The sequence below is a fragment of the Oncorhynchus mykiss genome, chromosome 7, assembly GCF_057628025.1.
Source record: "Oncorhynchus mykiss isolate SJ-2025 chromosome 7, ASM5762802v1, whole genome shotgun sequence".
In the NCBI taxonomy this organism is placed as follows: Eukaryota; Metazoa; Chordata; class Actinopteri; order Salmoniformes; family Salmonidae; genus Oncorhynchus; species Oncorhynchus mykiss.
Window position 1 is genome coordinate 38,941,569 of NC_143028.1, and position 243,793 is coordinate 39,185,361.

Genomic DNA, 243,793 nt, shown 5'->3' on the forward strand with positions numbered 1-243,793 from the left:
GTAGTACTTGTTTACAGTGATACAACCTGTTGTGTGCAAACGAGTTTGCGTCAGTGCTCTGGATGTCCAGCATCAATTCATTTCTTACACTTTTACATAACCGAGAATCTTCTCTGAATTTACGCTGTTTTCTCGTAGATTTTTGGCCATAAGACTCGGCCAAAGATACATATTCATCTGAGACTTGAAAATAAGCTGTAGGTTATTTGGCAAGTCACAGATTCTTGCGAGGACAGAATACCAATAGCCTACCTGAGAACACCTGAGGAAAAAAAGTCCTCTACACACAAGAGGGTAAGATCCTTGACCAACTTAATGCTCATGTATTGTTTATTTTACATTTTTTTTTGTATACTGCTGACTTTTATTGATTTCTAGCAATGAGTGTCTAGGTTTCAAGTCAGTATTTTAAAAAATGTATACGTTATTTTGAGCTCACTCATATTTGATGGTACAAATAAATAATCTATTTCTGTTCAAATGCCTTAGACTCCCACCCTGGTAGGCACAGAAAAGAGACATGGATAATTGGAGTCAGGTATATTTGACTGTATATTTTCCAATCACTTTTATTTTCACAAAATGACATGGGTGTGTGATGGTTCCTCATTTGTATACCTATTATTTGTCCCCTCTACAAGCAATCGAATCAGTGAACATGGCATTGTTCACTTCAAACCATTTAGCACAGTAATATTGTCTCCTCAAATTGCTTCACAGCTTCAATCCGCAAACTCCATTGATGTCAACCTTGGTCACTCACACAATCACCAGTGAGTAACCAGGCTTTATGATAATAAGCAATGTGGATGCACACACTTGGATCACTGTTGCAGTCCACACTTCAGGTCATGATTGTCTAATGCAAATATTTAAATACTGGGTAAGAAGTGAACACTAAACACACATACTAATTAGTGATATATCTTTTTTTATACAAGTTAGTAATTAATTGTTATTTAACCCATATTTTACTAGGTAAATTGACTGAGAAATCATTCTCATTTACAGCAACGACCTGGGGAATAGTTACAGAGGAGGGGAGGGGGGTGTGTGAAAGAGCCAATTGGAAACTAAGTTGAGAGGTAAAGCAAGTTCAGTCAGGAACTAGTGTAAAGGGAGGGATTAAGGGCAGGCCGCTGACGCCAGAGGGAATTAATAAACCCATGTGTCTCTCTAGCTATTTTCTGTAATCCACCACCTGCAGCACATAGCCAACACTCAGTGGATAGTCATTGACAGATGAAACATCACAACAATGATGTTATTGTTATCAACACCAGCATGCGGTCTGATCGAGAGATGACACTCCCAGGCTTTATCATGGTTCTCACCAACAACAAAAAAATATAGCAGATCCTCTGTTGTTGACATTATTTAACTTGTTGACAGAACCCTGAGGATGTGTCACTATTTTGGCAACTACACTGGTATTGGTGATATCTGGGGGTGACATGGAAAGGCTTTCCACAGAACAAAGAGATACCAGCAAAGCCTTGCCTATACATTTTAAAATCTAAAGACACACTGTGTACTATTGTACAGTTTGCTACTAAAGCCATGTTCCTCTTTCTCCCACACCATTCCCTCTTACGTTTTAGTGCCAAGCCATCAGACTTTGAAATCCTGGCTATAATTGGGAAAGGAACATTTGGGAAGGTATGGTCATCTTTGGCAGTGTTCTCTAAATTGACAAAAAAAATGCTGTTGGTGTATAACCAACAATTTATATACTTTGCTTTGTGTTATTACCTTATTATTAATCAATGTTGTCATGTCCCCAGGTTCTTCTTGCCAAACTGAAATCCGACAACAAGTTCTATGCTGTGAAAGTGCTGCAGAAAAAAATCATACTGAGGAAAAAAGAGGTTCCACGCAGAGTTTCACATAATTCCGAATATAACAGTAGATTTTTTTTGAAAGATAAAGGTAGGAGTGGGTTTAACAATAATGATTCACAATTGCTGTATTTATTTGCCGCTGGATTCTTCCATGTGAAGCAAAAGAACATCATGGCAGAGAGGAATGTGCTGCTCAAGAGTATGAAACACCCCTTCCTGGTGGGGCTCCACTACTCGTTCCAGACCCCAGAGAAGCTCTACTTTGTCATGGATTACGTCAATGGAGGAGAGGTAATGTATGGAGTAAAGACATAGGCTCTTTTTTAAAATTTTGTACAAGAGATAAAAAAAAAATATTAAATTTCCTTCTACTTTTGATATTCTACTGTAGCTTTTCTATCACCTTCAGAGAGAGCACTGCTTCTCAGAGCCAAGGGCTCGCTTCTACACGGCTGAGTTGGCCAGTGCCATCGGCTACTTACACTCGCACAACATTGTTTACAGGTCAGTCACACCCTCTCAACAATGTTGACAACTAAGTCTCACCCACTAAACAGCATTCACAGGTCATTCACAGTAAACCCACTTGTTCTCTGCTGGTTTCTTATGCTTCCTCTGTGAAAGGTCATTCTGTCAGCAGTGCCTTTAGGCTGTACAGAAGGTTCTCTGTTTTAAAAAAAACACAATTTTCTCTGTTGTAGAGACTTGAAGCCTGAAAATGTGCTGTTGGACTCCGAGGTAAGTGTATGTATATCATGAATTCACGACTATAGTTATATTAGTTCTCCGTGGGTTGAACAAGGTCACTCTGATGTTTTGATTTGGACCTTCTCCAGGGCCATGTTGTGTTGACTGACTTTGGCTTGTGTAAAGAGGGGATAGACCCGGAGTCCACCACCTCCACTTTCTGTGGAACCCCAGAGGTAAGTTTTGATTTCTATTGTATATCCTACAGTCCCCCCATTTCCCTTAGTCACTGTATCCACTGACACCGCCTTTTGCTCTGTAGTATTTGGCTCCGGAGGTGTTGAAACAGCAGCCCTATGACCACACGGTAGACTGGTGGTGTCTGGGAACTGTACTTTATGAGATGATATATGGGCTGGTGAGCATACCTTCTGAAAGGCCTATTCACGTGCACTTTGCTGTAATGAATTATGGTTCTGCGTACTATAGTAATGTATTTATCATTTTCCAAACCAAGTCAGCCACACCTCATTGTGAGTATCAACTAATTTTGTCCTCTGTTCCTTCTAGCCCCCCTTCTATAGCCAGGATATGTCTGAGATGTATGACAACATCCTCCACAGGCCCTTGAGTGTGCCAGGGGGGGCCAGCTCTGTGGCGTGTGACCTGCTGATGGGCCTCCTACAGAAAGACCAGCATCGCAGGCTGGGTGCTATCGCAGACTTTGTGAGTGAACTTGTCACAATACGCAGGATGAGGATGTCCTCACCGGACAGTCTACTTTCTCTCTCTTTCCTAGAGTTAACGCACATGCAGACACATACACACAGACCCACTCTAGAATGACTAGAACCTCATTTATCATCTGATTTACTTAAAGGGATGCTCCAGAGCTTTTGTATAACTTCAGCCAGTAGTTTTGAAAGTAGTGCCAGCGAGGCAAAACGGGTCTCCGAAACTTGGGCACAATTGTGTACAACATCATCCATTTCATATGATATGTTACATCCTACAAAAACAAATGTTTGTAAGCCCTTAAAATACAGGATTGCATCTTTAACAAAAGGCACATCTCAATAGGTTAATAGACTCATAAACCACAGTCCACGTGCCTGGCAGGCAGTATGAGTTAATAGACGAATAACAAAGAGAGTTTCAAACCTCCCTGCCAATAACAGCTAGTTTTCAGGTTACATATCCTTCAAATTAGGCCCCTCCAACTAGGCCCCTCACTCAGACCACCCCCAGACAGTCCAAGCAAAATTGTTGCTTGAGAAATAGTTTTTTTTTGCTAAAAGAGCTGTTTATTTTTTACAAATTGAAAGGAAAACGATGACAGAAAGGTACTTAATTGTTACCCAGAAAATGATATGATATCAAGATAAAAACGGCTGCATTGAGCCTTGAAAATCTTTTTGTTTTTCACATGCAGCTCGAAGTTAAAAACCATACTTTTTTCTCGCCGATAAACTGGGATGACCTTTACCATCGGAGAATCAAACCTCCGTACAACCCCAACGTGGTAAGTGTGTAAAACAAATTTGATTTCAGTATTGTTTTTCGTCGAATTTCGATCCATAACATACATACACAATTAATATGACATTCATTCAGTGTTTTCTACTGTGCTAAACCTTTTGTCCCAACAGAAAGGCCCAGCAGACATGCAGCATATTGATCCAGAGTTCACCAAAGAGATGGTGTCAGGCTCTGTGGGGGTTACCCCTGAATTCTCCAACTTATCAACCAGCAGCCCAAATGCTTTCACTGGCTTCTCCTATGTCTCCAGTGATGACAACTTCCTCTAGTGTAGGACATTCAGATTCTACATTGCTGCCACCCAAAAGAACCAAACTTCTCCCACCCACTTTGTTAAAATGCACACCTAATGCATTGGCTCTTCGATTACTTTGTAATTGTATTTGTAAAGCTATTATTGTATCTCATGCAGAAATGAACAATGCAAATAAAGAAAAAAATTGCAAATAGGCTAGGACTTTCAAGGCAATGATAGATAAATCATTCCCTGAAATATATGAATGGGGAGTTAATTGTTAACATGTGGCATCAGTTTGGATGTTATAATAAACATTTGGTTCTGTTATTTGTGGGTTTACCATGCATATCTCAAGAAAATCATTGAAAATCTGTATACTTCAATATGTATATGGTAGCCTCAGAAATAAACATAGAATGAGGTGACCAGATTTTGGTAATGAAAAACCGGGATATTTTTGTAGCACAAAATATATATGATACATTTTTTTAAAAGTAATTTAACTACATTTAGGCTAAACTGTTTGGACACTACAGACGACTTGGTGAGAAGACTGATTTTCAGGATGTTTCATGGTCTGACACCGTTCTAGCTCTGCCACCTTTCACCACAGATGCGGAATTGTTACATAGGCCGATGTGGTGGATTGAGATGCATCCAATGAAAAAAAGAAATTAATATCACTTGCTCAAAACTGGCAGATTTTTATGGGGATTATTTTATTAGGCTATGCTGAACAAAAATATAAACGCAACATGCAACAAATTCTAAGATTTTACAAAGTTTCAGTTCATATAAGCAAATCAGTCAATTGAAAGAAATTCCTTAGGTGAAGGTGCAGGTGAAGAAGCTTGATATGGAGGTCCTGGGCTGGTGTGGTTACACAGGGTCTGTGGTTGTGAGACCGGTTGGATGTACTGCCAAATTCTCTAAAACAACTTTGGAGGCGGCTTATGGTAGACAAATTAACATTAAATGATCTGGCAACGGCTCTGGTGGACATTCTTGCAGTCAGCATGCCAATTGTACACTCCCTCAAAACTTGAGACATTATTTTTTGTGACAAAACTGCACATTGTAAATGTAACGGATGTGAAACGGCTAGCTTAGTTAGCGGTGATACGCGCTAAATAGCGTTTCAATCGGTGACGTCACTTGCTCTGAGACCTTGAAGTAGTAGTTCCCCTTGCTCGGCAAGGGCCGCGGCTTTTGTGGAGCGATGGGTAACGATGCTTCGTGGGTGACTGTTGTTGATGTGTGCAGAGGGTTCCTGGTTCGCACCCGGGTATGGGCGAGGGGACGGTCTAAAGTTATACTGTTACATAAAGTGGCATTTTATTGTCCACAGCACAAGGTGCACATGTGTAATGATCATGGTGTTTAATCAGTTTCTTGATATGCCACACCTGTCAGGTGGATGGATTATCTTGACAAAGGAGAGCTTCTCACTAACAGGGATGGAAACAAATTTGTGCACAACATTTGAAATAAATAAGCTTTTTGTGCATATGAAACATTTCTGGGATTTTTTTGTGTGTGCATGAAACATGGGACCAACACTTTACATGTTGTGTTTATATTTTTGTTGAGTGTAGATCTCTCGGTGAGAGCATATGCCATCTATAGAAAACCCTCCCTTGAGTTCCCCTGTTATTTTGGACTTCGGCAGAGCAGTAAAAGTGCTGTTCACAGTCAAAAGATCATGCAGCTGGTCGACTAAATTGTCAGTGTGAGGACGGAGACAACTAAAGGAGAGGAGGCTCTCCAGGCTCCGGATGCTACATCCTCCCGGCTGAGCACCATCCTCTCCATTAGCTCCAATACAGCCATTTCTGCAGTACTAAATCCCTCTGCATCTGACCAGGTTGCAAGGCTGTTTCTGTCACTTTCGGCCACTCTTTTCTCTGAAGAGACCTCCTTCCTGGTGGTGCAGACTCTGCAGTGGGGTTTCTGGAGTAGTGATAATGCTAGTACCCCTGTCACTTCCAGAAGTGCTCATAGTAGCGACAGTCTTCTGGGTCTCATCAATTGAGAAAGTGGTGCTAAAGAAGTTGTCCTGGAACAAGCCTGGAACAATCCCACCATAGCAATTAATTACGATATAAGCAGGTTATTTGGAGGGCTCTAGACAGAGCTGCATTGATCTGCTGCACGACCGCTTTTACAATGGCTCTGGCAGAGACACTCTGAAGAAGCTCTTGCTCTAGTTGGCTAGCTGCTGGGTAGATGTCCTGCAGCACTTCAATCACTCTGTCCGGGACATCTGTGTATATCATATCGACTGGCACCTTGACCTCCACCTCATCACATGTATCCATCCTCAGGACCCCTTGGTACTGGAGCTGCTCAAAACACTCCTCTGAGTTGTTACCCGGTGTTTACCATAGATGTAAGGGGCACTAGAGTAAATACAGGAGATGAGATGTCTCACACTCGTCTTACACATTGGACATCATAGCGTTATCATTGTGATACAATAAAGTAATCAAGTAATGACTAGGCACTGGCACTGAGTCAAAGCTTGGCATAAATCCACGTGAGCCCCTAGCTGAGGACAGACCTCGGTTTCCCTGGAAGGAAGCATTCATATAACATTTGATTGCACATTGAGTTTGCGAAGTATTGTCGATGATGAAATTCATCAATACAGTGAGTAAAAAAGCAAGAGCTAAAAGCCTTTGATGACAGTCCCATTGGCTTTAAAGACGGATCGACAGGTTATTTGTAAGAAATGCACCGATGGCAACAATAAATGATTGTTACATTTAGGGCTGACCCCATTTGGTCGACTGGTCTATTGTTAGGTCAATAGGCTGTTGCTCGACCAAGATTTCTTTTATCCGAGCAGTTGCAAATACACTACATGACCAAAAGTATGTGGACCTGCTCGTCGAACATCTCATTCTAAAATTATAGGCATTAATATGGAGTTGGTCCCCCCTTTCCTGCTATAAACAGTTTCCACCCTTCTTGGAAGGTTTTCCACTAGATGTTGGAACATTGCTGCGGGGACTTGCTTCCATTCAGATTTAATGAGGTTGGATGATTTTAATGTTGTGCGATTAGGCCTGACTTGCAGTTGAAGTTCTAATTCATCCCAAAGGTGTTCGATGGGGTTGAGGTCAGGGCTCTGTGCAGGCCAGTCAAGTTTTTACACGCCGATCTCTACAAACCATTTCTGTATGGACTTCGCTTTGAGCACAAGGCCATTGTCATTCTGAAACAGGAAAGGGCCTTCCCCAAACTGCTGCCACAAAGTTGGAAGCACAGAATCATCTAGAATGTCATTGTATGCTGTAGCGTTAAGATTTCCCTTCACTGAATCTAATGGGCCTAGCCGGAACCATGAAAAACAGCCACAGACTATTATTCCTACTCCACCAAAGTTGGCACTATGCATTCGGGCAGGTAGTGTTCTCCTGGCATCTGCCAAACACAGATTCGTCAGTCGACTTGCCAGATAGTGAAGCGGGATTCATTGTTCCAGGGAACGTGTTTCCACTGCTCCAGAGTCCAATGGCGGAGAGCTTTACACCACTCCAGCCAACGCTTGGCATTGCAAATGGTGATCTTAGGCTTGTGTGTCACTGCTCGGCCATGGAAAACCATTTCATGAAGCTCCTGACAAACAGTTATTGTGCTGACGTTGCTTACAGAGGCAGTTTGGAACTCGATAGTGAGTGTTGCAACTGAGGACAGACAATATTTACGCGCTTCAGCACTTGGCGATCCCGTTCTGTGAGCTTGTGTGGCCTACCACTTGACTGGGGCAGCAATAGCAGGATATACATCGGGTGTAATATTAGCAATTATTGGTACTATGATTGTCTTCGAAATGTGTATTTATTTACTCAAAGCTTGATCATGAAGATTGCCATTTCCCCCTCCACTATAATGGGGGATCCTGTTTTCTGTTTTCTCCCCTGACAATGAGTTGTTCTCCCCTGACATGAATGTACCTGGTGGATTAGGATACTGGTGCTTTCAAGACAACTAGGAACTCAAATTATGACGTCAGTGATCTTCAGGTCAGTAAGTTCCCGAATTCCTGGGTTGGAATTTCGAGTTGGATGACCGTTCAAAGCGATTTTTCCCAAATTCCCAGTTGTCTTGAACGCACTGAAGTCAGAGACTTCTGAGTTTCAAGTTGATTTGAACACGACATGAGCTGGCTTCCTTTCTTGGCTGATGTTACAGACTGACTGCTGACAGAGAGGAAGAGGTGTGGTTTTATACAAGACCACATGTTGTTCTTAGCCTGATCGAAGAAAAATAAACAGTGGTGTGAAGAAGGTAACGTAGAAACAATAGTGGATCAATATATTATTAATCAGTTTTATTCTTGTCTTGTAGATGGTTCAAAGGATGCCATGTATGGGAAGACAGGAACAGGTGTGTTTATTCCTGAGTTCGATGTTAATCTATGCAAGACACTAACACATGATTTATCTGTATATTCAACAGAAATGGCTGCGATAATTGTTGGATTCCAATGGGTAGAGGAGGTGCAACCAAGAGGAGTAGTAATATGTTGGGACTCTGCATCAGTTTTGTGTAGTTTACGATCTGGAAAGTCAGAACGTGAGGATTTATGGTTAGAAATAACGATGCTAGACTCCCGAGTGGTGCAGCAGTCTAAGGCACTGCATGAGGCATCATTACAGACCCGGGTTCGATCTCAGGCTGTGTCACAACCGGCCGTGACCGGGAGTCCCATAGGGAAGCGTACAATTGGCCCAGCGTAGTCCGGGTTACGGGAGGGTTTGGCCAGGGGGGCGGGGACTTTAATGGGCTCATTGCACTCTAGCGACTTCTTGTGGTGGTCCAGAGCGCCTGCAGGCTGACTTCAGTCGTCAGTTGAACAGTGTTCCCTCCTCCACATTGATGCAGCTGGCTTCCGGGTTGAGTGGGCGGGTGTTAAGAACCGTAGTTTGGCGGGTCATGTTTTCGGAGGACGCATGACTTGACCTTCGCCTCTCCCGAGCAAGGTTGGGGAGTTGCAGTGATGGGACAAGATCGTAAATGGATCGCAATTGGATAATCATGAAATTGGGGAGAAAAAGGTGGTAATATACACTGCTCAAAAAAATAAAGGGAACATTAAAATAACACATCCTAGATCTGAATGAATGAAATATTCTTATTAAATACTTTTTTCTTTACATAGTTGAATGTGCTGACAACAAAATCACACAAAAATTATCAATGGAAATCAAATTTATCAACCCATGGAGGTCTGGATTTGGAGTCACACTCAAAATTAAAGTGGAAAACCACATTACAGGCTGATCCAACTTTTATGTAATGTCCTTAAAACAAGTCAAAATGAGGCTCAGAAGTGTGTGTGGCCTACACGTGCCTGTATGACCTCCCTACAACGCCTGGGCATGCTCCTGATGAGGTGGCGGATGGTCTCCTGAGGGATCTCCTCCCAGACCTGGACAGTCTGTGGTGCAACGTGGCGTTGGTGGATGGAGCGACACATGATGTCCCAGATGTGCTCAAATGGATTCAGGTCTGGGGAACGGGCAGGCCAGTCTATAGCATCAATGCCTTCCTCTTGCAGGAACTGCTGACACACTACAGCCACATGAGGTCTAGCATTGTCTTGCATTAGTAGGAACCCAGGGCCAACCGCACCAGCATATGGTCTCACAAGTTGTCTGAGGATCTCATCTCGGTACCTAATGGCAGTCAGGCTACCTCTGGCGAGCACATGGAGGGCTGTGCGGCCCCCCAAAGAAATGCCACCCCACACCATGACTGACCCACCGCCAAACCGGTCATGCTGGAGGATGTTGCAGGCAGCAGAACGTTCTCCACGGCGTCTCCAGACTGTCATGTCTGTCATGTGCTCAGTGTGAACCTGCTTTCATCTGTGAATAGCACAGGGCGCCAGTGGCGAATTTGCCAATCTTGGTGAGTTTTTTTGGATTCCAGTTCATACAGGAATTTATGGAAATGATATAGTAGATATAATAGCAAAAAAAAGCTGTGAAAAATAATATTGTGGATATACAGGTGCAGTTTGGTAGAGGGGAAATTAAAACATTGATTCTGAAAAATGGGTTAGATTGCTGGCAGAGACCCTGGGATGAAAGTTGTAAAGGCAGACATTTTTATAGTACAAGGAAATCTGTACGGGAGATAGTGTCATATAATGGAAGGAAGTTATGCTAGGGCATACAGGGTTGAATAACTCTTTGAAATTGATAGGGAAACATGGTACTGTAAGGTGTAATGGCTGTATGGTAGAGGAAACAGTTGAACATATATTATTTTGTGGAATGTATGTTGAACGGGAGAGGTCGTTTGACAGGGTCAGAGAGGTTGGACGGGATAGGGGAGTGGGTGATATTTTGGGTGGTGGTGATGGGAGTAGCCAGGTTTGTAGGGAATTATTTTATTTTATTAGAAATTCAGGGTTAGTTAAGAGAATATAGTGATATAGATAGGTCGTGACTGACCTCACACTCCAGGTGGATGTGTATGCACCTGTCAGTTGGTTGCGATTTGCCAATAAAATGAAGAAGAGATGCCCAACTCGGTGGAAAGATGGGACACAGCCGGTTAAATAAGACTTTAAATGTGATAGGAAAGCGTGATTATTGACAGAAAAAAGAGACCGTGGAGTATGTATTGCTACAGTTTGGGCAGTATCCGCGGGGAAGAGAGAACCTGTGTCTGTGATCCCTTCTTCTGTTGCTATGCATGTAGCGCCCATGGTTACTCTTGTGGATCAGTTTTGTACCCACAATGCACCATTTTCCACTGGAAGATGGTTTCTTGAGGTATTTAACTAGCCAGCTAACTTCACTTACAACGATTATTATCCTTTTTTTAAAATAGAAATCCATTAATATTTTAAGATGCATTAGGGATTTAGTTACTTTGTTCAAATATACAAAGAAACAGCAAATTATTGGTCCTTCAACACTTTGCTCGCTAGTGACGATTTGTGTAAGTTAGCTAGCTAACTTAGCTGCTAGCTAGCGAACGTTGAGTAGATCATCATATAGCTCAATGCAATAATGTAACAACGTGTTTGTCACAGGTCTTTAAATAGAAGTTAACATACAATGGAGAAGGAGCAGCGCAGCAGTGTTGTTTTTAACGCATCCAAGAGAGAACTGTTCACTGCCAACAATGGTTACAAGTCCCTGCAGAAGAGACTCAGGGCACAATGGAAGATTCAGAGGTAAGTTAACGTTAGGAAGCTAGTTAGCTGACTATATTGTTTGCTGTAACTACATAAGAACAATGCATTGTAGTCACGTATTTGTCATCATAATAAGGTTACTTACTCATATATGTGGTTTTATGTTTGTTCCTGCACAGCATGAAAGAGGAGCTCTCCTTGGAGAAGTTGAATGGTGTGAAGTTGTGGATTACTGCTGGCCCCAGGGAAAAGTTCACTGCAGCTGAGGTGTGTTGCTGGTCAGTTGTAGGAGGTCAAATGACATGCCTTTGGATGGAGTTTTGGGCAGGGTAATCAGGATATTCAAAGAACAGATTTAAATGTTTCATATCAACGTTTGATGTGTCCCTGCATTGCAATTCTGCAGCAACACATTCCACTAATATAGAACATTTTTCTGCCACCCTAAACACTGTATGTTGGTTGCTTCATGCTTTGAGTCAGACATTGATTCGCCCTCTCTTGTTCAGTTGGAGGTCCTGAAGCAGTACCTGGATGGGGGAGGAGATGTCCTTGTGATGCTGGGTGAAGGAGGGGAGATGAAGTATGACACCAATATCAACTTCCTTCTTGAGGAGTTTGGGATAATGGTCAACAATGGTGAGGATCATATGAGAATAGACCTTGTGACTCCGATTGTGGTCATCCAGATATTTCACTGTCAGAGTTTTATTGATGATGTCTTCATTCTCTGTTTTACTGTAGATGCTGTCGTGAGGAATGTATACTACAAGTATTTCCATCCAAAAGAAGCACTTGTGTCCAATGGTGTTCTGAACAGGTTAGTTGATTAACCATTTAGACATTTGGATATTTGGTGTGTCCCAAAGTAATAGTGCTTTTATCATTGCTTTCTTGTCAATGCCAATTAAGTAAATGTAGCAGAAAAGGATAATGGGGTTGATACTTTCACAAGCTATGAGACACATGCATTGTTGCGCTACTGTACAAGCATCTCGCTTTTAATCCTTTAGAGAGATCAGTCGGGCTGCAGGCAAAGTGGTGACAGGGATCATCGAAGATGAAAGTGTCGGCAACAATGCACAGTAGGTCTTCTCGGTTTTCATGTCATCATTGCCAAGTGTATGTTTGTTTTCATGTTTATAACTGTCAACACTCACCAGACAACAGAAATATTATCCCAATTTCATGTTTAATCATATCATATGCCAAACATAAACAAACAGGCAGATTTGCCAAAAGCGGTTAGCCCTTGTTAAACAAGCAAACCAATGAGTGAAACAGTGATTGCAGTTTGGCTTGTCCAGTGCCCCCCTGGTAAAAAAAATTAAACCTGTATTCTTAATGTGTACTTGAACAGGGCCCTCACATTTGTGTACCCGTATGGAGCGACACTGAGCGTGATGAAGCCTGCTGTGGCTGTTCTCTCCACTGGGTCCGTCTGCTTCCCCCTCAACAGGCCTGTCCTCGCCTTCTATCAGGTCAAGGTGAGGAGCTCCCGTTGACCTCCTGCCAACACAATACAACATATGATCATGCGTTGTTTTTCAAATATACAGTATGTCAGTTATTTACTAGTTGTGTCAATTGTTATTTTTTTGTAATTTAGGAGGCAGGCAAACTGGCAGTGATGGGGTCCTGTCACATGTTCAGTGACCAGTACCTGGACAAAGAGGAGAACAGTAAAATAATGGTCAGTGGAGTGTCTGTCTATAAACACTCAGACTTGTCACGTTTGAGAGCCAATAATGTAGGCTCTTTTACCCTTTTCACACGATCATGCCAACCCAACTGCAATGTGTTGGTTTAGAGATTATTGTCCTTTCCAGAATGGTTCCAGCAACTATGATGGGTGCATAAACAGGTCAGGGCAGTACAGCATGGCTGTGCATATCTTTGCTCAGCTCAGTTGTGTGAAAAGGGTATTTGACGACTTCCTGATGGGAGGCTTGTTAACGTCTTCACAGTAACACAAGAATAGTTGTGAGAGTGTGATCCATATAGCACTGCAATGGTAATGGTTGGTGATCCACTATTTGATCCCCTACTGACTCCATTTGGTTGTAATGTGCCCTTTCTCTTTTTGTTATACAGGATGTCGTTTTCCAGTGGCTCATGGGTGATAACATTATTCTGAACCAGATAGATGCAGAGGACCCCGAGGTGAGAAGCCAAGGCATGTTTTAGGATCTGCAGTTTTACCTTTGAGTCCTAGAAGTGACACTTCACGTTCTGTTTGGCTCAGATCACAGATTACACCATGCTGCCAGACACAGGCTGCCTGTCTGAGCGACTGCGAGTATGCTTGCAAGAGGGAGAAGAAAATCCAAGAGACTTTACCTCCCTGTTTGACATGTCTCTACTTAAACTATCAACAAACACGTTGCCCCAAGTCATCAGGTGAGAACACATACTGCTTTATAAATTGGAGACATCAGTTTTCACTACAGTAGGCCATAGTGGAAGTGGGTACAGGCTGTTTTGTCTTCCATGCCTGCATGTTTAAATCATAAATAAAATAAAATTGTATTGGTCGTGTACACATCATTTACAGATGTTATCACAGGTGCAGGAAAATGCTAATGTTTGTAGCTCCAACAGTGCAGTAATACCTAATAATACACACACATCCCAAAATAAAATAAAGGAATTAAGAAATATCAGAACGAGCAATGTCAGTCCGGAATAGAAATGTATATGATGGTGTGTATAGGCAGTAGATGAATAGAAAAGGTATGTACAGCAGTGGTTAAATACGATGAGCCTTGACTGGAGTACAGTAGATACGTAAGAAGTTGGTGAAACAGTATGTAAACATTATTATAGTAACCAGTGTTCAATTACTATGTACATAGGGCAGCAGTCTTTAAGGTGCAGGGTTGAGTACCCGGGTGGTAGCCGGCAAGTAACAGTAACTAAGTTTAGGGTAATGGGTGGAGGACGGCTAGTGGTGACTATTTAACAGTCTGATGTCCTGGAGATAGAAGTTGTTTTTCAGTGTCTCTGCCCCAACTTTGATTCACCTGTACTGTCTCTGCTTTCTAGATGGTAGCGGGGTGAACAGGTCGTGACTCGGGTGGCTGAGGTCCTTGATCTTACGGTATGTTTGTTGACAATGTGTTTGACTTGTCCTCCTGCAGTTCCTACAAGCAGATGAATGTCAAACACGAGCCTCTCCAGCTGATCACACCTCAGTTTGAGACTCCCCTTCCACAGCTGGAGCCTGCTGTAAGTTTCCCCTCAGCAACCCTCACTAGCTCTACACAATCTCCTCTAGCTCAACCATTGTGTGGGTTCTATACACTCAACTGAGAATGGCATGTGCATTAGTGATTGTATTCAAATCGAGATTATTGACTGGGATTTAGTGATGCGACTATACACACTTGATCATTGTAGAAAATGAACAATTTGACATCCCTCCAAGATCTGTCTGTTTTCTCCTATGGGTTGCTTTGAGCAGGTCTTCCCGCCTGCCTTCAGGGATCTGCCTCCCCCCATGCTTGACCTCTTTGACCTGGATGAAACCTTTTCTTCTGAGAAGGTGCGTTTGGCACAGCTCTCCAACAAATGTAAGTGTTGAACCGTCATACTACATCCTACTATTTTGTTAGCTGATCTCCGACAATGTCAGTGTTAACCCCAGGTCTTATTTGACTTAATGACGTTGTTGTTCTTCCTGCAGGCACAGACGATGATCTAGAGTTCTACGTGAGGAAGTGTGGGGACATCTTGGGGGTGACGGGGAAGTTGGATAAAGATCAGAGAGATGCCAAACACATCCTGGAGCACATCTTCTTCCAGGTCGTGGAGTTCAAGAAGCTCAATCAGGTGAGCCATATGAACATCAGACCCTTTGATATATGCACACAAGGTTAGTTGATCTAGGCAATGATTGACATGAATTTGTAATTTATGTCATTAAAATGATCTCTCCCATACAGGAACATGATCTTGACACAGAGACCAGGTTTTCCCCGTTCTGAGGAATTGCAACCAATGAGGTTGCAATTTGATGTATTTTTCATGGGCTTGTATATACCTACATTCAATCTAGATGTATCCATATCATTTTCCCAGTAACTACAAGAATGTAACTCCCCAGCCTTTAAACAGAATGTATATAGTTGATTAGATTAATGTACTAAATCTGACAAGTGAAATTAATATTGTATACGGCTTTCCATATCTGATTGATTACTTGTGGTAAAGGATGACACATTTAGGCATTTACTGTGTAAAGTGTTCCATCATTTCCTCAATGCGTGGTTGATTTAATCAATCAAAAAAAAAATGTATTTACTATAATAGATTGTAAAATATACATTTTCTTCAGACTGGCATCTTCTTGTGTCCCTTTGTCTGTAAAAGTGAAATTAGAGAACATGTCAATATACCAGCCATTAAACAACCACTGGAGTCTTAGTTGCCCAGCCATAAAACAAATATATACACTTTTAATTAGGAAATAGCATGCCAAAGTGTGGTCCACTTTCACCAAAATGACTTTTTGCTGGCCAAGACACAGCAGCAGTTACTGAGCCTGAGAACCTTACCTCAATTGTTCAGTATAGCACTGTCACATGACCACTTTGGCTTGTTCAGTCTTACCAACACTGGCTAGCTACTCGTCCATGTTTTTGGGTCAATTATTGAACGGTTGCCCAATTATGCAACTTGTATTTAATCTGCTAGTTGATGAGCAACTTCACCAACAAGGCAACTGCCAACAGCAATGATGGGAGGGGGCAGTGGCGTGTATTCATGGACCCAAGGGAAGTCAGGCTTCCCCCAAAAAATTCACCAATAAAAAAATGATGTATCTTTCTTCTCTCTGTGTTTCATAATTTCCTTTCAATTCGCAAGAGGCTGAATGTATCTTACAGGAGAAAGCGAAACAACGCCCTTCTGACTCTCTACATGTAGGCCATCTATCTGATGCTGTTTGGTCCAAACGAGTATGACATTGTTACCGCCCGTAGCATTGAATGGACCATTTGGCCTACCTTGATAAAAAAAAGTATTTAAAAAAGCATCAAAATTAGCCAATCAGCGTTGAGCTAAACTGAGCAAGCTCAACTGAATGGTCCTGGCCCACCAAAAAAAAAGTGTCAACGGAAGCCAGTTTGGATTTTGGCGTCACTCCTATCAAATTGCATTGAGGGCACATGTCATTGACAGAAACAACTTGAATTGTTGCATGTCGTTGTCCTTTGGTAGCTAGCTAGCTAAAGTTGGTCCCTTCCTAAATTAGCAATGGTTGGAGATGGGGATTTGAACTTGTGGTTTTACTTAATTATCCTTACGGGCCAATTATTATAACAGCGATTCTAATTCATCCATTATTGTGCCCCTGGCCTGCGAGGATGGAAGTTCAATATGTAGTTAGCTGTTGGGCTAATGTTAACTAAATAATGTTGCTCATGAATGGAAGTTAGACTAGCGAGCAAGCATTTTAGCCAGGTAGTCTAGGACAACAAAAAATAAAAGCTTGTACTGAATGACAGAGTGCTCGACCGTTTAACATGAAAGAGAGGAGGATGGCGTTGGAGTTTCGAGTTGACATATTTTTTTACACGAACGCACACATATAAACACACATACATCAGAACCATGGACATATTTAGCTTATGTTGGACTAAATTGTTTTTGGTATGTTTTAGTATATTCGCTGTATTAGACTAAGCAGAGGGAGGAGGTCAGAGACCTGGCCGGGTGGTGCCAGAATAACAACCTATTCCTCAACGTAACTAAGACTAAGATGATTGTGGACTACAGGAAAAAGAGCACCGAGCACGCCCCCATTCTCATCGACGGGGCTGTAGTGGAGCAGGTTGAGAGCTTCAAATTCCTTGGTATCCACATCAACAACAAACTAGAATGGTCCAAACACACCAAGACAGTCGTGAAGAGGGCACGAAAAAGCCTATTCCCCCTCAGGAAACTAAAAAGATTTGGCATGGGTCTTGAGATCCTCAAAAGGTTCTACAGCTGCAACATCGAGAGCATCCTGACCGGTTGCATCACTGCCTGGTACGGCAATTGCTCGGCCTCCGACCGCAAGGCACTTCAGAGGGTAGTGTGTACGGCCCAGTACATCACTGGGGCAAAGCAGCCAGCCACAGACTGTTCTCTCTACTACCGCATGGCAAGTGGTACCGGAGTGCCAAGTCTAGGACAAAAAGGCTTCTCAACAGTTTTTACCCCCAAGCCGTAAGACTCCTGAACAGGTAACCAAATGGTTACCCGGACTATTTGCATTGTGTGCCCCCCCCCCCTCCCAACCCTTCTTTTAGCTGCTGCTACTCTCTGTTTATTATATATGCATAGTGACTTTAACTACATTCATGTACATACTACCTCAATTGGCCCGACCAACCAGTGCTCCCGCACATTGGCTAACCGGGCTATCTGCATTGTGTCCCGCCAACCCCTCTTTTTACGCTACTGCTACTCTCTGTTCATCATATATGCATTGTCACTTTAACCATACCTACATGTACATACTACCTCAATAAGCCTGACTAACAGGTGTCTGTATATAGCCTGGCTGCTATTATTTTCGAATGTCTTTTTACTGTTTTTTTCCTTCTCTTTAATTACCGACACATACCTTTTTTTGCACTATTGGTTAGAGTTAGAGTCTGTAAGTAAGCATTTCACCTGTTGTATTCCGCGCACGTGACAAATAAACTTTGATTTGATTATGTTGAAATCGAAATTGTGCTGGAATAGTGGCGGCAGATCCTGTTTTCTTTGCGACTTGCGGCAACTCTGTGGTTCTAAATCAATAGTTGTGTGGTGGTCCGAAAAAACCTGGAAAATTTTGACTAAACCTGACAGTTTTCTATCCTGTTTTGTGATAAAACAATGATGTTGTTGAATTTATTTTTCCGCTGTGTCTTCTTATTGTCTCGGCCTTTAGGCCTATATATTGCGGTAGCAAGGCAAATTAATAAACAGATTATAGAGCAAACAACGCAATTATCACAACAGTTGTAATATGGCTTTTTTCTGGCTTCCGGAGTGATTTTACCCACGCACCACCACAGGAGTGAATAATTTGTTAGAAAAGCGCGCATTTCTCTATTATTGTATGTATGCATAGATATGTTCAACCGTGTATTCTGTAGACTATAATTACACAGACACAACATTGTAAGAAGTCCCTTTGGAATAAAAATCTTTCTGCCCCTTGACGTATTCATAGGATCACAATTCTGCGCGCACACCTCTGGTCACGTCACTCAGGGAAAGCTTTGAGAGTCTGCGAGAAAATAATCGCTCGAGAGAGAGAAATGAATGATGCTGAGGAGACACGCATCATCGGCTTGAAATTGCAGCGAGTAGTGTGGACGAAATGGAGAGAACGTTGGAGAAGCAACAGCTGTGCTGGAATGCGACCAATATGGGTGACCGTTCTGATGATATGGAGCGGGAGGTTGACTGTCAGGGATCTGAATGGTCTGTAGTGGAAAGACATAGGAAGAAGAGAGATCATGATACTGAAATCAGTGGTACGTCTAGTGTGGAAAGCTAAAAGAGGGTCAAGGTAGGAAGCAAGAATAATAATGTGTCGGAGTTGAAAGTTGTGATGGTGCTTGATGAGACCATAGGGCCTCATTTACGCCTTATCCGACTGATGTCATAGAGAGAGAGAGAGGTGAAGTTAAACTAGCCGGGTTAATTGGAAATGGTAGATTGATAATACTTTGTGGTAGCCAGGCTCAGCAAGGGAAAATTCTGCACATGTTAAAGGTTCATGGGAAGAAGATTAAAAGCCATGTCCCTGGTGCTTATGCTAGATTGAGGGGAGTCAACACTGGGGTCCGATATCTAATACCACAGATGACATTGAAGAAAATGTGAATGGAGGCAGAGTGATTGAGGCCAAAAGTTTGATCAGTAGGATAGAGGCGCAAAGAAGTGAAAGCTTATCAGTGATACTGAGGTTTGAGAATGTTTTGCTGGGAAAAGTACAGATATTGAATCTATGGAATCCTGTTAGAGAATTTGTTCTATATGCCCTGTGGTGTTTTAAATGCCAGAAGAATGGGACTTTTAGCTGCTGTAAAGGAAAGAAAAGTTGTGCCAAGTGTGGAGGGGAACATGATTACAGTGAATGTGGAAGCAATGTGAAGGTTAATTTGCTGTAATTGTGGGGGAGAACACAGTGCAGTATTTGGTGGATGCCAGGTGCATAGAGAGGCTTAGAGAAAATGGAACAGTCGTGATGTATCATATTTTGAGGCTGTAAGACGATTTGATTTGATACAGCCTGGATTTGAACCAGGATGTCTGTAGTGACGCTCCAAGCACTGATATGCAGTGCCTTTGACCACTGCGCCACTCAGGAGAGGTGAATTCCAGCTTTCCAACGGTGCAGATTTATTTAGGCTCCCCAGTGCTGATGGAAAGGCAACAACATAGAAGTAAGTAGGGATTTATTTGGCTGAGATGATTATTTTCACGGTAGTACAGAATTGGGCATATCATTATTGATCGTACATTCCAATACAGTAGGTGGCGGCATGCACTTCAAACGTTTGTTTGCGGACCGCCATGATATCAAAGAAGAAGAAGTAAAAAGAAGCGCGCGAGATAGAAACTGGAGCGCGGACTAACGTCAGCGTACCCAGCCCTCCGACAAAACCGAGTTTCATGGACTATATACTACAAAAAAACACAGATTTGCTCGTGGTATATAGTTTGGGAATCTATGCACGACGTGGTTGACAAAAATATACAATTGTATTTTAGCTAAGGGCTTTGGTGGTAAAACGAAGTTAAATGTCCTGGTGGTTGCGCGGGTAAGTAATCTGATTCTAACTTTGTTAAGGTTACAGCAGCTGTTGGACAAATATCAATGTCGACTCCACTTCCTATGTTTTCAATAGGACAGGGGTCAATGCACCATTTATCATTTCTGAGATTACTGGATGTCCTTGATTATTTTTGCGCGTTTACGTGATTTTAATGCGCTTTTGTAACCCTACCAGGGGTGATGTCAGATGTTTTGAACGTTAGCTAGCCAAATGTCATGAAACAAATGTATCCAAGGAATTTTCTAATACATACCGGTTTAATCGGAAAGCTCGAAATGTCGGCCACAAACGTTAGTTAACTGAATCTAGCTATGTAGCTAGTGAATCAAAAATGCATTGTGTGACAATTTAAGTTTGCGACCCACCCATGTCAGCTACTTTGCAGGGAATAGAATGCATGCATACTAGATTTGGGGGCTGGTCAGTTTCTGTTAAAGAAAGAATGCTCTAGATAATCTCTGCAATCTCTGCATTGATCTCTACCACACCCAGTTGACTGGTTGCTTGTCTTTTCAGAGAGGATGGGGAGGAGGCTATGTATCAGGACACCGACTCTGATGTGGCTGAACAGAGAGACTCTGGAAAGGTCAAAGTGAAATGGACACAAGAGGAGGTGAGTTCATTTATAGATCAGGGGGACATGGTTGGTTATTTGCAGCAAGTGAGGATGAGTTGGCTACTTTGCTCTTCATAAAATGGCTGTCCTTTATTCTCAGGATGACAATCTGAAAGCATTGGTCCAAAGCCTGGGACCAAATGACTGGAAACACATAGCCAGTTTTTTACTGGTGAGTTATATTGAGAGATTACAGTATATATTCTGTAATATCTAGTTGACAATGCAAATAATACAAAAGACTCCAATTTGCTGTCTGAAGGGTTGTGTGGTTTCTATTGCATGAAATCATTAACTGTATGGTAACCCTTCTGCACAGAATCGCTCAGAACATCAGTGCCAGCACCGGTGGTTGAAGGTTCTGGATCCAGATCTGGTTAAAGGGCCCTGGACCAAAGAAGAGGACGAGAAGGTAAGTGGTGTGATGGCGACCATTCTACAATCACAGGGTTCACACAAGGTGCTTAAAGTACTTGAATTTGGCACTCTGAAATTCAAGTACAGGAATACTTTGAAAATCTGACATTTTCTCAAATTAAAATAAGAGAACAGATGTTTATGAAAAAATGGATTTGTCTTTATTTTTCAAGCAGACTACCCAGTTTTATTTCCTCATGTGTTTTGTGCTCTGGTTGCCAGGCTAGCTTGATCATTCCACCCACACTGCCACTCAGCCAGGCAGGTACAGAACTGACTGATTAGGCGCCACCAAAGGTCACATCGATAGCTAAAATGTCAGGTAAATGTAGATTCAATCCTGCCTTTTGTGCGTATGGAGAATTTCTAGGATCTTTTATTTCAGCTCATGAAACATGGGACCAAAACTTTTATTTATTTAAAAAAAATATATATGTTTAACCTTTATTTAACCAGGTAGGTCAGTTGAGAACATGTTTTCATTTACAACTGCGACCTGGCCAAGATAAAGCAAAGCAGTGCGACACAAACAACAACACAGAGTTACACATGGAAAAAACAAACATACAGTCAATAACACAATAGAAAATATATATATACAGTGTGTGCAAATGAGGTAAGATAAGGGAGGTAAGGCAATAAATAGGCCATGGTGGCGAAGTAATTACAATTTAGCAATTAACACTGGAGTGATAGATGTGCAGAAGATGAATGTGCAAGTAGATACTAGGGTGCAAAGGAGAGAAAAAAACAATATGGGGATGAGGTAGTTGGATGGGCTATGTACAGGTGCAATGATCTGTGAGCTGCTCTGACAGCTAATGCTTAAAGTTAGTGAGGGATATATGAGTCTCCAGCTTCAGTGATTTTTGAAATTCGCTCCAGTCATTGGCAGCAGAGAACAGGAAGGAAAGGCGGGGCAGTCATTTGAGAATTTATATTTTTGTTCATTATAGTTTACCCACCTTTTTTTTTTTACCACTACATCACTGGACCCAACCACCCCACATTGTGTAAGGTGCAAAAAATGCGTCAGACTTTGACATTGCGAGCGTGGGTGAATCGGCCCTGAAGAGCGACATGAAGGGACAACGCTGCGTCCTGCGCTGGTGCCAGTTCTACATTGTGGCTTTTTCTCTGCAACAAACTCCAGAGCTTTGTTTACCAATCACCTCATTCACAGGAGCGCCTGGCTGCTGCTTTATCAAGCGGTGTCCGTTTTCCTCACACAGCCCACCCGGCCCTTCTCCCGACCGGCGACACTAAAGGTGCCAGTCGGAAGGAAGCTAGTTGCTTTTTCATAGCTATTAAGTAGTAGAAACCCAAATACCCAACAAAAATACAATACAGTCATTAAGCTGGAATTGTGTAGTAATGCGAATAGGAAATGTGTGTTCACCAGTAGGCCCCAAAACTGTGCTGATCACTACTCAAATTACAACATCATCAGTACTGACTTACTATTCATGTATGTAGTGAAATTATTGAGTAGATCTTGTAAAGTAGTGATGTAATTAGATTTTTTTTCATGTGGCTGTAATGATATACTGCCATCAGGTGGCGACAAGAAACAATTGCATTATAGGAACTATTACAACTTGATGGTCCTTGAAAATATATATTTGTGCTTGAAAAGTACATGAATGTTCTTGAATTTTACTTGGCACTGTCTGTACGAACCTTGCAATCAGTTCAGATAATAAGATGGCGCCGGAGAACAAGGCAGACGTTTTACGTATTCCTAACCAATTGTGTTATTTTGTTTGTTTGTTTGTTTGTGTTGTTTGTAACTTATTTTGTACATAATGTTACTGCTACTGTCTCTTATGACCAAAAAGAACTGCTGGACTTCAGAACTGCGATTGCTCACCATGTAATTGGCAGAATCCTTTAACGAGCCTGACGTGAATGATATACTGCTTTCCCGGGAACAGGCCCAGATCCCCGTCATTTGTGTGAAAAGAAGGCGGAGAAAAAGGGTCCGGAGGGCGGGCTGCCTTCGTAGGCGATCGAATAAACCTCCACTTCCTTCCATTCTGCTAGCAAATGTGCAATCTTTGGAAAATCAAATCGATGACCTATGCGGAAGATTAAACTACCAACGGGACATTCAAAACTGTAATAGCTTATGCTTCACGGAGTTGTGGCTGAACGGCATTATCAACATGCAGCCGTCTGGTTATACGCTGTATCGGCAGGAAAGAACAGCGGCGTCTGGTAAGACAAGGGGTGACAGACTATGTATTTTTGTAAATAACAGCTAAGGAAGTCTCTATGGAAGTCTCAAGGTTTTGCTTGCCTGAGGTAGAGTATCTCATGTTAAGCTGTAGACCACACTATCTACCTAGAGAGTTTTCATCTGTAGTTTTCGTAGCTGTTTACATACCACAGACTGATGCTGGCACTAAGACTGCACTGAATGAGCTCTATTCCGCCATAAGCAAACAGGAAAACGCTCACCCAGAGGCGGCACTCATAGTTGCTGGGGACTTTAATGCAGGTAAACTTAAATGTGCAACCAAAGGGGGAAAAAAACCTCTGGCCCACCTTTACCCCACACACAGAGACTCATACAAAGCTCTCGCTTGCCCTCCATTTGGCGAATCTGACCATATTTCTATCCTCCTGATTCCTGCTTACAAGCAAAAATTTAAGCAGGAAGCACCAGTGACTCGATCAATAAAAAAGTGGTCAGGTGAAGCAGATGCTAAGCTTCAGGACAGTTTTGCTAGCACAGACTGGAATATGTTCCTGGATTCCTCCGATAGCATTGAGGAGTACACCACATCAGTCTTTGGATTCATCAGTAAGTGCATCGATGACGTGGTCCCCACAGTGACCCTATGTACATACCCCAACCAGAAGCCATGGATTACAGGCAACAACCACACTGAGCTAAAGGGTAGAGCTGCCGATTTCAAGGAGCGGGACTCTAACCTGGAAGAAATCCCGCTATGCCCTCCGACGAACCAATACAGGACTAAGATCGAATCATAACACACCAGCTCTGACGCTCGTCGGATGTGGCAGGACTTGCAAACCATTACAGACTACAAAGGGAGCAGAGCCGAGAGCTGCCCAGTGACACGAGCCTACCAGACGAGCTCAACTACTTCTATGCTCGTTTCGAGGCAAATGACACTGAAACATGCATGAGAGCACCAGCTGTTCCGGAAGACTGTGCGATCACGCTCTCCACAGCCGATGTGAGAAAGACCTTTAAAACAGGTCAACACTCACAAGGCCGCTGGGCCAGACGGATTACCCGGATGTGTACTACGAGCATGCCCTGACCAACTGGCAAGTGTCTTCACTGACATTTTCAATCTCTCCCTTTCTGAGTCTGTAATACTAACATGTTTAAAACAGACCACCATAGTGCCTGTGCCCAAGAACACTAAGGTAACCTGCCTAAATGACTACCGACCCGTAGTACTCACGTCTGTAGCCATGAAGTGCTTTGAAAGGCTGGTCATGGCTCACATCAACACCATTATCCCAGAAACCCTAGACCTACTCCAATTTGCATACTGCCTTATCAGATCCACAGATGATGCAATCTCTATTGCACTCCACACTGTCTTTTCCTACCTGGACAAAAGGAACACCTATGTGAGAAGGCTATTCACTGACTACAGCTCAGCGTTCAACTCCATAGTGCCCTCCAAAGCTCATCAATAAGCTAAGGACCCTGGGACTAAACATTTCCCTCTGCAACTGGATCCTGGACTTCCTGACGGGCTGCCCCCAGGTGGTAAGGGTAGTTAACAAAACATCCTCCATGCTGATCCTCAACACGGGCCCCTCAGGGGTGCGTGCTCAGTCCCCTCCTGTACTCCCTGTTCACGCATGACTGCATGACTCCAACACCATCATTAAGTTTGCAGATGACACAATAGTGGTAGGCCTGATCACCAACAACAATGAGACAGCCTTTAGGGAGGAGGTAAGATACCTGGCTGTGTGGTGCCAGGACAACAACCTCTCCCTCAATGTGATCAAGACAATGGAGGTGATTGTGGACTACAGGAGAAGAGAACCGAGCACGCCCTCATTCTCATCGACAGGGCTGCAGTGCAGCAGGTTGAGAGCTTCAAGTTCCTTGACGTCCACATCAACAACTAACTAACGTGGTCCAAGCACACCAAGACAGTTGTGAAGAGGGCACGACAAAACCTATTCCCTCTCAAGAGACTGAAAAGATTTGGCATGGGTCCTCAGATCCTCAGAAGGTTCTACAGCTGCACCATCGAGAGCATTCTGACCAGTTGCATCACTGTCTGGTTTGGCAACTGCTCGGCCTCTAACTTCAAGGCACTACAGAGTAGAGGTTGACCGATTTATGATTTTTCAACGCCGATAGCGATAGATTTATTGGAGGACCAAAAAAAGCCGATACGATTTAATCAGCTGATTTATTTATATATTTGTAATAAGGAGAATTACAACAATACTTAATGAACACTTATTTTAACGTAATATAATAAATAATATCAATTTAGTCTCAAATAAATAATGAAATATGTTCAATTTGATTTATATAATGCAAAAACACCGTGTTGGGGAAGAAAGTATGTGCCATGTAAAAAAGCTAACGTTTAAGTTCCTTGCTCAGAGTATGAGAACATATGAAAGCAGGGGGTTCATTTTAACATGAGTTTTCAGTATTCCCAGTTAAACAGTTTTAGGTTGTAGTTATTATAGGAATTATAGGACTATTTCTCTCTCTACCATTTGTATTTCATATACCTTTTGACTATTGGATGTTCTTATAGGCACAATAGTATTGCCAGCCTAATCTCGGGAGTTGATAGGCTTGAAGTCATATACGGCGCAATGCTTGAAGCACAGCGAAGAGCTGCTGGCAAACGCAGGAAAGTGCTGTTTGAATGAATGCTTACGAGCCTGCTGCTGCCTACCACCGCTCAGTCAGACTGCTCTATCAAATATCAAATAGACGTAATTATAATAAATACACAGAAATACGAGACTTAGGTCATTAATATGGTCAAATCCGGAAACTATAATTTCGAAAACAAAACCTTTTATTCTTTCAGTGAAATACAGAACCGTTCCGTATTTATATAACGGGTGATGCCGTTACATTGCACAACCTTCAATGTTATGTCATAATTATGTAAAATTCTATCAAATTAATTATGGTCTTCGTTAAAAATAAATGGTCTTCACACAGTTCGCAACGAGCCAGGCGGCCCAAACTGCTGCATATACCCTGACTCTGCTTGCACAGAACACAAGAGAAGTGACACAATTTCCCTAGTTAAAATAAATTCATGTTAGCAGGCAATATTAACTAAATATGCAGGTTTTAAAAAATATATATACTTGTGTATTGATTTTAAGAAAGGCATTGATGTTTATGGTTAGGTACACATTGGTGCAACGACAGTGCTTTTTTCACGAATGAGCTTGTTAAATCATCACCCGTTTGGCAAAGTAGGCTGTGATTCAATGATAAATTAACAGGCACCGCATTGATTATATGCAACGCAGGACAAGCTAGACGAACTAGTAATATCATCAACCATGTGTAGTCATGTTAAGATTGATTGTTTTTTTTACAAGATAAGTTTAATGCTAGCTAGAAACTTACCTTGGCTCCTTGCTGCACTCACGTAACATGTGGTCAGACTGCACACAATCTCCTCGTGGAGTGCATTGTAATCGACCATAATCGGCGTCCAAAAATGCTGATTACTGATTGTTATGAAAACTTGAAATCGGCCATTCCGATTAATCGGTCGACCTCTACTACAAAGGGTAGTGCGTACGTCCAAGTCCATCACTGGGATCAAGCTTCCTGCCATCCAGGACCTCTATACCAGGCAGTGTCAGGGGAAGGCCCTAAAAATTGTCAGAATCCAGCCACCCTAGTCATAGATAGCTCTCTCTGCTACCGCATGGCAAGCGGTACCAGAGCGCCAAGTCTAGGTCCAAGAGGCTTCTAAACAGCTTCTACCCCAAGCCATAAGACTCCTGAACATCTAGTCAAATGTCCACCCAGACTATTTTCATTGCCCCCACCCCCCCCCCACCCTCCTCTTTTACACCGCTGCTACTCTCTGTTGTTATCATCTATGCGTAGTCACTTTAATAACTGTACCTACATGTATATATTACCTCAACAAAACCCCCGCACATTGACTCTGTACCGGTAGCCCCCTGTATATAGTCTCGCTATTGTTATTTTACTGCTGCTCTTTAATTACTTGTTACTTTTATCTCTTATTCATATTTTTTTTAACTGCATTGTTGGTTATGTGCTCGTAAGTAAGCATTTCGCTGTAAGGTCTACCTGTTGTATTCGGCGCGTGTGACTAATAAAATTTGAGTTCTACTAGACTTCTTTGTGACAGCAAAGTTGAGTTCTATCAACAGTCGTCCAGTCAGATCTCAGAATCATGTCTGTTGTACAACAAGAGGGTAATATACCTTCCACTGGCTGCTTTGACTCCTGTCTTATACTGCAGACATGGAGCCACATTTCCAGACAAACTTCAACCCTGCATTCCTCTCCACAGGTGATACAACTGGTGAAAAGGTATGGCAACAAGCAATGGGCCATAGTGGCTAAGCACCTGAAGGGCCGTGTGGGGAAGCAGTGCAGGGAACGCTGGCACAACCACCTCAACCCGGATGTGAAGAAGTCGTCCTGGACAAAAGAGGAAGACCTCGTTATTTACAAGGCCCACTGCATGCTGGGAAACCGCTGGGCTGAGATTGCCAAGCTGCTCCCCGGAAGGTAGCTATCTTGACTGGTACTCCAGCTAAGAGAATCCCTCTACCATGTCTGTGCTGAAATGTCAGGATCACTCTGAACATATTTTGTGATGATTGCAATTTTTTTGTATTTTTAAAATGTATTTCACCTTTATTTAACCAGGTAGGCTAGTTGAGAACAAGTTCTCATTTACAACTGCGACCTGGCCAAGATGAAGCATAGCAGTGTGAACAGACAGCAACACAGTTACACATGGAGTAAACAATAAAAAAGTCAATAACACAGTAGATAAAAAGAAAAAAAAGGAGTCTATATACATTGTGTGCAAAAGGCATGAGGAGGTAGGCGAATAATTACAATTTTAGCAGATTAACACTGGAGTGATAAATGATAAATAAGTGAGATACACCTGCTGGAGCGCGTGCTACGGGTGGGTGTTGCCATCGTGACCAGTGAACTGAGATAAGGTGGAGCTTTACCTAGCATGGACTTGTAGATGACCTGGAGCCAGTGGGTCTGGCGACGAATATGTAGCGAGGGCCAGCCGACTAGAGCATACAGGTCGCAGTGGTGGGTGGTATAAGGTGCTTTAGTAACAAAGCGGATGGCACTGTGATAAACTGCATCCAGTTTGCTGAGTAGAGTATTGGAAGCCATTTTGTAGATGACATCGCCGAAGTCGAGGATCGTTAGGATAGTCAGTTTTACTAGGGTAAGTTTGGCGGTGGGAGTGAAGGAGGCTTTGTTGCGAAATAGAAAGCCGATTCTAGATTTTATTTTAGATTGGAGATGTTTGATATGAGTCTGGAAGGAGAGTTTACAGTCTAGACAAACACCTAGGTACTTATAGATGTCCACATATTCTAGGTCGGAACCATCCAGGGTGGTGATGCTAGTTGGGCGTGCGGGTGCAGGCAGCGACCGGTTGAAAAGCATGCATTTGGTTTTACTAGCGTTTAAGAGCAGTTGGAGGCCCCGGATGGAGTGTTGTATGGCGTTGAAGCTTGTTTGGAGGTTAGATAGCACAGTGTCCAAGGAAAGGCCGGAAGTATACAGAATGGTGTCGTCTGCGTAGAGGTGGATCAGGGAATCGCCGCAGCAAGAGCAACATCATTGACATATACAGAGAAAAGAGTCGGCCCGAGAATTAAACCCTGTGGCACCCCCATAGAGACTGCCAGAGGACCGGACAACATGCCCTTCGATTTGACACACTGAACTCTATCTGCAAAGTAGTTGGTGAACCAGGCAAGGCAGTCATTTGAAAAACCTAGGCTACTGAGTCTGCCGAATATGGTGATTGACAGAGTTGGTCAGGTCGATGAAGACGGCTGCACAGTACTGTCTTTTATCGATGGCGGTTATGATATCGTTTAGTACCTTGAGCGTGGCTGACGTGCACCCGTGACCAGCTCGGAAACCAGATTGCACAGCGGAGAAGGTACGGTGGAATTCGAGATGGTCAGTGATCTGTTTGTTGACTTGTCTTTCGAAGACCTTAGATAGGCAGGGCAGGATGGATATAGGTCTGTAACAGTTTGGGTCCAGGGTGTCTCCCCCTTTGAAGAGGGGGATGACCACGGCAGCTTTCCAGTCCTTGGGGATCTCAGACGATATGAGAGGTTGAACAGGCTGGTAATAGGGGTTGCGACAATGGTGGCGGATAGTTTCAGAAATAGAGGGTCCAGATTGTCAAGCCCAGCTGATTTGTATGGGTCCAGGTTTTGCAGCTCTTTCAGAACATCTGCTGTCTGGATTTGGGTAAAGGAGAAGCTGGGGAGGCTTGGGCGAGTAGCTGCGGGGGGTGGAGCTGTTGGCCGAGGTTGGAGTAGCCAGGAGGAAGGCATGGCCAGCCGTTGAGAAATGTTTGAAGTTTTCGATTATCATGGATTTATCAGTGGTGACCGTGTTACCTAGCCTCAGTGCAGTGGGCAGCTGGGAGGAGGTGCTCTTGTTCTTCATGGACTTTACAGTGTCCCAGAACTTTTTGGAGTTAGAGCTACAGGATGCAAATTTCTGCTTGAAAAAGCTGGCCTTTGCTTTCCTGGCTGCGTGTATTGGTTCCTGACTTCCCTGAACTGTTGCATATTGTGGGGACTATTAGTTGCTATTCGAATAGTCGATGCTATTCGATGCTATTGCAGTCCGCCACAGAATGTTTTTGTGCTGGTCGAGGGCAGTCAGGTCTGGAGTGAACCAGGGGCTATATCTGTTCATAGTTCTGCATTTTTTTGAACGGAGCATGCTTATCTAAGATGGTGAGGAAGTTACTTTTAAAGAATGACCAGGCATCCTCAACTGACGGGATGAGGTCAATATCCTTCCAGGATACCCGGACCAGGTTTATTAGAAAGGCCTGCTCGCAGAAGTGTTTTAAGGAGAGTTTGACAGTGATTAGGGGTGGTCGTTTGACTGCGGACCCGTAGCGGATACAGGCAATGAGGCAGTGATCACTGAGATCCTGATTGAAGACAGCGGAGGTGTATTTGGAGGGCCAGTTGGTCAGGATAAGGTCTATGAGGGTGCCCTTGTTTACAGATTTAGGGTTGTACCTGGTGGGTTCCTTGATGATTTGTGTGAGATTGAGGGCATCTAGCTTAGATTGTAGGACTGCTGGGGTGTTAAGCATATCCCAGTTTAGGTCACCTAACAGAACAAACTGAAGCTAGATGGGGTGTGATCAATTTGAATGGATTGGTGACATTTAGGAACAGCATTTTGTTCCACATCATTAGTTCACCTTCGTACTCCACATCTTCATTACTACAACATTATGTTCAAATGTGCCCTTCCAGGACAGATAATGCTGTGAAGAACCGCTGGAACTCAACCATCAAGCGTAGGGTTGAGATGGGCTTCTTTAGTGGGGTGGATCCTACTCTGAAGCATCATCAGGTGGAAGCCGAGGAGGGCATGGCCCACCACAGTAAAGATCAGCAGGTACAATTGAAGTCGGAAGTTTACATACACTTAGGTTGGAGTCATTAAAACTTGTTTTTCAACCACTCCACAAATTTCTTGTTAACAAACTATAGTTTTGGCAAGTCGGTTAGGACATCTACTTTGTGCATGACACAAGTAATTTTTACAACAATTGTTTACAGACAGATTATTTCACTTTAAATTCACTGTGTTACAATTCCAGTGGGTCAGAAGTTTACGTACACTAAGTTGACTGTGCCTTTAAACAGTTGGAAAATTCCAGAAAAGATGTCATGGCTTTAAAAAGCTTCTGATTGACTCAAATGATGTCAATTAGCCTATTGGAGGTGTACCTGTGAATGTATTTCAAGACCTACCTTCAAACTCGGTGCCTCTTTGCTTGACATCATGGGACAATCAAAAGAAATCAGCCTAGACCTCAGAAAAAAGACCTCTACAAGTCTGGTTGATCCTTGGGAGCAATTTCCAAACGCCTGAAGGTACCACGTTCATCTGTACAAACAATAGTACGCAAGTATAAACACCATCTGACCACGCAGCCGTCATACCACTCAGGAAGGAGACTCGTTCTGTCTCCTAGAGATGAACGACTTTGGTGCAAAAAGTGCAAATCAATCCCAGAACAACAGCAAAGGACCTTGTGAAGATGCCGGAGGAAACGGGTACAAAAGTACCGTATCTATATCCACAGTAAAACAAGTCCTATATCGACATAACCTGAAAGGCCTCTCAGCAAGGAAGAAGCCACTGCTCCAAAATTGTCATAAAAAGTCAGACTACGGTTTGCATCTGCACATGGGGACAAAGATCGTACTTTTTGGAGAAATGTCCTCTGGTCTGATGAAACAAAAATATAACTATTTGGCCATAATGACCATCGTTATGTTTGGAGGAAAAAGGGGGAGGCTTGCAAGCTGAAGAACACAATCCAAACCGTGAAGCACGGGGGTGGCGGCAGCATGTTGTGGGGGTGCTTTGCTGCTGGAGTGTCTGGTGCACTTCAAAATAGATGGCATCATGAGGGAGGAAAACTATGTGGATATATTGAAGCAACATTTTTCAAGACATCAGTCAAGAAGTTAAAGCTTGGTCGCAAATGGGTCTTCCAAATGAACAATGACCCCAAGCATACTTCCAAAGTTGTGGCAAATTGCTTAAGGACAACAAAGTCAAGGTATTGGAGTGGCCATCACAAAGCCCTGACCTCAATCATATAGAAAATTTGTAGGCAGAACTGAAAAAGCGTGTGCGAGCAAAGAGGCCTACAAACCTGACGCAATATCAGGAGGAATGGGACAAAATTCACCCAACATATTGTGGGAAGCTTGTGGAAGGCTACCTGAAACGTTTGACACAAGTTAAACAATTTATAGGCAATGCTACCAAATACTAATTGAGTGTATGTAAACTTCTGACTCACTGGGAATGTGATGAAATAAATAATAGCTGAAATAATTAATTCTCACTGCTGTTATTCTAACATTTAACATTCTTAAAATAAAGTGGTGATCCTAACTTACCTAAAACAGGGATGTTTTTTACTAGGATTAAATGTCAGGAATTGTGAAAAACTGAGTTTAAATGTATTTATCTTCTGACTTAAACTGTAGGTTCCGCTTGACATCAGTTTGACATCTGTGACATCTCTGCACTGTAATCGTTATTTGAATGTTGTGCTGTGAAACATCATTTGTTATGTTTCTACAGATGGACTATGATGGTTCTATGGAGAGGGATTCAGACCAAGACACTACACTGCTGGTAAGAATTCAAACACTGGATGCCGGCTATCTTCTATGTGGGGGTAAAAGGCAGATAAACTGTAGTGTTTTGTGTGACAAATATATAGTGTAGTAGATACAGAGCGTGTTAAAATATCACCAACCTATGCTGTTTTTCAAGGTAGAACACATTGTTCCGGTAGCTGTTTGTGTTCATTCATATCCAGTTCGTCTTTACTTCTCTCTCTCATGCTGATTTTCAAGCTTATGTCGCCCGTACAGGAGAATACCATTACATCCACTGTGAGAGGCGAACCAAGGGAAGCAGGCTCCCACAAGGCTGTCTCTCCTCAACAGTCAAAGACACCCAAAAGTGAGCCAGACACCCCAGGACGTGAGCTGAATACCAATAGCTGGGTGGTGGACAGCTCAGGCTTCCTCTCTCCCAACGGCTCAAGCTTAAAGGAGGTGATGGATATGGTGGATGGGGTAAGAGTTCTGGATGGGTTGTAATACCTCAGTCTTCTTAGTTTCACAACGTTAATCTTGTACTTTGCATAAATCACCGAAGAAGTCATATTTGTACAGATACAGTGGAGTAGAAAAGTATTTAGTCAGCCACCAATTGTGCAAGTTCTCCCACTTAAAAAGATGAGGCCTGTAATTTTCATCATAGGTACACTTCAACTATGACAGGCAAAATTAGAAAAAAAATCCAGAAAATAACATTAGGATTTTTTATGAATTTATTTGCAAATTATGGTGGAAAATAAATATTTGGTCACCTACAAACAAGCAAGATTTCTGGCTCTCACAGACCTGTAACTTCTTCTTTAAGAGGCTCCTCTGTCCTCCACTCGTTACCTGTACTAATGGCACCTGTTTGAACTTGTTATCAGTATAAAAGACTCCTGTCCACAACCTCAGAAACAGTCACACTCCAAACTCCACTATGGCCAAGACCAAAGAGCTGTCAAAGGACACCAGAAACAAAATTGTAGACCTGCACCAGGCTGGGAAGACTGAATCTGCAATAGGTAAGCAGCTTGGTTTGAAGAAATCAACTGTGGGAGCAATTATTAGGAAATTGAAGACATACAAGACCACTGATAATCACCCTCGATCTGGGGCTCCACGCAAGATCTCACCCTGTGGGGTGAAAATGATCACAAGGGAGGACCTGCAGAGAGCTGGGACCAAAGTAACAAAGCCTACCATCAGCAAGGGCATTGAAGATGAAACGTGGCTGGGTCTTTCAGCATGACAATGATCCCAAACACACCGCCCGGGCAACGAAGGGGTGGCTTCGTAAGAAGCATTTCAAGGTCCTGGAGTGGCCTAGCCAGTCTCCAGATCTCAACCCCATAGAAAATCTTTGGAGGGAGTTGAAAGTCCGTGTTGCCCAGCAACAGCCCCAAAACATCACTGCTCTAGAGGAGATCTGCATGGAGGAATGGGCCAAAATACCAGCAACAGTGTGTGAAAACCTTGTGAAGACTTACAGAAAACGTTTGACCTCTGTCATTGCCAACAAAGGGTATATAACAAAGTATTGAGAAACTTTTGTTATTGACCAAATACTTATTTTCCACCATAATTTGCAAATAATTTCATAAAAAAATCCTACAATGTGATTTTCTGATTTAAAAAAAAAAAAATTCTCTTCTCATTTTGTCTGTCATAGTTGAAGTGTACCAATGATGAAAATTACAGTCCTCTCATCTTTTTAAGTGGGAGAACTTGCACATTTGGTTGCTGACTAAATACTTTTTTGCCCCACTGTATGTAAAACAAGATGTAGAGTATGACTAGATTTGGGGCAGACCTAGCTTGGGACATGATATTTCATTAACTGTTTCTTGCCCTCCACCAGGACCTAGATGGATGGTGCAACATGTCTGTATTTGATCTGCCAGAGGAGAGCCAGAGCCCAAAGCGGACCCAGTTCCGTCTGGAGGGCAGCACCCTGCAGGAGCTGAGCAAGGGCAACCGGGGAGAGCTGATCCCCATCTCCCCTGGAGGAATCACTCCACCCTCCATACTGACCCGCCGCAGCCGCCGTCGCATCGCTCTGTCTCCTGACTCCAACTATTCCAGGTCCCCCAAGAGCACCCCGGTCAAGGTCCTGCCCTTCTCTCCGTCACAGGTAATCGCTCGACCACCATGACCTAACACAGTGAGATGACTCATCAGTGCCTTTTACTTTGTACAGAATTATGTGTGTATGTATATATATTTATCTCACACACACACACTACCATTCAAAAGTTTGGGGTCACTTAGAAATATCCCTGTTTTTGAAAGAAAAGCACATTTTTGTTCATTTTTAAAATAACATCAGATTGATCAGAAATACAGTGTTAATATTAATGACTATTGTAGCTGGAAATGGCTGATTTAAAAAAATAAATGTAAATGGAATATCTACATAGACGTACAGAGGCCCATTATCATCAACCATCACTCCTGTGTTCCAATGGCGCGTTGTTAGCTAATCCAAGTTTGTCATTTTAAAAGGCTAATTGATCATTTAAAAAACCTTCTGCAATTGTTAGCACAACTGAAAACTGTTTCTCTGATTTAAAGAAGCAATAAAACTGGCCTTTAGACTAGTTGAGTATCTGGAGCATCAGCATTTGTGGGTTCGAAATGACCGTTTTCAAGTTTTCATAACAATTGGAAATCGGTATTAAAAAAAAAAAAAATTAAAAAAAATATATATATATATTATATAAATAAATAAATAATAATAAAAAATATTTTTTAATTTTTTTTTACACCTTTATTTAACTAGGCAAGTCAGTTAAGAACACATTCTTATTTTCAATGACGGCCTAGGAACGGTGGGTTAACTCCCTTGTTCAGGGGCAGAACGACAGATTTTTACCTTGTCAGCTCAGGGATTCAATCTTGCAACCTTACAGTTAACTAGTCCAGCGCTCTAACCACCTGCTTTACATTGCACTCCACGAGGAGCCTGCCTGTTACGCAAATGCAGTAAGAAACCAAGATAAGTTGCTAGCTAGCATTAAACTTATCTTATAAAAAACAATCAATCAATCATAATCACTAGTTAACTACACATGGTTGATGATATTACTATTTTATCTAGTGTGTACTGCGTTGCATATAATCGATGCCGTGCGCATTCACGAAACAGGACTGTCGTTGCTCCAACGTGTACCTAACCATAAACATCAATGCCTTTCTTAAATCAATACACAGAAGTATATATTTTTTAAACCGGCATATTTAGTTAATATTGCCTGCTAACATGAATTTCTTTTAACTAGGAAAATTGTCACTTCTCTTGCGTTCATTGCACGCAGAGTCAGGGTATATGCAACAGTTTGGGCCGCCTGGCTCGTTGCGTACTAATTTGCCAGAATTTTACTTAATTGACATAACATTGAAGGTTGTGCAATGTAACAGGAATATTTAGACTTATGGATGCCACCTGTTAGATAAAATACGGAACGGTTCTGTATTTCACTGAAAGAATAAACGTTTTGTTTTCGAGAGGATAGTTTCCGGATTCTACCATATTAATGACCTAAGGCTCGTATTTCTGTGTGTTATTATGTTATAATTAACTCTATGATTTGATAGAGCAGTCTGACTGAGCGATGGTAGGCACCAGCAGGCTCGTAAGCATTCATTCAAACAGCACTTTCGTGCGTTTTGCCAGTAGCTCGTCGCTGTGCTTCAAGCATTGCGCTGTTTATGACTTCAAGCCTATCAACTCCCGAGATTAGGCTGTTGTAACCGATGTGAAATGGCTAGCTAGTTAGCAGAGTGCGCGCTAATATTGTTTCAAACGTCACTCGCTCTGAGATTTGGAGTAATTGTTCCCCTTGCTCTGCATGGGTAACGCTGCTTCGAGGGTGGCTGTTGTCGATGTGTTCCTGGTTCGAGCCCAGGTAGGAGCGAGGAAAGGGATGGAAGGTATACTGTTACACTGGCAATACTATAGTGCCTATAAGAACATCCAATAGTCAAAAGTATATGAAATACAAATCGTATAGAGAGAAATAGTCCTATAATAACCACAACCTAAAACTTCTTATCTGGGAATATTGAAGACTCATGTTAAAAGGAACCACCAGCTTTCATATGTTCTCATGTTCTGAGCAAGGAACTTAGCTTTCTTACATGGCACATATTGCACTTTTACTTTCTTCTCCAACACTTTGTTTTTGCATTATTTAAACCAAATTGAACATGTTTCATTATTTATTTGAGGCTAAATTGATTTTATTGATGTATTATATTAAGTTAAAATAAGTGTTCATTCGGTATTGTTGTAATTGTCATTATTACAAATAAATATATATTTTCTTTGACAATAATTGGTATCGGTGTTGAAAAATCATATTCAGTCGACCTCTAGTTGAGATGTCTGTTACTTGAACTCTGTGAAGCATTTATTTGGGCTGGTAACTTATCCTCTGCAGCAGAGGTAACTCTGGGTCATTCCTGTGGTGGTCCTCATAAGAGTCATGATGGTTTTTGGAACTGCACTTGAGGAAACTTTGAAAGTTCTTCAAATTTTCCACATTGCCTGACCTTAAAGTAATGATGCACTGTCGTTTCTCTTTGCTTATTTGAGCTGTTCTTGCTATAATATGGACTTGGTCTTTTACCAAATAGGGCCATCTTCTGTATACCCCCCTACCTTGTCACAACTCAACTGATTGGCTCAAACGCATTAAGGAAAGACATTTCACAAGTTAAGAAGGCACATCTGTTAATTGAAATACATTCCAGGTGACTACCTCATGAAGCTGGTTGAGAGAATGCCAAGAGTGTGCAAAGCTGTCATCAAGGCAAAGTGTGGCTATTTGAAGAATATCAAATATAAAATATATTTTGATTTAAGACTTTTTTTGGTTACTACATGATTCCATATGTGTTACTTCATAGTTTTGATGTCTTCACTATTATTCTACAATGTAGAAAATAAAGAAAAACCCTTTTGACCGGCTGTATACAGTACCAGTCAAAAGTTAAGACACACCTACTCATTCCAGTGTTTCTCTTTACTTTTTTCTACATTGTAGAATAATAGTGAAGACATCAACACTATGAAATAACACATATGGAATCATGTAGTAACCAAATCAAAATATATTTTTGATTCTTTAAGTACCCTTTGTCTTGATGACAGCTTTGCACACTCTTGACACTTTTTTGTTGTTGTTACTACTTGATTTCATGTGTTATTTCATATTTCTGATGTCTTCACTATTATTCGACAATGTAGAACATAGTAAAAATAAAGAAAACCCCCTGAATGAGTAGGTGTCAACTTTTGACTGGTAATGTACAGTGTGTTTTCCCCTAACCCTACCACTCCCCCTAATTGGCGTAAGCTAATTTGGCAACAACACTTAGGCTTCTACTTCCAGTTTATACATGCTATACACATTTTACGTACACACTATGTTTTACATTAGTTGTCTTATGTTGCTTTTAGTCCCGCCCTTCTGCTACCCCCAACCCCTCCCATCTATCTCTGAAGACCATCCAGTTTGGAGTTCCAATTTGCCATATTTTTCAACTGTCACCAATGATGTTGCCAAAAACACATTCTACCAATTGTTATATCCCTCACATTAAATGGCATAATTTTTATTTATATGGTATGATTGCAAATGGATGTCGGGAGGTCACATTTACTTTGAATATGTTTCCAGTTCCTCAACATGTGGACCAAACAGGACAACTTTGAACTGGAGAATCCATCCCTCACCTCTACCCCAGTCTGTAGTCAGAAGTCCACGGGTACCACACAACTACACCGTGATAAGACTCCACTCACACAGAAGGAAAACTCTGTGTTTGCGTCCAGGCTTTACTCAAACTCGGTGTATGTAATAAGTCGTTATTGACACACACATTTCTTGTATGTAGTAAGTGATTATTAGGATGCAATATGATGACTCTCTTGTGGCAAAATATAATGTTATTTCATTTTTTTATTTTTGTAAAGGTTCATCACACCCAACCACAAGTCAAATCTTGACAAAACCCCGCGGACTCCAACTCCATTCAAGAATGCCATGGAGAAGTATGGTCCTCTGCAGCCTCTGGTGAGTCCCTCATTCACTACAGATGTCAACGAAAGCAATTGAATTGTCTGTGTGTATAATCTATTCGATATTCCACAGAGAAAGCATGTTCTTTCTTTATGTCTTAGCCTCAGACTCCGAACGAGGAGGACTTGAAAGAAGTCCTCTTGAAAGAGACTGGGATTGAGCTGATCTTGACGGATGAGAGTCCACTTGAGCAAAGACGCAAGCAGGTGGTGAGTGATGAAAGATGGCAGGAGGAAGTTTACACCTAAGAACAACCATTTACTTCAACCAATGCTGCTTCTCAGTTTTAATGAATGGTCTGAATATGTGGTCCATTCCTTTTGGTTCCAGCATCGACCTACAATGAAGAAAGTGCGTAAATCTCTGGCCTTGGATGTCATGGACTGCAAAGAGACGGTCACCTCCAGGCATCAGTCCATTAAGTTTTTGCCCCAACCCTGTCCTAAGGTACATGGACGAAATGGTTATGCTGTAATTGTTTATAGTGTTTTCATTGATTTTGGATGTTGTCTTGTCTTTGTTACAGGCTGAGATGTCTCTCAACTCCTCGTCCTTTTGCATGAAGAGAGAATATAAAGAGGAGAATGTTCTGGATCAGGGCTTCTGTTTAGGACCCAGGGAGAGTTGTGCATATTCCAACCCAGTGCCACCAACCCCAGTAAGTATCATAATGTTATGTCTTGTTATATTTTAGAATATGTATTTCCCTTGTTTGTTTGTATCTGAAGTTATTGATATGCATTGTTGTGTCTTTAGATGTCCCAGGCATGGGAAGCAGTGGTATGTGGACAGACTAAGGACCAACTTATAATGACAGAGAAAGCAAGATGTTACCTCCGCTCACTAAAATCCCACGCTCCCAACCGGGCCCTCATCCTGTCCTGAGCCCTCCCTCACTACCAAGTTCTCATTTATGCCATGTTCACATGCTATCAGAGTTGGGGAAATTCCTATTTGTATCTGGGAAGTTTCACTTAAACAACCCAATGCCAGCAGCATACCACCCTGCATCCCACAGATGGCTTGTATCTGAAGCTAAGCAGAGTTAGTCCTGGTTGGTCCCTGGATGGGAGACCAGATGCTGCTGGAAGTGGTGTTGGACGGCCAGTAGGAGGCACCCTTTTCCAATAACCCAGGGCAGTGCCTGGGGACGTTGCCCTGTGTAGGGTGCCGTCTTTCGGCTGGGAAGTTAAACGGGTGTCCTGACTCTCTGTGGTCACAAAAGATCCCATGGCACTTATCGTAAGAGTAGGGGTGTTACCCCGGTGTCCTGGCTAAATTCCCAATCTGGCCTTCATACCATCATCCCCAGTTTACAATTGACTCATCCATCTCCTCTCCACTGTAACTATTCCCCAGGTCGTTGCTGTAAATGAGAATGTGTTCTCAGTGAACTTACCTGGTAGAATAAGGGTTAATAAAATAGTTGGATTACAAGTGAGAAAATGTTGTTGCAGAGTTGTGACGTTTTACCAGTGCCCTTTTACTTTTTCAAACAAAAGATGACATCAGTTTTTGACAACTACAACCTCATCAATATGGAGAATGTAGCTAGTTTGACGATATTGTCAATGCTAAGCAAGCTAGCTGTTTATCAAGATTTGGTTGAAGAATGGTTCTGACCAAAAAGTACATGAATGAAACATTCGTATTTCCGTCATCACAACTAAGAAATAGGAAGTTCTGACAAGCACGTGAATGTGGCATAACTCTCTGCTGTGCAGACATTTTCATTGTGTTAAACATGTTTAATGTAACTATTCCTAAGTTTATTGTGTTGGTATTCTTTCATAGCAAGGTTATGTGTTTGTTATAGGTTTCTAAAAGGTTTTGAAAAAATGTTGATGCCGTGCTATGTTGAGCAAGCTCAACTGAACTGAAGTAGTGGATACTTGTAAATATGGGGGGAAATGTTTATTGTAGGGCAACTTTATCATGTTATTTCAAGTTTTTCCAAATGTAATGTTTGAATCTACACACACCATTTCCTAGTAAGTTTTACCACAGCCCATCAACAATTGAATAATCCACACTTGCATCACGTTTGTCATACTCAAAAGTAATGTAAAGGTCTATCGTCTTCATGTTTTCATTTTGATATCTCAAGTATACATGTCATTTTGCACTGACATCTATCAGTATTGCGTTTCAGTTGTAACTGTCTCATGCATTTGATTACCTGATCAATCAATAATGAATGGAAACAAATTGACCCAAGTGAACAGAGAGTTGTTGAGGGGTTGCTGAAATGTTTGTTTCCTATGATCTATTTTTACGTTATGTAGTCTACTAGCCAATCTAAGGTTTATTATAGGCTACTATTTTATTAAGAATAGAATGTGATGTGACTATGAATCATCATACATTCAGGTTGCTCTATTCCCATGTCCAAAGTTGTATAGATTTGATAAGATTATGGTGCTTTGAATTACAGAATGTTTCTGCTGAAAACTGATCATTTTCCGCTTGCAGATACGATGTATGAGTAAATTATCTGCTGACCTCTGTAAAAAAAATATATATATATATATAACATTTTATGAACAATTTGTTTAAATGCACAGACAATTTTACAATGTGTGATTGAACAAGTAATACATCTATGATGCCATCTTAGAAGTTGCCTTTTATTGACCTAGTAGGTTGGTGAACTATTGATATTCTGATAAGTAATAGATTGGGACAGATCAGTATTTTGAGAGACTGGTTTGTTTCTTGTTGAGGACCAATGAAAAACGGACACAATGCCCCTTTTTGTTTTCAGGGGCGGACACGGGAGCCCGGTAACTTTTGAAAGGCACTGAAATAAAATGTGAATTTGTATGTAAATGTACAATATTTGCGGATAGTTTATTTTATATTTCAAAACGTAAATTATTCTCGCCCACATTTCAGATGGTCCAACAAACCTCTGGTTCTGATGTCCGAACAAGTTCATTCATTTGCAGGATTTGGTTGTAACCAATTACACGAATAGGGGTAACAACTGTTAGATTGAGCATGGAATAAAACAAAGCATCTGAGGATATGCGATCTAAACATGTTATTTTATTGTAGTATAGTTGGACACAATACGTTATGTGAAAGGTGTGTGTCTTAATAATAATAATACGTACCAAGACTGAAAATGCAATTACCACCCCTTGTCTTTGAAATGGTAGTGTCCAAGGCTTGGATCCCGGAAGCAATTCCGACTCTTTGGTGACGCTGCATTAGAAGAAAAGAAATGGCCCAACCTCGTAAGTATTTTAGGGTTTTGTTTGCCCTAAATACCATATAAGTACACTTCGTATTAATGGTTATTATAATTTAGTAATATAATCTAGCGGTGATTTTTATATAAGCAGAGTTTTCGTAGTCTATAAATAACGCGTGCAGGTATGTAATGAATTTGGAGTGACAGTGGAAGCGAACGTTAATAAGCTAGCTAACACGGTTGTCGTAGCTAGCAAGCGGGATCTTGCTAGACATGTATTTTACAGGTACATCATCATGAAGATCATTGGATTGAATACGAACTAGCGTTGTCTGTACTATGTCTAGTGAGTTTGAAATCTCTCGCTCACGTTAGCTGGTTAGCTTGTTAAATTAGTTAGGTAAGTTAGCTAGATAACTAAGCTGGTTCCTCTAGTTAAGGAATGGGATGTTCTGCATGGGTTTCTGTGTAATGGCTGCATGATTGAGTCTACGAACTACTTCACTTTGACTTCACACGTTTAAAACGGTTGCAATATTTCCTGTAACCATCATGTATGTGCCCACAGGTTTGTTCAGCTTGGTTCTCCTCACCGTGGCTCTCGGAGCCCAGGCTCTGACCCCATCCCATCACCTTTCCCTGTCAGACGTTGCGAGACTTCAAGCTCTCCTGAGCCAACCCTTCACAGACCTGGCATCAGCATACTACTCGATTGTTGGTCTAAGCAAGCTTGGAGCCTCAATTGCTGATGAAAATGTAAGAAAACGGGCTACTAAGTAATAAAGTAAAGGGGCTTGACTGGAGGACCCAAAACATGTAGCCTATGACATGTTTGCACTAGTGTTAAGTTTGCACCTTTGCTATTCACGTCCACAATGTTTTCCACTCCAGAAAAAATCCAAGGTAGACACTAGTACAGTTTGCCTCATCAAATCCTTGTTTTTCCTTTTGCAGGATGCCTGTCATTTCTTGAAGGCCCAACTGGACCCCATGAGTGTCGACTCCCTCTTCTTTGCTGCTGAGGCCAGTCAGGCCATCTCAGACTGTGAGGTAGGTACTTGTATATGGTGCTTGATTCTATTTGACCAAAACATGTCATTTGCTCCTCCAGCAAGATGAACCGGCGAACAGCATTTGTGTTTGTGCTTTTGGATGCTCTGCCAGTGAATTCTTCACTAATAGCTTGGTTCTGTTCTTTATTCATCCTCTTTTAGATCCCGGTGTCCAATGAGACCCGTGACATCCTTCTGGCAGCAGTCAGCGAGGACTCCACAGTCACGCAGATCTTCAGAGCTGTTAGCGCCCTCAGTTCCCTAGGGCTTCCTCTGGCTTCACAGGAAGTCGTCGGTGCCCTGGTCGCCCGTATTGCTAAAGAGGACAACGTCTTGGCGTGAGTAATATCTGCTAGCCTGGCAGGTGGATCAGACTTGCTGCTGGATAATTTATTTGATATTCTGTGAGATCTGCCTTGTTTAACTGCTAGAAATAAGCTTCTGAACTTAATTGTTACTTTGAATCGTTTCAAACAAACTCTGCTTTTGAACAGAAGATATTCCTATGGACATGGATCTAAAGCCATGATGTGTTTTGTCATTGTATTGTGACTGTTCTTTTACTTGTCTTTCTGTACAGGATCACCACAGCACTCCAGACTGCCACCCGTCTCTCCCAGCAGGCTGACTTTGGAGGAATCCTGGAGGAGATTGAGGTGAGTTTCACAAGTCCACCAGGTGGTGCTGTGCTGCAGGTTTAGTCGGGTAAATTACTTGACAAAGTTACTAATTACTCCCATGCAAACTGGTTTCTTAAGCGGAGGTGTTGTATTTGAACCTTTCTCTCCCTCTTAAGGATCTTGCAGCACGATTGGATGACTTGGGTGGAGTGTACCTCCAGTTCGAAGAGGGACTTGAGGCAACTGCCCTGTTTGTGACAGCAGCCTACACACTCTCAGACCATGTGGATACAGAGCCTCCTCTCAAAGAGGTAAACTTCTCTCACAATTTATGTGGGTGGTAGATTGATGCAGGGGAGTTGAAGGAAAGCAGGCTGCATGAGTAGGGCCAGGGATTTTTCCTGAACATGTGTCATGTATTAGACCTCTGTATAATACTTGATAATAGAAATCTGGAATAACAACACCAACCTACCTATTTTAAAATAACTGCATGTGGAACTAATGTGAGCTGTTTTCCTCACAGGACCAGGTGATCCAGCTGGTGAACTCTGTGTTCAGTAAGAAGTCCTGGCAATCCCTGTCTGAGGCATTCAGCGTAGCCTGTGCTGCTGCCGCCCTATCCAACAACCGCTTCCAGGTGCCAGTCATCGTCAGCGCCCAGGGGCCTGCCACCGTCTCCCACAACCAGCCAATCCTGCAGGTACACTCCACTATGACCGGTGTTTCTAAATCAGTGACTGACTACACTTCATTTTTGTAATGTCCATTATTTGGTCGTCATCAATTTGAGACACATTTGAAGGTTTTCGCATGGGCCCCGGGTGCATGTTTTCTAGTTTTTGCACTAGACAGCTGATTTCAAATAACCAACTTGTCATCAAGCTTTGAATGTGCAGTGCTTGGGCAAAAAAACAAAATGTGCTCCCAGGGGATGGGAGCAGAACCAAATTTGGGGAACCTTGCTCTAGTCAACCACTGAGCATGGTCTTCGTTCTCACATGATGCTTTTCTTTTCACTGACATCTTTCTGCCTCCTTGTCTTTACCACAGCTTCTGGTGACTGATGTCCTCTCCAATCCTCTTGCCTCAGCCAGTGTGGTGGTGGAATCTGCTCAAGCTGTGGTCTCTAAGAACGTCATACTCACCCAGGCACCTTTCTCCCTCAGGGAGTAAGTTTGTTAGACAGAAAAATGAGAATTTGCTAGTTGTGTTGCTAGTTGTGTTGCTTTTTAATATGGATTATTTGTGTATGTCTGCGTTGCAGTGTTTGTAGTGTATAATTCTTTCTACCTGTTTTGACAGTGGCATTTTTGAACTGAACTTCATGACTAGCCAGCCAGCCAGTGGATATTACCAGTTCTCTGTGGCTATCACCGGGGACACCCGATTGGTTGCCAGTCAGGTTGAGGTGAGCTGGCCATCTTTTCAAGAGAAAATGTATTGGGGATAATTTTGTACCCGCTTACATGCAAGATTAACAATCTTCTATATTATTTGAAAGTTTATGCCAGTTTACATTTGTCCAAAATGGGGGCATTGTTCACTCATCACCAAGTATAAAAGGTACAGTGCATTCGGAAACTATTCAGACCCCTATTCAGACCCCTTGACGCTACACCCTTGTTTTAAAAAAAATCCCATCAAGCTACACACACTACCCCATAATGACAAAGCGAAAACAGCTTTTTAGAAATGTTGGCAAATTTATTACAAAGGAAAAAAACAGATACCTTATTTACATAAGTATTCAGACACTTTGCTGTGAGACTCAATGTCGCTCAGGTGCATCCTGTTTCCATTGATCATCTTTGAGATGTTTCTACCACTTGATTGGAGTCCACCTGTGGTAAATGCAATAGATTGGACTTGATTTAGAACGGCACACACCTGTCTATATAAGGTCTGACAGTTGACAGTGCATGTCAGAGCAAAAACCAAGCCAGGAGGTCGAAGGAATTGTCAGTAGAGCTCCGAGACAGGACTGTGTCGAGGCACAGATCTGGGGAAGGGTACGAAAACATTTCTGTAGCATTGAAGGTTTCCAAGAACACAGTGGCCTCCATTCTTAAATGGAAGAAGTTTGGAACCACCAAGACTGTTCCTAGAGCTGGCCGCCCGGCCAAACTGAGCAATCGGTGGAGAAGGGCCTTGGTCAGGGAGGTGACCAAGAATCTGATGGTCAGTCGGACAGAGCTTCAGAGTTCCTCTGTGGAGATGGGAGAACCTTCCAGAAAGACAACCATCTCTGCCGCATTCCACCAATTAGGCCTTTATGGAGGAGTGGCTAGACTGAAGCCACTCCTCAGTAAAAGGCACATGACAACCCACTTGAAATTTTCCTAAAGGACTCTCAGACCATGAGAAACAAGATTCTCTGGTCTATTGAAACCAATATTAAACTCTGTGGCCTGAAAGCCAAGCCTCACATCTGGAGGGAACCTGGCACCATCCCTACAGTGAAGCATGGTGGCAGCATAATGCTTTTGGGATGTTTTTCAGCAGCAGGGACTGGGAGACTAATCAGGCTTGAGGGAAAGCTAAACAGAGCAAAGTACAGAGATCAATGATGAAAACCTGCTCCAGAGGGATCAGGACCTCAGACTGGGGCAAAGGTTCACCTTCCAACAGGACAACAACCCTAAGCACACAGCCAAGACGACGCAGGAGTGGCTTCGGGACAAGTCTCTGAATGTCCTTGAGTGGCCCAGCCAGAGCCTGCGCTTCAACAAAATACTGAGTAAAGGGTCTGAGTACTTACGTAAATGTAATTTTTCAGGGTTTTTATTTGTAAAAAATGTGCTAACATTTCTAAACCTGTTTGCTTTGTCATTATGAGGTATTGTGTGTAGATTGGTGAAGGGGGGGGGGAAACAATTGAATCCATTTTAGATTAAGGCTTACAGCCTTGACTTGGAAAAAGTCAAGTGGTCTGAATTATTTCCGAATGCGCTGTATATAGTTTTGGATTTGTAATTGTGAGAAGTTACAGTTCTTGTAAGTTAAGTCAGTTGCCTTTCGCTTTTGCCAAAAGGTTAGCAGTTCAATGTGCTCGAAATGGAGGATTATTACTTAGTAGCCGCTTTCATTAGCTTACAAACCTTTATGTTACTTAACCATGTGTCAAAGCAATTAACCTCTAGCATTTACTTTTACTCTCTGACACTCATTCACCATAAATGTGACACTAATCACCCTGAAATTTGCATGTGAATTTCACCGTATGAATTCCCTTGAATTTCTCATTTTCCTCCATCTCTCTCTCTCTCTCTCCTTCTCCCCACATGCCTTCAGCTAAAAGTGAAGGTGTCCACTGAGGTGGCCATCACTAATATGGACCTGTCCGTAGTGGATAAAGACCAGAGCATCGGCACCAAGACATCCAGGTTAGGGAGCCCAATCTCGTATATGAAGCCCTTTTTAATACTGCCTTTGTCAGACCCATAACTAAGACCGAGTTATTTCCTGCAGGTTGTATGGTCAGGAAAAGCTCATGGCCCTACCCATTAGCCACACAAAATATATATATAAAATATAATTGTTTTATTTTCCAGGGTGGACTATCCCTTCAAGGCCAAGGGTTCTTTTACTGCAGACAGCCACCAGAACTTTGCCATGACATTCCAGTTAGTGGATGTCGACACTGGAGTAGAGCTCACTCCCCATCAGGTAGAGATTTGGCTGTTCCTGTGGGTCTACATTTTTATGTTCATACTCTCATTCTGTCAACATTGTGCTATTATATCTCTTGAGTATTGTTATTATCTTTCTCTCCAGACCTTTGTGAGGTTGCACAATCATAAAACTGGCCAGGAGGTTGTGTTTGTGGCCGAGCCTGACAGCAAGAACCTTTACAAGTTTGAGCTGGACATAGCCGAGAGGAAGTCTGAGTTTGACTCAATGTCTGGAACATATACCCTCCACCTCATTGTGGGAGATGCCACCTTGGAGAACCCCATTCTGTGGAACGTGGCTGACGTTGTCTTGAAGTTCCTTGATGAGGAGGCCCCAGCAGCCATCCAATCTAAGACCCTTTACATGCCTAAGCCAGATATCCAGGTAAACAACAAGTCTTGCATATAAACACATTGGTTTGTTTCTCTAGTCTTCTGGTTGCTAGTCATAGCTTGAAATGAGCTACATATCTAAGCTAACTCTGGTGCAGTATCCATGTTGTGCATGGTCCTTGACAAATAAATAGATGAATAGCTGGGGTGTGTTCACTAGGAACAAAACTAGGCGGGAACTACCTGAATTTGTCCGATAAACTTCTTTTTCGTTTGCTACGGTTTTGGGTTAACGATTATGCCAATGTCCATGTTGTGCGTGGTCATTGAAACAAATAGGTGGACTTGACCTGATGTTCTTGTCGTGTGTAGCACCTGTTCCGGGAGCCAGAGAAGAAGCCACCCACAGTGGTGTCCAATGCCTTCACAGCCCTCGTCCTCTCACCCTTCCTGCTGCTGCTTATTCTGGTGACACTCTTTACTTCTTCAAGTTTGGAATTGTATGAAGGTCCAAAGGTTTATTTTTAGAACATTTTCACATCTGCCTCTTCACTGCCTTTTCTGTTTAGCAAGGCCCTTTAGAATAAAACCTTGATACTTCCTGAATGAGCCTTGGTTTTTGGTTAACACTTGTTTTGATTTGAAATGACAATAGTGATGCTGTATGTAATTTCTGACACCGTTGTGTGGCGACATTGTCCATACTGCGAAAGGCTTGCATCAATGCATTGTAAATTAATCAGTTTCCAGACCTTTTGTTGTACTGCCGTGGTCCATGAACAATATTCTCTTGTTCTCGCCCCCCTCTCTGTTCAGTGGTTCAAACTCGGGGCCAACATCTCAAACTTCAGCCTCTCCCCCAGCGCTGTCCTCTTCCATGTGGGCCACGCATGTGAGTACAGAGTTCTGAGTCATGGATTACAATGGAAACTACTGGCATTGTCACTCCACCGATATCTCTTTTTCCTAGTTTATCACCTTTTACTCTGTTTATTGTGATGTTTCAGGCATGCTGGGACTGATGTATGTCTACTGGACTCACCTCAACATGTTCCAGACCCTCAAGTACCTGGCCATCATCGGCAGTCTCACCTTCCTGGCTGGAAACCGCATGTTGGCCCAGAAAGCAGTCAAGAGGTATGGCCTCTGTTAGCTTTCGCAAAAACACAGACTGACTGTCAGATTTCCTGCCTAGAGAGCTCTTGACCACAGGGAGAAAGTTTGACCTCTTCATATGAGAAGGACTCTGGGGCTTTGGGTCCTCTTGGTGCTTCTCTGAGATTGTGGCTGCCGGACGTTCACTCAAGGCCCTTGAGATCGTGTGTAAGGGCCTACTGTGACGCGCTGCCCCCTCAGTGTGTGTCCCCCAGGGGCCCTTTGCCCAGCCAGGCTAGCAGAAGAGTGGAGCCACCGCTGTAGAGCGTGTGTCTACTGGGAGCATGAGAGGGCCTGGCCAGATTGAACTGTGTGGGTGTTTTTTTTTTTTTTCCCCTCAAGCCTTCCACATGTAGGGCTCTCCAAAGGCCATCGAGACACAGCGGTAATAAGTGTCACTGGCTGAAGGCTTCAAGCTCTAATTGCCTAGTATTACTGTGGAATTACTGCACCTTACTCCTGTCCGTTCTGACCCAGTCCTTTTAACCATATTCTAGTCTCATGCTCCTTTTGGTTGATGTGGAGTCAGTGGATATAATTTCACAATTGATGAAACTTGACTAGCCTGACTTTCTTTAGCCACCGTCTCCTATAGTGCCCTCCTGTCTCCCTAACTCCTGTCTACTCCTTGCTACATCTCTCTCTTTCAGGATTGCCGCAGAGCAAAGTAGTAGGTTGGCAAAGTATAGGAGCCTGCGGTAAAGGCCTGTTTTCTAATAACAAAGGGCCAGTCTTCCAGGCTGAAGTAAGGGCATCTCTATGGACTGCATCCCAGTGCATCCCCATTGCCCTGTGTAATGCATGGCTGTGTGGTGCAGTGCTCACTCACCAACATCTTGCTCATCCCATCATAAAAATCATCTTTGCTCACCTTTTCCATCCTGTCCATGTCACCAGTTATTAATCTTAATATTGCCTGCCATTGTACATGGTTATTCTAAAGATGCAACGTGTGTGGTGCTTCCTCATTCCCGCATTATCCTATCATCCTCATTGTTCTTCCGTTCATATTCTGTTGCGGCGAAATCCTGTACACTTCATCCTTATGCTGGAAAGAAATGTGTGCAGTTTCTTACATCGGATGTGATTTTAATGTATCCAGGACTTCTCATGCAGGCTTTACATTTTAAGATCTCATTTCAGTTTTACATTTGTGCCGAATAGAAATGAATTGTAAAATAATGTTGTCACTTTTATTGTAAAAAATGTTTCTAAACACTTCTACATTAATGTGGATGCTCCCATGATAACGGATAATGATGAGTGAGAAAGATGCGTGCACAAATATCATACCCCCAAAGACATTATATTAACATGGGAGATTAGCATTTCAGCCTCCCAACTTTCTCTCCTCATTATTCACGATTTTAATTCAGGATTATCCGTGATCATGGTACCATCCACAATGTAGATGTGTTAGAAACATTCATCTTTATTTACAATAAGTGAAACCAAAATGGCACTACATTTATTTACTATTCATTTCTATTGGGCACAAAATAATCTGAAACACAACCAAAACGCATGGAAAATGCATCCAACAAGTTTGTAGAGTTACAAACTTGATGCAATCATTGCGTTCTAGGATATGGGACCAAATACTGAACTTTACTACTTTATTCAAGTGAAATTGTCCCAATACTTTTAGTCCTCTGAAATTGAGGGGGGAGCGGCACACTATGTACAAAAAGTGCTGTAATTTCTAAATGTTTGACCTGATTTGTTATGGATTACAATACCATCAAATTAGAGCTGACAGTCTGTACTTTAACCTCCATAGTCATTGTATAATTTAAAATCCAAAGTGCTGGTGTACAGAGCCAAAACAACATGTCTCTGTCCCAATACTTTTGGAGCTCACTGTAGGTTACATTTTTTTGTTAAAAAACATTTTTTTTTAAGGTCTTTGTCTGATAATTAACATGTGCAACAAACGGACTTATGTATCTATTTTCTTCTCTGGCAGGATTGCAAGTAAATGATGACCGAAGATTGGAGACTTAAGATGCTTAGTTTTTGATTTTCAAGGAGTCATTTTAAGGACACATCAACCATCAGACTGTCATCAAAGACATGTTATTCCATGAATCCAATAGAACATTTTAAATGCAGTTTGACTTAATTTGAAAGTAAATGTTAACTCTACCGAGACCTTTGATTTTATCGGACAGATGTTTACTGACACAGATGCTCCTGCTGACGTCTGCAACGCTAACCATCCTTGCACTTCATTTTTGTTTGACCATTTTGCAAATGCCCTTTTTCTTATATTTGTTTTTATAATGGGCTTGGGGATATACTTTTGTGGTTTCATAATGAAATGTGGATGGATTTTTTTTTTTTGTACATTCATGTTTCTCAGTGCCCATCTTACCACTGCTTTGTAAAAATTTGCATCAAGAAGGTAGTCATCAATTTTACAAGCCCTTTTCATAGAAGTTGATTGAGGTGTCTTCACTGACATGGTCATCGTAAGTCTATTTGCTTGTCTCCTCACTGAATTACATGTGGAGGGTGTGAGCTATTCACTCATTATAATAAAGACCCCCCCCAGAATAAAATGGGCAGTCCTAGAAAATCTGGTGTTTTTGTAATTAAATAAATGGTGATAAATGTTTAGTGTACTGCTGTTTCTTATTGGTGCAATACACACTAATTCTATCATACTCAAGTCCTAGAAATAATAGTGCCTATACAATGCATTTGTTTCAGTTGGTAGGAAGTAAAATTAATGCACTAGACTCATATCAAATCTCTTTGCTTTATTGTGAAAACTGGTTACATATCCTTTAGTACAATTGTTTGCCAGAGTGTATGAACTGAGCGACATTGATTTTCTTGACTCAAAGCTTTGATAGTAAAATAGCTTTTAATTTTTTATTATTTTGACATTTTCAGGTCATTAGGGTTGGAGATAAACACTTCTTGTCTTCACTTTGTCCTCGCTTACATTCTCTACATAGTCTGGAAGAGAACATTTTAAGTAGGAATGTCAGTTCAATCACAACTATGCATTTCCACGAGACACACTTCACAGATTACAATTTGGCGACATGTGTATGCTCTGAAGGCTTACAGATAACTTGTCTGCAGTGAGATCATGATTTCAAAACCATGTACTGGGTGGGAACTGTACCTTGGCATCTTGAAATTGTTTTGCTGTCCTCTGTAACTCTGTTTTCTCTGAACAGATGTCAGGTCCTGTTTGTAGGTGCCCTCGTAAATGTCTGACTGGCATTTCACATTATAGCTCCGGCCTTCTTCTCTGGGTTTGAAAAAAAAGAATAGAATAAGTACAGTATGACATTTTTTTGTGCTTCTATACTTAATTATAAACTGGGTGGTTTGAGCCCTGATTGGCTGACAGGTGTTGTATATCGGACTGTATACCACAGGTATGACAAAGCATTAGTTTTTTACTGCTCTAATTACGTTGGTAAGCAGTTTATAATCGCAATATGGGGTTTGTGATGTATGGCCAAAATACTGCAGCTAAGGACTGTGTCCAGGCACTCCGCATTGTGTCGTGCAAAGAACAGCCTATAGCCTCGGTATATTGGCTTTATACCACACCTCTGGCCTTATTGCTTAACTATAGTATATTATTACTGATAGATTGCATAAACAGCCACTACTCACTGTAGCCGTTTTCCCATGATGCTCTGTAGGAATTTCCTGGCTGAGATTTGACCTAGAACCTTCCTGTAGCTGTTGGTAAAGATAGCATCAGCATGTCTTCCTGATCTGAAAGATGGGAGGGAGCACATGATCATTTCATGGATAGATGTGTAGAATTTGAAAGTTCAGTCATTGCCTTGATACCATTTTGTTGTATAACAACAAAAGCTATTTCAGATTTTGGGGTGGCACTGACCGCAGTTCGGCTTTTTGTGTCAAGGGAGTGCTGTTTTCTTTCAGCAGTTGCATGGGATGCTCTATAGAGGTCATCAGGATGGACGTGTCCCTCTGACCAAACCTGGGGAAAAAAACACGTCACATAAATATGGTATGACGTGTCCACCCACTGTGCAAAACTGTTTGAATCAAAGTTGTTTCCACATTTCAACCCTCAATCTATGTGATGAAGTTGAATCAACTGATTGAATTTGCAAAAAGTCATCAAGGTAAGGGCATTAGGTGTTTTTTTTTTCCAATGACACAGTGAAATGTTTTGTTGATTTCACATTGAATTCACATTAGTTGACAGCTCATCCAAATGTAAATCAAAACTAAACGTTGAACTGACGTCTGTGCCCAGTGGGCAGTCAAATGCTTTTTGTGAGATTTCACTTAGATTAAGTTCGGAATAACAATTTCATGAGTATAACATCAATAGACCTGCATCATTATACCGAGAGCGTTGCCGTTTCTAAAAATATATATTTGGGTGTGTATGGAGGCTTTTTTCATGTTTTATCTCTGCAACTGCAGGACAAGCATGAGGAAGTGTATCACCGGTGCGGTAACTTTCGCAAAACCAAGTGAAATCACAACAACAAAAATGTCTGGGCAGCTCTAATCTTTATAGGGAATTATAAAGATAACATTCAAAATAAACTGTCTAAAAAAATGTTATCGTAAACAACAACCATACTTCAAATGCTATTATCTCAATTGTAGTTGGGTCAAGTGATCATTTTCAGTAGATGTGTTTTTCCGGATATGCAGAACAATCGTCTCATACTTTGCCCCCGGATGCTGTGATTAATGTGCTGTGCAAATGTTACACCTTTTAGTGACTAATCCAGACATCTTGACCCTTGTTAGCATAACAAAAAGACAGGGCACACTATGACAGGCACACTGACCCCTGATAGATTTAAAGCATCGTGTTCAGAGACACACTGCTGGCTGCAGTTATTCTCTGTTTCTTTCTGCTCTCTCTTGGCAGTCCAGTCTTTGTCTGTTACTGACCACACCTCATGTTCATTCCATTGTTACATCGTCCATCAGTGGGATGAAGCATTACATCATTTTTTTCAGCAGCACAGGGTGAAAATTGAATTCTTGGAAAGGGAGCTAGCAGAGACTATTTGTGTATACCTGGCCCCTGGTCAAGGAGACTGGGGGCAGAGTAGGGGGGATAACTGCAGTTCAGGTGTGGATCATTCCACTCAACAAGCTCTACGTCATTAGCCTGTTTAACAAGAGGGTTAGTAACATATTTTACTGAGGGGGTTTAGCTGCTGTTCCACAGAGATTGGTATTAGAACAGTTACACATTGGAGTGTTGTAAATGTCACTCAAAAGGCAATGCACACCACTACCGACATAGCTACTAGGGGTTCGTGAAAAGCGAATTGATTAAAAATGTAATTGAATCATATGACAAGTGACAGAACTATTTTGGATGCTCTAGCAGTAATCTACTAGAATCATAAATCACTCTTTCGTATTCAAGTTCATTATGGTTAGTGAGCTTTAACAGTTGCAATCATAATAATATTTAATTATTTAAACTCAAGTAGTATCAGCATGCTTTTCTTAGATAGCAAACTTAAAATGTATTATCAGAAACATTTTCGAAATAATAATTATATTGGACAATTGGTCATACAACCCATGTTAGATACAATATTTGTCAAATTAGCATGTTGGTTTATATTTTTGACATTTTAATGCTATTAACATGACTTTAAATGTTTAAACAAAATTGCTATCATGCAGATTGATTGGATTCTTACCTAATAGATGGGTAGAGTGGGGCAACTGATACAGACATCACCAGACAGCAGAAAACGAGCAGTACAGCGCGATCCATCATCATGACTAGTTCTGGAAAACAAGAAGAAATGGGTTAAAATTACATTAGAAAATACGCTGAAGCCAGTTGGCCCCTGATCTGATATCACTGCAGTAGACACTGAGTTCTCTTGGAGAGGAAGCCTTGATATATTGTTCGGATGATTACTTTTACAAAGATAAAGTATGGATTTTTCAGTGTAACTAAATTTAAGTAAATATTTGCTATAATGTGAAATGTCTTTATCCACTACATGGGTAACTTTACTCAGGTAATATATATTTTTGTTTGATGTTCCAACCAATAAATAATTAAAGCACAAACGTGTAGTGATTGTATTTGATACCTAAACATCCATGTATGATTGATGTTAGCAATAGAAATGTTATATTTATTTTTAAAAAGTGATTGACATATAGTTAAAAGGGTTACAATATCAATGTATGTAATTATATCATCAAATGGTCTTCTTGACACACACTATCAAATCTGAAACACAAAGTTAGTTACCTTAAAGTTACCTGGATTAAGCGTGAGTTTATTATATTGGGTCCTTCTCCCGCAGTCCTTGATGTCAGTTCAGGTCATCATCTCAGAAGAAATGATGGAACAGCTTTTTGTGGACATCACTCTCTGAATAAACCTTTTAAACCAAACCATCAAAGACACCAATGACATCACCTCTGATGTTAAATTCGCTCTAACCTCTCTGCCTGTCTGTGTGTCCCACTCCCCCCCCTCTATCGCTCTCTTTATCTCTCTCTCTCTTCCTTTCACCGTACTGGTTGAGGTATGCTTTAGATTTCTCTCCCTTCTCTTTCATTGGTCATATCTAATCAAATCAAATCAAATTTATTTATATAGCCCTTCGTACATCAGCTGATATCTCAAAGTGCTGTACAGAAACCCAGCCTAAAACCCCAAACAGCAAGCAATGCAGGTGTTGAAGCACGTTGGCTAGGAAAAACTCCCTAGAAAGGCCAAAACCTAGGAAGAAACCTAGAGAGGAACCAGGCTATGAGGGGTGGCCAGTCCTCTTCTGGCTGTGCCAGGTGGAGATTACAACAGAACATGGCCAAGATGATCAAATGTTCATAAATGACCAGCATGGTCAAATAATAGGTCTGGGACAGGTAGCACGTCCGTATAATATCTATATGTTTTATTTGTTTAAATACATCTGGAATATAATGTATATTAATGGAACAGTTTTTCTGTAGTTAAGTACAGATTCATTCAAGGTGCACAACGAAGGCACTGTCACAGTGGAACCTTTTGTAAAATAGTTGGTTCAAGACGGACCGCAATATTGTACGTCCTTGAGGACGCGATTGATAGACTGCAGTTGTTTACACAAGATCACGCTAGCGAATTGCTTTGTGTACCGAATGACAACTTGAGGATTAAAACGACTTTAGTAGTGCAAATTTAGTATTTAACCGACAAGTTCATGTGCAGAAAGAAGAATTATGACATACGAAAGCTGCAGCACCTGCTGAGTACAATTTCGGAGGGCTCTTTTTCAGATGTCAAGCCACTAGCTGGCTAACGTTAGCTATTTTGAACATTGTTTTCACATTTTCACCCATTGCAAAAAATGTCGCAGTAATTGCCGTTATTATTTGACAAATATGAGAAACACCAACCGTTTAAGACCTATTTTTCTTACTTTTGAACAATGGTTACCTAGATGGAGTTTGCAACACAGATTGTGTTGTTCAAAGCCAGTCAGCGTTCATTCAAACGAGGAGAGCAGGGCAGATAAATTCAAGACTCAAATAGCCACAGGTCCAAGATTTCATTACTTTGTCAAGGGAGCTTCTATCAACAAACAGCAACCTGTTGTCACTGATGATTTGATAGACACTGACAAGGATGCCTATCTTCCTGAGGACTCAGAAAGTGGGAATTCTAGGACAGGTTTGTGCACTGCACATTAACATCGCGGATTTAAAAAAAATCTTCTTCCGTTGATTAATGACCGTTGAAATAATGCATGTTGATTTTTTTTATTTTTACAGTCTGTTTTGAAACCTATGGCTGTCAGATGAACGTCAACGACACAGAAATTGCCTGGTCAATATTGCAGAAGAAGGGATATCAACGCACAAGTGATGTCGCTGAGGTACACGTGACGTTCACTTTTTAGGAGGATTAAAATGTACATTACCAAATATTTCTATTGACAGAAACCTGTTGGTTAAAATATACATTTTATCTCTTTCAGGCTGATGTTGTCCTCCTTGTTACATGCTCCATAAGGTAAAGTTCCAAGTCTTTTTGGGACAGAGGGAGGCATTTTTCCTTAAGTTTTGTTCACTGAACTTTCAACATACTCAAGCAAGCTCTTCCCTGCCCTGCTTCGCACAGAGAAAAAGCCGAACAAACAATCTGGAACAGACTACGTCAACTCACAGCCATGAAGAAAAGACGCTTAAAGACCCGCGTACCCATGAAAATTGGAGTCTTAGGTGAATGAGTTACAGTCTGACTTGTAACTATGATACATTTGATGTCTCTGTCTGAACCGACACTCTAGGATCAACACAGCATATGTGCTGGCTCTGATCCCCTGTATGTTTGTGGTCCCAGGTTGCATGGCCGAGAGGCTGAAGTCTGAGCTGCTGGAGAGGGAGAAGCTGTTGGATGTTCTGGCTGGTCCAGATGCATACCGGGACCTTCCTCGCCTCCTGTCTGTGGCCCATGGTGGTCAGCAGGCTAGCAACGTGCTGCTGTCTCTAGAGGAGACATATGCTGATGTCATGCCAGTTCACCACTCCCCCCAGGGTTACAGCGCTTTTGTGTGAGTGTCTCTCTGACTGTCTGTCACATCTTGTACAGCTAGGCAAGTGTTTATTCGTCAGGTTGAATGTACTCTGGTGCATTTTACCATTTACAATCAGATGAGTTACACAGGACCCTAGAATTACATATAGAATCGAATACAGGAAATTGGCCTTGATCCTGCATCCTCATGTCCCTCTCTGCTTTGTAGGTCCATCATGCGAGGATGTGATAACATGTGCAGCTACTGCATTGTCCCGTTTACTCGAGGTCGAGAAAGGAGTCGACCAGTGTCCTCTATCCTTGAGGAAGTCCATATCCTGTCGGAGCAGGTAGGTGTTTTAAATGTCTCTCAGGTGTGCAGTTACTTCTCTTGTTTGTGTCTTAATAGACTGTATGCAGGCTTAAGCTATTCTTAGCATTACTGTGGTTTTGTTCTGTACCAGGGTGTGAAGGAGGTGACCCTGTTGGGTCAGAATGTGAACAGCTACAGGGACACATCAGAGGAACAGTTCTGTAGTTCAGAGCCAGGCCAGCTGAGCCGGGGCTTTAGGACGGTGTACCGAGCCCGGCCCGGGGGCCTGCGCTTTGCTGACCTGCTGGACAGAGTGTCCCTCATAGACCCGGACATGAGAATCAGGTTCACCTCCCCTCATCCCAAGGACTTCCCTGATGAGGTACAAATGGAGTCCAAAAGGCAAACTGATGTTAATAGTTTTGGGATTATATTGTTATTCTAATAGTCTGTAAGATTGTAAAGAATGCACTTTGTTGTTATTCTGTTCACTGCTACACACAAACACTAATCACAAGCAAAAAATGTAAGGTAAACATTTGACCATTGAAGGATATACTTAAGCAATAAGGCACGGGGGGGGTGTGGTATATGGCCAATATACCACGGCTAAGGGCTGATATTACGCAATGCGGAGTGCCTGCATTACAGCCCTTAGCCGTGGTATATTGGCCGTATACCACAAACCCCAGAGGTGCCTTATTGCTATCATTAACTGCTTAACAATGTAATTAGAGCAGTTAAAAATACATGTTTTGTCATACCCGTGGTATATGGTCTGTCAGCCAATGAGCATTCATGGCTCGAACCACCCAGTTTATGAAGTAGATTGTTCTCAGCATTGACATGTTGACATGGACATTTTGACACTGGTGTTTGTGTGTAGGTGTTGCAGCTGATAAAAGAGAGGGCGAACATCTGTAAGCAGATCCACCTCCCGGCTCAGAGCGGCAGCAGCACAGTCCTACAGGCCATGCGGAGGGGGTAATACAGCTCCTCTGTTTCAGCTTTTACTCTGCTCTCAAATAGAAATGTAACTAGATCCATGGAAACAGATTCAAATATGTTTGTCGTCTTAATTGTGTCCATTTTGGAAATTTCAGTTATAGTAGGGAGGCTTACCTGGAGCTTGTGGATAACATCAAGAGAATAATCCCAGGTAGGCCACCTCAACTTGTTTATACGTTTCTTTGTGATGAATAGTTGCTGTGAATTCAGGTAACCGCTGCAGACCGGTTTGGCTATGCACATTGGCTGCATGCCAATGGCATCTTGTGTAATGTGCTTTTCAAAGCACCGACTGTCTTATTGCCATTGGGTCAGTGACGGTTCAGTCCTGTGTGTCTGTCTCAGGGGTGAGCCTGAGCAGTGACTTCATCTCTGGGTTCTGTGGGGAGACAGAAGAGGACCACCTGCAGACCCTGTCTCTGATCAGGGAGGTGCGCTACAACGTGGGCTTCCTCTTTGCCTACAGTATGCGGAAGGTCTGTTCAACTCAATTAACGTACTGGAAATGATTCCACATGTTCTGTCAATACCATTGGTGTAGAGCATGGGTTCACAACCATATATATATATTTTTTCAGGGGCCCATAGAGTTTGTGTTACGAAATCCAGGCCCCTCTAAATTAGACAATATATTCAAGAGTAAATTAAATGTCATTTATTGTGTTAATGCCGTATATCCTGTGTACACTGCTGTGTCCTCTTTCCCAGAAAACCCATGCGTTCCATCGTCTTCAGGACGACGTGCCAGCGGAGGTGAAGCAGCGGCGGCTCGAGGAGCTCATCTGCATGTTCAGGGAGGAGGCCACCAAGGTCAACTCCGCCCTCATCGGCAGAACACAGCTCGTCCTAGTGGAGGGAGTGAGTACCATTTTCTTCTGCTCTTGAAATAAAACACTCCTCATATCTTGGGCCCAATGCTTGGCCTTTCCACCTGACCTGATGGGGAGAAACTCCTATCCCTACTCATATGGTTACTATTAGCATAATGTACATGTTTAAAATCAAATTAATTGAGCCGTGAGCCTCTGCTCCCCACACCTCAGACTTACCCTGCATGGGGAAACTAGCAATTTAGACCGGACCTATTCATATTTACCCGTGGCATGCAAACGTAGTATTATAGCAGGTCGAGCCAACGAGGATTCAAAAATCACCGGGCGATTCATGTAAAACCCACTTTAATTCACATACAGGCAATGGTACTTAATTGTCCCACATCGTTCCAATATCAATTGACCTTGTTTTCACGTTTCCCCAGGAGAGTAAGAGATCAGCTCAGGACCTGTGTGGGAGGAACGATGGGAACTTGAAGGTGATTTTCCCTCGGCAGGAAGTGGCTGGTCAGCCCACTGACACGCACACTTCCCCCATCAACCCGGGAGATTATGTCCTGGTCAAGGTACACTTTCATTCTGCCGTAGCTGTTTCATACGACGTTTTCTATCACACTGAGTCACAGCAAGACTTCTCTCTTTCAATTATACTGTATGTATGAACACATACTGAATGTATGAAAAGCTTTGCTTTGATGGATGTTTATTTAAATGCTTAGGTCCTTCATAAGGGCTTAAGTAGTTATTTTCAAGAAATAAGCCATTTTAAAGGTAATCGGGCACCATGCTTAGAACTGCGCTGTTCCTGCCCTGTGACTGACTGGCCTGTCTCCTATACAGATAGAATCAGCCAATTCCCAGAGCCTGAGAGGACACGCCCTCAGCCACACCTCTCTGAGTGACTCAGCCACACGTTGACCTGACCACCGCCATGACGGACAACTGGCTTCAGTCGCTAGATACGGTGTCTAGTCCTCTGTACCCTGAAAGTGAGTGTGAAGTGGACGTCTTCTGTGGCACCACGACGCAGATGTAACATCGACAAAGATCCAATCCAGAGACAACTGACTGAAGAAGACTTTTGTCAAATTAAAATACAATGTAAAAAAAGATTTGTGATTTGTTTAATTATGCAAATATAATAATTATAAATTGGACAAAAGTGGAATACTGCAATGATTGAAAGATATTTAAGAATGTGGTGTATTGCTATGTGTAATACATTTAGATTTTTAAACGTTAATTGCATGTCTCATTGGTTTGATTTGATTGTTGATTTGCGATGAGATTTACATGGCACTTATCCTGTGAACTGAACGTCTGTCCCGATCAGCATGTAGTCCTGAAGAGAGAAAAGCAACAGTAGTTGCTTATATAGGACACAGTAGTTTGTCAAATATAGGACACAAACACACTGTTTATAGTATAGGAGATAGTGTAAATGATAGATGTTGGTAGCACTGAGCTCTTAGATATAATGTACCTTCAGGACCTGCAGCTGAGTGTTGACAAGGTTCATCTTTCCAATAGAGGGAAGGGGAAAACCCTTCTCTAGGCGAGCTATAGGATAAAAACACAGTGGTTAATCATTGCAGAAACCGTTTGTGTCCTTCCACCAGTACACTCCTCAAAAGGCCCTGAATCTTACTCCAAAATAAAAAAATGTGTTTTTCAACCTCGGGGTTACATTTTTTTAAATGAAGTAACAGGATTGATGACTTCATCTTAAATCATTCATAAATCCCCTGGTGACAGGGGGATTAGAAGCTTGTTGTGTGCCACAGGGAGGGTAATTGAACGCAAATTTCATTAATAAAAATGAAATTATTAACATTTCTAGCCTGTCTATGGGTAACGGGGTTGACGTGTTATGCTCGACCCACTCAGTTTTCCACCACAAAACACCAGAAAATGGCTGAGAAGTGTATAACCTGCTCACCTGCTTTTACACTATGATTTGACTGTTAGATGTTCAATGTTTCTTTCAACATTTTTAAAAAGGAATATTTTCACCATATTAAAACGAGAGTTCAGGGTTGACCTTAAAATGAGGGACAGACGTAAATGAATCACTAATCACATTAAATAAATAATATTCAGAAATGACTTAGTCGAAGCAACAAAATAACTAGGGTTTTACAATGATCATTCAACTTGGAGAAATTCGGGTATTAAATGGGTTAAAATCTTCCTAGATGTGATAGATTTATTGAATTCTCCACGTGGTTGATATTAATGAGCACTTTATTTAATATAACAGGCTTTTAAAATTCAATATTGGTGCACAATTTCCACCTAAATATGGAACGACTCAAATATAAATAATCAAGGAAGGAAAGCACTCACCATTGACCTTTGGTATCACAGCCACTTTCAGGACCATCAGGAAGATGTTGTCAAGAGATCGAACCTGTTTGTGTTTAGATTCAGTGTGTTTTAGTGTTTAAAAAGCAAGTTATATTCAAGTTACAAGCTCTGAATGTCATTCTTACCTGAAACTGTCCCACATAACTCGTTTCCAGAGTCATCTCAATTCTGTGAAAAGCAGACCGCATTCAATTCTTTTGGTCAGTTTCTGAAAAATAATTTCTTCCCCTTTTGCACCCGTGTAGACAATCACACTCACTTGTTCAGAGTGACAGCCCCGGCCAACTTCACCCCGGTCACGTACAGTCGAGCACTGACACTACCCTCCTGTAGTGAGAACAGAGATCTTGTCGAGTCATGTACCACTCTGACAGTCTGACCTACGGCATTCTACCTCCTGATTGAGTGACTGACTGACCATGTTGAGGACGAAGAGGGGAGAGAGGGTGGTGTTGGGCTGGATGGCGTAGGCCGTCACGCTGCCACTGGCCTGGACAGTCACGTTGTTGGGCTCAAAGAAGATGGTGGGCTCTTTCACCGTCTTCACCAGCAGCTTCATCATCATGCTAGGGAAACGCTTGGCTATCTGAGCACAGAAGAACATCTTCACTCTTCTGACCTGAGAAGAACACTCATGGTATCCTTACTTAGATGTTTGAACAAAGGCATGTTTCTGTTTCTAGAGGGACAGTAATGTCATTCTGTACTATTCTGAATATCGTGAGGTAAAATGAAGACAATGTGGTGGGTTGTGTTTATCACCTCTGGAATGAAGGCCCCAAACGTTCTGGTGTTCAGCCGAATGGGAGAGCTTGGAGGGATCTGTCAGGGGAAAATAGAGAGGAGGACTCTGTATCACTCTGTAGATGAGTCTGGAACAAACACGTTTGCAGTTGTGAAGGAATCCTCACCATATCATCGGTGATATAGAGGCTAAGTGCTCCAGCGTTGTTGTACACGAAGCCTGCAGAGTTGGTGGTGAAGGCTGACATTCCGATGTAGAGCATGTTGTTGACCTGAGGAGGCAGGGAGAAGGGCGTGGGGGAGAACGGAGGCTCCTGGTGCTTCCCAATGTTGTAGAACTCACCCTGCAGAGAGAGAGAGAGAGAGGTTTGACCTTTATGCCTCTTGCTTGTTCACACCTTTCAACGGATGCAATTGTTGTCAGATAATCGGGAGTTCTCACCTTCAAACTGAAATCAATGGAGGCATTTGAAATGGTGGGTGATGTCACCATGGAATATTCAACTTCAGCATACTTGTCCACTTTGGCTAGAACTTCAAGATGGCAGAATATATATATATTTTTTAAATCAATTTAGTAGCCTATGAATTACACAATAATGAACTAATCGATTCCTTATCATACGTTCTTATGTACAAGTTGTGTTTCGAACTGCTTTGCTTTATCTTGGCCAGGTCGCAGTTGCAAATGAGAACTTGTTCTCAACTAGCCTACCTGGTTAAATAAAGGTGAAATTAAAAAAATACCATTGAGAGTTTTGAGGTGTGGGTTCATGTCAGTAATAGTATCAGCCACTAGGGGACAGATCTGTAACAATGAAACAGCGATTATTATTGCCAAGAGCACAGAAGAAGAATAACCAGTTGTGATTGTTGAAGTGAGTTGAGTCAAAGAGGAAGTGAGATCAGTCAGAGAGGAAGAGAGTTATTGGTTGAGTTTGCGGTCTGGCATTACACTGTCTCTCACCTGTTTCTGCAGAGCACTGCGCAGGGCCTTGTCAACGTAGACACTGAAAAGGTTGTATAGCCAGCTGGGAAACAAGAACCAAAGCACAAGAAATCCACATTGCAATAATTTTATGACACTGCGGTTTGATTAGGCTTCCTTAGTCGGCAACATGCATTCTCACAAATTTTTTAGTGGACTGGAGTTTCTTGTGCAGCTTTATAGTCGAGTTACCTTGCTCCACCATGGAACTTGATGCTGGCACTGCCCACGTTGGCCACACAGTTGACACTGCTGACCGTTGGCCTGCCAGTCTCATCACTCTTGATTGTAATACTGTCAGTGACGGTGAGTCCATTCACCTCCAGGTCGAAGGAGCCACTGTCTTTTCTAGATTGTTACAGAGAAAAATAAGGATTGTGGATCGAGTCCTTTGTTTTGTAGACAGGCCTAAGAGAAAATTGTACAGTGTTGTTCAAACCTTGTCCTGGGGATGTACTGGGTGTTTAGCAGTGGAGGCTGCTGAGGGGAGGACGGCTCATACTAATGGCTGGAATGTAGTCAACGGAGGGGTATCGACCATACAGAAACCACATCTTTGTGTTTGACACCATTCCATGGACTCCATGGACACCATTCCAGTCATTATTATGAGCCATCCTCCCCTCAACAGCCTCTACTGGTGTGCAGCCTTTAGTTCCAGCTTGCTTGGAACACTCCAGCTGGGCCCGAGGATGCACTTACATGAAACTGAGGTATCGGATCTTCCAGTTCCCATGCAGGCTGATGAAGGCATTAGTAATGCTTAGGCTGATTCCAGTATCTGGCACCAGTGCCAGAGCAGAGTACGGCAGTCCCAGATTCACTATCGTTATTCTGGAGGATTAAATGGAGTATTGTGAACACTGTAACATTTGTCAGCACAGTTGACGATATTAACAAAAATTTCCATGAGATATGCAGATCAATGCAATATATTGGATTTACTCCCTTACCCTGTCAAACTGTACTTGACCTTGCCAATGGGAGCAACTCGCTCTGTCCCAGAGAGGTCTGGGACCTTCATGGTCTTGAGTTTCTGCTGCAGAGATGCCATCCCAATCTGTTTGCCTGTGAAGAAGACAGGATAGCAGGGGATTGGGACAGAATGATCACAACACACAAACACACTCATTTAGCTCTATTGCCCTTGCCTTACACCTACCATATTCAATGCCCTTCTCTGTGAGTTTGACCTTGACTCCAGGGTTGGTGGCCAGAGCAAAGGGGACGAGAGCCAACAGAGCCAGCCAACAGCATGGAGACATCTTGACTACAGTCACCTGTATGGAGGACAAACCAACAATGATATATATTCTACAATGCAGGTGAATTGTTTGGGGGGGGGGTTGGTTCTGAGCTGACATGGAATCGTTTTAATATGGTCATATCATGGATAATTTAGCTATTCAGTCAATTCGGAACATTTTAAGAACTTTGAAAGTTTCTTCAAGTGCAGTCGCAAAAACCATTGAGCGCTATGATGAAACTGGCTCTCATGAAGGAAGACCCAGAGGTACCTCTGCTGCAGAGGATAAGTTCATTAGAGTTACCAGCCTCAAAAGTTCAATTAAATGCTTCACAGTGTTCAAGTAACAGACACATCTCAACATCAACTGTTCAGAGGAGACTGCGTGAATCAGGCCTTCATGGTCGAATTACTGCAAAGAACCCACTACTAAAGGACACCAATAATAAGAAGAGACTTGCTTGGGCCAACAAACACGAGCAATAGACATTAGACTGGTTGAAATCAATCCTTTGGTCTGATGAGTCCAAATTGGAGATTTTTAGTTCTAACCACCGTCTTTGTGAGATGCAGAGTTGGTGAACGGATGATCTCTGCATGTGTAGTTCCCACTGTGAAGCATGGAAGAGGAGGAGGTTTGATGGTGCGGGGGTGCTTTACTGGTGACAATGTCAGTGATTTATTTAGAATTCAAGGCACACTTAACTAGCATGGCTACCGCAGCGATACGCCATCCCATCTGGTTTGCGCTTAGTGGTACTGTCATTTCTTTTTGAACAGGACAATGACCCAACCCATCTCCAGGCTGTGTAAGGTTTATTTTACCAAGAAGGAGAGTGATCACAATCACCTGACCTCAACCCAATTGAGATAGTTTGGGATGAGTTGGACCGCAGAGTGAAGGAAAAGCAGCCAAAAGTGCTCAGCATATTTGGGAACTCCAGGTGAAGCTGGTTGAGAGTGCCAAGAGTGTGCAAAGCTGTCATCAAGGCAAAGGGTGGCTACTTTGAAGAATCTAAAATCTAAAATATATTTAGATTTGTTTTACACTTTTTTGGTTACTACATGATTCCAGTGGGAGATGTTGTCGGGAGCTTCATGAAATGGGTTTCCATGGCCGAGCAGCCGCACACAGGGAAAAACGCTCAGTTCTATCTCTGTATGGACAAATACTTATTGTTTTGTTGCACGCAGCTTCTCTGACACCATCAACACTTGGGGAAAGAAAGTCCCATATTTCATATCCTTTTAAAGAGGAGTTGCACAATCTTGGGCTTGGCAGTCAGAATGGCAAAAAAGGAAACTGAACTGGTATCATTATCTGATCATCATAATTTTAACAGACCAACAGATGCTCATGCTTAGTACCCCAGTGATCATCACTTTGGAAGTTATACCCTCTTTCTGTTGACTGGTAACTGATTCTGAATGACAGACAATCAGATAATGTAACCAGCCATGACAGTGGCCTTACAGGTCCCGATTGGAGCCCTGGGGGATGGGGAAGAAACCCAAATGGTACAATCCAGACTTGATTCACTTTAAGGCTCTGAAAGAGCTGAGTGTTTCTGTCAGAGCTGCAGATAAAGACACACGACCCGTGAGGAGTTAGCGTGAGCTGGGCCTATATTGAATTATGCTTTGCCTGAAATGAGCAGAGGCAAGGAAAAGAAAGTAGACCGATTTGGCTTGCTAAATCACAGACATGTGACTAGTGCGCTTGAAGGAACTCGGTGTACAGAGTTGGCTGTTTGTTGAAGGCCCTCCCCACTGGTATTAGTTTTAGATGGCTTTTCAAATTGAGAATGTTGAAGAAATTCTCAAACCACATATAGACAGTTGCTCAACTACCCAGAGAAAAAGAGAGCACTTTTGGAAAAGCTACTTGGAAAATATAGTTTACCAAACTACCAGTGACTTTATGCTGGAAGAAGATAAAGGAAAATGTTTTGAAGCTGTAACTTTCAAAATACAGAAATCCTCCCCGTATGATGCATTTTGCATCATGTGATGCTGCGTTTTGCATCATGTGATGCTGCGTTTTGCAGAATGTATCATATGGGGAGGATTTCATATATATATTTTTTTATGTTATCTATCTCGAAAACTTGATTGCTGCCAAGCAAAACAGTTTGGGACTATGTCAACAATGGACTAATGAAACAAATATGAACAGATCGTTTTAGGGTGGAATTTCCCTTTAAGCTACGCTCAAGCTACCCACTAGAAAAAGATAGTTTGCTTAACTGAAGTTACTTTGGAAAAGTAGTTCACTACATCCAAACTACTTTGTGGAGTATTTTCACATCTAAGTCGGAACTATTATAGAAATCAAAATGCAAAAACATATGTGAATGTGTAATTTAGCCTATTAAACACAATAACAATGTTTCAAGTGACAATTAAGCAGGTCTGATGCCAAAAAAGAATGGACATTATTGCCTACTTCACATATATTTTATTTTTGCAAAAACATATTGTGTAATTTCAGTAGTTAGCTACAGTACAGCGCTACATGGCAAAAAAAAGTCATTAATTACTGATGAATACACTACCTAGATTTGAAGCTACTGCAAAATGTAGTTTTATTACACGTAGTTCACTATTCCCCAACACTGCTTTTGACAGACTGTATAATTTACCCCACTGTCTGTCACCCACCCTCTAGCCTATTTACTCAGTGGTGATTGAGGAGTGACCGCTTTCATAAAATAACACCATGGCACTCTAAAATAAATTTCCCATAAATACCTGCAAAACACACCAACATTGGTTCTCTCATACCCTGACACTTCTTTAAACACGAGATCACTTTTAAACCGAGAGAAACAGTCCACATGGTATACAGTACCGCTCATAACATATATGAGTTACATTGTATTAGATAAAGCATAATTAGTCATGCACAACTCTGTAGTTACCTTATGCACGAGTAAGAAAGTGGTGTAGAACTTCTGTTGTTGTTGCACCCTGGCTGGCGGCAGGGCAAAGTGAAAGGGGAAGAGAGGCACATGGCCTTTAATTCACTTCTCTGAACCAGGAAGAGTTGTTTGAGAAATGCATTTACTGAGACTACCCATTCTGTGGATAATGGAGAGGATGGAGCGAATTTTGTGCAAAGAAGGACAATCTAGTGAATGTTAGCTGTTCCCTTAGTTATGTTAACAGACTAATTTTACCATTCAGAGAGGGATGTGTTCAGGATATACAGTAAAGAAAGAGTAAACAATGGAATGTTTATGAGTACCAATGAAACTTGGTAACATGGTTTGATGCAAAGCCAACTAATAATTGCAGTAGTAATGTCTTGTAGTGTACCATTCCGTCATTCACTCTTATCAAGAACATAAGGATTACTGCGGTCTGGCTTTTTGAAGGAAGACTGGTATTTTTGCAATACCCTAAGATTTTGATTGTGATAATGAATAACCATCCAAGCAACCAAAACTGATTTGTGGAAATGAGATATTTTAGGATGTAAAAATTGCTTATTTTGGTTACAGTAGATGGTAGTCTAACACCATCTGCCCATCATTTCTGAGCCAACCTCCGCATCAAGTCCATCTCTGGTGTCCGGAGTACAATTTGTAAAGCAATTAAACCATTAGGTGTAGGTGCTCTTAATAACACATGATTGCTTTAGCCTAATAGATAATTGAATACATTATTTGTGAATATTGATATTGACTTTCTTGCAACTTCACTAATCTGCCCACCCAGATGCAGACACGTTGAATTGACAGGGGCAGGAAATAGACAGGTCAAGGCAGGCAGGAGTCAGTAAACCAGAGGTGGGGAAAAGGTACCGGTTGGCAGGCAGGCTCAGGGTCAGGGTAGGCAGAGGTCAACAATCCAGAGGTGGGGAAAAGGTACCGGTTGGCAGGCAGGCAGGCTCAGGGTAGGCAGAGGTCAACAATCCAGAGGTGGGGAAAAGGTACCGGTTGGCAGGCAGGCTCAGGGTCAGGGTAGGCAGAGGTCAACAATCCAGAGGTGGGGAAAAGGTACCGGTTGGCAGGCAGGCTCAGGGTCAGGGTAGGCAGAGGTCAACAATCCAGAGGTGGGGAAAAGGTACCGGTTGGCAGGCAGGCTCAGGGTCAGGGTAGGCAGAGGTCAACAATCCAGAGGTGGGGAAAAGGTACCGGTTGGCAGGCAGGCTCAGGGTCAGGGTAGGCAGAGGTCAACAATCCAGAGGTGGGGAAAAGGTACCGGTTGGCAGGCAGGCTCAGGGTCAGGGTAGGCAGAGGTCAACAATCCAGAGGTGGGGAAAAGGTACCGGTTGGCAGGCAGGCTCAGGGTCAGGGTAGGCAGAGGTCAACAATCCAGAGGTGGGGAAAAGGTACCGGTTGGCAGGCAGGCTCAGGGGCAGGCAGAGTGATCAGGTAGGCGGGCTCAGAGTCAGGACAGGCAAGGGTCAAAACCATGAGATCAAGAAAAAGAGAGACTGGGAAAAGCAGGAGCTGAGACAAAATGCTGGTTGACTTGACAAACTGGCAACAGTCAAACAGAGAACACAGTGGATAATGGGGAAGATGGGCGACACCTAGAGGGGGGTGGAGACAATCACAAGGACAGGTGAAACAGATGAGGGTGTGATCAGGATGATCTTGGTGACAATGGTAACAATATGTACGATATAAGATTATTTTAATGTAAATATCATACTAAGCAAACATCAAGATGACTGGAATGATGACTGAAAATACATGTAAAATAGGGATATCAGCAACAAACTAAAAAACAGTCATGCCTCCATAATTATGAATAATTATCGCTCTATAATTCATTTCACATGTTAAATAAAACAAATGAATGTAAACTCATTATGTATGGATAGAAATGTCTCTGAACTTGTATCTTACTTGCAGGGGGGTAAAGAACTTATATCAAAAATACTTTAAAATTCTACTTAAGTAGTTTTTTAGGGTATCTGTACTTTACTTTTCTATTCATATTTTTGACAAATTTTACATTTACTCCACTACATTCCTAAAGACAATATGTAGTTTTTACTCCCGTACATTTTCTCTGGCACCCAAAAGTACTCGTAACATTTCGAATGCTCAGGCAGGACATCAATATCGTCCAATTGTCACGACTTCCGCCGAAGTCGGTTCCTCTCCTTGTTCGGGTGGCGGTCGACGTCGCCGGTCTTCTAGCCATCGCCGATCCACTTTTCATTTTCCATTGGTTTTGTCTTTGTTTCCCACACACCTGTTTTTTTTCCCCAATTACTGGTCCTGTATTTAACCCTCTGTTTCCCGCATGTCTTTTATGTGTGATTATTTATTGTTCAGGTCGGTACGGTTCCGGCTGGTTTTGTCCGGGTGCTGTTTTCACCCGTGTTTTGTGGCAACCGTTATTGTTCGCACATTGGTACTGTTACTTGTGCTATTTTCTTGAGTAAAGTGCGTTGTTCACTCATCTCTGCTCTCCTGCTCCTGACTTCATGCACCAGCTACACCCACCGCCTGACACCAATTCACGCACTTCTCAATATAACACATTGTCATCCCTACAGCCTCTGATCTGGCAGACTCATTAAACACAAATACTGTGTTTGCAAATGATGTCTGAGTGTTGGAGTGTGCCTTGTCTGTCCATAATAAAAAAAAACAGCAACATCGTTACTTCTGGTTTGCTTAATATAAGGAATTTGATGTATAGAGTTTACTTATGACAAGTACGACAATTGAATACTTTTTCCACCACTGCTTACTTCGTCGATTTTGAATGAAGCACCTAGAGGTATGTACAGTAGATTCAGAGTTGTATTCTAATGCTTTCTAGATCATTGTTTTGGGTCAATGTAGGCTTTTTTTGCTTTTACATATGGAATATCAGAAATCAGAAATGTAACCATGTTGGAAACTTCTCAGAAGAGGAGAATGAAGTCACAGACAAGAATATTTCATTTGATGATTTGTGTATTTATTCAGACTGACTCACATCATTGAATACTTTAATTTAAGGTAAATATTTCAAGAGAAATACAGTGATTAAACATCACAACAAGAACTTGAACAAATCTCCAAGATATGATTCTCTATCAGAGTACAGGATACACCGTTACTGTCTTTATAAAATGCAATATAAATGTTTTTTTTAAAACAAGTTTTTCAATGCAATATACAAACTATTAATTTAATGTGAGCAACATTTTCTGAAAAACAGATAAAATATTGTTTATCACAGAGTGATGACAAAGGGTATAATACCCAGTTTGGGTAAATAATCCCCACGGAGGAACATTGATGCTGTAGCTCCTGTTGATCAATATCAAATATATAACTGATACATGCTTCACAGAAGATGCTCAATACAATGTCAATATGACTATATCACTACACAAATGTAGAGGCAATAGGTTTTTGTCTTATATATTTTGACCTTCAAAAAGATCAGTCATAGATAATCACAAACAGACTGATTATATAATATCTATTGTAGGAGGAGCATTAAAGTTATTGTTGATCATGAATATAAAAACACGATCAATGTAATCAACATGTTTCACAAAACATTAACATTATTTCAATTATCGATTTGATCATTTTCTCAGAGAACGTTAACTTGTTCAGTACAACTTTAATTAAACGTCTCACAGCAAGACTTAAAAAACTCCTGCATGAGCAGAAGATGAAGAATATATTTTATTATACTCATTACTGTCCATGAAATTAATCTTAGACCAACATGGTCCATCCATTAGACAGGAAGTGAACAATCACTTGGACACACCTGGAGTAACCCTGATTGACAGGTGCTGAGCAGGAGGAGGAACTCACTAGCTCGTTCTGTTGCTGTCATCTCAGGAAGCAAACTGTCATCTCAAGAATGTCGGCTTTGTCCAGCTTAGAGTCGGACTGCTGGTTGAGGATCTCTGGAACCAGGAGAGACTTGAGCTGCTCAATGCTGTTTTTACGATCTCTGTGTAACTTCTCCACCACTGGCTTTCTTAGCTGCAAGAAGAGAAAAGGAGAGGCATTAATAACCTTATTCTGGTGTATGACATTATTGAAGCAGATTAACAATCAATCAAATGTAATTCATTTCCTTGAATTAAGTTTAAGTTTACCTTGTTTGTCAGAGTCAGGTGCTCCTTAGAGTAGATCATAGTTGAAGTGATTGTAGGTACCATGGCTGGATCTCTGTGCTGTAGAGGTCTGTGTAGAGAGAATCTGATCTCTACTGGCTTCATCTCTCCTATATATTGTCCCAAATCTGCATATGAATGTGTGGGTCTTGGGCTTGTTGGAGTTTCTCACAGTCTGTAGCCAATGGGAGAGCTTGGGAGGACAGTGAGAAGTGTGGAGCTGCCACATGCTCATTGTTCTTATTGCTGGGGGACAATGGTCACGTCTCAAGGGAACAGGTGGAGGGGTGGGGATGATGTAGAGTGACTGACAGAGCGCTGTGTGAATTTGGGAAAGTGGTGACCCCTAGATCTGCTGCCTGATGCTGGCATCAATGACACTGACAGAGCACACGCTCATCATTACAACTTACACGTGTGAGACTGACACAGATTCTTTAAATAAAAGAACAGTGTTATTAATCTCCACCTATAAGCACATTGTTGAATGTAATATTCTGTATCCAAGCTTCATCACTGACTTAGAAACATTTTATTCTCTCCATGGATATGACTTCTGAAATTAATGAAGGACTACAATATGGTTTTACTTCGCACATACCGGTAGTTACATTTAACAATATGATGATGTGTGACAATGTGAGTGGATAGATACCAGGATAATGTATACCTTGGTTTTCAGTATTTTAAGGGTCAACAGTATCAATAGCAAGGATGCTCTTAACTCAGTATTAGTAGTTATAAGGTCAAGCATTCTGGAGTTCAAACGTAGCAGATGTGTCCTCTGTCTTGAGGCCACTGGTCAGTGTGAGTAGAGAGCTGATCTGAGTTTCCCACACTGAGTCCTGTGTGCTGTGATCAATGCATTACAAAAGCTGCTCAGTGGACCATTAGTGACGGCTATTGACTCTGTGTTGTACTAAAGACAGAGGCTGACATCACAGACCTTCTGGATTCTGGAGGGAAAGATCAGCACTGGCAAGATTATACGAACAGGACATACCTTTATGAATACATTTTCATCCTATCATGGCTTAGAACACATGATATTGAGTACTCTGTTGAAAATGATTGTCTGTGATTTGTTTCATTATAAATCGATGAAGGGTTAACTCTTGTATGACTAATTGGAATTGAGAGCTGTTCCCTGTTTATCACACAAACAACTGAACTATGTAAACGTACTGAATACAACTCTGTCCATCATCAAGAAAGAGAAAGCCTATCATAACTTTACAGAAAAAACTATGACAGTAAAATAATACTGTTTGACTAGCAATGTCTCTTAACTTTGATATTACTCTGTAGATTTTGAATGAAGCACCTAAAGATCAAAATGAGTATATTGATTCAATTGAGTGTTGCATTCCAATGCAGTCAATATCATTCTGCATAGTCTTGGGTCATCATTGTTATTGTATTTGAATCAGCCACTTATTCTATGTGGAGTTTCATAAATCAGTAATTTAATAATGTAATGTTGTTGGAGGATTGTCTTTGTCAAGAAAAGAATGAAGCAACAAACAAAAAATATTTCATTTGATGATTTGTGTATTTATTCAGACTGACTCAATGAGTCACATCATTGAATACCTTAATTTAAGGTAAATATTTCAACAGAAATCAAGTGATTAAACATCACAACAAGAGCTTGAACAAATCTCCAAGATATGATACTCTATCAGAGTACAGGATACACAGTTACTGTCTCTATAAAATACAAAATAATTGTTTAAAATAAACAAGGGTTTTTCAATTAGACATTTCTTTCTCCCATTTGCAATAAACACATTATTCAAATAACATGATCGATAATTTCACAAATGAAGTTCGATCTTTAAACAAATCAAATATTGTTAATCACAGAGTGATGATAGCAGGTATAATACCCAGTTTGGGTAAATAATCCTCACGGAGGAACATTGATGCTGTAGCTCAAGTTGATCAATATCAAATATATAACTGATACATGCTTCACAGAAGATGCTCAATACAATGTCAATATGACTATATCACTACACAAATGCAGTGGTAAAAAATTACTCACATTTTCAGACCATAAAAACAGATTATTCAATTACAATCACAAACAGATTGATGATATTGCATCCATTTTGGGTTAGAAGTTCTCATAGAGAACCATTAGTTATTGTTCATCATGAATATAAACGCATGATCAATATAATCTACATGTTTCACAAAACATAAAGGTAATGATGCCTTCAATTAACACTACAAAAATGTAGTTTCAAAGATCAGATTGTTTTCTTGGAAAATGTTTTAACTTCAGTACAACTGAAATGAAATGTCTCAATCACAGCAAGACTTTTAAAAACTCCTGCATAAGCAGAAAACAACGAATATATTTTATTATACTCGTTAATGTCCATGAAATTAATCTTAGACCAACATGGTCCATCCATTGTGTTTGTCTGAGTGGAGCTCCATTCTGTAGGTCTCTACCAGGGCCTCCAGGGGGCGATGTTGACTGGACTCTTGTTTTTGCTGATGCTGTGCTGGGCTGGGGAGCTCAGCTGAGGACCGTCAATCTCCCTCCTGTTTTTATCAGAGGATGGCTGCAGGCTCTGGGAGTGGCTCAGCAGTCTTCTCTGGGACTGTCTTCATCTCATCATTAGACAGGAAGTGAACATTCACTTGGACACACCTGGAGTAACCCTTATTGACAGGTGCTGAGCAGGAGGAGGAGCTCACCAGCTCGTTCTGTTGCTGTCGTCTCAGGAAGCAAACTGTCATCTCCAGGATGTCGGCTTTGTCCAGCTTAGAGTCGGACTGCTGGTTGAGGATCTCTGGAACCAAGAGAGATTTGAGCTGCTCAATGCTGTTGTTGATACGATCTCTGCGTAACTTCTCCACCACTGGCTTTCTTAGCTGCAAGAAGAGACAAGGAGAGGCATTAATAACCTTGTTCTGGTGTATGACATTATTGAAGCAGATTAACAATCAATCAAATGTAATTCATTTCCTTGAATTTGAATCTTAAGTTTACCTTGTTTGTCAGAGTCAGGTGCTCCTTAGAGTAGATCATAGTTGAAGTGATTGTAGGTGCCATGGCTGGATCTCTGTGCTGTAGAGGTCTGTGTAGAGAGAATCTGATCTCTACTGGCATCATCTCTCCTATATATTGTCCCAGATCTGCATATGAATGTGTGGGTCTTGGGCTTGTTGGAGTTTCTCACAGTCTGTAGCCAATGGGAGAGCTTGGGAGAGAGAATGTGAGGAGTGTGGAGCTGCCACATGCTCAGTGTTCTTATTGCTGGGGGACAATGGTCACGTCTCAGGGGAACAGGTGGAGGGGTGGGGGTGATGGAGAGTGACTGACAGAGCGCTGTGTGAATCTGGGAAAGTGGTGACCCCCAGATCTGCTGCCTGATGTTGGCATCAATGACACTAACAGAGCACACACTTATCATTACAACTTTCACGTGTGAGACTGACAGTCATCCTTCACATTAAAACAGATGCTGCTGCCCATGTCCATTTGATTGTTGTTGTTGAATACCATTGGTTTTGTTACAGTGCAGGTTCAGTCACAGTTAAACACTTGAATAGGGGTTTGACCTCTGATTGCACAGTTATGAATGTGCTATGGTCTGTTCCAGTTTCATTTCAAGGTATGGGTGCTCATCAAACATTTGGATCACAGTTCACAGGCTATCCTTTGTCAAGTTCCTCTTACAAATGTGTGTTAAATACCAGACCCCCCCCCCCAATCATTGCACTCAAACTATTTAAGATAAATGATAAGACCATTTAAGTGGCTTCTAATTGATAATGATTGAACTGATCGATTATTGGTTTTCTCCACAGTGGGTTGGTGGCCCCTTCATTCGGGAGAAATTGCTTGTGGTACGACTGGAGCGGAATAGATGGAATGGTAACAAATCCATCAACACATGGTTTCCAGGTGTTTGATGCCATTCCGTTCTCCCCTCAGCAGCCTCGTGGTTTTCTCATTAGAGAGACCAAGTCTTGTAGCAGCACACGTTCACTATTTCTTTATTTTGAGAGTGAAGGCAATTAACCCTCACTTTGGGAGTCCAGAGGTAGCAGATGTGTCCTCTGTCTTGAGGCCACTGGTCAGTGTGAGTAGAGAGCTGATCTGAGTTTCCCACACTGAGTCCTGTGTGCTGTGATCAATGCATTACAAAAGCTGCTCAGTGGACCATTAGTGACGGCTATTGACTCTGTGTTGTACTAAGGACAGAGGCTGACATCACAGACCTTCTGGATTCTGGAGGGAAAGATCAGCACTGGCAAGATTATACGAACAGGACATACCTTTATAAATACATTTTCATCCTATCATGGCTTAGAACACATGATATTGAGTACTCTGTTGAAAATGATTGTCTGTGATTTGTTTCATTATAAATCGATGAAGGGTTAACTCTTGTATGACTAATTGGAATTGAGAGCTGTTCCCTGTTTATCACACAAACAACTGAACTATGTAAACGTACTGAATACAACTCTGTCCATCATCAAGAAAGAGAAAGCCTATCATAACTTTACAGAAAAACTATGACAGTAAAATAATACTGTTTGACTAGCAATGTCTCTTAACTTTGATATTACTCTGTAGATTTTGAATGAAGCACCTAGAGATAAAAATGAATATATTGATTCAATTGAGTGTTGCATTCCAATGCAGTCAATATAATTTCTGCATAGTCTTGGGTCATCATTGTTATTGCATTTGAATCAGCCACTTAATCTATGTGGAGTTTCATAAATCAGTAATTTAATAATGTAATGTTGTTGGAGGATTGTCTTTGTCAAGAAAAGAATGAAGCAACAGACAAAAAATATTTCATTTGATGACTTGTGTATTTATTCAGACTGACTCAATGAGTCACATCATTGAATACCTTAATTTAAGGTAAATATTTCAAGAGAAATACAGTGATTAAACATCACAACAAGAGCTTGAACAAATCTCCAAGATATGATACTCTATCAGAGTACAGGATACACAGTTACTGTCTCTATAAAATACAAAATAATTGTTTAAAATAAACAAGGGTTTTTCAATTAGACATTTCTTTCTCCCATTTGCAATAAACACATTATTCAAATAACATGATCGATAATTTCACAAATGAAGTTTGAGCTTTAAACAAATCAAATATTGTTAATCACAGAGTGATGATAGCAGGTATGATACCCAGTTTGGGTAAATAATCCTCACGGAGGAACATTGATGCTGTAGCTCAAGTTGATCAATATCAAATATATAACTGATACATGCTTCACAGAAGATGCTCAATACAATGTCAATATGACTATATCATTACACAAATGTAGTGGTAAAAAATTACTCACATTTTCAGACCATAAAAACAGATTATTCAATTACAATCACACACAGATTGATGATATAGCATCCATTTTGGGTTAGAAGTTCTCATAGAGAACCATTCAAGTTATTGTTCATCATGAATATAAACACATGATCAATATAATCTACATGTTTCACAAAACATAAAGGTAATGATGCCTTCAATTAACACTACAAAAATGTAGTTTTCAAAGATCAGATTGTTTTCTTGGAAAAAGTTTTTAACTTCAGTACAACTGAAATGAAATGTCTCAATCACAGCAAGACTTTTAAAAACTCCTGCATAAGCAGAAAACAACAAATATATTTTATTATACTCGTTAATGTCCATGAAATTAATCTTAGACCAACATGGTCCATCCATTGTGTTTGTCTGAGTGAAGCTCCATTCTGTAGGTCTCTACCAGGGCCTCCAGGGGGCGATGTTGACTGGACTCTTGTCTTTGCTGATGCTGTGCTGGGCTGGGGAGCTCAGCTGAGGACCGTCAATCTCCCTCCTGTTCTTATCAGAGGATGGCTGCAGGCTCTGGGAGTGGCTCAGCAGTCTTCTCTGGGACTGTCTTCATCTCATCATTAGACAGGAAGTGAACATTCACTTGGACACACCTGGAGTAACCCTGATTGACAGGTGCTGAGCAGGAGGAGGAGCTCACCAGCTCGTTCTGTTGCTGTCGTCTCAGGAAGCAAACTGTCATCTCCAGGATGTCGGCTTTGTCCAGCTTAGAGTCGGACTGCTGGTTGAGGATCTCTGGAACCAGGAGAGATTTGAGCTGCTCAATGCTGTTGATACGATCTCTGTGTAACTTCTCCACCACTGGCTTTCTTAGCTGCAAGAAAAGACAAGTAGAGGCATTAATAACCTTATTCTGGTGTGTGACATTATTGAAGCAGATTAACAATCAATCAAATGTAATTCCTTTCCTTGAATTTGAATCTTAAGTTTACCTTGTTTGTCAGAGTCAGGTGCTCCTTAGAGTAGATCATAGTTGAAGTGATTGTAGGTGTCATGGTTGGATCTCTGTGCTGTAGAGGTCTGTGTAGAGAGAATCTGATCTCTACTGGCATCATCTCTCCTATATATTGTCCCAGATCTGCATATGAATGTGTGGGTCTTGGGCTTGTTGGAGTTTCTCACAGTCTGTAGCCAATGGGAGAGCTTGGGAGAACAGTGAGGAGTGTGGAGCTGCCACATGCTCAGTGTTCTTATTGCTGGGGGACAATGGTCACGTCTCAGGGGAACAGGTGGAGGGGTGGGGGTGATGGAGAGTGACTGACAGAGCGCTGTGTGAATCTGGGAAAGTGGTGACCCCCAGATCTGCTGCCTGATGTTGGCATCAATGACACTAACAGAGCACACACTTATCATTACAACTTTCACGTGTGAGACTGACAGTCATCCTTCACATTAAAACAGATGCTGCTGCCCATGTCCATTTGATTGTTGTTGTTGAATACCATTGTTTTTGTTACAGTGCAGGTTCAGTCACAGTTAAACACTTGAATAGGGGTTTGACCTCTGATTGCACAGTTATGAATGTGCTATGGTCTGTTCCAGTTTCATTTCAAGGTATGGGTGCTGATCAAACATTTGGATCACAGTTCACAGGCAATCCTTTGTCAAGTTCCTCTTACAAATGTGTGTTAAATACCAGACCCCCCCCCCCCCCCCCCCCCCCAATCATTGCACTCAAACTATTTAAGATAAATGATAAGACCATTTAAGTGGCTTCTAATTGATAATGATTGAACTGATTGATTATTGGTTTTCTCCACAGTGGGTTGGTGGCCCCTTCATTCGGGAGAAATTGCTTGTGGTACGACTGGAGCGGAATAGATGGAATGGTAACAAATCCATCAACACATGGTTTCCAGGTGTTTGATGCCATTCCGTTCTCCCCTCAGCAGCCTCGTGGTTTTCTCATTAGAGAGACCAAGTCTTGTAGCAGCACACGTTCACTATTTCTTTATTTTGAGAGTGAAGGCAATTAACCCTCACTTTGGGAGTCCAGAGGTAGCAGATGTGTCCTCTGTCTTGAGGCCACTGGTCAGTGTGAGTAGAGAGCTGATCTGAGTTTCCCACACTGAGTCCTGTGTGCTGTGATCAATGCATTACAAAAGCTGCTCAGTGGACCATTAGTGACGGCTATTGACTCTGTGTTGTACTAAAGACAGAGGCTGACATCACAGACCTTCTGGATTCTGGAGGGAAAAACCCTAACACTGGCTTTAATCTTAAAATTGTGCTGAAAAACATATACTGTACATGTGTACACTTGTATTTTTATTTCAGAAGCCGGAAAAGGGGATGCAGACCAGGGATCCTTCTGAGAATCTGGAGGCGAGCGAGTAAACTCCCAATGCCTTCCGCGCTCAACCAACTCTATAAGGCCATAAGAAAATAAGAAAATGCTCATCCAGGGGCAGCGCTCCCAGTGGCCGGGGACTTTCATGCAGGCAAACTTAAATCAGTTTTACCACATTTTTACCAGCATGTGCAACCGGGGGGGGGGGGGGGGGGGTATCCTAGACCACCTTTACTCCACACACAGAAATGCATACAAAGTTCTCCCCTGCCCTCCATTTGGCAAATATGACCATAATTCTATCCTCCTGATTCCTGCTTACAAGCAAAAACTAAAGCAGGAAGTACCAGTGACTCGCTCAATACGGAAGTGGTCAGATGACACGGATGCTACACTACAGGACTGTTTTGCTAGCACAGACTGGAAAATGTTCTGGGATTCATTCAATGGCATTGAGGAATACACCACCTCAGTCATCGGCTTCAACAATAAGTGCATCGATGATGTTGTCCCCACAGTGACTGTGCGTACATATCCCAAACAGAAGCCATGGATTACGGGCAACATCCACATCGAGCTAAAGGCTAGAGCTGCCGCTTTCAAGGAGCAGGAGACCTATTCGGACGCTTACAAGAAATCCCGCTATGCCCTCAGACGAACCATCGAACAAGCAGAGCGTCAATACAGGATTAAGATTGAATCCTACTACACTGGCTCTGACGCTGGTCGGATGTGGCAGGGCTTGAAAACTATTACGGACTATAAAGCGAAACCCAGACGCGAGCTGCCCAGTGACGTGAGCCTACCAGATGAGCTAAATGCCTTTTATGCTCGCTTCATGGCAAGCAACTCTGAAGCATGCACAAGAGCACCAGCTGTTCTGGATGACTGTGTGATAACGCTCTCGGTAGCCGATGTGAACAAAACCTTTAAACAGGTCAACATTCACAAAGCCGCTGGGCCAGACGGATTACCAGGATGTGTACTCAAAGCATACGCAGACCAATTGTCAAGTGTCTTCACTGACATTTTCAACCTCTCCCTAACCGAGACCTACAATACCTACATGTAATACCTACATACCTACATGTTTCAAGCAGACCACCATAGTCCCTGTGCCCAAGAAAGCAAAGGTAACCTACCTAAATGATTACCGCCCTGTGGCACTCACGTCGGTAGCCATGAAGTGCTTTGAAAGGCTGGTCATGGCTCACATCAACAGCATCCTCCCAGACACCCTAGACCCACTCCAATTTGCATACCTCCCCAACAGATCCACAGATGACGCAATCTCAATCGCACTCCACACTGCCCTTTCCCACCTGGACAAAAGGAACACCTATGTGAGAATGCAGTTCATTGACTACAGCTCAGCGTTCAACATCATAGTGTCCACGAAGCTCATCACTAAGCTAAGGACTCTGGGACTAAACACCTCCCTCTGCAACTGGATCCTGGACTTTCTGACGGGCCGCCCCCAGGTGGTTAGAGTAGGCAACAACACGTCTGCCACACTGATCCTTAACAATGGGGCCCCTCAGGGGTGTGTACTTAGTCCCCTCCTGTATTCCCTGTTTACCAAAACACAACTCCAACACCGTCATTAAGTTTGCTGACGACACAACAGTGGTAGGCCTGATCACCGACAACGATGAGACGGCCTATAGGGAGGAGGTCAGAGAACTGGTAGTGTGGTGCCAGGACATCAACCTCTCCCTCAATGTGAGCAAGACTAAGGAGCTGATTGTGGACTACAGGAAAAGGTTGGCCGAACAGGCCCCCATTAATATTGACAGGGTTGTAGTGGAACGGGTCGAGAGTTTCAAGTTCCTTGGTGTCCACATCACCAACAAACTATCATGGTCCAAACATGCCAAGACAGTCGTGAAGAGGGCACGACAAAACTTTTTCCCCCCCAGGAGACTGAAAAGAATTGGCATGGGTCCCCAGATCCTCAAAAGTTTCTACAGCTGCACCGTCGAGGGCTGCCTGGTATGGCAATTGCTCGGCATCTGACCATAAGGTGCTACAGAGGGTAGTGCAAACGGCCCAGTACATCACTGGTGCCAAGCTTCCTGCCATCCAGGACGGGAAGCGGTACCGGAGTGCTAAGTCAGGACCAAAAGGCTCCTCAACAGCTTCTACCCCCAAGCCGTTAGACAGCTGAACATTTCATGTAAATCGCCACCGGACAATTTACATTGTCGTCCCCCCCCCCCCATGTTACCTATGCATAGTCACTTCGCCCCAAGGGGTACAGGTTAACTCAACTAGCCTGTACCCCTGCACACTGACTCAATACCGGTGCCCCCTGTATTTAGCCTCGTTATTGTTATTCTTATTGTGTTACTTTTTATTACTGCTTTTTATTTTAGCCTACTTGGTAAATATTTTCTTCCTCTTGAACTGCACTGTTGGTTAAGGGCTTGTAAGTAAGCATTTCATGGTAAAGTCTACACTTGTTGTATTCGGCGTATGTGGCAAATAAAGTTTGATTTGATTGCTGGTGGGACTGATGATGATGAGAATCAACTGTGACTCTGCTCTCCAGAGCTTTCCCACACTCTGCCCATTGAGAGAACTTCCACTAAACAATAGAAGTGTGCCTTGATAAATGCTAATTCATCTCTACACAAGCAGTTCCCATCAAGCCCTTGGTGGTAAAAATAGAATTCCTTAAATATTTATCTTAAGAAACAGACTCACTCTTACAGTGAATCAATTCAATCTGTAAGTGTGTTTCTGTTTACAAACAAATGGCATGTTTAAACCTTGCCCCACATACAAACAGAATAAGAATTAATTGCAATAATCCTGGAGAGAATTTAAGTACTGCTTGAATGGGCTCCAAAAAAGCTAATCAAAATATGATGTCTTGAACCTTTTGGGAAAATGTATATATTTGATCAGATTTCTTCCTGCAAGACACACAATGCAGGACATTTATGGGATCATTAGAGACAGATTCATTGATTTCACCATAGAGACCCAGTCCCCCACTCTAACCTCTGACAGTCCAGGGTCGAGGTCCCAGTCTATTGTCCTGAAGGGGCCCTGTGAGTGAATTCTCATCGGTCTCCCACATTCTCTCCATTCACTGCTTTGAATGGAGGAACAATAGAAGTGTGTCTTATAACACATCACATTATGCATCCCGCAGCTCTAAACGTTTAGAGCGCAAAAATGTCAGCAGCAGTTTTGGCCTAACACCTTGAATTCCTGATATGTCATGTACATATTCAAAATCATGGGATGCAAATGCTATCGCAATACATTCTGATATATTTAAAAATACATTTATGTAAAACAGGTGTTTCAGTAAAAACAGCACAGCCATGTCTCTGGGAACTCACATGACCAATTATCTCTTTCACGCCTCATTACATTTAAGTGATATCATAGGTCAAATAAACAGCCTAAATAATTAGTCAGCAATTTCTGACTACATCAAACCAAATCATGTGAATTAATAAAGTATGGCTAGAAATGAATTTTATTTTACTCTGTAGGTTTTCACATGAGCACGAAGAGGAATATGATGTACAGTGCCTTGCGAAAGTATTCGGCCCCTTGAACTTTGCGACCTTTTGCCACATTTCAGGCTTCAAACATAAAGATATAAAACTGTATTTTTTTGTGAAGAATCAACAACAAGTGGGACACAGTCATGAAGTGGAACGACATTTATTGGATATTTCAAACTTTTTTAACAAATCAAAAACTGAAAAATTGGGCGTGCAAAATTATTCAGCCCCCTTAAGTTAATACTTTGTAGCGCCACCTTTTGCTGCGATTACAGCTGTAAGTCGCTTGGGGTATGTCTCTATCAGTTTTGCACATCGAGAGACTGAAATTTTTTCCCATTCCTCCTTGCAAAACAGCTCGAGCTCAGTGAGTTTGGATGGAGAGCATTTGTGAACAGCAGTTTTCAGTTCTTTCCACAGATTCTCGATTGGATTCAGGTCTGGACTTTGACTTGGCCATTCTAACACCTGGATATGTTTATTTTTGAACCATTCCATTGTAGATTTTGCTTTATGTTTTGGATCATTGTCTTGTTAGAAGACAAATCTCCGTCCCAGTCTCAGGTCTTTTGCAGACTCCATCAGGTTTTCTTCCAGAATGGTCCTGTATTTGGCTCCATCCATCTTCCCATCAATTTTAACCATCTTCCCTGTCCCTGCTGAAGAAAAGCAGGCCCAAACCATGATGCTGCCACCACCATGTTTGACAGTGGGGATGGTGTGTTCAGCTGTGTTGCTTTTACGCCAAACATAACGTTTTGCATTGTTGCCAAAAAGTTCAATTTTGGTTTCATCTGACCAGAGCACCTTCTTCCACATGTTTGGTGTGTCTCCCAGGTGGCTTGTGGCAAACTTTAAACAACACTTTTTATGGATATCTTTAAGAAATGGCTTTCTTCTTGCCACTCTTCCATAAAGGCCAGATTTGTGCAATATACGACATATTGTTGTCCTATGGACAGAGTCTCCCACCTCAGCTGTAGATCTCTGCAGTTCATCCAGAGTGATCATGGGCCTCTTGGCTGCATCTCTGATCAGTCTTCTCCTTGTATGAGCTGAAAGTTTAGAGGGACGGCCAGGTCTTGGTAGATTTGCAGTGGTCTGAAACTCCTTCCATTTCAATATTATCGCTTGCACAGTGCTCCTTGGGATGTTTAAAGCTTGGGAAATCTTTCTGTATCCAAATCCGGCTTTAAACTTCTTCACAACAGTATCTCGGACCTGCCTGGTGTGTTCCTTGTTCTTCATGATGCTCTCTGCGCTTTTAACGGACCTCTGAGACTATCACAGTGCAGGTGCATTTATACGGAGACTTGATTACACACAGGTGGATTGTATTTATCATCATTAGTCATTTAGGTCAACATTGGATCATTCAGAGATCCTCACTGAACTTCTGGAGAGAGTTTGCTGCACTGAAAGTAAAGGGGCTAAATAATTTTGCACGCCCAATTTTTCAGTTTTTGATTTGTTAAAAAAGTTTGAAATATCCAATAAATGTCGTTCCACTTCATGACTGTGTCCCACTTGTTGTTGATTCTTCACAAAAAAATACAGTTTTATATCTTTATGTTTGAAGCCTGAAATGTGGCAAAAGGTCGCAAAGTTCAAGGGGGCCAAATACTTTCGCAAGGCACTGTACCTGTATAGTGTCATTTTTTCTTGGCTCAAAGTAGGCTCTTTCTTATTTAGCCCCATATACTGTAGTCTATCTAGTAGCTACAGTTCAATTCGGAAGTTTACATATATCTTAGCCAAATACATTCAAACTCAGATTATCACAGTTCCTGACATTTAATCCTAGTAAAAATTATTATATGGGATTGAGGTCAGGGCCTTGTGATGGCCATTCCAATACCTTGACTTTGTTGTCCTTAAGCCATTTTGCCACAACTTTGGAAGTATGCTTGGGGTCATTGTTCATTTGGAAGACCCTTTTGCAACCAAGCTTTAATTTCCTGACTGATGTCTTGAGATGTTGCTTCAATATATCCATGTAATTTTCCTTCTGCATGATGCCATTTATTTTGTGAAAAGCACCAGTCCGTCCCTCCCACAGCAAAGCACCCCCACAACATGATGCTGCCACCCCCGTGCTTCACGGTTGGGATACTGTTCTTCGGCTTGCAAGACTCCCCTTTTTTCCTCCAAACATAATGATGGTCATTATGATCAAACAGTTCTATTTTTGTTTAATCAGACCAGAGGACATTTCTCCAAAAAGTACAATCTTTGTCCCAATGTGCAGTTGCAAACCGTATTCTGTCTTTTTTATGGTGGTTTTGGAGCAGTGGCTTCTTCCTTGCTGTGCGGCCTTTCAGGTTAAGTCGATATAGGACTCGTTTTACTGTGGATTTAGATACTTTTGTACCCGTTTCCTCCAGCATCTTCACAAGGTCCTTTGATGTTGTTCTGGGATTGATTTGCACTTTTCGCACCAACGTACTTTCATCTCCAGGAGACAGAACGCGTCTCCTTCCTGAGTGGTATGACGACTGCATGGTCCCATGTCGTTTATACTTGCATACAATTGTTTGTACAGATAAACGTGATACCTTCACACATTTGGAAATTGCTCCCAAGGATGAACCAGACTTGTGGAGGTCTACAATTGTTTTTTCTGAGGTCTTGGCTGATTTCTTTTGATTTTCCCATGATGTCAAGCAAAGAGGCACTGAGTTTGAAGGTAGGCCTTGAAATACATCCACAGGTACGCCTCCAAATGATTCAAATTATGCCAATTAGCCTACAATAAGCTTCTAAAGCCATGACATAATTTTCTGGAATTTTCAAGCTGTTTAAAGGCACAGTCAATTTAGTGTATGTAAACTTCTGACCCACTGGAATTGTGATACAGTGAATTATAAATGAAATAATCTGTCTGTAAACAATTGCTGGAAAAATGACTTGTGTCATGCACAAAGTAGATGCCCTAATCGACTTGCCAAAACTATAGTTTGTTAGCAAGAAATTTGTGGAGTGGTTGAAAAATAGGTTTTAATGACTCCAACCTAAGTGTATGTATGCTTCCCACTTCAACTGTAGATGTGGAATATCATGTCAGTACCGTAACTCTATTGGAGGCTTATTTCAGTGGAGAAAAGAGTGAAGCAAAAGACGAGAATGTTTCACTTGAAGATGTGTGTATTTATTCAGACAGACTGAATGAGTCACACCACCAAAACCTTAGCGTCAGGTAAATATTTCAACAGAAATAAAGTGATTAAACATCACAGCAAGAACTTGAACAAATATCCAATACATGATACTCTATCAGAGTATTGCATACAAAGTTACTGTCTTTATAAAAGACAACAGAATTGTTTAAAATAAACAAGGGTTTTTCAATTAGACATTTCTTTCTCCCATTTGCAATGAAATTCATATTCAAATAACATGATCGATAATTTCACAAATGAAGTTCGATCTTTAAACAAATCAAATATTGTTAATCACAGAGTGATGATAGCAGGTATAATACCCAGTTTGGGTAAATAATCCTCACGGAGGAACATTGATGCTGTAGCTCAAGTTGATCAATATCAAATATATAACTGATACATGCTTCACAGAAGATGCTCAATACAATGTCAATATGACTATATCACTACACAAATGTAGAGGTAATAGGTTTTTGTCTTATACATTTTGAACTTCAAACAGATCAGTCATAGATAATCACAAACAGACTGATTATATAATATCTATTGTGGGTGAAAAGTTCTCATGGAGGAGCGTTAAAGTTATTGTTGATCATTAATATAAAAACAAGATTAATATAATCAACACGTTTCACAAAACATTAACGTTATTTAAATGATCGATTTGATCATTTTCTCAGAGAACATTAACTTGTTCAGTACAACTTTAATTAAACGTCTCACAGCAAGACTTAAAAAACTCCTGCATAAGCAGAAGATGAAGAATATATTTTATTATACTCATTACTGTCCATGAAATTAATCTTAGACCAACATGGTCCATCCGTTGTGTTTGTCTGAGTGGAGCTCCAATCTGTAGGTCTCTACCAGGGCCTCCAGGGGGCGATGTTGATTGGACTCTTCTCTTTTCTGACGCTGTGCTGGGCTGGGGAGCTCAGCTGAGGACCGTCAATCTCCCTCCTGTTCTTATCAGAGGATGGCTGCAGGCTCTGGAAGTGTCGCAGCAGTCTTCTCTGGGACTGTGACTTCTGATCATCTTTAGAAAGGAAGTGAACAATCTCTTGGACACACCTGTAGTAACCCTGATTGACAGGTGGTGAGCAGGAGGAGGAGCTCACTGGCTGGTTCTGTTGCTGTCGTCTCAGGAAGCAAACTGTCATCTCCAGGATGTCGGCTTTGTCCAGCTTAGAGTCGGACTGCTGGTTGAGGATCTCTGGAACCAGGAGAGACTTGAGCTGCTCAATGCTGTTGTTGATACGATCTCTGCGTAACTTCTCCACCACTGGCTTTCTTAGCTGCAAGAAGAGAAGAGGAATCATTAATAAGATTTTTCTGGTGTATGACATTATTGAAACAGATTAACAATCAATCAATACAATAGAATAAATGTAATTGAATTTGAATCTTCAATTTACCTTGTTTGTCAGACTCAGGTGCTCCTTAGGGTAGATCATAGTTGAAGTGATTGTAGGTACCATGGCTGGATCTCTGTGCTGTAGAGGTCTGTGTAGAGAGAATCTGATCTCTACTAGCTTCATCTCTCCTATATATTGTCCCAAATCTGCATATGAATGTGTGGGTCTTGGGCTTGTTGGAGTTTCTCACAGTCTGTAGCCAATGGGAGAGCTTGGGAGGACAGTGAGGAGTGTGGAGCTGCCACATGCTCAGTGATCTTATTTCTGGGGGACAATGGTCACATCTCAGGGGAACAGGTGGAGGGGTGGGGGTGATGGAGAGTGACTAATAGAGTGCTGTGTGAATCTGGGAAAGTGGTGACCCCTAGATCTGCTGCCTGATGTTGCCATCAATGACACTAACAGAGCACACGCTCATCATTACAACTTACAGATGTGAGACTGACACTGATTCTCTAAGGAAAATAACAGTGTTATTAATCTCCACCTGAAAGAGCATTGTTGAATGTAATATTCTGTATCCAAGCTTCATCACTGACTTAGAAACATTTTATTATCTCCATGGATATGACTTCAATATTAATGAATGACTCTACAATATGGTTTTACTTCGCACATACCGGTATTTACATTTAAAAATATGATGATGTGTGACAATGTTTCACAATTTTAATTCCTGTTTAAATTCATACATATTTATATTTTCAGTCAGTCAGAATGTTTAGGAATATATAAGATTTTAGACAACATTAACAGGTGAGTGGATAGATACCAGGATAATGTATACCTTGGTTTTCAGTATTTTAAGGGTCATCAGTATCAATAGCAAGGATGCTCTTAACTCAGTATTAGTAGTTATAAGGTCAAGCATTCTGGAGTTCAAACGTAGCAGATGTGTCCTCTGTCTTGAGGCCACTGGTCAGTGTGAGTAGAGAGCTGATCTGAGTTTCCCACACTGAGTCCTGTGTGCTGTGATCAATGCATTACAAAAGCTGCTCAGTGGACCATTAGTGACGGCTATTGACTCTGTGTTGTACTAAAGACAGAGGCTAACATCACAGACCTTCTGGATTCTGGAGGGAAAGATCAGCACTGGCAAGATTATACTAACAGGACATACCTTTATAAATAAATATTCATCCTTTAATGGTATAAAACACGTGATATTGAGTACTCTGTTGAAAATGATTGTCTGTGATTTGTTTAATTATAAATCGACAAAGGGTTAACTTTTGTATGCCTAATTTGAATTGAAAGCTGTTCATTGTTTATCATACAAATCACTGAACTACATACATTTACTGAATAAAACCAAGTCTATCATCATGATAGAAAAAGCCTATCATAACTTGGGTAAAAAAAATCAGAATTTGCTTTATTTAATAATTATTGTATTTCCCTCCTAAGAAAGAGTAAGAAATAACCCAATATACCCCTTCCCACCCATTCTATCCCCTGAACAATTGAAGTGTGCCTTTACACCATAGAGAATCACGTGCTGGTGGGACTGATGAGGACACTAAACTGTGACTCTGCTCTCCAGAGCTTTCCCACACTTTTCCCATTGAGAGAGCTTCCACTAAACAACACAACTGTGCCTTGTTAAATGCGAATTCATCTCTACACAAGCAGTTCCTATCAATCCCTTGGGGGGTGAAGCTCATTTCACAACTATTTATTTTAAGCAACAGATTATCAATTCAAGCTGTAATTGTATGTTTACACAAATAAATATCATGTTTTCAACCATGCCCCACATACAAACAGCATAAAAACATAATTAATTGCATTAATTTTGAAGAAGGGGTAAGTACTGCCTAAAAGTGCTTTCAAAATGCAAAAAAATGATATCTTGATCTTTTTTTTAAAACATGTTTTATCAGATTTCTAAATTCAAGACCCAAATAGTAAACATTAAATGTGGGATTATCAGAAATATATCCATTGATTTCCCATAGAGACACAGTCCCCCACTCTAACCTCTGACAGTCCAGGGTCGAGGTCCCAGTCTATTGTCCTGAAGGGGCCCTGTGAGTGAATTCTCATCGGTTTCCCACATTCTCTCCATTCACTGCTTTCAATGGAGGAACAATAGAAGTGTGTCTTATTACACATCACATTAGCTATTGAGTTTGAGGGGCACAGCTGCTCTAAACATTTAAAGCATTAAGATGACAGTACTAGTTTTTGCCCAACACCTGGAATCACTGATATATTATGACTAAACTAAAATAATTGATCACATTCTGAAACACTGAAAATACATTTATTTAAAACAGGTGCATCAATAAAAAACACATGAGTCATGTCTCCTAAGGAAGTCAGAATGATGATCACTTACATCTCTATAGTTCATTACACCTTTACTACAACAAGATATGATATGACTGTTATGTTTTATATAAAAACAATTACTGTAAAATAATCATGTTTGACTAGAAATGTCTCTTAACTTTGATATTACTCTGTAGATTTTGAATGAAGCACCTAAAGATCAAAATGAATATATTGATTCAATTGAGTGTTGCATTCCAATGCAGTCAATATCATTCTGCATAGTATTGGGTCATCATTGTTATTGCATTTGAATCAGCCACTTAATCTATGTGGAGTTTCATAAATCAGTAATTTAATAATGTAATGTTGTTGGAGGATTGTCTTTGTCAAGAAAAGAATGAAGCAACAGACAAAAAATATTTCATTTTGTTACGGTGAGTGAATGAGGACCCAAAAGCGAACTAACTTAAACAGAGCTTCTTTAATAACCAAACTGTGATAGGCTCAGATAGACCGGCAGATTCCGACAGGACAGGACAAGGTTACAGCAAACATGACGATAGTCTGGCTCAGGCATGAAACACAACAAACAAGAATCCGACAAGGACAGGAACAGAAACAGAGAGAGATATAGGGACCTAATCAGAGGGAAAAAGGGAACAGGTGGGAAACGGGGTGAATGGGTAGTTAGAGGAGACAAGGAACAGCTGGGGGAAAGCGGGGGAGAAAAGGTAACCTAACAACGACCAGCAGAGGGAGACAGGGTGAAGGGAAAGGACAGAGACAAGACACAACATGACAGTACATGACACATTTGATGTTTTGTGTATTTATTCAGACTGACTCAATGAGTCACATCATTGAATACCTTAATTTAAGGTAAATATTTCAAGAGAAATACAGTGATTAAACATCACAACAAGAACTTGAACAAATCTCCAAGATATGATACTCTATCAGAGTATAGGATACAAAGTTACTGTCTTTATAAAATACAAAATAATTGTTTCAAATAAGCAAGGGTTTTTAAATTAGACATTTCTTTCTCCCATTTGCAATAAACACATTATTCAAATAACATGATCGATAATTTCACAAATAAAGGTTGATGTTACAACAAATCAAATATTGTTAATCACAGAGTGATGATAGCAGGTATAATACCCAGTTTGGGTAAATAATCCTCACGGAGGAACATTGATGCTGTAGCTCAAGTTGATCAATATCAAATATATAACTGATACATGCTTCACAGAAGATGCTCAATACAATGTCAATATGACTATATCACTACACAAATGTAGAGGTAATAGGTTTTTGTCTTATACATTTTGAACTTCAAACAGATCAGTCATAGATAATCACAAACAGACTGATTATATAATATCTATTGTGGGTGAAAAGTTCTCATGGAGTAGCATTAAAGTTATTGTTGATCATTAATATAAAAACAAGATTAATATAATCAACACGTTTCACAAAACATTAACGTTATTTAAATGATCGATTTGATCATTTTCTCAGAGAACGTTAACTTGTTCAGTACAACTTTAATTAAACGTCTCACAGCAATACTTAAAAAACTCCTGCATGAGCAGAAGATGAAGAATATATTTTATTATACTCATTACTGTCCATGAAATTAATCTTAGACCAACATGGTCCATCCGTTGTGTTTGTCTGAGTGGAGCTCCAATCTGTAGGTCTCTACCAGGGCCTCCAGGGGGCGATGTTGACTGGACTCTTCTCTTTTCTGACGCTGTGCTGGGCTAGGGAGCTCAATTGAGGACGGTCAATCTCCCTCCTGTTCTTATCAGAGGATGGCTGCAGGCTCTGGAAGTGTCGCAGCAGTCTTCTCTGGGACTGTGACTTCTGCTCATCTTTAGAAAGGAAGTGAACAATCTCTTGGACACACCTGGAGTAACCCTGATTGACAGGTGCTGAGCAGGAGGAGGAGCTCACTGGCTGGTTCTGTTGCTGTCGTCTCAGGAAGCAAACTGTCATCTCCAGGATGTCGGCTTTGTCCAGCTTAGAGTCGGACTGCTGGTTGAGGATCTCTGGAACCAGGAGAGATTTGAGCTGCTCAATGCTGTTGTTGATACGATCTCTGCGTAACTTCTCCACCACTGGCTTTCTTAGCTGCAAGAAGAGACAAGGAGAGGCATTAATAACCTTATTCTGGTGTATGACATTATTGAAGCAGATTAACAATCAATCAAATGTAATTAATTTCATTGAATTTGAATCTTAAGTTTACCTTGTTTGTCAGAGTCAGGTGTTCCTTAGAGTAGATCATAGTTGAAGTGATTGTAGGTACCATGGCTAGATCTCTGTGCTGTAGAGGTCTTTGTAGAGAGAATCTGATCTCTACTGGCTTCATCTCTCCTATATATTGTCCCAAATCTACATATGAATGTGTGGGTCTTGGGCTTGTTGGAGTTTCTCACAGTCTGTAGCCAATGGGAGAGCTTGGGAGGACAGTGGGGAGTGTGGAGCTGCCACATGCTCAGTGTTCTTATTGCTGGGGGACAATGGTCACGTCTCAGGAGACTAGGTGGAGGGGTGGGGTGATGGAGAGTGACTGACAGAGCGCTGTGTGAATCTGGGAAAGTGGTGACCTCTAGATCTGCAGCCTGTTGTTGGGATCAATGACACTGACAGAGCACACTCCTCATTATTACAACTTACACGTGTGAGACTGACAAGTCTCTAAAATGTTTTCGGAATACAGCACATTATATAAAATGCTTGTTGGCTACTGAAATTGTATTTCATTTTTGTTCAAGTTTTTGCTGACAGTCTTTGAGAAATAGTATCAATCAGATTGGAGTCATTTCACACCGATCTGTCTCTAGCAGATTACCTCCGAGCTAATGTGACTCCATCTAAGTGCAGCAACTCTGAGGCGATGATGATCTTCTGTCTGTATACAGGCTCACGTTTCATAGAAGCCCCAGGCAGCAAACGTCCCTCCTCTGAGCTCCACAGCACAGCTGGCTCCCTGCATTACGCTGAGCTTGCCCCAGTCACACGCCCTCCTTTTCCTGGAGCTGGGAGCCAAAGGGACACACGGCTTCCCACACTTCTGCATGCCGTCTGCTGAGCCCTGACACACAATAGAAGTGTGTCTGCTCTCACAAAGCCCCACTGGCTGTGCCCTTGCACAGCAAGCAAGGGAGGGGATTGGTTTATAAGGCAATCTAGTACTTACAGTGCTGTAAATACTTAAGTAAAAATACTTTCAAGTACTACTTAAGTAGTTTTGGGGTGTTATCTGTACTCATATACTATTTATATTTTTGACAACTTTTACGTTTACTTCACTACATTCCTAAAGAAAATAATGTACTTTTTACTCCGTACATTTTCCCTGACACCAAAACTACTCGTTACATTTTGAATGCTTAACAGGACAGGAAAATTGTCAATTTCACACACTTATCAATCAGGAGAACATCCCTGGTCATCCCTACTGACTCACTAAACACAAATGCTTCCTTTGTAAATTATATCTGAGTTTTGGAGTGTGCCCCCTGACTATCTGTACATTTGAAAAATGATTTATACTTTTACTTTTACTTTTGATACGTAAGTATATATTTTTTAATTACATTGACTTTTGATACTTAAATATATTTCAAATCAAATACTTTTAGACTTTTACGCAAGTAGTATTTTACTGGGTGACTTTCACTTTTACTCGAGTCATTTTCTATGAAGGTATCTTTACTTTTACTCAAGTATGACAATTGGGTACTTTTTCCACCATTGCCTACAGCCAAATGATCTGGATCCCATTTAACTCCATTTGGAAACACTTTAAGGAATTGCACAATATTTTGACAAGATCTTTGCCAAAGAAACTCTTAAAAGTATATGTGTGTGTACTATGTACTCTGAAGATTAAGTTTACAAATTGACCCCATATTATGGATACCAGGACCGTTGATTATGTATCTCAACCGTCAGCGACCAAAGATTTCCTAATTAATATCAACAAATAAGATTGCCTAGGTTATCTATTAGATTCTTGACATGACCAACTTACTGTAAAAAGGCCATATCGGAGATATAGTGCACACATATATCATTGTAATCTACTGCAATGATAGTTGGCTAGGAGCAGAAAGACTTGTGATCCGAGCATATGTGTCATATTTCCATTTTGTTGATTCGTATCACAACTTGACATGGGAACATGATTTGTCTGTGTACTCATGGGCATAGACACGTTCCCAGGGACTAATGTGGCCGACCTCTTTGGCATATGGCATAATAAAAAAAAAACATCCCACCTGTCCTGTGAGGAATCAGCTATTATTCCCACTGACCATTGTCCCACCGTCGGAGCACTCTGATTGGCTGCAGAGCGTGAGACAGCGCAGAAGGAGGCACATAAATACGACATGGAGATGCAGAGCTCCCTAATGAAGACTCTCTAAGCATCAGCTGACCCAAGACCAGCCGCAACAGAGCAGAACAGAGGAGCTACCAGAACACAAACTCTAGACCCCCATCAAGACCTACCAAGAACAACATCTCCACTTTATTGACGAGCTGCAAACTCAAGGCCAAACATCTGAAAATGCCCGCCTACTTGGACATTGCGCTTCAGAACAGCACGAACGTGAAAGATCAGCACATTAGGTAAACTCATGACGAATTACATTGAAATGCTTCAGGTCGTAAAGAGTAATAAACAAATACAAACTCTGTGAGCGAGAAGAGGTGTTCATGATTGTCTTGTGTTGTTTTTCAGGTGTAAACTCTCTCTGCTGGAAAGGAAGTGCAGCAGCGGTGTGGAGAAACTGAAGATAGTCATTGGAGAACACCTCCAGAACGGGATCCCTACATCTCCCATTTCTCCTATTCTGGAGAAAACCGTGTCCCTTTTCACTCCGAAGAAGGCCTTGCTGTCACCCACGGGCTATTCCAAATATTCCAGGGACATACTGCGTCTCTTCCCCACTCCAGAGGAGGACATTGTACCACTCTGCTTTGAACAATGAGTGGAGAGATGCATGGACGTGGAGGTTCCAGTTCAGAGGTCAAGGACCCTGCTGACATTTACTGTGGCGTTGGCTTAATGTATTCACTTGAGGCGCTGCCATAGACTGCAACTGATTGGCCGACACTGGATCGCAACTGACAGAGAGACATAGTTAAATGAATAATAAGTCCAAAATAGGTTTTGTCTAAAATTACAGTGATTTTGTGAAGGTTAGTTTGTGTATATTTCAATTCTGTCGAAATGATTTAGAAATGCATTTGCATGCATTGTTATTAGCAGTCGTACTGCTCTATCCTTTCTATGAGAAAGTCAACATTGGATGTGTTTGGTGATCTCTGCTACCTGGAAGAAAGCAGAGCGGGTTACTCTGATTGTAAACACTTGTCCTCGGAGATTGAGTTAGCGAGTGCTGGGCACTCTTGTTACAATGTAGAAGTATGGACAATGTGACCATTGGTTCATCCCACTTTCTTAGGGTAGGTGAGTCAATGTCGAATTTGAACCCTGCTAGCCTTTACACTAAGAGGAAATGTTATGATTGTTATTTTAAAACTTACTGTTTATTTTGTTTTCAACTACTAATGAATGGCTTCACACACATATAAATGTGCCTAATACACAAATGTGCCTAAAGTGTTTTTACATGTACCTAAAGTGTTTAATTCAAAGACTAAATAAATATTTTCAGCATATATTTCACGTGTCTTTTCATGTTGTCTTCAAAACACATCTCTCCATTGGCAATCCCCAGAGGGATGACGGCATTAGGTACATACTGTATGTTATATCTCATGTAGGAATGATTTCTTCTCTCCGTTTTATGCTCCTGACATGAAGTGACAGAAAAACGGGAAAGTATATTATACTAAAGGGCCATTCATACCTCTACAGTAGCTTGTGAACTTGGACAGTCAACAAGCCAACATTTGGTACATTTTTATAGCACAAGAAAGCATCACATGGAAAGTAAGAAACCAGGAAGTGAATACATGTACAGTCCAGGCCCGGTGTGTTAAAAAAAAAAAACTGACATAACATAAGAGAATAACTTACTAAGATAGTGCAGGAATGAACACACAATGCTGTACTTAGAACGTTGTACACCTTGGACAGCTCAGAAAACCACAGAAAACCTTTCGCTGTATTGTTAGCGGAATGTGTTCAAGCACCAACGAAGTTACAGGGCTAGAACTATTATATCCGTTATATCCTGACTTACTGCAATGCAACTATTCTTTTAAGATGTGTATCAGATTAAACACAAGTTGTCGGGGCAAAGGTCAAGTCAGTAACATGCTCAACTTCTGATAAATCACATCATTGCACTAATTGGTTTCCTGATTTAAAAAAGGCATCCGTAATTAGGTGATAATTGATCATGGCTGTCGCATGGCTGTTGTTTCACTCTTGTGCCTAAGCAGACTTGCAGTTGAGTCATACTGAAATGGAGTCATATTTAACTACCAAGTTTCTCACCAGGCACCTTTGGGGAATTGGTTGTATGAAGAGAAGAATTAGCATTTAACAAGGCACACTTCTATTGTTTAAAGATATTTCCATCCTAGGACAAAGTGTGGGAACGCTCTGGAGAGCGGAGTCACAGTTTAAGGTCTTTGGCAGCTTCATTCTTTACATCAATATAACAACAAATAACAATAAAATTGTCCACAAAAAAAAGATGAAAAAAGATATTCAGTAATGTAGTCTGAAACATTTTAATATCTGAATAAAATGAAATCAATACATACAACAGTACGGAAGGAGCCAGTGGTAGTTTCCCTCCAGAATCCAGATGGCCCGTGATGTCAGCCTCTGTCTTTAGTACAACACAGAGTCAATAGCCGTCACTAATGGTCCACTGAGCAGCTTTTGTAATGCATTGATCACAGCACACAGGACTCAGTGTGGGAAACTCAGATCAGCTCTCTACTCACACTGACCAGTGGCCTCAAGACAGAGGACACATCTGCTACGTTTGAACTCTACTCTGGCAGTAGTCTGCCAAATCTTCAAATACACAGACACAAGAGCAGTATCGCAATGCAACATACAGGTAACTGCCAAGATAATGGAAACACTTGAGTAAATGAGGGATGCAAAGTATATCGAAAGCAGGTGCTTCCACACAGGTGTGTTAACTGAATGAATTAGGCAATTAACATCCCATCATGCTTAGCGTCATGTATAGAAATGCTGGGCAGGCCATTGTTTTGGCTAACATGACTATGGCCAAATAGGACGACAATGCCCCCATCCACAAGGCACGACTGGTCACTGAATGGTTGGATGAGCATAAAACCGATGTAAACCAAATGCCATGGGCGTCTCAGTCACCAGATCTCAACCCAATTGAACACTTACAGGAGATTCTGGAGCGGCGATTGAGACAGCGTTTCCACCACCATCAACAAAACACCAAATGATGGAATTTATTGTGAAAGAATTGTGTCGCGTCGCTCCAATAGAGTTCCAGACACTTGTAGAATCTATGTCAAGGTGCATTGAAGCTGTTCTGGCTCGTGGTGACCCAACATACTATTAAGCCAATTTGTGTTGGTGTTTCCTTTATTTTGGCAGTTACTTTATTAACTTATAACTAACTATACAATATTAGGTTTCAAAGGTGACAATGTTCTTAAAGTCTCTGTTGATTATAGCTAGAAATCTATATTAAAAATTTTTTTACAAATATTTTACTGTCAAATTTGACACTTTATTTTGCAATACAACCATCAGAAGGGATTAGGTGTTACAACATTCTCATGTAGAGAATCTGTGTCAGTCCCACAAGTGTAAATTGTGATGATGAGCGTGTGCTCTGTCAGTGTCATTGATCCCAACATCAGGCAGCAGATCTAGGGGTCACCACTTTCCCAGATTCACACAGCGCTTTGTCAGTCACTCTCCATCACCCCCACCCCTCCACCTAGTCCCCTGAGACGTGACCATTGTCCCCCAGCAATAAGAACACTGAGCATGTGGCAGCTCCACACTCCTCACTGTTCTCCCAAGCTCTCCCATTGGCTACAGACTGTGAGAAACTCCAACAAGCCCAAGACCCACACATTCATATGCAGATTTGGGACAATATATAGGAGAGATGAAGCCAATAGAGATCAGATTCTCTCTACACAGACCTCTACAGCACAGAGATCCAGCTATGGTACCTACAATCACTTCAACTATGATCTACTCTAAGGAGCACCTGACTCTGACAAAAAAGGTAAATTGAAGATTAAAATTCAGTGACATTCATTCAATTGTATTGATTGATTGTTTATTTGCTTCAGTAATGCCATATTACAGAACAAGGTTTTGATGACTCATCTCTTCTTGCAGATAAGAAAGCCAGTGGTGGAGAAGTTACGCAGAGATCGTATCAACAACAGCATTGAGCAACTCAAGTCTCTCCTGGTTCCAGAGATCCTCAACCAGCAGTCCGACTCTAAGCTGGACAAAGCCGACATCCTGGAGATGACAGTTTGCTTCCTGAGACAACAGAAACAGAACCAGCCAGTGAGCTCCTCTTCCTGCTCAGCACCTGTCAATCAGGGTTACTCCAGGTGTGTCCATGAGATTGTTCACTTCCTTTCTAAATGTGAGCAGAAGTCACAGTCCCAGAGAAGACTGCTGAGCCACTTCCAGAGCCTGCAGCCATCCTCTGATGAGAACAAGAGGAAGATTGACCGTCCTCAGCTGAGCTCCCCAGCCCAGCACAGCATCAGCAAAGACAAGAGTCCAGTCAACATCGCCCCCTGGAGGCCTTGGTAGAGACCTATAGATTGGAGCTCCACTCAGACAAACACAATGGATGGACCATGTTGGTCTAAGATTAATTTCATGGACATTAATGAGTATAATAAAATATATTCGTTGTTTTCTGCTTATGCAGGAGTTTTTAAAAGTCTTGTTGTGATTGAGACATTTCATTTCAGTTGAACTGAAGTTAAAACATTTTTCCAAGAAAATAATCTGATCGATGAAAACTACATTTTTGTAGTGTTAATTGAAATCATCATAACCTTTATGTTTTGTGAAACATGTAGATTATATTGATCATGTGTTTATATTCATGATGAACAATAACTAATGGTTCTCTATGTGAACTTCTAACCCAAAATGGATGCAATATCATCAATCTGTGTGTGATTGTATTTGATGAATCTGTTGTTATGGTCTGAAAATGTGAGTAATTTTTTACCACTACATTTGTGTAGTGATATAGTCATATTGACATTGTATTGAGCATCTTCTGTGAAGCATGTATCAGTTATATATTTGATATTGATCAACTTGAGCTACAGCATCAATGTTCCTCCATGAGGATTATTTACCCAAACTGGGTATTATACCTGCTATCATCACTCTGTGATTAACAATATTTGATTTGTTTAAAGATCGAACTTCTTTGTGAAATTATCGATCATGTTATTTGAATAATGTGTTTATTGCAAATGTGATTAAAATAATGTCTACTTGACAAATACGATTATTTTGAACAATTATTTTGTCTTTCATAAAGACATTAACTTTGTATCCTGTACTCTAATAGAGTATCATATCTTGGAGATTTGTTCAAGTTCTTGTTGTGATGTTTAATCACTGTATTTCTCTTGAAATATTTACCTTAAATTAAGGTATTCAATGATGTGACTCATTGAGTCAGTCTGAATAAATACACAAATCATCAAATGAAATATTTTTTGTTTGTTGCTTCATTCTTTTCTTGACAAAGACAATCCTCCAACAACATTACATTATTAAATTACTGATTTATGAAACTCCACATAGATAAAGTGTCTGATTCAAATGCAATAACAATGATGACCCAAGACTATGCAGAATGATATTGACTGCATTGGAATGCAACACTCAATTGAATCAATATATTCATTTTGATCTTTAGGTGCTTCATTCAAAATCTACAGAGTAATATCAAAGTTAAGAGACATTTCTAGTCAAACATGATTATTTTACAGTAATTGTTTTTATATAAAACATAACAGTCATATCATATCTTGTTGTAGTAAAGGTGTAATGAACTATAGAGATGTAAGTGATCATCATTCTGACTTCCTTAGGAGACATGACTCATGTGTTTTATTGATGCACCTGTTTTAAATAAATGTATTTTCAGTGTTTCAGAATGTGATCAATTATTTTAGTTTAGTCATAATATATCAGTGATTCCAGGTGTTGGGCAAAAACTAGTACTGTCATCTTAATGCTTTAAATGTTTAGAGCAGCTGTGTCCCTCAAACTCAATAGCTAATGTGATGTGTAATAAGACACACTTCTATTGTTCCTCCATTGAAAGCAGTGAATGGAGAGAATGTGGGAAACCGATGAGAATTCACTCACAGGGCCCCTTCAGGACAATAGACTGGGACCTCGACCCTGGACTGTCAGAGGTTAGAGTGGGGGACTGTGTCTCTATGGGAAATCAATGGATATATTTCTGATAATCCCACATTTAATGTTTACTATTTGGGTCTTGAATTTAGAAATCTGCTAAAACATATGTTTTAGAAAAACAGTTCAAGATATATATTTTTTTGCATTTTGAAAGCACTTTTAGGCAGTACTTACCCCTTCTTCAAAATTAATGCAGTTATTAATGATGTTTTTATTCTGTTTCTATGTGGGACATGGTTGAAAACAGTATATTTCTTTGTATAAACAGAGAATTGATTCTCTGTAACAGTGAATCTTTATCTGTTGCTTAGCATACATATTTGTGGATTGAGCTTCACACCCGAAGGGATTGATAGGAACTGCTTGTGTAGAGATGAATTAGCATTTAACAAGGCACAGTTGTGTTGTTTAGTGGAAGCTCTCTCAATGGGAAAAGTGTGGGAAAGCTCTGGAGAGCAGAGTCACAGTTTAGTGTCCTCATCAGTCCCACCAGCACCTGTGATTCTCTATGGTGAAAAGGCACACTTCAATTGTTCAGGGGATAGAATGGGTGGGAAGGGGTATATTGGGTTATTTCTTACTCTTTCTTAGGAGGGAAATACAATAATGATTAAATAAAGCAATTTCTGATATATTTACCCAAGTTATGATAGGCTTTCTCTATCTTGTTGATGGACAGTTTTATTCAGTGCATTCATACAGTTCATTTGTTTGTGTGATAAAAAGTGAACAGCTATCAAATCCAATTAGGCATACAAGAGTTAACCCTTTGTCAATTTATAATGAAACAAATCACAGACAATCATTTTCAACAGAGTACTCAATATCATGTGTTTTATACCATTAAATTAAAGGATGAAAATGTATTTATAAAGGTATGTCCTGTTAGTATAATCTTGCCAGTGCTGATCTTTCCCTCCAGAATCCAGAAGGTCTGTGATGTCAGCCTCTGTCTTTAGTACAACACATAGTCAATAGCCGTCACTAATGGTCCACTGAGCAGCTTTTGTAATGCATTGATCACAGCACACAGGACTCAGTGTGGGAAACTCAGATCAGCTCTCTACTCACACTGACCAGTGGCCTCAAGACAGAGGACACATCTGCTACGTTTGAACTCCAGAATGCTTGACCTTATAACTACTAATACTGAGTTAAGAGCATCCTTGCTATTGATACTGATGACCACTAAAATACTGAACACCAAGGTATACATTATCCTGGTATCTATCCACTCACCTGTTAATGTTGTCTAAAATATTATGTATTCCCAAACATTCTGACTGACTGAACATTTAAATATGTATGAATTTAAACAGGAATTAAAATTGTGATACATTGTCACACATCATCATATTGTTAAATGTAACTACCGGTATGTGCGAAGTAAAACCATATTGTAGAGTCGTTAATTCATTTCAGAAGTCATATCCATGGAGAGAATAAAATGTTTCTAAGTCAGTGATGAAGCTTGGATACAGAATATTACATTCAACAATGTTCTTACAGGTGGAGATTAACAACACTGTACGTTAAATTAGAGAATCTGTGTCAGTCTCACGTGTAAGTTGTAATGATGAGCGTGTGCTCTGTTAGTGTCATTGATGCCAACATCAGGCAGCAGATCTAGGGGTCACCACTTTCCCAGATTCACACAGCGCTCTGTTAGTCACTCTCCATCACCCCACCCCTCCACCTGTTCCCCTGAGACGTGACCATTGTCCCCCAGCAATAAGATCACTGAGCATGTGGCAGCTCCACACTCCCCACTGTCCTCCCAAGCTCTCCCATTGGCTACAGACTGTGAGAAACTCCAACAAGCCCAAGACCCACACATTCATATGCAGATTTGGGAGAATATATAGGAGAGATGAAGCTAGTAGAGATCAGATTCTCTCTACACAGACCTCTACAGCACAGAGATCCAGCCATGGTACCTACAATCACTTCAACTATGATCTACCCTAAGGAGCACCTGAGTCTGACAAACAAGGTAAATTGAAGATTCAAATTCAATTACATTTATTCTATTGTATTGATTGATTGTTAATCTGTTTCAATAATGTCATACACCAGAAAAATCTTATTAATGTTTCCTCTTCTCTTCTTGCAGCTAAGAAAGCCAGTGGTGGAGAAGTTACGCAGAGATCGTATCAACAACAGCATTGAGCAGCTCAAGTCTCTCCTGGTTCCAGAGATCCTCAACCAGCAGTCCGACTCTAAGCTGGACAAAGCCGACATCCTGGAGATGACAGTTTGCTTCCTGAGACGACAGCAACAGAACCAGCCAGTGAGCTCCTCCTCCTGCTCACCACCTGTCAATCAGGGTTACTCCAGGTGTGTCCATGAGATTGTTCACTTCCTGTCTAAAGATGAGCAGAAGTCACAGTCCCAGAGAAGACTGCTGCGACACTTCCAGAGCCTGCAGCCATCCTCTGATAAGAACAGGAGGGAGATTGACCGTCCTCAGCTGAGCTCCCCAGCCCAGCACAGCATCAGCAAAGAGAAGAGTCCAGTCAACATCGCCCCCTGGAGGCCCTGGTAGAGACCTACAGATTGGAGCTCCACTCAGACAAACACAACAGATGGACCATGTTGGTCTAAGATTAATTTCATGGACAGTAATGAGTATAATAAAATAGATTCTTCATCTTCTGCTTATGCAGGAGTTTTTTAAGTCTTGCTGTGAGACGTTTAATTAAAGTTGTACTGAAGAAGTTAACGTTCTCTGAGAAAATGATCAAATCGATAATTGAAATAAGTTCATGTTTTGTGAAACGTGTTGATTACATTAATCTTGTTTTTATATTCATGATGAACAATAACTAATGGTTCTCTATGAGAACTTCTAACCCAAAATGGATGCTATATCATCAATCTGTTTGTGATTGTAATTGAATAATGTGTTTTTATGGTCTGAAAATGTGAGTAATTTTTTACCTCTACATTTGTGTAGTGATATAGTCATATTGACATTGTATTGAGCATCTTCTGTGAAGCATGTATCAGTTATATATTTGATATTGATCAACTTGAGCTACAGCATCAATGTTCCTCCGTGAGGATTATTTACCCAAACTGGGTATTATACCTGCTATCATCACTCTGTGATTAACAATATTTGATTTGTTTAAAGATCGAACTTCATTTGTGAAATTATTGATCATGTTATTTGAATAATGTGCTTTTTGCAAATGGGAGAAAGAAATGTCTAATTGAAAAACCCTTGTTTATTTGAAACAATTATTTTGTATTTTATAAAGACATTAACTTTGTATCCTATACTCTGATAGAGTATCATATCTTGGAGATTTGTTCAAGTTCTTGTTGTGATGTTTAATCACTGTATTTCTCTTGAAATATTTACCTTAAATTAAGGTATTCAATGATGTGACTCATTGAGTCAGTCTGAATAAATACACAAATCATCAAATGAAATATTTTTTGTCTGTTGCTTCATTCTTTTCTTGACAAAGACAATCCTCCAACAACATTACATTATTAAATTACTGATTTATGAAACTCCACATAGATAAAGTGTCTGATTCAAATGCAATAACAATGATGACCAAACACTATGCAGAAATTATATTGACTGCATTGGAATGCAAACTCAATTGAATCAATATATTCATTTTTATCTCTAGGTGCTTCATTCAAAATCTACAGAGTAATATCAAAGTTAAGAGACATTTCTAGTCAAACATGATCATTTTACAGTAATTGTTTTTATATAAAACATAACAGTCATATCATATCTTGTTGTAGTAAAGGTGTAATGAACTATAGAGATGTAAGTGATCATCATTCTGACTTCCTTAGGAGACATGACTCATGTGTTTTTTATTGATGCACCTGTTTTAAATAAATGTATTTTCAGTGTTTCAGAATGTGATCAATTATTTTAGTTTAGTCATAATATATCAGTGATTCCAGGTGTTGGGCAAAAACTAGTACTGTCATCTTAATGCTTTAAATGTTTAGAGCAGCTGTGTCCCTCAAACTCAATAGCTAATGTGATGTGTAATAAGACACACTTCTATTGTTCCTCCATTGAAAGCAGTGAATGGAGAGAATGTGGGAAACCGATGAGAATTCACTCACAGGGCCCCTTCAGGACAATAGACTGGGACCTCGACCCTGGACTGTCAGAGGTTAGAGTGGGGGACTGTGTCTCTATGGGAAATCAATGGATATATTTCTGATAATCCCACAACATTTTTTATGCATTTTGAAAGCACTTTTAGGCAGTACTTACCCCTTCTTCAAAATGAATGTAGTTATTAATTATGTTTTTTATTCTGTTTCTATGTGGGGCATGGTTGAAAACATTATATTTCTTTGTATAAACAGAGAATTGATTCTCTGTAACAGTGAATTGATTATCTGTTGCTTAAGATAAATATTTGTGTAATGAGCTTCATCCCCAAGGGATTGATAGGAACTGCTTGTGTAGAGATGAATTAGCATTTAACAAGTTACAGTTACATTGTTTGGTGTAAGCTCTCTCAATGGGAAAAGTGTGGGAAAGCTCTGGAGAGCAGAGTCACAGTTTAGTGTCCTCATCAGTCCCACCAGCACCTGTGATTCTCTATGGTGAAAAGGCACACTTCAATTGTTCAGGGGATAGAATGGGTGGGAAGGGGTATATTGGGTTATTTCTTACTCTTTCTTAGGAGGGAAATACAATAATGATTAAATAAAGCAAATTCTGATATATTTAACCAAGTTATGATAGGCTTTCTCTATCTTGTTGATGGACAGTTTTATTCAGTGCATTCATACAGTTCATTTGTTTGTGTGATAAAAAGTGAACAGCTATCAAATCCAATTAGGCATACAAGAGTTAACCCTTTGTCAATTTATAATGAAACAAATCACAGACAATCATTTTCAACAGAGTACTCAATATCATGTGTTCTAAGCCATGATAGGATGAAAATGTATTTATAAAGGTATGTCCTGTTAGTATAATCTTGCCAGTGCTGATCTTTCCCTCCAGAATCCAGAAGGTCTGTGATGTCAGCCTCTGTCTTTAGTACAACACATAGTCAATAGCCGTCACTAATGGTCCACTGAGCAGCTTTTGTAATGCATTGATCACAGCACACAGGACTCAGTGTGGGAAACTCAGATCAGCTCTCTACTCACACTGACCAGTGGCCTCAAGACAGAGGACACATCTGCTACGTTTGAACTCCAGAATGCTTGACCTTATAACTACTAATACTGAGTTAAGAGCATCCTTGCTATTGATACTGATGACCACTAAAATACTGAACACCAAGGTATACATTATCCTGGTATCTATCCACTCACCTGTTAATGTTGTCTAAAATATTATGTATTCCCAAACATTCTGACTGACTGAACATTTAAATATGTATGAATTTAAACAGGAATTAAAATTGTGATACATTGTCACACATCATCATATTGTTAAATGTAACTACCGGTATGTGCGAAGTAAAACCATATTGTAGAGTCGTTAATTCATTTCAGAAGTCATATCCATGGAGAGAATAAAATGTTTCTAAGTCAGTGATGAAGCTTGGATACAGAATATTACATTCAACAATCTCCTTACAGGTGGAGATTAACAACACTGTACGTTAAATTAGAGAATCTGTGTCAGTCTCACCTGTAAGTTGTAATGATGAGCGTGTGCTCTGTTAGTGTCATTGATGCCAACATCAGGCAGCAGATCTAGGGGTCACCACTTTCCCAGATTCACACAGCGCTCTGTCAGTCACCCTCCATCACCCCCACCCCTCCACCTGTTCCCCTGAGACGTGACCATTGTCCCCCAGCAATAAGAACACTGAGCATGTGGCAGCTCCACACTCCTCACTGTCCTCCCAAGCTCTCCCATTGACCACAGACTGTGAGAAACTCCAACAAGCCCAAGACCCACACATTCATATGCAGATCTGGGACAATATATAGGAGAGATGATGCCAGTAGAGATCAGATTCTCTCCACACAGACCTCTACAGCACAGAGATCCAGCCATGGCACCTACAATCACTTCAGCTATGATCTACTCTAAGGAGCACCTGACTCTGACAAACAAGGTAAATTGAAGATTCAAATTCAATGACATTTATTCAATTGTATTGATTGATTTATTTTTTGTTTCAATAATGTCACACACCAGCCTTATGTAATTAATCACTCATTTTCTCTTCTTGCAGCTAAGAAAGCCATTGGAGAAGTTATACAGAGCTCGTATCAACAACAGCATTTAGCAATTCAGGTATTTTCTGGTTCCAGAGATCCTTAATCAGCAGTCCGACCCCAAGCTGGAGAATTTCAACATCCTGGAGATTACAGTTTGCTTCCTGAGATGACAGCAACAAGACCAGCCAATCAGGAGGATTTCCTCCTCCTGCTCAGCACCTGTCAATCAGGGTTACTCCAAGTGTGTCCAAGAGATTGTTCACTTCCTGTCTAAAGATGAGGTGAAGACACAGTCCCAGAGAAGCCTGCTGAGCCACTTCCAGAGCCTGCAGCCATCCTCTGATAAGAACAGGAGGGAGAGTGACCTGCCTCATCCTCCCAGCCCAGCATCTGCAAATATTAGAGTCCCGTCAACATCGCCCTCTGGAGGCCTTGTTTGAGACCTACAGACTGGAGCTCCACTCAGACAACCACAATGGACAATTGTCATCTATTTTTAATGTGGGGATAATAAGAATTCCCATTTTGCTGTTGCAGGATGTTTAAAAAGTCTTGCTGTGAATGAGAATTTTACTTCAGTTGTGCTGAAGTCGAAGCATTTTCCTGAGAAAATGATCTGATCTACAAAAGCTACATTTTTGTAGTGTTAAAATTAAATCATAATAATTTATGTTTCATGAAAAATATGTTGATTATGTTGATCATGTGTTCATTCATGGTCAACATCAGCTGCAATGGTTCTCTTAGAGGACTTCCAACCCAAATGGGTGTTATGTCGTCAATATATTTTTGATTTCTTTGATTGATCTGTTTTGAAGTTCAAACTCTATAAGATACAAACGTATTGCCTCTACATTTGTGTAGTGATATAGTCATATTGACATTGTATTGAGCATCTTCTGTGAAGCATATATCAGTTATATATTTGACATTGATGAACATGAGCTACGGCGCCAACGTCCCTCCATGAGGATTACTTAACAAAATCACTCTGTGACGAGCAGTATTTGATCTGTTTTAGGATCAGTCTTTACATGTGAAAATGTTGCTTACATTACCTGAACAACTGGAGAACACATTTTTCTCATTCTAAAACCCTTGTTTATTCTTCGAGCCTGTTAGACTTTACATACACTCGTATCCAGAGCAATTTACAGTAGTGACTACATATATTTTCATACGGTGCCCCCATGGGGATGGAACCCATTATCCTGGAGTTTCAAGCACCATGCTCTACCAAGAGAGCTAAGCCAAACTAGTGGAGTACCAGTATCTCTTGGAAATGTATCAAAGTTGCAGTTGTGATGTTCACTCACTTTATTTGCGCCTTAAGGTGTTCTCTACAAAGTGATTCATCGAGTCAATTTGAATAAATAAAACATATATCAAATTAATTATTTTGCTTCTCCCTATCATTGCTATGCTAACATTTCGGCTCAACATGTCAAATACTTAAAATGTTACATTTTGGTCTAAGATGAATGTATTAAGCAGCAATTAAGACGGTGTGAAGATATATTCTTCATCAGAATGTGCAGGGGATTTGTGACGTTAATTACAGTACTATCTCATAATGTGTAGGCCTACCTGAAATATAACTACACTGTACCATCACAATTACCACGTATGTTGTGGTAACATAATATGTGATGTTAGTGAAAGTGAATGCCACTTGAGACATTGTTTTTAAAAATTCAAAGGAAGCCGTGTTAGTACATCTCCATTTACACTGGTGTGGGCACAAAAAAAAAAAAACTTTTTTTTTTTTCTTGCCATTTAAAGAACAAATTGTTTCGTAACTGATCTTGAGTAATGAGATAAAACCAAACATGGCTGCTACTTGTTGTTGGACGTGGGCAGAAAACAATCATTTTGTGAGTTAAAAGTAACCAAAATCATTAGCACAAGGCACGATGTTGAAACAATATGTACCAGGCCTATACATGCACATTTGGAAGTCGGAGTTTCCTGTAAATAAGATACAAGAAAGGAAGAAAAGAAAATCGAGAGCAATACGCTTAATTTGATGATTTACTCAAATGTACATCAGGATTCAATGAATGATCTTAATTTAAGGTAAACATTTCAAGACGAATAAAGTGATTAAACATCACGACAAAAACATGTTACTGCACTGTCGGAGCTAAAAGCACAAGCATTTCACTACACCCACAATAACATCTGCTAAACACGTGTATGTGACCAATAAAATGTGATTTGATTTGATAAATTGGTAAAACAAACGTCTCAGAAATGTTGTCGGTTAGATTCATTATATGATACCTATTTTAGGTTAAAAGTCCTCAAGGAGGATCGTTAAATGTATTGTTGATTACGAATAAACACACGATCAACATAATCAACACGTTTCCCAAGATTACGACTTTAATTATAGCGCTACAAAAATGTCGTTTTCATAGATCAAATTATTTTCTTAGAAGCGTATCTTCCTCATCTTTTGTTTTTGCAGGTTTTCAAAGTCTTGCTGTGACTGAGACTATTCATTTCAGTTGTGCTGAAGATATCTTCCTGTTCTCATTGCTGTCCTTGACATTTATGTCAGACCAACATGGCCCGTTGTGTTTGTCTGAGTGGGGCTCCTGTCTGTAGGTCTCTACCAGGGCCTCTAGAGGGCGCTATTGACTGGACTCCTCTCTATGCTGATGCTCTGCTGGGCTGTTTCCATAGTTCTGAAAAAAGGCTTTATGAAGTGAGATGGATATTTTGGTCATAAGCTTTCTGGGATAATGAGTAATCATCAAAGCAACCAAAACTGGCTCGTGGATTGTGGTTATTTCCAGGAAGGAAATATTTCTTGCCATCGATTAAAGGTTATGAAATGTCTAATTATCATTTTTTAATTGCAATGCTAAAAATCACCAGTAGACTGCAGTCTTACAACATCTGTCCGTAATTTCTGAGCCAACCTCCAAATCAAGTCCATCTCTAGTGTCCGGAAAACAATTTGTAAAACAATTAAACCATTAAGTGTAGGTGCTCTTAATCACACACGATTGCTTTAGCCTAATAGATAATAGAATATATTATTTGTAAATATTGATATTGACTTTCTTGCTACCTCATTAATGTGTCCACCAGGTACATCAGCACATTTAAGGGCTGATGGTCTTGGTGACAATGATAATAATATGTCTGTCAGGTGTGCAACTTTGGTTTTAGAAGTGGGGAGGGCATAATTATATACACTACCGTTCAAAAGTTTGGGGTCACTTAGAAATGTCCTTCTTTTTGACAGAAAAGCTCATTTTTTTGTCCATTAAAATAACATCAAATGGATCAGAAATACAGTGTAGACGTTGTTCATGTTGTAAATGACTATTGTAGCTGGAAACGGCTGATTTTTTATGGAATACATTGGCATACAGAGGCCCATTATCAGCAACGATTACTCCTCTGTTCCAATGGCATGTTGTGTTAGCTAATCCAAGTTACAACGCTGTGTACTACTCCCTTCACAGAACAGCGCAAACTGGCTTTAACTAGAATAGAAAGAGGAGTGGGAGGCCCCGGTGCACAACTGAGCAAGAGGACAAGTACATTAGAGTGTCTAGTTTGAGAAACAGACGCCTCGCAAGTCCTTAACTGGCAGATTCATTATATAGTACCTGCAAAACACCAGTCTCAAGGTCAACTATGAAGAGGCGACTCCGGGATGCTGGCCTTCTAGGCAGAGTTCCTCTGTCCAGTGTCTGTGTTCTTTTACCCATCTTAATCTTTTATTTTTATTGGCCAGTCTGAGATATGGCTTTTTCTTTGCAACTCTGCCGAGGAAGGCCAGCATCCCAAAAAATGCTTTCCTTGCAGTGTCTCACAATGACAGATTTATATTTGAGTAAATAGTAACAAATGCAAATTGAGCCAGGGGAAACCAAGCGCACTGCTCTCATAGGAAACAGGATGCTTTCAAACGGTTTGGCAGTCCTGTAATGGTGCAGATGGCCTCAAATACCCGTGGTCAGACTGGCCGTGCCAGATCACAAACCGATCTGGCACAACCAGGCTACGTCCTCACATAGACGTTCCCTCATCTCTCTCAGAGTGCAAACTGGGCACTGGGCAGTGCATCAGCGACAGGACAGGAGGAGTGCAGTGAATATCAAGCAGAAAGAACTGGGCTGATAGTGATTACTGACCAGAGCCCCAGAGTGACTGAGAGAGCTAGAAGAGGCTCCCCGCTCACTCTCACTCTTAGACTCTGTCACAATGTGCCACTATGTTTGCTCCCAGTTCACACAATACAATCCCACCAGTGTCATTACAGGCTCACTGCTGGAGACATAGTCCACTGATGGAAAGAGTAGGCCTAAACTAGTGCTCCATCCAAACTCCACTGGGTCCACAGGGAACTTCCTGAATGGAGTTGCCAAGTGTCTGGGGGTAAAATGGTGGTTTCAAAGACACATTGGAGAAATAGGGACATTGTGTAATTCCCCCCCCCCCACTTTGTGTCTGGCGATTGTCTGCTGAAGGATACTTAAGAATATAATGTTCTCTGAATGATGTTAACGTTATTCATTTGTATCAAGATCTTTGCAAAATAGATTTTGCTAATCTAACAAGTGCAGCAGTAAGTCCATACAGACCTGAGTTGCTGAGACAGGCACCTTAGATCAATTCTTCAGTGTGTGGCATTAAAAAGGAGAGATGTGCCTGAGAGAAGGCATGTCTGTCTGCGCACCCTTCTCCATGCAGATGGCTGAGGGACCCACCACCGGGAACAGATCCATGGCCCGTGCTACATCCACTACAGTCAAGGGTGACACTCACTCAGACATTCTGTTTCCCTGCACTTGCAGATATGAACAGGCCCAAGAGGTTTACTGACTGTGCGACTTGACTAGGAAGAACTGCCGTCACTGGTTCTTCCTGGAATCTGGAGAACTCTCGCTCACCCCTGGCAGACCACCCCTTTGATACCAGTGTGGAAAAGAAGCCACCTATCCCAAGCATAATTTCCACCCTTGTGGATACCATTCAGAAAATAGCTGCTATGATTAAAATGATGGGATTCTACAAATCGTCAGTAATAATTCATGGTTAAACTGATATCGTTCCCAATTACTGCAGTGAGTAGTGCAAATTATTGATCCTCCATGGCTGGAGAGTAATGCATAGGCCTCAGTGTTTTGGATATATATATTTTTTTTTAATCCATATATATATATATATATTTCCTTATCTCTGTATCTGAAAACATCAAAGCTCTTTAAATTCTGTTTCAATAAAAGGGGACTGCGAGTTCTGTAGCCCCAATGCCCTTAACGTCTTATGAGGTTCATGTTCAATAGCACAGCTATTAGGGGCTATTTGAGACATTGTCCCGAACCTGCTGTCCCTCCCTCCCTGCCCTGTTCTTAATGACCACGTACTCTTATAATCTCCATCCAGCACAGACAGAAGAGGACTGGCCACCCCTCAGAGCCTGGAATCTCTAGGTTCCTTCCTAGGTTCCAGCCTTTCTAGGGAGTTTTTCCAAGCCACTGTGCTTCTACATCTGCATTGCTTGCTCTCTGGCGTTTTGGGTTCGGTTTTTGTTTAAGCACTTTGTGATAACTGCTGATGTAAAAAGGGCTTTATGAATAAATGTGATTGATTGATTGATTGATTGTAGCAATATCATTGCCTTCTTCTGGGAATGGCATCCATTAAGTAGTTCTCTCTAGGTTTCACAATGAAGAGGGGACCCTTCCCACACAGTGGAAAAAGGTTGTTATGAAAATGGTGTCTTATTACCTGAATAAAGAGGTAAACCATACAAGACTTATGTGTAAACAAGGTGCATGATATAGTGAGAGGGTGTTCCCCTGCACTATTTGTAATTGGTTACAACTAAGGTATCTGCCAAATGTACCTCTGCAAGGAAGGTATGACTCGCTAGTACAAATAACTTCAAACATAGCTCACCCTTACACTACACAATGCAGGTTTATTGAACGTTAACAAAAGTGAGAAACGATGGTGGTTGCCTACAAGGATTCTAATCAAATCGCTATGACCAAATCCTTTTGATATTCTTTTAGATTCTAAGAACGAACACCAACAACGCTGCAGTAAGTATTCCATTTACAGACCACATGTGACATCAGACTTAGGAGGCGAAGGAGGAGAAAGAGGGCATATTAAGAACCCAAGCAGTCTAGGCGTTGTTGTTGTTGTTGTTGTTGATGTGGGTTAGATGTGAGTCACTGTCTCCCTCCTGCTGGGGCTCACTTCCTGTGCAGCTGTGAGGAGGCCGTGAGGCCACCACTGGCTCTGCCACGTGACAACAGAACAGCATCCAGGGCTGGACGGACACACGTGCCTGGTGGAGCTTGACAGGGCGTGTCCCCTCTGACGCTGCTCCCCTAGTCTCTTCCTCCATCCGTCTCTCTCTCTCTGTTGAACGGGTAGCAATTAGCCTAGGTACAAGGTTACTACTCCACTGCTGGGCACCTTGGGGCTGACATGCTCTGACTGATGGAGAGCTGTATGTTCTGTTGGCTTAGTCATACGCCTAGGGGTGGATCTTGGAATTGTAATGTTGACCGAGCGAAGCTTGTAAACTACTGTACATTTCCCTTTCCTCTTTGTCAGTTGTCATGGGTGGGGCCTTAGTGTTGTCATGACGTTGGCCTCTTTGAGTATAGCAACCCCATCCCCCTCTCTCTGCCTTCCCCCTTTCCTCCTTCAACTAGGCTGCTGTGGTCAGAGGTCGTAAATTCCTGAGAAGACCTCATGGACACACAGTTATAGAGAGTAGTTTTTCATGGCGACAAAGGAAATCCTTCCACCTCACAGAACTTGAGGTACGAACAAATTTCATGTTCCGGAGAAAGTGTAAAAGATCGGTGAAGAATCGTGCTACAAACTGGTCCGTTTATCACATCTTGGGAAGCTCATGGGAGACGGTGTGGCCACATTACCATAACGCTGTTTATACAGTATAATAGCCCCAGATATAAGGTTTACATCTAATTGTTGTATAAGAGTGAGTGAGTGAGTATGATACTGTTTACTCAATTTTACAATGTGATTTTGGACTGTTTAATGAAGGAAACTCAAAAAGGGAATTGGATTTGAACTAAATCAGAGGACCACCCCTGAGCCCAGTTAGGGTCAGACATCCTGGGACCGCCCTTTTCTGCTATTCCGAATAAAACCCAACTTTGAGAAATTATCACTAGACCATGTTCTTCTCCATTAGGAGGGGGACAAAGGTTGCAGACCATTGCTGAATCTTTTAACCATACCACTTGGTTAAACTCTTAGACTATCGATACCGACAGAATGAGAACAAGTCTTTGATATTAATTACTTGTCTGCAGCTAGGAACTCGGTATCATTGAACGTGAAGAACGACAACCGCCGAAACATCCATTCTATAACGAATGTGACTTTGAACTATCCCCTCTAACCAAGACAGAGAGAGAGAGGGAGAAAGATGGACAATTCTACGAAAGACACAAACTTTTCACCAGCGATCAAGACGACACACTGAGCGTAAATATATATATTGATTGTAATTGTTCCCGAATGAGTGAGCGTTCATGTGTAAAGGATTAGCATTTTAATTGTTATAATTATCTCTCTGTAGTGACTTCTTGGTCGACCCCCCATTTCCCCTTTGTCTAACAAGCCGCCATGCCGGTTCAGCCCACTAGGGTACATTCTCCTATCATTTCATGTAACCACATTTACCATGTTTGTTGTTTGTTTATGAATTTCTGTGAATTACTTAGTTTGTAATAAATAAATGATTTAAGACAATTGATGTATGGATGACTCATAGTGAAGACTGGGTTCGTGCAGATAACCAACAATTTACAACGTTTGGAATGAGACTAACGTGAGGTAAAATAAATCATTAATCAGAAGACTATTGATCAGATATGAAAATATCTGAAAGGTTATATTGGGAAATTATAACTTTGTAATCTAAATACTTTCCTTGGTGCCCCGACTTCCTAGTTAATTACAGTTACATGACTATTCCGTTTAATCGCATAATACTAATTACAGGAATCTTTAATTAAAAACAAAGTCTTCAATTTAATGATAGTAAAGACACGACAGTGTTTCCTTCCTAGGTCACATGTACAGGAAACACTCCCGGCTGTAGTCATTGAGGATATCAAGATGCCATGGAACAAATTAAGAAATGGAAATACTCCTGCCCAGGCCTACAGATATGAGTGGGAGAGGAGAGCACAGGGATCAGACAGTAAAGAGACAGGATACTGGAGGTCTCCTTTAAGTATTTTCAAAACACTATAAATCATTTGGCAAAACTTCCCTTATCGTTTAACACCAAGGCTTTGACACAGTGGAAGGAAAATGGTTCTGGGTATGATTGGCCTTACATCAGCAGATGAAATGTTCTAACCACAATTTGGTTTCAGCAGCTCCGTGGCCTGCAGTGCACCCACCTGCCTGCCAATCAGTTCTTTGTTCAGAGCAACATGCAGGCAGCCTTCAGGGTGTCATATCTCACTGTGGGTTTGACTGTAGCTCCATCCTCTCTGCTCCATCCTAGGGTCTAGGGGATGGAGGGCTGGGTGCTGGAGGCTGAGGCATGGGCTGTGCTTTGGTCCTGCTGAGACCTTGCAGCACCAGGAAGAGGGAGAGTTGTGATTCTTGACTTATAGTGCTGCTCAGAGGATTGGTGTAATGGTGTTCACAGGTGAGGTTAGGATTATTAGTGTGACAGGTGATTGCCAGTGGTTTACTCTTCTTGCAAAGCCTTGTATTGATATGTAGCCAATGACTGAGTGGCATTGGTCAGGGGTGTCATGCACCCATTATTTTAGAGGGGGCACAAAGTATTTGATGATGGAGGGGGTGGTCCAGAGGGGCCCCCTCTGGAATTCTGAAAATTTCTCATTTTTCAAACACCTGAAACAGCTTTTTCTTGCATTCTAGAGGCATAATCATTATGTCTAATTCTATGTAAAAAAAAATATGTCTAGGTTATCTAAGCATACCTCTTCACCTGTTCAATTATCATTTTGATTAATGATGCACATAGATTATTTAAGAAGTGTTATGCATTAGGAGTTTAGTACAACTGCAGCACTGGTATATAGTATCATCACCTATGAATTAAAGCAATTTAATTATTTTCTAAAGTCTAGCAACCTTGCCAGAATGCCAGCTAAGCTAGTTAGACAAGCTACTCTACCTTGATTGATGCCTGAAATGGCTTGGTAACTAGTTATGAGGTTGGGAGATTGGGAACCTCTCTAGCTGGCTAGCTAAAGCCAACTTCATACAATTGCTAGGTGGCTAGTATTACAGAGAAACAACAAAACATTTTTGTTACATTTTTTCATAAAGAAGGAATCAATCGGCTCCATAACTTCAAATTAATTTACAAACATATCTCCTGTGAGTCCTGCCCATCACCAGCAGCTAAAATCAAATCAAATGCTGTGTGGGGACATTACAAGAGATAGGTTCCCAAAACACAAAATCTGTCCAGTTGTGCTGATTACAGTGGAGGCTGCTGAGGGGAGGACGGCTCATAATAATGTCTGGAACGGAGCTTACGGAATGGCATCAAACACATGGAAACAATGTGTTTGATGTATTTGATACCATTCCACTAATTCCGCTCCAGCTATGACCACGAGCCTGTCCTCCCCAATTAAGTTGCCAACCAACCCCCTGTGGTGCTGAATTCATGCAATGTTTCTATCAGGGTCAGGGTGTATAAAACATTTCCCTTAATTAAGTTGCAAGAATGATCACACACATGTTCATGTAATCTTGATTCTCAAAATAGGTCCTCAAAATACTATATTTAGGTTTTACCCACCATTCCCTCAAATGTTCTTTGAATGTTAGTCCCTATGTTTATAGAATAAGATAATTTGAACAGTCCATGGAGGTTTTTTATCATCTGTTAGTGCTGTTTTAACTGTTGAGGAATGTTGTTGTAAGACAGTTCATGTCGATGCAAGCAGGGATCAACCCTGATACCTAAGGAGTTTATCCCCTGGATTTATTCCACTGCACCACAGGGATGTGACTCAGATGAATACAACGCTGTTCATATGTTTAGTCTGACTTCCAGGTTGCGGTCTATGTCTTTGCAGAGATAGGATAACTAAATCTTGAGAAAGATGTATCCTTTATTTACGTTCTTTTCCACCAATCCTAGGATGACCTCGTGTCCCAGATTGTACAGGGCAGTCCCGCATTTTTTTGGGGCGCTTTGTCCCTCAAACCAAACATTCATGTTCTGCATTTTTAGCAACAAATTCAAACGCCACCCTTCATTTAAAAAAAGGTAGATTTGTCCTTTATTTCAGTCGGACATTCACACCTGTCTCTTGCAGCCACGTTGAGTTTATGAAAAGATCAGTTGCGATTTTAGCATGTAAATCTTGGTGGGGCAAAAAAAAAAAGATAAGAAAAGTGGGACGCACGCCAGCAAAGCCACAATACAGCAGAACACTAAACCATACATTAATTGCACTATAACGGTGACAAACATTGCCCACAAACTGACGGGGGCCTACATAAAGCTGTCCCAACAGCAGTCCCAACATCTTACCACCGCTACACCTAGCGGAGCTTTGTCTTGCAGCGAAACAGATCATTTAGCCTCATTTACTGCCTTTTAAAAACATAGCTGATATGGCTGACTTGCTTAAGAAGGATTTGCCAGTAGATTGTCGACTTGATTCACCATGATGATGACTGCTAGCTAAGATTTTGAAAGCAAGGGGCTCGAATTTTCGAGGTCCACCCGAAGACTTGGCGGTGACGTAGTGTCCCCATGAGTGACACTGAGCCAATCACGATGCATCGCTCCGTATTTTCTGCTGGCTTACCCCACCACCACAGAAAGCACTGAGCTAGGCTGAAACACCTGCATTTTGGAGCTGCCTTACTCAAGAAACCATGTTTGTATGCGGCTTTATTAACTCAATGATATATTTATTTTTGGACATTGTTTGCAAACTGATATGTGACACGAATTAATGCAAAAATAACATGCTAAAAATGTGGGGCTGATACACGTATTAATGTCACGTATTAATGTCAAAATAACATGCTAACATGCTAAATAATGATGGGTCGCCCCTGGAAAAGATGGAAAAGATACAGTAAATGATAAGGATGTGGTAGCCTAAGCCAACTGGTGATGATAAACACTTCTCCAATCATTGTTGAGATCTGATATTATGAGCAGCGCAAGACAAGGCTTAGGCCAATGTCATAGACCTATCGCCAACCAATAATTTTTCTCAAATCCTTTCGGAATATATTAAGTACCACAGTATGAGTCATAAAACCCAGAAATGGTTCCAATTGTTTTTTCATCATTCAGTTTTCCATCTGGGACTTTACAAAGTAAATTGAGGCGAATATCTTGATAAAACTTACCTTGTCCGAGAGAGAATTACATGGCTATCAAAATGTCACCCAAAGGTAAGCCTACACCCACCAACTGCACAATTCATAAAAAAAAAAAGTGAAAAATGGCGGAAAAACCATTGGAACCATTTTCACGTTTTTTTTTTCTCATGTACGTGTATGGTTCAGAGTTGCTTGCCTCGAAGTGAGCATCCGAGGCATTTAGCTCATTTGGTAGGCTTGCATCACTGGGCAGCTATCAGCTGGGTTTCCCTTTGTAATCTCTGATAGTTTGCAAGCTCTGCCACATCCGATGAGCGTCAGAGCCGGTGTAGTAGGATTCGATCTTAGTCCTGTATTGACACTTTGCCTTTTTGATGGTTTGTCTGAGGGCATAGCAGGATTTCTTATCAGCGCACGGATTAATTTCATGCTCTTTAAAAGTGGCAGCTCTAGCCTTTAGCTCAGTGCGGATGTTGCCTGTAATCCATGGCTTCTGGTTGGGATATGTACGTACTGTCACTTTGTGGATGATGTCGTCGATGCACTTATTAATGAAGCTGGTGACTGATGTGGAAAACTCCTCAATGCCATCGGATGTATCCTGGAACATATTCCAGTTTGTGCTAGTGAAACAGTCCTGTAGCGTAGCATCTGATTCATCTGACCATTTCCGTATTGAGCGCGTCCATGGTACTTCCTGCTTGAGTTTTTGCTTGTAAGCGGGAATCAGGAGGATTTAGTTATGGTCAGGTTTGACAAATTGAGGGTGAGGGAGAGCTTTGTATGCGTCTCTGTGTGTGGGGTAAAGGTGATCTAGAGTTTTCCCTCTAGTTGCAGAAGTGACATGCTAGCATTGGTGGAAAAAGTACCCAACTGTCATAAAAGTAAAAGATACCTTAATAGAAAATTACTCAAGTAAAAGTGAATTTCAACCAGTAATATACTACGTGAGTAAAATTCTAAAATAATCTAGTATGAAATATAGTTAAGTATCAAAAGTATAAATCAATTAAAATTGCTTATATTAAGCAAACCAGATGGAACAATTTTATTTTTTAAATGTTTATTTCTGGATAGCCAGGGATGCTCCAACACTTAAACATTATTTACAAACAAAGCATTTGTGTTTAGTGAGTCCGCCAGATCAAAGGCAGTAGGGATGACCACTTGACAAGTGCTTGAATTGAACCATTTTCCTGTCCCGCTAAGCATTCAAAATGTAACAAGTACTTTTGGGTGTCAGGGAAAATGTGTTGAGTAAAAAGTACATTCTTTTCTTTAGGAACGTGGTGAAGTGGCCTCCCGAGTGGTGCAGCGGTCTAAGGCACTGCATCACAGTGCTTGAAAAATATAAATAGTAAAGTACAGATACACCAAAAAAACTACTTAAGTAGTACTTTAATAAAGGACTTTACATCACTGCATGCTGGTAGAAAATAGGTAAAACAGATTTCAGTTTACCTGCATTAAAATCACTATTTTTCCCAATTGCTGGTTGTAAATAAAATTTGATTGGTTACATACACATATTTAGCAGTTGTTATTGAGGGTGTAGCGAAATCCTTGTGTTCCTAACTCCAACATTTTAGTATTATCTAACAGTGCAGTAGTATCAAACAATTATTCACAACAATACACACACATCTAAAAGTAAAAGAATGCAATTAAGAAATATCTAAATATTAGATTGAGCAATGTCGGAGTGGCATTGACTAATATACAGTAGAACAGAATACACTATATACATATGAGATGAGTCAAGCATTATGTAAACATAATTTAAACATTATTAAAGTGACTAGTGTTTCATTATTAAAGTGGCCAGCAATTCCATGTCTATGTAAACTCAGCAAAAAAATAAACATCCTCTTACTGTCAGCTGTGTTTATTTTCAGCGAAATTTAACATGTGGAAATACTTGTTTGAACATAACCAGATTCAACAACTGAGACAAAAACTGAACAAGTTCCACAGACATATGACTAACAGAAATTGAATAATGTGTCCCTGAACAAAGGGCAGGCCAAAATCAAAAGTAACAGTCAGTATCTGAACCCTACAGACGAAGAACCATATATGTGACAATTTTTCCATTTTAAGATAATCAGTTATTTTTATATTATTAATTGTGTGTACCACATTAGGTGTTTTATGGTTGAGAAATAATTCACCATACCCATATCTTCCAACAACAATTTATATTTTTTGGTTATTTCAAATAATATTTATTTTATTGCCGTTGTAATTTTTAGAATGTGGAAGAACAGGATATCTCCAGTGATGATTTCAGTTTGTGGAATCATGACTCTTGTAAGATGTCATTTTTTAACACCTGATATGATGTTTTAAGTACTTTCAAGTACATATGCCCTTCATGTAAATAACTTAAATGCAATATGCAGTTAATTCATTTGTATGGAGGTTAATTTAAAGGTGGTCTATCAACTTTAGCACTGATGACTATTCTTAAAAGTTGAGTCATGAAATCTTAGTCTCATTTAAAATGAAGCCCTCAATGTGAACATACCATAGAACTACCAAAATAGAATACAATTAAATTAATTCAATCAAAACAAGCACAACTTGTAAATATCAAATAGGGATAAATGTGATGTGCCAATATGCATGTCCATTATGCAGGTCCCGAAGGTCAATATTACAAAACGTTCAGAAAACCATTCTCTTTGTGTTTAACACTATGATCAGCAATTAAGTTGTGAATTGCGTTAAACCCATGCTAAAGGCAAGAAATGTTCTTCTGCACTGAGGTGACAGCAGTAAATAAGTATTAACTGCTTAGAGTTAATGCTAAATGTGGTGACAGAGAGACAGTGTATATTGTAATGAATAAAAAAAGGGAATCAAGATCAAATGAATACTCACATACTGTATGTGATTACTTTTTGTTTTTAATTCATTCAGATTAAAAAAGTTTCAAATGATCACACAAAATTATTATCAACAGAACACATTGTACATAACATTTTCTACACTAGGAACAACATCTTAACATTAAATTAATTCAATATATTGTGCTGATTCAAATCATACACAAATTGATTCACATAGAAAACACCTACGATACATTTAATTTCCTACAATAGGGGTGACATGTCTTCTGAAATGTATACAGATTCAACATACTACAGTATACAGGTTCAGGGGATCATAAACTCACAGAAAAAACGTTTAATTATGTAGCTTGATTTAACAACAAATTATTCACTCTGCAGTGATTCATAAAAAGAGCGTGCAGCAGCTGGCAAGTAGTTGAGCATGGTCATCAGATCTTGGTACTTGTTTTTTTTGATGGGCAGAGGACTCTCATATGCTCTAGGGTAGTGGCTTGCAAAATAGGGAGGTTGAGGTGTAGCTCCTTGTTTTGGTTTGGAGATCAGCCACGACTTCCATCCCTCAAATAGACTGTGGCTCTGTTTGGCGTACAGATTCCAAGGATCCTCAACTGAAATTAGAACAGAAACATTTTAAGTTCCTGACATCAATAACAACTTTCACAGTCAAGCATTAGGATATTTTATTGTTAGAACAACATGTTGCATGTTGATGGGATGTTAGTAAACTATTCTCTGTGCAATACCTGTGACTTTTAACCACCTCACTGAGGTGATCTGTAGTCCAGCTGGTCGCTTGAGGACAGAATCTGGGAGGTGCCTGAAGTCTTCACATTGCATCCTCATCACCTTGAATGGTTTTGCTGGTTGTGCTTCAAGTATCATCTTTGAAACATCATCAGGTGTATGAAGGACTGACACCTTGCGCCTCTTCTCGATGGTGGCAAAAGATCGATCACAAGGAAGAAAAGAATGACCAGAGACCATGAACTTCTGCTCAACTTGGGTAAAGTAACCCATAGAGACGAGCATCGACATCAGACTGAGCATCCGCCAGTTGTTATTCTGCCCACAGCATCTGTCAGCATCTGTACAGAGAATACAATATGTTTGTAATTGATATTCATATAGACATTAATTCATATTTTCACTTGCCTGAAGACGGCTGTTGGTTAGCTGGAACACAGACATGAAAGTAACCTTGCACACATTCAATCTCTGGCCTGCTTGCTGTACATGGTATTTGAAGGTTTGTTTCCGTCGTTTGTTCTCCTTTGTATCCTCAGGTTTACGTCTCCGTTTCACCTCATGCTGCAATAAAAATTGACAATGATGAATTCAGAATTTAATATACTGTAGCACATTCAGGATATTGCTTGATCAGGACCTCCATCTTTCACACACTCCCAATCTATACACAGAATGAGTTTGTATTGCACCATTGTGTAACACAGCACTTTTAGAGTTAACGTTAATGTACGTATCATTACTGTCAAAGTTAAACTATGCAAGTGTTCAATATAGCTATTATAATAATAGGCGTTTTGTCTTATTTCTAACCTGTTCTAAGCCGGAGAGAATCAACGCTTGTTGTTTCTCGTATGGGACAGTATAGAACCTGTTGAACAGATGCAGCTTGCGTTCATCAGTCAACTTTCCACAATCCTTTCTGCACGTCGTGGAACACGCTCTTCCCTGCAGGATACAGTGTAACTAGCTAGCTACTGTAGCCATGTCGAATCATCCGGTGGACGGAGAAAAAGTAGCTACCTATGTTTCTTCTATAATCTAGCAATAACATTTGTAACGATAATGTATGAGTTAGTAGCCAACGAACTTTAGCTAATATGTTTTCTCTATAGTTATAAATTAGACAACCCAGAACATACATGTTAGTTACTGTACTATATAGCTAGCTAGCTTGATTGTTTGATATACGGTTCTTCCACATACCTCTTTTGGACAGCTTTTCACAGTTTTTTCTTGACCCTTACGATTTGTATAGGGTTTCCCCGCATCCCGTAAGATCTTCCTTTGCCTGTCTTTCCATTCTTTTAGTTTTGTTTTACGTTTCTTTCCCACATTTCTGCGATTTTCATCAGCAGCAGAAAGGTTGTGCGCTTGTCCGTCCATTCTGAGTGGTGCACATAAACGGTTATTCCACGAGAGCCTATCTTTAAATTTAAAATTATTGTTAATTAGCGCGTGGAAAGCTTGTGAAACCGGTTCACTATAGAAAAATGGTGTCCAATAATGATTTTTCATGTATATCTCTTTTTTTTTAAATGTCACATATATGGTTCTTCGTCTGTAGGATTCATCTGTTGTGGCCACCAGCTGCATTAAGTACTTCAGTGCATCTCCTCCTCATGGACTGCACCAGATTTGCCAGTTCTTGCTGTGAGATGTTACCCCACTCTTCCACCAAGGCACCTGCAAGTTCCCAGACATTTCTAGGGGGGAATGACCCTAGCCCTCACCCTCCTATCTAACAGGTCCCAGACGTGCTCAATGGGATTGAGATCCGGGCTCTTCGCTGGACATGGCAGAACACTGACATTCCTGTCTTGCAGGAAATCACTCACAGAACGAGAAGTATGACTGGTGGCATTGTCATGTCAGGATGAGCCTGCAGGAAGGGTACCACATGAGGGAGGAGGATGTCTTCCCTGTAACGCACAGAGTTGAGATTGCCTGCAATGACAACAAGCCCAGTCCGTTGATGCTGTGACACACCGCCCCAGACCATGACGGACCCTCCACCTCCAAATCGATCCCGCTCCAGAGTACAGGCCTCAGTGTAACACTCATTACTTCGACAATAAAAACGAATCCGACCATCTCCCCTGGTGAGACAAAACCGCGACTCATCAGTGAAGAGCACTTTTTGACAGTCCTCTTTGGTTCAGCGATGATGGGTTTGTGCCCATAGGCAACGTTGTTGCCAGTGATTTCTGGTGAGGACTTGCCTTACAACAGGCCTACAAGCCCTCAGTCTAGCCTCTCTCAGCCTATCGCGGACAGTCTGAGCACTGATGGAGAGATTGTGAGTTCCTGGTGTAACTCGGGCCATTGATGTTTCCATCCTGTACCTGTCCCGCTGGTGTGATGTTCGGATGTACCGATCCTGTGCAGGTGTTGTTACACGTGGTCTTCCACTGTGAGGATGATCAGCTGTCCGTCCTGTCTCCCTGTAACACTGTTTTAGGCATCTCACAGTACGGACATTGCAATTTATTGCCCTGGCCACATCTGCAGTTCTTATGCCTCCTTGCAGCATGCCTAAGGCACGTTCACGCAGATGAGCAGGGACCCTGGGCATCTTTCTATTGGTGTTTTTCAGAGTCAGTAGAAAGGCCTCTTCAGTGTCCTAAGTTTTCATAACTGTGACCTTAATTGCCTACTGTCTGTAAGCTGTTAGTGTCTTAACGACCGTTCCACAGGTGCATGTTCATTAATTGTTTATGGTTCATTGAACAAGCATGGGAAACAGTGTTTAAACCCTTTACAATGAAGATCTGTGAAGTTATTTGGATTTTTACGAATTATCTTTGAAAGATGGTCCTGAAAAAGGGACGTTTCTTTTTTTGCTGAGTTTATATAGGGCAGCAGCCTCTAAGGTGCAAGGTTGCATAAAAGGGTGGGAGCCGGCTTGTGATGGCTATTTTACAGTCTGATGGCCTTAAGATAGACGCCATTTTTCAGTCTCTCAGTCCCAGCTTTGATGCACCTGTACTAACCTTGCCTTTTCGATGATAGCGGGGTGAACAGGCCGTGGCGCCGGTGGTTGAGGTCAGGTAGTTTGCCCCCGGTGATGCGTTGTGTAGACCGCACCACCCTCTGGAGAGCCCTGCAGTTGAGGGCAGTGCAGTTGCCATACCAGGCGGTGATACAGCCAGACAGGATGCTTTCAATTGTGCACCTGTAAAAGTTTGTGAGGGTTTTAGGGGCCAAGACAGCCTCCTGAGGTTGAAGAGGCGCTGTTGCGCCTTCAACACCACTGTCTGTGTGGCTGGACTATTTCAGATCGTCAGTGATGTGTGTGCCGAGGATCTTGAAGCTTTCCACCTTCTCCACTGCGGTCCCGTCGATGTGGATAGGGGTGTGCTCCCTCTGTTGTTTCCTGAAGTCCACAATCATCTCCTTTGGTTTATTTAAGTTGAATGAGAGGTTATTTTCCTGGCGCAACTCTCCCATGGCCCTCACCTCCTCACAGTAGGCTGTCTCGTCATTGTTGGTAATCAGGCCTATTACTGTTGTGTCGTCTGCAAACTTGATGATTTAGTTGGAGGCACGTGTGGCCACGCAGTTATGCATGAACAGGGAGTACAGGAGGGGGCTGAGCACACACCCTTTTGGGCCACTTTTTTGAGGATCTGTGAAGTGGAGGTGTTGTTACCTACCTTCACCACTTGGGGGGCAGCCCGTCAGGGAGTCCAGGACCCAGTTGCACAGGGTGGGGCTCAGACCCAGGGCCCTGAGCTTAATGATGAGCTTGGAGGGTACTATGATGTTGAATGCTGAGCTATAGTCAATGAACATCATTCTTACATAGGTATTCCTCTTGTCCAGATGGAATAGGGCAGATTGCATCGTCTGGATCTTTTGGGGTGGGAAGCAAATTGAAGTGGGTCTACGGTGTCGGGTAAAGTGGAAGTGATATGATCTTTAACTAGCTTCTCAAAGCACTTCATGATGACAGAAGTGAGTGCTACGGGGCAATAGTCATTTAGTTCAGTTACCTTTACTTTCTTGGGTACAGGAACAATGGTGGACATCTTAAAGCAAGTGGGGACAGCAGACTGGGATAGGGAGAGATTGAATATGTCGGTAAACACTCCAGCCACCTGTTCTGCGCATGCTCTGAGGACGGCTGGGCCGGCAGCCTTGTGAGGGTTAACACGCTTAAATGTCTTACTCACGTCAACCACAGAGAAGGAGAGCCCACAATCCTTGGTAGCAGGTCGTGTCGGTGGCATCCTCAAAGCGGGCAAAGAAGATCTTTAGCTTGTCCGGAAGCAAGACGTTGTTGTCCGTGGCATGGCTGGTTTCCCCTTTGTAGTCCGTGATTGTCTGTAGACCCTCTCACATACGTCTCGTGTCTGAGCCGTTGAATTGTGACTCCACTTTGTCCCTGTACTGACATTTTGCCTGTTTGATTGCCTTACGGAGGGAATACCTACATTGTTTATATTTGGCCATATTCCCAGTCACCTTGCCATGGTTAAATGCGTTGGTTCGTGTTTTCAGTTTTTGGAGAAACCCAAACCACTGGGTAGGTTTTAATAGTCACAGTGGTTACAACATCTCCTATACACTTCCTGATGAACTCAGTCACCGTATCCGTGTATTAGTTGATGCTATTTTCAGAGGCTACCTGGAACATATCCCAGTCCGTGTGATCAAAACAATATTGAAGCATGGATTTCCAATTAGTCAGACCAGTGTTGAATAGACCTTAGCACGGGTACTTCCTGTTTGAGTTTCTGCCTATAGGAAGGGAGGAGCAAAATTAAGTCGTAATCAGATTTGCCAAAGGGAGGGCTGGGGAGGGCCTTGTAGGCATTTTGAAAAGTTGAGAAGCAGTGGTCCAATGTTTTACCAGCGCGAGTACTACAGTCAATGTGTTGGTAAAACTTTGGTAGCATTTTCCTCAAATTTGCTTTGTTAAAATCCCTAGCTACAATGAATGTTGCCGCAGGATATGTGGTTTCCAGTTTGCATAAAGTCCAGTGTAGTTCTTTGAGGGCCGTTGTGGTATCGGCTTCAGGGGAAATATACACGGCTGTGACTATAACCGAAGAGAATTCTTTTGGGAGGTAATACGGTCTGCATTTAATTGTGCAGTATTCTAATTTCTCAAAAATCACCAACCTTATTTATGTATATATTTTTATTTCACCTTTATTTAACCAGGTAAGCTAGTTGAGAACAAGTTCTCATTTGCAACTGCGACCTGGCCAAGATAAAGCATAGTAGTTCGACACATACAACAACACAGAGTTACACATGGAATGAACAAAACATACAGTCAATAATACAGTAGAAAAAAAAAATCAAAGTCTATATACATTGAGTGCAAATAAGGTCAAATAAGGGAGTTAAGGCAATAAATAGGCCATGGTGGCGAAGTAATTACAATATGGCAATTAAACACTGGAATGGTAGATGTGCAAAGGATGGATGTGCAAGTAGAGATACTGTGGTGCAAAAGGAGCAAAATAAATAAATACAGTAGGTAACCTTCAAGAAAAATCAAATGAATATCAATATTCAGGTGGTTTATGCCTACTAGTCGAAGATCCTTGCCATCATCTTACCCTACATAGACAAAATATGTGTTTATGAGTTGCCTAGCATGTGCACAATACTAAAATGTTAAATTATATTTGACTCCTGGAGCATTTTATATCTAATGCTTGTTTGAATGACTTATTCAAAACTGTCCATGCTGGCTGCAAAAATACATAGCCTCATGTAATTCATTTTCAAAGACACAAGTTGTCATATCATTTTTCAAATACGTGATTACAGTTGGGAAGAAGTGGAATAATGAAACACGTTTGGAGAATAACAGCAGTGTTCTTGCTGACAAGCACAGTAATCACCCAATATTTGAGCCCATTGTTAAGTATGAGAATCATCCACTGATCAGACAGAATAAAGTAAACAGATAACTACATCCCCTGAAGACAAGATGACATAAATCCAACCCAACACCCTAACCAAAGTATTGTTATATTCATTGTACCCTTCTCTAGAATCAAACTTACACTTTTGGGTTCACAATCTGTTTGACAAAATTATCTAGTTACAAATCAGGTCACCCTACCAAACCCTGTTAAAACATACTGTCTGCTGCCTTTTCGTAGTCACAGCCTAAACGCCAATCACCAAACAAGGGGACAAATGCAAGTGTTTTAAGGGGCGTTTCTATAAAACATGCATCCAATCCCCTTGATCCTTTGTGGATTAAATCGACTTTAGTACAGGCTGTCAAAAGGCTGCATTCTGCAATATATTTATGGACGGGAGTAACAGCATCCTAATTATTTTGACAACACTGTACATAAAACATCGCTACCGTGCTACTCTTTACAGTTGTATAAACTCAGCGGAGAATGTTCCCCCCTCTCTATTCAACTCCACTTTAATCGCGAGGGGCGTTTCTTTAAAATCTGCATCCAATTCCCTCGATCCCTTACATAACTAGACCAATCATATACTTTGATGTGTCACCGTTCACAGTGCAGTGGCAAGACAGGACAATGATAGAGGTTATGCTCGTGATGTTAAATTGCAGGCGCATATGCTACTATTTCAGAATGATTTGGAGCACAGTTGAAAAGTTAACGCGCTGTACTTTTCAATGCGTAATATATAAAGAGGTGTGTCGTGAAAGCTTGAAAAGAGGGTCAAATGCGTGTGTCTCACAGACAATGCGTGGCAGCTCTGGATAGGAAGATTTCAAAGGTTTTGAAGAGCACTCTAAAAACACTCCACTAAGGCTAGCAGCAGCAGAGTGGCTGCTTTCTGTTATTACATAATTTGACCAAACAATTCTGATACAGAGTACCAAACCATAGCCTTAACCCAACCCTGCTGTCGTGCTTCATAGCAGGCTGATTGGGATTTGCCATGATGAAAAATGACAATAACGTACATCTCTGGCAAAACCAAATTCCTTCAACGGAGGGAGGTCTGTTGTCTCCTTGAACGTGTCTTTGTTTTGGAATTTTAGAACCTGGTGATTTATGTGGTAGCCAGCCACCACTCAATCCCAAGCGCCTTCACTGGAGGCAGGGTCACATTATAGATGTTACCCTTACAAAGAAGATTGCCGTTCTGAAAGTGCAGTAACTGCAGTCGACTGTGGTATTTTGGACACAGTAATTGCAGAATAACTGCAGTGTACTGCAGTTATACTGCAATCTAACTACAATTACACTGAAAAATTACTGCAGTAAAACAAAGTGTTATTTTGGAGACAGTATTTGCATCATACTGCAGTTATACTGCACTCTAACTGTAGTTGAAATCAAATTGTGTTGTTTACATACACATGATTAGCAGATGTTAATATGAGTGTAGCGAATTGCTTGTGCTAGTTCCGACAGTGCAGTAATACCTAACAAGTAATCTAACAATTCCCCAACAACTACCTAATACACACAAATCTAAAGGGGTGAATGAGAATATGTACATATAAGTATATGGATGAGTGATGGCTGAGCAGCATAGGCAAGGTGCAACAGATGGTATAAAATACAGTATATACATGTGATATGAGGAATGTATAATATGTAAACATTATTAAAGTGGCATTATTTAAAGTGACTGGTGTTCCATTTATTAAAGTGGACAGTGATTGGGTCTCAATGTAGGCAGCTTCTCTGAGTTGGAGATTGCGGTTTAGCAGTCTGATGGCCTTGAGATAGAAGCTGTTTTTCAGTCTCTCGGTCCCAGCTTTGATGCACCTGTACTGACCTCGCCTTCTGGATGGTAGTGGTGTGAACAGGCAGTGGCTCGGGTGGTTGTTGTCCTTGATTATCTTTTTGGCCTTCCTATGACATCGGGTGCTGTAGGTGTCATGGAGGGCAGGTAGTTTGCCCCTGGTGATGCATTGTGCAGACTGCACCACCCTCTGGAGAGCCTTGCGGTTGAGGGCGGTGCAGTTGCCGATGCGCTGTTGTACCTTCTTCACCACACTGTCTGTGTGGGTGGACCATTTCAGTTTGTCTGTGATGTGTACGCCAAGGAACTTAAAACTTTCCACCTTCTCCACTGCTGTTCCCTCTGCTGTTTCCTGAAGTCCACGATCATCTCCTTTGTTTTGTTGACATTGAGTGAGAGGTTGTTTTCCTGACACCACACTCCGAGTGCTCTCACCTCCTCCCTGTAGGCTGTCTCATCGGTGTTGTTAATCAAGCCCACTACTGTTGTGTCGTCTGCAAACTTGATGATTGAGTTGGAGGCGTGCATGGGCACGCAGTCGTGGGTGTACAGGAGGTGGCTGAGCACGCACCCTTGTGGGGCCCCAGTGTTGAGTGTACTGCAGTTATACTGCACTCTGACTGCAATCTGTTTTCGTAAGTGTAGGCAGTGGGGATGGGAGTTGTGTGCTGACTTTATACTCTTGTATAGTTCAACAGAAACAGTGCTAATCTGAAACATGGATGGTCCAAATCACAGGTTGAGAGTGACAGGACTCTCACTGACTACATGCCTAACATATTGATACATATTGATGTGCAGTGGTATACAGCTAGTGATTTCATCATCTTGCTGGCTGGCAAGTGTGTCTGTACTCCCTCGCAGCTACACTGAGTGGAGAGACGCTGTACTTTTCCACAGTGGTACTGGTCTGTTTGAAGGTAAACACACTCAGTGACGCATGCTTATTAATGTTTGTGGGGCAAAGGGAGTTCTAAGCATAGATCAGCGCTTCTAAGAAGGCAGTACATCATTATTTACATTATCTACAGCCCAGAGAAAGAGGGGAAAGTAGGAAATTATCTAAACCAGTGAGTAGGCTACGACAGGTCTACTGTAAGTGTCTGCTCTTTTTTCATCTTTACTGCTTCGCCACATGAGAACATCATGCACGGCATGAAATAGTGGATTTTCCTACAATACAGTGGATTTGATAGGCCTAACAATAGACCAGCCTGGTCTTACAGACATGGTAAACGTAAATCCGGCAGACTGAAATGAGTATGATATGTAATGTTTGGTATGGTTACGTAAGACAGAAGGTTACTTAAGGCAAAAATGAAAGTAGGGTGGTTGGTCAGGGTGGTTGGGTCGGCACATAATGCAAACGTCTAATAATCCAAAGTTTGCATGTTCAAATCTCATCAGACAACTTTAGCATTTTATCTGATTAGCAACTTTGCAACAACTTACTACTTTTTAGCTACTTTGTTACTAACACAAATGTCTAGCAACCCAAAGATTGTGTGTTTGACTCTCATCACAGGTAACTTTAGCATTTTAGCTTATTAGCAACTTTGCAACTTCTATTGCAACTACTTAGCATGTTAGCTAATCCTTCCCCTTCCCCTAACCTCAACCCTTTAACCTAACCTTAACACCTAGCCTAGCTAATGTTAGCCACCTAGCTAATGTTAACGTTAGCCATCTAGCACCCTAGCTAACGTTGGCCACAACAAATTGGAATTCGAACATATCATACAAAATAGATGATGGACATCCACAATCGAATACATCCCATACGATACATAACATATCCTACTAAATGGAGGGAAACAGATTTACATTTACTATGTTACGTCTACTAGTGAGCCACCTCATAACCCCCATCCATGTGGAAATAGGGGCGCACAGGTTTAGGGCCATAAAATATTGTGTGGATGAAAGGCGGGTGTGTGGCGGGCAGGTTGAATAAAGAGTAACTAATAGCCTACCTTAAAAAAAATCCATACATGTATAATTCTTGTGCAATGTATATCTGTAGGGTATATTGAAGTTTTTATTTAATTATTTTAGGCTATCTGGGAATAGTGCATAAGCCTACATTCGAGGGCCTAACTGTACACGCGCCATATAGCCTACACGCCAATCAACAAATGCTTTTGAGAACGGGCAGAAAAAGTTAACCTCAATCCACAGAGGCAAAAGGGACAATGCCAGAGTTGAATTCAATAAGACAAAAGCTGTGAAATGGAGAGTTGAAAATGAAGAGAAGGGAGGGACAGAAAAGTAACGCTTGGGAAAGATTTGGTGAAGTTGTAAAGAGGATGATAGCAGCGCATTCGGAAAGTATTTGACTTTTTACAAACGTTGTTATGTTATAGCCTTATTCTAAAATGGATTCAATAATTTCCTCCCCCCTCATCAATCAACACAATACCCCATAATGACAAAGCAAAAACAGGTTTTTACAAATGTTAGCAGATTTATTTTAAAAAACAACTGAAATACCTATTTGGCGTAGTGGTCTAAGGCACACCGTCTCAGTGCAAATGGTGTCACTACAGTCCCTGGTTTGATTCCAGGCTGTATAACATCCGGATGTGATTGGGAGTCCCATAGGGCGGTGCGCAATTGGCCCAGCGTAGTCTGGGTTTGGCCGGGGTAGGCCATCATTGTAATGAAGAATTTCTTCTTAACTGACTTGCCTAGTTAAATAAAGGTTCAAGAAAAATTTAAAAGTATTCAAACCCTTTGCTATGAGACTCGAAATTGAGCTCAGTTGCATCCTGTTTCCATTGATCATCCTTGAAATGTTTTACAGAGTCCACTTGTGGTAAATTCAATTGATTGGATATGATTTATAAAGTCACACACCTGACTAAATAAGGTCCCACAGTTGACAATGCATGTCAGAGCAAAAACCAAGAGACAAGATTGAGGGAATTGTCCGTAGAGCTCCGAGACAGGATGGTGTCGGGGCACAGATCTGGGGAAGGGTACCAAACCATTTCTGCAACATTGAAGGTCCCCAAGAACACAGTGCAGCACTCCACCAATCAGGCCAGACGGAAGCCACTCCTAGGTAAAAGGCACGACAGCCTGCTTGGAGTTTGCCAAAAGGCACCTAAAGAACTCTGACCATGAGAAACAAGATTCTCTGGTCTGATGAAACAAAGATCGAACTCTTTGGCCTGAATGCCAAGCGTCACGTCTGGAGGAAACCTGGCACCATCCCTAAGGTGAAGCATGGTGGTGGCAGCATAATGCTGTGGAGATGTTTTCAGCATCAAGGGCTGGGAGACTAGTCAGGATAGAGGGAAAGATGAACAGAGCAAAGTACAGAGAGATCCTTGACGAGAACCTGCTCCAGAGCACTCAGGACCTCAGACTCGAGCGAATGTTCACCTTCCAACAGGACAATGACCCTAAGCACACAGGCAAGACAATGCAGGAGTGGCTTCGGGACAAGTCTCTGAATGACCTTGAGTGGCCCAGCCAGATCCCGGACTTGAACCCTATCTAACATCTCTGGAGAGATCTGAAAATAGCTGCCCAACCTGACAGAGCTTGAGAGGATCTGCAGAGAAGAATTTGAGAAACTCCCCAAATACAGGTTTGTCAAGCTTGCAGTCATACCCAAGAAACCTTGAGACTGTAATCGCTGCCAAAGGTGCTTCAACAAAGTACTGAGTAAAGGGTCTTATGTAAGTGTAATATTTCAATGTATTTTTTATACATTTGCAAAAATGTCTAAAAACCTGTTTTTGCTTTGTCATTGTGGGGTATTGCGTGTAGATTGATGAGGAAAATTAACAATTTAATCCAGTTTAGAATAGGTCTGTAATGTAACAAAATATGCAACAAGTTAAGGGGTCTGAATACTTTCCAAATGCACTGGATGTGTGGTGATTGAGGCTCTATACAAATTCGACAGTCACAAAAGGGGGACATTAAATAGGCCTATGGCACATTAAGGGAACTGTATTCAAACCCTTTGCTATGAGACTCGAAATTGAGCTCAGGTGCATCCTGTTTCCATTGATCATCCTTGAAATGTTTTAAATGCCTACTGTTCAGATGGGTTAAAATGTAAACTGAAATCTAAACACTGACTGCAGGTCTATAACCTCTCTAACAGCCTTAATCTTAACTCCTGCAAAATTAAGCATTTCTTGCAGTAAAAGGATATGCCAAATGTTCACTTGGGAACAGGAGTGGAGAAATGATTTATTTCAGCATCTTGAGAAAATGCAAATGATGTTAGACACCTTCTGTTGAAATCTTATCAGAAACCTGTTTTGTTGTTTTCACAGCTTTCTATTTTCTTACAACCATCAAATTTATGTGACTTGGAAATTTTGAACAGAAAATCTTTTCTGTTTTTTTGTTATTGCATTTTCTCCCCAGTCCCTAAAGTCCTGGCAATGCAGATGACAGAGAGAGAACGTTACAGATGTCAACTAGATTTATGACATTATTCTGGTTTATTTTGTCTTGTAGGGCACCATATAATGACAGAAGAGAAGCTGCATGTAATCAATTATAGACAAATTGACTAACAAATAGCCTCGGAAATTATAAGCAGAAATCAGGCAACAACAAAAAAACCTGCACCCACTGTTAAAAATCGTTCTGCTGTCTTTGATTGTAGCCTACAGCTAATTTTCTATACTAACGGGTTAGGGTTGGGTTATTAGCAATTGCGGGCGGGCGCGGTTGAGCAAACAGCCGAGTCGCGCACCACTAACGTGTAACCCCTAATAGGCCTACAGAACAAACCATTTTATTTGCCTTTTTTTAAACAATTAGAACATGATAGGGTTATTGTTTAACCAAGTAGGAAAACTATAAATGCATGTTCTCACTAAGTAGTCCTACCATAGTTTACACAGGTGGTAATCTATGTCGCATGTATAAACCATTCATAAAGAAAAGGCCCTGAATTGATGGACCAATTTCACTATGCCTGTTATAGTCTTCTATATGCAAAATAAACTGTTTCGTCGCATATTCTACACTACCTGAATAGGGGTTTGTGTTATGACAATGATGATATAAATCAAAGTCATTGCAGTGCCAAAGAAGTGAAGGCCGTTCTCTGCGTGGGGGAAAAGCAAGCTCCCGCTGGTTACTGGGATCCCGAGACTTGCGCGTCTTTCTCTACCACACAGCCTCTGTCCCTCCCTCTTTCACTCTCCTTCTCTTCCTCATACTCACTCGAAGCTCGCTCACTCCCTCATACTGCTGTTCCCCTTAAAGCAGGGAATAACGACGGGGCGGAGGCAGTATTGGATTGATTTGCCCGCGGTGCGCAACGTCAATGGTCCACACCTGGATGTGAGTTTGACGGAAAGGTAGGTAGCAACATTTTGCATTGTATTATTTACATTTCAAAGCCTACATGCGGTACTTCCATGTCATCATAGGGAATAGTTTATTACGCTACAATATCTTACTTCTAAATAAATTGTTGCAGATGCATGCACAAAAATAATCCACTATTGTTGCTCCGGCTAACGCTGTCCACAACACACACGTCCAAAAATGTACTTATGCCTCGTTTTTTAAATATAAAATGTTGGTAGGCTATAAGGCCATTTGTGGGCTATGCTGGATTCCGTTACTTAGTGATTTTTCTTCTTCTTCTTGATGTAGCCATACCGCACTATTTAGTGGGATTGGCTACAATCATGTTGTGCAATGGTATTCCATGTGAAAGACACACTAGACCGAAATGTCTTTCACTATTTTACATTTAGTAAGGGAGACCATGTCAATGCTTGGTTATTCTGCAATAATTCCATTCCATACGGTTTAATTTATGCTCCTCGAGTATAAAGCGAATATGATTCGGAATATGTTTGGTGGAACATGCCCATAGCCTCATCATCATAACATCCCATATGCGCACACAGGAAATTGTGTGAAGGCGATGTGTGGCATGAGGTGATAGGAAATAAACGTTTCATTTCCATGGCGCGTCCTATGGCTCCAGAGGCACTACTTGTAGCGTCAATGACGCGGCTATTCGCCTGACAGCCCCCGCCCTAACTCCTGACAGAATTAATAACAAACCTAGCCTACTCTTCATGATAGTCATCTAGCCACGATGTCATAAAGAGCCAGTATACCTACACAAATAATGAAGAATTACTCCATTAGATGTAACGTATCTTAAAGGGAGAAGGGAGTTCCCAGTATTGAGAATAAAAAGTTGTCATCATACACATGTTATTAGTATCACAGGAACCGTGTGGTGTCGTGAAGTGAGGGTAGCCTTGGGGTGACTGCCTGTTAAGCCCAAGGCTGTGTTAGCCTCCTGGGGATGGTTGCCGTGCAGAGGACAGAAGAGAGCACCTTCTATTCTATTATGGTATGTTCTGTTATATGACCACTCAGGTGGGTGGCATCTTGTCTAAGGCCCATGTAGCGGAGTGAATTTAGATAGCTGATTACACAGTCAATCCTTGAGCACTTATGTTGAATACATTGCCGGGTATGCTGGCATGCAATTGCTCACAAAGTGCTTTCACCTTTTATCATACCAGTTTCACCAGGCATTACAATCCATATCCAGTCAAATGCCTCACCTCTGCATCCCTTTGTTAAGCCTGCGTAACAGTGTGATGATGGCTTGAATCCCACTCACTCTTAAAACTAGCAGACTCTCACTCCCACTCACCTTCATGTTCACCTCCATGGGAGATGCTGTATAGTTTTTGTTGTTGTTTCTGTTCATTTCAGCCCTGCGCAGCTATCTCATAGTATGTCTCTGGTTGACAATTGTCAGTCTTACTTGGCTTGAGTATTGCTGCTTGTAACCAATGTTAATTCACACCATCTCTCGTGACTGCAATATATCGATTTGTTTTCGTCCATGGGCTTTAATTTGTCTCAGTCCTGCTGTCAAGGCAAATTGGATCTTCTACCCAACTCAAAGTTAGCACAATCCACTTGCCTGATTTTCCCCAGACACGCCCATCTCACACAGTGCACACACACTCCACCTGACTGATGCTTATGCACGCACGCACGCACGCACGCACGCACGCACGCACACACACACACACACACACACACACACACACACACACACACACACACACACACACACTCCACCTGACTGATGCTTATGCACACACACGCACGCACGCACGCACACACGCACACACACACACACATATACACACGTATGCATAACATGTTGAGACACCGATCCAAACGGCAAACACAGTCCCATTTCACACCCTCTCTGAAACACCCAAACACCGCCAGGGGTGCATGTTCAGTCAGGCATTTCTAAAATGACTCAGTGTTTGACGTTTCTCAAAGGCATTTGTATGAACTGTGGACAGAATATTGAGTGACTGACAGCCCATCACCAATACCTAATCACTGATTGTTGTGGCCTTTGTCCAGATAATCACACCAAAGAAGGTATTCCTACTGTCACACTGGTATAAAGGATTTTGGAGACAGGCACAGGAATACACAATAGGGGTTTTTAATACACCTAAAACAAGCACGTATACAAAAACACTGAGCTGTACCCAAACAAAAGAGCGAGGGTAAACCATCGATGAACGACACCCGTAATACACACTATATATAGCAGGCAGCATAACAGCTGCACCAATGCATAGGTACTCACACCACCAACGGACATGGGAACAATAACCGACAAAGACAGTGGGAACATATATAACATACTAATCAGGGGAAATGTGAACCAGGGGTGTGTAATCAGACAAGACAGTCCAGGGTTGATGATAATGAGTCCCTTTCAGTGAAGCCGAGAAAGCCGGTGACGTAGACCTCCGGAACTGGTGAACAGAATGAGCAGCAGTACCGGGGGGAGGATCCGTGACACCTACAGATACAGTGGGGCAAAAAAGTATTTAGTCAGCCACCAATTGTGCATCTTTTTAAGTGGGAGAACTTGCACAATTGGTGGCTGACTAAATACTTTTTTTTGCCCCACTGTACCTCACTGTGAGGGAGTACAGTGGAAGCATCTGGCAGAAGTTAAATGAAATATATCATTCAGAAGACTAGAGCAGGCTCTGCTGCGTGCTCAGACTGGTCCATGTATGGTGGTGGTCTCACCCCTGACCATCATGCTTCTGATGCCTTTCTGGTTTCCTTGACAGCAAATACATAAGATCTGGACAGGGTTTCCCAAAAGCGTTGTGGCTCTAAGATCATCTTTCGTTCATTTAGTTTCAATGGAATTAAGAAGATCTTAGTGCTACAATGTTTTTCGGGAAATCCCAGGCTTTTTTCAGATCAGATGCTTCAATAAAAATGTAACAACTTTAGGTTCTCATAAAAGGCAAACATCTCTTCAGTGTATTTAACCAACACCAACTACAATGCGTGTACAAAACATTAAGAACACCTGCTCTTTCCGTGACAGACTGACCAGGTAAATCCAGGTGAAAGCTACGGTCCCTTATTGATGTCACTTGTTAAATCCACTTCAGTCAGTGTAGATGAAGGGGAGGAGACAGGTTGAAGAAGGATTTTTAAAGCTTTGAGACAATTGAGACATGGATTGTGTATGTGTGCTATTCAAAGTTCCCTTTGAATGGGGTATGGTAGTAGGTGCCAGGCGCACTGGTTTGTGTCAAGAACTGAAACATTGCTGGGTTTTTCATGCTCAGTTTCCTGTGTGCATCAAGAATGGTCCACCACCCAAAGGACATCTAGCCAACTTCACACAACTGTGGGAAGCATTGGAGTCAACATAGGCCAGCATTCCTGTGGAACGATTTCGACACCTTGTAGAATCCATGCCCTGACGAATTTAGGCTGTTCTGAGGGCAAAATGGGGAGTAGTGCAACTCAATATTAGGAAGGTGTTCTTAATGTTTTGTACACTCAGTGGGGGGGGGGGGGGGGGGTTGTCTTCAGTGGACAATTGACCTCTTCATGGAGCTCTACGGTACTCTTCATAGGGCTGTATTCTGCATTACTGTTAACATTTGTCATGCCTCATACAGTATCTGACTGTGGCACATTAAGGTGAACAGCTTGCTACTGGAATTCTTATTTTTATGGAGGCGTTTACTTTGGAAAGCTTTCAAGTTGTTTCGTTTTCGACTGAATGGAATGTTGATTTGAATAGCTGTTGTCTACTCTCCACTTGAATTTGAACTTGGCACAGGATGGATATTTTGTTGTTATTAGATTGGATTAATGACGCTGCAACATTAACAACAAAGTAGCCATTTAATTCACCGAACCCGGCTAAATTAAGCCATGTATATAATGAAATAACTTGTGTCAATTGCCTTCCTGTGATCTAGCTATGTGAGGAATGCTTACCAAAAGCCTTATCAAATGACCATCTTCCTTGCGTAAAATACATGTGGTAAATATTTAATCTGTTGATTCAATCAGCTATCCAGCACGTGCTGGTGAAGTCACTGATGTTTAGCCACAGGACATAATCCTCTTTTTGTTTGGGTCTGAAAACTGGAACGAGGCTATGATAGAAATGCTCTATTAGGCCCTATTCCTACTACGAGAGACGAAGGAGAGTCAGAGGAGCAGAGTGGCAAAAGCGATTTCTACTTTTCATTTCACATTACATCCATGTGTTTCCTTTCGTTGTGACTGGCAACACGTCATTCTTGGTCAGCAAACTCAAATTGACCATATATCAGTCGCCGCTAGCCAGCAAGCACAAACTATTTAACAATTCAAGCTACTTTTTCTTCTAAAACATATTACAATATTGAATAATGCAACCAACCCATATTACACTCTTGAATAATGCAACAACCAGAAGCATGTGCAGACAATTAAAGAGTTTATTTTCTCGTCCGTACACAGTGAATTGACTGACAATAGACAGCTAACACCTCAAAAGTCTCAATGTGCAGACATTTTCCTTATTAAAAAAAAACATCTGTTTAAAAAAACATTGCTATGCTATTACAATTTTTACTGTAATAGTGTTGGCTCAACAAGACAATTCTGTTTACACTGCTCTGCTGCTTAGAGGGGGGGGGGGGGCAACTGTAGGGCGAGTGTCGGGCACAACGTCTGGAGGTAGCTGTGGAGACGTGACAAGTACACCAGTTTATATTGTAGTATGTGTAGACGCTTAGATCCAACCTCTTCAGACATTTATGCTCAAATCATTACTAAGTAGACCTCTATTTCTTCATCTGATACATAGATCTGATACATATTATGCTGGTTTGCATCTTGTTCTTTCAGCAGTTTCTTCCACCCCAGCTTGTTTTTATAGTTGGTTTGTATTCGTTAAATCATTCTCTCTTAGTCAGCGCTGTCTTTCTTGCAGCCTACACAGTCCGAGTCAGCAGCCTTACTGGGTAGAGCTGTCAGACAGTAGCTTTGTTAACATTAGGCCTGGAACACTCCTGTGAACAGTTTAGATCTCCCTTGCCCAGAGCATCACTTGCCTGCCTACACTCTTCAAAATAAAAGTGCAATTTGGAACCAAATAAGCTTCTTTAGAGCAAAGCCATAGCGGAACCCTTTTAGGGTCTCTGAAAAATGATAAATGGGGATGATTCTTTGAGGAACCATACAAAAATCCCAAACCATAAATGTTTCGGCCCGCCAGGACCGGAATTAAATAGCCCTGCTGTAGAGTTTTAAGCCTTATTTGCATATTTCCCAGGGTGGATTTTAAGTGAATTTTAGATTTACCAGTACCACCCACGACTGTGTTTGCTAGTGACAGAGGACATGGTTGTTGCATTCATTCATTTTCAGTCTTGTGGCCTTCTCCAAATGAGATCCTAAGAGAATATGTTGTCATTAAATTACATTCTTTAAGACAATACATATTTCATAAGGCCTATTTCTTAACACAAGCCTAGTTTTATCCTAATACAGTTAGTCTGAAACTCATATTTTACAGCCTGCTAGTCATATTATGCTGGTTTGCAAAGTGATGTCTAATTCCTGTTGGAATCTAGCCGGAGTGGGGATTATCCAATTTTTTTCAAATTTTTACTCACCTGCAACCTGCATTCAGAATGACTGCCAGGGTTGGGAAGACCAAGATATGAGACTGCCTTAAACATCTAAATTGGAACAACCATTTCAGTAACAGGTGCAATAAGTCCAATTAACAGATTGGATTAGTTTAGGAAAATGTATTATTTATATTTGAGTAGCATAAGATGACTCAATCAATCAATGTACATGCAAGAAAGTAGATATTGAAACAAACAATTCTAAAAATCAACCTGCAATAGAGCATGCTGGGAAATATGATATTGGTGGGTGTGGTTTTGGTTCAACTCTGGTTATTAACACCAACGCTGGAGTTCTTACACACCACTGAGTGTTCATTTAACTATTTACAATGTAAAGGCAAGAGTTCTCCAAGGAACCTTACGAGATGGGGAATAGGCATTTATGAACACTTTTTGTCAGTGTACTGAGAGACTTGGATGAAAGAGAACTGCTGGCATGATATCACATCATATCACTCCCCTGACAGCTCTTTCTCTGTCTGTGTCTGTCTCTACGCTTTTGTATGTCTCTATGGTAAACGTGTGGCACATCTGTCTCACTCTGGGGTCATGTAGATACATGAGTTGGTCGTAGTGTATGTGTCTGTGTTTGTTATATGCTTGAGGCTGGAATTTCAGATCACAGCATGCTGATTTAAGCCACCCAAGCCATAGACTGTTCACTCTACTACTGTCCAGCAAATAGTGCCTGAGCATCTGCTCAGACAGATTCTACCCCCAAGCCATAAGACTGCTAAATAACCACAAGACTGCTAAATAGTTAGTTGCACTGACTCTATGCACATTCTCAAGACTATATATACACTCACACTCACTACACTGACACTCACAGAAATCCCAAACACATTCACATACACTACATACGCACACACACACATCATATGCTCCTAATCTGTCCTTTATTTGACTATTTTTATTATCTATCCTGATGCCTAGTCACTTTACCCTGCTTTTTATGTACATATCTACCTCAAATTCCTCATACCCCTGCACAGTGATATGGTACTCTGTATATTGCTTTATTCATAGTTTTTTTTATTTTTTAAAAACTTGGCATCATTGGAAAAGGCTCGTGAGCAAGTATTCCACGGTATTCCACCTGATGCATGTGACCAACAACATATTGTTTTGATTTTCCCTGATTTGCAATTCAAATGAGGAAGTATGAAGCATCCACTGGGTCTGAGGCACAGAGGCAGTGCTCCTCGCTCTGCTCAGTCTTTACCTGGAGACAACCAGCCCCTGTACCCCATGTTAACCTCATAGGCTGATCCTACTACTCATTACCACGTTACAACATGCTGCCGTCATCGTTAGAAAATAGAAGTACATTATCTTGCTTGTATCATTATTCATTTATTACAGTGCCAAACCAGAGGACATATGTACACAGACATTAGTATGTGGGCTTTACAGTGCGGCGTGTGTTGAGGACAGAGTGTATGCTTTAGTCCGTGTCTCCACTGAGCTGTCATTGCTGCTGGCCCTGTGGAATGTTCCCTGGCTCCGTGTTGTAGCTGGGTGAATCTGGTCACGTCTCATGCAGCGGTGCAGGGACGAGTCGGAGGGAGTCACAGAGACGAGCCACAGGCTTGGTCAGAGACACTGTACTACTGAGAACACACATAGACAGAAGAGGAGACTTTGCTTCACGCTGCTCTCTGAGGTTAGGATGGTAAGGTCTGTTCTGGATAGTGCCATTCATGTCGTTGTTGTAAAGTGTGGCGTTTCTGAGGAGTGATCACGTGCTTTTGTCTTGTGGGAGTGGGTGACATAATGTTTTTAAATTGTGAGGGATGTGGAAGGATATTACACTGATTGATAGTTGATGTTTTGAGAGCTACCTGTAAAACACCCGTTTGAAATGAGCGATACAGTGTACAGGATAAGACACACCTGCAACGAACGGTAAGCAAAGTATAAGTCTGAGCAAATAGAGACCTGAAAAGCAGATGAAAGGATTGTAATCTCATTAGTGAGGAAACAATGATGCCTTTAAAAAAGGACAAGGAAAATGTTTCCATAATACCATGGCGTGGAACTGGCCAGGGTGAGTTGAATGTCTATTCATGCTCTGGGATTGAATTAGGCCTTACAAGAGGTGTAGTGGAATCATTGCAGTCTTTTCAAAGTCGAATTACACCGTAACAGAGTAACTCCCTTGATTTAACGCATGGAGGGTTGCGTTCCCTCGTGGTCAGACTGTTGACAAACACAGTCGATGGCTGAATTTTGAATGCAATATTAGTGCAATGTTTTATTTGTGTACCACTCCTAGACTGCAGTAATTGAGATGATGTATCTTATTGAATCCTCAAAACCGTGTTGATTACTGAAGCGCTGCCATCACAGGTTTTAAGGAGAACCATAGGACTATTTGCTGTCTCTGACCGCTGGGGACAATGGGTATTGTCTTGCCATAGGAAGTCAATGGATGTCTCTTTTCAATGGGCTAGACAGCCCGTGTGTTGTTGACGTTTCTAATGACTGCTGGGCAATGAGCTGTCTCTCCTCTCTATGTGTTCTCTCTAGCATCATGTCTCTTTCTCTCATTCCCTCAGTGTTGTCCCTTCACCTCCTACTACTGTCTGTATCATAATTTTTTTTAACGTACTGATTCACTGGCCCCTCTCTCGCATCAGTCTCTGTTCTGATGAGATGGGTGTTCTGCTACTGTAAATCCTAGGGAGCTGCTATTTCATTTCCTTAAGACGGTTTTAGTCCTGTCTTTTATTTCCAGCTTGCCATCATAGCTCGTGGCGTGTGATGGGAAGTGTCACTTTGTCCTTCTGAAGGGGAGGCAGAGCCAGCCCAGAGAGGGAGTGGAGCATCCAGTCTGTTCTCCAGAGCTGCAGAAGCTCTCTGTGCTCCTGCTGATTGCAGTGAGTCAGCAGGTTCTGAGACTGGGATGAATTTCTCTCTCTTTTTTTCTTACATACCTGCCTCCCCCCCACTCTCTCTAAAGAAATCTCCCCTCCTTTTTCAGGGATGAGTCATGTCTCTCTGATCAAGTGGGATGGTGATTACATGTGCATGCTTCATGCCTCATTGTCTTTCACCCCAGCTCAGACAGCGGGGGTGTGCTCTTCTCTTTGTGCTACTGTATCTTACAGCCATCCAGTATCTCAGGGATTCAGTAATGTTTATTGGTGGAGGAGTTGTGTAGCTGTCTGTAGCTCTATGCAGCCAGTGATGTTGGCGGGTAGCCTAGTGGTTAGAGTGTTGGGCCAATAACCGAAAGGTTGCTAGATCGAACCCCTGAGCTGACAAGGTTCAAATCTGTCGTTCTGCCCCTGAACAAGGCCGTTAACCCACTGTTCCTAGGCCATCATTGTAAACAAGAATTTGTTCTTAACTGACTTGCCTAGTTAAATCAAATGTAAAAAAAAACTTCACTGAAGAATGTGTTTTTCCTATTGTCTGTCCATGACGTCAGCGACGCTTAAACTCTCCACTGTAATAAACATCAGAGATCGTAATTAGCCTGTCAGGAGATTAAATGAGAAAGTTTAATCAGTGCTCATGTGAACTGGGATATTCGATTCGTGCCACGTTTGTTTTTATGTTTTGATGATGGCGAGTTCCCATGATCTATGCACAGTTAGTGCTGCATAAAGTACTACCATCAAACTGGATATTGCAGAGCAGACCGGCTGGACAGGGGCGACATCACATCAGGAAAAAAAACATGTCTTTGTTTTCACTCACTTCCCAGTGCTAACTTCCCTGGTCAGGATGCTTGTTGATGTTTGTAGGCTAGTCGCGTAGCAGCAGAAGGTGTGTGGAATAGTTAGGGTCTGAGGAGCAGAGGAGAGGAGACTACTCCTAGTCCCGCTGGGCCTGTCTTGTGTCTCCCAAACTGGTCAGACAGGTTGGATAGGAGATCCCGGATGTGCCTCACCATACTGCACTTGGTGTATGCCTGCTGTGTGCTTAGAGATCTATAGACAATGTACAGGATTATTTACAAGCTAACCGATATCAATGTATGTGTGAATGACCTCTGGTCTCAGGTAATTGTTGGTTTGTATGTAGTGTGTGTGACTGTGACAGGGGTGAGGCGTCTGCCGCCTGTTATTATGTCACAGTGCTACTTTACCCCTGATGCCTGACACAAGGACACTCCCAGCTCCTCTATCATGACCATGAGCACAGCAACACACAGTATCTCTCTGCAATCAGCTACCAACTCTGCTCTTTCTCCCTGCAGACAGAACCACACTGCCAACTTTGGTCCTGGAATACTCAAATCGGTTAGCCATATAATTGACTCCAATATGTCAATGGGTGTGAGTGTCTCGGCCGTTTTAGAACTTATTAAAATCGTACATGCTTCCTATGATTTAAGATTCAGACCAGAGACTCACGTCCAGGGTGAGTTTCATAGTCACATTTCACACATTCTGTTCCTCATAAACAGGGCGATTTTACTGGGGATATTAAAGGGCTGACATTAAGTGTCTTAGTCAGGAGGACGTTAGACCGTAACCATTATATGACCTACGTACAGGCCTGCTGTCGAACATCTAGACTACACCACAGCTCCATCCTAAAGGACTAAAAACTGAAACCGAGTGATATGATTTGATAACGGTGTACGTGTGTGTGTGAGTGTGTGCGTGTGTGTGTGGCAATCCCGATCTATTGATCAGTAGACTAACAATGATGTTTAAATCACTTCTCTGCTTTTTATATCAACTCAGAACTGAAACGGGTGACACGACTTGATAACATCCGCGCCGTTCAATTGTGTTCAACTGTATGACAAATCCTGATGTGTTCAGCAGTCAACAATTATGGGGCTTGTTTGTGTTGTTGTGCTCACTGATGCACTGTTATCAGCAGAAGGAGGAAACAGAGCTCTCGGTTCTCCTCAGCACCTGCATGCAGAGCTACCACAAACCCCTCAGTCGTGAAGAGAGCCCACGCATTGTTTTGGCGCTCTATGAGCAGATCGCCATATTTCTCAACTACAGGCTGTATAGTTGAGTCCGTTAGTTAGTGTAGATACGTTAGTACTAGTAGTCATTAGATAAAGTGAATTTCCCCCATGCAATGTAAAGCCCTTTGATCGAGACAACAAAAAAAAGCAGTCTATTAATCGAATCCATTATTAGTATTCGTTGCATAGTTCCACAGTTTGAGATCCTAGCATTTGTTCTGCTCTCCACACAGATCTTTCTGTGGTACATTGATTCTCATCATGAAAACAGCCAAAAAGGTCCTTGATAATTCGTATCATGATGTTGAAGTGTAGCCGCTATGGTACCGCTCTGTTGCTGCATTCCTTTTGGACATTGACACTAGCACACAGTGCTGCCAACTCCTCCACAGTGCACTGATGCTTTCAGCTAGCACTCAGTAGACCCTCTATTCTGATGCACACAATGGTCTTTAACAAGAGACCGGTTTACTGGACTGACAGTAAGTCTTAAACAGTTAGCTCTTCGGCTCAGTAGTAAAGGCATTGACTGGGTGACTCTTAGTTAGGCCTCTCTGTGTCTAGATGGCAGTAACACTGAGCTCCCCGTTCGACCCCTTTACTAGCTCCCTGTCACTGACACCAATAACACACAGAGTCCCTTTAGCTTCCTTTTAGCCATGCTCTGATCCTAATAAGGAGATGAATGGCTCTATACAAACAGGAGAGTGAGCTGAGCTGGGACTGGACCCATGCCCACTGCCAGCCTCTCCTTATAAAATGTCTGTCTCTCTCCCCCAGAGCCTCTCCTCGCAGACTCACCCAGCCTCTCTACCAGCCTCCCCCTGCTTCTCTCAGCTCTCAGCTCTTTGGGCAGAATGACCAGGTCCCATGTAGCTGGAATCAGGATGTAACAACGAGGGACATGAATGTGGTCAGACAAGAAAGGAGAGAGGGCAGTAGGAACTAGTATTGCCACAAACACTTCCACCCTTCAGGACTCTCTCCCTCCGAGGCAGGCAGACCAAAGCATGCTAAATGGGCACCAGCTGACAGAAAAAGCCGAGATTCTTTTGTGCTAAAACACATCTTTAGTGGCTGTCAGCGAATGACAATCCCCATGTAAGAAGTCATTGTTTTCGTATTTTTAAGAAAATGGGAGTTCACTGGGGCAGTATTTCCACTTGGCAACTGAGCATGTGCCAATCAGGGATAGGATTTCCCAAGAGAGGCCTTTTCAACTAGTCTTCCATTTAATATAGCTCTGCTTCCATGGTAACTCTGTCTCCCTCATACAGAAGGGTGCTGTTCTCTTTGTTGAATGTTTTATACACTAGCAGTCTTTTGTAGGTCTTAGTTGACATCTTAATTTCTTTCTAAATGTGTCAGAAAGGAGTGGTGTCGACTGAAACTGTGTGCCTGCCACACACATTCATAGCAGAGGTGTTGAATATGAGTATAAATGGTAACACCCCAGAGAATGTACAGTACTGTACACAGAAGAAGTTCATATACTTTTGAGCTTTTCAGATTAGGTTGAAATACGGTATTTGTTGCCACTGAATCGCTGGTCTTCAGGCTTTTTAAAGGACAAAACTGTAAGCCTTCATACCCACGTCTATCGACTATTGTCGAAAACAAAAATGAAAATCTTTCATTCCCTCACATACTATGGTATGTCTTGATATGTTCTGGCTTCTCGTCTTTACACATTACTCTAACATGCCATAGGGCCCACCCCTGCATGTCCTTCTCATTGGTTCTTTACAACTCCTTCAATACAGTGGCATGCTGTCAGCTCAGGGACTGAATGTGCACATCAGGGTTACCCAATTGGCGGCCCGTGGGTGATTTTTATTTGGCCCCCTTATGTGTATTTTGTTGTTGTTGTTGGGCATGACTGTAAAAACACCAGCAAATCAGCTCCAAGTGATTTTAATTTTGGAAATGTGTTCCAAAGTATTCCCACGCATAACAGAGAGATAGATGTATGTGATCGAGTACAAGGTGTGACATGATTATGTTTGAGTCAAATATTATATCTGTTTGGGCTTCCTGCGGTCAATTTGCAGTCTACAAATGATTTGTGGAAGCCCCCCTGATCATCCCCTCAAGAGAAAATCTGCGTGCCGCTGAACCTAGTTGATGATCCTCGCAGTAGATCTTCTACTGTTGAGGTGATGGAGCTGATGTAAATGGACAGCCTTAATTCCAGTCGACAGACTATCCATTAATTCCATTACCAGCCGAGACATCAGGCAGGCAGTCCTCCTGTGTTCTGTTCTGTTTTTAGTGTTGGACTTAATTCTCACTAGGTAGCCTAAGGGTCCAACAGCCAGTGTGTATGTAAGCAGATGCTTGAGTCAACACCTGTGGTCACCGCTGTCTAGTCGCACAGATGCCAGCAAGTTTCACAGTTAAAATGTATATAACGCACGAATGGCATATTTTGTAATGATTATAGGTTTGGCTAGCATTTATTGCAGTCTTTTTTTTTGGGGGGGGGGGGGCTACAATTTGATTTTGAGAGTCACTGACTGGAAGGAAATTCTGTGTTCTCACCATCAATTAAATTGAATAAACTCCCATCTCTGCTTTGAGAGTGATGAAATATTTTTTTTTATAGGGTCACGAATCATATCTGTTTCCACAGCAACCACAATGATTTGCAGGCAGCTTATGGTCAGTGGATTGCTATTTGCAGCACTACCGTGTGCTGATGACAGACCTACCAATGGCCATTCAGAGTTTCGTCTGTATAGCCTTTGGCTGCATTTATTTATACAGTATCTGCATTCTCATAATCATGGCTCAGCCAAAGTAAGACTATCATTACGATTCAGTAAAATCAAACAAACGAGAAAAAGAAAAAAAAACTATTTAGATGGCTTGAGTATATTTGTGAACGTCCGGTTCAATCAAGTCTTATGTACTGTAGCAAAACTTGAAATTGTGTTTTTTTTACATTGGATAAAAGTAGAGACTCAGAGCTACAAAATGATATATCGTACACTACAGTCGGGGAACAATTGGAAAGTAATTCTGTTTTGAAAGTTGCTAAACTTGTAAACTCACTTTGTAGAAAATGGCCTTTTGAATCTTTTGGTGCTACTCCTGGAGAGCCCTTTGTCTAGACCCATTTAGCATCGTTAACAAACTCTTAAGCTTTAGCCTCACCCATCTCTGAGTTGATGACAGTGTTCTGTACTAACAACAGCAGTCAAGCACCCAACATAACTTGCTAGCTACTTCCAGACACAAATGAGAGAACCCCCCCCCACTCTGACCATTTTACTCGTACTAGCAGAGCTGGTTAGGCTGTTTTCAGCATAGTTAGTCACCAGAGCATTGGTGACTAACTGTGCTGCTGGTAACAATTTTTTATTACGCTTTTTTGCAAAAGTTTACTGACACCAGTTATTCTGCACTCTGGCACACTCAGATGAGAGTGCTCTAAAATCGGAGTAGATGGCCAGACTGAATTTACGAACGCACCCGAAATGGTTACTTGCATAGTGGAGTCTTTTTTTTGTTAAGGCATGTATTTAGCTAGCTAAGTAAACAATGAACCATAATCCCAACTCATGACATTACTACCCAACATGAATCTGCAGGTAGCTAACCAACTAGGTTCAATGGTAGCTAGCTAACATCAGGCTATAACTAGACAAGCAAATGGCTCTGAGATACGAATTAGAAGATCATACACAAGCGAGCCAGCCAGCTAACTTTAGCTAACTAGTTAACAGTACACTTTAACATGAAATTAAAATACTTTATGTCAAAATTAGAAACGTGTAATAACTGAAAATATAGCTAGCTAGACTATCGAGTTTATACATCATGGATGGACGTGTCTCCTGCCGGATGCCATGGTTGCCCTTAGTTTGAAGATGTACAGTAATCCGGAGACAAGTGTTTTTTTCTCCTTAGCTATCATACTCGAATTCCACTGATTTTAGAACTCAGTCCTCCAGAAAGTGGAGAGCAACACTTCTGCAGTTTTATTTTGTGATACATAAAAGCAGCATTAGACTGGATTACCTAAACATACTGACCAGCTCAAATAGAGATACGCGTATTATATGGCATGTCTAGCACACTCATTATCGAAGCCAGACATGGCTAGCTGGAAGATTGCTGTCTTTTTCTGCGGCTAAACCAACTAGGCTCGTAATTTAACAATTTAACACATTTGTTTTTACTGCACATAAAAGTTCAGATGTTCGAGAAGGCATTGCTGCCAAAAAAAAACACATTTAGATTTTTTTTTTAAAAGTTTGCGTTCAAACGGCTCTTCTGTGAAGTAGTGACCAAACAACTAGTTTCCTGAAACGAGTCACATTTTGTAATATCACTCGCCAGATCAATGCCCAGGAAAAACTATTACACAGTAACGTGATCTAGTGTGTCCAATGGACAGCCTGAAATGACCACAGGACCTGTTGATGTGTTAGACCCCTTCTCCCCATGATTCTTTCCTTAGTTGTCACCAAGGCAGTCATCTTGAGTGACCCTCTATGAATATGGTTTTGACATGAGATGGACCCCGTGCCCAGACATAGAGAAGGAGACCGTTGACTATTCTAGTGACAGGCTATTCATTTTTGTTGTTGTTAGACCTGCACAACGCTGCTTGATTCAAGAACAAGACGTAGACACGAGATCAATTTAAGGAACACGGCGGGAACTATCATCTGCACAATCGTAAATGTCCACCACTAAACCATAGCTCACACTTGGCAGCCAATCGTCAGGAAGGATGATAGACAAGACCGTAGGAGGTGAGTGACCCTCTCACAATTCCCCTTTACTAACAACCTTTCTTCCAGTGCAGGGATGGCCAGCTTTGATGGGGGTGGGGGCCACAAAAAAATCTAAACTCATCATGAGGGGCCGCAGTGGCTTGCGGGTCTGTGTACCCACATCCAGACCCACACATGCAGTCTGAGCCGGCCCTTGCCTTTGGGGGCACTAAGTTCAATTCTGGGGGCCCACCTTGTGAGCAAAACATTTCAGTGGCACACCTCAAGATTTTTTGTTTTTTTGTTTTAGGGTTAATTTCCTGCAATTCTACACATTTTGCCATGGGCGGAGAGAAGATTTTGCAATTGTATAACTATACAGAACAAAAAATAAATGCAACAATTTCAACAATTTTACTGAGTTACAGTTCATATAAGGAAATCAGTCAAATGAAATAAATTCATTAGGCCCTAATCTACAAATTTCACATGACTTGGCAGGGACACAGTCATGGGTGGGCCTGGGAAAGAATTGGCCCACCCACTGGGGAGACAGGCCCAGCCAATCAGAATGAGTTTTCCCCCACAAAAGGGCTTTATTACAGATATAAATACTCCTCAGTTGTATCAGCTGTCCGGGTGGCTGGTCTCAGACGATCCCTCAGTTGAAGAAGCCGGATGTGGAGCTCCTGGGCTACCATGGTTACATGTGGTATGCAGATGCACAACCAAATTTCAAAATTGTACCTTGTGTATTCTACTATACTAACTCTCAACTGAGTCCCCCCCTTGAAAGAAAAAAAAATGATATCATTTTTCCAGCTTTTTGTGTAAATTGATCCGCAAGCCTACACAAGGGAGGCCGCTAGTGACGTGTTCTGTGGCCGGGGTTTCCATGGTAACACTGCTGTAACATTAGCGACCTTTTGGTGGCATGCTGGAGATGCTGACCTCACAGCAGGACCACGCTCACACATTACACAATGTGCGAGCTAGTAACCCCAGGATAGAGGTCTATTCGGCTGAGGAATGTATGAAGGAGTTAATATAACCTACTGAGGAATGAGGCTGACTGGCTTCATGCTCCTCATCTAATGGCACGACCTCTGTCTGTCTCCAAACTGCCACTGATGCAAATATTTTCTGCTGAAACGCTGACCTAACCCATAGGATTCTCTATTACAAGCAGCCTTTATGGATTTTTCATTCAGCTGATGGTGGAACACACACACACGTACACACACACCACCCTCCGTTTAGCCTCAGGCTGAGCGTGGGATGACTGTGTGAGCAACACAGTACTGCTCATGTCAATCTCGTCACCATTGGACGCTATGAGCTATGATCACTGCTGTGTCTCTCTCTTTCTCCCGAATGGATGCTGATCAAGCTTCTCCCTGAACATCAATCACTTTAATAATGTTTACATGTCTTGCATTTCTCATCTCATATGTGTATACTGTATTCTATTCTAATCTACTGTATCTTAGTCTATGCTGCTCTGACATTGCTGGTCCATATATTTAGATATTCTTAATTCCTTTACTTAGATTTGTGTGTATTGGGTGTATGTTGTGAAATTCTTAGATATTACTTGTTAGACATTACTGCCCTGTCGGAGCTAGAAACCCAAGCATTTCCCTACACCCTCAATAACATCTGCTAAGCATGTGACCAATAACATTTGATTTGGCCAAGCCTCTGGGCCTCTGCAGAAGGACCTGGGGGATTTTCTAGGTTGTTTTCAGCAGTGTGTGTCTGTGTGTGTGTGTTTGTCTAATGGCACTCTTCCCCTCCATGGACAAGGCCAACCGGACAAATAGTGCAGCGTCAGCACATTAAGCTCCTTTTATCTCAAGGGGCAGGCAGTGAGCCATTAGAAAACTAAATGAAAGGTGTGTTTGTTTTGGTTCATTGTTGCCGTCTCTGGTTCTGTGTTTCAGCGTGTCACAGGGAGGTACAATAGTCTTTTGTTTCCAGGTGTTCCCTGAGCTGCCTGCCACTGAGTGAGGAGTGCTGAGCTGCTGCAATAGAGGTCATGTTCAGAGCCAGGGTCTGTTTGCTGCAGTGTGTGTGTGTGTGTGTGTGTGTTGAGCTGCAATATAGGTCATGTTGTGAGCCACCATTGATAGTTACTTCCTTCTCATCTTGCCCAAAGCACACCTTTATCCTGGCCTTACTTGAGCCATGCATCGCACACAGCCTTCAGTTATAATTCTACATGTCCCTTAATGGAAAAAAGCTTGTCGTGTTAAGCAGGCCGTGGTAAAAAAATAATGTCTGAGATGATTACAGAAGACAGAAACGCAGCCCTATAAGCAAAGATATAGATAATTAATGATGATGCAGAACGGCGTAGAGAGAAGAAGCAAGTCACACCCACCACCACACAAACCCACAACTCATTTCAATATCTTCTGACATATCTCCGTGGGATGAAACAGTAACCGCCATTGCTCTGAATGTGGACCATCACTGCTCTACAAACATACACTTTGAGATATCAGAACATGGACAACCTTAGTGTGTATTGACTAGCAGTTTGTGCCCCTGAGTCAGGTCTTTGGATAATTTAGTAGAGTCTCGGTGAGGGACATTATGGGTAAGCATGTTGGCCATTTTATTTTTATTTTATTTCACCTTTATTTAACATGTTGGCCATGACTTCATGCCTGCCCTCCCTTCCCTTCCTCCACCCCTCTGTCCTCCGGTCTATAGCACATTCAGATCAGATTGATGGTTTTTATAACTGGCAGCATTTCTACTAAGGATTCCAATGAACTGGGATTAAGGGCCAGCATACTAAACAGAGAGGTATATATGAGAGGGTCGACTGCTATCTATTCCCTCTGCTTCGATCTGACAAGCAGCCCATGAAGGGAGGGAGTGTCCCGGTGGTGACTGATGTGCAGGATCAGGATCAGTCTGAGTTGTAAAGCTGTGTGTGGTGCAGTAGAGATGGTGTGGGTGTGTGTAGCTCTAAACTGAACTGGGTTTATTTTGGAGCTGGTTTGGTGTGTGTGTGTAGTCTGTCGCTCACTGCACAGTTGGGTAGGGAGGGGTTGGTCTGGATGACGGTCTGGAGACAGGGTCAGCCAGGCTATCAGTAAGGCCTCCTGAGGGTAGGTACTGTCCGGTGAGTAGCACTCTGTGGAACAGCTTGTTGGCTGTCAAGAAGTCAACTCCCTTTTCTGCCAGAAAGCTCACACACATGCATACACATAGACACGCACGCACATACACACACATGTAGTTACAGGCCCTGCGCCGCAGTGACGCATAACCTCAGTGGGAGGTACAGACCATGAGAAGAGCCTCCTCTCTCACTTATAAACACGCTACGACGTTGCGACAGTGTGTGTGTGTACTGCATGTGTCTCTCTCTCTTTGTGTGTGTATGTGTAAATTACATGGTGCCTCTTTTAGACGGCTGTACTGTTTGTGTGTATTTGAGAGCTCCCACGTGAGAAGCTGCAGTACTGTAGCTGTGAGTCGTTTGAGAGGCTGTGAATCTGTTGGCGAACTACTCTAACGAGTCAATCTCCGTGTGAAACCATGTTGTGCAACAGTGTAATCCTTCAGTATGCGCTGTATTTATCTGTCTTTGCAGATGGATTCTTGTAGCCTACACTGTTACAAAAAAAGGGTTCCAAAAGGATAGCCATTTTCAGTTCCAGGTAGAACCCTTTTGGGTTCTATATAGAGCCCTCTGTGGAAAGGGTTCTACATGGAACCGAAAAGGGTTCTTCAAAGGGTTCTCCTATGGGGACAGCCAACTAACCCTTTAAGGTTCTAGATGGCACCTTTTTTAGAGTATATCTGGACAGCTTTGGTGTGTGTTTGGGTGCAACAGAGGGATTTATGGTCTGCTGCTTAATAAACACATGATTAGCTGGCACTTGTGCAGAGTACAGGGGACACCACGAGCCGCCAGAACAGCTTCAATGCACTTTGGCATAGATTCTACAAGTGTCTGGAACTTTACTGGATGCGACACCATTCTTCCACAAGAAACTCCATCATTTTGTTGATGGTGGTGGAAAACACTGTCTCAGGCACCACTCCAGAATCTCCCATGAGTGTTCAACTGGGTTGAGATCTGGTGACAGCGCGCACACACACACACGCACCCTGTGCTCCTTTGAGATCCCCTCTTTCACAGTAACTGAGATCTCTTCTTCTAGCTATGGTAGCCAAAATAATGGGGAACTTGGCATTTTTACAAATAACCCTAAGCTTGATGGGATGTTAATTGCCTAATTAACTTGGGAACCACACCTGTGTTCAAAGCGCCTGCTTTCAATATACTTTGTATTTTATTTATTTTACCTTTATTTACAATGACGGCCTATCCCGGACGCCGCCCTATGGGACAATCACGAACGATTGTGATACAGCCTGGAATCAAACCAGGGTCTGTAGTGATGCCTCTAGCACTGAGATGCAGTGTCTTAGAGCGCTGCGCCACTCGGGAGCCCCCGAGTTTCCTTTATTTTGGCAGTTGCCTATATACTGTGAGTTCAATCAGTCTGTTGTGAGAATAGGTATGGTGACTTAAGGCGGACCAACAATCCCCTGTGGTGGGGTCTGAATCTGGGGAATAGAGCCTGTTTGTTTCACACCAGCGCACAGAGCCAGTAGACATACGCTAGCAGATGTACACATCTTTTACACTGCAGAGGATGAATGTCAGTAAAAGCACAATCACTTGTGTTAATGTGTTCCACTGCTAGCTCAAGGACACCTGCCTCATTTCACCATGCTGCCGCTTTCTACTGATGGATTTTTGTTTGTCTTCTGTGAGATACTCTGGACCGGCAGCAGTAGTGGATTTTAAAAAAAGATGGTGCAGTACTGCAGTTATTTGGCACATCAATAAAAACAAAACATTTTAAGTAAATGTTTTGTTATTCTGCTCGAACATGGTTTGCAGTTTGAGACATTTCAGAAGATTATACAGATTTAAATCATTGGTTAGAAGGCCTGTACAGTTTGGCTTTGCAGAAAACGATCTTGCAGTCCGAATTTTAATTTAAAACCTCTTAAAGGTTTGGGCTCCTGAGTGGCGCAGCGGTCTAAGGCATTGCATCTCAGTGCTAGAGGCTTCACTACAGACCCTGGTTTGATTCCAGGCTGTATCACAACTGGCTGTGATTGGGATTCCCATAGGGCAGCACACAATTGGCCCAGCGTCGTCCGGGTTTGGGGTAGGCCGTCATTGTAAATAATTATTATTTTCTTTACTGTCATGTCTTGGGCTATGCCGGATTAAATGATATGACATGCTATTCTATAAAATAATTTATCCGTAATTAATATCACTTGATTGAGCTAATCATGTAAATGTAATTAACTAGAGAGTCGGGCACCACAAAATAATATTTATAGAGCTGTTATCTTCCGAATAAACTCTTAAAGACCTAGTAATATTTTACATCCATAGCAGTCAACATTAATCTTCATCTTACTTCAGTCTCATCTGAAAGTTGTACATTCTTGGTTATCTGCAAGAACCCTGGCTAACAATTTGAATCAGCAATACAAAACTGGGTTTAATTATTTATTAACTAAATACCTAACTAATGACAGAGAATTCACATACACACAATTAGTCATAACTTGATTACAAATTACGTCATAAAGGAAAACGTTCCTAGCGGGCGGAACAGATATGACAGCTTGTTACACAAAGGAAAAGGGGCTGGGTTGGAGTGAAAGAGCGAGAAGACTGAGGGACACAGGGAGAAGCTGTGCTATCGTAAATACAGTATCTTATGCATTCTAAATTACTGCCCATTTGGAAAAGGAAAATGCAATAAATATTTACTCTGAGCTGCGCTTCAGTAGGTTGGTGGTAGATGGAAGGCCGTGTTGCCAAACCGAGTCCTCTGTCCTTTGAAGAATGTCTCTGGTTGTCAATTGGATACGTTGTAGTAACGTCGTTGTGTAATAGACGGGATACTCTGTCTGTTCATTCCTAACCTGCTTTTGCAGCTGCGTTCGCTAACTCAACAGCTAGGAGGTATCCCTTCTGTAGTGAATAAGAGTTCAAAGTTCATACCATTCGCAACCAAAGCTTATGCTGATGTTGGCTTTGTTCTGTAGTTATTATCTGAACCATTCTGACATAGGACCGTCGCCCTCGTATCCTCGGAACAGGAAGTTATGTTGTCGTCAAGGCTTTATATAGGAAGGGAGAAAAGGGGTGTGTGTCATAGTTTACAACCTCTGTCTCTTCACGTGGGCGGGCCACTGAGTGAGCAGCAATATCTTATGAAAACCCACATCTCACATTTTAGAAGCTAAAATCACATTTCATCCCATCACAAATAATTTCATATTCAAACATTTAAATTGAACAACAATTCCATGTGAATCCGATAACTCTGATGTGTAGACTTTCCACTGTAGAGTTTGTAGAGTTTATGTCATCTTATCATTGATGAGAATGTCTCAGATGACAACTGAACTGACATCATATTCATTAAGTACCACCACATATGTTCAATTGTTCGGATTACCAGAATATAGTTCATTTCCCCCCACATTCTGATGTTCCCAGAATCTCTATGTTAACCAGGTTTTAAAAAAATGTAACCTCAGTAGGGTAGAGAGAGGAAAAATGGGGGAAGAGGTATTTATGACTGTCATAAACCTATCCCCCAGGCCAACGTCACGACATTACTGACTTGTCTAGTTAAATAAAGGTAAAAAATTCTCCGCCATTTCCTGGTTGCTAAAATTCTAATAGTTCACCTAATTTCAGTTTGTGACAAAACAAGCAGTCATTGTGTAGAGGATGATTGTACCATCTAAACCAATGTGAAGTATATTTTCCATAACTAAAAATATTGTATTTCCAACTGTTTGAAGCTGATGTACAAAACTGAAAATAAAAGTCACAAAAATGACACTTAAGAACGGGAAGAATAGAAATGGTGCACATAGAACAGATCTACTGCTTCTTAGACTTGCTTTCAATGAGAATTACAGATCTATAACTCAATTTCTATGTGAATTTGGTCAGTCGCCCAAAAGTCACATATTGTAGCTTCAACAAAGACACAATCTTGTGGTTCAGTTACAGCTTAACGCCTTAGGGCAGACGGAAAACAGTCAATAACGTTCTGTAGATATGTATATTTGCAAAAAACCCTTGACGTGTTAATAGGCAGTGAATGACTAACCAGACAAAACAATACTGTTACCTCTGTTTCTGCTACTCATATTAATTGAATGAGAATGCATGCAATAAGTAGCGAATAGGCTGACTTTTGTAGTGACCTTTGTAATGCAATACAGTACTGACTTTTGTAGTGTACTATATAGGGCACAGTTAGCTTGCACTTTACACACCTTTCTGCAACATTACCATGGCTCTGAGACAGAGAGTAGTCAAGGGCTTCTGACCATGTTTTCACCTGCTGTTTTCTGTGAGCTCCGAGCATGCCACAGTAATGAGAAGCCCAATGGCTGCGATTATTCATGTGAGCTTCAACCTGAGCTAAGGTCACAGGCGTGGCACATGAACGTGCAAATGTATTTCCCGAGAGTCGTCCATCTCCTCATTTGAATTCCATGCTGTCACTGTCACTTGTCCACTCAAGCTTAACATTGTTGTCATCTATTGCCCACCAGGTGCCCTTGGAGAGTTCCTCAATGACCTTGGCACCTTGATGAGCTCAATTTCCTGACGATGGCTCACTGCTCTTCATACTTGGTGACTTCAACCTCCCGACGTCTGCCTTCGATTTAATTTCTTTCCAACTCTTTCTTTCCCCTCCTTGTTTCTTTTGACCTCACACTTTCCCAGTCCCTCCAACTCACAAGGCAGGCAATACGCATGACCTCATCTTTACTAGTCTGCTCGCCTACTAATCTCACTGCAACCCCCTCCAGGTCTCTGATTAATTTGTTTCCTTTTCTGTCTCCCTTTCTCCAACCCTAACCACTCAGGCCCTACCCAGATGGTCATGCGCCGTCACAATCTTTGCTCTCTCTCTCTCTCTCTCTCTCTCTCTCTCCCATACGCTCTTATCTCTCCATTCTGCTAAATCCTTCTCTCTTCTGTCTCCTGATTTTGCTTCTTCGACCCTACTCTACTCCCTTTCTGCATCCTATGACTCGCACTGTCCCCTTTCCTTCTGGGCGGCTCGTCCCTCCCCTCCTGCGCCGTAGCTGAGTGACTCATTGCAAGCTTACAGAATGGGGCTGCGGGCAGCTGAGCGAAAATGGAGAAAAACAAAACTTCCGGAGGACCTATCATCCTTTCAGTTCCTCCTCTCTACCTTCTCTTCCTCTGTATCTGCTGCTAAAGCCACTTTCTACCACTCTAAGTTTCAAGCTTCTTCTTCTAACCCTAGGAAACTATTTTTTCCACTGGTCTCACTCACACAGAACTACCCTATGCCTTGACCTCTTTTTACCCTTTCTCTCCAGATGACATCCTGTGACTAGTGAGGTCTGGCCACCCGAAAACCTGCCCGCTCGACCCCATCCCCTCCTCCCTTCTCCAGACTATCTCTAGACACCTTATCCCATTCCTCACTTCCCTCATCAACTCATCTCTGACCACTGGCTGCGTCCCCTCTGACTTGCTTCCCTCTTCAAGAAACCAACACTCTTCTGACATCAAGAACTATGCACCTGTATCCCTTCTTTCTTTTCTTTCCAAAACACTTGAGCGTGTTGTCTCTGAACTTTCTCCTTATCTCACTCAGAATGATCTTCTTGACCCTAACCAGTCAGGCTTCAAGACGGGTCACTCAGCTGAGGCTGACACTGCTCTTCTCTGTGTCACGGAGGCTCTCCGCACTGTAAAAACTGACTCTCTCTCCTCTGTTCTCATCCTCCTAGATCTATCTGCTGTCTTTGACACCGTGACCCATCAGTTACTCTTCTCCACCCTCTCAGGGTTGGGCGTTTCAGGCTCTACACATTATTGGATAGCATCCTACCTGGCAGGCTGCTCCTACAAGGTGACGTGGAGAGGATCTGTGTCTTTACCACATACTCTCACTACTGGTGTCTCCCAGGGCTCGGTTCAGGGCTCGGTTCAAGGCCCTCTCCTCTTCTCTCTATACACCAGGTCACTTGGCTCTACCATATCCTCACATGGTCTTTCCTATCATTGCTATGCGGATGACACACAACAACTTTTCTCCTTCCCCCCTTCTGACACCCAGGTGGCAAAGCACATCTCTGAGTGTCTGGCAGATATCTCAACTTGGATGTCGGACCACTACCTCACCTCAACCTCGACAATATGGAACTGCTCTTCCTCCTGGGGAAGGCCTGCCCACTCAAAGACCTCTCCATCACGGTTGACAACTCCATAGTGTCCCCCTCCCAGAGTACAAAGAACCTTGGCGTGACCCTGGACAACACCCTGTCTTTCTCTGCAAACATCAAAGCAGTGACTCGCTCCTGCAGTTTCATGCTCTACAACATCCTTGGAGTACAACCTCTCCTCACACAGGAAGTGGCGCAGGTCCTAATCCAAGCACTTGTCCTCTCCCGTATGGACTACTGCAACTCGCTGTTGGCTGGGCTCCCTGCTCGTGCCATCAAACCCCTGCAACTTATCCAAAACGCAGCATCGCACCTGGTTTTCCACCTTCCCAAGTTCTCTCATGTCACCCTGCTCCTCTGCACACTACACCTGCTTCATGTTGAAGCTTGCATCCACTACAATACCATGGTACTTACCTATGGAACAGCAAGAGGAACTGCCCCTCCTTACCTTCAGACTATGCTCAAACCCCACACCTCAACCCGAACACTCCATTATGCCACCTCCGGTCTCTTGCCCTCCAACCCCAACGGGAGGTCAGCTCCCCCTCAGCCCAGTCCAAGATCTTCTCTGTCCTGGCACCCCAATGGTGGAACCAGCTTCACCCTAAAGCTAGGACACCAGAGTCTCCCTGCCCATCTTCCGAAAACATCTGAAACCCTACCTCTTCAGACAGTATCTTAAATAATCCTCCTCACTTCGACCCCCCCCCCCCAAATAAATAAAAATAGATAAAAAGAACACAACCAGCACTTGCACTTGATAACCCCCGCCCCCCTATGCCTGTGATATGTGGTTGTCCCACCTAGGTATCTTAAGATGAATGCACTAACTGTAAGTCACTCTGGATAAGAGTGTCTGGTAAATGACTAAAGTATAAATACCAGAGCATTTCTCTACCAGTCAGGAACTTAACATTTTTGCAGATGCTCTTATCCAGAGCAACTTACAGTAGTGCGTCCATGCATTTTCATTTGTAACAGTCCCCTGTGGGAATCAAACCCACAACCCTGGCATTGCAGGTGCCATGCTCAACCAACTGCGCCATACAGGACCCTGTGGCAAGACATCAGATACAGAGACAGGTATCCACAGTGCCATAATAACAATGTCATGAGAGTATCCACCAGCCTTAATGCAATTAACTGTGTTCCGGAGACCCACTTACCTTCTCCCGTATAGATTTCCCTCAGCCATAGTGAATACCACCCCTCTGTGTCAGCTCAGCTGAAGGCTGTTCAGGGTGAAGCTGTACTTTGGTAGAAATCCCCATAAACTGACGATGAGTCGCCATTTATAGTTTGGATGGAAATGATCCAACGATTATGTTCAATATGATAATAAACTACATTCATCTACATCAATCTGACTCCAATATTATGTGAATCAATGCAACAGGCACTTTATGTTTCTGTAGGAGTCTAGTCAAGCTAGCGAGCCTCACATCACCACTTAGTATGACTATAATGAACATGTCTAACTTGCACCATTATGCAATTATTAAGAGACTAGATACAAATAGCTAATCCTGGCGACCAATGTTCTAGCAGTAATTTATTGAGGCAAACAGATCATAGATGTCATGGTGGTACCCGAGCATGTGTAGTATATAGTGTAAATAAGAACTATCAATATACCTACTAAATACTCTGTAAAATGAGGAATGCATTTACTCAATTCAGCTAATATAATTTATTAGTCACAAAATAATTAACACTCAAACACTTAGTGTACATGATACATTACAGACTACTCAGAGTAAATGACGATCGACTAAATAAGATGTAACGTGCTAACACGTGTCTTCAATTCAGAATAATCTCTAAGAGAAAAAACGATATGATATACGCAGGAGCTTGGTAACAAGTTCTCAAAGTATGAACAAATTCCCTCTCCTGTTAACCAGGGCTCCCGAGTGTCGCAGCGGTCTAGGGAACTGCATCTCAGGGCCAGAGGTGTCACTACAGACCCTGGTTCAATTCCAGGATGTATGCTTCAACCAGCTGTGATTGGGAGTCCGCACAATTTGGTGATCGGGTGGCGCTCAGTGCTGTCCAGGGTAGGCTGTCATTGTAAATAAGATTTTTTTTCTTATTGACTTGCCTATTTAAATAAAATAAAAATTCAAGCAGAAACTTGCCCCAACCTGAATTAACATTTCTTTGCACTTTGCTAGTAAAACAAACAAACATGAAAACACACCCAGATTATAATCACCTCAATAAAAATGATAGGAGCGCACCCCTGTGTAGCTACTCTTTGAACTGTCCTCCATTCAATGAACAAAATAAGTTTCCATGTAACAATTATCAATAGCACTTACAGTACAATGAAACATCTCAAAATTCATAACTCTTTATGAACTATTGAAACAATGCAAACATGATAATTCAATTCACATTGTAACATTCATTTAGTCTATTTCACGTTTTAATACAGGCCTGGGCCATTATTTTCCATGGAGTGCCACATTAGAGTATATTTTTGCCATCACGGGCCAGAATCATATTACAGGATTATACGTCATGTGTATGACTGTATTGGCAGATATATCTACTGTAAATCACATCCAGATATGCTACTCATTTTACTTTTTTAACATGCACAGAAATAAACCACATCCATGTTCTCCTTTTGGTAGGTATTTTCATGATTAAACATGCATTGAATTACACGGAGGGAAAGGTACACTGCATTCAGCACCAAGGACAGAACTCTTGTTAACGGGTATGCACAAAAACACAAGAACGAGAGAGAGCTCAACATTACATTTAAACTACTCAATCAGTGTGAGGAGTGAAGTCTCTGATGGGCGTTGACTAGAGCAGTGCAGTCAGGTATAGTTTCTGACATTGCTATGCGCAGTATTGCTGAGAGGTGAGAGTCAGTAAGAGACAATCTGTGCCTTGACTTGTAATATTTCATCACTGAAAATGTCTGTTCACATACATAGGTTGACCCAAACAGTACAAACATCTTCTGAGCATGACTCCTAATCTTTGGAAAGTTTTGTTCATCGAGAGATGCATAGAACCTCGTCAGTGACATTGTTTTGAATAGTTCTCCAATCACTGCATCAGATCGAAGATCGATAAGCTCAAGTTGCAGGTCAGTGGGAGAGTTATCCACATTGAAGGTGAAAGGAGAGGAAACTAAGAGCATGTCATTTTCCACACTTTGAAATCCTCAAAACGATGAGAAAACTCACCGTTCAAAGCACGCAGCAGCGATGTATACTTCTCCCGCTGGTCATCTGATAGGGAACAGACTAGTAGTGTTGGAAGGTGGGTAAGATTGATGTTATCTGATAGGGGACAGACTAGTAGTGTTGGAAGGTGAGTGAGATTGTTGTCATCTGATAGGGAACAGACTAGTAGTGTCGGAAGGTGGGTGAGATTGATGTTATCTGATAGGGAACAGACAAGTAGTGTTGGAAGGTGAGTGAGATTGTTGTCATCTGATAGGGAACAGACTAGTTGTGTTGGAAGGTGGGTGAGATTGTTGTCATCTGATAGGGGACAGACTAGTAGTGTTGGAAGGTGAGTGAGATTGTTGTCATCTGATAGGGGACAGACTAGTAGTGTTGGAAGGTGAGTGAGATTGTTGTCATCTGATAGGGGACAGACTAGTAGTGTTGGAAGGTGGGTGAGATTGATGTTATCTGATAGGGAACAGACAAGTAGTGTTGGAAGGTGAGTGAGATTGTTGTCATCTGATAGGGGACAGACTAGTAGTGTTGGAAGGTGAGTGAGATTGTTGTCATCTGATAGGGGACAGACTAGTAGTGTTGGAAGGTGGGTGAGATTGTTGTCATCTGATAGGGGACAGACTAGTAGTGTCGGAAGGTGGGTGAGATTGTTGTCATCTGATAGGGGACAGACTAGTTGTGTTTGAAGGTGGGTGAGATTGTTGTCATCTGATAGGGGACAGACTAGTAGTGTTGGAAGGTGAGTGAGATTGTTGTCATCTGATAGGGGACAGACTAGTAGTGTTGGAAGGTGGGTGAGATTGATGTTATCTGATAGGGAACAGACAAGTAGTGTTGGAAGGTGAGTGAGATTGTTGTCATCTGATAGGGGACAGACTAGTAGTGTTGGAAGGTGAGTGAGATTGTTGTCATCTGATAGGGGACAGACTAGTAGTGTTGGAAGGTGGGTGAGATTGTTGTCATCTGATAGGGGACAGACTAGTAGTGTCGGAAGGTGGGTGAGATTGTTGTCATCTGATAGGGGACAGACTAGTTGTGTTTGAAGGTGGGTGAGATTGTTGTCATCTGATAGGGGACAGACTAGTAGTGTTGGAAGGTGAGTGAGATTGTTGGCTTCTACTTGACGGGTCAGGAGGAGTAATTGTCCCTTTAAGGCTTTGACAAGGCTGTACATCTGATGTGCAAAAATGCCCTTCCCTTGTAGTTTTGAATTCAGTTAATTCCTGAGGCCATGATGTCCACGGTGAAGGCAAAATCAGCCAACCATTTTGTATCTTGTAGTTGAGGAAAATCCACATATTTTCCTTTCATTTGCAAAAACACCTTCCCTACCTTAAGCACCTTCCCCAAACTCAGCCATCTCACGTTTGTGTGGTAGGGGAGATCTGCATCACCCAACTCGGTCTCTTCCAACAGTGAGACAAAGTGCCTGTGTTTCAATGATTTTGCTCATATGAAGTTTACCACTTTAGTGACTGTATCCACAATATGGCTCATTTTCAGAACACATTTACAGAGCACCTCCTGATGAATAATGCAATGCAGGAAAATATATTTTTTTGATCTGGGTTCCGCTCAACTACTTGATCTTGTATCCTTTTCAAAAGGCCAACGCTTTTTCCTGTCAAGTTTGGGCACCCATCAGGGGTCACACTGGATAACTTTTCAAAACTCAGTCCCAGCTTTGCCACACACTTATTAACCTCCTCCAAAAAATATTTTCCTGTGGTTGTGCACGTCATTGACTGCACTGAAGCTCCTCTGTCATTTCAAAGTCTGGGGTTATGCCTCGTCAGAATATCAACAACTGTGCCGTTTAATGTGTGCCGTTTCATTTCATGCTCTCATCCAGGGCCCAGGAGAAATAGGTGAAATCCTTTACCTTGTCTTTCAACTATTGTTCCATATTCTCTGCGATGTCCTCAACACGCCGTGTCACTGTTCATCTTGATAGGGAAATATTTTCAAACAGCTCTTTCTTGTCGGGGCAAAGTATTGCTGCAGAGTCAATTATACATTCTTTAATGAATTCGCCCTCAGCGAATAGCTTTCTATAGCTAGCTCTCCCAATTCCGTCTTTTGCTGAATGCAGTTTTGTGAAAAGTCCTTGCTCCTTTTGCAACAGGGAAAACAACTCTTTTGATGCACTTGTCCTCTGCTCAGAAGACATATTCCTATATTTCTCTGCATGTTTCGTCTGGAAGTGTCGGGACAAGTTGTAGTCTTTCAAGACAGCGATGCTCTCTTTGCACACTAAGTGCACAGCTTTCCCTGGTACCTCAACAAAGAAACATTTCGCTGTCCACTCTTGCTGGAACACCCTACATTCATTATCTACTTTACTTTTCTTTGAAATCTTTGAAAAACTCATTTTTGCACAATTTCTAGCTAGCTATTATTTGTAACTGTAATGTGTCAGCCACTGTCTCCTTGTGCTGTGGTTATTTATAAGTGCCTTCAACATAGATAAATAATAAATGTCCCACAAGCGGTGGGCGTTAAATCATTACACAAAGGCAAGTATTCATTGGGATTTTAATTTGAATAACAAATACATTTTTCAAAGCTTTACTATCGCAAATTCTTTGATCTGAGCATGATTCCGCAAGCCGTATTGAATCAGGTCGCGGACTGCAAACGGCCCCCGGGCCGGCCTTTGCCCGGGCCTGTTTTTAATCTGTCTTCACAACTCCAACAGTGTCTGTGCTCCCAGGGTACTGTGGAAACCTCCCTCCCGGAGAAAGCCCCAGATAAGGTGTGTTTGACCTCTGTGATAGCCCACAAATCGTCAACCATTCAAACAATGTCATGAACCGTGATTGAGACATCCCGCTGTTCTCCCACGCCAGCTAGTCGCAAGTCGCGAGTATCACCTTCTTATTCTTCCACCACAAAGCTCACAAGGACTCATCAAACACAGAGCAGAGGTTATGCTGGGCCTGAGGCAAGATCTGGCGGTGGACAACATACAAACGCTTTGGAAATGCTTTACCACAGAAGTGTAGCCTTCAGTGTGGATACAATAGCAGGCAATGCCTGGCTGGTAACAGATCTGTATGTGCTTTAACCAACTGCTTTGACATGTGGTGTTATGACATGCTTGTAGGCACTATAATTCACATGATAGAGCAGAGGGGTAGGCTAACTGCAATCTAATACCAGAATGATTGCCAATGATGAACAGACAGAGACAGAGAGAAATACTAAACGTTGTAAAGAGATTTGTGAAATTCTTCTGTCTCAGGGCCATTTCCCTCACTAGGCTCTTTGTCTCTGAGCCTAGTGGAGTAGCTCCCTGGATGTAAGCATGCCTGTTTGCTGTGAAATACAAAGACTTGATCCAGCATGAGTCCTCAGAAACGTCCATGGCTTTCCATGCTACATCACTATACTAGAGGTGTGCTGACCCGACTATACTCGTACTTCAAATCAAAGCAAAATGTATATGCAACATGGGCCGAATACAACAGGTACTTACAGTGAAATTATTACTTACAACTTGGTAGCAGAGAGAACAGTCTATGACTAGAGTCTTTGACAATTTTTAGGGCCTTCCTCTGACACCGCCTGATATAGAGTTCCTGGATGGCAGGAAGCTTGGCCCCAGTGATGTGCTGGGCCTTACGCACTACCCTAGTAGTGCCTTGCGGTCGGAGGCCAAGCAGTTGCCATACCAGGCAGTGATGCAACAGGTGTTGTATGTCTCAGACAGGGGGAGTCAGGCCTAAGAAAGTTGAATAAATAAGCAACAACCAGTGGGTCTTGCGACGGGTATACAGAGATAACCTGCCTAAATAAACTGGTCATCTTGGGCACTTAGTGGTCTGCTTGAAACATGCTGGTATTACAGACTCTGACAGGGAGAGGTTGAAAATGTCAGTGATTACACTTGCCAGTTGGGTAGTGCATGCTTGGAGTACACGTCCTTGTAATCTGTCTGGCCCTGCTGCCTTGTGAATGTTGACCTGTTTAAAGGTCTTACTCACATCAGCTGCGGCGAGTGTGAGCACACAGTCATCCAGAACAGCTGGTGCTCTCATGAATGTTTCAGAGTTACTTGCCTCGAAGTGAGCATAGAAGTAATTTAGCTCGTCTGGTAGGCTCGTGTTACTGGGCAGCACTCAGCTGTGCTTCCCTTTGTAGTCTGTAATAGTTTGCAAGTCCTGCCACAACCGACGAGCATCGGAGCCGGTGTAGTATGATTCGATCTTAATCCTGCTTTGCCTGTTTGATGGTTCGTCGGAGGGCATAGCGGGATTTCTTAAAAGTTACTGTGGGGACAACGTCATTGATGAAGCCAGTGACTGATGTGGTGTACTCCTCAATGCCATCGGAAATGTATCCATAATTGACAGTTGATAGTCGGATCGGATGATACTCGTGATCAGAAAACACAGAAGTGTTTTAATATGCCTAAATAGATTTTGCCTATAGATGAAATAAGATTCAGAGTATGAGCAGCACGGAGGGTGTGTGTGTGTGTGTGTGTGTGTGTGTATGTGTGTGTGTGTGTCTGTGTGTCTGTGTCCTCAATTTGCAGCACGCAGTTTGCTGTCACTCAGTCAGAATGCGCATCAACGTTTCATCTTTTCTCCCTACCCTCTCCCTGCTTGTTAGATACTATGCACTTTTAGAGCTTGCACAAACCTCCAACCCATTTGATTGACAATAGTAGCAGGCTAACAGAAGGCATTATCAAGAAATTATCAGACCGAAACATGCAAGGAGAAGTGGTTGGGTGAAATTATGAAGCAAAGCGAGTGGACCAATCAGAGCAGCAGGATCAATGTACAGTCCACCCTTCTCTTTACAAAACTAGCCAGTTGAGCTATTTAGAACATGTAGCAATTTGCATTTGATTGAACGATGCACGCTGGCACCCAAAATAAAAACAATTCCGATCACAGATTATAATAAAAAATACTCTGATCAAAATCGTATCAGGACAATTGCCCATATCCGTTACGATACTAGTTTTGTCCAACTACTCAGCACACCCCCTAGTAAATACAGTATGACATGAGGGATGCATACATTCAAGGTTGGGTAAGTTACTTTCTAAATGCAATCCATTACTAGTTACCTGTGCCAAATTGTAATCCTTCATTTACTTTTGTATTGCCCAAACTCAGTAATGTAATCTGATTACATTGAGTTTCTTTTAGATTACTACCCCCTTAAGGCATTTGAAGAAGACAAAGATGTATGTTACCAATTGAACAACATCTATTGCAGGATAAATCAATGTTAAAGTTTACATAGCTGGCCATGTATGGATGTTACATTTTACTTTATGGGTTGGTTATGTAGGCTTCTTCTCACCCATTGTTTTCTACTACATACTGTATAATAATACGATTAAAAATAGACTTTGGTTTTTATTGTCAAGATATATCAGAATTCCAGTCATTACAATAAATGTTATACCCCTTGATCTTCAAGAATAGGACTTGGAAATATGGGAGTATTGATTAGCCATATTGTTTTACCCGAGCATAACCCCAAAACTAAGGACTTATTAGCCAGCCCTACTCTGTTGTTTATGAATTTGCTGTCATGGAGGACTGATTGTGCTCATTGATTCTAGTTGAAAGGTAAATGCTGCGCTCATTGAACGGCATGCTTTGAGCACTGCTGAAAAGTGCTATTTACATGTGAACAATTATTTGCTATATGCCTATTGTTTACCTTGTTGTTGGTGACACTTTGATATTTTGATAATATGCAGCTGTTTTAAAGGGCGACTCCACAGAAGAAACAATAACAAAACAGTTGCACCGCCTCTGTTTTGGTTAAAAGCTGAGGGATGGGCCTGGAGAAATGTAACCACTCTCAGATTAATAGACAGAGCTATAAATGCAAGGACTGACAATACATGATATCAACATGATTGTTTTAACCCTGCTATGAGGCTATACAGCGTTTGTTTGCATTCACAATGTTTACAAACATTAGAGAATTACAAGCTTGTATTTTGAGTTCTCATGGAGTGTAACACTTGAACTAAGCTCATGAGGCATTTATAAGTTATATTCTTCAAGATCCATTCTCTTGAAGAATATAACTTATAAATGCCTCATGAGCTTAGTTCAACTGTGAGAACCCCAAAAATATGCATGTTATAATCTATAAATACAGAAATGGATGTACCAACTACAGATTGCCCCTCTAAGTCTATCAAAAGTGTTCGAGTTTGAGCATCTGTCCATTAGGCCTGTGTTTTTTTTTTTATGTATCAGCGTGAATCAGACTGAGCAATAAAAGCCCCACTTTTATTCCATAGGCTGGAATCTGCACTGTGCAGCTGTTGCAAGAGTGCATTTTTCACTGGCTGTCCACTGGTTAAACAATGTTAGATAGGCAGTTTAAACTTCTTGAATTCAACCATCATTGGGTTCAAATACACATTTAGATTTGTGAACAGACATCCACAACAACCACAATCCATAAGGCGCAAATAGCTAAAGGAGAGAGCAGCAGTGTGATTCACATCCGCATCAATGCGCTACAGTATGTAAATAATACGTGATATCCATGTCACTGTAGACCACACCACTGCTGTCATCCTTACCTCCAAGGGTTTATTCAAGTTGGTTAATCTTTGGATGCCGACAGCAGTCGCACCATTGGAAGACTTAGCTTGGACTGTAGCCTACAAAAGCCTATTCCTGCTCTTTTCCCACGATACATCAAACACGTTTGGTGTGTCATTATAGTGGTCTCTGACTTCTAGTCAGACTCGCTCAGGTGGAACAAACTTAATCTTGCGCCTTTTTTCAATGCTGATTTTAAATGTCATTGAGAAAACAGAAGTGTCAAAGATTTTTTTTTACCACAAAACATCCTTTCTGAATTTAAAAGTAATCCACAAAGTAATCATCTAGTTTTTCAAAAGTATCTAATCTGATTACAATATTTTTACATGTAATCTGTTTACATGTAATCTGTTACTTACCAACGCTGCATACAGTACAATATGACTTCCATTTAACACATCCTTTAAAGCTGAATTAGTCAATTTATTTGAAATACAATTTTCAATGAACAATTCCACCTATGATCTGTGAGTCAAGGACAGGGTGTATATGTATGTGTGTGGCTCCTTCCCTCAGACTTGTTTCTGTGGCAGAGTGACCTTGTGTCATAAACGCTTGATTCCACTAACAGATTGCACAGCAGATGTCACATAGTGCCGGGGGCTTCAGAGATTGGTTAACCAGGTTCCTTCAGGAGTTAGAGAAGGGTGAGAGGAGTGGAAGACAGTTTGTGGAACTGAGAGATTGATGGAACAAACAGTGTGGTGTGGCAAATCTCATTGAGGAAAAAAACATAAATAACCAAACACTCCCTGCTCTTTCTAGTACAGTCAGTAAGCATTTATCTGGATGTGTTTCAATCAATGATCCCCAGGTCTAGGTTAATAAACTTTGCGTTTGCTTATTATGTCTCATTGGATTCAGCTGCTTCTCCCTCGGGTATCACTTCTACACCCTGTGGTGTACCAGTCAAAAGTTTGGACACCTACTCAATTAAGGGTTTTTCTTTATTTTTACTCTTTTCTACATTGAAGAATAATAGTGATGACATCAAAACTATGAAATAACACACAGAATCATGTAGTAACCCCCAAAAATAGTTAAACAAATCCAAATATATTTTAGATTCTTCAAAGTAGCCACCCTTTGCCTTGATGACAGCTTTGCACACTTGACAATGCTTTCCATCAGTCTTGAAGGAGTTCCCACATATACTGAGCACTTGTTGAGCACGTGTCTTGAATTCTAAATAAATCACCTACAGTGTCACGAGCAAAGCTCCCCCACACCATCACACCTCCTCCTCCATGCTTCACGGTGGGAACCACACATGCGGAGATAATCCATTCACCTACTCTGCGTCTCACAAAGACACAGTGGTTGTAATCAAAAATCTCAAATTTGGACATCAGACCAAAGGACAGATTTCCACCGGTCTAATGTCCATTGCTTGTGTTTCTTGGCCAAAGCAAGTCTCTTCTTATTATTGGTGTCCTTTAGTAGTGGTTTCTTTGCAGCAATTTGACCATGAAGGCCTGATTCACACAGTCCCCTCTGAACAGTTGATGTTGATGTGTCTGTTACTTGAACTTAGTGAAGCATTTACTTGGGCTGCAATATCTGAGGCTGGTAACTCTAATGACCTTATCCTCTGCAGCAGAGGTAACTCTGGGTCTACCTTTCCTGTCGCGGTCGTCATGAGAGCAAGTTTCATCATAGCGCTTGATGGTTTTTGGGACTGCACTTGAAAAAACTTTCCAAGTTCTTGAAGTTTTCCGTATTGACTGACCTTCATGTCTTATAGTAATGATGGACTGTTATTTCTCTTTGCTTATTTGAGTTGTTCTTGCCATAATAGGGACTTGGTCTTTTACCAAATAGGGCCATCTTCTGTATACCACTCCTACCTTGTCACAACACAAATGATTGGCATTAAGATGGAAAGAAATTGCACAAATTAACTTTTAACAAGGCACACCTGTTAATTGAAATGCATTCCAGGTGACTACCTCATGAAGCTGGTTGAGAGAATGCCAAGAGTGTGCAAAGGGTGGCTACAAAGGGTGTCTACTAAATCAAATATCTTTTGATTTTTTCAACACTTTTTTGGTTACTACATGATTCCATATGTGTTATTTCATGTCTTCACTTCTTCTACAATTTAGAAAATAGCAAAAATAAAGAAAAAGCCTTGAATGAGTAGGTGTGTCAACTTTTGACTGGTACTGTACATCTATAACATATGACTGATCTTGTTAGGTCATGTTTGTGAATGATCCCTTACAGTGATATAGGTCCTAGAGCTCAGTGATGATTCATCTTTAACCCTACTTTACTTTTAAAGAGATTTGAGCAGCACATGATCATTACAATGTCACCCCAAAGAGCTATCACTGTTATTATTTGCGGTGGGGCGATGTGGTGCAGCTGCAGAGATGTGCCTCTGCTTTATTGGCTGCTTGCTGTAACGGAGCCGTCAACAGATAGCTAACTGCTTATTATTCCAGTCCTATCAGATCAGAAAGGGCATCAAGCTTAAGCAGCAGCACCATACCTACCTCCACCCATGCCCAGTGTCTCTATCCTCACACCCACCACAGAGAAGCAGCATCTGCAAAACATGCAGAGTATTAGAACGACTCTCACAGCGTTGGAGTGGACTCTTCTAATAAATCAGTTGTGTACTCAGTGAATGTGAGTCTGAGATCTGAGGACACATCCATCCATCCAGTATCACAGAGTTTTTTTATTTGGTCCAGTGGACAGGTTGTTTCCTTCCTCAGTCCAGAGACCAGCTCCTTCCCGCTGTACTGCAGACTTTGTGCTGTCCGTATGCAGCCCCCCCCCCCACAAAGATGCCCATATGGCATGGCCCTGTGCCACCCTCGGCCTGCCTGAGCAGTGAGCAGTAGGGCACATGCTCCAAAAGGGCTGTGTGTGTGTGTGTGTGTGTGTGTGTGTGTGTGTGTGTGTGTGTGTGCGCGCGCGCGCGCGTGTGTGTGTGTGGCTGATTACTGCTTCACGCTCTGTTGTCATAGCATTTGAGGGATAATTTCCTGGTCATAGCTTAATCTTGTGATTTGATGCAAGAATAGTTGAGCACTATCTCCCATGCCATAGGCTCCTGTCTCCTCTCGTCTCTTCTCCTTTCCTCCCCTCTTCATCCTGCTCTGGTTATGTCAGCCAGCGTGAAGTTCCTCACCCACAGTAACCTGCAGTATTTTGCATACTGGTGGAAGAATGGCTGTAGATGGGCATATCAGATACATTCTATAATTTTGGTAACTGGTATCAGGGAATGTCATGACGAACCTTTCCAAAATATACAGTGTATAATTATTGGGACAGCATTTTTTCTTCTTTTGGCTATATACTCCAAGGGTTTGGATTTGAAGTCAAACAATGACTATCAGATTAAAGTGCAAACTGTCAACTTTAATTTGAGGGTATTTTCATATATATCGACGAACCGTTTAAAAATTACAGCACACTTTGGAGATAAGCACCCCATTTTAGGTTAGCAATAGTTTTGGGACAAATTCACTTGTGTATTAAAATAGTAAAAAGTTATGTATTTGGTACCATATTTATAGCACGCAATGACTACATCAAGCTTGTGACTCTACACATTTGTTGCATGCATTTGCTGTTTTTTTTTGGTTGTGTTTCAGATTCTTTTGTGCCCAATGGAAATGAAAGGTAAATAATGTATTGTGTCATTTCGGAGTCACTTTTATTGTCAATGAGCACTTCTACATTAATGTGGATGCTGCCATGATTACGGATAAGGATCGTGAACAATGCTTAGTGAGAAAGTTACAGACAAATGTACAAAAAGTACTTTAATTTCTAAACAATTTAAACGATTTAAGCTGACAGTCTGCACTTTAAGCTCATGGTCGTTGTTTGATTTCAAATCCAAACTTTTGGAGTATAAATGCTTCATTTCCCAATAATTATGGAGGGCACTGTATTTGGAGTGTGTTGCCTGCCCTTACTACACAAAAGCTATTTGTGCACTAGTGACTATGTAGGGATTGTGTAGTGAATGTGTAGTTTAGGCTCGACTCAACATTCACAAGTTGAGTTTTATATTGTTTAGTAGGAAAACAGTAGTGTTTCAAGTAGTAATCAGGTAGAGATTTTTTTCTACTTGATGTTGGTAGTAAATAAGTCATCAACACTACAGCTTTATTACATGGGCTTGTCAATAGTCATCAGGTAGAGTTTTTACTTCTTGATGTTGGTAGTAAATAAGTGTCGCTACAGCCAGACTACACTGGGCTTTTCACAACAGCAGAAGAAGTCAAAACAGGAGGTAGAGGTTGTTAGCTAGCTACTGTTTTTGAGTCATTCAGGCCGTATTCCATCCGTCTGTGATTGGGAGTCCCATATGGCGGCGCACAATTGGCCTAGTGTCATCCAGGTTTTTGCCGGGGTTGGCCGTCATTGTAAATAAGTATTTGTTCTTAACTGACTTGCCTAGTTTAAAAAATATATATATATTTGACAATCCCAAATGTAATTATCTTCCATCCTTTGTCATCCTGTATTTCTTAGCCCTTATGCTGGCACAATCTGTAAGTTTAACTTTACTTTAAGGTTTATGAATACTTTCATGTCGTTGTTTAACCATTTATATACGTTTTTACCACATCAAAAAGATTGCTAGCTAAAGCGGTGTTAGCCGTTAGCCGTTTTCATAGAGATGTATTGAGTTTAGCCTAGCTGTTTGCTAGCCCCATTGAAATGTAGCTATGTACCCTCTTTTCCTCATGCTAGCTAATAAGTATGGGTGTTTTTATGCAAATGTATGTTCATATTGGTATACTTACCCATTCTACTTACCTATTTTGACCTGTTGCCAAGGAGGCCCTTGACATAAGAAGACTGGAGGCCATTGTTGGTAAGAGTAACAGTTGATTGATTGTCTTTTGTCCGTGGCTTTATTTTCTTAAAGGTCACGTGGTGGAGAAATGAGGCTGCAACAAAAAAAGAGGATCTGAAGGTTAAGTCAAAGTTGAATGAAGACGAGGCCTTAAATGGATTTACAAAAGTGTATATATGTCATTTAATACGTCATCAATTTAATAAAAAATAAAAATGGCAATTAAGTTTGTATAAGCTTATTACTTGTTAGATGATATATCTAAAGTTTGAAACTTGAGGAAATAACATGTGTACTAGTCTAGTTGTGACATAGTAGTGAAACAAGATGTCAATAGTGATTCTGAAGAGACAAGCATTAGTAAATGTTTTCAATAGTAATTCAAAAGGGTTTTTGTAGGAAAAAATAAAGGACAACACTACACACAGAGATGGCAATAGTAATTCCATAGGGATTGAGTCGGAATACAGCAGTAATGTTGTCACGGCCGTCATTCAAGGAAGACCAATCTACGCGTGGTGAGCGTACATTTTCTTTTATTTAGTAAAATGTTGCCAACAAAACAAGAAATAACAAAAATGACCGTGACGCTTACAAGGCCTATAGTGCCCCTAACAAGGACAACTTCCCACAATGACAAAAGGGGAAAAGACTGCCTAAGTATGATTCCAATTAAGAGACAACGATAGACAGCTGTCCCTGATTGAGAACCATACCTGACCAAAACATAGAAATACAAAAACATAGAAAACAGAACAGAATGCCCACCCAAATCACACCGTGACCAAACCAAATAGAGACATAAAAATGCTCTCTAAGATCAGGTCGTGACAAATGTGTAGACATTGTGTCATAATTCAATACTGAACCTGTAGGAATTGTGTAGGTTTTAAGTAGTTACATAGTAATCATTTAAGGGAGAATTATGTAATGATTAGAGTAGGAAATATGTGGTATTCACCAGTAGTGAAACATCCCAATTCATTACTACATAAATTACCACTGGTTTACCTCACATCTTAAAAGCAATCACATAGTAAAACCAGTAGGTTTTGTGTAAATCTTGTGTAGTAGTGATGAGTAGTAATCTAAAAGTATTTTTTCCTGAGGGTGCTCTCCGTGGGTGTTCAATGCAATGCTGGGGCTGTATTGAAAAACTCTCACACACACACACACTCAGCACCACTGTCCTGCTGTTGCTTTGTCTGTATTCTGGATTGACTCTTTGTGTTGCTGTGGCCAGCTAGAAAGAGCTCTAGGCCAGCAGCATCCACTGAACCAGCAACCCATTTATCCTGTCCTTCTGTGAGCTCTCTATTACTCCCCACACAGCATAGGAAATGCAGCTCGCCCACTCCAGGTTTCTGCTAGACAGTGTGGTGTGACAGCAGGCCGTGGTGTACTGGCAGGAGCCAGCTGCCTCTGGGCAGCAGCACGATGCCACTCAGTTTGTGCCTAGAAGGCACTCCTATACCAACCGTCCCAATGGACCCATGTGTCTGCACTGCCATTCTGAGGGGCACCAATGCAAATGTGGACCCATTAACTGTGGCACAAAGTGATTGATTTGCGGTGTTGAAGGCTCTCTGCAGAAAGTTCTATTACTGTCATAGAAAATCATCAGATACTTTAATATCTTTATCAGAAACAACCATGATCAGTATAATTGTTGTCTACATAAAAGTCATATTACTAAAACGAAGTCAGGTGAAAAACACTGTTCTCTCTCATTTCCTTTCGTTGTTGCTATGATGAATGATGCCAACACTACATTGATCAAATTCGCATGAGGGGAAACAGTGCCGCTGTCTGCCCCAGCACCATTGTTACTGTTTTGTTGATGAAAACGGAGGAGAAAAGCATTCAGAAGCATAGTAAAAAAAATGTGCAGTGCATATTCTGCTGTCCTATTGCTTGTGCAATGATGTTCGACCGAAAAAAAAACGAGAGTTCGTTGTTAGCAGTAACTTTTTTTGTTGTAATATCCCAAATGACAATTTCCCTAATTAAGGATTCCAGCTTTAACTAAATTCCCCAGCCTTCTCTGATGTTTGAGCCGATATGCTCTAGGGTTCTCCAGCAATCCCAGAACGACTCCTGTGTATCGGCCCCTGATCCGTCTTGATCCCCTGAGATAAATACTTATCTCGGCCAGTGAGGCCTCTGACACCAACCATTTTCAGCTTGATTTAGGCTCCCACTACATCTTCTAATGGTGAAAGGAAATTGGAAAAGCCATCTTGGAGGTGACCATGTGTTACCAGCAGCGGCAGCATCTCTGGTCTGAGAGAGAGCGTATCTAGTCTAAAGGGTGCTACGCCCTTCCCACTACTGGAATGTGTTAGCACTCACTCTCTTTTGACCATACAGTGTTATACCCAACATGAACAGCTCCTCCTAGGCACACATCATTAGCTTTCTCAAGGACATGGATTATGCAATATATTAGCATAGAAACGAATATATTGTAGGCAGTAGGATCGTCATTGACAGCAGGGTTGGGGTCAATTAAGGGAAATAAATCACAGTTAAAAGATTATTTCTGTGACCCCCTTCTGTGCCAATTGTGCTCCGTCCTACAGGACTCCCAATCACAGCCGGTTGTGATACAGCCTGGAATCGAACCAGGGTCTGTAGTGACACCTCTGGCACTGAGATGCAGTGCCTTAGACCGCTTTGCCACTCGGGAGCCAACATGGAAAGGGAACAAATGGTTCCTTTTGTTTGAGTGTTGCAATAGGTAATCTGATATTGTTGACTAAGATGGTATGTCAGCTTGATAGACAGGCAGCCTATCTGCCAAATGTCATTCCTGTTTGTCTTGTAGAGTGGTTGGTAAAGTGGCTTCAGCTCGTTTAATTACAATGTTATCTAGACATGTAAGTACTACACAAGAAGACTGGGAGGCACTTTAACTAACCATGTTGTCTAAACTGCCCCAACCTGCATGTTCTTTATCAACACTTATCGGACACAGGAAATTGCTTCATGGACAGTTGAAGTCGGAAGTTTACATACACCTTAGCCAAATACATTTAAACTCAGTTTTTCACAATTCCTGACATTTAATCCTAGTAAAAATGCCCTGTCTTAGTTAAGTTAGGATCACCACTTTATTTTAAGAATGTAAAATGTCAGAATAATAGTAGAGAGTGATTTATTTCAGCTTTTATTTCTTTCATCACATTCCCACTGGGTCAGAAGTTTACATACACTCAATTAGTATTTGGTAGCATTGCCTTTAAATTGTTTAACTTGGGTCAAACGTTTCAGGTAGCCTTCCACAAGCTTCCCACAATATGTTGGGTGAATTTTGTCCCATTCCTCCTGATATTGCTGGTGTAACTGAGTCAGGTTTGTAGGTTTCCTTGCTCGTACACACATTTTCAGTTCTGCCCACAAATCTTCTATGGGATTGAGGTCAGGGCTTTGTGATGGCCACTCCAATACCTTGACTTGGTTGTCCTTATGCCATTTTACCACAACTTTGGAAGTATGCTTGGTGTCATTGTCCATTTGGAAGAATTATTTGCAACCAAGCTTTAACTTCCTGACTGATGTCTTGAGATGTTGCTTCAATATGTCCACATAATTTTCCTGCTTCATGATGCCATCTATTTTGTGAAGTGCACCAGTCCCTCCTGCAGCAAAGCACCCCCACAACATGATGCTGTCACCCCCGTGCTTCACGGTTGGGATGGTTTTCTTCGGCTTGCAAGCCTCCCCCTTTTTCCTCCAAACATAACGATGGTCATTATGGCCAAACAGTTCTATTTTTGTTTCATCAGACCAGAGGACATTTCTCTAAAAAGTACGATCTTTGTCCCCATGTGCAGTTGCAAACCATAGTCGGGCTTTTTTATGGTGGTTTTGGAGCAGTGGCTTCTTCCTTGCTGAGCGGCCTTTCAGGTTATGTTGATATAGGACTCGTTTTACTGTGGATATAGATACTTTTGTACCTGTTTCCTCAAGCATCTTCACAAGGTCCTTTGCTGTTCTGGATTGATTTTCACTTTTTCGCACCAAAGTACGTTCATCTCTAGGAGACAGAGCCTTCCTGAGCGGTATGACGGCTGCGTGGTCCCATGTTGTTTATAGTTGCGTACAATTGTTTGTACAGATAAACGTGGAACCTTCAGGTGTTTGGAAATTGCTCCCAAGGATGAACCAGACTTGCGGAGGTCTACAATGTTTTTCTGTGGTCCTGGCTGATTTCTTTTGATTTTCCAATGATGTCAAGCAAAGAGGCACTGAGTTTGAAGGTATGCCTTGAAATACATCCACAGGTACAACTCCAATTGACTAAAATGATGTCAATTAGCCTATCAGAAAGCCATGACATAATTTTTGGGAATTTTCCAAGCTGTTTAAAGGCGCAGTCAAGTTAGTATATGTGAATGTCTGACCCACTGGAATTGTGATACAATGAATTATAAGTGAAATAATCTGTCTGTAAACTATTTTTGGAAAAATGACTTGTGTCATGCACAAAGTAGATGTCCTAATCGACTTGCCAAAACTATAGTTTGTTAACAAGAAATTTGTGGTTGAAAAACAAGTTTTATTGACTCCAACCTTAGTGTACTGTATGTAAACGTATGACTTAAACTGTAGATTATAGCTGTAGTGCAGAGAATGGACTGTAGGGTTTTTGGGAAGTGCACCTGTGCTGACAGTCTCAATAATGGTTCTCTGTAGCTCAGTTGGTAGACCTAGGTGCTGGCAAAGCCAAGATAGTGGGCTACATTCTCCGGACCACCAGCTAAATGGAATATGTTATTATTAGCTTGGGCATTATAGAGGCAATGGGCCAGGCAGAATGTGACAATCATTTTGGTTATGAGTGCAACTCAGTTGTGTCCTGCTCATAACGACAACCAGTTTCTGGTTGAGTTGATGTCCTTTTAACCAGTTTCTGGTTGAGTTGATGTCATTTCAACCAGGTTTGTCCCTGGGCTGTTAAAAGGATATTGTGAGCTAGACAAAATATCTTTATTTTAATGAGGTGAGGAAAACTGATTCCTTGCCAAGAAATTGTTAAGACAGTGGAAGAGAACAGAGAGGGGACTCATTTAATTAATGTATGATATTTTTTTTAAAGAAAAAGAAAACAAAAGAGCAAATGTCAGCACTTCTATTCATTTTTCTCAGGGCTAATTTAAAGTAGCACTTTTTTTTAAAGCGGAACTTAAAAGAACAGTCTCTACAAATATCCATACGTGGACTTGATATGAGTTCATGATAATCATCTCTTAATAGCCTGGATTTGAATAAAGATAATACATTTTGTGGGAATAAAGATAACGTACTGTGTACTAAATTATTAAAGGTTCAATTAGACAAGCAGGGCAAGGAAGCAAGGAAGACAGAAAGCACATGGGCCACAACATTAAAGATGCCAACATATTGTGCTTGTTATTGCATGTCTTTACTAGGATTACACCTATACAGTCTTTTAGTATCTTACTGTTCCATACAGTGCTGTGTGTATAGATGCTAGCAAGCCCTCTCTTGTCATCATGTGTTTATGCTCTGTTTTCCTCCTGGCCCTCAGGCCTCATGGTGCCTGTTCATTGGTTCATGTGCTCCCACACCCACTGCCTTTCTTTTCACCTCAGGGGCCTAACACACCTGCTACAATATGCCAGTAAAGATGAACGCATGTACGTAGCATGAACCTAGACACCTAACCCACCTGCCAACAGTTCAATACTGTATGCCAGTAAAATGAACTGTAATAAATACTTATAATGCTCTGACATACAGTACCCAATGAGAAACAAGGAGGGGAACCTATGGCAAAGGGAGACGAATAAAGCTCCAAACTGTTGTTTTCCATCACCCCTGCTGCTTAATGGAGACAGATACTCTACAACATAGTCCATGTATACTGAACAAAAATATAAACGCAACATGCAACCATTTCAAAGACTTGACTGAGTTACTGTTCATATAAGGAAATTGGTCGAATAAATCAATTAATGAGGCCCTAATCTATGGACTGGGAATACAGAAATGCATCTGTTGGTGACAGATGCTTTTGTATATATAGTGTATGTGGACACCCCTTCAAATGAGTGGATTTGGCTTTTTCAGCCGCACCTGTTGCTTACAGGTGCATAATCTCATGCACAACGCCATGCATTCACCATAGATAAACATTGGCCTTAGAATGGCCTTACTGAAGAGGTCAGTGACTTTCTACGTGGCACTGTCATATGATGCCAGCTTTCCAACAAGTCAGTTTGTCAAATTTCTGCCCTGCTTGAGCTGCCCCAGTAAGTGCTGTTATTGTGAAGTGGAAACGTCTACGAGCAACAACGGCTAAGCCGCAAAGTGGTAGGCCACATAAGCTCAAAAAACGGGGCCGCCAAGTGCTGAAGAGTGTAGAGCTTAAAAAAACGTCTGTCCTCGGTTGCAACACTCACTACCGAGTTCCAAACAACGTCAGCGCAAGAACTGTTTGTCAGAAGCTTAATGAAATGGGTTTCCATGGTCGAGCAGCCACACACAAACCTAAGATCACCATGCGCGATGCCAAGCATCAGCTGGAGTGGTGTAAAGCTCTCTGCCATTGGACTCTGGAGCAGTGGAAACACGTTTGCTGGAGTGATGAATCACGCTTCATCATCTGGCAGACCAACGGACGAATCTGGGTTTTGTGGATGCCACGAGAACGCTACCTGCCCGAATGCATAGTGCTAACTGTAAAGTTTGGTGGAGGAGGAATAATGGTCTGGGGCTGTTTTTCATGGTTCGGGCTAGGCCCCTTAGTTCCAGTGAAGGGAAAACTTTACGCTATAGCATACAGTGACATTCTAGACAATTCTGTGCTTGGGGAATGCCCTTTCCTGTTTCTGCATGACAATGGCTCCATGCACATAGCGACGTCCATACAGAAATGGTTTGTAGAGATTGGTGTGGAAGAACTTGACTGGCCAGCACAGAGCCCTGACCTCAACCCATGCAAACACTTTTGGGATGAATGGAATGCAGACTGCGAGCCAGGCCTAATCGCCCAACGTCATTGCCCGACCTCACTAATTATCTTGTGGCTGAACGGATGCAGCAGTGTTCCAACATCTAGTGGAAAGCCTTCTCAGACAATTGGAGTCTGTTATAGCACCAAAGGGGGGGACAAACTCCATACTAATGCTCATGATTTTGGAATGCGATGTTTCGACAAGCAGGTGTTGGATTGGCTCTGCCCTGCTGTCTGTCTTCTGTCCTTGGTGTTTCTGGCAGGTAGGAATGTGTTGTTATGAACAGCTCTGCAGAAGTAGTAGTAATCACTGTAGTTCTCCCTCCGTAGTGAGGAGGAGCTGAGGCCATATTGCCCACGGCCAGGCCCCTGTCAGCAGCCATCAGCAGGAGCAGTAGCAGGAAGTGTGTACTGATGAGAGGTCACAGAGGGTTTTGTCTGGAAGGGATACAGCTTTTGTCAAAATGTACTTTTCGTGGCAGGTTAGGAGAACTTGCACAGCAGGTTAGGAAAATTAAATTAAAAGGTTAGTAGAATTAGGTTATGGTTAAATAAAATGCAAAAAATAGATATAATTTTGACTTCAATTTGACAAAATCTGTATCCTATCTAGACTGTCACAGAGCTGTAAGAGTTGGAATGTTCTCAGGGGCAGGGGAACAAGGAACTCGGAACACACGATAGCACCTTGTTTTTATCTCAGACATCCAGAACTTGTCATCTGTTGAGATATACCTTCAGTCTCTCCTAAGCAGTGAGGCTTTGTCTTCTGCTCTGCCTCTGTGATACAATTACTCTGTGTTATGGCTCTCCATGTCCCTCTTCTCTCGCCTCTTTTCAACATGCCGATATAGGTTTTTAAAGATTGAAGTACCTCACTTGATTGCAATGACCCGACGTTCAAATGGCAGAGCAGGCAAGCTAACTACCAGCCAAAGTTGTTGCGTGTGCCAACGAGATAATTAAGGTGGCAGAAGTTCACGTGGGAGAGATTACCATTAATTCCAAAACCACACAGAACAGAGGAGGACATCACTCTGCATGCAGTCCTCCTCTACACCATGCAGTTACAGCATGTAGTTACAGCATGCAGTTACACCATGGAAGTGGACAACAGGGATTATTCACTAACTACCACTGAGCAGAATAGATTTGCAATGAGATTTGTGGGGAGGATTAGACTGCCACTGGTATTGTAGCAAGCCCTCCCACTGCAGATTAATGTGTTTTGGCAGGTTCTCACTTGGTCAAAACAGAGATGAAAGTGTGAAGCAGGTTATCAGTGCCAGTGTATGACTCCCACCGGTCGGTCCTCAGAGGAAGGGGTATACTGTGTGTTGCTGGGCCCAGATCCTGTTGTCAGCCTGGTGTCTAGACACAGCAGATTGTTGGTCCCCCTGGTTAGGGAGCTGTGTGGTCCTGACTGCAGCACAAAGCAGAATAACACTAATGCTTGGCATTCCTTTCTGTCCTAATCCCTCTTTCCCCTGCCTATCGTTTAAGTACATCTTCTCCCTTTTTCCTGATTTCTTATTTTCCTGCTCCCTGCCTCTTCCACTGCCCCCCCCCCCCCCCCCATTCTTTCTTCCTCCATCTCTTCTTTCTCTTCAACAGATAGCGTTGTCACATTTGCTGATTGGTAGGAGGGAAAAAAAAAACATCTGAACTGTTACTATGGCAACTGAGTCTCTGAACTAAGCCAGTCCTCTTCTGCACACACATGCTCTCTCTCTTCGTTCTCTCACTTAGATTAAAGCTGAGAGAGAGAGAGAGAGAGAGAGAGAGAGAGAGAGAGAGAGAGAGAGAGAGAGAGAGAGAGAGAGAGAGAGAGAGAGAGAGACTGTAATGAATAATTACAAGATACTGTACCACAAGCAATTCAAGAGGTGCACGTTTTGGTTGTTACCCTAGCACTACACAGCTGATTCATATATTCAACTAACCATCAGGCTTTGTTAATTTGAATCAGCTGTGTAGTGTTAAGGCAAAAACCAACACAAACCCCCTTTGGGTTCCAGAGGACCAAGTTTGGGAAACGCTGGCCTACAAACAGTATGGTATTGGAACACACGTCAGTCTGCTGCTTTTGGGGGACGATGAACAGGCGTTCTCCTCTGCAGAGGTCCTGGTGCTGCATTTGTCCAGGCCAGGGCTTTTATGACTAATGAGGTTGAACAGGAAATGAATGTGCACCAATGTGTTCCGAGGGATCCTCCACTTCCCTCTGTGACATCAGTCTGCGTTATTTTGGTAATTAATCTGAATCCATAAAAGGATCTCCAGATAGGAGACCCAATTAGAACATGAGGAATAAGTTGGTTCTGGATGACAATGTGTTGGGTATGTGCGTGTGTAAAATAAAATATATATATATATTTTTTTTACACACCCACATACCCAACACATTGTCATCCAGAACCAACTCATTCCTCAGGTTCTAATAATATATATATATTTTTTTATATATACTGTATATACATATATATATATATATACACACACACACACACACACACACACACACACACACACACACACACACACACACACACACAAAAGTGAAGGCGCTCAGAATACGCCCCCAAAATAACCCCCCACCCATGTTTGTTCTCTGAGCCCTCCTTATCTCTCCCACATACCCACCATCTCCACCCTGAGGTCAGGGCTTTGTGATGGCCTCTCCAATACCTTGACTTTGCTGTCCTTAATCCATTTTGCCACAACTTTGGAAGTATGCTTGGGGTCATTGTCCATTTGGAATACCCATTTGTGACCAAGCTTTAACTTCCTGACTGATGTCTTGAGATGTTGCTTCAAAATATCCACATAATTTTCCTGCCTCATGATGCCATCAATTTTGTGAAGTGCACCAGTCCCTCCTGCAGCAAAGCATCACCACAACATGATGCTACCTCCCCCGTGCTTCACGGTTGGGAAGGTGTTCTTCGGCTTGCAAGCCTCCCCCTTTTTCTTCCAACCATAACGATGGTCATTATCAGACCAGAGGACATTTCTCTAAAAAGTACGATCTTGTCCCCATGTGCAGTTGCAAACCGTAGTCTGGCTTTTTTATGGCAGTTTTGGAGCAGTGGCTTCTTCCTTGCTGAGCGGCCTTTCAGGTTATGTTGATATAGGACTCGTTTTTACTGTGGATATAGATACGTTTGTACCTGGGATGGTGTTCTTCAGCTTGCAAGCCACCTCTTTTGCCTCCAACCATAATGATGGTCATTATGGCCAAACAGTTCTATTTTTTATCAGACCAGAGGAAATTTCTCCAAAAGGTATGATTAGGTTATGTCAATATAGGACTCGTTTTATCATAGATATAGATACTTTTGTACCTGTTTCCTCCAGCATCTTCACAAAGTCCTTTGCTGTTGTTCTGGGATTGATTTGCACTTTTCGCACCAAAGTACATTCATCTCTAGGAGACAGAACGCGTCTCCTTCCTGAGCGGTATGACGGCAGCGTGGTCCCATGGTGTTTATACTTGCGTATTATTGTTTGTACAGATGAACTTGGTACCTTCGAGGCATTTGGAAATTGCTCCCAAGGATGAATGAGACTTGTGGAGGTCTACAAATTTTTTTCTGAGGTCTTGGGCGATTTCTTTTGATTTTCCCATGATGCCAAGCAAAGGTAGGCCTTGAAATACATCCACAGGCACCCCTCCAATTGACTCAAATGATGTCAATTAGCCTATCAGACGCTTCGAAAGCCATGACATAATTTTCTGGAATTTTCCAAGCTGTTTAAAGGCAGTCAACTTAGTGTATGTAAACTTCTGGCACACTGGAATTGTGATACAGTGAATTATGAGTGAAATATTCTGTCTGTAAAATATTGTTGGAGAAATCACTTGTGTCTTGCACCAAGTAGATGTCCTAACTGACTTGCCAAAACTATGGTTTGTTAACAAGAAATCTGTGGAGTGGTTGAAAAACAAGTTTTAATGACGCCAACCTAAGTGTATGTAAACTTCCAACTTCAACTGTAAGTACAAATTAATAATGATAATATATTAGCTGAAAATAAATAGTAGTAGTTGTGTGTTAGAGAAAACAACACTAGGGTGGGATCAGCTCTTTGGTAGCTGCAAGGAGTTGAGGAGTGGGGTTTTCAGTTTTTGTTGAATTATTTTAATAAAGTATTTTTTCCCCATTATGATGTGGTCTGTGAGAAGGTTAAGCCATTGACAAAGATACAGTTGGTTGAGTAATATTGTTTTTTTGCGGTAGTTGATAATGTTTAGGTGGTAGATCTGATGAGACATTTCCAAGAAGGCAAAGGGATGGGAAGAGTGGAATTCTATGACCGAAAAGGGTGGATAGTTTGTGTTATTTCTTTCCAGAATTGTAGTGGACATTGGGTGGACGGGACCAGGTTTTGTGAAAGTAGTTGTCGGGAGTGTTGTGTGAACAGATGTCGGTGTTAATCAATCCCATTTTGTGTTGAGTGATACGGTATGTGCTCTGTGCATGATCGCACACTCTATAAGTTGTGTTTTGGGCTTGTTAGTCATGGTGAAGATGTTATTGGAGATTTGTTTCCAGAAATAGATATTCGTAGTGATTGCAAGGGCTTTTTCCCATTTTGTAGTCGGTAGGGAGAGATTGGTATCTGTTTTTGATATACTATACTGTACCTTTTACCCAATCAGAGTAAAGCGATGCCATATTGAATTGTGTACCTCTTTAAATCATGCAGGGCCAATACCAGCTAGGTATTGATCTGGCCAACAGGCTGGGAGTGGTTGGTCACATGTTGGTTGATGGAGTGTTTGGGTGCTTGTTATTGTGTGTAGAATGGAAATAACAGTGGCTGTTTGAGCATCCAGGAAGATATTCCTGGAGATGGGAGCTGGGATGGCTTAGTTGTGAGGTGCATGTGAACAACTCCAAAGCTAATGTACACACGCTAACATCAATCAATCAAATGTAATTTATGAAGCCCTTTTACACAGCCTAAAACCCCAAAGAGCTAGCAAAGCAAATGTAGAAGCACAGTGGCTAAGGAAAACTCTCTAGAAAGGCAGGATCCTAGGAAAAAATCTAGAGGGGAACCAGGCTCCGAGAGGTGGCCAGACCTCTTCATGGTTCTCTCTACCTAACCCCAGCTGCAAATGAATCCCTCATGTCATTTACCACATAAGGATGTTCAAAGGAGATGTCAGCATGTGTCTGAGCTAGAGAAATTATTGAAATGTGTTTGCGACATGAAGGGAAGACGGAGACCCATGTTTGATTTGTGAGATTTCAAAGTAGCTCTGAGATGGTGAGACTTGACAGTGAGGTGTAAATAGATAGATGATATTAAAGACACATACTGTATGAATGGCTGTTTACATTGGAATGGTATCCCCATAGGTTGCTACTGCTGCACAATTGTGTGTGTGTGCTGCAGTGAAATATAATTCTCTTTCTGTGGCTGTTTGTATTAATAACCCTATGAGGCACTTTATTTAGGAGGGAGCTGTGTGTGTGAGTGAGAAAACTTCTTTGCAGTAATTTCTGTGATTCAGCCATGGAGGGAAAACGTATTTAGCAGTGTGGCACAGAGACTCAGCTGGATCAGACAGCCAGGGAGAATTAGTCCCTGGAGCAGAGCAAAGCAGAGAAGTCACACACACTGCCCTTTTGTCCCACAGGAGGGGATTTAATGCCTGTCGATTCCATGTGATTGTAAGTAATGAGACAGCGGAGGTTGAGATGGCATAGAGGAGGACGGACGGTCACAGGGGTCTCTTCATGCTGCATGGACAGTATGTCACTACCTTAAACCTTCAGCCTCTGTCTGTCCCTTTGATCCTGAGAGAAGTGGTCATGTTTCTGTCTCTGTCCCCTGGTGATAATGACGGCCGCCCACCGGCCCAATCTACCTTACGCATTATGGGGATGTGATTTTTGCCATGAGGGCAGCAGGGCAGCAGGGGTCAGATGGAGATTGGATTAGATACAATCTCCACTGAGGTAGTGTGACACTGAATACAACTGGCATCAGACTGGCTCACGGTAGCCCCAGCAGGGTTGGTTCCATTGGGGATACTGCCATCTCGGATGAGCCATGTTTTTCTTGATAGAGTGTCAGAGGAGAACGCGTCCCTGTGTCCGATACCTGTCTAAAAGTGTATACCTTGACAGAGTGGAATTAAGGAAGTATACTATTAGGTATAATGTGCTTTGGCATCCACCACCTCACTTTCCTGCATATATTTAAATAACCCATCCCTCTGGTATCCTGAATAACAAATGTATTACTGTATGACTATTGATATCAATTCTACATAAAGCGAAGCCAATTCAGAAATAATCCGGGTGCTCGCCTTAGCTGACACATCAGCTAAGATTGTTACTAGCAATCTAATTGGTGCAATCCCCCTACCTTATTTTGCGATCCATTTATTAAGCTAACCGGTTCTGCTCACACATCTTGCTGCCACTGCTAGTATGCATTTGCTAATTTTTCTCCCATCACCACCCCAGCCTCCACCTGTTAGGTTCTGTTTTCCTGCTTGGAGATTGGTGTAGCTTACCGCACTCACTGCTTTTAGGAAATGTTATATATGCTTTGCTTGGGCAGTGAGCTACCCTGAAGGAGCAGAGCCTATATCACTAAGACATTCTTAAATAAATGGTTAAACATATTTCTAGTTGGTGTTTCCTTTCTGAAATGTAGTTTTATGTGACTTGTCTGTATCACACAAAGCAATTAGGATGCCATTTCTGTTGCAGGTGCAATTGATATAGCAACTGTGATATAGAAAGCAATTAAAACGCAATTGAAATTGCATGCAACATCCAACCCTGTCATACATCACATTATGGTTTCATTAATGATTTGTTTATCCAAACATTTGGTAATTGCAACAGCAGCAATATAGACAAAATGCTGGCTGTACAATTTAGCTAGCTAGCCAAAATGTTACATATTTGCCAACCATATTTTACCAAGCTAGCTAACTAGCTAGCGATGAGCTAAGCTAGCTAGCAAGTGCAGTTCATGTTGGAATGTTTTGGTTGAACCTGGACAGAGAAAGGTATGGGTTCACTTTTAAAATTAATTTTATTGATTGCCAGACCATGTACATAAACCATGACTAGCCATGGTGTCTAGAATGTTTTATGCATTTCCCATTTGGGGTCTCTTTTGTCATGGTTTGCAGCAGCACTGGCAGCTATGTTGACATGACAACTGGGTCGGAGTTCCAAACGGAACGATGTGATGAGTCATGTAAACTCTCTTCTGCTCATTGATTGGACATCGCAAACAGTCAGTTGTTATATCAGTTATTCACGTTATAGTTAGCTTAGCTTACTCAATATGATTAGATAATGACTAGGGTTGTTGTGGTGACCGTATTACCGCCACACTGGCAGTCGAGTCATGACGAAGTCAAATTTCATGTGACCGTTGTTTCACGGTAATCTCCTCTTATGCACTCTGCACATGTGTTGGTAGAATGTCTATGGTGCCGACAGACATGACAGCTCTGCTTCTAGCTCTTAAGCCACTTTGCAGTATTTTGTTTTTTTGTGTGTTATTTCTTACATTATTAGCCCAGAATGTTTTTTTGTGTTATTACATACAGTCGGAAATAACCTTTTGGATGTCAGAGCAACAGTGACTATCCAGCATTAAGTCCAGAAATACGACTTTCCCAAATTGGAACCTTTGTTCGTACCCCCCAGGGCAATTGAACTTATCCCAGAGGTTGCTCCAAGATGCCGCCGGCGGAGAAGAGCTATTCAGAGTGGACTTCTAGTCCGACTCAGTAGGCGTGCACACACTCCACCACTTCCAAGTATTTTACATGATTATGTTCACCCTTCCAGAGAGACGTCAGGGACTGTAACATTCTCTGTTTCCCTGAATCTTGGCTCTCTCTGGATATACTGTCCATGTCCATACAGCCAGCTGGGTTCTAAGTACATCGCACACACAGGAATAAAGAAAACTCCGGGAAGAAGAAAGGCAGTGGTGTATGTTTCATGATTAACTACTCATGGTATGGTTGTGATAACGTACAGGAACTCAAGTCCTTTTTTTTTTCACTCGACCAAGAATGTCTCACAATCGACCGTCTTACCTCCCAAGATAATTATCTTCGGTTATAGTCACAGCCATGTATTTTCCACCTCAAGCCAATACCCCGATGGCCCTCAAAGAACTACACTGGACTTTGTGCAAACTGGAAACCATGTATCCTGAGGGCGCATTTATTGTAGCTGGGGATTTTAACAAAGCAAATTTGAGGAAAACGCTACCGAAGTTCTATCAACACATTGCCTGTAGTACTTGCGCTACAAGAACACTCAACCATTGTTATTCTCCCTTCCGGCGTGGCTACAAAGCCCTCTGGCCTTCTCTTCGGCAAATCAGATCACAACTCAATTCTGCACCTCCCTTCCAATAGGAAGAATCTCAAACAGGAAGTGCCTGTGCTAAGATCTATTCAATGCTGGTCTGTCCAATCAGAATCCATGCAAGATTGACTTTATCACACAGACTGGGAAATGTTCCGGGTTGCCTCTGAGAATAACATTGAGATATACATGGACACGGTGACTGAATTCATCAGGAAATGTATAGGGGATGTTGTTCCCACTGTGATTATTAAAACCTACCCAAACCGAAAACCGTGGATAGATGGCAGCATTACCACAAAACAAAGCACGAACCACCGCATTTAATCAAGGTGACTGGGAATATGGTTGAATACAAACAGTGTAATTATTCCCTCAGTAATCCTATCAAACAGGCAAAACATCAGTACAGAGACAAAATGGGGTCAGACACGAGACATTTGTGGCAGGGTCTACAGACGGATTAGTAAGGGAAAACCAGCCACGTCGCGGACACTGACGTCTTGCTCCCGGACAAGCTAAATACCTTCTTCGCTCGCTTTGAGGATGGCACAGTGCCACCGATGTGATCCACTCCCAAGGTCTGTGGGCTCTCATTTTCCGTGTGCAATGGGAGTAAGACATTTAAGCATGTTAACTAACACAAGGCTGTCGGTTCAGACGGTATCCCCAGCCTCGTCCTCAGATCATTCGCAGAACAGCTGGCTGGAGTGTTTACGGACCAATTCAATCTCTCCCTATCCCAGTTTGCTGTCCCCACTTGCTTCAAGATGTCCACCATTGTTACAGGTTCCCAAGAAAGCAAAGCTAACTGAACTAAATGACTATCACCCCATAGCACTCACTTCTGTCATCATGAAGTGATTTGAGAGGCTGGTTAAGGATCCTATCACCTCCACCTTACCTGACACCCCAGACCCACTTCAATTTGCATACCGTCCCAATACATCTACCGATGATGTATTGAACTTCACACTTCCCTATCCCATCTGGACAAGAGGAAAACCTATGTAAGAATGCTGTTCATTGACTATAGCTCAGCCTTCAACACCATAGTACCCTCCAAGCTCCTCATTAAGCTTGGGGCCTTGTGTCTGAATACCGCTCTGTGCAACTGGGTCCTCGACTTCCTGACGGGCCGCCCTCAGGTGGTGAAGGTAGGAAACAACACCTCCACTTCGCTGATCCTAAACACAAAGGCCCCACAATGGTGGGTGCTCAGCCCCCTCCTGTACTCATTGTTCACCCATGACTGCGTGGCCATGCACGCATCCAACTCAATCATCAAGTTTGCAGACAACACAACAGTAGTAGGTCTGATTACCAAACAGGAAAAGACAACCTACAGGGAGGAGGTGAGGGCCCAAAGAAGCTGATCGTGGACTTCAGGAGACAACAGAGATTACGACCCTATTCACATCGACAGGACGGCAGTGGAGAAGGTGAAAAGCTTCAAGTTCCCCAGCGTACACATCACTGACAGTCTGAAAAGGCGCAACAGTGAACTCTTCAACCTCAGGAGGCTGAAGAAATGTGTCTTGGTCCCTAAGACCCTCACACATTTTTACAGATGTACAATTGAGAGCATCCTATCGGGCTATATCGCTGCTATATCACTGCCTGGTACTGCAACTGCACTGCAGGACTCTCCAGAGGGTGGTGCGGTCTGCCCAACACATCACCGGGGGCACAATACCACAATACCCGGGGGCACAATACCTGCCCTCCAGGACATATACAGCACCTGATATCACAGGAAGGCCAAATAGATCATCAAGGACATGAACCACCCAAGCCACGGCCTGTTCACCCCGCTATCATCCAGAAGGCGAGGTCAGTACAGGTGCATCAAAGCTGGGACCGAGAGACTGAAACACAGCCATCAGACTGTTTAAATAGGCATCACTAGCCAGCTTCCGGTTACTCAACCCTCGACCTTAAAGGCTGCTGCCCTATGTAAATAAACATGGAATCACTGGTCACTTTTTAAATGGAAAACTAGTCACTTTAATAATGTTTACTGTTTTACTCATTTCGTATGTACAGTTGAAGTCGGAAGTTTACATACACCTTAGCCAAATACATTTAAACTCAGTTTTTCACAATTCCTGACATTTAATCCTAGTAAAATTCCCTGTCTTAGTTCAGTTAGGATCACCACTTTATTTTAAGAATGTGAAATGTCAAAATAATAGTAGAGAGAATGATTTATTTCAGCTTTTATTTCTTTCATCACATTCCCAGTGGGTCAGAAATTTACATAGACCCAATTAGTATTTGGTAGCATTGCCTTTAAATTGTTTAACTTGGGTCAAACGTTTCAGGTCGTCTTCCACAAGCTTCCCACAATAAATTGGATGAATTTTGGCCCATTCCCCCTGACAGAGCTGTTGTAACTGAGTCAGGTTTGTAGGCCTCCTTGCTCGCACACGCGTTTTCAGTTCTGCCCACAAATCTTCTATGGGATTGAGGTCAGGGCTTTGTGATGGCCACTCCAATACCTTGACTTGGTTGTCCTTATGCCATTTTACCACAACTTTGGAAGTATGCTTGGTGTCATTGTCCATTTGGAAGAATTTTTTGCGACCAAGCTTTAACTTCCTGACTGATGTCTTGAGATGATGCTTCAATATGTCCACATAATTTTCCTGCTTCATGATGCCATCTATTTTGTGAAGTGCACCAGTCCCTCCTGCAGCAAAGCACCCCCACAACATGATGCTGCCACCCTCGTGCTTCCAAACATAATGATGGTCATTATGGCCAAACAGTTCCTAATTTTGTTTCATCAAACCAGAGGACATTTCTCTAAAGTACAATCTTTTCCCCATGTGCAGTTGCAAACCGTAGTCTGGCTTTTTTTTATGGCGGTTTTGGAGCAGTGGCTTCTTCAATGCTAAGCGGCCTTTCAGGTTATGTCGATATAGGACTCGTTTTACTGTGGATATAGGTACTTTTGTTCCTGTTTCCTCCAGCATCTTCACAAGGTCCTTTGCTGATCTGTGATTGATTTTCACTTTTCGCACCAAAGTACGTTCAACTCTAGGAGACAACGTGTCTCCTTCCTGAACGGTTTAACGGCTGTGTGGTCCCATGGTGTTTATACTTGCGTACTGTTGTTTGTACAGATTAACGTGCTACCTTCAGACGTTTGGAAATTGCTCCCAAGGATGAACCAGACTTGTGGAGGTCTACAATTTTTTTTCTGAGGTCTTGGCTGATTTCTTTTGATTTTCCCATGATGTCAAGCAAAGAGGCACTGAGTTAAGGTAAGCCTTGAAATACATCCACAGGTACACCTATCAATTGACTAAAATTTCAATTAGCCTATCAGAAACTTCTAAAGCCATGACATAATTTTCTGGAATTGTCCAAGCTGTTTAAAGGCACAGTCAACTTAGTGTATGTAAACTTTTGACCCACTGGAATTGTGATACAGTGAAATATTCTGTCTGTAAACAATTGTTGGAAAAATTACTTGCGTCATGCACAAAGTAGATGTCCTAACCGACTTTCCAAAACTATAGTTTGTTAACAAGAATTTTGTGGAGTGGTTGAAAAACAAGGTTTAATGACTCCAACTTATGTGTATGTAAACTTCTGACCTCAACTGTATATACTGTACTCTACTGTATTTTAGTCAATGCCACTCCGACATTGCTCATCCTAATATTTATATATTTCTTAATTCCATTCTTTTACTTTTAGATTTGTGTCTGTTGTGAATTGTTATATACTACTGTACTGTTGGAGCTAGGAACGCAAGCATTTCACTTCACCCGCTTTAACATCTGCTAAATATGTGTATGTGACCAAAATAATGTGATTTGATTTAGTACCCAGCTCGTTAACAACCATTAGGTTGCTAATACCCTTGTACTCACCACTCTGACATCAATGCAAATACAATAGAATATCACATCAAACACTGATCATTAAAACAGTATCATCCTTTTAAAACTCACCTCACTGGGATGGTAATTTTGAAGAAAGAAGATCAACAACAGGTTGACAATTTGTTGAAAACATGGTCTGAATTAAAATGTTGATTTGTTTCTTTATACAAAAGCCTCATTTAAGTGATAATGCCATAGAAGCTAGTGTTTGGAGGATATATTGGCACGTGTTGTCAGGCCCGAGACGACTAAGTTGAGGCAAACCATGTCAATATATCCTCCAAACACCGGCTTTGAGGTCATTTCCACTTTAATACAGGTTACCAACATATTCAAATAACGATTGACATTTGTTTTCATGAAACAGTTATTTTGATTAATTTATCTATTTCATCCTTCCACAATATATAGATACAAATCTAGGGTTGCTAAGGCTGGTTGTTCATTCTATTGGTTCGGTTGCCAGAGACCTAACCCAGTAGTTCAGTCTTTTTGTTCTGTATCAATGGACACGACCCAGTCATTCTTTCTAAATGTTCCATTGCCATCCCTTGCTTGCTAGCTAGTCAACTACCGCTAACTTACTGTCACGTCAAAAAGCCATCAGAATAACAGCAAAGTAACTGCATTTGCGTTTGTTTAAGCTGCTTTCAAGTGACATTTATTTGCATACATCCATGACAATGAACTAAGGGTGCCCCTGATATCGATATTCGCGAACAGATTTCACTTGGTTTGGCTGCAGGAACAGGGTTGGATAACCCCATGGCATACAGTTTGGGTGGAATATCACCTGTTGCGCAGGGAGAGGCTGCACGCTCCTCAAACAGTGGTTGATGGATGGAGTGAAAAATAAGTGTATTATTAACCCAGACATTTCCATATGCAATCCCGTGTGAAGCAGAGTTTTGATGGTTGCCACTAATAAGAGAGGGATCCCAGCTGCTACGATATTTATTTCTCAGCTGCTAATGTTAATCACAGCTCAGCATGATTGAAATCAAATGGGAAAGCGGCCTCCATTCGCTATTCGAGTGCATACGGATTACATTTATTTTTTTACCCTAACCCTGTTCCTGCCCATTTTGATTTTGGGGACATTCTAAATCAAAACTGATTTTAAATATTAGTAAAGACAAGATTAAATTGAGAATAGTCTGGTGGGTGAAAATATGATCACTTGATGAGAGAACAGCGTGTGCAGCCTGAGACAAGGAACAAGAGCGCAAGCTTCTTTTGCGTTTTTTTCTTCTTCAAATCATCAATAGCCTCATGCATCATGCAGCCCATATACGTTTGGATTTCTTAGACATTCTAACTAAAGTTGCCAAATACATCTACCCTATAGGACCTGTTTCAAATGATCCCTTTTACACTCAAAATATCCTTTCTATTTTATTAAATAATTGCCCAGGAGACAAGCATATCTTGTCTGCTAAATGAACTAGCATACAGCCCATGGCATTTCACATAGTCAGATAACATTATAGTACGCCTGTTCTGTTCATCTGAAATACATTTTCATCATATCATAGTGTTTCTTTAGACCTGCTTTAAATAAAGATTCATTGTGATGGTGTATGTTGAATTGATTGATTTGATTGATTTGACTTTTTGTAATGTTCCTTTGCCTCGTGTTCATTAACACGTTTAGCAGCCATTTTGTATGACAAGCTGATAAAATGTCATGACGCCACAGCCCTAGTAATGACCACTACCATTACTCTTTAGCGAGGATATCTCACTGTTTAATTCTACATGCTCACAATCATAACTCGATTGAAATTACCAGCGGCTCCCAGTGCGAACAATATTCAGTCCACAATCTTGCATGCAGCTAAATGAATTGCATGACTTTCTCTGGTGATTGCATCGTCTCAATTGCTGAAGCACTGCTGGCCTAAGTAGAAGATGATTACCTGAATGAGAGATGTCTTAAATGAAGTGAATGTCCTTGATGACAAGGTGGTTTTTAGCAGTCAGTCACCACAGGAAGCAGAACGATGATGGCATTCTGCAGCACTGTTTATCTGTTACAGCCTCTGTTTGTTGTATATAGCTCTGGAGGCCAGAGAATAACTGCTACCACCAAAGAGCTGAATCACATTAACCTATGGCATTTTGAAATGTAATTTTGCGATGTCATACCTTGCCATCGCGGCTGCCTGAGAAATACCCAGTTGGTACAGGCACCTACTTGCATACTGTTTGGAAAACTCTCTTTTTGTGTCATGCAGGTCACTTTGCTTTTGTTTTAAGAATGAAACTATAATGTATTTTTTGTGTGGTTTTTTTAGGTTAAGGAGAGGTTGCTATGCCAACAGAGCCTGGCCCTGAGGTGAAGAACGCAGCAGAAGTGTCCTCCCAGCAGAAGGGGGCAGCAGCAGGCATGCAAGACTCTGCTTCAGACGGCAAGATGGCTAAACAGGTACGTAGGAGAGCACAGGAAGTTCAATCTACACTATAATTAGGGCCTTGTGTTTTTTCTGGTGAGATCACGTGTAATCTTCGTCCTACATCATCCATTGACAGACATTTACACACATTCAGTGATGTCATAATTATAATGTAAACTATCAAAGTAAAGAAAGTCGCACACTCCATTATATAAACTCCCAGCAATTTAATGGGTATTTACCAACGTTTCGGCATCACTGTGCCTTCCTCAGGGGGATGCCGAAACGTTGATAAATACCCATTAAATTGCTCGGAGTTTATATATGGAGTGTGCGACTTTCTTTATTTTGATAGTTTATAGTTTATTGTTAGTCAGCACGTCCACACAAACTCATTTTTCTGGGTGTGTGCCAGCTCATGTTTATTAAAGTCGTAATTATAATGGACATCATTCATTTACTTAGAATTTCACCTGTGACTATGTAACGCCCCTATGCAGGACCAGGACTCCAAACTGATCGACGACCACAGGGAAACAGACGACGTGTCAGAGAAGACCACCCCATGCAAGACCCCCAAGTCCCCCCAGAAGACTTCCAAACGGCCAAAGACTGTTCCCTTCAAGGTCACCCTACTGGACACCTCTGACTATGAGGCGGGGATTGAGGTAAGGAACCTCCCTCCAGAGCAGTGCTATGTTTTACTATTGCAGGCCACATTTCCAAGTCCTGGAAGGAACCAGTCAAAATATGTTTGTGTGGTTTTACCAGCAGATGCGACTAGTTTCTTTACTTTCGGACGTTATGTCTTTGTTGTGATTATGTTATGGAGCTGCAGAGTGCAGATAAGGCCGGTGTAAAGCAGATGACAGACAGGGTGTCATGTTGGGAGCTCTCCGTGGGGCAAGGTTATACCATTCTCTGCCACAGACACACATTCAAATCATTAGGATTAGTGACACAGAGAATATAGTGAAGGAAAAGAAGGCTCTCTCGCTTACAGTGGCTGTTATTACAGCTTCATCACCAAACAAGACATGTCTTCATGCTGGTAGAGAATGGTCACTGTAGTCAGCATCCTCTCCCTGGCTAATCTGTACCAGCCTACCTTTTAGCAATGCGGATGTATTTACATACAGTACACTAGTGTTACTTTCAATTGTATTTGGTTGCACAAAAACAGTCCACAGAGAAGCCAGATGTTAAATGCAATTCCATTTCAACTTTCTGTGCCGGTGGGCAGGACGGTTGGTCATTATGACGACTGGGGATTAGAGACAAAATCGTATTATTTAAAAATACTTTTCAAACGTGGGTCTGTTGTAGACCCACTTCCCCCCCCCCCCAAGTTATAATACGACCGTTTAGATATGTTGTCTCAACCTCCCCCTGTATAGCCTGACATGAGGTAAGCAGAGATGAAGTGGGTCTACAACAGACCCATGTTTGAAAAGTCTATGTCATAATACGATTGTTTAGATGTTTTGTCTCAAATGACCCCCTTCATAAAGACCAACCGTCCTGCCCAAGTAAGTTGAAATGCAATTGTATTTAACTTCTGGCTTCCCGCGGACTGTTTTTTGTGCAACCAAATACAATTGAAAGCAATGCTAGTGCATGTAGGAAAAAAAGCAGCTAGTGTCAGCCAGGAAGGCAGGCTTTGCCACACCCCACTGCCCTCTCTCCCCTCTTCCAGGGCCCCTCCTAGACATAAATATACAACATGGCAGAGCAGAAATACTGTACACTTTGAGGGTCAGAGGATATCTCCCTTTCTGCCACATAAAATCCCTCAACAAAACCCAGTGACAGAACAATGGGAAATCTATACTCATTACATTGCGACCCAGGTGCAGTCAAGCAGAAAATAGAATATTGTGTTATCGTGAGCTGCCCTTATGATACTTAATTTCATGCAAAGGTGTGTGCGTGTGTCTGTGTCTCTGATGTAAGAATCTCAAGAACATTAGCCTCGCTTTCACCAACCTTTCTCAAAAGAAAAAATAGCAAAAATAGGTAAACAAATACTTTTAAGCCACTCGCAAACCTTTTGCTGCTCTCAACACTAGACATAAAACTCCAAATTATGATTACCAAAGCCTTTAAGCAATGTAGTGTCCTTTGCTTCCCTTTGTACTTCCATGCATTACTACAGAATGATGCACATATCGAACCCCCCCATTTTACTCATCATATTGACGTAACAAGCTGCTGCAGTACAGTGTTTATCCAAAACACTTACCTCACTCCCGGCTTGCCTCCGACCCCCTTCCGGTGTTTAATTGGTGGGTTGCAATGTCAAGCCAGTCCTATCAAACCTCCTCCATGCTCCAGGAGTTGATAATAATAGTGTTAAGGAAAGGCAGGCACCACTCTGTGACAACTCTCACTGGAGGAGGTGCCCCATCCAAGGGTTAATTAGCCCGTCTCGTCACGACTGCTTGGCTCTGGCACCCCAGGGGCTGCAGGGGGAGAGGGGGCCACACACTCCCATACTTCCCTCACCCCTTCCTTCAGCTTACTAGTGCATACTCTATCAGGCCATGCATGGATGAGCTGCATTGTGTTATTGTGCTGAATGTTGCTATTTCTGGCGCCATATGTTTTATAGAATACCTTGTGACTCTGACAATGAGTTTGTTTGTACTCTTTGCCAATATTTTAAATGTGTTACTTTCTCCTGTGCTTCTTTTGAGGGAAAACACTTGTGAGGAAGTTGCCAAGGTGGAGTTGCAGTAATTACACCGTGAAAGGGAGTGTCCACGGACAAACACCTCAGTGTCTTAGTCACCGGCATATTAAGATCCTTAACATGCCCGGAATGTATATTTTTAATAGATCATCTTTATGCCAGACTGTCCACTCCGACAGACCCTACATCCACATCTACATCTTCTCTCTACAACCTTGCCATGGGAACTGTGTTGAATGAGACGGGGAGAGTTCATAAGTGCTTCCAGAGTATTATCCCACAATCTTTTCAATCCTAATGAGCCAGAAGACACACTCCCAGGACTGGCAGCAGCTACTGGGGATGCAAATAAATACTGAATACTAAAACTCCTCCTAGCTCTGGCCTTGAGATAATAAGGAACCAAAAACTAGAGGGATGGTGCACACATCTGCATCTGTTTCCCTGGCAACGGCTTGCTCTGTCTCCCTGTCACCGCGGAAACCAGGCTCCAGGGAAAGCTCTGAGCTGCACAGACGCTTACTACCCGGAGAGCAGCATGCACAGCTCACACACACAGCTCACTAGCTACGTACTCCAGGGAAAAGTGTGTGTGTGTGTGTGCGCGTGAGTGCTTGTGTGCGTGTGTGCAGCAGCACCCTCCACCCATAGTCTGGACTCTGGGATTGAAATACCGGGGTACCATGTTACTCTGATGGAGTCAGAGTAATGTTTTGTTTTTTATGTGTGAATGTCTTCTTGAATTTACACAATAGTTTTTCCCCCTCTATTTGTTAAAGTTACATCAAGGTACTGTATATCATCGCTAGAATGATTTGCTAAAGTGCCATCCCATCAGTTGTCTCTCTCCTTTTGACATCTGAGTAGCTTTGATAGCTAAATTTGCACACTTCTTTGGTCTGTCCTTCACAGGAATGTGACAAGAAGATGAACCATTTGGATAGGGTTGAGTGGCATTGGATATTGCACTGTTTGCTCAGACCGCTTATCATGCAGAAAGCAATCTTCCTACAATTCAGTGTTCATTTTCCCTGTCAAGTATTTGATCAATTCTGACTGTAACACAGCACTCTAGGGCAGAACTGTTCTAGCCTGTAGACAGCAACATATAGCAGCTGGTGTCAAGATGGCTTCCCTATCTGGTTGGGGAGAGAGACACATTATGTTGTGTTGATTGATACATTTGCAGTTACATGACACTCTCAATACACTTCCAAGAATACAAATGTATGCACGTCAACAAAACCATGCAGTGTCGTTATGCTTTAATCAGTGAGGCCAGGTCACATGGTCAGAAATCTCCTGACCCTTGATTGACCCTTGATTTGAATGACACGTGTGTCTGTGTTTCTGCAGAAGCACTGCAAAGGACAGGCCCTGCTGGACAAGGTGTGTGAGCACCTCAACCTCCTGGAGAAGGACTACTTTGGTCTGACATTCAGCGAGGCGGACAGCCAAAAGGTTAGTGCCTTGTCATGTAGCCTCTGACCATTCATGTACCCCCCCCCCCCCTTCCCCCTTCTTCTCATGAAATACTGTCTTCGGCACAATCACCATTCCTCTCACCATAACAACAGAAGACACAGCAGGCTCTGGCAATAGTGAGCCACTCCTTTCGGAATTGGAAATGAAAATGTGCATGCTAGGTCAAATTCAGATCAACAAGCAATTTATACAATTTAAGATAAAATGGCGCCCTAAACTCCTTAAACACATTTGAACACTTAATCATCATCAGCCTACATTAGATAGCCCGATTAGTGCTCCACTGACGTCTGTGCTTTTGACTCTCCAAATGGAACTAGGAAGGCTAATTGGAGTAGAACGGGTGTAATTATGGTTATTACGCAACTGGCTAAGATTTAGCTCTGAGACCAAATTGAATGGCCATGACAGTCAGCCTGTATTAACTAGTATTAGTGTTGTTTCGAGGATGTGTGTGTTTTGGGTCTACCCTTCCTGTGTACACCTCACCTTGAGGGCAGGTATTGCAAATTGCAGTGATTGTGTAAAGATAGGATTTGGCATGTTGAAAGAGAACGGCCACTAAGGTGAGACAAACACACCTGTCTCCTGTCACTAATAACAGCTTGTATAGGTCTCAGTAGTTACAGAATGACATGTTGTGACCTGATTTGTCACAAGTGGTTGAGATTTTTGAGCCCGTTCTGTCTGGGGAAGAGAAAGTAGTGTGTGTGTGAGGCAAACACGATAAATGCTGGAGGATTTATCTCACAGCATACCGTTGAAGTCTGAAGTTTATATACACCTTAGCCAATCACCATATTCTTATCGGCAGACTCAGTAGCCTTGGTTTTTCTGATGACTGCCTTGCCTGGTTCACCAACTACTTTGCAGACAGAGTTCAGTGTGTCAAATCGGAGGGCATGCTGTCCGGTCCTCTGGCAGTCTCTATGGGGGTGCCACAGGGTTCAATTCTTGGGCCGACTCTTTTCTCTGTATATATTAATGATGTTGCTCTTGCTGCGGGCGATTCCCTGATCCACCTCTACGCAGACGACACCATTCTGTATACTTCCGGCCCGTCCTTGGACACTGTGCTATCTAACCTCCAAACGAGCTTCAATGCCATACAACACTCCTTCCGTGGCCTCCAACTGCTCTTAAACGCTAGTAAAACCAAATGCATGCTTTTCAACCGTTCGCTGCCTGCACCCGCACGCAGGACTAGCATCACCACCCTGGATGGTTCCGACCTAGAATATGTGGACATCTATAAGTACCTAGGTGTCTGGCTAGACTGTAAACTCTCCTTCCAGACTCATATCAAACATCTCCAATCTAAAATAAAATCTAGAGTCGGCTTTCTATTCCGCAACAAAGCCTCCTTCACTCACGCAGCCAAACTTACCCTAGTAAAACTGACTATCCTACCGATCCTCGACTTTGGCGATGTCATCTACAAAATAGCTTCCAACACTCTACTCTGCAAACTGGATGCAGTTTATCACAGTGCCATCCGTTTTGTTACTAAAGCACCTTATACCACCCACCACTGCGACCTGTATGCTCTAGTCGGCTGGCCCTCGCTACATATTCGTCGCAGGACCCACTGGCTCCAGGTCATCTACAAGTCCATGCTAGGTAAAGCTCCGCCTTATCTCAGTTCACTGGTCACGATGGCAACACCCACCCGTAGAACGCGCTCCAGCAGGTGTATCTCACTGATCATCCCTAAAGCCAACACCTCATTTGGCCACCTTTCGTTCCAGTTCTCTGCTGCCTGTGACTGGAACGAATTGCAAAAATCGCTGAAGTTGGAGACTTTTATCTCCCTCACCAACTTCAAACATCTGCTATCTGAGCAGCTAACCGATTGCTGCAGCTGTACATAGTCTATCGGTAAATAGCCCACCCAATTTTACCTACCGCATCCCCATACTGTTTTTATTTATTTACTTTTCTGCTCTTTTGCACACCAATATCTCTACCTGCACACAACCATCTGATCATTTATCCCTCCAGTGTTAATCTGCAAAATTGTAATTATTCGCCTACCTCCTCATGCCTTTTGCACACAATGTATATAGACTCTCTTTTTTTCTACTCTGTTATGGACTTGTTAATTGTTTACTCCATGTGTAACTCTGTGTTGTCTGTTCACACTGCTATGCTTCACACTGCTATGCTATCTTGGCCAGGTCGCAGTTGCAAATGAGAACCTGTTCTCAACTAGCCTACCTGGTTAAATAAAGGTGAAATAAAAAATAATTAAAAAAAATACATTTAAACTCAGTTTTTCACAATTCCTGACATTTAATCCCAGTAAAAATTCTCTGTCTTAGGTCAGATAGGATCACCACATTATTTTCAGAATTTGAAATGTCAGAATAATAGTAGAGTGATTTATTTTAGCTTTATTTCTTTCATCACATTCCCAGTGGGTCAGAAGTTTATATACACTCAATTAGTATTTGGTAGTATTGCCTTTAAATGGTTTAACTTGGGTCAAGTGTTTCGGGTAGCCTTACACAAGTTTCCCACAATAAATTGGGTGAATTTTGGCCAATTCCTCCTGACAGAGCTGGTGTAACTGAGTCAGTTTTATAAGCCTCCTTGCTCGCACACACGTATTCAGATCTGCCCACAAATGTTCTATAGAATTTAGGTCAGGGTTTTGTGATGGCCACTCCAATACCATGACTTTGTTGCCCTTAAGCCATTTTGCCACAACTTTGGAAGTATGCTTGGGGTCATTGTCCATTTGGAATACCCATTTGCCACCAAGCTTTAACTTCCTGACTGATGTCTTGAGATGTTGCTTCAATATATCCACATAATTTTCCTTCCAATTATCCACATAACCTAATATCCACATCATTTTCCTTGGCAAGTCGGTTAGATGTCCTAACCGACTTGCCAAAACTACAGTTTGTTTACAAGAAATTTGTGGAGTGGTTTAAAAACGAGTTTTAAATACTCCAACCTAAGTGTTTGTAAACTTCCGACTTCAACTGTAGGTACCTCTGATAGAAGGTAGGCCCCCTCTTCAATACCAGGGCAGCCTTTACTGTCTGGGGTCCTCGGTGACTCTAAGCCAAACAATACTTGATTGAAATGTCTTCCTCAAACTCATCTCTGCCTCTCTTTGAGGATATTATGTCCACACCATTTGGGGAGAACATCTATTGTGTTATGATTGCTTTGTGAACTTTGACTGCAGTGCATCCTGGCAGCAGAACAGTGAGAACAGTTGTTATTCCTGCTGGACTGCTCTACAGAGAGGAGACAAATGAGACAGTGCCGTTTTAGTTATTGAGTGGCATTTGGCCCAGGCCGACATCTGAGAGATTCGGGAGGATAATAAATGACTGCTGTTGATTATGGTGCTTAGCACGCTGATTAAGCACCAGAGGACCTCACTCAGGTTGTGTGTGAGTGAGAGCTTGTTAGTGTCTGTGTGAGTAGATATCAGTTCATTAAATGCACACCTCACCGGCCAAGTTGTGTGCGTGAGCGCTGCAAAATAATTTCACCCGCACCAAGCGCTAAAATAGAATTTGGTCCTATTTGAGACATGCCACATGCTGCAAGTCCCCTCCTTATTGGATATCGGTAAGCTACAAACCCACGTTGATGCCTATAAGACAAACAAGGAGAGATTAATTCAATAACTAACTAAAAAACTAACTAGGCTTCTCTTTTTATGTGTGGATTAATCGTTGGAGTAGAGAAACATGATTTTATATGGCTCTGGGTCAAAATTCTACAAAGAACCATCTAAAAAGAGGAACATGTGCATAACAGGTAAAATAACAACCCAATGTTTATCTCTAAGGACAAACCAGGCCCACAGTGTCCAGTCTGGAGCGTGAAGCCCAGAGCTCTGCTGGTTGGCTACTGCGTAGCAAGCTGGAGGTGCCAAAAACGCTGGTCTGCCCTAGAAAGCCTATGTAAATTACAATCACCAGAATGGCAAAACAATGTTTTTTTAAACAGCCGTTTTGGCCTGTAAAATGTGTTTAATATGATCAAGTTTGATCCTCACAGTGAATTATTTGAAAGTTCGCTACAAATCGAGATATTTAATTAAATAGTGATCCATTCTGACTACTACATTTGTGACTCACCACCTGGATTTGGTCTTCTGTAGCAAAATTTGAAAATGTGTTTTTTACATTGGATTAAAGTAGAGGCTCAGAGCTACAAAATAGTATATCATACACTGCATATTTGGGGAAGAATGGGAAAGTATTTCTTCTGAGAAAATGGCCTTTGAATGGTTTGGTGTCTAGTGAAGAGCTCTTCTTTGTCTACACCCATTCAGCATCGTTCACACCCTCTTAAGCTTTAGCCCCACCCAACTCCTTTCGCTCTCGGTGAGTTCACAGCACACACTTGATGCTCTGGCCGATGATTTGTTTACCTCTGGATAACATGAAAACATGCTAACCAGCTCTGCTGGCAACAATTATATTACGCTTTTTTGCAGATGTTTACTGACACCGGCCATATTCAACGGATGTTGTACACTTTAGCTGAGTCATGTAGCTAGCTAGGTAAATAATAAACCTGGCTAGGTAAACAACGTGTAAGATCACACACGTTACGTAACGTTAGCTAACGAGCCAGCCAGCAAACGTTAGCTAGTTAAACAACAATGAGCATAGTGCCAAATCATGCCGTTACTATCCTGCATGAATCTGGTGGGAGCTAACTAACCAGGTTCAATGTTAGCTAGTTAACGGTTCTGGGATACTAATAATAACGTCATACACATAACATCAGCTAGGGAGCCAGCCAGCTAACGTAAGCTAGCTAGCTAACAGTACACTTTAGCTTGAAATGAAACCACTTTCTGTCAAAATTAGAATCGTGTGATATCTGAATGTAGCTAGCCAGACTATCTTACCCGTATACATAATCATGCATGATGGACGCATCTCCCTGTCACGGATGCCATGCCATGGTTGCCCTTAGTTTGAAGATCTCTTTAGCTATCACACTCTAATTCCACTGATTTTCAAAACTCAACCTCCAGAAAGTGGAAAGCAACACTTTTGCAGCTCCACTACACGATACATTTAAAAAAAAGCCGCGTTCAACAAGATTACAAACACAGACTGACCAGCTCAAATAGACAGAAACCTTCTATATGGCAGACCAATCTGAACTCCTATCTTGGCTTGTCCAGCCAACTCATTATCTCAGCCAATCATGGCTAGTAGGAAGGTTGCTGACTTTTTCTGTGGCTTAACCAACAAGGCTCGTAATTTAATAATTGTATTTGTATCACGGGCCAGCAGGCCACAAGGAGACTTGCGCCCTCATGCATGCTCTTTGCATGTGCACCCAGCAGCGTTGGGTTAACTCTCTCTGGCAGGATAAAAATGACTACATCAACCATGATCCTTTCTGATAGTTGGTGCCATTCAGCAATATGGGGTGCTTCAAATTCAAATACTTCCGGCTTCATGTGCCGTCGTCGCTATCACTATCTACCGGTTTCAATGTCTATGGGACAAACTAGCTAGCAGCAGCTAGCAACAGCTAGCTAGCTAAATGTCCTTGAATGTTTCATGTATGTTTCGACCTGTCCCTAAATTATTAAAGTTGGTTCACAGTTGGTTTGATATGTTAACCTGCGTGTCATGATCGTGTCTGGTGGGGATAGACAAAATAAACATGTGCGGGTTGCCGGTGTAGTCAGCATGTTAGTGTGCAGGTGTGGGTGAATTTTTCAGGTTGTGTGTACTGAAATTGCCACTGTATCGCATTAGTGGAAACCAAGACTGTTCTCATGGCAGATCTGATCGTTTTGACTACTAGCAGGTTAGGATAATTAATGTTGCAGTTTAGGAGAATAATGTTAAGGTTCTGAAAAGGGTTAGGGTTAGCTAAAATGCTAAAATTGTCCCTGATGCAACTAACATATCTAGCTACAACCAGGCCTGCCCTGAGAACAGACTTGGTTTCCACTAAAGCGATGCTACGAAATTGGCAGGAACACTCATGATTTTCCAAAGATATTATTGGAGACTGCGGTGCTGTTTCAACCTATTCCACTCCTGATTTTACAGTGATAGAGTGATACTGTAGTAGCTGCCAAAAATAATTTCACCATTACTCAGCAGCTGGGATGTGCCACTCAGGCTCAGAAAGCTGGGAAGCTCACTGTCAGTGGTCAGGCACACGCCTGCCAGCACTATTATCCATGCAATAGGCATATTCACACTTCCTGTTCAACTAACAGCACATGAGCATGGTGTGATTGTCAAAGAGCAGGCCATAACCTGAGAGATTTCACACCCGGCAAGAGGGTGTGCATTGAATGAGAAAGATTTATCAACACAAAGCAGGAGGGAGAGTAGCTGTACAAAACTGAGCCTCTTGTGGCGAACGATGTCAATGTACATATCTGGCGTGATACGAGCTAGGATAACTGGCCAGTGGTAATTCACTGTCAAAATGGGCTAACAGATGCTGGGACTGACACTCTCATTTCCTCATGCTGAAAGTCTCAGTGGGGGAGGATTCCTCCTGCTTCCTCCCTCTCCTCCTCGTTCCATTGAACCACATGTACAGTGAAGGCTTTCACTAGAAACACCATTTGTAATTAGAGCTGCGGAGTGAATCAGAGCATGGCAACAGGGTGTGCATTAGCCACGTCTCTCACAGACGCCTGTGAATGCGCTCTCTTCTGTCTGTCTTTCAGAATTGGTTGGACCCCTCCAAGGAGATCAAGAAGCAGATGCGCAGTGAGTATCCTTGGCCCACACGCAGTATACGTAGCACATAGCACAGACACATCACATCCACACACAGTGACCGAAAACACAGTTATTATTCAAATACTGTTTGTTTCTAAATGGAATCTTACTTATGCAGTACAATGAGAAGCTGTAGGTCCATTTAAGACAATATAATGAGTTTATGTTTAATACAAGCTTGTTTCTATGCTATTGTTGTAGCCGTACTGTTGCCGTAATTAAATGTTCTCAGACACTTTTATTGGTGATTTGGCTATGTCATACATGTGTCACACACAGGTAGAATCAGGAATTCCCCAAGGCAGCTGTCTAGTCCCCTTACTTTTTCAATCTTTACTAACATGTCATTGGCTTTGAGTGAAGCCAGTGTGTCTATGTATGTGGATGACTCAACACTATACATGTCAGCTACTACAAGAACTGAAATGACTGCAACACAGAATAAATTGGTACTAAATTACTTAAAAAACTAAAAGCATTGTATTTGGGACAAATCATTCACTAAACCCTAAACCTCAACCAAATCTTGTAATAAATAATGTGGAAATTGAGCAAGTTGAGGTGACTAAACTGCTTGAAGTAACCCTGGATTGTAAACTGTCATGGTCAAAACATATTAAGACAACAGTAGCTAAGATGGGGGACATCTGTCCATAATAAAGTGTTACTCTGCCTTCTTAATAACACTATCAACAAGGTGAGTTCTACAGGCCCTAGTTTTGTCACACCTGTCAGTCGTGCAGGTGCCACGAAGAGGGACTTAGGAAAATTACAATTGGCTCAGAACAGGACGTACACAGAGAGCTAACATTAATAAGATGGATGTCAATCTCTCCTGGCTCAAAGTGGAGGAGAGATTGACTTAATCACTACTTGTTTTTGTAAGGTATTAACATGTTGAATGCCTGTCTGAACTATTGGCACACAGCTCGGACACCCATGCATACCCCACAAGACATGCCACAAGAAAGGAGTCTCTTCACAGTACATGCTATGGGAGGCACACAGTACTACATAGAGCCTTGACTACATGGAACTCTATTCCACATCATGGATTTTGTGTTGTAGATATGTGGTAGTAAAGTAGGGGCCTGAGTGCACACACTTAATGTGTTGTGCAATCTGTTGTGATGTTTTTAAAATGGTATAACTGCCTTAATTTTGCTGGACCCCAGGAATAGTAGATGGGGATCCATTATAAATACAAATACAAATACATCACATCAGTAATAGATGTCCAGTCAACATGGGCAGTAAACTCATCCCCTCTCCTCTGTCTGTCCTCAGCTGCTCCCTGGCACTTTGCATTCTCTGTCAAGTTTTACCCTCCAGACCCCTCCCAGCTCACAGAGGACATCACCAGGTACTGTGGTCCAGCAGGGCAGCATGAACCCATATCATTTTCACACTGTATAAAAACTCTGTTTATTAGGTACACCACTCCATTCACCAAAATGGTTTGCTCCAACAAACAGTGATTCACGTGGCCATGGCTTGCTACAGTTGAAGTCGGAAGTTTACATACACCTTAGCCATATACATTTAAACTCAGTTTTCACAATTTCTAACATTTTATCAAAGTAAAAATTCCCTGTCTTAGGTCAGTTAGGACCACCACTTTAATTTAAGAATGTGAAATATCAGAATAATAGAGAGAGAATTATTTATTTCAGCTTTTCTTTCTTTCATCACATTCCCACTGGGTCAGAAGATACATGCACTCAATTCGTATTTGGTAGCATTGCCTTTAAATTGTTTAACTTGGGTCAAGTGTTTCGGGTAGCCTTCCACAAGCTTCCCACAATAAGTTGGGTGAATTTTGGCCCATTCCTCCTGACAGAGCTGGTGTAACTGAGTCAGGTTTGTAGGCCTCCTTGCTAGCACACGCTTTTTCAGTTCTGCCCACACATTTTCTATAGCATTGAGGTCAGGGCTTTGTGATGGCCACGCCAATACCTTGACTTTGTTGCCCTTAAGCCATTTTGCCACAACTTTGGAAGTATGCTTGGGGTCGTTGTCCATTTGGAATACCCATTTGCCACCAAGCTTTAACTTCCTGGCTGATGTCTTGAGATGTTGCTTTAATATATCCACACAATTTTCCTGCCTCATAATGCAATCTATTTTGTGAAGTGCACAAGTCCCTCCTGCAGCAAAGTACCCCCACAACATGATGCTGCCACCCCAGTGCTTCAAGGTTGTAATAGTTTTCTTCGGCTTGCAAGCCTCCCCCTTTTCCTCTAAACATAGCAACGGTCATTATTACCAAACAGTTCTATTTTTGTTTCATCAGACCGGAGGACATTTCTCCAAAAAGTACAATCTTTGTCCCCATGTGCAGTTGCAAACCGTAGTCTGGCTTTTTTATTCCGGTTTTGGAGCAGTGGCTTCTTCCTTGCTGAGCGGCCTTTCAGGTTATGGCAATATATTATGACTCGTTTTACTGTGGATATAGATACCTTTGTACCCGTTTCATCCAGCATCTTCACAAGGTCCTTTGCTGTTGTTCTGGGATTGATTTTCACTTTTCGGACCAAAGTACATACACCTCTAGGAGACAGAAGGCGTCTCCTTCCTGAGCGGTATGATGGCTGCGTGGTCCCATGGTGTTTATACGTGATACCTTCAGGCGTTTGAAAATTGCTCCCAAGGATGAACCAGACTTGTGGAGGTCTACATTTTTTTTTCTGAGGTCTTGGCTGATTTCTTTTGATTTTCCCATGATGTCAAGGAAAGAGGCACTGAGTTTGAAGGTAGGCCTTGAAATACATCCACAGGTACTTCTCCAATTGACTCAAACTTTGTCAATTAGCCTATCAGAAGCTTCTAAAGCCATTACCTAATTTTCTGGAATTTTCCAAGCTGTTTAAAGGCACAGTCAAATTAGTGTATGAACTTAATGTTCGATTGAATGTTCGAATAGGCAAAACGAGTGACCTAAAGGACTTTGAGCATGGTATGGTCTCCTGGGCTTTCTATGCACACCAGTGTCTAGGTTTGACAGAGAATGGGGCGACAAACAAAAAACATCCAGTGCGCAAAAACAGTTAGTTGAGTAGAGAGGTCAAATGAGAATGGCAAGAATCGTGCAAGCTAACATGCGGGCCACGAACAAGTAACGGCGCTGTACAACAGTGATGTGCAGAATGGCATCTCTGAACACACAACTTGTCCGTCCTTTCACGGATGGGCTATTGCAACAGCCGACCACACCGCGTTCCAATCCTATCAGCTTGTCGTGTAGCCTGAGTAACATTTTTTGTACTTTTTTTTATTTCATCTTTATTTAACTACGTAGGCCAGTTGAGGCCAAGATAAAGCAAAGCAGTGCCACAAAAACAATATATGTACAGTGTGTGCAAATAGAGAAGAGTAAGGAGGTAAGGCAATAAATAGGCCATGGCGGCGAAATAATTACAATTTAGCATCAACACTGGAGTGATAGATGTGCAGATGATGATGTGCAAGTAGAGATACTGGGGTGCAAAAGAGCAAGAGGATAACATGAGGACACAATGGGTCAAATTAAGGATACGTTTACTCAGCAAGCTTAGCACTCCATCACAGCATACATCATCAGCACATGCATACTCTTCTTCTCCCTATCTGAAATCCTGTTCTCATTGTACTTCCATCCTGTGTCAGAATAGGTAGGATAGAATACCTGTGTCTCTAGTGGTAAATGTGGGTAGTGCAGCAGAACACAACATATTTCCCTCTTGTGCAAGCTTTCTAAGAACAACCCAAATAAAACATTTCACAATTCTTTAATTGAACAGTTATTCTTATTCAAAGCACAGAATAATGGCACTGTTAAAATGCACAGCATAGTAACCAAAACAACAGTAACTGCAATTAAGTTTACTGATCCAGGCCTGTACAGAATGTCATATGTGAAGCACAGTAAGCGTTCAGACCATCTTGCAATGCGCATTCCAGCACCTTTTGATGCCAATAGGCAGTGGTGGAAAAAGGAACCAATGGTCATACTTGAGTAAAAGTTAAGATACCTTAATAATGACTCATGAAAAATTGAAAGTCACCCAGTAAAACACTACTTGAGTAAAACTCTAAAAGTATTTGGTTTAAAATATACTTAAGTATTTAAAGTAAATGTAATGGCTAAAACATGCTTAAAAATATTAATCATTTAATTTCAATAAATAATTTCAATTTCCTTGTATTAAGAAAACCAGATGCCACTATTCTTGTTTTATTTATTTAAGGATAGCCAGGGGCACACTCCATCACTCAGATATAATTGACAAATTAAGCATTTGTGTTTAGTGAGTCCGCCAGATCAGAGGCAGTAGGGATGACCAGGGATGTTCTCTTGATAAGTGTGTGAATTGTAAAAAATGATTTACTTTAGGAATGTAGTGAAGTAAAAGTTGTCAAAAAGATAAATAGTAAAGTACAGATATCTACAAAACTAGTTTAGTACTTTAAAGTATTTTTTACTTAAGTACTTTACACCACTGCCAATACGGGTAGAAAAGGCTTGATCAGTTCGTAGGATAAAAGGTGTACCCCACAGGAACGTTCGCTACAGCTCAACTGACCACACACAAGTAAGCGTTTCCTTTTCTACCATAGTGTATTTCCACTCGACTGAGGAGAAGGAACGGGATGCAGAACTGTCCGTTCTGTTCCGTCTGGATGTATTTGCACACCACCCAAGTCATAATCTGATGCATCTGTGGACACCAGAAGAGCAGGGTCGAGTATAGCCAGAATCACGGAATCCAGATAACACTATATTTGGATAGTCCATCTGTAGTTGCTCTACAGACTATCCGTAACATTTCAATTAACTTCTTCCAACCTTAAACCTTATCCTAACCCTAAACTTAACCCTTATTCTTAACAATCAAACTGTATTTGTCACATGCACTGAATACAACAGGTGTAGGCTTTACTGTGAAATGCTTAGATACAAGCCCTTTCCCAGCAATACAGAGTTAAACAAGTAAGAACATTTTCAAATAATACAAATAAATTAGTAACACAATAAATAACAATAATAAGGCTATATTCAAGGAGTACCGGTACCGAGTCAATGTGCAGGGGTACGAGGTAGTTGAGGTAATATGTACATGTAGGCAGGGGCAAAAGTGTCTAGGCAATCAGGATAGATAAACAGAGTAGCATCAGCGTCAATATGCATGTGTGTGTGTATGAGCGTGTGTGTTGGAGTGACATTGTAAAAAGGTGTGAGTGTGTGGGTAGAGTCCAGTGAATATGGATAGAGTCAGTGCAAGAGAGTCCATGCAAAAAAAGGTCAAATAGTATGGGTAGCCATTTGATTAACTGTTCAGCAGTCTTATGGCTTAGGGGTAGAAGCTGTTCAGGAGCCTAAACATTGCCCTAAATCTAGCTGTAACCTCAGCAAGCAGTTGCTTATCAACAGATGGTTTGTTGGTGTGACCATCTGTAGAGTATGTACAAAAATAAAGTGTGACCAAACAGAATTCAACAATTACTGCACTAGTAGGAATCAAATAAATGTATTGAAAAGTAATTCATTAGCCTAAGTTCATCATTAGACATGAACAGAATGCATCAGTGATTCGTATTTCGTGCGACTTTCTGAAGAGGCATCGAGAATTCCCCGTCTGTGTATCTGTGGTGCGGGTGCCTACCACTTTGTGTAGCTGTTAGCGATGATGGTGGGGGCGGAAACCTGGAAAAACAAAATGCAGAAAATGAAATTTGGGAAAACGGATTCAGGCTACTAATAGGGCCCTATATAAAGTACACACACACACAAACCCACCTTCACCTTTTCACATTTTGTTACGTTACAGCCTTATTCTAAAATGGATTCAATTGTTCTTCAATTCAGACCCTTTACTCAGTACTTTGTTGAAGCACCTTTGCCAGCGATTACAGCCTCGAGTCTTCTTGGGTATGACGCTACAAGCTTGCACACCTGTATTTGGGGAGTTTATCCCATTCTTCTCTGCAGATCCTCTCAAGCTCTGTCAGGTTGGATGGGGAGCGTCGCTGCACAGATATTTTCAGGTCAAGACCGGACTCCGGCTGGTCCACTCAAGGACATTCAGAGACTTGTCCCGAAGCCACTCCTGCATTGTCTTGACTGTGTGATTTGGTTCTTTGTCCTGTTGGAAGGTGAACCTTCGCCCCAGTCTGCGGTCCTGAGTGCTCTGGAGCAGGTTTTCATCAAGGATCTCTCTGCACTTTGCTCCGGTCATCTTTACCTCGATCCTGACTAGTCTCCCAGTCTCTGCCACTGAAAAACATCCCCGCAGCATGATACTGCCACCACCATGCTTCACCGTAGGGATGGTATTGGCCAGGTGATGAGCGGTGCCTTGTTTCCTCCAGACGTGATGCTTGGCATTCAGGCCAAAGAGTTCAATCTTGGTTTCATCAGACCAAAGAATCTTGTTTCTCATGATCTGAGAGTCCTTTAGGGGCCTTTTGGCAAATTCCAAGTGTGCTGTCATGTGCCTTTTACTGAGGAGTGGCTTCCGTCTGACCACTTTACCATAAAGGCCTGATTGGTGGAATGCTGCAGAGATGGTTGTCCTTCTGGAAGATTTTCCACAGAGGAACTCTGGAGCTCTGTCAGAGTGACTATCGGGTTCTTGGTCACCTCCCTGACCAAGGCCCTACTCCCCCGATTGCGCAGTTTGGCCGGGCGGCCAGCTCTAGGAAGAATCTTGGTGGTTCCAAATGTCTTCCATTTAAGAATGAGGGAGGCCACTGTGTTCTTCAGGAACTTCAATGCTGCAGAAATGTTTTGGTACCCTTCCTCAGATCTGTGCCTCAACAAAATCCTGTTTCGGAGCTCAACGGACAATTCCTTCAGCCTCATGGCTTGGTTTTTCCTCTGACATGCACTGTCAACTGTGAGATTTATATAGACAGGTGTGCCTTTCCAAATCATGTCCAATCAAGTGAATTTACCACAGGTGGTCTCCAATCAAGTTGTGATCAATGGAAACAGGATGCACCTGAGCTCGAGTCTCATAGCACAGGGTTTGAATACTTATGTAAGTAAGGTATTTCCGTTTTTTTCTAAAAACTGTTTTTGCTTTGTCATAATGGGGTATTGTGTTTAGATTGAGGAAAGCATTTATTTAATCCATTTTAGAATAAGGCTGTAACGTAACAAAATGTGGAAAAAGTGAAGGGTTCTGAATACTTTCCGAATGCACTGTATAAGCTTGCAGCATGCAGTCTCTCATACTTACAGTGTCGGTTCGCACGTCTAAATATCGCTGTCAAATAACAAAAGTTTGTGTTGAAAGACTTTGTACATTTGTAATCATTTCAGTGCATATTTCACAGCTGTCAAATAGTTCAAAATCCCACTCTACTTAGAAGGATTAGCTACATTTGGAATTCCACTGACTGTTATGGATTAACTCCTCAGCATTCTTGTTGGAGCTATGGCCTTTTTTAACGTCTCCCTCTCCTTCACAGGTACTACCTGTGTCTGCAGCTGAGAGATGACATGTTGTCAGGTCGTCTGCCCTGTTCCTTCGTGACCCATGCCCTGCTGGGTTCCTACGCCGTGCAGGCCGAGCTGGGAGACTATGACACCGACGACCATGGCCCCGACTACGTCAGCGACTTCCGCTTCGCACCCAATCAGACACGAGAGCTGGAGGAGAGGGTCATGGAGCTCCATCGTAACTACAGGTAGGACGTACGGTTATGTCCAAGAGTATAATCTGACCACCAGAAAATGATAGGGCCATGACTAGGGTCTTGTAGGTTTTCCTGGTCAGATCACATGGTCAGAGAAATCTCTAGGCCCAGTTAGGTTTATTTCAGTTCAGTTCAGCATTTTTTATAGTAAATCCATTTTAGTTATATCTCCCATTCATATGGAACCATTGCAGCCTGCTGATGAACCTTTGCTCAGACAGTGTCCAACAACATACCATACAAATGTTGACAAATGCCACCACATTGCCCTGGTCTGTCATGGCTGTATACAATAGGCCTTGCCAGCACTGTCAATACTTCCCAAGTCTCAGGGTCTCCCCCATCCCTTTCCTGGCATGGCCCCTGCACTTGGCTCTTGCCCAAGGAGTTATGGTAGAAAGGTGGAGGGAGAGACATGGGATTAAAAATATCACTCTTACCATTTTGAGTATTCAATTGGTTCTCCCGTTCTCCCATTTTTGGTTTCAGGGGTATGACTCCAGCTGACGCAGAAATCAACTTCCTGGAAAATGCTAAGAAGCTATCCATGTATGGGGTGGACCTTCATCATGCCAAGGTATGCTGTCACATATGACATGTTGTTAGTCTAAATTTCTATGTGACTGTGCAGGATTATTTATTTTACCAACATATTACTTTATTACTTGAATGTTTCCTCTCCTTCCCTCTCTTTTTCCTCTCCTTTTATCTTCCTCTCCTCTGCCATGCTTGTCTTTGGCTGCTCCAGGATTCAGAAGGGATTGACATCATGCTGGGCGTGTGTGCCAACGGGCTCCTGATCTACCGCGACCGCCTGAGGATCAACCGCTTCGCCTGGCCAAAGATCCTTAAGATCTCTTACAAGAGGAGCAACTTCTACATCAAGATTCGGCCTGGAGAGGTAAGCTGAACCAAGTTAGTGGCTTCTCTGTACATTCTTAGAAAAAAAGCTTTGGCTGTGCCCATAGAGAATCATTTTAGGTTCCAGTTAGAAAGGGTTCTACATGGAACATAACACGGTTCTACTTGAAACTAAAAGGGTTCTACCCGGAACCAACAAGGGTTCTTCAAAGGGTTCTCCTCTGGGTGTAGATAAAGTCTTAGCCCCTTTCAAAATGAACATGAAACATGAACATTTATGCAGTATGCACCCCATCATTTCTGTTATAACTGGGAATACGTCCAGCTAAAGATTGTGAGGAAACGGATGTGTGGTCAGTTCGACTGACCAGAGGACTGGAAAATATTTAGTTCCCCCTAATTTAGCTGCTCCACAGGCTTAGATTCTATAGCCTGCCTTTCTCGCCCAGTCTCTATTCAGTTCTTTGCTGCACTGCAGCCTCAACCTCTGCAGCCTACTGAGCTCAGACGCAGCTCAGAAGCTCTGCCCAGTGTGACAGGTTGTCTGGCCAGGGCTGCTAAAGTGACAAGAGGCCCACAGTGAGCCTGTGGAAGAGCAGGATAAAGAGAGCCTTTAACACTGCCAGTGCAGCTGCAGCAGCACCCAGAATAGAGGGATGAAAAGTATAAATATAGTCATGAAAATTGAAACGCTACCCTCATGTTTGTCTCCACTGTTTGAAAATTGTCGTTTCTTAGCCGTTTGCTCGGCTCAGCGCAGGAATCTGTCTGGTGGTTACAGGGCTGGAATTTCAGGGAGAACAGATTACTAGTGTCCATACTTGGGAGTTTTAACCCTGCTTGTTTAACCCTGCTTGGCTTTGGAACAGGTGTCTGTGGGTTTACAGAAGTGAACAGTTTCACACTGTCTGTTTGCTTAGAGCTTGTTTCATCTCCTGAGTGACAAGCAGGCCGATCCAGCAAATCTATCTGAAAAGCATAGAACTTCAAATTGTGACAGTTTGGAATATGAAATAAAGTGACTATGCATTACAAAGTTGTTTTTTAAGAATGTATCATGTCATACAAAACTGCAGTCTCTTCCTCATGCGGAATGGAACATGATGCATTCATGCAGTAAATGTAACCCCAAGAAACACCTGCTCCTCTCTCTTTTCCCTCCTTCCCTTCCTATCGGTCTTCCCCTCTCCCCCCATCTCTCTCTCACGAACCAGTACGAGCAGTTTGAGAGCACTATTGGCTTCAAGCTTCCCAACCATCGGGCGGCTAAGAGACTATGGAAGGTCTGCATCGAGCACCACACCTTCTTCAGGTAAGAGCAACTCCAGGTATCTAATCCCCTCACTTGTAGCCATCCCTCTTGTACCTCTGTTACGTTACCCCATGCAAGCCATTTCTCCTTAGATCCTCTTGATCTTTAGGCAGCCAAATATAATCAAACACCACTCGCTTCAATCGTGTTCCCATCTCTCCATAGCTTTTTCCCCAGCCGCTTCCAGCACCTGCTATCCCCCTGCCGGGGAAGCTCAGGAGTGATTAGAGCACAGCTTTGATCAGGGCTCTTTCTCCCTGTAGGCATCATCCACAGCAGCGTTTTTGTTCCACAGCAGCCAGCACTACACTGAGGCTCGAGGTGTTTCCTTCTCTGTTTTGTGTCTTCGTCTTCATGTTACGACTTGTGTCTCTGGTGTTTCTCTGCCTGTGCTGCCTTGGATTTTGAGAAATTCACTGCAAGGGGAGTAAGACACCAGGTAGCCTAGTGGTTAGAGCGTTTGGCCAGTAACCGAAAGGTTGCTGGATCGAATCCCTGAGCTGACAAGGTAATAATCTGTTGTTCTGCCCCTGAACAAGGCAGTTGAATGACTGTTCCCTGGTAGGCTGTCATTGTAAATAAGAATTTGTTCTTAACTGACTTGCCTAGTTAAATAGCAAACAAAGGTAAGAGCAATGGTTCCCGAACTATCTCATTAGGGGCCCCCCTTCCAGCGTTGGGGAACATCCTGGGCATGCTCATGCGCGATACCTTTTTCTACGGGCACAAGCACTGTTCATGATGCAAACTGTTCACAGCCATTTTGTTGGTGGGGAGAATTTTGCAGGTTTAAATTCTTATTTTCTGCAATACAACACATTTTGTCATGGGTTGCATGGAAAATTTTGCCGTTTTTAAAGCAAATTTTCTTGCAATCTTATACATTTTGCCATGTCCGATATGTATTCGTGTAATATTTGAGGGACTGAACGTCTGAAAATTTATGTGCATAAAAAAACCTAGCTGACATGGGTTAGTTGATCTGGACATTTCCTGACAAGTTATAAATAGCTCTGACTAACGTGACAAGAGGACCTGATGATGCACTTCCCAATTTTGAAATTGGACCTTCTGCATTCTACTATTACATCTTTCAAGAGTACGTTTAAAACTGGGCCGAGTTTAGGAACCACTGAATTGAGCAATGTGTTCAAACAGGTCCTGTTGCTCTAACACAAGTCCAAAGTTCTCAGCATTTTACAAAGCCGTCTACTACATCCAGTAATTACTCTCATACTTATATCTGGCATTTCTCTTAATTGTATTGCTGTAAAGCAAGGATGGTGAATTTTTCTTTCACCAGTATTTTTAAGTTAACCTTTCTGATCTCCCCATCCCGGATCCGGGTTCGTGAATACAGACTCAAGCTCATTACCATAACGCAACGTTAACTATTCATGAAAATCGCAAATGAAATGAAATAAATATGCCATCTCTCAAGCTTAGCCTTTTGTTAACAACACTGTCATCTCAGATTTTCAAAATATGCTTCTCAACCATTGCAAAACAAGCATTTGTGTAACAGTATTGATGGCTAACGTAGCATTTAGCATTAGCATTCAGCTGGCAACATTTACACAAAAAAACAGAAAAGCATTCAAAAAAATCATTTACCTTTGAAGAACTTCAGATGTTTTCAATGAGGAGACTCTCAGATAGCAAATGTTCAGTTTTTCCTGAAAGATTATTTGTTTAGGACAAATCGCTCCGTTTTCTGCGTCACGTTTAGCTATGAAAAAACCCCTGTATCCAGGATTGTGTAAATCTATCAGCAAGCTCATTAGCATAACACAACGTTAACTATTTATGAAAATCGCAAATGAAATGAAATAAATATGCCATCTCTCAAGCTTAGCCTTTTGTAAACAACACTGTCATCTCAGATTTTCAAAATATGCTTCTCAACCATAGGAAAACAATCATTTGTGTAAAAGTAGCTAGCTAGAGTTAGCATTTCGCGTTAGCATTTAGCGTTAGCATTAGCGTTAGCATCCAGCACGCAACATTAACAAAAACATAAAAGCCTTCAAATAAAATCATTTACCTTTGAAGAACTTCTGATGTTTTCAATGAGGATACTCTCAGTTAGATAGCAGATGCTCAGTTTTTCCAAAAAGATTCCTTGTGTATTAGAAATAGCTCCGTTTTATACATCACATTTGGCTACCAAAAAAAATCCATAAATTCAGTCCTCAAAACGCAAACTTTTTTCCAAATTAACTCCATAATATCGACTGAAAACTTGGCAAACGTTGTTTAGAATCAATCCTCAAGGTGTTTTTCACATATCTCTTCATTGATACATCGTTCTTGGACACATGCTTTCTCTCCTGAATCCCAGGAGAAAATGACCGCACCTGAAGATTACGCACAAATTTAGACAAAGGACACCGGGCGGACCTCTGGAAAATGTAGTCTCTTATGGCCAATCTTCCAATGATATGCCTACAAATACGTCACAATGCTGCTAAGACCTTGGGCGAACGACAGAAAGTGTAGGCTCATTCCTTGCGCAATCACAGCCATATAAGGAGAGAATGGAAAACAGAGCTTCAGAAATTCTGCTAATTCCTGGGTGATGCATCATCTTGGTTTCGCCTGTAGAATGAGTTCTGGGGCACTTACAGACAAAATCTATATATATGCATATTCGAGCATCTTTTCGTGACAAAATATCGCGCTTAAAACGGGAACGTTTTTTATCCAAAAATGAAATAGCGCCCCTAGAGCTCTAAGAGGTTAACCCTTGTTTTTTTTGTTTTTTTACCGTTACAACCTAAATTACAACCGCAATCAGACAATGAAGATGTTCTTGAATCCGGATTCTCCAGGTTAAAGTCTCCAGAATTAGGGCTGATGAATTCCTCTCTGTCTGTGGACTATAACACCTCCAGGTTAGTGTCTCCAGAGCCTCCTCCTAAGGGCTTCCTGGTGATGGGCTCAAAGTTCCGCTACAGTGGGCGAACACAGGCCCAGACCCGGCAGGCCAGTGCCCTTATAGACCGGCCCGCGCCACACTTTGAACGATCCACCAGCAAGAGGTACCTGCTGTCCCGCAGTCTGGATGGAGGTAGGTACCATGGTTGTGTTCCTCAAAGGCTACTCACACAAGTGACAATTATTCAAAGTGAATTATATTATGAAATATCAGTGGCTATGGGATATTTTTTAGAAGCGGCTAAGTATGTATATCTAGTGCTGGATTGTTCCCCTGTAAAAAAATAAAACAGTCCTACTGTGCCTTTGTCTAACCAGCAGAGTTCTCCCGGCCAGTGTCGGCCATGTGCGAGAACCAGGATGGTCTGTCCCGGCGCTGTGTCAGTGAACACCCCACCCTCCACAGCCCCTCTGGGGACGAACAGGAGACTGAACTGGAACCACCCAGTCTGGAGCAGGACCAAGAGGACCATGAGGAGGATCAGGATGAGGAACGGGATCCTGAGGAAGACGAGGACCAAGAGGAGGCGGGTGTCACCACCCCCAGCAAGAAGAAGGAGATCAAGGTACTGTTAGGCGGATGGGAGGAAGGGTTGATAGGGTAGATGATTTATGATACCGCGATTGTCATATCTGGTTCAGAGGGTAAATGGCCCAACCTCGCATGGTTGACAGATCTATATGTTTTAGCCAACTCCTCTAACATTCCTTAGGCTACATGACATAGGAGTTGGATAAAGCACAAACAGGTCTGTTGACCCATGCTCAGCCTACTTGTCCCCACTTGCAATGCAGGAAAGTTCTCCTGTAACAGGGTGATCAAATTAGGATCCTGCATCTGTATGGACACTTAGAGAGTCACACTGCTTGTGTGGAGATCATGTTTTTGTCAGGGTGGATCTGTATGTCTCAGTGCAGATGGTCGTGACCGCAAGGGTGCAGGAGTGTACCGCTGGAACTTTTTTGGGGTCGCTGTGACGTTCCCTGCTGGGGTTTAAAAAGTTAAAGATTTGTCAGAACTAACTCTGCTGCCACTCGGTGGCTTATAGGCTAACCGTTATGGCTTCACTATCCCCACTAACTGTCGTGTCGATCCTTCACTTCTCTCTCATAATGTCAAGCCGACTTAACCTCTCCTGCTGCTGTTCTTCCTTGCTCTCTCTCCCTGTCATTCACTAACATGCTCTCTCTCTTTAACCCTCGCTGGCAAAAGGAGGATGCTGGGTCCCCACTTGACAATATACAGGAGGTATTTGGTGTCTTGTCTGTCTCTCAGTTAGTCTGTCTGTCGGTCAGTGAGATTGTTCTTTGCCTACCTGTCTTGTTGTTTAGTAATCCCACATATTCCTGTTAAACTAGCAGTGATTGACCGACAGTGAGTAATCTTCTGCACCATGTTATATTTGTTTGCACCCAAAGTATTACATTGAAGCTGCAAAGCCTTCATTTTATGCTGGTAATGCAATATTTTATTTCCTTCTAGAATGAACTACGGTTTTGGTACAGCTGTATTTTTAGTTGTTAAATAGTGCTTCGGGGGTCGAATTTTTGTCAATTTTTTTTTGCATGAGGTGCTGCTCAAATCAAATAGACATGACAAAGTTCCCCAATGATCATTCAACTATCAGAGCAAGAGCCTAACTACAAGGATCTTACAGGCAATTCGATGTGAAAATCTTAAGGCAGCCTGCATGGTTGTGTATGTTCGTGTTCCTGGTTTGTGCTTCTGTGTGTTTGTGTCTACTGCTGCTGCTGTCTTGTGTCCTGTCCGGGTTGCTCAGTCTCCCTGTCTGTCTGCCTGCCTGACCTCCTTGACTCACCATCTCTGCTCTTCCTCTCTGTCTCTGCATCCTCCCCCACTCCCCCTACCCCACTCCACATGCCCCCGCCCCTGTCCCTGCTCCTGCCCCAACTCTGCCCTCTCAGTTGGACCAGGAGACAACACCTCGACACAAGGAGGTACAGCTCATTGTGCTGATGATCTATCCAGAGTTGGAGTCTGTTCCAAGTCTATTCCTGTCTATTCAATTGGACATTGCATTTCTTCAGCAGTTCTGACAAAAGCTCTGACGAAGGCCGCAAAGGCCGATACGTAAGCTTATTAAATATCAGTGATACTATCAAGAGCAGTGTGCTGTTTCCTTTTTCCTTCATTTCTTCAGCAGTTACAATCAGCTCTGTAATTGACTGGAATTCAGATGGAATTGATTTCAACCCTGGTTCTGTCCCAGTGCTTTGTGACCCCCTCAACTGAACATGTGGTATCTAGTATTGAACATCATGGAACACTGCAATGTATGACTAGGACTAGGGGAGAAATTGCACTGAAGCTCCATTTCCTCTCTAGGTGCCTGTAGCATTAATGTGATGGCCCTATTGTTGCATGGAGATGCAACCAGCCTTCATATGAATTAACAGCATTCACTTGAGTCAGCCTTCAATTGATAGGCAGATACAGTCAATGAAAATGAATATTGGGCAAAAGTAGACTAGCTAGCTAGTCACTAAGACGATTTATTAGGGCACTCAGTTGTTTTAATTTTGTGTTTCATCTTAATAAACAATCCAAAAAGTCAGATAATAATTTCATTTCCGTGGGTCTTAATAGCATCCCAAATGCCATGTTCCTTAATAGACAGACTACTGAACAGAATAGCAATGCGATAACAGCCCACAAACAATGCACTTGATGCATGTGCTGAATCACTAAGTATTAAGACACATTGGTTTAAATCATTGTGTCTTTTCTTGTGTGCTGCCTGCGATATTAATGTCACTTTGATGTGTTATTTCAGATCACGTTCCACTTGTCCATCCATATCAAGTCATAATACAATTGAATTGAGTGTCAGTGTGATTACTACAGTGGTAATTGATATAGATGTCAAACTAATGTATATTTATTTCTCCTTCTCTCCCAATCCTCTCTAATTATCATTATCTTATCCCCTTTTATTCAATACAGTTTTTGGATAAGTCGGAGGATGTCTTATTGAAGCACCAGGCCAGTATCAATGAGCTGAAGAAAGCTCTGAGGGGACCCAACAGCAAGCTGACGAACCGTGAGAAGCGTCTGTCAGGAACATCCCCAGGCGGCACGCCCGAGAGGAAGGCTGTGAGTGTGGGATAAGGGTGGTGAGGACCAGCGGTCCACTGGCGCACGGGTGGAGGTTGAGAGATTCACAATCTTTAACCTATGTACAGATTCTCTACTGTATGCCATGAATATATCACTGACAATGCCTTAAAGCTGCAATATGTAACTTTTTGGGCGACCCCGACCAAATTCACATAGAAACGTTAGTTCTAGATCTTTCATTCTTAGTACAAGCAAGTACTTTCGGTTTTGTACACCAGTTTTATCAGCTACAATATTATATTTTTGGTTATGGAAAATATATTTCACAGCGGTTTAGATTGTATAATGATTCTCTACACGATACTTGCTTGTTTTGTCACGTAAACTGAAACTGTTATAATTTTAGCAACCAGGAAATGGTTTCTGCGTAGTGCACCTTTTTAATACTTCTGTTGAAACTGCCCTAGCGTTTGACAAATAGGCTGTGTATGACCGACAGCGTTGATATTCCAGTCTTGAGGTTAGTTTTGTAGCACCTCTTACAGTTCACTCTCCTAGAACCCAGTACGCTTGGAGGTCAACACAGGAGAACATGTTTTTCTCCATTATTCATAGGGAATCAGACAGTACTGGTGTTTTGTGTTTGTGTGCTTTGGAATAATCTACAGTCTGATGTGAAACCAATAACTGTCTTTTTGACAATGACTGTTAAGGATAATAAAAATTCTTCAAGGTATTGTAGGTGGTTATTTATTGTAGATACAGTTGAAGTCTGAAGTTTACGTACACCTTAGCCATATACATTTAAACTCCGTTTTTCACAATTCCTGACATTTAATTCTAGAAAAAATCAGTTGGGATCACCACTTTATTTTAATAATGTGAAATGTCAGGCTAATAGTAGAGAATGATTTATTTCAGCTTTTATTTCTTTCATCACATTCCCAGTGGGTCAGAAGTTTACATACACTCAATTAGTATTTAGTAGCATTGCCATTAAATTGTTTAACTTGAGTCAAATGTTTCAGGTAGCCTTCCACAAGCTACCCACAATAAGTTGGCCGAATTTTGGCCCATTCCTCCTGGCAGAGCTGGTGTAACTGAGTCAGGTTTGTAGGCCTCCTTGCTCGCAAACGCTTTTTCAGTTCTGCTCACACATTTTCTATAGCATTGAGGTCAGGGCTTTGTGATGGCCATTCCAATACCTTGACTTTGTTGTCTTTAAGCCATTTGGCCGCATCTTTAGAAGTATGCTTGGTGTCATTGTCCATTTGGAATTCCCATTTGCGACCAAGCTTTAATTTCCTGACTGATGTCTTGAGATGTTGCTTCAATATATCCACATAGTTTTCCTACCTCATGATGCCATCTATTTTGTGAAGTGCACCAGCCCCTCCTGCAGCAAAGCACCCCCACAACATGATGCTGCCACCCCCGTGCTTCACGGTTGGGATGGTGTTCTTCGGCTTGCAAGCCTCCCCATTTTTCCTCCAAACATAACGATGGACATTATGGCCAAACAGTTCTATTTTTGTTTCATCAGACCAGAGGACATTTCTACAAAAAGTACGATCTTTGTCACCATGTGCAGTTGCAAACCATAGTCAGGCTTTTTTTATGGCGGTTTTGGAGCAGTGGCTTCTTCCTTGCTGAGCGGCCTTTCAGGTTATGTCGATATAAAGGACTCGTTTTACTGTGGCTATAGATACTTTTGTTCCTGTTTCCTCCAGCATCTTCACAAGGTCCTTTGCTGTTGTTCTGGGATTGATTTTCACTTTTCGCACCAAATTACGTTCATCTCTAGGAGACAACGTGTCTCCTTCCTGAACGGTTTAACGACTGCGTGGTCCCATGGTGTTTATACTTGCGTACTATTGTTTGTACAGATTAACGTGGTAATTCAGGCGTTTGGAAATTGCTCCCAAGGATGAACCAGACTTTTGGTGGACAATTTTTTTTCTGTGGTCTTGGCTGATTTCTTTAGATTTTCCCATGATGTCAAGCAAAGAGGTACTGAGTTTGAAGTAAGGCCTTGAAATACATCCACAAGTACACCTCCAATGGACTCAAATGATGTCAATTAGCCTATCAGAAGCTTCTAAAGCCATGACATCATTTTCTGGAATTTTCCAAGCTGTTTAAAGGTACAGTCAAATTAGTGTATATAAACTTCTGACCCACTGGAATTGTGATACAGTAAATTATAAGTAAAATAATCTGTCTGTAAATAATTGTTGGAAAAATGACTTATGTCATGCACAAATTAGATGTCCTAACCGACTTCTCAAAACTATATTTTGTTAACAAGAAATTTGTGGAGTGGTTGAAAAACTAGTTTTAATGACTCCAACCTAAGTGTATGTTAACTTCTGACTTCAACTGTAGATACTGCTGCAGACTCAGACCCAATCTATTGGATAGTGTGATGGTACTGCTAAAATATACGGAACAAAAATATAAACGCAACATGCAACTATTTCAACAATTTTACTGAGTTACAGTTCATATAAGGAAATCAGTCAATTTAAATAAATTCATTAGGCCCAAATCTATGCATTTCACATGACTGGGCAGAGGCTCAGCCATGGGTGGGCCTGGGAGAGCATACAGTAGGCCCACCCAGTTGGGAGCCAGGCTCACCGATTGGGGAGCCAGGCCCAGTCAATCAGAATTTGTTTTTCCCCACAAAAGAAGCCGGAAGTGGAGGTCCTGGGCTGGCGTGGTTACACTTGGTCCGCGGTTGTCAGGCCGGTTACTGCCAAATTCTCTAAAACAACATTGTAGTAGAGAAACAAACATTCAATTCTCTGGCAACAGCTCTGGTGGACATTCCTGCAGTCAGCATGCCAATTGCACACTCCCTCAAAACTTGCGGAATCTGTGGCATGGTGTTGTGTTTAGAGTGGTCTTTTATTGTCCCCAGCACACTTTTCTTGAGATGCCACACCTGTCAGGTGGAATGATTATCTTGGCATAGGAGAAATGCTCACTAACAGGGATGTAAACAAATTTGTGCACAACATTTTAGAGAAATTAGCTTTTTGTGCATATGGAACATTTCTGGGATCTTTTATTTAAGCTCATGAAACATGGGACCAACACTTTACATGTTGTGTTTATATTTCTGTTCAGTCTAGATCATAAGAACATATTGAATTTGAAAAAACTGAAATCATGTCCTGCGTTTATCATTAAAGGTGGGTGTTTGTGGTCATACGCACATCCTTAAAAACATAGGTGCTGGGCTTACAAAGAACACCTAGTAAAGAACAAGAAGGCCCCCCACATTGTCGAAGCTCCCAATTCACCGCTTTATTGATGACGGATCTTCACTTGTAGCAAAATCCCAGTTTATTTAGAGATGTTAGAAAAGTGACTCTGCATTAACTTGAAGAGAAGATGTGCAAAATCTGGACATATTCAGATTATGAGGCCCTAGAGGAACAACCATCTCGATCGTCTACTCACCTTGATTGCCCGACAGTTAAAAACCTTCCCTTTGTGTCAGAACGCAAAAGCCCCTGCCGCTTTGATCACTTTCACATTGTGATTATACTGTTAAGAGACAGTAATATGATAGTACTCTCTAGTGTAGCTCTGTCAATGCAGTCTGTTTCCAGGTGTTTGTGTAGTCTACCGACGCGTTCACATCTGCTCTTTGAGAACAATCAGATTATAGCCATAGAGATTATCATCAGACCTCCTCGAGGGCATGAAAACGCCATCTGTCATGTACCTTCATAGATCTGAGGGAGTGACGCTATTGTCCCGATTGAACAACGACAACGTGTGGCCTGAGAAATCTCTCTATCCTGGAGGAGTCCAACTCGGAGCGATTCAGAGGAAATCATATAGCCTTTGATGTAGTTGCAAATGTTATTTTTGCATTGCAAATACCTCCTCCGTTGGTTATGTGGATGTGGGAGCTGCAATGTGCAGGTGGACGCTAACTAGGCCCATGTCTCGTTATTTGATTCAAGATTAATCTGGATTGGCTCTTAGATTTCAGCTAGGACTTTGATTCAGGAGAGTCGTACAGTATTTTTTTTTAAATCCCTGGTCTCCCTAGCCCATTGAATCAATATTTCTTCCCCCTTTCTATCCTTCACTTTCCTTTCCCCCTTTTGCATGAAATTACCAAACGTTGGATAGTATGCTGTGACAAAGAACCATACAGTTGGGGCTCATCTAATAGCTGTTCTCCTCCCTCTCTCTTCCCTCTCCACACCTCTCCTGGCGGGTAACGCTCGTCCCCCCCATAAGGTGGGGGGCAAGGACCCAGTAAACAGCTTCTCTGTAGAGGGCTTCTTCTTCCAGAAGACTTTGGTGACTTCCCCAGAGGTTGCTCTTCACTTCCTCTTCCTCTCTCTTATAACTTTTACCTCATAACATACTGACTGTACTGTAGTTGGCCATTTATCTGTAATGAATCTGTGGCCTGGTACCATTTCATATACATGCTGCTCACTCAGCTATAGCTGATTTTCCTTGCATCCTGTTTTAATCTGACCAGCTGCAGTCATTGTGTCTGAGAAAATCTTTTAAGAAAAGCAATGACCAACATTTTAGATGTGAAATGTAACATTTCGATGTATGATTGCAGCAATTGAAGCATAAATTATTAGCAGATTACAGTCTATGAGAATGCACCTACTATCTACATGGAGGATTGTAGAGGATCCATTTGTACAATAAAAAAACATTTCTGTACTGTAGCTGTTAACCTATGTTACAGTTCAGTTGGCACCTCTAACTGTGTTTAATCTATATCAACATGTAGGGCTCTGAGGAGTGGGTATTGATTGAGAAACAAGACACTTATCAACATAACCATGACTGGAAGGCCGAGGAACAGAACAAAGCTTCCACCTCGCCTCCCCCATTAGTCCCTGATTCCTCTTGGGAAAGAAAGAAAGAACTGGAAAAAGAGAGGGAAGGAGCCAAGATGATTCATGTCAAGGCTACAGGAGAGGATGGACCAGAAATCATAACAGATATTGATAACTTTCCTTTGCCCAAAGCCACAAGGGAAGCCCATGATGAATGTTCTGAACCGCGGCTGACTAGCAACAGCCGGTTCATGGTGGAATTAGCTGAAACCACTGAATCTTCTGATGATGATACACAGTGGAAAGTACCTCCAGCAGATGACTCTGGTGCAAAGAATGACATAGTCTCAGACCCAGACCCAGTATCAACCCCAGCCCCAGTCCCATTCCGAGACTCTAAGAAGGATCATCAACTCAACAGACACAGAAAAAATAAGAGGCCTAATAGTTTAAACCTGGGAATGTCAACAGAATTCGTCTATGAGAAAGAGGGCGACGGCTCAAATGGCAAAGAAGACCATGAGGGATCAGACTGGGAGGATAGTCCTACAGAGAAGACAAAGGCGGGACTAATAGACCACCCTGAAGACAGTATAATGAGAGAGGAGCCAGACGACCAGTGTTGGGGGACGAGTGGACGTAGAAAGTGGACGGAGAAAGTGGAGTCTGCCGCTGTGTATGAAGATAACCAGAAGGGCCACATTACATCAATAGGAGAAGACAAGGAGACTCATGGAAGTGCTGTGGATGATCCGGCAGGGTGTGAGGAAAACGACCAGGCTAAAAGCTTCATCACCGATGAAGTCCAGCCAGCAGATGAAGTGCTGGGCTCTGTCAACGGTCCTGATAAGAAAGAATGGGATAGTTTAGCAGAACTGGTTAAAGAGTTTGATCGTAGAGAGAAGAGCATGACTGACAATAAAGAACACACAGCAGAGGTCAAACTGAGGGTGGTCAAGACCCATGAGAGAAAAGCCAGTAACTCTGGGGGGGAGGACATGGAAGGTCTCATGTCAGAGGTCAGGGGTCAGAGAAGGTCTTTTCAAAGACTATCAGGCAGCAGTCAGTCAGAAATAACAAGGATCGTTCCTCTCAAACCTGAAAGGTCAAAGAGCTTGGCCTGTAAAGATGAGCACGACAAAGGGAGCCAGGAGACTGAGTCTGAGCTGATTGGAGTTTTTAGAAGAGAGTACAGATGGTCAGGGGGTTCCTCAGAGGGACCCTCAGACATCAACCGGAACGACGCACCCACCTTTCATCCAACATTCACCCTGCCTACATCGTTCGTAACAACCAACACTAGTCCAGCAAGACAGACTCACTCCCCAACCACGTCACACAGAGAAGCTACACAGGTACAGGGCAGCTTCTGGGGTCTGGAAGGCTTGACGAGAGTCGAGGCTAAAACTGAAGAGCTGGTCCAGGAACAGAGCAGCACTGCCTGTGACGATCCCTTTCAGGTGGCTCGAGAAGCCATAGAGAGTCATCACCTTCTCAGCTTTAAGGCCTCAGTTCCAGCTTCAGCGATTCCCAGAACAGCTCCTCCTGCCCCTCCAGTGAAAACACGGAAAGCCAGAGAGTCTGGACTCATACTCCGGAACATCAACCGCAATGCTAGCAGGGAGCCTGGTCTGGATGCTGCCAAGAAGAGACACTCGGTAACTTGGCTTTTCAGTCATTTGGAAGCAAAAAGCATCGCATGAGCTTCAGACTGACCCGTACACTCCCATTTTCTTATTTTCCTGTTTTCAGTGACTTGAATATACATATATATATATATGTGCCTGTATATGAAGAAGGGGTTGGAGTGTAACTTATGAGACACTTGTTTTTGGCTGCGTCTCATTGGCTGATGCCGCCATCAATGCATTTTGTCTGCCATGAGTTTGGATCCTCCCCGTTTAGCCCCCCTACTCCTCCCTGCCTCCCTTCACCCTTATGCTTCACAGCAAACCTGAAACACAACTGCTTGCAAGTCTGTAAAACTCACAACAGGGCTATGGTAGAGATTGTCAAAAAGACGAACACAACTTTTCATGCTTTTGCTCTTGGCTTCTATTCCCCCTCTATTCACATTTGAACCGTGACGCTCTTTCCAACTAACCCTCCAAGCAAGTCTCTTTCGCAGAGGGTTGCAAAGGAAAAAAGCCTCTTGCATATTGCCATGGCGCTGAGTTTTCTTTTGCACTTCTCCTCCATGCTGTTTCCAAGCTGACATGTGGAGGAAGGCATGGACTTCAGACATGGTTTCATACATGTTTTACAGCTCAATTGACTGTGACAGGAACTGTATGAGAAAATGAGAGAAACATGTCATTATCACCCATAAAGGCACTCTGTTACATATACTGTGCAGTATGCTCATCAGTCAAATGTCGGCCATTAATCTCCTGACCTCAAAGATACTTTTTAAAGAAAAAAGTAGTTTGCGTAATGTAAATGTAAATAGTTTGTGATTTGACATGTTTTTTTTTTTCCCCCTTCAAAATATCAACTTCATTAGCATGAAAATGAATAACGGTACCGTATTGGTTAGTGATTATTTAGAAACCAGATCAAAATGCTTTACAAGGATCATACATTGGATGCTATATGCATTATTGTAAAGCAAAGGACCCACCCAGAAAAAAAGAGGCAGGCCACAAGCCCTCAAGCAGCAATCCTCAGGCTGCTGTACTGTAGCTACACAGACCGACTAGCTTTCAGAAAGAGTCACCACTTTCATTTCACAGTTAGTGTCATTAGGTGCTTGCATGTATCTGCCAGTGGAATTATAATAATTCGAAATTAGGACTGGGATCAAACAGCTTAAATCAATTCCCTGCGTTTAGTCTGAGTGTAGTCCCAAGACACATTGGCACGATCAGGCACGGAACGAGGTGTGAGATCACTTTGTAAGCTGCCTCACCCAAAAACTGACAAACAGCAGTGTGAGAGCAACCGTCATTCTGCATACTGGGTGTGGAAAAAATTGAATGGGCTCACAAGCATGTTATAAAATCATAACGAGCCTCCTTATTTTGACTTCCCAAACTGCCTTTGATGTCATTGAAAACCAAACACTATTCTTTGGCCATTTGATCCCCTTGAAATTCAGTCTGCGTGGTTTGCGGCATTCTATGATTCTGTCCTTGGCCAATGATTGACTGTTGCCGTGCTGCTACGGCTGTTTGACACGATCAAATCGTACAACCTGTCCATAGAACATTCTGTACGACACTCCAGTTTAAACTAATTCCAAGTATGACAACTGGCTTTACATGTTGGATTAATTTCTCTTGTCCAAGCTGGTAGTAAGCTTACTTGTTTTTTTTGTACTCACAAATAGGTGGAAGGGGGAACTGCCCTTCTATGCTAGAAACGTGCGGTTTTGTTGTTCTAACGGCCTTTTAGCAGAGACCCAGTCTCTCTACTGATGTCTAGTAGTCTGTCTCTCCAGCTTGGAATAACCTCTGGCTGCTCTCCTTCTTCCCTTGCTTTCCCTCTGCAGGAGCCTCTCTCCACTCTTGCCATTTATGAAGATACAGTAGATGATGCCAAGGTCACTTTTTACATTTTGAATTCAACCACATGCCTCACCATTTTCCCATTTCTCCCCTGTGGTAAATTAGTCCCTCACTCCCCATTGTCTCCCTCACCGTCACACATGGGTAACTCTGTCATATGGGCAGCATACATAGAGGCTGAACCCTGACTATGCCACAGGCGTTTATCCTCCGTTATGTTAAAAGTAATTTCTTCTGTGTAAGACTTCCCCATTTATCTCCTTTCTTCTCTATATACGATGTGGCAAATTGCATGCCTGGAGAAGATTTTTATGATCGATTTTTATGATAATATATACATGTATAATAGGTATCAGGGCCTTGGAAAGATCCTACATGAATACTTATGCACACCTCCAGGCCAGGACATATTCCCTTCTAGAGGATCATTCATCCACTGTCATCATCATCATCATCATCATCCCCTCTCTCATGGTCACTCCCTGCCCTGAGCTGCGGCCAGACTGGCCGTGTGTTGTGATTTTTGTTGTGGCGGCGATCTTTCTGTAACCCCCTCTCTCACCCAGAGGGAACACTGGGAGAGGAGGCCTCGGCCGGGCTCCACCTCGGAGGATGACCATGAGCATGACACGGTGGTCTTCATGAAAGAGACCCAGTTGGGCATTGAGAGGAAGTGCTCCAGCATGACGGTCAGCTCCACGTCCAGCCTGGAGGCCGAGGTGGACTTCACCGTCATCATGGACCTCCACACGGGCGTGGAGGATTTCTCCAAGGGCCTGTCTGAGCTGGGGGAGAGGGAGTGGTTGCCCGAGCGGCGGCCCGAGGTGGGCCGGGACGACTTTGAGGAGACCTCTAGGTTCTATTCGGCCCGTCTCATGGGCTCCCATGACATGTCCGCTGTAGAGGAGATGCCCCCTGTGCACCGTGAGGACCGTGTGCGCCATGAGGTAGACACAATGTACCCCATCCCTGATCCTTGCCACTCCCTGTCTCCTCCCTCCTGCTTCTGAGAGCGAATCCTGCCCTTAAAGGGAAACTTCATTATTTTTTTCAATTAAGCCCTTTATCTACTTCCCCAGAGTCAGATGGACTCGTGGATACCATTGTTATGTCTCTGCATGCAGTTTGAAGGACGTTGCTAAATAGCGTTAGTGCAATTGCTAACTAGGGTTAGTGAAATGACTGGAAGACCACGGTAACTGCTAGCACGCTAGTACATACCATCGACTTCCAGTCATTGCGCTTACGCTAGTTAGCGTTAGCTCGCGAAACTACCCCTAGCTTCCTTCATACTAGATGCAGAGACGTAAAAATGGTATCCATGAGTTCATCGGACTCTGGGGAAGTAGATAACGTCATTCCTTTAATGAAATCACCAGTCACCTTTTCTGTTGGAGCATTTTCAGTTGCCATTTTTTGTTGTTGTTGATGTTTTAATTTTATGTTTACATGTTATACAATTATTTGTTATATTTTTGCTTAGTCTTTTGGTTTTTGTTTATTTATTTTCCTATGGTTTGTCCATTTGCTCTTTTCGTGGTTTCAGATTATTGTGAAATGTGTATGTTCTCTGGTATTTTCCCTTCCATTGTCAGTCATGCTTGCGTTACTAAATGTTTGGTCTGAAATGAAGTGATGTACAATCACCAATTGATACTGCAGTGTATGACTATGCTTGTATTGCTTCATTGTCTGTTTGAACAGTATTGTAGTTTTTGAATAAGAAATGTATTGTAGTTGAACTAAGGAGAAGCACGGTCAGTAACACGTCAAGGCCACAGCACGTACATTACAGAATATACAGTATTCAGTAAGTAAGATTCAAATTTGATGGATTTTCATGTGTCTTTCAAGTGATTCACCCACAATTATTTCCAACATAGAAAACGACATACAGTATTTTGATTTGTTTAACACTTTTTCGGTTACTACGTGATTCCATATGTGTTATTTCGTAGTTTTGATGTCTTCACAATTTTTTTTTACAATGTAGAAAATATTAAAAATAAAGAAAAACCCTTGAATGAGTAGGTGCGTCCACACTTTTGACTGCTACTGTACTTCGGGGCTCAATTTTAGGACATTTGTTAAAGATTTGTTAAATATTGACGACGTTGGAGAAGAATAGACTGTCTATGGTCTATGAAATCTTAGTGTACCTGTCTGTGTCCTCCTGCTGCAGCCCCCAGTAGCCAGGAAAGACCCCAGTGCTGTTAGCGCTGCCCAGATGCTGAGGAAGGCCGACACTAAGATGGTGACACATACCAATGGGTCAGAGGTCACCAGCACCAACATCATGGACATGTCCGAGCAGGTACACTAGATCAGTCTATGCATATGGACTCACTCATGTCCCTCTGTGTTTTGATGTTTGATGATTTAGCCTGGTACAGTAGTCAAATCTGTTTGTGCTCTAGCCAAGTCCTTTGCCAATAAACATGACAGATGAGTTGTCTAAAGCACAAACTAGATAAGTGCTATCAGTTTTGTGTTGTAATATTGATCATATATGCCTCACATGCGATCCGGGACTATACAATTAGCCTATTTTAAAAAGTTTTCTGACTCCATAAAAATATGTTTGCAATATGCAAGAGACTACAGTTGCGATACAGCAATAGGCAATCAAGAAAGGTCTGAGAATGGAATTCTTAATTGAATTAACATTGTAAAATGACTGAAATCACATACAAGGCATAAACTTAAGTTACAAAGCTTTGACACTCATTACGCGGCATTATTATCGGATTGATCAGAGCGGGAGAGAGTGGGAGAAGTCGTAGCCTGAAAGGGCATGCCCCAAGAGTCCATGGGGTGGAGAGAGAAAGACAAAACAAGAGAGCGCATGAATCTCACCAGCGCAGGCCAGGAACAAAAGAGAAAGAGACAATGAATCCGAGGCCCCTTTTTTTTTACAAGGTCTCAGTTTGGATTCAACATTTTGAGTTGTTGAACAATAGCATTACAAAGTGATATCAGACTTAAAGGATGTTATCGCAACAGAACCTCTGCTACCCAGAGGTGTGACAAGGGGGTTGGTGAGATAATGCAGAATTCCTACGACAACACAAAGGAAATCCTTGCATCCAGTTGATAAGAGTCACTTTGGTACCAGTGCAGATTAGTGTTACCAGTGCTAGTGCATACTAATGATCAAATGACAAATGTAGCAGAGTGGCCCTACAGTTTGACCAGAAGGCATCTGAAATTATCTTCAGCAGGAAATGGAAACACTGGGTGAATAAGACCATTTATAGGTTCATTTTTACCCCATCAATATAGTTTGTTTTTGTTGACAGAGGGAAATGTAATTAGTCATTTAAAGAGGAAGCATATAATCCTAATATAGATGAGACATTTTCTCTCCGTAGCTCTGCTGTACTGCAGCTCTTGACTCGTTTGAGTGACATATTCTCACAACCACAGGGAGTTAAAGGTCCAATGGAGCCATTTAAAAAAAAATCTCAATATCAAATCATTTCTGGGTAACAACTAAGCACCTTACTGTGAATGTTTTAAGTAAACAAAAATAGCTTCTTAGCAAAGGGCAATTTCTCAAGCAAGGATTTTGCTAGGACTGTCTGGGAGTGGTCTGAGTAGGAAGGGAAAAACTGAAAATGAGCTGTTATTTACAGAGAGGTTTGGAACTCTCTTTGTTATTGGTCAATTAACACATTTACCGCATGGTGATGTCACCATGGAAGGCCAAAATCAAATCATGTTTTTTAATCCATTGGGACTTTAATAACGTTGTTATACAGGGATTAAAGTATTGACAGGGCATTAAAGAGAATTATGAAAGCATGCGGGAGTTCCATTCATCTCTAAAGGCAGAGCATGGAGCTGTGTCGGTCCCACAGGTGCCTGATTAAAATGTAATTGGTGCCTCTGGTGTGTCATTCATATAATGATGAGGATGAGCTGTGTTGGAGCGGGTTTCTTTGAAGTGAAAACTCAAGTCAGTGTGTGTTGAGCAGAGAAATTGATTGACCTTGAGTGTACAAAACATTAGGAAGACCTGCTCTTTCCATGACATAGACTGAACAGGTGAAAGATATGATCCCTTATTGATGTCACTTGTTAAATCCACTTCAGTCGTGTAGTTGAAGGGGAGGAGACGGGTTAAAGAGCATGTTTAAGGCTTGAGACAATTGAGACATGGATTGTATGTCTGTGTCATTCAGAGGGTGAATGGGCAAGACAAAATATTTAAGCGCCTTTGAACGGGGTATGTTATTAGGTGCTAGGTGCACCGGGTTGTGTCCAGAACTGCAACGCTTCAGCGCGCAACACAATATCAGGAAGGCGTTCTTCATGTTTTGTACACTACGTGTAGGTACATAGTCTTCTAGGTGACAAATAGCCATGTCTCGTGTGTTGAGCCTCTTTGGCAGATGTGCTCTTGTTTTGGAGTAAGCAAAAATACAGTAGCGTTTTGTGTATGTGTGTCTGCAGCAAATGGAGGCTGACATCAACTGTAACGAGACAAAGGTCTCCAGCAGCACTGACGTGGCTAAGCCACCAGAGGGCGACCTGGTATGTATCATACACTCTATTGACAATAGCCTTCAAGCCTTTCCGCTATGCTATGCAAGCTCTGTCTGCAGTCTGATTCACTACCCTTCTCCCTGAACTGCACACTAATTCAATCCCCCTGGTGGATTTGAAAGGAACTGGACTGGTGTAAATATGGTGCTCATGGGGGATAAGGGTATAGAGAATCACTAAAATCTGCCATGACAGGTTTTGCATGTGCAAATAATGGGCTGCACATTTATATTGTTTAGTTTTCTGCCTTAATATGATATTGCCTCACAATTTGTGTATGTGCATCCTTTTAGAATAGGCTTGCTATAAAGACTTCTCCCCCTTCTAAATTGTGCAGAGTCACATGTTTACAATATGTCATACTGCTACCACATAATTGGCTTTGGTTATCTATGGCACTTAATATTTAAATAAGCTCCAGTTTGTATCACAGTGCCAACAAACATGCTGTAATGATAATGACAGGAGGATCTGTTGGGTTGAACTTCAGTAGTTGGTACGCTCCTGCTTGGCTGCCTATTGGCTTATAAGTTGCTTTATAAATTCATCCTAATACCTTGCTTCTGATTCACTACCGTCATGGTAGCTGCATGCAATATGGTGATCAGGTTTTGTGGACTGCTTGTTCCCATATGGACACATTGCTCTTCTCCCTGATTAGTTGAATCATCATGAACATGATGACTTCATCCCTTCATCCAAGTGACATTTTCTTTCCTCCCTCCCTCTCCTCATCCTTCCCATTATCCCAGAACCAGAACCAGGAAGTTGGCAGTAGGAAGGAAGTTCCTCTCCCCAGTATAGAAAATGGCTCCCATGTAAGTACATAATTCACCTTACCATCCTCCACCCCCCTCATCTCACTCAATAGACTATGTTACTGCACTCTGACTCCAGACATTTAGTCCTATACTGTAGCGCTTGATTAATTGTAGCTGACGCAGTGATAAAGGTTCCCATGAAACAATGCTCTTGTTTGTTGTTGAATTTAAGCGGTGTCTGTGATTCACTGTATGTTGTCATGTAGAGAGAAGTGGGTAAAGATGCAGTTGTATTTTGGCTGGACTATACTTTGAACCAGCAGCATTGTGTGTGTGTGTGTGTGTGTGTGTGTGTGTGTGTGTGTGTAGGGTTTAAATTTGGGACTTTGGGGTTGGCAGAGACAAGGTTAGGGTATTGCTAGGGTTAGGGTTGACCCTGGGTGTGGACATGAAGATAAGGTTAGGGCTAGGGTTAGGAAAGTGTCTAGGGTTATGCTAAGTGCTGTATAATGTATTACCATTCTAGGGTGAGGGTTAGTACTTTATTCGACTTTTTATCCTACTCCTATATGTAGCCTTAGAAATAAGGTTAATGAAATCAATAACTTGCTAACATCAGATAATTAATTTGATGATACAGCAGTAGCTATACATGGATATAACATGTATAGAAGAGACAGGGATGCAAATAGGGAGGTGTTGCTGTATGTGCGTAGAGAAGATCTTATGTCAAGTGTTGTGGTTGCAGGTTCATTTGGCATATCTAAAGGCTTTTCTTTTTGGGGTGTTGCTATAGGCCACTAAGTACTAACAGTCAGTATCTACATAATATGTGTAAAATGCTTGATAGTGTATGTGATGTCAACCGAGAGGTCTACTTACTTGGGGACCTGAATATTAACAGGTTTTCATCAAGTTGTTCACTTAAGAAGCTTCTTACTGTAACCAGTTCCTGTAATCTGATTCAGGTTATTAATCAACCTGCCAGGGTGTTTACAAACACTACAGGAACAAGGTCATCCACACGTGTAGAACTTTGTTCTAAAATTGCACCCTTAGGATGCAGTGATCACAATATAGTGGCTATATCCAGGAAAGCCAAACTTCTAAAAACCTGGGCCTAAAATAGTGTATAAGAGATCATACAAAAGATTTTGCTGTGACTCTTATGTGGATGATGATCTGCATTCAGAAGGTGCAGTTGATGAATTTATGAAATTGCTTCTTCCAATTATTGATAAACATCCACCTGTTAAGAAACTGACTGTTAGATCTGTTACGGCTCCATATGGATTGATGAGGAATTTTAAAAAAAATGTCTGGTTGAAAGAGATGGGGCAAAAGAAGTATCTAATAAGTCTGCCTGCACATCTTACTTGCTGACTTACTGCAAATTGAGAAATGATGTGACTAAACACAACGACAAAAAATAAGAAACGGTTACAAGGAAATGATAGGGGAGGTTCCCTAGTGGGCTGAGCCGATATGACGGCTTGCTAGACAAAGGGAAGTGGGTGTGGACTGAGAAGGGCGGGAAAGACAAGAATCACTACACAGTTGATAATTATATTAACTGAAATGCTAATCCTTTGCACATGAACCCTTACTCATTCGGGAATAACTGCAATCAATATATATTTACGCTCAGTGTGTCGTTGTGATCTCTGTTGGAATCGTCCGTCTTTCTGTTGGAAAGTTCATCTGATCGTCTCTCTGTTCCATGAAGTCTTTGGTGGTTAGACTGGTTACTTCAGAGTAACATTCAGAAATGTTCTTGTAGAATAGATGTTGTGGCAGTTGTTGGTCTTCGCATTTCAGGTCGACATAATTTCTCGCTTTAGACTAGTAATTAGTATCGAAAATTTGCTCTTATTCTGTTGGAATCGATAGTCTCAGAGTTTCAACAATCATTACAACCTTAGCTTATACTGAGGTTTTTGTGGTCTCTACTCAACCTTCGCTCCCTCAGCTGACTGAGGTATGCATGGTCTGAAGGGGTTTCTTCAGGTGGGGGTTTTATTCGTAACAGTAGAAAAGGGTTGTCCCATGACGCCAGATCATGTCTGTGCTCACGGGGGTGGACCAATGACTTAGTTAAACTTTGAAGGGAATACAATTCTCTCACATTAACGGTTCAACATCACCTTACATAATTTCACAAACAGTTTCATCTTTACTCATTCATTTTATACAATAATTAGATGCAAACCTCATAACGGAGGCTCCTGTATAAACAGAGTTATGGTAATGTGGCTGTATTGTCTTTCTTGAGGTCACAACATGAAACAAAATGGACCGGGTTGTAGCTGGCTACTCCACTGACTGTTTACACATTCTCCAAAACATGGATATTGTTCAGTTCAGTTAATGTAGAAGTTCCTTTGTTCTACTGTGAAACTCTCTCTCTATATATACTGCCTGGCCATGAGGAGAGAGTCACCTCCAGGAATTTACGACCTGAGATAACAGAACCTGGGTGTAGGAGGGAGAGAGACAGAGCGAGAGAGAAGGGTATGGTACTCGCTATACCCAAAAAGGGCCACGTCATGACATATATTTAATCGGAGAATAGAGGAAAATCGTTGTCCTCAGGCCTGGAGGGAAGCTAAAGTCATTCCGCTATCCAAGAGTGGTAAAGCAGCCTATCAGCTTGCTGCCTGCTCTATGCAAACTTTTTGTTGGACTAAGTACAAATAAAGCAACACCTCACGGCAAAACGTCCATGTGACCTACAGTACTTGTTGTGTGTATGTACTAACTGATAGATGAGCGCACACACACACTTCATGTTAATGTTTATTAAATGTATTTAAATTGTAAAGTCTTTTGTCTGTAATGTATTTTTCGTTATGTGTCGGTTAATGGGGGTTCTAATAAATTAAATCAAAAATCCTTGTTGGACCCATAAGGTGCTGGAGCTAGGCTCCATCTGGCTCTCTTTGACCCTTGCTCCGGGTAGCTCCGGTTCAATTTAACAACTGGATGTGTGTGTTTGTAGCAGCTGTGCTGATAATGTAAGTGACCCTTCTTTCTCCTAATGACCGTGCTGCAGGTGAAGGCGGGCACCCTGGGGAGAGAGGCCGTAGTGTCCCCGCTGACTGTCACCGCCGACAATGTCACCTCAGCAACCACAACTCAAGTTACCAAGGTAACCCCTCGTGTCTCCTCTGCGACCTTTAAAAAAAAAAGTTATTGACACTTCCTCTTCACTTAATATACACTATAGAGTTATGAAAGGTCACAATTATTATCTGATCTGATCTGATTGATGTTGACTGTGTGTGTGTTGTGTTTCAGACAGTGAAAGGTGGCTACTCCGAGACCCGGATTGAGAAAAGGATCATCATCACAGGAGATGATGACGTGGACCAGCATCAGGTGAGGAACAACAGTCACAGCCTTTACTAAGTTAGAAACACTGTAGAAATGCATGTCATTTGTATGGCATCTTTCATGGACACTCAAAGACACTAATGTTGTAGATTGAGTGCAAATGAATAGTGCCCATTTAATGGGAACAGTGACCTTTATCACACAGGCCCTTGCCATGGCGATACAGGAGGCCAAGCAGCAACACCCCGACATGCTGGTGACAAAAGCAGTGGTTGTCAGGGAAACAGAGTCTCCCACTGAGGAGCAACATAGAAAATCAGAGGTATGTGGAGCTGCAATGTAAACATCACTGTCAAGACACCATAGTATTGCCTCGATAAGTAGGGAGATAGTGATAGACAGTGTGTTTGTGTGTGTGTGTGTGTGTGCGCGCGTATGCATTTTTTTATGAATGTAAGCTATATAGGCTATAGGTGGCTTTAAATGTGCCATAGCTGACGCGTACAGTATGTTGGACATGGAAGTCAATCACGTTGTTTAAAATGCAGGTTGCAATCTATTGTCATGATTCTTGCACTGCAAGCAACTCTGCAGAGTGGTCACTAACTGGCAAGGCCACAAAGTCATAAAATCAGATTTAAACCTAACCATAACCTTAACCACACTGCTAACCCTAATGCCGTACCCTAACCTTAAATTTAGACCAACATTTTTACGAAATGGGCAATTTTGACTTTGCAGCTGGCCTATCTAGTGGAAATTGTGCAGTTCTGCCTCCAGGGAAAGATTAATGACGACAAACCTCAACTTGAGTTTAAACCACCTTGTTTATCCCAGTGTCAGTTTCACAGAGCTGTGTGTGTGTTCTCTCTCTGTTTCAGTCCTGATAACCCATGGTGGTTCCTGGGAGTGGGGACAGGAGCCCATCAAATCCTTGACTCCCACTCCACCGTTGCAAGAGGACTACAGTAACCTACCCACAGTGTATACTACAATACAATAGACAGCTCTCCTTGAAATAATTTCCGTCTCCTCTCCTGTCCCTTTAGCCAGAACCGACTGTGACGCCGCCTCTGACCCATCCTCACCCACCAACCACTCTTCCTCTGGAAAATGCCCTAGAAAATGCCCGGTGTTTGTACAGTAGACCCCCATGAGGACTGACTCATGGTTTGTAAAGAATAGGGCTACAGGTGTAGGATCTTAATTGTGTGTGTCTGTGTGCGCATAATGAAGTTCCTACACCTGTATTTGGTCGCGAATAGGGCTGTTTAGCTCTGGGATCTGTGAGAGATCAGTATAATGGTTCTGCTATTCTACATCCCCAGACAGACTCTGTATGTACAGTACAAACATAATGGCATGTTAATGGTTCATCACCCCTGATCAGCATAGTTCAATTAAATTATTAGCGATCACGATGTAATCCAAAAAAAAAACGGATCGACATTTCCCCAGAACACTTACTTACCTGTATGTACTGGTCATTTATTCTTAAGGAACTCAATAGCCCACCCCCACAAATTGCTGTCATATATGGTCACCATGGAGATGCCTGCTCTGTGCTGACATCATGCATGAAGCATGGGGACTGGGTGAGTGGAGTGTGAGGAAGGGGTTTGGGGGGAGGGGTGCTCTGCAGGGGCCAGTAGTGAGGGTCAGCCTTTAATGCTTGTTGTCACCAGCGTGACACATATATAGTCAACAGCTGTCTTACTAGCTTTTTAAACATTTTTAACAATAGAACAATCTAATTTAAAGTCCAGTGTTTGCTTATCTTCTGAAAATAAAAGAAAATGTGTCGATTTAGCGTCTCATACTCACATGCATGATTCTAAGTAGTCGAGGGAATGAACGATACGATACAGAGCTGTCGTGGAACTGACGTCCACAGGAAGTGCTCAAGGAGGATTCTGTGGAATATACTTCTGCGGCGTGTAGACACTGCATGTCAAACAAAGCTGACGGGCCTATACTGATAGGAGAGTCAAAGGAAGAAATACGTGGACAGACACTTCTACAACATCAAGAGACTATGAGTTGGGACTCCGCTTGACATTCAGGGTGCGTTACTACTCCAGGCTCTGACGCTCGTTCTCTGGATTATAACAAACAGAATCCTTCCACACCCCCTTCTGTGCTCCTCTGCTCATCCTGTTCTCCTTCACTCATCATACTGTTATACTTTTAGTCGCAGATGCTGGTCGCGTAGGGCAAAAGTCAAATCATACCCATTTCCCCATGTAGTGCACTACTTTGGTCCAAACTAGTACACTCTACAGGGAAAAGGGTGTCATTTGAGACAAAGCTATAGTCTGGTCAAATGAGCAGTTTTAATATAATGTTTTACAGTATCTAATTTTATGAAGTGTGAGGATATGTTTGATTTTTTTTTTTTTTTTACTTCTGTTTTTAAGTTATGGTGTGTGAGTTCAACATTTGTATTTATAAGAGTGGTGGTGAATGTGAGCCGGCGGGTTTCTTGCCAACCCTAAAAAATGATTATTAAGTGTGGGATTCCTTTTTCTGTACCTTCACAGACAAAGCCTGGATTCATAGTGTGACACGTTTTAAGGCCAAACTCCCATCACCTTCGACAGATAGACAGGCGGTGAACCTGTTCCAGAACACCTAGCAAAGGCCTCTGTAGCCCTGCCTGGCCAAATCTGTATACTCTCTGGATAATAACTCTAAAGCTATATTCATTCATCAGTCAGTCAGTCTGAAAAATCAACAAAAACGATATGCTGGAACAAACTGTTGAATAAATACTATGCATTGTTTCCTGTGCGGACCAACTTTGAAAACATTACCGAGGAGAACCCGATTACTTTTATGGTGTGCCGCTCTGCTCTCATCTCCTACAGTGTATGATATTGTTTATTACAGCGGTCAATCTTAACTGCTTGTGAGACTTGCAATAACCGTCTCTTTTTGTAGCCACCTCGCTATTGTAATCCATTATCAATCTATTTCAAAGAGAACTGTGAGCTCTTATGCATATAAAAAGCACTACCAAAACCGTTCCAAGATGGAGTTGGATCTAAAGTTGAGTTCTGCCACCGTGTTCCCATGGCTTTGTTACCGTGCTTGGCAGAGTTACTCCACTCTCACTTCACCCTGAAGTAACGGAGAAGATCCTTCGCACCTTGTCTTATCTGCTGTAGAGTTCAGTCGCTGTGAACAGAGTCCCTAACAGTTATTTTGTATATTTTATTTCATTTTATCTGGTCAAATGACACTGGATTCATGTTAAGGCACTTGCTTGCAGTGATAGGCAGCAACGATATTGTTAGGAATATGTGTTTTCTCTATACTGGACACACACCTCTGAAAATGATTACTTGCTGTACAGTATGGACATTGAGAAAGAAGTTGCTCTGTATATCTTGATGTGCTGTTTTGAAGGGTGGGAGGTATATTGTATGTATGAACATAAATACTTTAATGTGTGCATTTAGTTACAAATATACTGGAAGAGTGGTATGAGGTTGTGCGCATTTTGTAATAGAGGATTCACAAATGTGCAATGTTAAGACTACAGACTAAGTGTACGTACTAATACAGTGCACTTGTTATACTGAAACCATGGAAGTAATTATTTAGCCTACCTGTGTGATCTACTGACATTTCAGCCATCCACTCTCCATGTGGTGCTGAGGTCATGACCTCTTCTTAAGGTCCCGTAGAAGAACTGGGTAATACTATAGATTAGCTATGATACACTGTTTCAGTGGTAGGGATAATACGAATTGGAACAAAAATATATTGAAGAGCAGAAAGATGACAAACAATCACAGGCCCCAACATGACAGACCTAACTGTCTGATTCCATAGGCTCACCTGAGGCACTGTCCATCCCACTCTTCTTCTTCCACCCTTCAATTCACCTCAACCTGTTTGTTCTACATTCCCCCTAGTGCTTGGTGGTGTGTGTTTGCTGTATTTGCGTTCAGTCTAAATGGAAAACATACATACGTAAATAAATAAATGTCTCAATGCTATTCACATTGTCTCTGCGATTTTCATGAGGAAGACAAATGCTGCAAGACCATGTTATGGAAACCGGTAAAGGGCTTGAGACGTTAGGCGGTTACATTTAGTTTGTTTGGAATCCTGCATTGCCATCTTGTGGCCATTAAGAGAATTGCAATTGGGAATAAGATTACAGAAGGACAATACTCAGTCAAGCATAATCATCATTCTCCTCAAATTGATTCAAATATCGCTTAATGGTTATAGTTCTACTATTACTGCCAAGTGCCAGTTGTTCTATTGTTGCTTCGTATTTTGAACATCATTGGACATCTCAAACTCTTTATATATACAATCTAGGCTCTAAGGGGGGAATTCTGAACCGAGTTAATTAAGCCCTTCATAAATGTTACGTAATTCCCTTTTTATGGACTTTTCCCTTTCTTTACACTTTTCTATCGAAGAGTATTCTGACCTTGAACTTAAGCTTGAGGAGAGCATGCTATTCGTCCGCTATTCGTTTGAGGTGGAGATCAACGAAATGAAG

The 243,793-nt window shown here is 41.9% G+C and overlaps 13 protein-coding genes, 1 long non-coding RNA gene and 4 pseudogenes across 43 annotated transcripts; 10 read left to right on the forward strand and 8 right to left on the reverse strand.

Moving 5' to 3' along the window:
* The first annotated feature begins 13 nt into the window (after nucleotides 1-13).
* Nucleotides 14-5,819, forward strand: LOC110527848 (serine/threonine-protein kinase Sgk2). 4 transcript variants are annotated; one of them, XM_021609406.3, is made up of 13 exons: nucleotides 14-294; nucleotides 490-538; nucleotides 721-773; nucleotides 1,602-1,659; nucleotides 1,785-1,868; nucleotides 2,001-2,132; nucleotides 2,233-2,345; nucleotides 2,543-2,579; nucleotides 2,678-2,764; nucleotides 2,851-2,946; nucleotides 3,099-3,254; nucleotides 3,961-4,050; nucleotides 4,178-5,819. In XM_021609406.3, exons 2-13 carry the CDS (start codon nucleotides 521-523, stop codon nucleotides 4,334-4,336), a joined length of 1,083 nt encoding a protein of 360 aa, XP_021465081.1. In that variant the 5' UTR covers nucleotides 14-294; nucleotides 490-520; the 3' UTR covers nucleotides 4,337-5,819. The 4 variants fall into 4 exon arrangements, with proteins under 4 accessions (XP_021465081.1, XP_021465082.1, XP_090097038.1 ...); XM_021609407.3 differs by having other exon boundaries at nucleotides 2,251-2,345; XM_090240912.1 differs by lacking the exon at nucleotides 721-773.
* A 5,218-nt stretch (nucleotides 5,820-11,037) lies between these two features.
* ift52 (intraflagellar transport 52 homolog (Chlamydomonas)) lies at nucleotides 11,038-15,805 on the forward strand. 2 transcript variants are annotated; one of them, XM_021609410.3, is made up of 14 exons: nucleotides 11,038-11,096; nucleotides 11,360-11,503; nucleotides 11,644-11,731; nucleotides 11,974-12,103; nucleotides 12,209-12,284; nucleotides 12,478-12,549; nucleotides 12,825-12,951; nucleotides 13,074-13,157; nucleotides 13,559-13,627; nucleotides 13,710-13,864; nucleotides 14,605-14,692; nucleotides 14,928-15,036; nucleotides 15,150-15,295; nucleotides 15,409-15,805. In XM_021609410.3, exons 2-14 carry the CDS (start codon nucleotides 11,385-11,387, stop codon nucleotides 15,448-15,450), a joined length of 1,305 nt encoding a protein of 434 aa, XP_021465085.1. In that variant the 5' UTR covers nucleotides 11,038-11,096; nucleotides 11,360-11,384; the 3' UTR covers nucleotides 15,451-15,805. The 2 variants fall into 2 exon arrangements, with proteins under 2 accessions (XP_021465085.1, XP_021465084.1); XM_021609409.3 differs by lacking the exon at nucleotides 11,038-11,096 and having other exon boundaries at nucleotides 11,257-11,503.
* A 4,203-nt stretch (nucleotides 15,806-20,008) lies between these two features.
* LOC110527850 (myb-related protein B) lies at nucleotides 20,009-41,442 on the forward strand. The gene is made up of 15 exons (XM_021609411.3): nucleotides 20,009-20,274; nucleotides 20,806-20,902; nucleotides 21,006-21,077; nucleotides 21,225-21,317; nucleotides 27,865-28,085; nucleotides 30,860-31,004; nucleotides 32,715-32,768; nucleotides 33,011-33,217; nucleotides 34,602-34,874; nucleotides 38,425-38,597; nucleotides 38,721-38,820; nucleotides 38,928-39,035; nucleotides 39,157-39,273; nucleotides 39,353-39,484; nucleotides 39,583-41,442. Exons 1-15 carry the CDS (start codon nucleotides 20,255-20,257, stop codon nucleotides 39,709-39,711), a joined length of 1,941 nt encoding a protein of 646 aa, XP_021465086.1. The 5' UTR covers nucleotides 20,009-20,254; the 3' UTR covers nucleotides 39,712-41,442.
* A 140-nt stretch (nucleotides 41,443-41,582) lies between these two features.
* rpn2 (ribophorin II) lies at nucleotides 41,583-51,471 on the forward strand. 4 transcript variants are annotated; one of them, XM_021609412.3, is made up of 17 exons: nucleotides 41,583-42,065; nucleotides 42,591-42,778; nucleotides 42,977-43,072; nucleotides 43,237-43,412; nucleotides 43,655-43,730; nucleotides 43,871-44,005; nucleotides 44,221-44,397; nucleotides 44,748-44,866; nucleotides 45,000-45,105; nucleotides 46,989-47,080; nucleotides 47,249-47,363; nucleotides 47,472-47,753; nucleotides 48,074-48,169; nucleotides 48,518-48,593; nucleotides 48,709-48,838; nucleotides 49,507-49,601; nucleotides 50,823-51,471. In XM_021609412.3, exons 1-16 carry the CDS (start codon nucleotides 42,053-42,055, stop codon nucleotides 49,556-49,558), a joined length of 1,929 nt encoding a protein of 642 aa, XP_021465087.3. In that variant the 5' UTR covers nucleotides 41,583-42,052; the 3' UTR covers nucleotides 49,559-49,601; nucleotides 50,823-51,471. The 4 variants fall into 4 exon arrangements, with proteins under 4 accessions (XP_021465087.3, XP_021465090.3, XP_090097041.1 ...); XM_021609416.3 differs by lacking the exon at nucleotides 41,583-42,065 and adding an exon at nucleotides 42,086-42,204; XM_021609415.3 differs by lacking the exon at nucleotides 49,507-49,601.
* On the reverse strand, nucleotides 51,300-54,722 carry ghrh (growth hormone releasing hormone). Its single transcript, XM_021609419.3, has 5 exons — nucleotides 54,541-54,722; nucleotides 52,731-52,832; nucleotides 52,496-52,600; nucleotides 51,993-52,121; nucleotides 51,300-51,820 (listed from the first exon to the last, which is right to left on the reverse strand). Exons 1-5 carry the CDS (start codon nucleotides 54,621-54,623, stop codon nucleotides 51,751-51,753), a joined length of 489 nt encoding a protein of 162 aa, XP_021465094.2. The 5' UTR covers nucleotides 54,624-54,722; the 3' UTR covers nucleotides 51,300-51,750.
* Nucleotides 54,723-55,883: 1,161 nt separating this feature from the next.
* cdk5rap1 (CDK5RAP1 mitochondrial tRNA methylthiotransferase) lies at nucleotides 55,884-60,762 on the forward strand. The gene is made up of 13 exons (XM_021609420.3): nucleotides 55,884-56,519; nucleotides 56,621-56,724; nucleotides 56,827-56,861; nucleotides 56,970-57,070; nucleotides 57,192-57,402; nucleotides 57,595-57,715; nucleotides 57,830-58,060; nucleotides 58,565-58,662; nucleotides 58,782-58,837; nucleotides 59,032-59,162; nucleotides 59,395-59,544; nucleotides 59,945-60,085; nucleotides 60,360-60,762. The coding sequence occupies exons 1-13, from the start codon at nucleotides 56,231-56,233 to the stop codon at nucleotides 60,435-60,437; spliced, it is 1,746 nt and encodes a 581-aa protein (XP_021465095.2). The 5' UTR covers nucleotides 55,884-56,230; the 3' UTR covers nucleotides 60,438-60,762.
* lbp/bpi-1 (LBP (LPS binding protein)/BPI (bactericidal/permeability-increasing protein)-1) lies at nucleotides 60,658-67,852 on the reverse strand. Its single transcript, NM_001124585.1, is given in 16 exon segments — nucleotides 60,658-60,861; nucleotides 61,003-61,079; nucleotides 61,866-61,929; nucleotides 62,012-62,054; nucleotides 62,146-62,213; nucleotides 62,305-62,472; nucleotides 62,649-62,708; nucleotides 62,798-62,974; nucleotides 63,073-63,164; nucleotides 63,378-63,438; nucleotides 63,598-63,661; nucleotides 63,811-63,966; nucleotides 64,321-64,452; nucleotides 64,572-64,686; nucleotides 64,781-64,898; nucleotides 67,786-67,852. Coding segments are annotated over 15 exon segments (1,422 nt in total). The 5' UTR covers nucleotides 64,884-64,898; nucleotides 67,786-67,852; the 3' UTR covers nucleotides 60,658-60,819.
* Nucleotides 67,853-71,493: 3,641 nt separating this feature from the next.
* Nucleotides 71,494-72,062, reverse strand: LOC110527856 (transcription factor HES-5-like; annotated as a pseudogene). Its single transcript, XR_016497245.1, has 2 exons — nucleotides 71,940-72,062; nucleotides 71,494-71,823 (listed from the first exon to the last, which is right to left on the reverse strand). The product of XR_016497245.1 is annotated as a transcription factor HES-5-like (transcript).
* Nucleotides 72,063-74,329: 2,267 nt separating this feature from the next.
* Nucleotides 74,330-75,122, reverse strand: LOC118965287 (transcription factor HES-5-like; annotated as a pseudogene). Its single transcript, XR_016497246.1, has 2 exons — nucleotides 74,965-75,122; nucleotides 74,330-74,846 (listed from the first exon to the last, which is right to left on the reverse strand). The product of XR_016497246.1 is annotated as a transcription factor HES-5-like (transcript).
* Nucleotides 75,123-77,585: 2,463 nt separating this feature from the next.
* LOC110527855 (transcription factor HES-5-like) lies at nucleotides 77,586-78,384 on the reverse strand (annotated as a pseudogene).
* A 7,885-nt stretch (nucleotides 78,385-86,269) lies between these two features.
* Nucleotides 86,270-87,912, reverse strand: LOC110527861 (transcription factor HES-5-like). The gene is made up of 2 exons (XM_021609427.3): nucleotides 87,720-87,912; nucleotides 86,270-87,599 (listed from the first exon to the last, which is right to left on the reverse strand). Exons 1-2 carry the CDS (start codon nucleotides 87,840-87,842, stop codon nucleotides 87,168-87,170), a joined length of 555 nt encoding a protein of 184 aa, XP_021465102.3. The 5' UTR covers nucleotides 87,843-87,912; the 3' UTR covers nucleotides 86,270-87,167.
* Nucleotides 87,913-90,809: 2,897 nt separating this feature from the next.
* LOC110527858 (transcription factor HES-5-like) lies at nucleotides 90,810-92,376 on the reverse strand. Its single transcript, XM_021609424.3, has 2 exons — nucleotides 92,254-92,376; nucleotides 90,810-92,135 (listed from the first exon to the last, which is right to left on the reverse strand). The coding sequence occupies exons 1-2, from the start codon at nucleotides 92,374-92,376 to the stop codon at nucleotides 91,704-91,706; spliced, it is 555 nt and encodes a 184-aa protein (XP_021465099.3). The 3' UTR covers nucleotides 90,810-91,703.
* Nucleotides 92,377-92,462: 86 nt separating this feature from the next.
* Nucleotides 92,463-95,701, forward strand: LOC110527113 (uncharacterized). The gene is made up of 2 exons (XM_021608271.3): nucleotides 92,463-94,643; nucleotides 94,756-95,701. Exons 1-2 carry the CDS (start codon nucleotides 94,582-94,584, stop codon nucleotides 95,003-95,005), a joined length of 312 nt encoding a protein of 103 aa, XP_021463946.1. The 5' UTR covers nucleotides 92,463-94,581; the 3' UTR covers nucleotides 95,006-95,701.
* A 2,403-nt stretch (nucleotides 95,702-98,104) lies between these two features.
* Nucleotides 98,105-99,704, forward strand: LOC110527859 (transcription factor HES-5-like). Its single transcript, XM_036983327.2, has 2 exons — nucleotides 98,105-98,230; nucleotides 98,347-99,704. The coding sequence occupies exons 1-2, from the start codon at nucleotides 98,108-98,110 to the stop codon at nucleotides 98,776-98,778; spliced, it is 555 nt and encodes a 184-aa protein (XP_036839222.2). The 5' UTR covers nucleotides 98,105-98,107; the 3' UTR covers nucleotides 98,779-99,704.
* Nucleotides 99,705-102,289: 2,585 nt separating this feature from the next.
* Nucleotides 102,290-103,132, forward strand: LOC110527115 (transcription factor HES-5-like). The gene is made up of 2 exons (XM_021608272.3): nucleotides 102,290-102,415; nucleotides 102,536-103,132. Exons 1-2 carry the CDS (start codon nucleotides 102,293-102,295, stop codon nucleotides 102,965-102,967), a joined length of 555 nt encoding a protein of 184 aa, XP_021463947.3. The 5' UTR covers nucleotides 102,290-102,292; the 3' UTR covers nucleotides 102,968-103,132.
* Nucleotides 103,133-106,389: 3,257 nt separating this feature from the next.
* On the forward strand, nucleotides 106,390-107,071 carry LOC149982538 (transcription factor HES-5-like; annotated as a pseudogene). The gene is made up of 2 exons (XR_016497484.1): nucleotides 106,390-106,496; nucleotides 106,617-107,071. The product of XR_016497484.1 is annotated as a transcription factor HES-5-like (transcript).
* A 13,786-nt stretch (nucleotides 107,072-120,857) lies between these two features.
* On the reverse strand, nucleotides 120,858-218,454 carry LOC149982539 (uncharacterized). Of its 4 annotated transcripts, XR_016497247.1 has the most exons (5): nucleotides 218,323-218,454; nucleotides 217,893-217,954; nucleotides 122,019-122,129; nucleotides 121,565-121,906; nucleotides 120,858-121,429 (listed from the first exon to the last, which is right to left on the reverse strand). It is a non-coding gene; the product is annotated as an uncharacterized LOC149982539 (long non-coding RNA). The 4 variants fall into 4 exon arrangements; XR_016497250.1 differs by lacking the exons at nucleotides 217,893-217,954; nucleotides 218,323-218,454 and adding an exon at nucleotides 134,472-134,585; XR_016497248.1 differs by lacking the exons at nucleotides 217,893-217,954; nucleotides 218,323-218,454 and adding an exon at nucleotides 122,772-122,968.
* LOC110527864 (band 4.1-like protein 1) lies at nucleotides 134,474-243,275 on the forward strand. Of its 17 annotated transcripts, XM_090240917.1 has the most exons (27): nucleotides 134,529-134,608; nucleotides 149,814-149,977; nucleotides 195,404-195,534; nucleotides 196,003-196,170; nucleotides 199,551-199,655; nucleotides 206,371-206,413; nucleotides 207,713-207,788; nucleotides 213,878-214,096; nucleotides 214,595-214,682; nucleotides 214,854-215,006; nucleotides 216,181-216,278; nucleotides 219,173-219,348; nucleotides 219,534-219,781; nucleotides 220,429-220,464; nucleotides 221,142-221,174; nucleotides 222,181-222,330; nucleotides 226,558-226,635; nucleotides 227,075-228,781; nucleotides 230,614-230,664; nucleotides 231,196-231,576; nucleotides 232,812-232,943; nucleotides 235,085-235,165; nucleotides 235,930-235,995; nucleotides 238,991-239,086; nucleotides 239,236-239,316; nucleotides 239,477-239,593; nucleotides 240,153-243,275. In XM_090240917.1, the coding sequence occupies exons 3-27, from the start codon at nucleotides 195,421-195,423 to the stop codon at nucleotides 240,156-240,158; spliced, it is 4,503 nt and encodes a 1,500-aa protein (XP_090097043.1). In that variant the 5' UTR covers nucleotides 134,529-134,608; nucleotides 149,814-149,977; nucleotides 195,404-195,420; the 3' UTR covers nucleotides 240,159-243,275. The 17 variants fall into 17 exon arrangements, with proteins under 17 accessions (XP_090097054.1, XP_021465103.3, XP_021465104.3 ...); XM_021609428.3 differs by lacking the exon at nucleotides 149,814-149,977 and having other exon boundaries at nucleotides 134,481-134,608; XM_021609429.3 differs by lacking the exon at nucleotides 149,814-149,977 and having other exon boundaries at nucleotides 134,481-134,608; nucleotides 219,537-219,781.
* Nucleotides 243,276-243,793: the final 518 nt, after the last annotated feature.

Coding starts and splice junctions, on each gene's coding strand:
- LOC110527848 (XM_021609406.3), top strand. Junction 774..1,601: donor GGTCACTCACACAATCACCA/GTGAGTAACCAG, acceptor CTTACGTTTTAG/TGCCAAGCCATCAGACTTTG. Junction 1,869..2,000: donor TCATACTGAGGAAAAAAGAG/GTTCCACGCAGA, acceptor TTCCATGTGAAG/CAAAAGAACATCATGGCAGA.
- ift52 (XM_021609410.3), top strand. CDS start 11,385: ATGGAGAAGGAGCAGCGCAGCAGTGTTGTTTTTAACGCATCCAAGAGA. Junction 13,865..14,604: donor ACGTTGCCCCAAGTCATCAG/GTGAGAACACAT, acceptor GTCCTCCTGCAG/TTCCTACAAGCAGATGAATG. Junction 15,037..15,149: donor GGCACAGCTCTCCAACAAAT/GTAAGTGTTGAA, acceptor TTCTTCCTGCAG/GCACAGACGATGATCTAGAG.
- LOC110527850 (XM_021609411.3), top strand. CDS start 20,255: ATGTCCTGGTGGTTGCGCGG. Junction 20,903..21,005: donor TGAAATGGACACAAGAGGAG/GTGAGTTCATTT, acceptor CTTTATTCTCAG/GATGACAATCTGAAAGCATT. Junction 39,274..39,352: donor TGCCCCAACCCTGTCCTAAG/GTACATGGACGA, acceptor TCTTTGTTACAG/GCTGAGATGTCTCTCAACTC.
- rpn2 (XM_021609412.3), top strand. Junction 44,867..44,999: donor GCACCTTTCTCCCTCAGGGA/GTAAGTTTGTTA, acceptor CTGTTTTGACAG/TGGCATTTTTGAACTGAACT. Junction 48,594..48,708: donor CTTCCATGTGGGCCACGCAT/GTGAGTACAGAG, acceptor GTGATGTTTCAG/GCATGCTGGGACTGATGTAT.
- ghrh (XM_021609419.3), bottom strand. CDS start 54,623: ATGATGATGGATCGCGCTGTACTGCTCGTTTTCTGCTGTCTGGTGATG. Junction 52,833..54,540: donor CCACTCTACCCATCTATTAG/GTAAGAATCCAA, acceptor TTTTTTCCCCAG/GTTTGGTCAGAGGGACACGT. Junction 52,122..52,495: donor ATCATGGGAAAACGGCTACA/GTGAGTAGTGGC, acceptor TTTCAAACCCAG/AGAAGAAGGCCGGAGCTATA.
- cdk5rap1 (XM_021609420.3), top strand. CDS start 56,231: ATGAGAAACACCAACCGTTTAAGACCTATTTTTCTTACTTTTGAACAA. Junction 56,520..56,620: donor AAGTGGGAATTCTAGGACAG/GTTTGTGCACTG, acceptor TTATTTTTACAG/TCTGTTTTGAAACCTATGGC. Junction 57,716..57,829: donor TCCATATCCTGTCGGAGCAG/GTAGGTGTTTTA, acceptor GTTCTGTACCAG/GGTGTGAAGGAGGTGACCCT.
- LOC110527861 (XM_021609427.3), bottom strand. CDS start 87,842: ATGAAGCTAGTAGAGATCAGATTCTCTCTACACAGACCTCTACAGCAC. Junction 87,600..87,719: donor ACCTGAGTCTGACAAACAAG/GTAAATTGAAGA, acceptor CTCTTCTTGCAG/CTAAGAAAGCCAGTGGTGGA.
- LOC110527858 (XM_021609424.3), bottom strand. CDS start 92,376: ATGAAGCCAGTAGAGATCAGATTCTCTCTACAAAGACCTCTACAGCAC. Junction 92,136..92,253: donor ACCTGACTCTGACAAACAAG/GTAAACTTAAGA, acceptor CTCTTCTTGCAG/CTAAGAAAGCCAGTGGTGGA.
- LOC110527113 (XM_021608271.3), top strand. CDS start 94,582: ATGCCCGCCTACTTGGACATTGCGCTTCAGAACAGCACGAACGTGAAA. Junction 94,644..94,755: donor GTGAAAGATCAGCACATTAG/GTAAACTCATGA, acceptor GTTGTTTTTCAG/GTGTAAACTCTCTCTGCTGG.
- LOC110527859 (XM_036983327.2), top strand. CDS start 98,108: ATGAAGCCAATAGAGATCAGATTCTCTCTACACAGACCTCTACAGCAC. Junction 98,231..98,346: donor ACCTGACTCTGACAAAAAAG/GTAAATTGAAGA, acceptor CTCTTCTTGCAG/ATAAGAAAGCCAGTGGTGGA.
- LOC110527115 (XM_021608272.3), top strand. CDS start 102,293: ATGAAGCTAGTAGAGATCAGATTCTCTCTACACAGACCTCTACAGCAC. Junction 102,416..102,535: donor ACCTGAGTCTGACAAACAAG/GTAAATTGAAGA, acceptor CTCTTCTTGCAG/CTAAGAAAGCCAGTGGTGGA.
- LOC110527864 (XM_021609428.3), top strand. CDS start 195,421: ATGCCAACAGAGCCTGGCCCTGAGGTGAAGAACGCAGCAGAAGTGTCC. Junction 219,782..220,428: donor GCAAGAAGAAGGAGATCAAG/GTACTGTTAGGC, acceptor CGCTGGCAAAAG/GAGGATGCTGGGTCCCCACT. Junction 235,166..235,929: donor AGCCACCAGAGGGCGACCTG/GTATGTATCATA, acceptor CCATTATCCCAG/AACCAGAACCAGGAAGTTGG.